The sequence below is a fragment of the Podarcis filfolensis genome (assembly GCF_964270895.1).
Source record: "Podarcis filfolensis genome assembly, chromosome: Z".
NCBI lineage: Eukaryota > Metazoa > Chordata > Lepidosauria > Squamata > Lacertidae > Podarcis > Podarcis filfolensis.
In genome coordinates this window covers 10,726,947-11,014,131 of record NC_139617.1, presented here as the reverse complement: position 1 = coordinate 11,014,131, position 287,185 = coordinate 10,726,947, and the positions used below count along the sequence as shown (strand labels likewise).

General features: G+C 44.1%; 9 protein-coding genes and 1 long non-coding RNA gene across 22 annotated transcripts; 6 read left to right on the top strand and 4 right to left on the bottom strand.

Annotated features, from left to right (window-relative positions):
- Positions 1 to 66,308: 66,308 nt before the first annotated feature.
- On the top strand, positions 66,309 to 73,493 carry C1GALT1C1 (C1GALT1 specific chaperone 1). 2 transcript variants are annotated; one of them, XM_083595754.1, is made up of 3 exons: positions 66,309 to 66,442; positions 69,374 to 69,452; positions 72,008 to 73,493. In XM_083595754.1, exon 3 carries the CDS (start codon positions 72,024 to 72,026, stop codon positions 72,972 to 72,974), a length of 951 nt encoding a protein of 316 aa, XP_083451880.1. In that variant the 5' UTR covers positions 66,309 to 66,442; positions 69,374 to 69,452; positions 72,008 to 72,023; the 3' UTR covers positions 72,975 to 73,493. The 2 variants fall into 2 exon arrangements, with proteins under 2 accessions (XP_083451880.1, XP_083451881.1); XM_083595755.1 differs by lacking the exon at positions 69,374 to 69,452 and having other exon boundaries at positions 66,325 to 66,442.
- A 1,442-nt stretch (positions 73,494 to 74,935) lies between these two features.
- Positions 74,936 to 81,883, bottom strand: MCTS1 (MCTS1 re-initiation and release factor). The gene is made up of 6 exons (XM_083595763.1): positions 81,688 to 81,883; positions 81,151 to 81,303; positions 80,803 to 80,900; positions 78,821 to 78,954; positions 78,148 to 78,215; positions 74,936 to 75,138 (listed from the first exon to the last, which is right to left on the bottom strand). Exons 1-6 carry the CDS (start codon positions 81,696 to 81,698, stop codon positions 75,057 to 75,059), a joined length of 546 nt encoding a protein of 181 aa, XP_083451889.1. The 5' UTR covers positions 81,699 to 81,883; the 3' UTR covers positions 74,936 to 75,056.
- A 6,781-nt stretch (positions 81,884 to 88,664) lies between these two features.
- Positions 88,665 to 119,880, top strand: CUL4B (cullin 4B). Of its 2 annotated transcripts, XM_083595699.1 has the most exons (21): positions 88,666 to 89,159; positions 89,993 to 90,592; positions 94,095 to 94,210; positions 100,874 to 100,977; positions 101,574 to 101,643; positions 102,507 to 102,580; positions 104,154 to 104,316; positions 104,512 to 104,601; positions 104,849 to 104,931; positions 105,430 to 105,497; positions 108,150 to 108,268; positions 108,789 to 108,981; positions 110,138 to 110,242; positions 110,717 to 110,827; positions 111,501 to 111,586; positions 112,193 to 112,300; positions 112,909 to 113,022; positions 113,836 to 113,941; positions 114,016 to 114,188; positions 115,829 to 115,981; positions 116,790 to 119,880. In XM_083595699.1, exons 1-21 carry the CDS (start codon positions 88,955 to 88,957, stop codon positions 116,883 to 116,885), a joined length of 2,937 nt encoding a protein of 978 aa, XP_083451825.1. In that variant the 5' UTR covers positions 88,666 to 88,954; the 3' UTR covers positions 116,886 to 119,880. The 2 variants fall into 2 exon arrangements, with proteins under 2 accessions (XP_083451826.1, XP_083451825.1); XM_083595700.1 differs by lacking the exons at positions 110,138 to 110,242; positions 110,717 to 110,827 and having other exon boundaries at positions 88,665 to 89,159.
- On the bottom strand, positions 108,989 to 110,193 carry LOC310754186. The gene is made up of 2 exons (XR_014543669.1): positions 110,057 to 110,193; positions 108,989 to 109,976 (listed from the first exon to the last, which is right to left on the bottom strand). It is a non-coding gene; the product is annotated as an uncharacterized lncRNA (long non-coding RNA).
- Positions 119,881 to 127,871: 7,991 nt separating the features above from the next.
- On the top strand, positions 127,872 to 153,433 carry LAMP2 (lysosomal associated membrane protein 2). Of its 3 annotated transcripts, none has more exons than XM_083595740.1 (9): positions 127,872 to 128,130; positions 132,891 to 133,009; positions 134,504 to 134,714; positions 136,016 to 136,177; positions 136,956 to 137,275; positions 138,007 to 138,120; positions 139,649 to 139,715; positions 140,351 to 140,518; positions 153,020 to 153,433. In XM_083595740.1, exons 1-9 carry the CDS (start codon positions 127,887 to 127,889, stop codon positions 153,157 to 153,159), a joined length of 1,545 nt encoding a protein of 514 aa, XP_083451866.1. In that variant the 5' UTR covers positions 127,872 to 127,886; the 3' UTR covers positions 153,160 to 153,433. The 3 variants fall into 3 exon arrangements, with proteins under 3 accessions (XP_083451866.1, XP_083451864.1, XP_083451865.1); XM_083595738.1 differs by lacking the exon at positions 153,020 to 153,433 and adding an exon at positions 147,581 to 150,550; XM_083595739.1 differs by lacking the exon at positions 153,020 to 153,433 and adding an exon at positions 142,281 to 144,280.
- Positions 153,434 to 156,759: 3,326 nt separating this feature from the next.
- Positions 156,760 to 239,746, bottom strand: LOC310754158 (protein ATP1B4-like). 7 transcript variants are annotated; one of them, XM_083595732.1, is made up of 9 exons: positions 239,646 to 239,703; positions 176,369 to 176,424; positions 171,131 to 171,299; positions 165,254 to 165,382; positions 164,019 to 164,126; positions 162,444 to 162,640; positions 160,001 to 160,057; positions 159,802 to 159,894; positions 156,760 to 158,067 (listed from the first exon to the last, which is right to left on the bottom strand). In XM_083595732.1, the coding sequence occupies exons 1-9, from the start codon at positions 239,686 to 239,688 to the stop codon at positions 157,906 to 157,908; spliced, it is 1,014 nt and encodes a 337-aa protein (XP_083451858.1). In that variant the 5' UTR covers positions 239,689 to 239,703; the 3' UTR covers positions 156,760 to 157,905. The 7 variants fall into 7 exon arrangements, with proteins under 7 accessions (XP_083451858.1, XP_083451861.1, XP_083451860.1 ...); XM_083595735.1 differs by lacking the exon at positions 239,646 to 239,703 and adding an exon at positions 200,030 to 201,234; XM_083595734.1 differs by lacking the exon at positions 239,646 to 239,703 and adding an exon at positions 200,032 to 200,171 and having other exon boundaries at positions 176,369 to 176,427.
- Positions 181,983 to 213,616, top strand: TMEM255A (transmembrane protein 255A). Its single transcript, XM_083595753.1, has 9 exons — positions 181,983 to 182,182; positions 192,430 to 192,572; positions 198,492 to 198,554; positions 201,229 to 201,318; positions 204,105 to 204,167; positions 205,050 to 205,138; positions 208,209 to 208,368; positions 209,505 to 209,648; positions 211,640 to 213,616. Exons 1-9 carry the CDS (start codon positions 182,125 to 182,127, stop codon positions 211,796 to 211,798), a joined length of 969 nt encoding a protein of 322 aa, XP_083451879.1. The 5' UTR covers positions 181,983 to 182,124; the 3' UTR covers positions 211,799 to 213,616.
- Positions 239,747 to 240,076: 330 nt separating the features above from the next.
- NKAP (NFKB activating protein) lies at positions 240,077 to 255,024 on the top strand. Its single transcript, XM_083596725.1, has 9 exons — positions 240,077 to 240,423; positions 247,655 to 247,735; positions 248,155 to 248,231; positions 248,597 to 248,647; positions 249,381 to 249,429; positions 250,102 to 250,217; positions 250,638 to 250,713; positions 251,901 to 252,050; positions 252,214 to 255,024. The coding sequence occupies exons 1-9, from the start codon at positions 240,158 to 240,160 to the stop codon at positions 252,386 to 252,388; spliced, it is 1,041 nt and encodes a 346-aa protein (XP_083452851.1). The 5' UTR covers positions 240,077 to 240,157; the 3' UTR covers positions 252,389 to 255,024.
- Positions 255,025 to 255,955: 931 nt separating this feature from the next.
- On the bottom strand, positions 255,956 to 263,780 carry AKAP14 (A-kinase anchoring protein 14). 3 transcript variants are annotated; one of them, XM_083596726.1, is made up of 6 exons: positions 263,375 to 263,594; positions 262,547 to 262,735; positions 262,357 to 262,454; positions 260,213 to 260,392; positions 257,490 to 257,542; positions 255,956 to 256,122 (listed from the first exon to the last, which is right to left on the bottom strand). In XM_083596726.1, the coding sequence occupies exons 2-6, from the start codon at positions 262,722 to 262,724 to the stop codon at positions 256,038 to 256,040; spliced, it is 594 nt and encodes a 197-aa protein (XP_083452852.1). In that variant the 5' UTR covers positions 262,725 to 262,735; positions 263,375 to 263,594; the 3' UTR covers positions 255,956 to 256,037. The 3 variants fall into 3 exon arrangements, with proteins under 3 accessions (XP_083452852.1, XP_083452853.1, XP_083452854.1); XM_083596727.1 differs by having other exon boundaries at positions 263,442 to 263,594; XM_083596728.1 differs by lacking the exon at positions 260,213 to 260,392 and having other exon boundaries at positions 263,375 to 263,780.
- Positions 263,781 to 278,091: 14,311 nt separating this feature from the next.
- Positions 278,092 to 284,814, top strand: LOC310753940 (putative defense protein 3). The gene is made up of 5 exons (XM_083595280.1): positions 278,092 to 278,445; positions 280,532 to 280,644; positions 281,809 to 281,924; positions 283,635 to 283,699; positions 284,602 to 284,814. Exons 1-5 carry the CDS (start codon positions 278,238 to 278,240, stop codon positions 284,697 to 284,699), a joined length of 600 nt encoding a protein of 199 aa, XP_083451406.1. The 5' UTR covers positions 278,092 to 278,237; the 3' UTR covers positions 284,700 to 284,814.
- Positions 284,815 to 287,185: the final 2,371 nt, after the last annotated feature.

Sequence of the window (287,185 nt, the reverse complement as noted above, 5' to 3'; positions counted from 1 at the left end):
GAAGCCTTGTTTGTTAACAGGCAGCCAAACAGAGGAGGAGACTGGGGGACGCTGTTGGGTGGGGGCCGTCCCACCCACCTGTTTGCCTTTGCCTTACAGGGATGTCTGGAGCTGGTGAGGTTTTCCCCAAGTCCAGCCTTCAAAGTCATGGAGACAACCGCAGGACGTCCCTATTTACATCGGAGAAGTGAACGTGAAATCCTGGCAGTGAGCAATGGACAAGGCCGTGGCCATACCTGAGAGAAGGAGCTTTGAAGGGAGACTGCAGGCGGACATCTGCTGCATTGCAAGTGATGGGGCAGTGGAGAGAGAGAAGAAAATGAGGGAGGAAACATTAGGCCACATTAGGCGCACTGTCCATTGAAAGTGCTATGAAGACGCTTTAAACAGGAATGGCTTTCCCTCAAGGATTCTGGGAACTGTAGGTTGTTAAGGGGACGGAGGGTTGTTAGGGTGGTTTAGGATTAGGGTTAGAGTTAGGATTAGAGTTAGAGTTAGGGTGAGGGTAGGGTTAGGGTTCCCTTCTTGCCAGGGAACTCTGGGAATTGTAGCTCTAGTTAAGGGTTAAGGGTTAGCATTGGGGTTAGGGTTAGCGTCAGGGGTAGGGGTAGGGTTCCCTTCTTGCTAGGGAACTCTGGGAATTGTAGCTCTAGTTAGGGGCAGGGTTAGGGTTAGGGTTAGGGTTCCCTTCTTGCCAGGGAACTCTGGGAATTGTAGCTCGAGTTAGGGGGCAGGGTTAGGGTTAGGGTTCCCTTCTTAGCAGAGAACTCTGGGAATTGTAGCTCTAGTTAGGGGGCAGGGTTAGGGTTAGGGTTAGGGTTCCCTTCTTGCCAGGGAACTCTGGGAATTGTAGCTCTAGTTAAGGGGTCCCTTCTTGGCAGGGAACAGGGGGTCTCCTAACAACTCTCGGCACCCTTTTCCAACTATAGCTCCCAGATTATTTGGGGGGAGAAGCCATGAGTGTTTAAAGCGGCTTCATAGCGCTTTAAATGGTGTGGATGTGGCCCTGGCCTCCCTCACCTCACTGCCTCTTTATTATTGTGGAATAGAAAGGATTTCCCCATTCAAATCTCTCAGAAACAGGAAACAGGAAGAAGCCAGACTTTTCTATCTCATGCCATTTTGAAATGTCTTAACATGAAATGCCAATAAAGGTATTTGTATTGTATTGTATTCTGATTAATGTGGGAAGTGGAATGGTAAAATGTTAATGAGGCGGACTCGATACTTCTGTAAACTGGTATGCCCTTTCTTGTGGGCATGGAAGGAGAGACTTGCGGCTGGACAAGCAACTTTATGTGTTTTTCCTGATGAAGATGTGCCTGATCTTGGGTTACCCCACTTGCAAACATGTATAATAAAAATGTTTCCTAATTTACCCATTTTGTCCAGATCACTTATTTAAAAGGATCCAGAGACCTTAAATCAAAGGAACCAGTGTATTTATCTCTCACAAAGGGCAAAATAAATAAATAAATAATACCAATCCCCCAACTGCCAAAACAAACTGTCTTGCAGCACTGTAAAAATTAAAGATTTTGGGGAAACTTTTTAAAAATGGGAGGGTCAGGGGGCCTTGGTGGGTGCTAAGGAGGGTATCTTAGGGTGCCATGGAGTCCACATGCCACACGTGTCACAAGGGAGGGGGCTCCTCTATCATCATTTGTTTATTTATAAATGCCCCCCCCCTTGAGGCCTAGTTTCCCCAGCCCTGTCTATGGATGGTCTCCTGTGATGTCACAAACAGACATAGCAGCTGAGGGGAAAGAGGCAGTTTCTTATTCTAGAATTTCAAACACAGGAGGGGGACATTTTTCAGCCCAGGGGCTGCATTTCCCTCCACACAACATGTTATGTATTGAAGTTCTCACCCTGGCCACCAGGGGTATTGTGTATATAGTTTTCACTCAGGTCCATGTCAGTTACTTTAGGCGGAAAACGCTGGGTTGTTGTTGCTATAATGTTGATAGCCGGCTGCCTATAAAAGTAGGCTGGCTGAGCTATTTGCTGTTCAGTTCTGTTCCAGCTTACAAATAAAGAGCTGTTTGAAGAATCGCTGTGTCGTCTGATATGTTCACCCACAACTTAACACAACACTAGTCAAATGTACAAATGAACAGATCAATGAAAGCAAGCCATATCTTTGCACAGGAAGCTGTTCAAGGAATGACATTCAGAGAGGAAGCACCAAACCCAATTAAACCTATTAAGAAATAGGTTGTCCAACCCCCTGGAATGAAGGGAACTCAGCTGAAATTTAGGAAATGTTCTTATTTCTGCATGTGTTTATAGTATCCATATTGCTATTCGGAATACTCGAAAGGGGGGGGCTCAGCTGCACACCCACCTCCCTTCATTTGGGGGGGAGGGTCTCTCTCCCCCACCTGCCCAGCAGCTTCCCTGCCTGCTATCTCCCCCTCCATCATCCCACTGGCATTGCATCCTCCCCCAGCCGCGCCCCCATCAAAGCTTGCTGCGCCCCAAGGCAGTTTTCCCTCACCTGAACCCTTGCAGGGAAAGGGGCAGGGCATAATGAAAAAGGCGGGGCAACCAGGCTACTTAAACCACGCCCCTTTTCCAACGGAAGCGGCATGGGGGGGTCAGTATCCATTACCCCCTTCTCTGCTTCTCTTGAACTCTTTGAATTTAACCCTTCAGTGGTGTCCAAACTTTTTTCAACGAGGGCCAGATTTGATGAAGTGAAGGGCTGTGAGGGCCGACCAAAGGGCCGACTAAAATTGTTAGCCTTTTTTTAGGATTGAAGTTGTTGAGGTTTTTTAGTGATATTTTTACCCCAGGAAATAAACTGCCACAGGGGCCAGATTAAACTGACCAACAGGCCGGATTAGGCCCCAAAAATGGACTTTGGACATTAAGTGCGTTGTGCAATCAGTTTTAAGATTTCGTGGATGATTTAAGCATATGAGTTGTGCAGATGGCTTCATCATCATAACCCAGCATCATAACCCTAGTTAAATATTTCGTACCATACCTTGTACTGATCATTGGGTCCCAGCTTGTTCCAAGGCTCTGGGATGCTCTTTTTGTCCCAGCCAGGCAGTGAAACGTGACAAGAGGCAGACAGCTAGGAGTACATCTTTGTAAGAAGAAAAACATACTGCAGGCATGTCCAAAGTCTGTTTGGGGGGCCTAATCTGGCCCGCTGGTCAGTTTAATCCAGCCCCTGTGGCAGTTTATTTCCTGGGGTAAAATAAGTACTTGCTTTGAGCTTCAAGCAAACAAAGACACAGTTAATATTCAGTGCTTTCGTTATTTACCGTATTTTTTGCTCTATAAGACTCACTTTTTCCCTCCTAAAAAGTAAGGGGAAATGTGTGTGCGTCTTATGGAGCGAATGCAGGCTGCGCAGCTATCCCAGAAGCCAGAACAGCAAGAGGGATTGCTGCTTTCACTGTGTAGCGATCCCTCTTGCTGTTCTGGCTTCTGAGATTCAGAATATTTTTTTTTTCTTGTTTTCCTCCTCCAAAAACTAGGTGCGTCTTGTGGTCTGGTGTGTCTTATAGAGCGAAAAATACGGTACTTACTGCACTTATATCCCACTTTTCTTCCAAGGCAACATGCAGGATTCTCTTCCTCTCCATTTTATCCTCACAACAAGCCTGTACGGTAGGTTAGAGTAATAGACAGTGAATGGCCTCAGGCTACCCAGCAAGCTTCATGCCTGAGTGGAGATCTGAACCCTGGTCTCTGGAGTCCTAACCCAACACTCTTAAGCTCTACCCCACACTGACCAGCTCACATAGCATACTGTATTCACTGTTCTGTCCCTGGCTAAATCCTTCCTGTGGTTAGGAAACACGTTTTGCCAGCCAGGCAAGGGACTTCTTCAGCACGACCTGCAAAGCAAGCACATTTCAAGTGATGACGTTCAGTTTGTTATGGCTGCTTGGCAGCGGGCCAAAGCAACTTTAATATTTGCATTTCCTCCACACATGCAGACAGACAAATGCCTTTTCCCACAACAAGGTCATTCAATACCAAGGCTATTAAATTAAGATTTCCTCTAAAACGAGGCCTCATTATCAGGGCTAATTAAAGGATGACAAAAAAAAGATCTCCTGGGCAAGTCCCTCTCTGCTGCTGAGGCTTGTGCACGACTAGGCTATTTCGTGGGAAAGCATTTGATTAAAGTTATTAAAAGCTCTTTTAATCGCTGTATGAGCAGGACTCCTAACTAGCCACATTTGAGCTGTAGGAAATAGCAAAAGGTACACTGGAGCTTTCGCAGATCATTGTAAATGTGCACTTCTTAGGGCCAAACTAGATGAGAGTCAATCACACTATTAGTCATTGCATTAATGGCTTTTAAAACAATAAACAGCAAGGAGGAGGACAGGGGAGGGGAGTTTTCACCCATCCTGGGAATCTGGCATGGACAAAGGGAACAGCAAGCCTTTGCTTTCCTGCTGCAGTCCAGATCTGGATTGCCCTATCAACACCTCTATGCTAGCAATTCACATTAAAAGATAGATTCCCATTTGAGCCAATGCAAGCTTTTCTTTACAATGAAGGAAGAAGGCCTGATCCAGATCAAAACTATAGTGACAGGTAAAGCCACTCCACCCCCTAAAAGGGTCCCCATCCTGATCAATCTTCTGTTGCTGTTTTTTGTGGGGGTTTTAAATGTGAGCTAAGCAATTAGCAATTCCATGCGTCTCCTAAAGTTACCTGATTGGTTGGATCAGAAATGAGAAGGCGTGTGGCCCTCCAGGCCCCTCAGTTTGGCCCTCAGAACTCTCACCAGACCACATTCCACTCACCAGGCCACACCCCTCAATAGCCCTGCTCTCTGGCCTCATTGCATGCATCTTTGTATATCAACAGTCTACAGTGGTACCTCAGGTTACAGACGCTACAGGTTACAGACTCTTCAAGTTACAGACTCCGCTAACCCAGAAATAGTACCTCAGGTTAAGAACTTTGCTTCAGGGTGAGAACAGAAATCGCGCAGTGGTGGCGTGGCGGCAGCGGGAGGCCCCATTAGCTAAAGTGGTACCTCAGGTTAAGAACAGTTTCAGGTTAAGAACAGACCTCCAGAACAAATTAAGCTCTTAACCCGAGGTACCACTGTATATCTGCTCCCACCATGTCTCTCCAGAATCTTGCAATGACAGCAGTAAGTAAATGCCCAACCAGTTCACTGCCATACAGACAGATGGGCCAGTTGTGAGTACGCTGGTTTCTCTTCAGATTGTATGAAGCTTTTGCCCTTTTTTACATTGTTTTGATGCTTTATTTACATTGAAATGAATACGTTTTATGTAAATATGTAAGTAACGCGCGTTACAAGCTGAAGGCAGGCTGAATAGGGGAGTACTGGTTGAAAATCAAACTGCAGCAGAATGAAAACAGCATTGATTGTGGAAAAATAGGGGTTAAAATAGAAATTGCTGCCTTCCTTCATCCATAGTGATTTTTGTAACACAAAAGAATAGCAAGCAAAATGGCCAGAGGACAGGGCACTCCTTTGATTCTCCTTTTCTAGCCATCTACATAAAGCATGTAGGGTACAGAAACTTCCTAACCGCTTAAATGTTCAAGGGAACCCTGCCACTTTCCTGATGCAACACGACATTTAATTACAGCTTTTTTGCGCACCAGGAGCACTGCAAGCAACTCTTAGGGAAGGTCTAATTTTCACATTATGCCCTTGTCTCTCGAACTTTAGCAACATAATCATACCATAGCAAGCTCTGCGCTGTCTGTGCTGTTATCCAAAATGGGATTGTTGAGAACGATTGACTGCATTATAGGGAGCAGTGTGATACTGTACATGATAATCCTGGCTTTTGTTTTGTGTGTTTAGAGCAAGGAAGGGTAGCAGAAATGCACTGTTCTTAAAGACATCATGGTCTGCTATCATAGCAACACCACCTCGTTCAGCTCCAAGTTGCATAAGATGGCTTTTTTATTATAACTGTTTTGCAAGCGACAAGTTGAAGATGCAATGCGCTGTCTGTAAGAACAGAATGGAGGCCTTTAAATGCATGATCTTGTCATGAAAACACATTTCAGCTTCAAATAAATTGCTTTTAATATCTGCAGCATTCGCCGACACAACAACTGAGGGTCAGTCGAAAAAGAGCCTTAATGGCTTAGTGGTTGTAGAGCTGAAATGGGCAGATTTCTCAAACAAATTCTCCTAACTTAATCATGCTTGTAAAAGTGAATGCCTATTCTCCAAACCCAGCGGTTTTCTAGATTATGAATGCTGTCAGAATATAAGAATTTTAGATAGGAAAACAAGGTCAAGCACTTTTAAGCTCCATTAATTTTAATAGTCAGGGCTTAGTGCTTTTCCTGGTGAAGCATAGTGGGTAAGAGAATGCGCTATCAATCAGGAAGCCCCGAGTTCACATCCTGACATGAACTGAGTAGGCTGCCCAAAGCAAGCCACTCTCAGCCTCAGTCCTCACATCTGTAATATGGTGATACTACTGACTTGGCTCTCATGAAACTAGATTATACACGTGAAGCACTCTGAACTCTTGAACGTGCTACACAATGCCAAGTACTATTATTTCACAGAATGATATTGATTTAATTAATGGATTGCCTTTTACATTTGTTGCCAGGCAATTTTAAAATGTACCATGCATAGCTAAAAAATAGTTTTAGAAGAACAGTACCAAAACAGTACAAAAAAACCAAACAAAAACCTAACTAAAGATAGGTTTTTAAATAATACAAAATGAGCATCTAAGGCAGAGACCTTTTTAACCGGCTTAAAAGGCTTTTGGATACAAATATGCCCTCAATTAGGGACACGGGGTGAGCTCCTGTTGCTTGGTCCCTGCTCCTGCCAACCTAGCAGTTCGAAAGCATGTCAAAGTGCAAGTAGATAAATAGGTACCGCTCCGGCGGGAAGGTAAACAGCGTTTCTTGTGCGTTGCTCTGGTTTGCCAGAAGCGGCTTAGTCATGCTGGCCACATGACACAGAAGCTGTATGCCAGCTCCCTCGGCCAATAAAGCGAGATGAGTGCCGCAACGCCAGAGTCGGCCACGACTGGACCTGATGGTCAGGGGTCCCTTTACCTTTACCTTTACTTATGCCCTCAATTGTTTCCAGAAACTGCAGATCGTGGGTGCCTATCATATCTCACCAGAAATGTTTCTCCACAATGCAGGGGTATCCTGCTCCAAGTTACTGTGGAGTGGACCTCTGATATTTTTGGGTTGTTAAAAAGAAACTCTCCCACAAGAACACAGTGTCCTACCAAGACTATATGGGATAGGCTCTCAAGTAACCTGGTCCTAAGCTGCATAGAGTCTTGTATGTTAGCTTATATGTTAACAAGGGGCATGATCAGAGTTCAAGGGCACCATCCAGTCAGTCAGAAACACTCAAGGGAGGTGCAAAGCATGGCTGGTGAGGGTTGTGGCTTGGGCAGAGTTCTAAGGGCCAGGCAAAGACCCCAGAGGCCAAAGTTTCCCATTCCTGTTTTAGCAGGTGACAAAAAAACATTGAGACTGAAAGTTGGTTAACAAGGCTTTGCCACCCCAACTGCAAGTCTTTCTTTGTGAAAAATAAAATCTCAGCAGCTTTTGCAGCTAAAGTGGAAAAGATGCCTCATAACTAAGCAATTGGGACACATAAAATGAATCTGTCTCAGCTGTCAGAGATGCTTACAAGTGCAGTTAACTACAAAACAAAATACAGCTTGGGGTTGGAATATACAACCTCTTGCTCTGAGCATATCAAGTCTCAAAAACTCTTCATAAATCGTAGCGCAATAAGCAATGTTGTATCACAGGAAACTTAATTTTCTTCCACTTATAAGAAAAGCCAGGAAATAGCTGCATCTTTACATGGTGCTTCTGGAATCGGTGAGCAGATTTTCTCTTTTTTTTATGAGATGAAACTGGGATGCAGTCAAAACTGGTGGCTTTGGGAATCTATTCCCCTCCCACATTCAGCAAACAAGTATACGAAAGACAGAGAAAATAAAGAAGCTGTTGGTTCTATTTTAAGTTTTCAGACAAGACAGCAGACTCTCCCAGATTTAACAGAGGATATCTGTGGTCTGCTTGTTAAATGGTTGTAACCAGTTGCTAGAAACTGCAGGAGGGGAAAATGCTCTTGTGCTCATGTCTTTCTTGCGGGTTTCTCACAGCCCTCCGCTTGGTCACTGTGACAACAGAATCCTGGGCTAGATGGGCTGTTTGCCTGATCCAGCAAACTTGTCTTATTTGTGTTCTTATGTTCAAAAGTGCTCAGGTGCCAAGTAAGGCATTTGCACTGGAGTCCTTGCACCTCACAGGCAATGTAAAGGTAAAGGTAAAGGGACCCCTGACCATTAGGTCCAGTCGTGACTGGGGTTGCAGCGCTCATCTCTCTTTATTGGCCGAGGGAGCCGGCGTTTGTCCACAGACAGCTTCCGGGTCATGTGGCCAGCATGACTAAGCCACTTCTGGCAAACCAGAGCAGCGCACAGAAACAACGTTTACCTTCCCACCGGAGCGGTACCTATTTATCTACTTGCATTTTGATGTGCTTTTGAACTGCTAGGTTGGCAGGACACAGGCAATGAGGGTATGCCTAATTGCAACAAGGGAGGACAGCCAACATCCACCATTGTCAACTTCCACGCTGCAGAATCCTATGCTTAGTGCAATTACTCGCAGAGAGAAAACATTAGAGGTGTCAAGATGCTAAGGGGTATATAGTAAGCCTGCAACTTACACTGAAGTTATGTTCCAGGAATTTTGCCTAAAGCCAAAATCAGGTATAGTCAAAACCCATTGAGTTCCATGGCAGATGGGGTTGTCAAAGTCATTTTTCCTAGAACCCCACCCCCCTTTTTTGCCGTGCATGTAAGGCTGAATGTGCACAAGTTAAATGCACATAAGTTGGAGGCTAACTATACTTAAGTTTGGAAATATCATCTCCCAAAGGTCTATAGATCTGAGCTAGAGGGACCCTTGGCACATGGCCTTAGATGTTCCAAATGAGCACTCAACCAGTGCTATGGAGGGCATGATCATTGATAGCTAATAACCACAAAGGGCTATGTTCTACCTACACTGTTGGAGGCAGTGTGCCTCTGAATACCAGTTGTTACGTATCTCAAGTTGCACTCAAGTGCTGCTTGCATATGATTGCCCACTGTGAGACTAGGATGGTGGGCTAGATGAGCCTTTTGCCTGATCCAGCAGGGCTCTTCTTGTGTTCTTAACACCTTAAATGCTTTATCTCTCTGCTGCCCTTCTTCCCAGCATATTTTTCCAATATCCTAGGCCTGCAATATGCTCCCAGGTAGTTGTTTACTTCCCTAAGCTTTTCCAATTCTCCTCTCAGCACATCACACCTCCAGTACTCCTCCTCTGACACTAGCTTCTAATTGAAGAATGCCTCTGTGGCTCAATTTCTCAGGGTAATAGCACTCTGGCATCCCAAGGGGTAATTCAGGATGTCAAGTTTTTCAAAATATTTGAGCAGTATCGATGCACCGTTGGATTGATCTATTTGCTTTGACAATAAGTTCCTGGGGGACTGCATTAAAGGGATGAGAAGTTTTACCACCCACAATCATTTGGTTAGCCCAAATTAAGGGCTGGTGTACAATATTTCATTTTATCTCCCTGGTCCTTCTTTAAGCCTGCACTTGCAACCCTTTAGCAAACCGGTTTGTAGCAGGCATTATTGCGATTTTCACTTTAAACCTAATTAGCAACCAAACAAGCTGTTATGTACTGAGTTGAATAGGATCCAAACTGCAGCAGTCTGATTGGTCTTAGAACAATAGGATCCAAAAGGCAGCAGTCTGATTGGTCCTAGAACAATAGGATTCAGAATGCAGCAGTCTGATTGGTCCTAGAACAATGCAGCAGTATGATTGGTTGGCAGGAACCACCCAATCATGCTCCAGATAGAAGTGAATCCACAACCTGATTGGCTTACAGTAGAATTCCGGAATTAGCCAATCATGTGCAGCCCATTGTGTAAATAATGTATATAAAGGCAGATACTTTGAGGGGACTTTCATTCCTCCTCACCACTATGAGCTGAATAAAGAGCATGAAATCACTTTGCGACTCTGAGTATATTTCACTGGCGACGAGGATGGGATCCCGCTGAGCTGACTGCCACACACAGCACCGCAGCACCGCCACCTGCCGCACCGCTGCCTCGCACCGTGTATCCAGGCTTCAGCTCCGGGACACAAGGAACTCAGAATGGCAACCGACAGCAGCTTCTCGCCATTCAATCCAGCATCTGGAGACTGGGAAGCGTACGCCTCCCGTTTCACCTTCCTCCTAGAAGCCAAAGGGGTCACCGATGAAGAAGACGCCAAGAAGAGGGCAATATTCTTCAGCGTCTGCGGAGAGGAGACGTTTGAAATCACCCGGGCTCTCCTTGCGCCTGAAGACGTCGCTACTGTTCCATACAAAACAATAATGGAACAGCTGAAGGGGCACTTTTCGCCACAGCCCTCAGTGGTGGCTCGTCGAAATGCCTTCTACGCAAAGCGGCAAGCCCCTGGGGAAACCATAACTGGGTTTGTGACCTCTCTCCGCCAAGCCGCCCGGTTCTGCAACTTCTCAGAGCTGGAGAACATGCTTCGTGACCACCTCGTCGGTGGCCTGAAGGATGAGAAGCTGCAACGACGCCTCTACGCTAAGAAGGACCTAACGTTCCAGGTCGCTCTGGAGGAGGCCCTGGCAACGGAAGCTGCTGAGAGGTCGACGCAAGAGGCACGGCCGAGCCAGCCGTCCCAACCGAGGGTCCACCACAAAGACCTCACCGACGACTCAGGATCTGACAAGGAGGAGGTGCACCGAGTACAGCAGCGCACTCAAGCAGCCCACATACCACAGCTGCCTCGACGAGAAGGAGGGAACTGCGCAAGCTGCGGGGAAAGTCACGAGAGGAGGACCTGCCGTTTCCGCAACGCAGAGTGCAGGCAGTGCAGAAAATTGTCACACATCGCCCGGGTGTGTCGAGCTCGGCCCACCCGACGCCAGGCATCAGATGACCAATCCAAGAGCCCCAGGTCCCGGGGCCCAACGCACCAAGGCAACTCGACGGAGCTCACGGACTTCCAGGTATACCAGTTGCCCCACCCCAACGTAGAGAAAATTTATGTAGAGGTACAGATAGAGGGGGCCCCATGCCGCATGGAGCTTGACACGGGTTCAACTCTATCCATAATCTCGGCAAGGACCTTAAGGAAACTGTGTCCTACTGGGGGTCCCAAACTCAGGCCGGCCCCATTCACCCTCCGGGACTTCCAGAAACGTAAGGTCCCCACAATGGGGGTGGGGACCTTCAGGGTGCAATACCGAGGGCGGACGCGGCAACTGGACTTGCTTGTGGTCAAGGGCCCCTACATTAGCTTACTGGGATTGGCATGGTTTGGACCACTGGGGCTAGCTGTCACCGGGGTGAACCACACAAGCTTACAAGTGGACGTGGACGCCATATGCAAGGAATTTCTTGAAGCTGCATTCTGCAGACTGAAGCTGCAGAGGAAGGGCATTCCTATGCACACACAACCTCAGAAATCAAGGTCACTGGTCAATTAGGCCAGGTACTAATTCATTCACAATCCCAAATATGACAATCAGCCAGGCATTTATGACCTTTCCAGATGGAATGTTTTTTCCCCAGTAGTACATTACATTGCTAGTGCTTCACTAACAAACACATTGCCACTGTCTTCTACCATGGCAAATCCTTGGTTCAATATTGCCTACTGAACTGGGAGAGGTTCTCCAGGGTTTCAGGCAAAGACTCTTTCTCAGCCCTACCTAGAGATGGTGGGGATTGAACCTGGGACCTTTTGCATGCAAAGCAGGTGTTAGATTCAACCCCGATAGATAGATAGATAGATAGATAGATGATAGATATAGATAGATATAGATAGATATAGATAGATATAGATAGATATAGATAGATAGATAGATAGATAGATAGATAGATAGATAGATAGATAGATTAGATAGATAGATTAGATAGATAGATAGATGATAGATGATAGATAGATAGATAGATAGATAGATAGATAGATAGATAGATAGATGATGGAGAGAGAGAGAGAACGAGAGAGAGGGGGGGTAGTCTTTGAGGAAGAAAATGGGAAAGAAGCAATTTTTTCATTTCTTTCTCATTTCAAATTTGCCAATGAGGGGCCTCACTAGCTGAAAGGGCATTGACTGCCCGTCTGTTCAAGGAGCCAGCAAGGCATAAAAGCCAGTGATGCCTCCCTCCCTCACTTCAGTCAGTGGAAGAACAAATAAGAAAAGAAGGTCAGATCATTGAGTCAAGAAAGTGGAAGCTGTGTGTTGCCAGGGTGGTGGTTGGATCACTGCAAACTGGGCATGAAATATGAATAGTATTTATAGCACCACAGCCACCAAGGTTGATGGAGAGAGAGAGATGGACTGGCCCAGGGTCAATGAGGAAACATGGGAAGCTGCCTTATACTGAGTCATACCACTGGCCCATTTAGCGCAGTATTCTGCTGACTGGTCGCAGCTTTCCAGGGTTTCAGGCAGTCTTTCCTAGCCTTGCCTGGCAGAACCAGGGATTGAACCTGGGATCTCATACTTGCCAGGTGAATGTCCTGCCACTGAAGTACAAGTGCCTATCAATGTAGTCCAGAGATAGTGAACGTGGTTCCCCTCCAGATGTTGTTGGACTATAGCTCCCATCATACCCACCCAGTATAGTCAGTGTTTAGGGCTGATGGCATAGGCATTACTGAGCTAGACAAACCAAGAGTGTGACTCAGTGTCTGTCTGCTTATTTTGTTGTGTGTTGAAAGTCCTATTCACTAAAAGAGACTGCAATATAGTTTATTCAAAGCAGAAAATAATGAACAGCACCTCTTTCCTCTAGTGTTGCTAATCCAAATGTCCAACAACGGGGGGAAAGCACAGCACAGCATCTTAGCTATTCACAAACCTCCAGGCAATTGCTTCTGGAGGAGACTACACCGAGCACCTGTCAAGCTGCTCAGTTTGACAGCCAGTTCCTGCCTTTGCCAGTCAGGCAGCCAGATCATCATTCCACCCTGCTTGAGCTCATTGCTGCCCTTATCTACAGTGGCTGAACCCTGCCTCACCTTTCCTGCATCTGTCTAGATCAGGTGCCAGAAAGCCAGCAGGGGCTGCCAACTTCTACACAAAATGGGACATTGCTTTGTGGTGACAGCAACAACCAAAAAGTGATCTCTGCTCCCTCCTCCCACCTTGCCTCCAGCACAAAACACGAAGCATTAAGAACCACAGCAATTATTAGCAAACCTCGCTACAGAAAAAATCAGGTGGTCCAGGAAAAAAAAGGGGAAATATTCTGTTCTCATCCTTTCTTTCCACTTCTCTCTCACCACCAGATGTTTCCCTTCCTCCAGCAGATGTTCACATTGCTGTCACATTTCCACCATCGGCTAAATGCAAAGCTGTACATCTTGTCAAGGTAGCAAAAATTTTTCATGGATGAATGCCCCAGAAATGTGTTTCCTGTTATTACCTATAAAAGTGGGATCTGCAACAAAATGGTACCATGTATCACACAGATATTAGAGAATTCCAAAGAAAAGAAACCTGAAGTGGAAATTGCCAGTGTCTGCTTATTCATCCCATTTCTAGAGCAGAAATCAATATAGTGATTATGACTGGTATTTGCCATTGTTGCTGCTTTCAGTCCACAAACGATATATAATTTATTATGTTTTCCCTTTTTGGCATATCTTTTTGCCCAGGCTTTTTCTGACCCATAAGATCAGAATCTGTCTTCCTTTGTCTGAATTCTTGATTATTATTTTTTCATGTGCTTTCATACTACTGTTCTACTGATTTCAGTTTGTATTTTGGTTTTACCAACAGTGTTTATTGCTTTTACTTAGAGATTTGGAAAAAGTGCTTTAAAATGCTATAAAATAAACAAACAGATAACAAATGTAAACTGTAATAACTAGTAGCAGATCAAAAATTCAGGAAAACAACAGATAAGCTATTGTAAACTATAAGGAGTTCAAGCGGACCTCTCTCTCTCTCTCTCTCTCTCTCACACACACACACACACACACACACACCACCTTTCCCATTTTCATTTTCCAACTGCCACTCAAATGGTGCATACTCATCTCTCACTGGGCTATTTCCAGAGTGGTCAGGTCCCTATAGACTTTTTAAAAATAATAATTTTAAAAAACACCCCTTGGTATTCCTTGTTTCTCACCAGGCCTGTTTTAACACCTTGCCCTGTTGACACAGGCTCAATAAGTTCAGTATTAAAAGAGTGGATAGCAGCATCAGTGTCCATAACACTTGACCAAGTTGATAAACAAAACAGAAATATCTCTGCACAAGAAGCTTCTGTGCCTGTACAAATCTTGTACACACAGAGAAGGTTCCCCATGACATCTAATGGTAATCTCCCTTCTTATTCTCACAGACACTTGGTATGTGTGCACCAATGCATGCTAGCCAATACCTGGAAGGGAGGCCAATGTGTTTCCTGTTTCTCCATTCAGGTCACATTATCCAACTCCCTTTGGTTCCCATTGAGAGATATTTCCCTGAACCGTTAACATGTCATATCGCTAACTAAAGTAGTGACTGACACAGGGTGGCCATGGACTATTCAGAATCATTATCCAGCCATTCTGTCCCATTAACACTCCACACACCCAACAAAAAATCAAACCCCATATTAATTTACAGCAATCAGGTACCAAACTCACAACAGTAGTGAAGCAAAGCCAAAGTTTCACTTATTGCACTTCTATCTGTTGCAAAACTGTTTCTTAAAAAGCGGCAAATCCGTAAGTAAGGATCAATACCCCAACATATGTGAATGAACTATCCAGGTAAGAAAGAGCTCTGCCATTGGCGATGGTGGTGCTCATTCTTCTGTAATCATAACCTGCTGCTGCCAAGAGGACTGTTTGTGTATCCAGATGGTGGGTGAGGTGATGCAGAAGCATGTATGTAGGTCATGCAGAAATAAGAAGGCCAGGAGCGACTGGATCAAAGCAGCTAATTTTCCATCCGATCTTCCTGAACAATGTTGGTCAAAAACTGTAACTTTATAGAGCATATTTGTCGGCATTTTAATGTGAATTTCTCCTAATGAACACATTCCAGTGCAACTTTGATTGGTACACACATTTCTGCAAGCAATTTCCCCCAATGAAATGTGATATTTTTGGTATATTTTTGCGAAAACGTGCATATTTGTGCACACTTGTAGGCGTTCTTGCACGTATTTCCTTGGGGAACTGCATTGCAAAATTTGGAGAAGCACACTTCTTGAACATTAACTATGTTTCAGTTTGTACAAATGAGGTGGCTCCTCATTATAATGCAAACAAAAAACCCATCCCAAGTGCACACACTCACTTTTATGTCCAGGGTAGAAAACTGATCAGGAAATGATGGTGCCCACAACAAATCACTCAAAAAGACTGACAGACCAAGAAAGACTGGCAACCCCTGGTGTAGTGTAGCTATTGGGAAGACAACTTTGGAGGAGCATTAGCAATATTGTTCAAGAATCTTCTCTCAGCGGCCTCCAAAGCAAGGACATTCTATTTTTCTGCCAATTGCCATTGAAAACAGTTTGTGATCAAGGACACATCTGTAATATTCCATTATTCTTTCATAAAGAGGAGAGTCATTGAGCCACACTCTCTTTTTATACATAATTACAAAGGATGTGTCTGCTCTTATTTAGGATAGCAGAAGAAATGCAATATTTGAATTTGCTGAAAGCAGTTCAAGGAATCCTTCTTCCCCACCCCACCCCACCCCTACCCCATTTCTGTGTAAGTACTCCTGAACCAATGCAATTCATCTCTCTAGGAATCTTCACAAGTAAATACATTGAGTGCAGGAATACAGCATCCTTGCTCTCCACCATGAAGTCATAGTCTAATGAGAAATCCATTTTAGCAACCTGCCAGCCTCTAGTAGCAGAGAATGCATATTTTATTGTGTGTTCTGCTCCAGACAAGTTCTTATTCTAAAAAGGACAAGTACATTATCAGTATTTTTGAAAGGATTTTAAGTACACCAAAGTGTTTAACCCATTTCATGCACTTGCTGATTTTTTCAGATGCAACATGAGATTTCAGCCATGAAATGTGTGGGTATGAAGGTAAAGAATCAAAATTCCAAGTGGAGGTATTGAATAATGAGTATAAAAATCTGTCTAAAATGTATAAAATGTTGCTGGAGTGGCATACAAAAGATGAAGAGGTAAAAGCAGTAATGATACACTGGGCAAGAGACTTTGGTTATAATATACAGTATGATGATTGGATGAAATTATGGAATGAAAGGTTAAAATTTACGGCATGTACTGCGTTGAAAGAAAATGTAATGAAAATGTTCTACAGATGGTATATAACCCCAGTTAAACTGGCCAAAATGTATAAAACATGCAATAAGTGTTGGAAATGTAAAGAAAAAGAAGGTACTTTCTATCATATGTGGTGGGAGTGTAAAAGGGTGAAAGACTTCTGGGAAATGATATACAATGAATTGAAAAAGATGTTCATTAAAAAACCAGAGGCCTTTCTATTAGGAATGGTAGGAAACGAAATTAATAAGAGAGACTGTAAACCGTTTCAATATGCAGTGACTGCCGCAAGGATACTTCTGGCCCAAAGATGGAAACAGGAAGAAATTCCAACAGTGGAAGAATAGAGAAGGAAATTGACTGACTATGCAGAATTGGACAAATTGACTGGGAAGATTCAATATCAGAAAGACCAAAAGTTTATCGAGGACTGGGGGAAATTTACAGAATATCTGAAAAATATATGTGATGTACAGACAACGCTTGTTGGTTTTGAAGAGACTCTGTGAGATAGTAAGAAATATTGCAAAAAAGAGAGTAAGAGGAAAAGGAGTTGGGAAAGGCAATATCATGTTTAGAAATGCGTCAATAAATAGAAATTTTACGAAAGATTGACAGAGAAACTGAGGGAAGTCAAAAATTGAAGAATGAGTGCAAAATAATTTGTTGAGTGTATAAAATTTGTTTGGAAAATGAATAAAAATTATTTAAAAAAAAGAGAGAGATTTCAACCATGAAGATATAATGCTTTCCCAGGTCACGCTTCCCAAATTATGGAATGTGCTCTCTAGAGCTGTTCACCTGGCACACACAAAAATGATATACTTCTTTCCAAGCCACAGGTGAGCAACAGGTTTCTCTCATCTTTCCCTCTGCTGCAGCGTGATGGAGTAGCTGCTGGAGGAGCCTAATGGAGCTGGTATCTTAACAGAACTGATGGCATGGACCCGCCTACTACCTCTCACTCTGCTGCAGCTGGATGGAATGGCTGCTGCTAGCTTAAATCAAAGTTGAGAGAAGAGCCCAATGAAGCTGGTCCCTCAGCACAGGGGCAGAGAAAGGGGGGTGGGGCGGGCCGCCCCGAGTGTCACCACTGAGGGGGGTGACAAAATGCCAGGTGGCACTCACTGCAAGGCCTGCAGCACACCTGAGCCACACGTCTCCGCCCGCTGCCTCTATCTCAGCTGTAGGGTGGCTGAGTGGGAGGAGGCAGTCAGACTCCTCAGAGGCCCCACAGAGCGTTCTGCCCTGGCTCACCCTGCGCAGCTGGCCCCATGCAAAGCTGGCCGCGCCCCTAGGCGCAGGGCACGCATGCTGCCCCAGGCACCCAATCGGCTTGCTCCGCCACTGCCTCAGCTGCAACCAGATGGAACGTCTGCTTTTAGCCGAGATAAAAATTGAGGGAGGGGTGGCCCCAGTGGAGCTGGTCTCTCAGCAGAGCAGATGGAGTGGCTCAGCTTCCCTTTTCTCATGCCTATCCTCCATACATTTGTCCAGTCATTTTTGAAAGCCATCTTAGCTAGCAATCACCATATATTGCACATGTGTTCACTAGGTACTATGTGAAAAGGTAGGCCCACGCAGAGCTTGTCTGAGGCTCGGGATGGGAGTCTTGTTAGAATAAAGTTATGAACTTAAACAATAAATCAGCCAGTCCCTGGCAGGGCCACCCAGCCAGTTTAGCCCTCCAAGGCCCAGGGCAAGTATACCAGGCTGCCCCCTCCATCTGAACAGGCCTGCGAAAAGCTACTGTTCACTGCTCTTATCCTTATCACTTCTGGATGACCTTTTTATTGAGCATCCATCCTGATTTGTTTGTGAAAAGTTTGCAGGGAGGTTACACAGTGCCCACTGTTTATCAAGCATTCGTTCTGGCTTTTTTGTGAGGAGTTTGTACAATGTTGCATCAAGTATTTGTTCTTTGCTCTTTCCCGTATATTTCCCCCATCACTTTCTTTAAAAAGTCAGGGGCGGGGGGGAATTGAGATTGTTGTGAAAGGGCCCCAAATAAACCTTAGAAGCAGTGGCATGCAGCAGAAAATTTCAAAGGGGAACAGTTAGAGCGCCAACTTGCAAGGGCACTTAGGAGGGCAATGTCACACAGGTGAGCATCGCACCGCCCCCTCCCTAAGCCAGGCAGAAGCTTCCCAGGCTTTGGGGAGGAGGAGGCAGTTCTCTGACAGGACACTGGAGCCCTCCTTCCTCCTTCCCCAAGCTGGGTGGGCTTTGGGATGGTGAGATGGCTCTTGGACCCCATCAGACCCTAAGATGGGCAGAAGCTTCCGGGGCTTTGGGGAACGTATAGGGACCTAGTCTAAAACCCCTAGTCCACTGACTACACACCACTGCTTCAAAGTGTAACATGATTTGCTGATTTGCAAGTGAATCCCACCTGCAAAATGTGGTGGCACTCTGGATAAGAACTTGCTGAACTAAAAATTGGAGCTGGAATACAAGAAGGGGAGGTGTGGGGAAGTCAGGGAAATATGTTATTGAAAGTAAGCAATGTAAATTCTATGTGTGTGTGTGTTTTGTTTTGTTTTTAATTTCTCTTTTGTTTTTTCTTTATTTTTTGAAAACTTCAATAAATATCTTTAAAAAAAACAAAATGTGGTGGCACTCTGCAGCCTTATGCATTTCTAAAAGCTAGGCATTGTGTTTTAGGGTGGGTGGTAAGGGAGAAGGGAGGGGAGAGTGGGCTGCAGTTGTCAGAGGTTCAGTAGCACACTTGCTTGAGATAGCTGCAAGCTTTTAGCCTGATTGGCACCATCCAGACAGTGAAAGTGAGCTGCAATACCTTTTTTAAAAAAAATCAGACACACAATGGGCACAAGAGGGTTGATAGACAAGAGGGAAGGAGGCATGACTCCAAATTTCACTCTGTGTCTGTTTCTCCTACAAGCAAGACAGAGGAACAAACCTGCAAGACAGTTTATATGAATGAAACTTCATAATGATAACAACAAAATTGGAATGTGTTGAAAAGCCCTTTGCCTTATTAATATTTATAAGACTGGGATTTCAGAATCTTATTAGAATGTGTCATCTCCCTTCACAAGTGGTGTAGATTTTTTATAGATCTATATTAACCTCGCGTTCTTGCCAGTGCTTTTTGCAAACGACAGCTCTCTCTTAAGCAAATATTGCTCTCTCTTGGGGGCACCTGGGCAAAAAGGCAAGTCTTTAATTGATGGTGAAAGACAACAACCAGTAGTGCCACCTAATCTCCAAAAGGAGGCTGTTCCAGAGGGTAGGAGGCATCATGAAAAAAACTCCTGTTGTATGTATAAGTCACAGAATCATAGAATCATAGAGTTGGAAGAGACCACAAGGGCCATCGAGTCCAACCCCCTGCCAAGCAGGAAACACCATCAGAGCACTCCTGACATATGGTTGTCAAGCCTCTGCTTACAGACCTCCAAAGAAGGAGACTCCACCACACTCCTTGGCAGCAAATTCCACTGTCAAACAGCTCTTACTGTCAGGAAGTTCTTCCTAATGTTTAGGTGGAATCTTCTTTCTTGTAGTTTGGATCCATTGCTCCGTGTCCGCTTCTCTGGAGCAGCAGAAAACAACCTTTCTCCCTCCTCTATGTGACAGTCTCTGGTAAATTAGAACTGAGGGCATGGGATCCAACCTGTCTAGTCTCTTGGCTATCTTTGAAGCCATCGCACGGAGATATTAATTTGGCATTGATCCTTTTGTTGCAAGGCTGTAGTATTCACTTTACTCTCCACTATGCATTTTGCCTTCATTCTGCCTCTCTCATGTATTTCCTACCTTGCCTTTAAGAAACTCAAGGTGATATATATGGTGGATTCATCCTCGCAACAAGTACTGTATGGGGCGATAGGCGGTAGGTAGTTGTGGGGGACTCCCTGGTCCTGAATGGGGTAACTGTACCTCTGAAGGACCAGGTGTGCAGCCTGGGAGTCATTTTGGACTCACAGCTGTCCATGGAGGCACAGGTCAGTTCTGTGTCCAGGGCAGCTGCCTACCAGCTCCATCTGGTACGTAGGCTGAGACCCTATCTGCCTGCGGACTGTCTCGCCAGAGTGGTGCATGCTCTAGTTATCTCCCGCTTGGACTACTGCAATGGGCTCTACGTGGGGCTGCCTTTGAAAGTGACCCAGAAACTGCAGTTAATCCAGAATGCAGCGGCTAGACTGGTGACTAGGAGTGGCCACCAAGACACCGGTCCTTAAAGACCTACATTGGCTCCCAGTACATTTCCAAGCACAATTCAAAGTGTTAGGGCTGAACTTCAAAGCCTAATGGCTTTGGCCCTGTATACCTGAAGGAGTGTCTCCACCCTCATCATTCACCCCTGACACTGAGGTCCAGCTCATGATTCCCTCACTGCAAGAAGTGAGGTTACAGGGAACCAAGCAGAGGGCCTTTTTGGCAGTGGAGCTCTCTTATGGAATACCCTCTCTTCAGATGTCAGGGAGATAAATAACTATATAACTTGTAGAAGACGTCTGAAGGCAGCCCTGTATCGGGAAGTTTTTAATGTTTGATGTTTTTATGTGTGTTGGAAGCCACCCAGAGTGGCTGCAGCAACCTAGCCAGATGGATGGGGTATAAATAATAAAATTCTTATTATTAATTAACAATCCTGTTAAATAGGTAAGGATGGGAGGTGGTGACTACCCAAAGGTTATCCAGTAAGTTTTACAGCTGAGGGGATTTGAATCCAGGTCTCTGGTGTTCCAATCTTAGCTCTAACCATACTACCACAATGGCTCTGTTTTTCTTTCCTAAAAAGAAAAAAGATGGATCCAGTTGAATTTTTACTTGATGCCTTTTTGATGCTAAAGTCTAAGCCACAATAGTTACAGTGGTACCTCGGGTTACATACACTTCAGGTTACAGACACCACTAACCCGGAAATAATGCTTCAGGATGAGAACAGAAATCGTGCTCCAGCGGGGCGGCGGCAGCAGGAGCCCCCATTAGCTAAAGTGGTGCTTCAAGTTAAGAACAGTTTCAGGTTAAAAATGGACCTCCAGAATGAATTAAGTACTTAACCTGAGGTACCACTGTATTCTGAAAAACTAGGGCAACATAGGGAGCTGAGTCAGATCCACCATCCATCTAGCTTGTCTACATCAGTTGGGAACTTTTGGCCCTTCAGATGTTGCTGAGCTACAAATCCTATCACCCCCCCACAAGCACAGCCAATGACCAGGAATGATGGGAGTTGTAGTACAACAACATCTAGAGATAGTCAGAGAGCTGCATTTGACCTCTTGGCCATAGGTTCCCCATCCATACACAACACCAGCCCACATGGGGATGGGGTCCAGGGAACTATGGTTCTCTGGCTGTAGACCCCACAGCTCCTGCCCCCTACCATGACTAACAAAACCAGACTAAAAGATGCAGAGGAAAAAGAAAGGAAGATTGGAAAAGAGGAGAAAACAAGCAAATGTGCATTATTTATACATATCACAGATCCTGTCTCTCAGTCTTAGTGTAGGGTTACTTTTTTTTTTCTTTCTAATCACGGATAACCAAGCAGATCTCCTGGAAAAGGGTAAGCACTGGCTGCTATATGTGGAAGAATATCAGCGGTTCCAAAGGGAGTGCTCTGCTTCCCTCTCCTCTGTGCATCTGAGCAGTCTATTCCCTTCTGTGCAAGCTGCACCAAAATTGAGCTGTAACAAGGATGTTCCCAGTGGCGTGTCAACTCCTCTCTGCCCTTTTCAAGTTGCTCCCAGGCAATGATGAATGTTGCTGATACTGATCCGCCATCCTTCTCTTAACGAATCAAGTTCCAGCAGGCTCACTAACATGACTGTATCAGACAGAGGGAGTCAGAACAGGGCAGACCAAAGGTCAGCAGTATTTTTTACCTTTTCTTTTTCTTTTTTGAAATTACAAGGCAAGTCACTTCCACAGCAGAAAGCATTCCTTAGATGAGAATGCACACTTCTTTTAGGAAGCATTATAGAATTCCCGAGGAGACATTGTGCATAAGCAGCCCATAGAACTGTTAAGAACTTAAGGAGATGCCTGCTGAATCAGACCAAAGACCATCAAGTTCAACATCTTGTGCTCACAGTGGCCCACCAGATACCTATGGGAAGCCCACAAGGAGGAGCTGTCTACCTGTGCTCTCCCTTCCTGAAGTTTTCAGCAACTTGTATTCAGAGGCATAACTGGCTTTGATGGTGGGGACAGAACATAGCCATTGTGGCAAGTAGTCACAAGGCTATTATTGCCTTGCCCCCCCGTGAATTTGTCATATCCTCTTTTCAAGCCACCCAAGTCGGTGGCTATCACTACTTCTTGGGGGAATGAATTGTTGTTCTTGGGCATCCTGTAAATGCCATAAAAATAGTAAGGTGAATGGGTTCTGAGGCCAAGATTAGAACAGAGGAAGCCTTTCTTGCCAGTGCCCTAAAGGACTTGAGGCAGCTTCACCTCCTCTTCTGGGGAATCTAGGGGTTTCTTTTATCAGGTATCAACCCAGGAGGCCCCTCAATGGGATTCTCACCAACTTCATCATTGTAATCATAGTCGTAGTAGTAGTAGTATTTTAATCCTTTTGATTTAATGTCAATTTCAGGTGGGGAAAAATCCTCATACGAATAAAAATGTATGTCAGTTGTAAACCTATTTTTCGGATGTCCAAAATGACTTCCATTGAGGACCTTCACTGAGGGTTTAAATATCTAGGTATCAGTGTATAGGAAACTTTTTCAATGACATGTGAATTGGAACAAGTGAAGGAAAATCAGATGAACTGTCCACAGTGGTTAATCATTTGGAATAACTGATACAAATAACCAGTGCTTTAAAAAAAAAAAGTAGATATGCACTAGTATGCTGTACCGCCGCCTCTCCTCTGCCCCAAATCTCGCCACCGCCTGAAGCTGAGAAGGGCTATAAAACCCATGAAACTATGTGGTATAGGGCAGTTGGGGCTTCTTTTGCCCATGTAACCCAATATGTGCAATCTGTTTGGGTACATATCTCTAGGGGCTCAGGGATAAAAATAATCTTGCCCATCCCTGGCTACTTTTAAATTGAAGATGCCAGGGATCAGGACTGGCCCAGGACATCTTGCTGCCTGAGGTAAAGGATAAGATGGTGCCTCCTGTTATTCCGTGCGCAGGATACGACCAGTTTGGCAGCTGAATCTTATATCACCCCTGTTTGGTGATAGGATAGTGTCCTCCACCCAAGGTCAGGAGGTTCCTTCCTGCCTAAGGGAGATGCCCCGCTCTGCCCAATGGTAGGGGTTGGCCATGCTAGGGATTGAACCTGAAAACTTTTCCATACACACTACCGTTGTAATGTCATCCCTCTCTAGTCTTATCTCTAAAATTTATTTTGGCATTAATAGCCTTCAGGGCAGAACATTGCTGAACCACTGAGGGTTCAGTTCTTTAGCTGTCCTCTTTTCCACATACTATATGCCTCGCAGTACAAGCAGCAGAAGACAAAAGTGAGTGAGGGTTGCGGGGTGTCTCTGTATGTGCATGGTGGGTGTGTAATTTATAAACCTTGGCTTGGCTATTTGCTTCTGATCCTTTAATTTATCAACTGCCGGGACAGCAGTTTCCATTTGGCAAATAGAATCTGTCACTTGGGCATGGAATGTTCTTCCCCATAATCATGCATGGCTGGAGTTTAAAAGCAAATAATTGCTCTTTGAAGGGAGCAATTAGTTTCGGGGAGCAAAGCATTAGAAAGGGAGAGAGCAAAAGGTTGTGCCTTCTGGATATGTTCAAGTCAGAAAGTACACTTTCCTTTTATCGTGGCCAAAGATTTGTTCCATTTAGTTATTTTAGTTATTTTATTTTTAGAATAAAATGTCCTTCATTCCTCAAGATTCCAGGGCGATGCACAACCACAATATAACATACATAACAAATAGTTAAAATCTCAGTATAAAAAACGAATACAGGCCAGTAGTGGGCATTATTAAACCCTTATACAATCTACCCTCCACCCCAAAATCCCTATGTGACGAGATATGTCTTGAACCATCAACAAAAGATCATCAGTTGAGAGGGCAGGCACATTTCCAAAGAGAGGGGCTTCTATAAGCAGGGGGCCATCACACAGAAGGCCCTCTTGTTATGGTCTGGTCCAATGCCTGATCCCAAGGAGGAGGCAGCAAAGCAATGCTGCTCTGATGTTACAGGACCACAGACAGCTCCAAGCAATCAGCTAGCTCCAACAAAATTTGGAAGTACACTGAGGTCTTTTCAGCCTCTTTCTCCAAACAAACTCCTCCAGATTTCACTCCTAGGTGAAGAATTTCAGAGCTGTAAAGGACCAGCCCTCTGGCCTGAAGACAGGAAATCCTCCTTCATTCCTTAACCTGATGTGCTTCCTGCATTGCTTTTCTTAAAAACAAAGCTAAGTTTCCAGTCCTCAAGGTTCTTAAGAAAGTGTTGATTTAAATAGGAACACAGGAAGCTGCCTTATACCAGGTCAGACCCCTGGCCCATCTAGTGCAGTATTATCTACACTGACTGGCAGCATCTCTCCAGGATGGAGGACATTCCAGTCCAACCCCAGAATGCAAGGCAGATTGAACCTGAAGATTAAACCTGGGCCTTTCTGAACACAAAGCCAATAATCCACCACTGTGACCCCTCCCAAAAGGTCCGCACCCATTAACACAGGTGTGAAAGTATTATTTTCTAGGAATTGCATGATTGCATTTGTTTTCCTACCTGAAAGCCTCCTTCACCTTGAATTTCCTTTGTGAGCATCAAAATATGTTTTGAGTTCCCTTCAGTGACTAACTTCAGGCAGACCATCATGTTTTGTCCTGACCCAGGGTGCTGACTTCCCATCCTCAGAGTAAAAAGCCATTGATTTAGAGGACATCTTGGACCAGGGGGAGAGCATGCAGGGAGATAGCCACATGCTATATTGGGGCTTGCGTTTTTTTCCCCCTGCAGGCTGTTACTGTATATAAAAGGACCTGCATGAAGCTGGGAAAGCATCTTCACTGTGAAATCTCTTGTGATCGACCAAGCACTTGCCCCATATGTCTTGGGCCATCTGATTCCATCTGTCACCAGAGACAGCACCTGAGTGGTGAATGAAGGAAAGACACCAGGTTCAATTCACTTCAGGCTGCCAATGTGGCAGGTTGTATTTCAGGTGATGCTTGGAAAACAGAAAACATATGTAATGGGAAAGGATTGCTGGCGAGCTTCCTGTGCTTGTGAGTCACAGGTTCTGCCTTTTATAACTTGCAGTATGTGGTCAGGATCAGTTGTCTTATAAACAGTTTTGGTGCAAGCCGGCCACATATTCAGTAACTTAACTCTTTATTCCCAGTTCCCCCATCTGAACCAAAAATCTATGTTTGCAATCCTATGCACAGCCATGTTCACTTGAGATTCAACCCATCATTACTCTGGTCGCCTCCTGACAGTCATCATCTTGCAGGGATCAGTTCAAGGGCACTGGGAATTCTGGTTTGCAGAGTAAAGTACTTGCCCTAGCAAGACAAAACCGAGGAGCCCACAGTCACACCCATCTGACATAGTAAATCCGCATGCATAAGAAGCCTTCCGTACGCAAAGGTCACATCCAACTACACATTTAAAGATTATGACCTTCAGGAATTCTACTTTATCTACAATTCCCAGCACCCTTAACAGACTTCAGTTCCCAGGATTCTTGGGAGAAGCCATGTATTTAAAATATATGGTGTGAATGTGACTTTAGTTGGTACAGAGGCAGGATGCACATTGCCATATGTGTGTGATGCTAATCCACGCCTTATTGAAGCAGTTGGGTGCTTGTTTTTATGCAGAATGGAGAGCTCTACACTCTCACCTGGCTACCACTTGCTCATGAATACAACAAGATCTGGACCTCAGAGGCTCTCTTCCAAGGAAATATGCACGGCCCCGGGCTTAAAGTACCTGATGCCACATTTGCTAACATTCATCTCTCATTTCCCTTTCTACTTCCATTGTTCCCTGCCTCCAGTAATTCCTTACCTTTGGTTCTTATTGTTAGAGGGGGATTTTCCACTGGTGGCAGATGACAGAAGACTGTGACACCATGAGACCGGTGTAAAACCAAACTAAAATAAGGACTTTATTACAAAACAACAAGCAGCAAATCTTGTGGGTGTTTTTCCTGCAGGCAGAGTTCAAACTGCAGCTTTTCTCCTTTTGTAGCCATGGTCAGCTGCAACCAATTAGCCCAGAGCTCACAAAAACTGTTCTTAAAGGTACAAACATGTTTCTGTGCAGAATGAATCCCAACACTTACAGTATTTGACTTTTCTCCTCATCTGCATTTCCTCCTCTTTCCACCGATTGTAAGCTGATTGTGAGCTCCTTAGGGCAAGCATCTGCACTTTTTGCTTACGTTACTTGGTAAACTTCCATTTACATTGCTGACACTATATAAGTAATGTTATAATAAATAAATAAACCTACTGTATGTTTTGGACAGCTGTTTGTCCACCTGTCTGTCTGTCTGTCCATCCGTTCTCTATGCATTCAGTAAAAGGTGAAAGATTTATACGATCTGAAGAGAAACCAAAGTATGTTCTCTATGCATGCAGATGCCTCTTGAAATATTACCACCAAACTTGGCAAGAAGGCTCCCAAGATGAAGGAGTCACTTTTCATCCATGTTTGGAAACCATCCAGTTTTGAAAGATGGAGAACTGAACCATTCCAAACTGTACTGATTTGTTCACTTCTAAAGATGTCATTGCCCTGTTTGGCATGACAATTTCTGAGATGAAGGAGTGGGTTTGGGACTATATTGGGGTATTATCAGACACCATTTTGAATTGAGATGGTGGACTGAATCATTCCAAGCTGCACTGATTTCAACACTACTGAAGATACTGTGGCCCAGTTTGCCGTAGCAGTTCCTGGTGGCCGGTTTTGGTTATGTTTGGATACTGTCGGACTCTATTTTGAACTGAGATGGTGAACTGAACCTTTCAGACCTTCACTTATTGGTTTCAATTCTGCATTTAGTATTAGTATTGTTATTTAATTAGAACCTCCAAGCACTTCTGCTTGCAAGGTGGCTAGTGAATAATAGCCACCTTTCAAGCAGGTGACTTCCCCCTTTAAAAAAAAACAAACCTTTAGGTTGGCAAATTCCACAGGCATAAAAAAATGCCATTAAACCACCATCAAAGTTTACAGCTTCTGTAAAATGGGTTTCATCATCTAATGAAATGCTTTCTCTCACTCTGACTGTCCAGCACAAGTCAAGCTGTTCTTTTTATTAAAAAAAAATGCACACACACGAAATAAGGTGTCTATAAATCAGCACTTGTCATCTCAGCATTGATCGTGAGTCACAGTAGATCTGTTCTTCACCCACAGCTATAGCCTGAGTTTATTTTTTCTTCTTCTAAGAATATGGTATGAAGTCTCATCTAAGAGTTGTTCAATCTGCTTTCGAGAACTGCGCTCGGGTAGGAGCAGCAATCTACAGAAGTGTCTGCAGACGATATTTGACTATCACATTTCAAAAACACAGACAGCCTGCTACTTCAGCCTAGCATCAGAACCAGGGAGAGGAGGGAAGACACACAAAGCAATGTTGCGTAGCTGCAGCAATTTGTGGTGTGTTTGTGAACAAAAGTTGTTTTTAATCCCCCTTTTCTGTCTCAACATGGGACACTCAAGGCAGACAGAGATAAGATACAGTAGAACATGAATCAAGAAGCCTACAGGTTAAGAAACATAGTGGTGAGACCTAATAGAAACCAAATTACAGCAAGGGTTCCCACTTATCACATGCAGACAGAGGGTCTTACCCATAAGTAAGATAGAGATCTTTATTCAGGCAAGCAATGGTACAGGCTCAGCAGCAGGCACAGTGCTTGAGAGGGACAATTCAGAAGTCCAGGAGCAAGGCATGAACTTCAAGAATGGACAGAAGGAATGAAGATGCCACAGCAAAAGTCCCCTTCCCTCCCACCACACTTTCAAAGGCATGCTCCATCATGGGACTCTTGTCCTGCGAGACTGCCTAGATTGCAAGCACATCCTCTGACAGGGTGGTTGCTCTGTTCCCATCTGTGAAGCCAGTACCTGGTTCTAGGTGATAGGACTGCACAAGCACGTGTACACACACAGCCCATTCCAGGTCTGGTTCAGCTACTGCTGCTTTCTGCTTGAATGTCAAGATGCTGCCCCCCCCCCACGCTAGAACAGTCACCAACAGTTGACCAGCCTCAAGCACAGGACACAGGACACAGGATATTGGGTTTTGGTGCCTATCCTTTTGCATTCCTGAAGAGCTTCATATTGGGTGAGTAGGGCAGCCAGGAATGTTAAGTGTTAAAAGTGCAGCATGGACAAGCTTCATCCTGTCATCTTTATTCATTTAAAGGCATCTATAAACTGCTTTTGATTTTTAAAATATTTAAGCAGTGCACAATGTAAAACAATAAACAATACCATTAAAGCAAAAATGCAGCTTAAAACTAATGGAAGAGCTGTATAAAACCCTATAAAAACAGGTAGTCGGGGAATTCAAACAAATAAGAACAGGGTTTGGTCTAATGGGGCAGAGAAAGCATAGGCAGAAAATATGGGTTTTTCAAGATGTTTGAAGCAACTGATTGTTCCTGCTTCACATATGGTGCAGGGAAGGACATTCCACACTACAGGGGCAACAGCAGAAAATCCCCATTTTCCAGTTTGTAGGGCATGATAGAATTTTCTATCTTACAAGTCTGCACAGAGACAGACCGTCTTTCAGGTAACCTGATCGCAAATTGTTCAAGGCTTGAGCACTCCCCCAGATTGGAGAGAGGAGGTGTCGCGGTGCCAGTCAGGAGCGTTTCTACACTTGCCAAATGCATCCTTCCCAGGAGCCATCCAATGGTATTTGGAAAATTATAGACATCATTTTAGAGACTGAAAATAGTTTCCTATCTAACAGGTAGTGCGGTGAGATTTATTTGTTTGTTTGCTTGCAACAATGGGGTTGGGGTTTTTTGCGGGGGGCGGGAGTTAACAGTAGCTTCCAAAGTTCTTCTGGCAGGACAGAAGCTCCAGAGAGGGAATAATTGATTGCGAAAGCAGCGAAAGTCTGGGAGGATTGCAAAGCAAAGGAGGGGAGCGGAGCGGAGAGGGTCTGCTGTTTTCCTGCAGGCAAATGCTCTTGTCAAGCAAGCTGATTCCATCTTTGGGAAACACATTTGTTCCCATTGCAGGGGGGAAAGCAAGAAGAATCTAAAGGCGAGTTTAATGAACACTGCAGAGCAGCCGAGGGATACTCTGCTAGAGAAACAGTGACACCTACAGCCGTCTTTTGGAGAACTGATTTCTCTGCAGTGCGGGCAACAGACATCGTTTTTCCCTGAGAATGAAGGGCATTCCTGCATCCAGAGTGAAACCGCCCTGCTTCCTGGCTGCATCCAAACAGAACCGAAGTTAGTGCGAGCTTTGGGGTGGAGGGCAAACTGTCAAGCTTGCTGGGTTGGGGGGAATCAGAGAGTTAGTTAATATATTCAGTGTTTGGGAACAGAGCAGTATTTGTTTCTAACACTCCTATTTTAGTCCCCCGGCTGCGTGTATCTTGGATTGCTCTTTGCCTCCGCAGGCAGCAAATATGAATTGTGAATGAATAAAAAGAGGTTACAGTAAATGGAAGCTGAATCTTTCCATGGAAAAAAGAAAAACCCTTCAAGTATCCTAAGCAATATTCTATGAGATGTTGCTGGATCTGTTTGCAGTTTCTCCATCGGGTGACTTATTGAGTCACTGACGGGCATAGCTTCCCGCCCTGGGCTGGTTCCACCCACACAGGTTGACCACTGGGTCATCCTGGGCAGAAAGGAGAACAAAGGGGCTTCCCATGCCAGTTGAGGCTGCTTTGAGCAACATGGTCTTCCTGTATCATTGGTTATTCTTTGATCTTGGCTTCTGGCTCTGTCCATCGCTCTTCCAGTGCCAGGCTGCTGGCTCACCTTAGATTTCTGCCCCCTGAGATATATCCCACCCGCCACCCCTGGTATCACCACTAGAGTGATTCTCAGCAATCTTTGGCTTCTGCAAGGCTGGAGAGGCAGAGAGGTACTGCAGGGACACATTATCCGAGACAGGATGGTGGCAGGTCCATGTCTTCCAGCCAGCAGGACCCTGAATAACGATTAGACCTCCTTCTCTGAGGAAGTAGAATGAACCTGGTTCTCATCCAAACCTCCACTGGGCATTGTTGTGCATTGTGTAAGAAGGAGAGGGGAATTTGGTCAATGAAGGAAGAAAGGGCCTGGGATCCACCTAGAGAGGCGTTGGTGCAGCTTTTGCAGACTATTACACAAATTTGTATACTTCCTCTTACCCTGATGCCTCCCAGATCAAGCAGGTTTTGAATAAACATAACATTTGTCCTTTCTTAGAGGAGTATAGAGAAGTATGAAATGAGTTAATATCAAAGGAGTAGATTAAAGAGATAATTAAAAATCAAAACGCTTTAGGTTGCCTGGCCCAGACGGACTGCCTGGGGATCTGTACAAGCAAATGTGGGGGGGAGAAGAAATCTATTACCCAGATACACCCTTCCACTTTGAAGGAAATATCCACTTTGGCCCTTAATATCTGTTTCTGTCATAGAGGGTTTTTAAATTTTAAAAGGGGGTGGGGAGACAGAAATGTCTTGTTAATTATATTGCTTCCAGCAGACGGTAGGGCTTTTCATCATTCTGTTAATTAGACCAGCAACTGTGTTTAAGGAGGGGATGTTTTTAAATTCAACAACTCATAAGGTAAAGAAGCACAATATTGCTCAGAAGTAAAGAAAATGGCTACTGCTGTGGTGTTGTAGCATAACAGCATTTTTTAAATCCTCTTTGCAGCCCCCACATGCATCTATTTGCAGCCCTCACATGCATCTCAGTGTTAGGTAAATAAGCTGCGTTCTTTGTCTCATTTATTTCGTCGTCAGCTTCCACAAGACCCTTTTTCTTCCTTTCAAAAATGCCATCTCATTCTACCACCTCCAGGATCCCAACACATTTCCTCCGACACATTTATATTACACCAACAGACTGCAGTGGATTAACCTTTCAGCAAACAGTACAGAGATTGCAAGCAAGCAGCTTTTCTTCTCTTTTTTAATTGAACACCTTCCGACCTCTTTTGGCTACTCCGAAAACTTACTCAGGTTCATTTCTGTATATGTGTCATTCTTTATGATGCATTTGAAATCTTTCTATAGTCAAAACTTGTATTGGTTTTACACCAGTTTAAGGGTCACAGCTTTGCGGTCGACAAAAAGGAATCAGATGCCATTCCTAGTTCATAAGGTCTAAACTCTATTTCACAGTTTGGAAGAGCTGTGATGACATTCATTTTAAACATAAGCGGAAGGCTATCTAACATCCCTTGTTATTCACTCAAAGACCTGCTCTGGACTTTGCCCCTGATCAGTTCAAACTTGAACTTTCTAAGAATATAAAAAGGGCCTTCCTGGATTGGGCCAAAGGCCCATTTAGTCCTACACCCTGACTGCTGTCCTAATACTCTTACTTAGCTCCACATACATTGATGTATCTTTCAGTTTATAACTTTAGCAAAAGAAAATTATTATCACAATTATCTATATGATTTCAAAACAGAGAGAGTTGGAGTTAAAGAAAGCTTGTTTAAATAAAGTTCTGTGTTTTATAATACTCCTGTCTGGTCCTTAATGATAATTAACACAACTTGAAACACATACTACCTCCGATAGGAAAGGAAGAAAAAATCTATCAGGGTTAGTAGCTCTTCATTACCATATCCACCATGCATTTGTCTAATTGTCTTTGAAAGCCTTCCAAGTTGCTCACCATCACTAGTTCTTGTTTAACTATGCACTGTGTGAAGAAGAATGCTGAAGTCCATTTGTTTGAGCACCCAGCTGGGCTCAGCATAGGTCCCTTCAGTTGCTCGTGGCCTGCAATCTTCTCATCATGCCCCAAATTACCCACAACTCCCCACTGAGGAAGATCCTCTGCCCCCATGCAGAGCACATACTCTCTGGGCATTAATCCCCCTAGCCACTTTCAATGGCTTACCTACACTGCAAAACTGTGGTGACCTTGGGCTGTCCAGTCAAAAAAAATTCTGATGCCTACCCCTCATAAAACACTGCTCTTCTTTTATTATAAGATCCCTACTAGATCAGATCAAAGGCCCATCTAGTTCAGCATCCTGTTCTGTCAGCATCCCAACTAGATGCTTGCTGGAAGCCCCCAAAGCGAGTCTGGAGTGCAAGAGCACCCTCAGCTCCTTGTGATTCCCAGCAACTGGCATTCAGAGGCATACAGTAGAACAGGGTTTTCCAAACTTGGGTCTCCATCTGTTTTTGGACTACAACTCCCATCATTCCTAGCTAGCAGGACCTAGCTAGTCAGGGATGATGGGAATTGTAGTCCAAAGGCAGCTGGAGACCCAAGTTTGTGAAACACTGCTATAGAGGAAGAACATAACCATCACGCCTAGTGTGCTGTTGATAGCTTTGTCTTCCATGCATTTCTATAATCCCTTTTGAAAGCCGTCTAGGTTGGTGGCCATCTTATAATTGTACGGATGCAAACTCCATGACTCCACTCTGCACTGTGTGAACTACTTTTTTTGCCTAGCCCAAATCTTCCAGCATCCTGCTTCACTGAATGAGAGAGGAAGAAAAATGTCTCCCTATCTGCTTTCTTATCCCTACACATAATTTTGTACACCTTTTTCATGTTCCTCCTTACTCACTATGTTTTCTAACTAAAAAGCCTCAAATAGTGTAGCCCCTCCTCATAGGGGAGTGGCTCCATCCCACTGATCATTTTGGCTGCTTATTTCTAAACATTTTCAAGCTCAACAATATCCTTTTTTTTTTAGACCAGAATTGTAATGAAACTATAATGTCATTTTTTTTAAGAAAAAGAAAACCTGTGACTTATCAATTCAAAGTTTCAGATCAACATCTAAGTGCAAGGACATAATAACGTAACATAACATAAGATGTAGATTGGTTTTAGAACTAACTTAAAAAATTTCTTTGATCCTGCAGCTGTAGTTAATTTCGAAAACTAAATATTTGAAACAGTTATGTTCTGAAAATATGTCCCTGACCTATAGGAAAGGGAGACGTTAAATGAGGACGTAGTGCTTCAGTAATGGTCTATTCTCACTTCCAGTAAATCTGATAACCACTTTTGTGGTAGAGGATAATGAGCTCTTTGGGGGATAAAACTGACAAACCATTTTGCATTGTTTACTGGTGCAAATGTGTGGCCAGCAACAATCCTGCTGACTGATATGTCCTGTTGCATCAGGTTATTTAAAATTATTTAAAAATTAAGCTAAGGAAGATCTTAAGTTGTCGAGGCCATACTAGTTCTTTTCTTCTTTGTTTAGCTAACATATGGCAAGCTTCTTTATCTCTTTGTGCGGAAATGTTCTAGCTTAGGAATGTGCATTAAGAAGCCCTTTCCCACCCTTTGCCCATGGTCACCTGGGGCAAGAATAAGTTATCGTGACCTGGATCTCCCAAACATTCATTTCTTTCTCATGCAACACGAGATAAGCTCTCTTGGCATAGTAATGGCCCCCAGCCTAGATGGCACTTTTCCAAATAGGACAAGGCCAGGCAAAGGGAACCTATGTCTCTCCAGTGGTTTCTGCATTACAGCTCCCACTGTCTCTGACCATTGGCCATGCTGGCTGCGGATTAATGGAGTGGGAGTCCAACAATGTCTGGAAAGCCACAGGTCCCTGTGCTCTGGATTAGTCAAGAGGGTCACTGAGACTTCAGTACTCTTTAGATATTTTGGACTACAACTCTCATCAGCCCCAGGTAGCATATGTTGCCTGGGGGTGATGGGAGTTGAGGAGCAGAGCATGTGGAGGGCACCAAGTTGGCAAAGGCTGGGATAGCTCTGTCCATGGATACTAGCCAGGGATGGGGAACCTAGTACCTCCCAGATGTTGCTGGACTACAACTGACATTGGCCATACTGGCTGGAGCTAATGGGAACTGGAGTCCAACAACTTCTGGATACTGCTTAATGTATCCTCTACATGCAGAAATAATATAGCTCTGAATACCAGGTGCTGGGGAATAAAACAGGCTGTCTCCCCAGTGCTTCCTTGTGAGCTTCCAAGGACATCTTCATGACCACTGTGGAACAAAAGTGAACAAAATGGACTTCATTGCGCCTCGAGCACCCAGGACCCACCCCCAATAATAACTTCACTCGGACACATATTTTAGTTTTAACTTTTTGGGGAAATTTTGGCCACAGCTTTATTGAATTACAATCACATGAGCGGTATTGGCTTAGGCATTGGCTCCCGACTATAACTGGCTCCACCTCTCTGGGTGGCAGTCCAATGGGGTAAACCAAACGAGGGAGCAACGTCGATGCGGACCAACCGAAGCTCACCCTGGGGTTCCTGTGGTCCTCGCATGGCCCTAGCCCCTCAAGCGGGCTTTGGACAAGATCCAGGACCCCCAGATTCCTTTAACAAAATACCCAGTTCCTGGAGGGGTAGGTGATGGCCACACCTCTCCTCCCCACAATCCAACTGAGCCAATGCCTAACCACCACCTTACACGTTGTGATGATTGCTAAGGGGCAGGCAAAAACCAAGTGGCTAGAGCCAATTTGCCAAATGGAAAAAATTCCTACCCAGCCCCTGTTCCAAAACAGGTGACCCAAACCAAAGCAAGGCCAGAAACTACCTAATTCTAGGGAGGGAGGGAGGGAGGGAGGGTGTTCGGCAGCGAGACGCAATTGCCCTCTGGGGATTGGCTAAAATAGCTTGGCGTGATCCAGGGGCTATGGCCAGGGCTTTAGCTACTCCCACCACCACTTAACCCCTATGGGGGAAGTCCCAGGGCCCGCACACAACCAGGACCCTCCCTTGCTAATAACACAGCAATGAAGTCCCCAACCTTGCTAGGCCCCTGGGCACATTCAGAAACCCAAGACACCATTACAAGAGCCATACGCCCACTACAGCCCATCTAGATTGTGTGCATTTATTATACACACTGTTGTGTGCATTTCCTCTAAAATACATATTTTCAAAACTTGTCAATGCATTTTATTCCTTAAAATACACGTTTTATATGCGTTTTTTATTATAAAATACATTGTGTGCACTTTTTGTACACTGAAATGGCACTGCAAAATCCAGAGAAGTGCATAATCTAAATGGGAGTTATGATCCAATCTGCAAGCAAGGTCAGGATTTGTGTTGGTCCCCAGCAAAAAGTGAACCAAACTTATCCTACCCTATTCAAAGTACATATGATCAAACCTTTTTGTTCACAATCATAAAGCCATTAATATTTAGCCTGCCTGCCCCTTCCCTGCCAGTAATGTTTCAGCAGTACATGTGATATGATGGGGGGCACTCAGATATTTGAATGGGTTATTTAAAAGAAAAAGAAAAAAAACATGGGGATTTTAACAGTAATGATGACAGCCATAACAGCAGCAACCGCGCAAAGCTACTGCTATAACTTGCCAGTGGAGAGATAATACATTTATTAAGATTTGACAGGACAGTCAATCTCCCACTGTTACACTAATCACATTTATTAACTGCAAGAGTTCTGCAATGGGAATAGAAAATCCAATTTGGCAACTGTCCTGTAGGATACCTCTTCAAGAGGAATTGGGGGGGGGGAGGTGTTGGAAAATTATGTATTTTGCTCAGATCCTGAATCTCAGAAATGAAAGATAGCAAATGATAAAAAGATGGGATTCTGATAAAAGAACATTTCTGAACTGCCTTGATGATTGAGGGTCAAGGAGCAATAATGTCATCCAATAACAAGTAGGCAGGATTTACAGTGCCTGTTTTTGGCGCTGTGATTTCTCCAGGTTTAGAAACCCATTTGAGCAGATTATGGATGGCAGACTGGTGGGAGCATATTTCATATTTAATTATCTAAATTCCATGAGTGCTTATTTACAGTATTTTATTTTCAAGATTAACAGCTAGTTTAGATGGCTCTTTCCATACCATGCTATGAATGGGAAACAAGTCATTCAAGGCCTATCACCTACGAGAGCTTATTAGAACCTCCATCTATATAGGCAGTCTCTCTTGGAAGTCACATTCACAACACACATTTAAAGCAGATTGAAAACACATTCCCTCCCCCTAAAAGAAGCTTAGGAACTATAGTTTGCTAAGGGTGCTGGGAATTGTAGCTCTGTAGAGTATACAACAGTCTCCAATCCCAGATTCATCTAATCATATTTGATCAAGCCAGCTCCCCAGTTGCAGTTCTGCCCATTAAAAGGGAATGGCCCAATTCTCATATGGTTGACAGCCAAAATGACCAAAACGATGATTGCGGGGAGTAAAGAAAGCTGGGTACTAAGTTTCAAGCCAAATTATAAATTTGTATAGCAATTCACTTCCTCCTTGTAACATGCTACTGTTTGTTAGTATTGTAGTGTGGAAGGCTGGGTGGTATGCTTCTGTTTTTGCTGTTTTGAGTGATTTATTCAGTTCAATCAAGGGCCTTGAACTTACTGATAAAGATTTGATAGTTCCCAGGATTGGGAAGCGCTTTAAACGTAAGCTGCGTACGTAGCTTAAATATCAGATGGTGGAAACAAGGGGGGGGGAACCATCGCTATCATTCCATTTTTGTAAGTTTCCAGAGACATTTGGCCACTCACTATGAGAAACAGGATGTTGAACTGGATGGACCTTGAGGTAATTAATTGGTACACAATAAGTTCAAAATATGCGTCAAGCGAAAGTGTAGATGAACCCTAAGTCTGATACATGAAGGAAGTTTTTATGTTCTTCATGGGAAGTCCAGGTAGCACCTCTCTATTTTAGAACACACTTCCACAACCATGGTGAAGTGATATAACTCACTGCCATCTCCAGAGCTGGGAGAGTACCCTGTCAAATGAATGAATTTTAGGGTTTTGAATCAGTAGTCAAAGAATGGGTCTTATTCTAATTGCCCCATCTAAAAACCTTGCAGCCTCTGCTGTCACCTGCTCATCTTGATCTGCCAAGAGGAAGGACACTGTGGCAGTGGCTGGGTGACCCGGGATGGACAATAAAAGAGGGGTAACAATCTCATTCCAGAAGAGCCACGGCCAGTCAGCATAGATGATAATGAGCTAGATGGAACCATGGTCTAGACTCAGTATAGGGCAGCTTCACATCAGCCCAACCTGCCAGGCCAATGTTCAAGGATGATGGGAGCTGTGTGGTCCAGCAACATCTAAAGGGTGTCAGTTTAGGAAAGGCTGCTGCATAGATATCAGATACATTCAGACCATTTTCTAGCTACACATCCAAAGAGGGAATGAGAAACACAGAAAGCTGCCTATACAGAGTCAGACAATTGGTTTATCTAGCTCAGTCTTGTTTACACTGACTGGCAGAAGTTCTGCAGGGTTTCGGAAAGGGGACATTCCCAGTCCTTTCTGGAGATGCTAGGGATCTGCATCCATGGCATATTTCCTGTAATTCCTTCGGATGTCCCGAGAGAAGCCATATCCATCATCAGCAGGCTCCTTCAAGGCGTAAATAAATATTATAAGCTTGTGCATTTGTGGAAAGTATGTGTGTTGCATGTACAACTTGCCTGCAATGCACCAACGCACATGACCCAGTGTAGCTTGCAAGGCTGCAAAATGTTCCCAGCCCTCATTGCAAGCATTTTACCCTGGCTAACAGAGTTCAACAGATAAATGTTAAAGAGCAATGGTAAGTCTTTACACAGGAGGAGGAGGAGGTAGGAGCCACGCTTCCTGCATCCCCGCTGAAACAAGTCCAGCAATAAGTCAAGCAAAGTAGAAGAATGAAATACAGTTTGAATGGACAGCTAAGGTTAATGTTTAATGGTCAATCAGAACCAGTGTTCCGTGGTGAGTGAGGAGAGTAGCAGTGTTCCCATAAAGCACATAATGAAATCCCACCTTATCCAGGCGCAGAGGGCAAAAGAGGGTACAGAAAAAAGAACTACTCTTCAAATCTTTTCATTGGCCTCCCATGCTCTTCTGTACCCAGCCAAAGTCCTTAACTTCCAAATTAAAGGCAGGCTCCAGGAGCTTCACCTCCTGCACCAACAAATGTTCTCTTCCTCCTACAAGCCTGGCAAGTTCTGCGCTTCAAGCGCACCTAGACTGCAATACCAACCTGCTTCATTATTCCGTCAGCTGACTCCCAAGGGCCAATTTCCGACTGCCAGGCCCTATTATAAAGCCCTAGCCTCTGAGCACCTTCACTCTGGAATAAGGGGCATCTGCTTTTGGCTTGTATTATTACTCATGCTTGGAAACAACTGTGCTCTTCTAGTCCTGGTCTGCAGCTCTGGAACTTTGCAGCAGCTTGTTTCTGGATCACGCACCCGCTTTTGGGCTACTTGAACTGACAGCCAACTCCCCTGGACTCTAGAACCAGGCTGACATGTCCAGATTCATTGCTTTTGTTGCTTTGTTGTTTTTATAAATAAATAAAAATTGTCCAGTAGCACCTTAGAGACCAACTAAGTTTTTTTATTATTATTATTTATTTCAACTGTGTCAGACCAACACAGCTACCTACCTGAATCTAGAAGTGTTGTATTTATAATTGTCTTTTTCATTGTTTTTAGTGGTTGCCTATTAGGGGAGGTTAAATATTTTTTAAAAAAAAATTCTGCAAACTTTAGGATTCCCCCAAGAATGCTGATACCTCACCCCTGTTTCTCATTGGCTCCCTGCTTTGGCATCAAATCTGTGGGCACTCGCCATTTGAGCTTGCTGTTAGAGGGAGTAGATTTTTTTCAGTTGGTAGATTTTCTCTCTTTTGAAACTACCTTTAAGGTAGCCCAATTAGGTCAACTTGCATAATTCATACAGAAGGTACAATTCAGCTTGTCTTGGAAGTCACACACCCCTAACCTAGGATCTGTGATGGGCTTTCTGCCCCTTCTGCTTCAGCTCTGCGAAGGGCAGGGGGAGAACCAAGGAAAGACAGAATTGGGCGCTATGATGATGGCAATGGAGCTGAACTCTATACTCAGAAGGAGGTGGCAGTAGGTTCACTTAAAACATTTAAGTTCATTGCTATTCCTTTTTGCCAGCAGTTGCTCGGTGACATGTTCCTAACGCTTCTTTATTATGAGGAGTCCAAAGCTGATCACACCATAAATACATGTTTAAGACAGAGTTTGGCTTGGAAGAACATGGCTGTCAAATAAAACCAAGGGCAGGAGGAAGGGAGATGAGCAACGGCTGTGATATAAAGCTGCCAACTGAAGGCTGACTGCTTCATTACACAATCAAGGCAAATATTCTGCCTCAAGGACAATATTTTACATAGTTTATTCCTGCAAAAACTTGAGGCAGTATTTCCTTCATTCCAATTTCGATCTGAATTTTTAAAGCCTAACGATAACAGAATGAAAGGAAAGTTTTGTTTATAAAGCAACGTGCTTCTGAGCTGGGGGGGGGTGTTGCAGCAGCCCTACATGTCCAGGATCAACATGAGGTGCCGGTTTTAACACAGGGATGGGGAGCCTGTGACACCCCCCCCCCAATAAGTTGGTGGACATTTCAACTACCATCAGTTCCAGCCAAAGTTCAGGAATATACTCCCAACAACTGACGGAGGGGCACTAGTTCCTCCCCTTTCTTATAAAGTCCAAAAAGTCTTGGGACCCGTGTACCTAAATAATTCCTTTTTCCCCACATCACAGGATGGGGTTGTGCAGAGTTGTTAAGGCAGCAGAGAGCATTGTTGGCTGCCCACTCTCCACCTTAGAGCAGATTTATGCCACAAGGTGCCATAGGAAGGCACTGGACATAGTAAAAGATCCATCGCATCCTGGTCACTGTCTCTTCAAGCTCCTGCCGTCGGGACGGAGATACAGGACGATGAAGACAAGAACGAGCCGTCTTAAGAACAGCTTCTTCTCCAGAGTGATCTCGGCCCTGAATGGGAAGCCTGGACTTTGAAAGTCATCTAATCTTCCTTGCTGTACTATACTGTATTGTTTTAATTAGTGTTTTTATGGAGCAGTCAAGTAATTTCGTTGTCCCTGAGAGGGGGCAATGACAATAAAGATATTATTATTATTATTATTATTATTATTATTATTATTATTATTATTATCTGTTGTCTCTTGCGCTCAGTTCCACATCGAAGGCTTTTCTTAGGGTGCCTCTGGTCAAATCCACACCAAACATTTAAAGCACTCTTAAAACACGTTAACCATCATGTCTTACTCCAAAGAATCCTGGAAACTTCTAAAGGCATCGCCCTCAGAGAGCTGCACTTCCCAGCACCTGTAATAAACTACAGTTCCCAGGATTCTCCTTGACTGTTAAAGTAGCATGATAGTGCTTTAAAAGAATAGTGTGGATATGACCTCTACCAAGAAATCTGAAAAAGCGTTGTGGGTACCAGTCACAAAATGGCTGTTGTGGGGACATGGCATATCACAAAATATATATTTACTGAGATCCTTTTTTGCAGGCGCTATAGGGAGCACTAGTGTGCACATTGGTAGTTGCTGTTCTTTTTATTTTTAGGCCTCTGAAGAAGTTAAGAGGCCAGGGCCCTGAGGCCTCACCCAGCCTTCAAAACAAAGTTTTAACAAAAGGAGGCGGAAACAGGCAGGAGATCTGAGGCCAGCCCCAATGACCAGGAGCTCTGTCCCTGTCCCAAAACTCTCAAACAATGGGTGGTATCCAAGGTTAGGTATACTCAGCATAGGCCCATTGAAATTAGTGGGCATGACTAATTTGGCTCCATTAATTTCACTGGGTCTAATCTGAGGATGATTTAGCTGGATACAACCCAATGTTTGTTGGGAAGATCCACAATGATTTTTAAAAATGCATTGGGGTTTGAAGAATTGATTCAGCAAAACAAGTTATACCGGAGTCTTGATTAAACAAAATGCATTTCTTTTAAGGCTGACAAATGTATTCCTCAGCTACCAGATCATCAACTCGGTCACTGGTCTGGACAGATTCAAAAAGCTTGAACTGACTCAAACTGGTCTTATGCAAGACTTGAGAAATCTCAGATTGAACTTCATCCCTTCTCACTGGTTCTCTTGTGATTGTTTATGCCACCATTGTGTTAGTTCATTGCTCACTTTATGGATTGGGAGTGAGGAGGATATGTGGGGGTATTCAGTTTGTGTAAAAAAAACCCAAAACTGTTACAGTATATAAACATTGAGGTTTTTTAAAAGAATACATTTGAGACATGCCAGCTGATGATGGGTGCTTCCTGGCAAAAGAGGGCAACCCTCTCGCTCCAAGAACACAAACCGTGATCAGAATAAGGAGACAGAGCTGGAGCTCTTCCACACAGACATAGAAAACATCGAATGAGGCTGGCTACAATCTTCACAACGCCAATACCTACTGAAAGACACAACACTCAAACTACATGCATGTGGGCCACTCGCATGGTTTGAATCCATGGTCATGAACACAGGCTACAACTGCAAAGGAACAGCCTCCCTTATCTATGGAAATTAGTGGGAAGTCAGACCAAAACACTCCAGGGTTTGAAGCAAAGCTGGGAAATGGACCTTGAAGAGCGCATAGACGATCAAGATTGGAAAAATATTTGGCTACATAAACCAGTCAAATCCATATCAGCATACATTAGGGAACTTGCCCGCAGATGGTAAAGGAGCCTAATCCAACTCGACCTCAGATTCTGCACCCACTTGTATGAGGGTGTGTACACATAGGGCAGTGATTTCCAACCAGAGTGCCATGGCACCCTGGGGTGCCTCAAATGATGATCAGGGGTGCTGTGGGCAACACTGGCCTCTGTCACTCCATCTTTCCTTCTCTCCCTCCTCTGAGGCCCTCTCGTGTCTTTGCCTCCCCAAGGCTTGCACAGCTGTTTGCTGCAGCAGCCCTGGCTACAAGCTCCCCAGGCAAAGGGTGCCTCTGGGGCTGACCAGGGGGTGCTGGTTGCCAGGAGCTGAGGCAGCCTTAGAGTGAGTAAGTAAGCAAGCAAGCAAGCAGGTGAAGGAGCCCAGCTAGCCTGTCCACCAGCCCTTCCTGTGGGGAATGAACAGAAAAGTGGGAGGCCAGGCAGGTAGGCAGGTGCTGTGCTGGCCTTTCTTGTGCTTGCTGTGTGGAAAGCCTGCCTGGGAGTTGAGTGCCCAGTGCTGAAGGGGAGACAGTCTGCCATGCAGGTCCAGCAGGTCCCGCTGCTGCCTCCCAAGGTAAGGTGCTGGCCTAACACTCACCTTTGGCTAGTCTTTGTTGGGCCACTAAGGCTGGGGGTATCCTCTGCCAGGCCCCTGTGGGGTAGTGTGAGGAGGCACCTCTCTTTGGGGCTGGGGGGGCAGCTCAGAGACCAGAGGCAGCAGCAGCAGCTGCCCAGAGGACACCCAAGGAGAGGGGAGAGGAGAGGAGGTTGGAGAAACACTCCACAAGGGAGTGTTTGAAAATGGGTGGGAGGCTGCCAGCTCTGCAGGCAAGGGGTGACATAACTGTGCATTCCCACCCGAGATAGAAATATGTTCCTCTATGTCAGATGTTTTCAGCCTTTTTGAGTCCACGGCTCCCTTGACCAACTACATTCTTTCTGTGTCACCCCTGTGGGGCTCGGGAGCCCAAAGTTTAAGGTATCCTGGAATGTAGTCAGGAAATATTGAAGATAACTGGGGGAACAGGGCTTTTTCACCCCCACAGCTGCTGCTTCTCTTCATCTTTGTGGGAGAGAACAAGCAGCTTAAGAATGAAGCACTGCTGACCTTCTTGGCTGCTGCAGGGCTGGCAGCAGCCCAAGTATGGCATGATCTACAGGGCCTCATTCTTGAACTGTGATGCAAAAATATTGGGAAACTTGCAATATCAGAAACGCATATAGTCACAGTGACCCATGGAAGAGAAAGAACAGATGGCTTATTTGCAACATGGTGGTCCTTTATTGCATACACAATCTTGGGCTCATAAATAAACTTTCACAAACAGCTTTGCAAATCCGGAGGTCATGAGCAGTAATCGGGATCTCCACTACTCTTCTGACAACAATTCTCAGGCCACATCACCCCAACTCTACACCATCTTCACGACCCCTCTTTTAGAACTTAGTTATGACATTCATATGTCTTTTCATTCTGTAAAATCACAGAAGGGGGGTGCTTTTACTGTATCTGTATTATATTTGCTTTCCTTATAATTAATTAAAAAAAAACCTTTCTAAAAAGTATGAGGCAGAGCAACAGTTGATGTTGGTCTCTTACAGCAAATGAGGCACTGTCCCACCAGCCTCAGGCTATTCTGAGCCAGCTCCCACTTGCCCACCAATGATGGGCAACACTGGCTGCCAGCTTGCTCCTGCTTAGTCTCACTGTTGCCCTTGTAGCACTTAGTACAGAGGAGGAAGGGGAGAAAACTAGAATTCACTAGCTGTATCCAAAATTGGCTTTGGCTCCACCTACTGTTGGTATCCTGCCAACGCACATACACGGGGGCGGGGGGTACCAGGCCACCACTGCAGAGCAGCATTCTCTACTTGCTTTGCAACCTCCCTCTGGACTCCAGGAAAAGAGGAATGAGGTGGGTGCCTTCCAGGTGGGGGTCCACGGGCAGCATCTTGTCAAAGCCTTCCTTTGACCCACCACTGCTGGCTGTAGCATTTTGGATCTATGTAACTCTCTCAAGGCTACAGGCCAGAATGCACTCTTGCAGCTACTTTCAAAGGCTGCTTTTCCCCACGACTAGGGAATACAAATTAGAAGATGTGATAAATAACCTTCCCTCCGCCTAGCACCCCCAACACACCGATTTCTTCTTTGACACGTCAACCTTCTGACACAACGTAAATTAAATCCCTTCTGTGGTGGGATCAAAAAAGGGGGGGAGACCCAGTGAGTGCACTATTTGCAAGGAAAGCAGTTTCTAAAAAGCACAGAGATAAAAACACTCTCTTGAGCAATGCAGGCTATATTTCAGTGTGCCATCATGATTTCGATGACAGGCTTCTAGGTCTGCCAGTTGCCTCTCCCCAAACAGCTCTCCTCCACTCTGCTGCAATGGCCTTTTGCTGAATGAGGTGCAAAACCTTTAGCTGTGTTTTCCCTCCCTCGAAACTTCCTTTTCAAAATAAACTATAATCTTGCCAGCATCCCTTTTGAAGGTCACTGTGAATAATTACCTCTCTGAGCAAGTGGGGGGGTGGGGGGTGAGAAACAGCCCCCCTCCCTTTGGTTCCTTGGAACGGCAACAGATTTCATATTAGAAGGTCGGAGAGAAGAAACATTCAAAGATGGACAGACTAATTTTTGATCTTGTCATATATTTTTTCACTACACTGCTCCCGGCGATGATAAATTGCTGCACACTGATGACCATGCAGACAGCAAGGGTGCTCTTTTAACTCTGCCAAGTGTAAGTGCTGTCTGAGCAGCAAGCAATGGCATAGTTGTTGTTGCAACCTCATCAATGGTGGGAAGTTAACAAAAGAACAAGAAGAAGAAGACCTGCAATAAATTGTTGCAGTGCAGAGTGCTCCTGTCCCAGGTTTAGCCAGCCAGCCAAGATGCTCCATTTTCAAGGTGCTCCATTCCATTGCCACACCTGGTTCCTCCTCTACAACAGTCTGAGCATCCCATGGTGACTGAGGTTGCTCAATCTTCATTGATTACTTCCCTCCCATAGACTTGGCAGTTTGCCCTCCTCCCTGTGCTAATAAATAAGCAAACAAATGTATTTCCACAAACGTTTAAAAGCCAAGACTCATGTATGTAAGTCATTTTGGCTACATAAGAACACACACTTGAGGAACAAGTTTGCTGTCACCGCCATCATCCATGAGCAGCATCATTCTTATTAATTTATATACCTCTGAATGCCAAAAGTGACTTAAAAAAAAAGAATGAAAACCAAGCACACAAACATTAGAGTATAAACATCCATAATTAAAATACACACTAAAACAATCCCACGGAAACAACAATTAAGCAATTAAGACAGTGAAAAATTGTTAGAATATGTCATCTACATGAGGACCATTTGCGAGACAATAGAGGACTCCAAGAAGGGATTCCTATCAAAGGTACCCAGATGAGTTCTTGCTCCACCATGGAAGCTTGCCAGGGGAGGAAGGTGCTGGTGTCCTCTGCAAGACACTTCTGTGCCACTGCTGTGACTGGCGAGAGAGTGGCTTTGCAGCTACCAATTCAGCAGGCATCAGGTGGCATGAGGGGACAATGAGATCCCACCTGGTCCTATAAAGGAGGGTTGCTTTGTGGGAGGGACTAACCTTGGCATCTGGAGCTGCTACTGACTGTAGCTTTAAGAAACTTTTGCTTGAGCTTGCTTTTCCCTTCTCCCTCCCACTCCTTTTACCTTGTGTGCCATGTCTCTTTTTTTAGATTGGAGCCTGAGGGCAGGGAATGCCTTAGAACTGATGTTTGTAAGATGTGCTGAGAGAGCCTTTTTGGCTAAAGGGTGGGGGTGCAAAGCCACAGGGGAATAAATAAATAAATCTTTCCCAAAAGAGGACTGCAACCAGGTGAGCTGCTCTGTTTGCTGTCCAGGAGCTAAGTGCTGAAGGCCAAGTTCAAGGTCCCTGCTGCTATCCCTTCTTAAGGTTCCTTATCTTTAAATTAAACTCAGACCAGACTGCCCTTAAAATATAGAAGTCCTTCCAAAAGATAACTGTTCTCCAAATATTAGGACCCAGACCACCTTTTGTTGGACCCTGAAAACACCACCCGCAAGCAGCCCCTCTCTTCCAGATCTCAGCTTCCAGGCCTACTTTACCTCCAGCGTGACTTTGTCAACTGTGTACCTTCAGTTTTAAATCAATGGTGATGGATTAATCAAGGTTGATTTGAACCTGCTGCACCCTGTCAGAGTCTTTAAGTCTGATCTTCACGCTACAGCGATTCTCCATTTTAACCAATTCTGTCAGGGATGAGGTTCTCAAAACAGCCACCATGCTCCTTGCTCCTCTTCCACAGGCAGGCAATTTTCACTAAAGCCGGCAATGAATTGTCTTTTAATGGTGAAAGAAGGCGGAGTGAAGAAACGGCTAGCGTCATTTTTTTGTCAGCCCCCGTCAGGCAGTCCTGTGAACTGCACACATCCTGTTCTGGTCTGATGCTGGGAGAAAGCAGTGAGGCTGGTTGAAGGATTTAGGACCATGGATACGTCACAAAAGGTATTTGTATATCTCCCTTTTAAAATCTGCAGTACATGAGATACAGTGTGCTCTTTCTGTCAGTTCCTCTTTGCAGCAGCTCAGCTTCTCCTACACTGAATATGCCCCTTCAGAGATGCCAATATTTCACTTGATGCCAGGTTTGGACATTCACCTTTCCTTCTGTTCTGAAGAGAGGGGCAAATAACTTCTCTATGTGAGAGACGAAAGTGGTGGCTGGTACAGGGGTCTTCTTTTCCCGTGGATGGGTGAGCTAATTGTGGGCATTCCCACACCTGTTTGTGGTCCCGTCTCACTTTCTATTCTTTTAGATTCGGCAGCCAATTTGTTATGCAGTGTCCCCTGCAGCACCCATTTTGTCTTATGTCTCACCCTCAAACAACTATCTTGTGACTGACCACCACAGCTTCTCAATTTTTTTCAAATGTGCCCAGAAAGGTTGGAGAGCCTTGCATCCTTGAGCGACAAATTAGCCTGAGGTTTGAAGAGTTGGAATGGAAGATCAAGTGGCTAAAACATAAACATTTTGAATTCGGAAATAAGCCGGGCAAATTTTTGGCCCGGCAATTAAAGAAAAAACAAGAATTATTAATAAAATCAGAATAGACGATAAATGGTTTGATGACCCAAAGGAAATTAGCAGGTGTTTTGTCAACTGCTACAGAGAACTATACAAAGAAGGTCCCGAAAAAGTGGAAAAATTGCATAATATTTGAAGAAGAATGGTAACACGAGGTAAGGTAAAGGTAAAGGGACCCCTGACCATTAGGTCCAGTCGTGACCGACTCTGGGGTTGTGGCGCTCATCTCGCTTTATTGGCCGAGGGAACCGGCGTACAGCTTCCGGGTCATGTGGCGAACCAGAGCAGCGCACGGAAACGCCGTTTACCTTCCCACTGGAGTGGTACCTATTTATCTACTTGCACTTTGACGTGCTTTCAAACTGCTAGATTGGCAGGAGCAGGGACCGAGCAACGGGAGCTCACCCCGTTGTGGATTCGAACCGCCAACCTTCTGATCGGCAAGTCCTAGGCTCTGTGATGTACCACTGTACATAAATAGGTCTCAGCCGGGCCTAAAAGTGACCACTGCTCTCATTACAAGGGTAGATAAGAAGATGCCTTATACTGAGTCAGGTGGTTGATCTATCCAGCTCAGCATTGTCTCGGCTATTGAGAGTAAGTTGGATTGCTGAGCCAGCATCAACTGTGCCTCCATCTCTTAGGACACAGAGGTGTCAGCACCAAAACAAATACATCTTGCAAGCTCAACCCACTCAGAGCAGTGCCCATTTACCTGCCCAGTTTTGGGACTCTGTCCATTTGCTATGGTAGGTGCTGCCTTTCCAAAGGGAGGTACAGAGAGCATGTCACTTGTTGCATCAACATCTTGGCTTACACCTAGTCATCCAATTCTGCTATATTGTATAACATGCCTTGCTTATGTACCCCTTTGATTTAAGCATTAAAGTCTTTGGCAGAAACCAAGCTGGCAGTATGAGTTCTTCACCTGGCAGTGAGGGCCAGGACGGATTCCTGAGAGATGCTGCATTGCTGCCCTTTCTCAAAGCCTTTCTCAACAAACACATTTTCTGCTTATAAGCCTCTTTGGGGCTTGTGCACTCCCAGCCTACAAGCTGCAGACATTTCTTCAGGTCTTCTTAATCAAAAACCAAACATATATTTTGTTGTTTGTCAAACACAAGCACTTCATTACATAGGAATGAGGCAGATAGACAACATGCATTAAGACAACATTATTGGAAGATAACAGTGCCATTAATACTCCCCAATGAAAACAGCCGAACAGAGTAACTAGGAGCAGTTGAGGGAAATTGCAAATTAGGCAGGCTTGTTTTACATTTTATTGGAGGAGTGAGAGTCTTAATTATTCAAGGGGGTGGTGTGCTTGTGTTTTCTGGGCAGTCCCGGAGAGGCCATGTGGGTCCTGCTAACACAGCGGCTCGACTTCACCCTCGGAGGCACACTCCATTGTGTCTTGAGACAGTAGGGTGGCAACAACAAGAGATGAGAAGCAAGAAAGGGCATTGAAAGAAAGTCAGCACCCCAACCCGGCTCACATATCCAAGGTTTTGTAAAGAAAATTACTTGCTTATTGCTTTGCTGCAACCATACGTCCTCTTGGGATTTGTGTGCATGCAGATTGTTATTTGCGCACACACACAGCACCTCTCCGCTTCATTGAAAATTCACACCATTTGCTACTAGAGCCAGTATTTGAAACAGACCAGTGACAACAAAAGAAAGAATGGAGAGAGTTAATCAATACAGTCTATACTTCTAAGAAGCACAAAATGACTGCTTGCAGCAGGAAGGTAGGCTTGTCACTAAAAATTGCTTTCCATCCCCTTAATTAAGCTTCTGGTTATATCTTTCTCAGAAAAAGCTTCAGATCTCAGCTACACCTTCCCTGCCACCATCCCACCCAAAATTAGACAGAAATGAGTTAGTAGCAACGGAACAAAAATAAATGCATCAGTTTCAGTCATCTGTGTATGTAATGTAGCCTTCCCTGGCATGGTGCATTCCAGAAGCTATGAACTACAACTCCCATCAGTGCTAGCTAGCTTGGCCAATAGTCATGGATGATGGGGATTGAGGTCCAGCCATTTCTAAAGGCCACAAATTTCCTATCCCTGGTTTAAGTTGCAAAGCCTCCATCCATGCTCAACCTGCATATTTGTAAATAAATGCAAATGATACCAAAAGCCTTAAGTATCCAGTTACATCATTCAAAGGAGGTCAAACCCTAGATTAGGTGCAGGAACTCCTGGAGCCTCATCACCCAGATAATTGGCTGCATATAAAAAACTGAGGGAGCAGGCTGGAGTTGTCCAAATGGAGCATGTTCAGAGAAGGGAAAATATGGGCTGCATCTACATTGATCTTTTAAACGTTATTAGAACGACATTAGATATATCATTCTATAACTTTACCTTACCTTTAACATGCAGTTTCCCTACTGCTAGTGGCTCATTGCACCCTCTGGTGTCACATTTTAATAACACATTAGGTAAAGGTAAAGGGACCCCTGACCATTAGGTCCAGTCGTGACCGACTCTGGGGTTGCAGCACTCATCTCGCTTTATTGGCCGAGGGAGCCGGCGTACAGCTTCCGGGTCATGTGGCCAGCATGACTAAGCCGCTTCTGGCAAACCAGAGCTGCGCACAGAAACGCCATTTACCTTCCTGCCAGAGCGGTACCTATTTATCTACTTGCACTTTGACGTGCTTTCGAACTGCTAGGTTGGCAGGAGCAGGAACCGAGCAACAGGAGCTCACCCCGTCGCAGGGATTCGAACCGCCGACCTTCTGATCGGCAAGTCCTAGGCTCAGTGGTTTAACCCACAGCGCCACCCACGTCCCAATAACACATTATTAATGTTATAAACCACAAGTGCAGATCCTCCCATGGTCAGCAAACCAAGACCTAAGAAGAAATATTTAATCTAGAGAAGAGAAAACCGGGGTGGGGGGCAGTCAGGGGGAACACATGCTCACACTCTTCAAATGCATAAGAAGCTGTCATGATGAAGAGGTCAATTGGAAGACTCTCCCTATTGAAATCCACTGTTGGTCTCATCCACTCAATCCACCGGAGTCTGTCTTTGCATGCAAGGTATGTCCTTAACTCACCGAGGGCTTGAGACCCAATGGCTACAGACACAAAGCTCTTTCCAGGTTGTGGCCACTGTCACATGCTGACAACTTCAAGGAGTCACATGGTGTTCTCCACCAGAGGTACTGCCCCTCCCCTAACACCCCCTCCCACATCTGTCTGTACAGCCACAGCAGGAGCTGCAACTTTCCAACAGCTTCACCTCACCCCCAGAGGCACAGTCCTCCATTGTCTCCCAAGACAGATGGATGCCAACAAGCAACCTCTTGAAATCTGGCTGGCACTAATGCTGGTTTTCAGCACTTAGCTAAAACTTTGCCTCTACATCCAGACATTGAAATGTTGTGGATTTGTTGTGAATTAGACTGCTGGTTTTTGTAGGAGTTTTTCTACTTATTGGCTTTATATTGTTTTAATGTTTTTACTTGAATCCTTGTATCATTAGTTTAATTTTAATGCTACCTAGGGATCCCTTGTTTGATTATGGATGGGGAAAGGAGGGAACATTGGTTTCATTTGATTCTAAATAACGTATATTCCCAGAAAATATTTTCAAAATTAAATTCTTTACTAAGAAAATGCCCAGGGGTTCTTTGACTCCAAGACTATCATTATTAAAAATGCAATTACAAATTAAACAAAGACGATTTGGCATTCCAAATCTGGAACTACATCATCAAGCTTATATTGTCAAATATTAGATACTGGAAACCCAAAATAGAGATGATTTTCTGAATTCAGCAATCCTAGAATATCTTTATCTTTATCTGGATCAACTGCATTAGAAACAAAATATATTAAAACTCAGGAATCTCTCAAAACAATAATCTCACTTAGAAAGTGATGGAACATCATATCTAACAAAACTTTATTGTTAGGCCAGTTTTCCCACGCTAAACTGACCGTGGGGAAATCCTGTTCTAAAATTAGGGAGGGGGGTGTTAATACGGAAGAATAAGGGTGGATGCAGCTATACTGACTCTAAACCAATTAACAGATGAGAATGATTAATTTTATGCTTCTACTATATTAAAAGAAAAATATTATCTATTAAATTCAGCTCAATGGCAACATTTCCAGCTGAAGCATATGTTAACATCACTATTTGGACCCGCAGCTTTCACAGCCTCTCATACACCTGAAATATCAGAACAACTGGTAAAATCCTTTGAGACCAAAAAGCCGGTGATTCTTTTTTTACATATATTTGGTTTCAATTAATCAGTTTGCTGCTGGCTCGCTCCTGACATTGAGCTACAATTCCCATCAGTGCTAGCAAGCATCACAGATTGTAAGGGACTGAGGGGCATAACATTGGCTATCCCTGCTCTAACAAAAAATGTTTTAATCTGCTGTCTGTTTTGTCAAGATCAGCCTTTAAATCAATCCAGCATCTGTTAGTGGCTTAACCATCAACAAAATGTTGCAGAGCTGTGTTTTTACCAGACGCTCGCTTAACTTTTGGCCACTTCCTTTACTGGTTCACACTCCGTCAATTTACAAGGTCTCTCCTTCTTCTGACCTATATACATTTGTAGATTATCATTCCAAAGAAGAAATTGCAGAATTGCATTCTGAGTGTCTTTCTTTCCTCTTGTTTCACAAGGGGAAAAGGAGGAGCACAGTACAGGTGGCTAAGAAAGGAAAGGCATTGCCTAAGCCTTTTTCCTTGAATGGGAGTCTAATCAGCTACAGTGCAGCTGCAACATAGCGTTTTGTGTTCTGTTGATTTATTACCACAAGGGCTGGCAGACCTCATCAGCCAACGTGCTCTTGTGAAATAACAAAATAGTTCCCCAAGAAAACATAAAATGGAACCAGTTCAGCATTTTTTTAAAAAAAATAAAAAATCTTGATTACTGTTTCTTTTGGAAAACCACTGCAGGAGCTTGGAATGATGGTGGTGAGCAGATCTCCCTTTCGCTCAAAGGAGTTTCAGGAAGGAAGGCCAGTTGAGGGTAGAAACTGCAAAGGAACACTTATCCAAGGAAAGATGTTGAGAACAATATCTAGGGGCGGAGGTGGTTCAGAAACAGGCAAAAGGCTCCTCCAGACATTCATCCTGGTTTACTTGCACAAAGCTTACACAGAGGTTAGACCAGGCATAGGCAAACTCTGCCCTCCAGATGTTTTGGGACTACAACTCCCATCATCCCTAGCTAACAGGGATGATGGGAGTTGTAGTCCCAAAACAACTGGAGGGCTGAGTTTACCTATGCCTGGGTTAGACTACGCCTGATCTTTATTAAGCATTTGTTCAGATTTGTTTGCACAAAACTTATGCAGAAGTTAGATTGTCGATATGACAAGTTTTTGCTTTTATTTAAATGACTTTTTACAGTAAAGAAAGTGATGGGGGGAAGCACTGGGAAATGTGGAATAACAATTGCTTGATGTGCCACTGCAAAACCGCCCCATAAACAATTCTCAATAAACAGTGGGCATTGTATAACCTCCCTGCAAACTTTGTGCAGTCAAATCAGAATGAGATGCCAGGCCATAAAAGGGAATGCTCATTGTGCTTGCAACTTAAGACTATACCTCCTGGGATGAATTTTGCAGCAGCAACAAACTTTGATTCTGATAGCAGAGCAAATAGACATATGCTTTTTATTAATGCTAATACGTATCTTGAATTTTTTTTAAAAAAAAACCTATTTTGGCTGTATTTTGTCATTGCACATCTTTCGTTTTCCCTCATGCAAAATGGGTAGACTGCACATCTGTTCAAGTCTGCTACAAGCCAGGCAGTTTTCCAAATGATCCTTGAAAAGTATCAATCAACTCACTAACAGGATCCCCAGCATCTTTTGCATCTGGTCATGCTATCTATGAATCTAGCTCACATTGTGCCAATCACACTATTTTTCTCTTTTAATGCCTGCCTCTTCCAAGTTACAGCTTGTCATCCTGACTCTCTGAGAGGCATGTATTACTGCATATTGACTTTGATGCCGTATCTACCTTGGCAGCTGAAGCTGTTGCTCTTCTCACCCTAGTTGTGTGGTGTGCATCTGCAGAAGCGTCTGAACAACATGTGGAACTCAAAGGTTGAGTTATCGTGAGAATGATCAGATACTTCAAACCAGTGCTGTTTTTTCTGGAGGGATGCAGGGGTACGCATACCCCTAAACATTTGTGAATCTTTGTACTTTTGTCCATTTACTGTGTTTATTTTTCCCGATTTGAACTATAAAATGGAGATTTTCTTGAGTCAAAATGAGAGTATCTCTAAACATTATTATTATTTTTTTTAGAAAAAAGCACTGCTGCAAACCAAGGGAGATATTTCCAGCAACTGTCATGCATCTCTCCCCTGCTCCCTCTCTCTCTAAATATATGTGTGGATGGGTCTGTATGTGTGTCTTCTCACACTTACTCTTTCTTTCTCTTTCTCTTTCTCCCTCTCTCTGTGTGTCTTCCTCTCTAACTCTCTCTCTCTAACTTTCCTCTTTCTCTGTCCCTCTCTCCTGTCTAGCTGTCTCTCTCTATCAGGTAGTGTGGATGGCAGGGAGACCGGGACTGAGCAGAGAGGGTACCACATCTCAAAGCCCTGTAAGGGAGGCTCTGGGCTTTAGGAAGGAGGCATCAGACTCTGGCAGGGTCCTAAAGTCCTCTTCCCTTTTCTTTCACAGCTTTCGGAAGGAGGAGGGCTCTAGGAGGGCTCTAGGAGGGCACAGCCTACACATTCTAATTCCATCCCCATCCTTGTTCCTGCTTAGTTTGACAAGGGCAATGATGAGACTAAGGAGGAAGAGAAGGTTGACAGTCAATACTATCCTTTGGACTGCTGGCAAGTGAGAAGACCAGGAGGTACGGGCTAGCTGAAGGCACACTGCGATTGGTGAGGCAGTGCTCCACACACACACACACACACACACACCAGTTTCCACTGCCTAAGGCAGTCACTGCATTCTGCCTAATGGTAGGGCCAGACCTGGCCAATAGAACATTATTGGGTAGTATTCAAATATTGTAAACATTATGTACTGAGTTGAATAGGATCCAAAATGCAGCAGTCTGATTGATCCTAGAACAATAGGATCCAAAATGCAGCAGTCTGATTGATCCTAGAACAATAGGATCCAAAATGCAGCAGTCTGATTGGTCCTAGAACAATAGGATCCAGAATGCAGCAGTCTGATTGGTCCTAGAACAATGCGGCAGTATGATTGGTCCGCAGGAGCCACCCAATGCAGCTCCAGGTGGAAGTGAATCCACCACCTGATTGGCCTACAGGAGAATCCCGGAATTAGCCAATCACGTGCAGCCCATTGTGTAAATAAAGCAGATATTGTGGGGAAACTTCCATTCCTCCTCACCACTATGAGCTTAATAAAGAGCATGAAATCCACTCTCGACTCCGAGTATATTTCAGTAAATAAAAATAATCTCTCCCTCCAACCACGTATAGATTTTTTTTTGCAAACTACTGTTTATCCTGGCCCATGCCACTCAGTGCTCCCTTGCTGCTCATAACTTGGGAATTCAAAGTGAGCTGCTTTAATTCATGTACTAATATTAATTATTTTCCTGTGCAGATCATAATATCCCTTTCCATCAGGGTTTTGTTGCATCAGTCAGCTCTACCTGTACACACACACACACACACACACACACACACACACATATGGTATATACACGCATGCAGATAGATGGATAGATGTAGGGATAGGGATAGATATAGACATTCACTGAATCTGCTTGCAGAATTTAGGGTTTATAGTGAAGAACTCCAGATGCATCGAAAGTAAATTACAAAAGGAGACACCAATAATTGACTGCATTTTGAGCACTTGGCTAGTTAATTATGCTGACGTTATCTTTATAGACAACAACTCAGACAATGCACACCACTGGATGCAGAAATGCTATTAAAGATTGAATAATGGATGTGAATTCTGCCTCTAAATTTAGTTACCAACCTTGAATAACTTCAGCCTGGAACTCTAACTCTCCGTCAACAGACAGAAGTCTCTGGTTACAGGGAGATAAATGAGACCTTTTTTCCAGGGACTGGACGGTCATTAAAATGCCGCCGCTGCAAAAGACGTCAGTAGGCATGTCAGTGGTTACAGTTTGACATTACTTGAAATAAAATTGCCATCAGGCATATCTTGATTATAGCTCATCTCCAGAAATGGGGAAGCTGTGACTCATAGGTAATGACCAGTGGTTTTAATGTCCATGTGGAAGCTTATTAGACAAGGGTGAGGCACCTTGTTTTTTCTGCTTAATGCTTCATTCACTCAGAGGCCCACTTGCCAGTGGTGGGTGGAGCCAGAGCCAGAGGTGGGTGGGGACAAAAATATGTGGGAGGGACCAGAATCAGTGGTGGGCAGGGCTGAAGACAGTTATGGACAGATCTAGCATCAAAAGTGGGAGAGCTAGCAGTCAAAGCAGGGGAATTTTTCTCTCTTTCTGTTATCCCCATTTCTTTCTCTTATATATTTCTCTGCGATTGCCTTTCTCTTCTCTTACCCCCATATTTCTCTCCTTGCTACCAGCATGAAATCAGGCCCAATGCCAAATAAAATTAAGCCAATACTATATGCAATCGTTAAGCTGCAAGTTTCCCAGCCCTGTATAAGACATTGCTGGCATCCGTCTGCCTCGGGAGACCAGCTTCATTTGCTAAGCAAACGCTACAACAGGGATGTTGTCTCTCTAATGAAGAGTAAACATAGAAATGGAGAATAGAAATTGGACTACATGAATTATCCTACCTAGGCAGACTAACTCTTACTCCATACCCACGAAGAATGGCGTATACTCACAGCTACTGTTGGCATTCACCTGTCCTGAGAGACCATGAAAGAGTGTGCCGTCGGGGGTAAGGTCAAACCATTAGAGGTTACAGTGCCTGCTGTGGCTGTAGAAACCAATATGGGAGAGACATTCATTGCAGCTGGAGCGAATGAAGGTGTCTTGTTTTGCTGTTACAATTGCGCAATGGAATTTCTTCTCTCTGCACTCCTCCCAGCAATCATTTCTCCTCTATTTATTGCTGTGTATTTACCACCTGTCTGTCTCCAGGCACTGTGGTCACCTGCAAGCAATTCCTATAAGATGGTGCTAATGTTGCCAGCCTTCATGTCACGTTTACAGACATTTTTTGTAACATAGAGTTGGTCTGCCAAAGGCATGGTGCCTGGAGCCAGCTCTCCATAGAGCACATCCTTGATGATCCTTCCATCTTCCATTCTGTGGGCATGACCAAGCCAGTGTAGACATCACTGAAACAGGAGTGTGAACATGCTGAGAGAGCATATATTTGTTTGAGACTGTGTTGCTATGTGATGCCCAAAATCTTCTTGATGCAATGCATGTGGAAGGCATTGAGGCAGCACTCCTGGTCAGTGTAAGTTGCCTATGACTCATTTCCATTAAGCAGCAAGCTCAGCACACAAGCCTGGTAGACCTTCATCTTGGTATTGTTTGCAAGTGTCACATTTTCCGAAACCGTTTTGGAGAGGCAAGTCATTGCCAATATGCTTGTCCCGCTCAGCATGATGGGAAAGTTGCTGGTTTCAATGGAGCCCAGGCAGACTTCAAATGTGTGGTCACCAACGCTGATGCGTAGAGTGCTGTCAACGTCCTGAACCAGGATGTTGGCTTTTGTCAGGATGATAGTGAGTCCAACCTTCACGCAGGTTTGGGCAAAATGGTTGATGAGTCTCTGTAGACCTTTCTTGGAGTGCACAGTCAAGGGTGTCATCTAAAAACAACATCTCTTGGATAAGAACCCCCTGCGCTTTTATTCTGGTATGGAGAAGTGACAGGTTAAACAAACCCCCGTTGCTCCTTGAATGGAGTTTATGAAAATGTGTGCATTAGTGAAATTACCATACAACAACAACAACAACATATTAAATGATATTGTTTTCAAAAGTGTGTATTTCAGGCAAAATTTCATCCAAAACTGTGCTTATTAGGAGAACGCAAGCATGTGTGCATTTTTGTGTGAATTGCTTCCTTTAAAAAATATCACAAATTGTGTGGAAATGTGGAGAGCTGAAGTTGGAAAAATAAGAGAAATCAGAATTGACAGATTCGTCCATCTCTGCCTCTCACTCTGTGAGTGTCATACCTAGCTCATTCCTGTATCAAACAATATTGTCAGTACAGTTACAGGCCTTAAAGAGCCACATCAGGTTAAGAGCTTTTCCTTCCTAATCTTCTTTCCAGTAAAAGGGGGACAGAAAGGTCAAAAATGTATTGGGGTGACACTTGAAATTTGCTGCTGCATTTGTCATGCTGTCAAGAGCATGGAGAGAACCTGCCTTAAACAGCAGCAGGAAAGCAATTTGTTGAAGCAGCAAGTTACAACTCATTGAAAAACATCCCCGGCACCCTGTTACATGATCAACAGCAGCTGAAGTAGGGCTTGATGATGCAGAACAGAAGATATATAATGCACACTTCAGAATGACCTCCAGTCTGCAGGATTTGATCACCACCATCTGCATCTCATGCTGGGAAATGGTCCGAAACACGGATTGCCCCGGCCATGTGCGTTCAGAGCTATGACTTGAATGTCAGTGCTCAGAATGCAAAATATGAATATACAAATGAAATCTATATCCTCAACTCCGAACCAGAGAGATCTTTTTCAGGGTTTCAGAACATCAGCCAGCTAGTGATGCCCTCTCCATGTATACTATAAATTGTAAGGTGTTCATCAGTTTTACTGGGGGAGGGGGGTTCTCCCCCAGCTGACACTCTGTGGTTTCTGAGCATATTAGGTCCTCATTGGACTGGTGGTTCTCTCCCCTCTCCCTCTATTTTTTGTTTTATTATGTGTGGGTTTGTTTGTTTGTTTGTTTGTTTGTTTTGATTTGATCTGACTTGATTTGATTTGATTTGATTTGATTTGATTCTGCAAACCTTGGGGTTTCTCTCTGAGCATGTCAATACCCTTTTGGGCTTGAATCCTGCTGGCACTCGTTACCTGAATTCACCATTTAAAGGAGGGATATCTCATCTAAGTTACTATTATTAAAATAATAACAAGTAATTGTCATACCATACTCACTATGTCAATTATAAGGAAAATCAGAACTCTAGGTTGAGCCCCTTACTCTCACAATTCTGAGCGCTCTTCCCATCATTGTTCCTGTCCGTTTGCATGTTTCACTTCCTTCTGTAAGTATACTGTACTGCTTGCTACATTACCACAGTCTTTGTTTAAGCGTAAATTCCCTGCCTTACAGAAGGTTCCCTTCTCATCTCCAGTAAGCTGCACTGGATGTTTCCTGGCCCTTCCCTCTAGATCAGAGCTTGTTCCAAACTGTGTGTAGCGACATGTTACTGTGTCGGCTGCAGTGTGCAGGTGTCACACAAATGTGCCCTGTGCTCCTCCAAGGGTTGGAAAGGGGTTAGTTTAACCTCAGTAAACTGAACTGCTGTGTCATGAAATGGTACATGTCTAAAAAGTGTGTCACAAACATGAAAAGTTTGGAAAGCTCTGATCTACACCTTCCTTACCAACTCCTTCTCCCTCTCTCCCTCTCTGCCCCTGCTTTCAGATTTCTGCTACCCTTTCTCCCAGTCTCCCTCTACCCTTCAGATTCAGTTTTTCGGGCTCCCCTCTCCCCAAAGCTATCCACTTTGCCTGCTTTCTCGCTCTGGGTTTGGGGCTCTTACCTCAGGGGGGATGCTGTGGGTTGGGAAAGGTTCAGAAAAGGGCACATAAATGATCAAGGGGATGGAGCAACTATGAGAAAACTATGTAAGTTCAGCTACAAGGAACCATTACATCATTTGGGGTTTCTGGTTTGAAGAAAAGGAAGAAGACAGGAGACATGCTATATATGGAATTATGTATGGTGTGGAGAATGTGGGTAGAGAGAAGATCTATTATTTGCAAAACAGGAATGCAAGAATGCCAGGAAAACCAACCAGACCAAAAATAAAGGTTTAAAGCTTTATATGTTACAGCAAGGATGTTCTCTCCCTCATGAAGAGTAAACCTTGAAATGGAGAATAGAAATTGTAGTAACTGATTTATCCTACCTAGGCAGACTAACCCATAATCCATTCACCCAAAGGATTTGGTATGCTCTTTCTCACACATACCCTAAGGATCCAGGCAAGAGATCCTGCAACAAGCAAAAATAGGGGAACAGTTGAACATTGCAGACATGTGCCTCATTGGATTTTGCTGTTTAAGTCTTCTCCGAGTTATAATCCCTTTTTTACTTGTCTTCCTCCCAATTGGTTCTTGGTCTTTTCAGTTTCACTACACCAGGCTTCCTCAGACTCAGCCCTCCAGATGTTTTGAAACTACAATTCCCATCATCCCTTACCACTGGTCCTGCTAGCTAAGGATCATGGGAGTTGTAGGCCAAAAACATCTGGAAGGCCAAGTCTGAGGAAGCCTGCACTAGATCTTAATGGGCTTTTCTGTGCCAAACTGCCTTCTCCACCTTGGCTTCTTCACCGAATTGCCTTCTCCAAATTAGCACTGAGACAAAACTGTCCGTATATCCATATGGGGTGGTGAAGCACTGTGCTATCTCACAGGATCCAGAATGCCACTGGACTGCTAAAGTAGCATAGGCAAAATCCAGGTTTGTTTCAATATGGTCCTCTTCACATGCATGGGAACATCTCACATTTCACATAGGCACAAAGCTCAAAGTAACAAAAGTCCAGATTGTCTGCTTGCTCATCTGCTTCTTTGCCTCTTAGCCCTCTTTGTCAGTGGCGTAGCATGGGGGGTGCAGGGGGGGCCGGCCGCACCGGGCGCAACATCTGGGGTTAGGGCAAATCCATGGGTTAGGGGGCGCAAATCCATGGGTTAGGGGGCGCAAATCCACGGGTTAGGGGGCGCAAATTACTTGCCTTGCCCCGGGTGCTGACAACCCACGCTACGCCACTGCTCTTTGTAAGCAAAATCCATTCTCATACAAATACACACACACACACAAATGTTACTGTTCTGTCCATTTTGGCTTGGTTTCAAGGCTGAATTGCTCTGCAAAATTAATGGTCCATGTAACTGGGTTAAAAACACAACTTAACTTGTAGAAGGATGTAATAGAATAAAGAGGTTTAAAATTATATATGAATATATCATAAGCATAAATGTTTCTAACAGTAACTTATTATGTTGCCAAATACACAAGTTGTCCCTGGTGTGTCTGCCTATTTTTATTGAGCTTAACAATTCAGTTTGCTTGTACTGTACTGTACTGTACTGTACTGTAGCAAAGAAATATTCAGTTCAGAAAATTCTGGGACGTTCTTTTCTTCGCCACAAGATGGCAAGCTTTTCCTTCTTACTTCTCTTTAATTCTTCTCAAATTCTACAGGAGCTCGCAAGAGCAAAAGTCCGCGGCAAAGCTTGAAAGACTTCAGTCTTGCAGGGTGGGCTAAATTTAGCAGAACAAATAAAGCAAGAGCACGCAGTCACTACAATTGCGTAAAATTAATCTGCAATCTTACCGATCCCTGACTCTTTCCTGCTTATGAAGTTCCTGGACTGGATCAGAGGTACCAGGTGCCAGAACTCACCACGAACATCTCCCCTTGTTCTCTTCTAATGGCAATGGTGTCCACCTGAGAGGTGCCGGAACTGAGTTTTGGTGAGTTCCGGCTGGGGGGAAAAAGCCCTGATTGAGATAAATGCTTTTCTCCTCTCTGAGATCAGCAGGCTGCTTTTCTTCTGCCCATGGGAATAATTTCAGGATTTAATTTCACCCAAGGATCACTAGAGTTCACCCCTGTTTTCAGTACTAGAGTTCAGCTCTGGAATAAAGTCAAAGGTTTTATTAGTTAGCCAAGAGACATCAACTGCACACACACATGATAGAATCCTTAGGGTTTTTTCAGTAATATTTTCTGTTATGGGGTTTTGTTCTGGCTTCTTAGACAGGATGGGCTTCTCTCCTTGCCTGACCCTTGTTCAAAAACAGAAATGGGGATATAAAATTCGGCATTTATATTTAGCCTTTATTATTGTTGTTGTTGTTGTTATTTGGGATGTCTTTATGTGGTTTGTATTGGATTATGTATTAAATTGGAAGTTTTAATAAATATTATATATTTTTTAAAAAAAAAATAGAAATGTGATAATGAGAGAGCCATAGTCTTGTGACACTCCAGCTGTTAGTGAACCATGACTCCCATTGCCCTTGACCATTGCCCATGCCACTGGGCTTATTTGGTGTTGGGCCATTTCGGCTGTGGCTCGACATCTATAGAATGCTCTCCCCAGTGAGGACCACCCAGGACCGTTGCTGACATCTTTTCGGGGCTAGGTAGGCTTGCCTTTCCCCCCAGGCTTTTGCTGAACTGAGCTGATTTTGTTCTACTTAGCTCAGCTGGTAGAGCAGAAGACTCTTAATTTCAGGGTTGTGGGTTCAAGCTTCACGCTGAGCAAAAAGATTCCTACCATACAGGAGGTTGGACTAGATGACACTCAGGGTCCCTTCCAACTCTACAGTTCTATGATTCTACAGTTAGTGCTACCAAGGCTTCCTGTGGCTTTTATGGAGGGTGTGTGTGTGTTGTCTATATAGATATGCATTTGTGGGTAGATATGAACATGTGTGTGCATATGTGCATGTATGTGTATTAATGAGTTATAGGCCAATGAAGATATTGGCGTTTTACAGGAACTTTTTAATGGTATGGTGTATTTATGTTTTTAAATTTAATTCACTTGGGGAATGTTTAGGCAACAAGCAATCAATTGGTCTCGCAGCAACTGGATGGGTATGGGCCATATATTCCCTGTCCCAAACTTTGACCTTCCTGGGCCATTATGGTCTCCTTCAGGCCAAGTTCGTTTTTGCAGTTTTTGTAGGCCCTCTTCTGTCCACCTCATAAAAGGGAAGGCGGGAGGTCAAATGCCAACCAGCAGTCACAGACATTTGCTGGAGAGAGATAAATGCCTAAGTATTTGCCTGGACTGGTGTGTCGCCATCGGTGTGTTGCCAAAGCCCTGAGCAATCCCTCCCTCCCAGCGCCGCAAGGAGGCTTGAAAGAAAAAAGTGTTGGAATCACTTTGCAGACTGCAAGGTTCTACCAAAAGGATTAACAAACAGAAAGTTCTACAGAAATGATTACTGCTTGGAACATTCGGAGAATGCACCTTAACGCCATCTTGGTAGTCAGAATAACCCCAAACTAATTGGTAGTTGTTGTGAGAATGAGCTCATATATGTTTATATTCTTTTGCTTTGATCTATGCTGATTTTCTTGCTTTGATGCTGTGTTTATCTCCGGATGCTGGGCTCTAGGCCCTGAGACAGGAACAGCTTTGGACAGTTGCCACCTCTGACCTCACTGGCCAGGTGTGATGGGAATTCCTGACCAAAGTGATATATGTTGCTTTTTAAATGAAGGATGTATGCATGTTTGCTTGGGTGCAGGCAAGGAGATGTATACACTTACTTTATACCCTTAGTCTTGTTCCCCTAGACATATTATCTTAGAATTGTAACGTTGGAATGAACCCTAAGGGTTGTCTAGTCCAATTCCCTGTTGATTTAGATGTATGCCTACTATTCCTCTGGCCACCATCCCACTTCTTGACTAAAATACAAAATTTTGTTCATGTAAACACAAATATGCCTATTTGTTATATGCTTAGATACACCCTAAAAAGAAAGAGCTAAGAACCACAAGAAACAAAAATCAGTACCCTCAACAGCTGAGCTATTCTGCCCTTTTTTTTTTTACCCAAAGTCTGGCAGAACAAACGAGCTTTGCTCTTCCCACACCCCCGAAGGTCAGGAATGAGGTCCATAGATGAACCATTGATATATCTTGGAGCTGTAACAAAAAGCCTTGAATTTTGCTGCTTGAGGGTGTTCTAACCTCCTGTTTTTTAAAAAAAAAAAATGCAGAGCAGAGCCCTGTATCAAGGTTTTAACAAGTGATGGATCACAGGATCTGCCCTATACCAATTCAGATTATTCTACTACAATAAACATTTCTATGGTGCTTTCAAGCGTTTAATACATTTTGTGTACATTATGCTCCTTGCAAGAGCCCTGAAAGGCAAATCTGGACTATTATGTCCAAATATTACAGGTGTGGGAGATGATCAAGGCAAGTAGTAACTGGCAGCAGGTTTCCAGCATCTCAAACAAAGGACTTTCCCACCACTTGGCTGTGCTCAGTGCAATCTCTGAAGCCCCTTCAAAATCTCCTGTACCTTACCTTGGATTAGTGCTGCCACTGCAGCACCCATTCCTGCCCAATAAGAAACACTATTTTGATATTCCTCAGACATTACCTGGATTCTAAAAGCATTTTCATCCATCTCCCCCTCAACACACTTAGAAACATATACCTATATAATTTTTCTGCCTGGCATAAGAAAGAAAGAAAAAGCTCCAAATTACTGTTCATATTCAAAGATTTACAAAATTATATCCTGCTTTAGAACTAGAGCACATTATTGTCTTAGAAATGTAATAATTACTGTTATGGATGGTTTTCTCGAGAGGGAAGAAAGGAAAACAGAAGCTTTTCAAGTTGGATTTGGATGCTTTCACTGTTTAACATTTTACGCTTTTATGATTCTATGACTTGTCTGTGGTTTCCCAGATTAAATATGGCCCATGGCAGTAGCCAGTCACTCCTCTGTTGCTTCAAAGTTATCAGTGAACCTCCTCCTTCAGTTCTTCTGTGAACTGGGAGGGCATCATAGACTCCTAATGCTATACATCAGTTAGAAAGCTCACTCAGATGCCCTCTTAAATAAATATTTAGCTTCAGCTGTTTTCTGTAATCTGCTCCACATTACATGAAAGAGTAGTTGAGACGACAACAGTCGGCTGTTTTCTTGACTTTTGCCCAAATATAAAATGTTAGTGAAACTATTGTGGATAAAAGAGATGAAGACTAGCTTGAATGTTATATGTGTGCCTATAGCTTCAGCCCTCCTGACGTTTCTAAACTACCTCTCCCAACATCCCTGGTCACTGGTTATGCTTGCTGAGGCTGATGCACCATCTGGAGAACCAAAAGTTCCCTACAGGTGTAGTCTGTGGAGCCATTTATGACATCTGTTTCCTTTGTTATGTTTGCCATTAAGGCAATTAGCTTAATTTGGGCAAGATACTGATATTTAAAGAAAGCCACAGTAGCATTTTGTCACGCCCTTCCAACAAACTAGTGTCATTGGATGCCTGCTCCTTGGTGCCCAGATCACTCAAGGTGGGGAGGGGAATGGCTAGCCATGCCTTGGATTAAATGACAAAGGACAATTATCTCTCTCTGCTCCCTCAATGCATCATTCTGAGGGTTCTCCGGACAGACACACACACCAATTAGCAGGGGTGAGGGGATGAAGCCCGGAAGCCTGTTACACTAGCAGAGGTCCTTGCGTGAGCTTCTGCTAGCTAGTGGGACCACTTAGCTGAATCCAGCTCACAAGGCCTGCATAACTTGTGACCCACAAGGTACTTGGCAGCAGCCAGCAAAATGTAAGAAGATCTGTTCTTTGTCTAGTCCTGCTTGCTTCTAATGACAGAAGTCAACCAAGGTCTTCAGGAAGCCCACAAGCAGGGCATAAGCACAATAGTCTACCTCTGCTGTTGTTCCCAGGCATATTGTATTCAGTGGCATATTGTGTCTGAAGCTGGAGGTCCCATATAGCCATCACGATACTGTATTTTATATACAGTATTTGTATAATGTTGCTGTACACCACCTTGGTATGTTTTATTGTGGGTGACTGATGCATATGTTTATATATACGTAACAGCACTAGGTGATCCAGCTGGAATTGGAAGGTGGCCCAGCAATAGATCAGAATCCACCTGCAACCCCTAATACAGTGGTACCTTGGGTTAAGTACTTAATTCGTTCCGGAGGTCCGTTCTTAACCTGAAACTGTTCTTAACCTGAAGCACCACTTTAGCTAATGGGGCCTCCTGCTGCGCCGCCGGAGCACAATTTCTGTTCTCATCCTGAAGCAAAGTTCTTAACCTGAGGTACTATTTCTGGGTTAGTGGAGTCTGTAACCTGAAGCGTATGTAACCTGAAGCGTATGTAACCTGAGGTACCACTGTATACGGGGCAGGGAATGGAGATGCCTGGGGCAGATGACTGCATTTGTATTAGGAGCATTATCATGGCCATCACCTGGCATCTGAAGCTGGCTGCTAGCCAGGCAGAGCAATATCTGAGAGACAAGTTGACTTCTATGCTATCCATTGCAGGGAGGCAAACTGGCAAGCGGAGAATGAGGTCCAGGGGCAACAGATTTCACAGTAGACTCAATCTCTGAGCAGGCAAAGGAGCAGTTCCTTTTCAAAGGCAAGGCCCTCTGCACATGTTCAACTCCTTACCCATCCTTAAAAATAAATAAAAATGATTAATTCTGCTTTGTGGAAAGGAACTCTGCACGTACTCAAGAGATACCCAAACTCAAGTGAATTTCTACATATCGGGAAGGAAATCTGCACGTCCTACAGATATGCAGGCTTGGGTGAATTTCTACATGGCTGGCAGGGAACTCTTCACATGCTCAAAGATGCTCTGACCCAAGTGAATCTGTACTTGGTGGAAGTGAACTGTGCACATGCTCAGGCATATGCAGCCCTGTACGAGGCAGTTTTATTTAAATACAGCATGTTTATTTCCCCTCCCTTCTGTCGAGTCGATTTAAAGACGCCACGCCTCCCAGGATTATTGCTTCTGAACTGTTTCCGTGGCAACACCGGTGGTGAATGAGGGAGAGGCAGCTGAAGCGTCACAGCCTGGAAAAAGAAGACGCATGCGCAAGTGAACTGGCACGAGGGAAGGAAGACTCGCGGAGTTAGACCGTTCCCAAAGGGGTCATAGATTTAATGCCACTGGAACAACACTTCCGGTTTCCCAATGCAAATTAATACTGTAGAGGAGATAAATACTGTAGTGGAGAGTTTCTTAAGATTTGGACCTGGGTTCATATTATCCCTCACTAGGCGACCACTTTCTCATGCAAAACGCAGGAGGGGAAAGTTTCCACCTGGAAACTGGAATGAGAATGTCCAAGATGAAATAAGACTTATTTCATATTATTATTAAATAATAATGTTATTAGATTATTATTTTAATATTATTTTTTAAAGCGCTCGAATGAGTACCGGAAATGAGGAGCGTGCACAGAGAGCTCTTTTCTTTCTACCTCTAAGAGGCTAGTTGCGTCACGCTTTCTCCTCCCAAGCCCTCCCTCCAGAAACGAGTCCGCGTGGGGGGCGTGGCCAAGGCGGAGCTGCGGGTTCCACCATAGAGAGGAAGCGGAAGCGGATCCGGTTTTTCTTCCTAGAGCGGGAGGGGGGAAAGTGGAGGTCGGTGGTGGCTTCTCTTGGCCCAGCTCCTGCTATTGCCAACCTACCTAGGTGAGTCTTATGAGGTCAGGAGGGGGGGCCTTCCCCTTCCCCTTCCCTGATGCAGGGACACTTTTAAGCATTTGTTAATTATCATGGCATTCGCATCCATCCTTCTTCCTCCCTCCCTCCTCTGTTTTATCTCCACAACAGCCCTGCGAGGTGGGCTAGGTTAGGTTAGGTTGAGGGATATGGTTGGCAGGCCTAGTAGACCTCGTGGCTGAATGGGTAGATCTTCATATTCTTTCTGTCCCTGTTTTCCTGCAAGGAGCTTGGGGTAATATAGCCGTTTCTTTCCACTCCCCCCCCCAAACCTCCATTTTATGTTCACAACCACCCTTTAGGTTTAGGTTTAGGCTGAGAGAGACCATGGGTTTCATGGCTGAGTGGGAGATGGCTGGGTTTTTTTTAATTTTAAAAAAACCAAAACCCTAAACTGTTCTTCATCCTGACAAATTGCAGAGGGCTGTATACAATAATTGGCAGGCTGGAGAATAGTAATAATACAGTAATAAGAATGCAATGTCACATCCCCCCTGTAGAAAAAAACGAGAGGCTACAATTTATTATAGCACTGCAAAGCAGGCAACAGTCAGTTTGAAATGCCTAAGCAAACAATAATCATGTGAGCAGGTGGCAAAAAGATTGTGGTGATTATTCAAGTTGAACTTCCTTATAAAGGCAGGGCACCACCACAAAAAAAGTCTAAAACACAAGTATTCTGCCTCTCTCCCCCCACCCCGGCCACCACCACCATTCCTCGTTTTGATGCTCTGTCTGCTGTACCACATTGTCTTTTTCTCACCCCCAACCCTTATTTCAGTGGCCTCCTTGAAAGCTTTGTGCATTTGTGCATCCGTTTAATGAGCTGAACAAAGGAAACTGTCTTATACAAAGTCGCACCGCTGGTCCATCTAGGCAAATATTCTCTACACTGGCAGGCAGCGGCTGTCCAGAGTTCAAGACAAGAAGTCTCCCAGCCCTACCTAGAGATGGTATTGGGGATTGAACCTGGGACCTTATGCATGCAAAGCAGATGCTCTCCCACTGAGTCACAGCCTTTCTAGGACTATACCATACACATTCAGACTTATTATTGAGGCACAGATGCTGCACTAAGACCAGATCCCAGCACAGGGCTGGATGATGCAAACTGCCTAAGTAGGAGAGAGGGAGCAGGGAAGGGGGCGGATCGTCTCTATCTTTGTGGCCTTGATTTTACCCCCAAAAAAGGAGTATATTCACACACATCTGCTTTTGAAACTTTCAAGGCTGCCTTAGGACACTGACAACAAGGGAGTGGCCTGTGAAATGAATGCCAAAATCAGCCTCTAAAGCAGCCTTCCCCCAAACTGATGCAGTCCAGATATTGCTGGACTCCAGGTCCCATCAGTCCCAGGCACCATGGACTATGGTCAGGGATAAATGAAGTTGTAGTTCAAATCATCTGGATGGCACCAGGCTGAGGAAGGCTGTTCTAAGGCATCAAACCTATTTGTCTTGCTGCTGCATACCATGTGTCATGTTTTCCAAGGCCTTCAGTCATCCTTACAACAACTGGGCAAGAGAGGTTAGTATAGGTATCCCCATATTACAGGGTGGCAATGAGGGGAGCCAAGAGAATAGTTGCTTGCCTAAGATCACCTTGTGAATCCTTAGCTGTTCAACCAACCAGGATCTGAACCAGCTAGGGCCTTCCTACTCACACTCTCACCCACTAGACTACAGTAGCTTTCTAATGCAGTGATAGGCACTGTGGACCTTTAGGTCTTGTTGAACTCCAATTGCCATCAGCTTCAGCTAGCATGGCCAGTGATCAAGGATGATGGGAGTTGTAGTTCAACAACATCTAGAAGACCACAGGTTCTATCCTCCTAACTGCAGTGTATTTACCTTTACCTTTACCTTTAACTAAATATAGAGAAGGGAAAAGGTAGTTTCTCTTTTCCCACTCCACCAGTTCGAGACCCAACAGTGTTGTGCTGATTTCAGCTGAAGACTGAATAATCTGTATAATCCTTCCTTAGGTCCTTTCCTGCCATATGCACAATATCTAATTTATCTTCAGTCTAGAGGAATAGTCATCCCCTAGTGCAAATTTCTATCTCACTGTGTCCAGAAATAAAGAACATTATTGTACAGTGGCGTTTTGCTGCTACAACAGCATAGTTAAAGGATAACTAGGTGATATTCAAACAAAAAGTGTGGGCATCTGCTATTGGTATGTTAACTTCACAGCAGCTATGCTCTGCATTTTTTTGTCCCTCAGAATGTACAATGCTAAGGTGAAAATTATTTAAAAGACTTTCATAACCAGATAAACCTAGAAATTAAGTTGATTTATTTGGAGCTGGAGTATCTTTTCTCATAGATCATAGAATTGTAGATCTGGACGCAAGAATGCCTTTGTCTTGCAAGGTAGTAATGCTGTTCAGAACATTATATAGTTCTGCCCATATATGCTGGCCAAAGAAAAGAATGTTGACCTCTGTTCCATGTTCAACTGTTTCTAGATTAGGCATGTTGGAACTACACCTTTGTTCCTGCTTTGCTTTTCTCCACTCTGCTAGCTGCTGGTGGAATTTTCTGCTGGTGTGTCAATTAAGTTATATCAGTGAATATGTCATACCAGCACTGTTGCTCCAGATCTGCCAAATTCTGCCACTTCCTAAAGCCCCTCAGGCAGGGTAACTGCAGTATAGGGTTGTGTCCTTCGTTTGCTAACAGTTTTCTGTCACTATATTTCTCTCCTGTAAACTCCTAAACAGTAGGTGAGAGATATGTATGCCAGAGAATGATCATTGTCTTAAAACATTGACGTATAAATCCCAAATGAAAACAGAATATATATTTTGGCCTGCCTGGCTGTTTTGTGGTGGGAGCTTTCAGATTTTATACAGCGCATAAAATTAACATGCCACACTTCTTTTCTTCTTTTTTTAGTGCTATTGATTTTTTTTCCTTTTGGAAAACCCACCTGCTGACCAGAGCACTGTGTGACATCAGAACAAATATCCTTCAGGTTTGTGGAAATAGGTTTACTGAGTGATATTCAGCTACTTCATAATCAAGGTGGACCTACTGAAACAATGGTTTTGAGTTCAGTTAACGCCACTGATTTCAGTGGGTGTGGTCTGAGTATGATTGACATTGAATAACACCCCATACTTGCAGGGGCATACCTAGGGGTTGGCCAGGTTGGGCTCTGCCAAGGGGGAGCCAAAATCATGCCTTTCAGCTCTGGTTCTGAGTGGCTAGGAGGCTGCCCACCCATCTGTGCACTCCTCCACTGCTCTGGATAGCCAGGCAAGGCATGCAGGCTGCTCTGGGCACCTCCATGGAGGAATTTGGTTGCTGGTGTGGGCCAGCAGAGCTGGGGAGGGGGAAGAAAGACAGGAAGAGCAGGCAAGAGTTGTAGGAGGAAGAAAAAGGAAGGAAGGAGACAGAAGGGAAAGCTGCGTACGGAGAGAAGCAGGCAGGCAGATGGACAGATGGAGGAGACACAGGAGGGGGAGCAGAGCAGATCCAACCCTGATGGCCACAGAGGAAGTCACTGGCAGAGAGTGGAAGATGACGAAAAGCAAACTTTTTGAGTTTCTGATCCATGGTGTCGCCTGGCTCAAAGGCACTGATACACCTCCTTCTCTGGTGTCGGGTGGTCGGCGATACAGCTGCTTGCCAAGTGCACAAGTGAGCTCTGCCCACTTGATACAAGTCCTCTTTCCCCACCACCACCAGCATTGGTAGAGTTTGTGGAATTTGTTAGAGTGGTGGCTGCTTAGAAGCTTATCAGGGTTGCTCTCTGAGAAGACTAGTAATGGAAAGCAGGCATTCCCTGAATGACACATTGCCTACCATAATCAGTATTTCCCCTGCTGCATAGCTGCAGGAGAGTGTTTGGTATGTTCAGTTCCATGTTTGCAGGTGACGGGTCTGCAGGATCTACCTTGCATTTTACTAGAACTTTGGAGACCACTAACCAGAACCGTACCCCACCCCCGGAGGCATGTGGAGCCAGATCCAACATGGTGGCTCAGGAGGCAAGGCCAGTTATCTGCTGCACCCTATGTGCAGCACATATATATGGTGACCTAATCTCCCTAAGGTGAAGAAGGGTATTTAAATATAATTAAAGAACAGTTCAAGGATATGAGAGAAAAGCTACTATAGCTGCAATAGTGCAGCTGGTTCCTATAGTAAGCCCCACTGAACTGTTTGAAACTTAATTCCAATTAAACATAGGATTGCACTGCAAGTAGCTGTTAGACTATTGCTGGTATAATGACCACTTTTTCCAATTAAGAGGTTGTTATCTTTTATCACAGTTTAGCCAGTCCCAGAATGTCTTTGTCAACAAGCCAGCATGAAAGGCTCTCTCTTTCCTCATCCTCCCTTTCACAGAGATATTAGGATTTTATGTAGCTATGTCATTCTCAGAGTATGCCAATTGAAATAAATCAACTTGACTTATTTTAGTCCATTGATTTGTGTGGCTCTACCCTGAGTATGACTTCAGTTGCATATAACCACTAGACTCCTGCACAGGAAATACCATCCTACTTTATGCTATGTTATGAGTGTTTGTTCCTTATCACCAGTGGGGAAAAATATGCTAAACCTCCTCTTCATTTAAGCACTTGAAAGCAACAGTTGCCTTTCTAAGATAATGACACTGAAGCTAGAACATTTACAAGATTCTATTAGATTCCCTCAAGTCTTTTTCTGGTAGACCAGGGGTAGTCAACGTTTTTTATACCTACTGCCCACTAATGCATCTTTCTTCGTGGTAATATTTCCTTACCGCCCACCAGTGCTCGATGGAAGGAGGATTCAGCTTGTGCCGTAGAATCCCCACTGCCCACCTAGAATCCTGAAACACCCACTAGTGGGTGGTAGGGACCAGGTTGACAACCCCTGAGGTAGACAGTTTGTCTATTGAGCCTAGTGTTGTCTCCTCTGACTGGCAACAGCTCTTCATCATCTCAGGAGGCCACTGTCCCACCACCTGCTACCTAACTGGAGATGCTGGCTAGTATTCAGTTTAACACTAAGTAACCATCCCATCATTTACACTTGCACAATGATACTTCAACGCACACCAATCCCCACCATGCTCTGGGTGGGTTCTCCTAACACTCCAGAATAGATTTGGGGAGGATGCAGGGGAGAAAGAGGGGGCGGAGTCCTGTTGCAAGTGTTAAATCCTTGCACTGATGGGGATGGTTACTTAATGCTGCATTGGATACAAGCCACTGGAACTTGAACTCAAGCCATTGTGCACACATGGAAAGCATGTGCTGCGCTCATTGAGCTATGGTTCCTTGGGAGAAAGTCCTGCCATACTCAATGCAAATTACTCCTTAGTGTGTTGAGGATTGCAGCCGTAGTTGGTTACAAATTCAGATAATAATAATAATAATAATAATTTATTATTTGTACCCCGCCCATCTGGCTGGGTTTCCCCAGCCACTCTGGGCGGCTTCCATAGAAAACCAAAAATACACTAAATGCGGTATTTGTTTGTATATATGTTTGGCAAAAAGCATGTGTTTCTTCCCCACCTGCCCACCCACCCAGATCTCTCTTAGGAAACATGATTTCCGAAAGCGGCTCATTTGTGAAGGGCATGATGCTTGGAGGGATTTTCTGCGTCTTGGTCACTCTTCTAGGACACATTAAGATGGGCCACAGCACTACGTCTCACGAGCACCGCCATCTCCAGGCTCCCAAAAAGGAGGACGTTTTAAACCTCTCGGAGGACGAGCGCCTGGAATTGAGCCAGAGCATCCGTGTGTATTGCATCATCCTTGTCAAACCAAAGGATCTTGGGCACTGGGCAGCTGTTAAAGATACATGGAGCAAACACTGTGACAAGGCAGAATTCTACAGTTCCGAGAAGGTCAAAGTCTTTGACTCCATCGTGCTAAACACAGATGACATGTGGTCAATGATGAGAAAAGCATACAAATTTGCCTATGAAAACTACAAAGATGACTTCAACTGGTTCTTCCTGGCCCACCCTACCACATTCGCCGTTATTGAAAACCTAAAATATTTCTTGCTGAAACAAGACTCGTCCCAGCCATTCTACACGGGCAGAACGGAGACATCTGGAGACTTGCAGTATGTGAACGGTGATGGAGGAATCGTCTTAAGCATAGAGTCACTAAGGCGCCTTTACAAAGTTTTTGAGGATCCAGACAAGTGTCCTGAACAAGGGGGCATGATTTGGAAGCTCTCTGAGGATAAGCAGCTAGCTGTCTGCTTGAAATACACTGGGGTACACGCTGAGAATGCAGAAGACTCTGAAAAGAAGGACATCTTCAACACCAAGTCAGTTGGTTCTCTCATTAAAGAGGCCATGTCAATTCACCCAGATGAGGTGGTGGAAGGCTGTTGTTCAGATATGGCTATCACCTTCAGCGGATTAGCTCCTAATCACATGCACGTTATGATGTATGGAGTTTACAGACTCAGAGCATATGGGCATAACTTTAACGATGCCTTGGTTTTCTTGCCTCCCCCAGGCTCTGATAACGATTAAGACTTGTTCCTCAGGAGATTGTATGTGAAGGGTGTAAAATGTGTAGTCTTAATGTATAGTATCCTTCAGCAAACAGCATGTACATAAGCTGATCCAAATTTTGTATTTGAAGGTAATGATGTAACTACATGTTTTGCACAAACTGGTTTTATAATCTTTACAAGTGGGGAAAAGGGGTAGGGGCTTAAAAACAACAACCCTCTCTTCTAGAATTTGAGTTGTTGCCTTCTGAAAAATTGTTCAAGGTTTCCTTGTCAACAAAAATCTCTAGTGGGTATATGAATATTTAAAATGAAAAATCATCCTCAGTCTACTGTAAATTAAATCTATTTTTTGCAGTTTTGGGGTTTGTGTGTCTTCCATCCTTTCATAGTGGCAGCTTTTCATGCTCGAAGGGGATGGAAAAATACAAATAATGCCTTTAAAACAGCCTTCAGTTATTTCCTTTTGACTTGGTGGGATGGGAGATGCACTCAACCTTATTGTTTGTTTTTAAATAAAACATTTCTGTTCTTATCATTCATGTAAAAATGTGGTTAAGTACGTACTCCATTAGGCACCCCGAGGCTACTACTCCCCATCCATACACCAGTTCTTACTGCTAGACCCCATTCAGAGTATATGCAGCAATGCAGATAGATGCACTGAGGGGGCAGTGGGTAATGAAAACCTAACCTAGGGGAAACCTCAAGTGTAGGAGTCAAATTTGGTCCTCTAGCCTAAGGACTCTTCACAGGCCACAACTCACTTGATCCATCATTTGAGTATTCTTGCGTGAGTGGGAAGCATCCCTGGAACTGTAACAACTTACTTGCCTGGATGGAGGTGGGAGGGTCAACATCTCTGCCTTGTAACCTAGTGAATAGCAGCCATCTATTGCTCTGCCCACTTTTACTTCTGGCCTCACAGGTTGCTGATAAAAGGAATGAAGTTCATGGGCTTTAAAAGTTTATCCACTGCAGTTTCATGTTTCCAAGGACTGCTGCATGCCTAGTAGACTGTTCTTTTTCCTTTTAAGCAACAGGCTTAGGGTATCCAGAGCTCCAGTTCCACTAGTGCAAGAGACTTCTGCTTGTGGATCAGAATTTCCCCCTCCTTTCCTCCCCCCCTGCAGGGCTGGGGACCCTCTGGAGCAGATTTTTGGGGCACATAGGGAAAGGAGAGACAGAAGGCCCATTGCATGCACAGAGTTCTGATCATGGAGCACTGGATGCAACTTGCAGTTACTATCATTGTTTCTGAAGCTTTTCAGTTTCCAAATAAATTAGGCCTCTGGAGTAACTGCTGCCTCATAAAAGTCACTCTGAAGTTGTGGGTGTATGTTTTGTTGTGGTTCGCAGCTTTTTTAAATTTTTATTTTCATTGTTTATAAACTGCTTTCACCTTAAATGGTTGCAATAATAAATAAAAATACTGATTTGTGTTTTTAAAAGAATACGGCAAGTTCAAGTTCAATAAGCAGGTGTAGTACAAATTACTTAAAATGCCTGCTGAAACAGAAAGGATTCTGGCAAGCAGCTGAAATTCAACAGGGAGGGAACCTGTCTAATCTCAGGCAGGAGGGAGTTGGGCAAAATCAGAATCACACCGCTGAATGTATGGATCCTGGTGGCTAAGCTACTAACAGAGGCCCCCTCAAGTATCTGAATGACAGGGCAGGGATATAAGGAATCAGCCAGTTCTTCAGGTAACCAGGCTTTGCAAATTAATAGAAGAACCTTGAACTTGCCTCAACAAAATAAGGGCAAGCTTTTAAGCATCAGGGTTATATTCAGATATTGTGGGCTGCACATTACCAACTCATTTTGTACATGCTCTGGTTATTTGCAGTAGTCATTTATTACACTAGCTGTTACTGAAGCACATAAAAACTTGGTTTGACAATTTCATGGATGTAGGCACCACAGTTCATGAGAATTAAAACGCCAAAGGCCAGGTGTAAAGAAAACCATCTCAGCTGATGATATTTCAGCATTCACTTGATTTATTTAGCATCACCACAAAGTTTACATTTAATCACACATTTTAAACGAAGAATTAAAAACAGGCCAAGATGAAAGGCAATGGATTCTTCCTGCTGCTTCACTTATACGTCTTCATATGCCAGAGACCATCATTTAAATAGTGGATATTCTCAATGCCAATTCCTTTGTTGACCTTCTCACTGCAGAGGAAAGGAGGGGAAGAGAAGAGCAAACATTGATTTCCAGATCTCCAGGATAGGTATTTAGAATGTAAACCAACAGGACTAGCCTTCACACCAACTTGTTAAATTAAGACAAATACTTTTTCCATTGATCCTTAATAACAACTCTCAAAACTATGAGCATTTTTTTTGGGGGGGGGGGAAATGGCTACATTGAGAACTTTTTATAAACACATACACACCTTGGGTGTCTTTTACGCTTTTAAAGCATAAGAACTGTGAATCATCCTCCCTCCTTCCAGCATATTAATCCTGTCTCAGCAGAAATCTTGCTCTTTTTATTATTTATAATTTTGAGTGCATTTTTTTCTTGTTCAAACATTCATAATAGTTTATAGGGAAGGATAGTTGATGAGAGGGAAGCAGGGGAGTTAATTTGATCACCATCACACATCAGATTACATACTGTATTTATGTAAATCTAATGCGCCATTGAATCTAATGCGCACCCTAATTTTCATGGTGTGATTTGGCCAAAAAAGGTGCGCATTACATTTGAGTAAATACAGTAATTTAAAACTGTCCTATACTAAAGCAGATTACTTGGTCCATCTTGCCCCATCTTGTCAACGCCGTGTTATACCGAACTACATCATACTTGGAGTAGACCCTTCAAAATTTGTGGACATGACTAACCTAAGGCCAATAGGTATACTATAACTTAGCTAGCTAAAGCACAATGACTGACATGGCTCTTAGGCAAAGATTTTCTTCCAGCACTATTTCAGATCCTTTTAACCAGATCCTGGGCCCTTCTGCATAAGAAGCTTAACCACTATGCTACAGCCCCTCTTATTAAATAATATGGAGTATTGCCACCACTTATTAACAGATGCAATTGAAAGAAGATTTGGATGAACATCTACTGCTGGTCCGGAAGGCAATTCGTTTTGCAAATCACCTGGGCAAGGAACTCCAGTTACTGATCTGTGCAAAACCAGCATGGTGTGCTGGTTACTGCCAATATTAGGTCCTGGGAGGCCCAGGTTCAAAGCCCCACCAGCCATAAAGTTCACCAGGTAACACTGCCATCTCTCAGCCCAACACACATCATCAGGTTGCTGGGGGGGGGGGGATGGAGGGGTAGGGAAGAGAACTATGTACATCACCTTGAGTTCATTGGAAGGGATATAAATGGCACAATCTCATGTAATAATAAAAGATTCCCCGAACTCTCTAGCCAGCCACAAAAGATCTATCCATCATCATATTTGTTCAAGGGCTCAGAGAATGCTAGCAGTAAAAGTGCAATAGAATGTTATTAAGGCATATACTTCAAAATCCTGGCTGAGGAAATTTATAGCTGAGGACATTTCATTTTTGTGGGAAATCTCAAAACTCATAGTTAAGCCCACATTCCATGTCTGGATCTTAATTTTGAATATATGCATCTTTTATGAAACAGATTGCAAATATACATTTCATCTAAGAGCTTCATTTCACTATTTAGTTGCCACTTAAAGAAAAAAAGAGGAGAGGAAGTACAGTTACAACCAATGAAAAGTGAATAATTTATGGGTTTTCCAAACAATTATGTAAATGGAGAAAAACCTAAACCTTTCTTTGGGGAGGAGAGCTTTCAACCTAGATCAGAAAATTAATTTACAGTACTCCTATTACTGATATGCAGTTGAATTACACCCATAAGGAACTACTGCTTTGTTTTGGAGATGCAGCAATATATAATAAAAGATTCCAATGAAACCTATAATTCTGCTAGACTTGGAAATCTATGCAATAATTGAATACAGGCAGGCCCTATTTGCATGGGGGTTACATTGTGTGGCACCACGCACGTCAGTGAAATCACGTATAACAAACCCATTGAAAAAGGCAGCAAATTCCCTGTTCTGACCTGCCCTTTTAGTGATGTTTCAGTGACAGCTTTATGTTGTTTCTGGGTCACTTCCAGGTTTGGCATAATATGCATAAAACAGTCACACACATATAGAACACACGTAAACAGAGGGTTGCCTGTATGTCTCAGTTTTGGTTATGTTTGGTTTGGTTGTAAATTGCTTTGTGTTGCCTCGGGCAAGATAAAGTGACAGCATTACCATTATCAGCATCATAATCATGTTAGTAATTTTTCTTTGTTAAAATCCAACTTCTATCAGATGAGACTTGTCTGAAATATGACACTAATGCATGCTTCTTTCCAATACTTTTGGAAATAGAAGAACAAATTTAAAGTGAAACACTGGAGGTGATGGGAAGAGCCTTGTCATTCAGTAATGGAAAAGGACAATGCAAGTTTGTATTTAAGCATTCAACTGGTAGTCATATGTGACATTGACATGGAATTGCATGCAAGCAAGTGGGCTGGCAGAAAGAGAGAGAGAGAGAGAGAGAGAGAGAGAGAGAGAGAGAGCGAGCATTCCAATGCTCTTCTGCACCCAGAAGAGAACCAAGCAGGCTGCCCAAGGAGAGACATCTCCTCCTCTGCACCCAAATGCAGACATGGGAGTGGACATACAGGAACTCTTGGTGCCAGCTGTACCAAATTAGTGCAAAAGGTAACTTCACAGCTTAGCAACTTTTGTGGGCTTATTTACAAGGCTGGGCCAACACCATCATGAATGATCATCAGACAATATTAGATATTCACAGAGATGTGAAAAACAATGAAAGACCTATTTGAAGGTAGATGCTGTGGATCGCATCAGCTCCTCAAGGGATCACCAACAGCCTGAGAGAATTTTATTCTACATTTTGGACCATTTGCTTTAGTATTTGAGAACTATAAGCCATCTTGGGTATCTTGGCAGAAAGTATATTTATTGTATTACCTACTGCTACTATTACTGCTACATTTCCATGTTACTGTGGCAGCTGGATGAGTTTGTGGGTCTGAGTCAAAATAAGTCTGAAGTTTTCCAAGCCCTTCATGTTGGCCTGAGCTACCCCACTCTAAAACAGGCAATGACAGTAAAGAGGTACATTATTTTTCTTAGAAAATTAACTCACATATCCTCTGCCGACATCTTCATGACTCCAACACACAGGGCATGTTGCTTTCCTTCGGCCATTATTGCCTATAATCACCAGCTAAGGAAAACATCTGATATGTAGTATGAAAAAAGACAACAAGAACAGCAGCAGAAGGACTAACAACCGAAACACTATATCAAAATGGTCACAAGAATAGCGTGCTGAAGCAACTAACCTTTCCCTGTAACTATGGAACATTTAGGTTTATAGTATAGCTAGAGGCACTGAAAAATACAAGACTCTCAATCCCTAAAACCTCAACCCTTTCACATCCAAGCAACCAATTATGTCCACCCAATTTATTTGTTTTATTTTTAATCACACTTTTCAGACATAAATATTGTCTCACAATGCAGCTCACATCAAACTAAGTAGCCAGCTAACAAACTAAGAAGACAAAGCATGCAAGGGAAAGGTAGAGGAAGGAGATCATCCAATCCAGTCCCTGGACCCTCTACAATCATCCAATGGTTTGCTGTCCCCCCAAGTTGTGTCAACATTTATGTGGAAAGATCACCACACTGAACTATAAAACCTAAACATTTAATGCAACTTTAAAAAAAAAACCTAACCCTTTATGTTCAGTACAGCTTGCCCTGTCAGATGAAAAAGAAATATTGAGCAACACAGGGCAGCTATCCAAGGATACCACGATTGTATCAGCAGCTGATGGATAAAGTTTAGCTCCTGGAGACGTCAGACCAGGACACATGATATTTGCTCCGCTAAGTACAAATTTAATGGCTCCTTTATCAACTTGTTGATGTGGTAGAATGAATGGATCTGAGAAGGGGCAGGAGAAAATTAGAACAGATACAACACTGACTGTTATCTGAACATTTAATACAGTCATCATTTAGATTATACAAACGTGTACTTTAAAGATATATGAAGTTGTATTGGAAGAAAAATGGTGTCACCAGCAAAATATTCCACCACTTCCATGTATTCTCTAAAAAGTGATCTTACACTTGGTATGTTTTAGGTATTTATAATCTTAATACATTGATGAAATTTAAATCCATTTATTCAAACATTTATTTCAATTAGGTATTTTCAAAGCAGCTTGCATGATCGTTCATGTTAATTCTGTAAACAAATTACGTAATAAACTATGACACTGAGAAAAAGAAGCCATGAAACTGAAAAAGCAGTCATAAAAAGCCTTCAGCAGAAAAGGAACAATTCATTCACAACTCCGCTGGCTACCAGTTAGTTTCCGTGCCCAATTCAAAGTGCTGGTTTTGACCTATAAAGCAACATCTCAGGACCACAATACCTCAAGGATTGCCTCTTTCCATATGAACCAACCCAGACCCAGCAATCATAATCTTAGGCCCTTCTTTGTGTGCCTCCTCCACAAGAGGTCCGGAGGGTGGTAACCTGAGAATGGGCCTTTTTTGTGATGGCTCCCCGCTTGTGAATTGCCTGGTGCCTTTGTTACATAGCTTTAGGCTCTAGGCAACAACATTCCTCTTCAGCCAGGCCTCTGGCTAATTAAACAACCTATGGCCTTTTAAACTGTGGGGTATTATATTTGTTTGTTACTAAGTTATGTATTTTTGTGTTTCTATATTGTAAACCGCCTGGTGATCCTCAGATGAAGGCTGATATGGAAATGTAATAAATAATATAATAGTAAGCACTGCAGACCCTCACTGCTCAAAACCAGCAATTAAAGCAGGCAACGACCATTTTGCACGGGGGTTACATTCCTGACCCCCCACAAATGTCAGTGGAGTGAGCATAAGCCCTCTCCGCCCACCCCCTTTTCTGGCCATTTCCGGGTTGTGGCAATCGCACACATATTGAACAGGTAGTAATTCTCTCTTTTTATCCACCTCCATGTTCCTTTACACTATGGGTAGGCAAACTAAGGCCTGGGGGCCGGATCCGGCCCAATCACCTTCGAAATCCAGCCCGTGGACAGTCTGGGAATCAGCATGTTTTTACATGAGCAGAATGTGTCCTTTTATTTAAAATGCATCTCTGAGTTATTTGTGGGACCTGCATGGTGTTTTTACATGAGTAGAATGTGTGCTTTTATTTAAAATGCATCTCTGGGTTATCTGCAGGGCATAGGAATTCGTTCATTCCCCCCCCCCCAAATATAGTCCGCCCCCCCCAAGGTCTGAGGAACAGTGGACTGGCCCCCTCCTGAAAAAGTTTGCTGACCCTTGCTTCACACTGTCTAACTGTAGTAGCTAACCTTCTATTCCCCTCAACTTAGTGGATGCACTGGAGGAAGATAACTGAACCAAAAAGGCAAGCCTCATAAACGGCAAAGTGTAAGTTGGAGGCAAGCAAAAGGGAAGTATAAATACGTAATGCAATGGGCAGGAAGCTGTTGCACACTAAACAAAATAAAGGACATAAGCAGAAGAGCACATCAGTGGTATATGAATATACCCATAATGCACAATACAGCGACTGAAAACACTGGAGAATGTATAACTTAATACAGATACAAAGCAGTGAGCCAGTAGGCTTTTCACTTCTCACTTGTAGTTATGAAGCCACCAATTTACACACATCAGAGTGCAGAAAAAATTGCATGCTTTAATAGTTATGCCAACCCCACTGCTGCACTCTTTCAACTGCAACCCAACATGTCTTCTCCAACACACTTACATTTATGAAGTAATCTGAGCGTGGGATAAAATGGTCCTTCCCTTTGCCTGAAGAACAACAATTCTCCATTTACTGTGAGGATTTCTATATGTTCATGACTGGAAGATACAAAGTTTATGAGAAATTTCACAATTCTGAGCAATAAGGAAGTGAGTATTTCAGACTGTGCATGCCTACATTATTTCATGTATTCCTCAAAACCAAATGGTTTAACTCTTTCAATATTTACATCCACTCATCTAAATGAAGACCATGACAGAGCAATATTCCAGGATTACTGGATATAATTACCAGCAAACATGAATAGACTAATATAACTTGGAAAACAGTGTGAAGGGAAATACTGACCAACGTACTATCTTCACAGGGTCTTTCTTTGGCATAATTTGGTTTAGCCATGGTTCGATCCCAGGAAACTGGTCTATCAGCTGGTTCTTAATGCCTTTAATAACAGACGTTTTTAGTTGGATGCAGTTGGACACATTCTCCTTTTCATCAAATCTGCCAAAGGGAACAAGATTTTCAGATAAGACTTCCCCATGCACACAGATACCACTCCGGGCAATAAAAAAACACAGTACATAAAACATTAAGTCACACCCGAGGGTGCGAATGCAGAGTCTGTGGTTTTAAGCAACTTGAGTCCATTTGATTCTGGCAGGTCATACTCCTGAGTATGCTTTATTTAAGGTCATCAGCAGTAAAAATAAAAATAAAAATGACATGAAATCCTAGGCATATTTTCTTTGAGGAGAAGGGTGAGGGAGGGGCTCGATTCTGAACTAACATGCCCAGGATCCCACTGTGAACAGCCAGAAAGCCCCAGGCTGTGAGGCCTTCGGGTGTCAAAATCCTGCCCACGTTTCCTGCCCGCCCCTTACTCACTTTTTGAACATCTTGGCGGGGTTCCCGGGAGAGCACTAAGAACCGAGGACCTGGAAGGCCAGCGACTGATAGCAGCAGCAGCTCCCACACAAGCCCTGTTCCCACCCTCGAGCCCACGCAAGCACGAGGCCTCTCGTGGCTCTTCCTTTATCCCCCGCACCAGCCGCAAAGGAAACCCTCGCGGTTTTACTGCCCCCTAGCGTCGCGGAGGACTGCTTTTTCCGCGGGGGCCCTTTTCCGAGAGAACACAGCAGCAACCGGAAAGCAAAATAAAAATGTAGAACTACAACTCCCAGAAGCCCATGCGGTAGCTTACTTTTTTTGCCTTCCGGACTTTGGAGCTGCTGTTGCTATGGAGACCAATCAACCACAGTTTAGCGTGCCCTTTTGTTTTTTGTGGTTGGAGATGAAAGCTGCAGGTCTAACCCCACTTACCTGGGGAGTGCAGCCCCACTGAATTCAAGCAGGACTTACTTCTGAGTGGGCATTGTTCAGATTGCAACCTAAGCACCTCTCAAACACACCTATACATACAGTGTGTGTGTGTGTGTACATTCATTATATATTCATATATATAATTCACTTTACAGTATGTATAATTAAGTGCTTTTGAAAGGGTTTTTTTTTATTAAAAATAATAATAGAATCACACCCTTGCATCCTTGCTTTATGGTCATACCTTTATGGTCGTCCCACACAGGTTCAACATTTGATCAGAACTGTTGCTTCAACCAAATTATTATACTTATGCTAGTATTTTTGTCACTTGATATTTCAAGTTACTTAGAAATGCTGATTTGCATTACCAAACTGATGCAGGCTAGAGTTTCAAACTGAATTGCCACCAAAATCAAAAGGGCCTCCCATATGATTGCTTCTTATTCTGTGAACCGCCCTGAGACTCCAGGTACAGTATAGGGCTGTGCAGGTATATAAATTCAATAAATAATAAATTATGTATATATTCATTAACCAGGCTAGAATCACCTCTTCCCACACAGCCTGACATCAAGTACCCCTTTCAAATATTATTTTACCAAGCTCCTAATAAAACAAGCAGGTCATGCTCCCGGGGTTGCAGCCTTGCAGCCTTCATACAGTATATGAAATAATACTGTGACAACAGATGGCGCTGTGGAGTCCCATCTTTCCCTACCAGATTTCCCTGTATGAGTTTACAACACGTTTAACTGATCCAGCCCATTATGTCTGTGCTGTAAAAGAAATATACAGTGGTACCTCTGGTTAAGTACTTAATTCATTCCGGAGGCCCGTTCTTAACCTGAAAATGTTCTTAACCTGAAGCACCACTTTAGCTAATGGGGCCTCCCGCTGCTGCCGCCACGCCGCCAGAGCACGATTTCTGTGCCCATCCTGAAGCAAAGTTCTTAACCTGAAGCACTATTTCTGGGTTAGCGGAGTCTGTAACCTGAAGCGTATGTAATCCGAGGTACCACTGTATAACACTGGATAGTGGCAACACTCCCAAGGGAGGCTTGTCTGGCACCTTTATTACATATCTTTAGGCACCAGGTGAAAATATTCCTTTTCAACCAGGCTTTGGGCTGATTAACATTTTATACCTCTTTTTAACGTTTGTGTGAGGGGGTTGTTGTTTTGGTTTGTTTTTGTTGTAATTATGTATTTTGTGTTTTTATCTTGTATTTTTTAATGTTGTGAACTGCTCTGAGATCTATGGGTGAAAGGTGGTATACAAATAAACAAACAAACAAACATTTTTACAGTTGCATTGTACTGTTCCTACATGGAATTCAAGGTTCTATATATATGAGTGATGTACCATGCACAGGGACTGATCAGATTCAGATCTGGGCTATGTACACATTACCAGCTTAAAATGTAGCAAGGTTGTTTTCTCAATTTGGATTGAAGCTGTTTTAGGGGAAAATACATCGAAACACAGTATATCGTAAGAAACATCAGAATTGATACAGGATAGATTTCTGGAAAATAAATTGCTAGCAGGGTAGGAGTTTTGCTCCTCTAACCTGGGCATATTTCTTCCAATACCTGTGTTTGGGCCAATACAATGAATCTTACCTTCCCCAGTGGAGCATATCTATATTATCATTAGGACAGGTGACAAAGGCAGGAGTCTTATGGTTCAAAAAATTCCTGCCCCTTCCTTTCAGGTTGCCTTTTCCAGGCTGCAGTTCCCTTTCTCTAGAAAGTACAGGGAATGGATATCTAACTTTTCATCAGAGGGTGATTATTTTGACAACCTTCTAATTCAAATAACAGCACTCTGTCAGCAAACATGTGTTAGAGACCAAAATTTATCTTATACATCAGGATCCTGAAAGCTTCAATGCTGCCCCTCTGGTTACAATTAGGCAGGCATTTATGATGTAAACAATTTCCTAAATCCAAGGAAGTCCCAAAAATGGCTTGAATTCCTGCTTGAAGTTCATATTTTGTTTTCATTATTCTGCTGGATTTCTTCACTGGCCAGTTATGAAGGACAATCTGTCTGAAGGCCTCTTCCTAGAAGAATCATCTTTGGAATTTAGACTTTCCCTCTCATACCTTTCAGAGCATGTTTGTTTATCCATCGTTCGCTGCCTTTTCCTTCCTTCCTGTACAGCAAGAAATGTGGAGAACTGACCTGAAACCTCTCAAATTCCATCAAAAGACACCACATTGGGTCTTGAACAAATTAGATTAGGTGGAGGGCCAATATAATTTCTTTGGAAGGTAGCAATTGAGTTGTCAGCATACTCATCCACTATCAGTAGCCTTGGATCTGAAGGGTTTAGATTAAGAATGGAAAAGAACTCATCTAAGCCCATCTCTTGATCATTCATATTGGTGCAAAAGCAGGTTTCCGAATTCAAGTTCCAATATTTATGGATGTCATTTAATTATTTAGTTACAGAATCTGAAATGGACTTGGCAAAATCAGACGTATCCCCATCTTGATGTACCTTCAAACCATCACTAACTTCAGTTTCTTTGCTGGTAGGTATTTTCTGCAGGGCTAGTCAGAATTCCTGTCTCCACTAACCCGACCAGTGTACCAATTACAGCACACAAAAGTTTTCCCCCCACATCTGTTTAGATAATAAACATTGTTCACATAAAAGTTCCCATGGTGAGGGAATTTTTTGTTGTGGTTGAGCCTACTAGGCAAAGATAGTGATTCTGCATTGTTCCCACAGTGAGGGAATTTCATTTTCTTTTGTGGCTGAGCCTACTATGCAAAGATAAGTTATTCTGCATTGCTGAGGTTTCGTACTATGAAGAAAGCTGAGGTTGCCTATAGGCGTATGTATCAGCTCCTAACAAGTCCAGATCAATTGACCACTTTGCTAAGATTTCATTAGAAGAACAAGTAGCAAAACCTCTAACTTGGGATAAGGCATATCCAGCTCAATTTCTTGCACACTTACCATGTAAAGGACCAGGGCTATCTATACAAGACATATTAACTATATCGTGCTACAGTGTTGAAGCAATGATTCTTCAACATCAACTTCGTTGGACTGGTCATGTTGTGCGGATTCCTGATTATCGTCTTCCAAAGCAACTACTCTATTCCGAACTTTAAAATGGACAGTGCAATGCTGGTGGTCAACAAAAGAGATTTAAAGACTGTCTCAAGGCAAATATTTTAAAAATGTAGTATAAACACCAACAATTTGGAAACACTTGCCAGTGAGCGCTCCAATTGGAGAACAGCCTTTACCAAAGGTGTCATGGGGTTTGAAGACACTCAAACTCAGGATGCAAGGGAGAAACATGCTAAGAGGAAGGCACGCTTGGCAAATCCATGCTGTGATCCACTCCTGCCAGGAAACCAATGTCCCCACAGTGGAAGGACGTGTGGATCCAGTATTGGCATCCACAGTCACCTACGGACTCATTATTAAAAACCATGTTTATGGAAGACAATCTTACTCAGCTACGAGTGATCACCAAAGAAGAAGAAGAAGATCTTGCTACAATTTCTTTACAGTTATCTCCATCTCCCTTGCTCCTATTGCTGGGTTACAATTTCTGGACTAAATTTGGCAGTGAAGTTCTGGAGGATTTGGATAAAGCACTGCGGGTCCGTGCTTATGTGGTAACCATCTTAAAACTACAGAGTATCCTTCGGGCAAGTTGGAGTGGGTAAGCATTCCTTATCAGCTAAATGCTGAGCCAAAGCAGCTGCACTCCCAGTGCTTGTCCGCCAATTAAAATATATGGCTTTCAAGCCCACGTAAAAGCAAAACAGATAATACAGATATGCTCCTTGTCTGTATGTTGCAATTAACACTGCTGAGCTAACTGACTTTAAAACTATTCAAAATAAAAACAAACCAAAACTAGGACAGTAGAGTTCCCATATTCTATACTTGTGGAAAACAAGACAACTTTCCTGCCCTACCCTCCTTCTCCTGGAGATTTTGCTGGACTCCATTTCACATGATTTTAACATGTGTCTACAAGCGCCACATTCTGAAATGTTATATATTTATAAGACAAAGTTGACAAACTTCTGAATTGCAAGAAGTCTTCTTCAAACAGAAGTGCTAAAAGTCTGGCTACTATTGAGTTGCATGTATATTTAGGATAGCCATGCTGTGTCTCTGAGGTCACATACAGCTTGGAAGGTCCCGTGTTAAATCCCTGGCATCTTTAGATAAGTAATATTAGGAAAGCCTAGAGAGCTGCTACCACTCAGGGTAGACCATGGGTGCTGGTGAACTACAACTTCCATAATTCCTGATCACTGAACATGCTGGTTGGGACTGATGGGAGTTGTAGTCCAAACGTCATCCAGAGCATGGAACCTTTGTTCCTCCTGATGTTGTTGAACTACAACTGCTATCAGCTCAAGGGGCCAATGATTTAACTCAGTTTAATACAGCTTCCAACGTACTCATGAAGAGAGCAAATGACATGATTTCCAAGTCCCAAAGTGAGATATATGGCAAAACACTGCAGAGCAGAATGCCTTTGATTCAGAGTTCCATTCAGACAATCATAACTTTTTCCAATATACTCTTATATTTCCTCCTCACACTCCCAAGTCAATCAATATTTCACCACCACAGAGCATGCTCTAACCTCATTTTACTATTCTGGAGTGCTCCTTCAGGTTATTTCTTTTATACTTGTGTAAACTCTATGGTTTTTCTAAGCTTACTAATACCTCACATGTGTGTTTGTCTGGGAGCAGTGCCATTCTGGTGTGCGAAGGTCCACATTGTAGAATGCTGTTATTAATATACAATGTAGCATACTGTGAGTTCATTGTGCTCTACAGCAACAAACAGCCAGCTTTCCTGCCCTAGTGGAATCATAGAATTGTAGGATTGGTTGACTCCAAGGGTCATCTAGTTGCCTTCTGTAGTAAACAAGAGTGAAATGATAATCATGCTTCCTTTTTAAAATTCCTCATTAACTTTATTTCTCAGCATATATGCTGTTGTAAACAAAATCTGCCCTTTTTCCCTTACAGAGAAAGTGGGTTCCCTATCGGTAGGAGAAAATAACAGAGGCCAACCAGAGAATATTGAGAAGCAAAGCAGGAAAGAGGAGGAACCCAGAACAAATGTGTGCCAGCCCTTATACAGTGGTACCTTGGGTTAAGAACTTAATTCATTCTGGAGGTCCGTTATTAACCTGAAACTGTTCTTAACCTGAGGTACCACTTTAGCTAATGTGGCCTCCCGCTGCCGCCATCGCGCGATTTCTGTTCTTATCCTGAAGCAAAGTTCTTAACCCAAGGTACTATTTCTGGGTTAGCAGAGTCTGTAACCTGAAGCGTATGTAACCCGAGGTACCACTGTATACACTTTTGAAATTGCCCACCCTCAAACTCAAGACCACCCCCAGAAACATCATACATACATCACAGAAGGGGTGTAGCCCAAGACCACCACCCCAATACATCATACATAAATCACAGAAAGAGGTGGTCTCCAGCAAAATCCTGTCTGGCAAAAAACCGTCAATGGTCACTGATTGGATCACACGGGCAGCCTAGCCATTCTTTTGTAATGATAAATACTTAATTCCTGAGCCAGGTCACAGGCTCACCCTATTCACACCTTAAATGTGCCCTTAAGGCTGGATTTGTGAGCACAGAGACAATGAGGAGTTTTTTTTTTTCATTTCCTCCCTCCATGCAGAGAAACATTTGGTCAGTTTGGGAGAGTCAAAATGGTTTCAGGACTATCTTCCTGTACTGTTTTGGACATGTGGTTTATATATTTATGTACGTGTTTGCCTTGTACATTTAATTTACATATTTGAGACCTTAAATTCTTGTAACAATGCACAGGTATGATCCACTGTGAAATGATTCCTTGCTCCATAAACTAAACATAACATTAAATATATTTTACCTAAATGTCCCCACTGTGGGAATTAAGACTCTACAGAATTATGTGGAAAAGAGCCCGGTTGTTTGACCCTTTAATTAGTTCTATTTTTACTCCTATAAAAACTACAGAAGACACCGCCTGTTTAAAGTTTAAATAACAAATAAGTTTTACTTAGTGCACTTGCAGGTTAAAACTCTGAGGCAAACAGCAGTGCAACACTTCAGCTGCTTTCACACAAAAGGCTGTTCATAACTGTCATAACTGTATCCACTGATATAACTTGCCTCAGATGTATGACATCACAGAGTTCTACTGCCCTTGTATTAACCCTTTGATTAGCATCTTGGATGCTTCCATCTCACCCCTCCCCTCCCCTAATGCAAATACGATCTGTACTTCAGGCTGATAATTATAAAAAACGCAAGCCAGCAAGGAGGACGAAACTATCTACCAAGTCCAACTTCCCACTCGTCCTGCTCAGGATGATGCTATGTGCATTTATTATTTTATTATTATATTTTTTAAAATGTAGGTGAAAAGTGGAGGCGCACTTCACGTCGCTCCTGAACTGCAATAAAAAAAAAAGGAAAGCATGGAGGCGTGGCGGGAACCGGGACCATCCCCTCAACCAATTTCTGTCCAGGAAATAAAGGGGGTGGGACACGCGCCTCCTCACCCTTTCCCCTGCAAAAAGGCAGAGAGGAGAGAGCGGTGAGACGGAGAGGTTGTTTCTCAAGGAGCTCCAGCTCCTCCGCTCGCGTGTGCGCGAGGCAACTCCGAAGCCAAAGAAGCCAGAGGGTTTGGGGCGCTGGGAAGGCGAGGCAAAAGAAGGACCAAGACCAGGAGGACGAAGAGTTGCTGCAAGCAGCAAGAACCAGGACCAGGGCAAGCGGCGTGGTCCGGGAGACCTGCCGACACACTTCGCCGGGGAGATGCAGCACTCCGAAGGCGGCAACCCCGCCTCTTCCCGCGAAGAAACATCACCAGAGCCTGGAGCGCGGGACTCCCCAACCACCCCGCCTGGGCACGAGAAAGACTCGCGCCCCCAGCGCCGTCAGCGCCGCCGCCGCCGCCGCCGCCAGCAGCACCACCAGCAGCAGCAGCAGCAGCAGCCGCCCGGCAACATGAGCACTTCCGGTAGGTCAGAGGGCAGGAGGAAAAGCGGGTGCCAGGTAGCCGGTGGGGGGGACGTTGGGGCGCGGGGCCTGGTCGGGGGCGAGTGGGCGAGCGGGTGAGTGAGAGAAATAGGGCAGGGCGTTCGGGACTGTCTCCCCCCGCGGGCTCCGCACACACGGAGCGCGAGTTCCCCTTGCCGAAGAGCCTCCTCAGCCGCCTCTTTCGGAGCTTCCGGGCGGGGTTGGTCTCCCAGCATGCCGAGCGGCCGGATGTACCGCCATGTTTTGGGCTCCCTGCCTCTTGTGCCTGTAGTATTGACAATAACAAGCGGCGCGGCGGCCTCCCTTGTTCGTTTCCCCCTCTCCCGGCCGCGAAGGAGGTGGCGGGGAAGCGAGAGGGAGAGGGAGCGGGAAAGGGAGCCCGGCTCCCCTCTCCGCCCCTCCTCGGGAGAGAGGTGATCTCGGGGAAAGGAGCGAGGCAGAGAGTGGAGGGGACCCTGGCCGCCTCCGGGAGCTGAGAAAGTGAGGGGACGGGCAGAGGCAGAGTCGCTGAGAGAGGTTCGCGGGAGTCCGGGGCAGGGTGGCCAGGCGGAGCTGCCCTTCCCCTCTCGGGGAGCCAGACGCCTTTTCTGAGAGATCGATCCGAGCGAGAAGGGGTGAAGGGAAGGCCGGCAAGGGCTTCCTTTCCTCCTGAGAGGGAAGAGAAGAGAAGCGAACCGGCTGGCAAGGAGGCACTTGTTCTGCCTGGACAGACGAGGCAGAGATCTTCCGCGACTTGCTCTTCCTACCTGTTCCACCAGAAGGATTTGATGCCCTTCAGCCTGCTCACCTCTGTGGTGTTCATGTTTCCCACAGGTTTCACTTCCCCCAACCCCTCAGCAGCAGCAGCTCAGGAGGTCAGACCTGCCACTGATGGTAGTAGCAGCAGCAGCAGCAGTGGTGGCGGCGGCGGTGGCGCCTCGTCTTCTTCCAAGAAAAGAAAGCTAAATAGTAATAGCAGCAGCACTGATAGAGAAGAGGTTGAATCCATCACCTCCTGCTCCTCCGTTCTTCCCAGAAATAACTCTTCCACATCCTCTATTGCTGCTACTACTACAACCACAACCATCACCACCACCACCACCCCTGCCACCTCTGCCTCCTGTTCCTCCTCATCAGGAGTTGCCTCTTCCAACCATTACCTGCAGAAGAAGTTGCGCTTTGAGGACTCCTTGGATTATTTTGGACTTGATGCGAAGATGGCTGAAGAGTCTTCCTCCTCCTCTTCCTCCTCGTCACCTGCTGCCTCTTCTCAGCAGCACCACCAGCAGCAGTTCAAAAACAAAAGCCTCTTAATTTCCTCAGCTGTGGGACACCACGCAAATGGCCTGACCAAAGCTGCCTCTTCCACTGTCTCCAGTTTTGCCAACAGTAAACCTGGGTCAGCCAAGAAGTTAGTGATCAAGAACTTTAAAGGTAACATGGTTATTTCATTCCTTATCTCTGAAATGTGTATCTACATAAAGAGGGATGGCACGTACTTTGCAGAAATCTTTGGTGTGTGGGATCATATTCACCACTCTGCCACGGAATCCCTTGTTAGAGGAAACCAGACCACTTACCAGGGATCCATTACAATTTTATCCCCAAGTGTAGTGCTTTCTTTTTTGCCAAACAAAAAAAGCGTCAGGTGTTCATTCATATAGCTGGTTTGAAAAAGATATGTTTTGTGGAGTTAACTCTCCCTGTAATTGGTGGTTGCAGAGGGGAGGGACAGGAATTTTTCATTCCTTCTCCAATGGCTCTAAAAATGAAACCAGTCCCTCTCAACATATCCCCAGCTCTTCACTATACATCCATGCTCCGGTTTCCCCTTTCTTGCTGCAGTTCTTGAGTTAAATGGAATGTGAAGCTTTTAAAAGTATGACAAAAAGATATAATATTGAAGACAGACTATTTTTAAGTTGCAGCTTAGAAAAACTTAGATTGATGTATATGCTTCTGTTTCTTAAACATGTTTGTGAAATTACAGCTCTTTTCCATAATCATGTGTTTAGAGATTTTTAAACAAAGTTGTATGCTATTTCCAGCAGCTGCATGTGAGGATCCCTGCTCTGAAGTACTAGTATGCAGTGCTGGTACAGAACAGGGCAGAGCATCCTTGACCTCCTAAAATCATACACTGGGAGTTTTCATTAGAATGAGGTAGCAGCTATTTCATCCTTTCCTTATTTCTCAGTCAGTTTAGGATAAAATTGTAGGGATACAATCATTTCCACAAATATAACGTGAATCCTGTAGAGTTGTTTGCCAGAGACATTCATCTTGGATGGTAGGGAAGGAAATGAGAGGATCCTATCATTTCTGGAATTTTGTATTTTCTCGAGGCATATGTGTCTCCATAGTTTGAGAACCTGTCAAATATTCCCTCTAATGTTTGGTTGAGTCCCAAGTAAAAAGCTTAAAATTATTCTTGTAATCAGCATACATATATTTATTACATGGAGGAGGCTAGATGGAAAATGAGAGGAAGCCAAAGAATTTTGCCTGGACACTCAGGTTTTTAAAGCAGCATGTAGTGTGGGTGTTAAATTAGGGTTGTAACAGTCCTTAGATAGAATGAGTTCTGTTTGGTTCTGGTTCTGAAAAGAAATTCCTATGCTCAGAATGTGCTCAGAGGCACCCTGCTCTTTAATTCTAACTGCACCTCTTTTGCACTTGTCGCTGGTTGGCAAATCTTGGGAGTCTAATAAAAATAGTAGATCTGAGCAGTGGGAAGATTGCCCATTCCTAACCAAAAGTCTCAAAGCTAGGTACTGTAACTTCAAATGGGGTAGTAGTGTTAATTTGTTGCAGTAAAAAGACAAAAAAGCCATGGGGGACCTGACCTTAATTCTGTTGCTGTTAGTTTTTTTAAAACTGTTTCTAATATTATGTTGCAACTGCTGCAACCCACCTTAGGGTGAATGGTGGATATAACATTTTCTAGTGAATTTTGATATCTGTATACGTAAGGGGGGGAGTTTATGGATATGCACATACCAAGAATGATAAAGCAGGCTTTGATGTATTAATCTCTGGCTTTGAAGAGGCTTCGTTATGCCTCTGAAAAAATATATTTTGTTTTTAAATATCTGTCTCAAAACATTTCTGCTTTCTAATCAAGTTAATTAACTTGCTTTTTTAAAGGAAGTATCTTACTTCAGGAAATGATAGAGTATATTGGCTGTTTCTTACTTCTAAGTACCTTCCATCACTCTACAAATGAAAAACAATACAGATGGTCCTTATTTTTGTAATTACAAAAAATATTTTTATAATTTTGGCCTCACCACCATACACACATTCCTGTTTGTCTACGCTTAACATGCAGGTCAAGCTGTCTTTTGTTAAACCGTGTTTGCCTTTCCCAGACACTTTCCACTCATTTCTTTGCTTCTGACTGGTAAATGTGAATCTTGCATTTCCATTTCCTGACTCGTATATAAGTCCAGTTCTCACTGAGCGTCCATTTGACTCTTTTTATGCTTCTGTTGGGCAAATGCCTCACTGACAAATTAATGGTACCAAGTATGTATGTATTGTGAGAGTGTATTGAAGAGTGTAGAAATGTCTGTGGATGAGGATAGGATACATCTTCAGCTGAAATGGTAGATCTAGAAAGGGAACATCATCTGCTAGCATATAAACTGTACTGCAAATCTGATGTTCAAGCCACACCACATGAGGAATATGCACAGTGCCTCAAGAGCTGCTTATTAGTAGCCCTGGCTACTAATCAGTTTGATGTTACATTATGTTGAAATGATGCTAAGTCAATAAGAACATTTGTATGGCTTGGTTTTCAAACTCCATACAAATGATATGCTTAAGGGGGCATTTTAAAATTGATCCATGAAACTGTGGCAGCACATGAAGAATGAATCTTATCCACTTTGTAAGGAGGATATAGTATTTAGAACATGGTAAGATAAAAGCCAGTACCTTGAATCCTGCCTTGAAGACTTGCATATTGGAATACTTGTGTAATGTGCTCCTTGTGATATTTCCATTTCATGAGGCAGGCTGTTGCATTGTCTGTATACTGAAGATTCTGAAAAATAATCAAGAAAGCTTTGCACACAATACATTACAGCAGCTGATTTTTTAAAACATAAATGCTTTTTAGTTCTGAATTAGGGGGGCGGGGATTGGCAATCCAAGGCAATCTAGTTTTGTACTGGTCAACTATTGCTTAATAGAACTGCCAAGTTCAGTAGCAAAGTCCCCATGATCTGCAATCCATTTGGTAAAAGTAAAGGAACCCCTGACCATTAGGTCCAGTCGTGGCCGACTCGGGGGTTGCGGTGCTCATCTCACTTTATTGGCCAAGGGAGCTGGCATACAGCTTCTGGGTCATGTGGCCAGCATGACTAAGCCGCTTCTGGCGAACCAGAGCAGAGCATGGAAACGCTGGAGTGGGTACCTGTTTATCTGCTTGCACCTTGACGTGCTTTCAAACTGCTAGGAGCAGGGACCGAGCAACAGGAGCTCACCCCGTCGCAGGGATTCGAACCTCCGACCTTCTGATCGACAAGTCCTAGGCTCTGTGGTTTAACCCACAGCGCTACCCACATCCGGCAATCCATTTGACTCATCCCAAATTCAACCATTTCACCATTCTGATGGGTCAGTTTAGCAGAGATCTGTATTGTTCAGAGACAATGTCTAGTTTTCATTTGTTTACTTGCAAGTCACTATTGTGACCTGGCTACTGTTGGGGCAGAAACTGGTACGTTTAGCATCTCCTAGAGGGATTATTTGTATGTAAGCATAAGTACAAATGCTTCCTTGATCATGAGTTTTGACAAAGAAGTAAATCTTGTGGGTCACTATTGAAAGCTCACTAAATGGCCTTTGGTCTGCTCCAGAAAGGCTGTTCTTATGTTCTTAAATTATATATTTGCTGTAAAAGACACTAATTTTTAATATCTTGCAGATAAACCTAAACTGCCTGAAAATTACACAGATGAAACCTGGCAAAAACTGAAGGAAGCTGTAGAAGCTATTCAGAACAGTACTTCAATTAAGTACAACTTAGAAGAGCTCTATCAGGTAAGTGTCAAAACTTGTAGCGTTCAATAACATAGGTAAAGACTGTAAACATCCCTGAGGTTTTTAGCCCACTTTCTAGGGCCTCAAACTATCTGGGTTTGAAGTGTGGATAAGGACCCATAATCACTCAGTGAAGACCAGGTTGGACTGATGGTACTTCAAAAAACTAACGAGAGCTCCTTCACAAATTCATCAAGCCAGATATACTTTTTCCATCAACACAGTAAAATATTCAGATGTTCATCTGAATGGCTTTTTTCTGGTACATTCACTATGGTTCAGGCACTCTAGAATTTGTAGTGGCACTTCAACAAAACAGTGAAGACTGGTCACAATTTTAGGTGTCCTGCACTTCAGAGAGGGACAAACTACAGTTTGAAGTACATCTTCAGGAGTACTATGCTGGCGTGACCAAAGATTCTCTGGATAGATAGGATGATAAGCTTCGCAGGGAAACAAAGGTTCTGCTTATTGCTGGGACGACAACTTCCATCCCAGTTTGTTTCTTGTTCCTAGTGTGCTGACACAGACCTATTGTGAGGTTGAAACATCGCAGGCAGAGAGGCTCTTTTAACATGAAATTGAAGTAGAACTTCCCCAGTTTTTTGATACTATTTATTAGTAATATATGTATATATTATATATTGCACACTTGTTTAAAGTACAGTGGTACCTCGAGTTAAGTACTTAATTCGTTCCGGAGGTCCGTTCTTAACCTGAAACTGTTCTTAACCTGAAGCACCACTTTAGCTAATGGGGCCTCCTGCTGCCACTGCGCCGCCGGAGCACGATTTCTGTCCTCATCCTGAAGCAAAGTTCTTAACCTGAGGTAATATTTCTGGGTTAGCGGAGTCTGTAACCTGAAGCATATGTAACCCGAGGTACCACTGTATCAAGATGGTGTTCGGCACATATAATAGAACATAAAAAATACCATAAAACATTAAGAGGAATTGTTGGTGCTTGCAGAAATATGAGGTTATCCACTGCTCTGCAGCACTCAAAATACTTTTAATGCTAAAATACTTTTAAACACTAATGTAAATTAGTGTACTACCATTAGTTTACTCTTCAAATGAGTAAAGTTAAAGTAATCTGAAAAAGCTAGAAAGGCAAGTTGTCATAAGTAGACCCAAGTTACAGTATTGCTAAAAATGGGGAACTTAAGTTGCTTACTGACTTTTTTTATTGTGGTATTTACCTACTTCTAGAGAAGCAGGAAGCAATGATGAAATGTTTCAAACTCCAGCCTCAAGTACTTGAACACCTGGGATTTTGCTTGTTTTTATAGGAAGCACACTTAAGAAATCAAAAGACATAACTTCAGAAGTCCCTTTTACTACAAATGCTTGGTATATTCTTTTCTTTGTTGCCTTAAAAGTAACAGATTCCCTTACCTTAAAGAAGCAGCATTTACCGTATTTTTCGCTCTATAGGACACACCTTGTTTTAGAGGGGGAGAACAAGAAAAAAAATCCCCCTGTCTGCTCAGCGCCCCTTCAGCGAAGCGGCAGGAGAAACGGAGCCCCTCCGCTGAAGGGGCGCTGCGCAGCTCTCCCTCTCTGCTGAAGCCAGGAGAGTCTTACTTCAGCAAAAGGAACCCGCTGCACTCCGGAGGTTTCAGGCAGAGTCTTGCTCTCCCGGCTTCAGCATAAGGAACCCGAAGCCTCCGGAGCGCGGAGGGAGCGCTCCCTCTGTACTTTGGAGGCTTCGCGTTGCTATCGCTGAAGCCAAGGAGCCTGCATTCGCTCCATAGGACGCACACACACATTTTCCCTTAATTTTTGGAGGGGAAAAAGTGTGTCCTATAGAGTGAAAAATACGGTATATGCAGAGTTAAGCATTTGTATCATTTTCGTGTATATTTTACAGGATTACCTCATCTTCTTTATCACTTACCATCCCTTCTTCCCTATCTGTTCCTATATTATTTTGAATGCATGTTTTTTCTCGCTCACTTTAGTTTTGCCAGTTAACTGTTGAGTTTTCTGTAGAACCACAGTATTTCACAGACCCACTAAGCCTTTGCTTAAGACTTTATAATCTGATTATGTGTGCTTCTATGGAATTACTTTGCATCTTCACTGATTTTTGGAAAGATAACCTTTACTTTGGGTTTTGTGAATGTCAAAGGAAAGATTCTTAATCTGCATGCAGTTTGTATTCAGTTTGTTCAATACCTGTCTTTCAAAGGTCTTCTTAATGTAGAGTATTCTGTAGCTATTCCGGTTAATAACTGTGTAGGATTTTGAATCTTTGAAACTACTATTTGGATATCACTTGTTAAGTGTACTTTTTATCTAAGGGGGGGTGTTGAATTATTTCTTAAATTATCACTATTATCACTATTAAGAAGTGAACATTATTCCATAGGATAGTATAATCAAAAGACTGAACAAAAATAATGACCGAAAAATTGGCTATTTGATGTTGCTATTTTAAAATGGGGGTGGGAAGGATCTTGTTAGAGTGCTTCTTGTTGCATGGCTGTTTAGGACAAAAGTTCCTAACATTTAAAATATAAAACAACACTCAGTTACTATTATTATTTTTTAAATTAGTTTTTTACCCACAAAGTTCTCAAAGTGACTTACAAGATTAGATACAGCAGATAAAAGCAATAAAAGCCAGAAAATGTAAAACAATGTATAGTGCAAAATACAGAAAATGCTAACACAGTAACATCATACGAATAAGTCCTATTGCTTGTGATACAAATCTGATACACATACATTTCCTGACATAACTTTCAAATGGAGTAAAGTCCAAATTTTACAGTTGCATAGTTGGAGTTGGAACGGCCTCGAGCAGGCAGCCCTTGCTTCTAAGAGCTGTTGTTCTAATTGGCTTGTGGGAATCTCTCTTGCCTCAGAAAACAAAGCTAGATTTAATTGGCTTAAGTTACAAGAAGGTAGATTTTGGTTGAACATTCAGAGAAACATCTTAATGGTTGGAAAAATTCAACCATAGAACCAATTACAAGATAGGCTTTCCATTGTTGAAACCCTACAGGCACTGGCTGGGCAGGTCAGCATCTCCCAACAGGGCTGGGAGAGAATGCTGCCAGTCAGTGTAGATGCTACTGTGCTGGATGGGCCAGTGATCTCACTATATACAAGACTGCTTCCTATGTTCCTCTGGATTTTCTGCCTCAAGCAGGGAATGGGACCACGTGGCCTTCGAAAACTGTGTCAACTCTTGAATTCACATAGGTAGAATACTGTACTAGGTTGATTAACATATATTCCAAGCTTTGCGGCTGATGGGAGAACCTTCAACATCTTTTCTCCTTGGGAGTCCCTTAAAAGAAATAGTAACTAGAAATTGAGTTGTAGGCATACCATGCAAATTGTCTTGTGGCTTATCTCCATGTTTCTCTTACCTCTTACTTTGAGAAGGGTGTCTTGCTACGTTATTGATAATGTTAATGCATTGTGCTTTCTGGCACACAGCAATTACTGAGAATTAATTATCAAAGCATTCAATTGGCATTCTGCTTTATTATTTATTTATAGCATTTGTACCCTGCTCTTTAGCCAAAAAGGCCTCTAAAATGACTTATGTAAAATCAAAACAAGACACTCTTTACCTACAGGTTTACAATCTGAGAAAACAACCAAACAAACCCCACAACACACAAGGGGAAAAGGATGGAAGAGGAAAATAAAAATAAAAACTCTGGCACCAATTTCTAAACTGTTTTTCCTATATACCTGTCGGCACAGTTCAGAGGCAGATGGTGCCTGATGCTGGGCTTCCAGCAGAGCCAGTGGACTGACCCTGCTTACTCTCCCATTGAGGCAGTCTGGTGGAATGGCTTCCCCCAGAAGACAGTTGAGGGAGAGGAGGCTTGATGGGTCTAGTCAGTGTGTCACAGCAGAGCCTGTCTAATGAGCTCCGCTTCTTAGCTGTACATTAGGAAATAATGGTTATTTAGCAGAGTAATTGACTACCTCCGGAGGTAGCAGGTCTCCTTTTGCTGGAGTTTTTAAGGCAAGAATTGGGTGGTCATCTGTTAGAGATGCAGGAGTTTCATCTTGTATTGTAGATCCTTCACTGAACAGGGGCTTGGACTAGATAACCGCTCTTTCTTCCACATTCCATAGACGAGCCTTGTGGAAGATAGTTGAAAGCTCATTTAAGGGTTATTTGGGGATAAACTTGCATGTTTTCAACCAGTACTTCTGACATCTTAGGGTAAGATATCCTAGTATATTTTTATATGTATGTTCTGTGGAAATCTGTCAGCCTCCTAAGGTTAAGGCCTTAGGGGACCCCTCTCTAGTATGTGTTCAAAGTGATCTCTCAGCTAGCACCAGATATTTTTACAGCAAAGTAACTGTATTTTCTATTGACACTATTTGTTTGCATCTATTTATAACATGTGTTAAAAATAGTAATATAAGTTGCTGGTGATGTGAATACTTGATAAAACTGTTCTGCTAAAGAGCAGCTGCCCGGTAAATGTAGCCAATTCCAAATGTGCATTTTAATGCATGATTATGTATGCCACAGCAACAAGATATTTTTCTCCCACATTCCTCAAAAAGATTCTTACGAGTATTGTTTTGATCAGCAATATACTCCTTAGTGCACTACTTCCCCTGCTGGCAAAAATCCTTGTAAAGCAACACTAGATTATTTGAGTCTCCCACTTCTTCAAACCCCCTTAGTAGAGCTTTGAGGTGAACTTATTCATACCAGTCCCCTTCTCTCAAATGTGCTAAATTTCAGATTAGTGAATAAATTTGGATCTCCTTTTCCAAGATTTGTCTTAATTTAGTCCATAATAATTTATTTAAACTTCTTCATCAGTAGACCTGGTGCTTTTGCAGACGAAGGGAACAAGTGACATAAACAAAAGAAAGATTTCTGTCCTGAAGTCCTTACAGTCACTATGCTTTAACATGGGGAGGGCGAGAGGTTAGAATTAATATGAGCAAATACAACTAACATGTACATAGACTTTGTTTTAGTTGATGAGGGTACTTAGCATTTATAGACAATGTTCACAGAGGTAGCTATATTACTGTTGCAGCAAAACAAAAGAATCTTGTAGACTCTTGAAGGCTTACAAATGTATTATGGTATAATATTTCTGGTCCACGAAAGATTATGCCACAATAAATTTGCTAGCCTTTAAGGCTAACAAAGGAATTATCTGATCCATAATCCCTGACCACTGGCCATGCTGATGTGGATGGAGTCCAACATCTGGAGGGTCACATGTTCTTCATGTTTCAGTGTGTTTCAAGGCTTCTTGTAGTATTTACAAGTTCATAAGTGCTTTGTGTTCTTATTTGATGAGTACTGTCTCCATATACCAGCAAACAACTGAAATGACATTTGAATAATTTTAAAATACAGCACCTAAAATAAAACACAACAAATATATTCCTTGTGGTTTCAACAGCCAGTAAAACAGTAAATTCAAGCAGGCTTCAATAGTAACACCCAGCAGATATTTGTTGCATGGAAGCATAACCATATTTACTTTGAAGTAAATTCTGTTGCGGAAAATGCAGTTTAAGTAAAGGTAAAGGGACCCCTGACCATTAGGTCCAGTCGTGACTGACTCTGGGGTTGCGGCACTCATCTCACTTTACTGGCCGAGGGAGCTGGCGTACAGCTTCCGGGTCATGTGGCCAGCATGACTAAACCGCTTCTGGCGAACCAGAGCAGGGCACGGAAGCGCCATTTACCTTCCCGCCAGAGCAGTACCTATTTATCTACTTGCACTTTGATGTGCTTTCGAACTGCTAGGTTGGCAGGAGCAGGGACTGAGCAACGGGAGGTCACCCCGTCACGGAGATTCGAACCGCCGACCTTCTGATCGGCAAGTCCTAGGCTCTGTGGTTTAACCCATAGTGCCACCCGCGTCCCTCAAAATGCAGTTTACTTACTAGTAAATGTTCTTAAAATTGCAGCATTGGTTTTCGAGTAGCGTACAAATAATTTTATGTTTGAACTATAATTGTGAATCTTTGCTAAGCAAAATTAAGGCTATGCAGTCTTCATCACTGGGTCCTGTTTGGGCTGCATGTCCTTTAAGTGTCAGAGTTCTTTGTCTAAAATGTTGCTCATTTGCTAGTCTGGTATTCCATTGTTTTCTTCCATTTTCTTCTTCACGATGTTACTGTAGTTATATTAAATGAGCTCAGTCAGCTGAAAGGCACTCTGCCCAGGGGAGCATGAATGCAACTGCAGTGCATTCTGGCATGTATTTTTGTTCCGTGAACTAACAGCAAAATTGAGAGCCAGATCTTTGGAGTCCCATTTTAAATGAGTAGTGTTTGTGCAGAAAGTATCCAAAGACTGCAAATGACCTGAGACCTGTGAGCAGACTTCCATTCACATACTGGGGATTTCCCACGAGTTCTTGGCATCTCCTGAAAAGCCACTCTTGTGGGTTAGTCATATTCATTTAATTGGGTCTAATCAGAGTAGGTCTAGTTTTGAATACCACCCTTAACTTTGATCGCTAATTGTCTAGTGATGCCCCCACATCGGATAGGCATGTTTTTAAAAACTCGCTGGGAACAATCATTTTGACTGGTGTTTTTCTGAGAGCTGGCATGTACAGAAAAAGTTACGAATTGTAGATGGAGTCCTGCAAATGTTGGTGGAGATTTTTTTCATGTGTCCTCCTTTTCCTTTTTTTAGGCTGTTGAAAATCTCTGCTCCTATAAGATTTCTGCAAATTTGTACAAGCAGTTAAGACAGATTTGTGAAGACCATATCAAAGCACAGATCCATCAGTTCAGAGAATATCCTTTTTGTGTAGTAAGTCTGTTTGTGGACTTCATTTTTATAATGCCTGAAATCCAGTTCTTCTGTGTTTCCCTCTGAGCATCTTCCCTGTCAAACTTCAGGGTGGATATTTACATCCTTGGAGTCTTAAAAATCAGTTTGGTGTCTAGAATAGAGTCTTTCGAAACAATAAGTACTGGGAAGTAGGTGAGATTTGGTCTCATATCCTCTGAGGCTGTGTATATGCTTATGATATTACTAGATCACAATGCTTTGAATATGGGTATTATCAAATGTGGACACCTAACTTGAAAGATAAGGTAAGTTCTTTCATAATTTTAAAGCTATTGAGTTCAATGGAATTGTGTCATCACAAGTGTTTGATTAACATAGTGGCCCATTAAATTAGAATGGTGGTCTCTTGGCCTTCAGCTGATTTTAAATAAACATTTTTTTCATGATCACATCCTAGCCTAAAAACAAAGGCTTTAAAATTGGGCTGGCAGTTTCTTTTGTTTCTATTGAGTTTTCCAGCGATGACGCAGAAGAACAATGTCATCAGGCATTGGTGTTGTCCCAGTTGTTGTGTTAAATTTCTTAACTCCTTCATCATGGATTCATTGGACAGTGTTCTTTTTCTCAAGAAAATAGACAAATGTTGGCAAGACCACTGCAGACAAATGGTAAGGCTTGTTTTCCTTCCAAATAATACTTTTGTGAACTTGGATCCCAGATGGTTTCCCCCCACGAACACCTGCAACTTCCTGAAAACTGCTTTGCCAGTTGGAACAGGAACCATCTTGAGTAGCTTTCCAGGGGTCACAGATAGATGTGGAGGCAGGGGAGATCATTAGCCGTGCAGAGAGAGAAGTGCTTTCTGCTCACAGATATTTAGGCAAATAGAACTTTTTGTTTTATACCAATATTAGAAAATGATGCAAGCAATTATATATTTAGGACCTATTTTTGTTGTATTGCTTTTGTGTCCTGCCATCTAGGCATTCAGTTCTCAACTCTTGGCGACAGTTTCTGTTACTTCGAATCTGGTACATTAAGCTGCATAATTTTTAGGGGTCCCTTAGGAAGGCAACCCTTTTTGCATTGCGCCTCAGTAATTTTAAAAGGGCAGCGCCATAAAACCTGCTTAAAGAAGTATTTCATCAGAATATTATATGAAGAATTAGATTAAAATGTGCCCTCACTTCAGTCTCTGGAGGGAATGAAGTTTCCCCAGGTGACAGGAAGTGCAGCAGCTTTTCAGTGTCTCTTACCCTGTCCTGGTTGTGGAAACCTGCACATTAATGGGGCAAGTAAGAGGATGTGCACCATTCATCTTAAGGAACATGGTAAAGCAAGAGGGAGGAGTCGGTCAGTTCATATGTTTGACTTTCTAAAGTTGCAGTCAATAAGGCATATTTGGAAGCAAGGCCTGTTAAAATTGGTGGCCTTTCCAACCAAGTAATCATGTTTAGGATCAGGGCACAAGAATGATCTTGCTTTATGTCAAAATGTTTATGGCTTGATTTTTCCCCCCTCCCCCTTACAGATAATGATTAGAAGTATCTTTTTGTTCCTGGATCGAACATACGTTCTTCAAAATTCAATGCTGCCATCAATTTGGTGAGAATGAAAAGAGATGTATTGATTTTAGACTTCCAAATGCTTTGTCAAAAATATAGATTCAGTTTTTCTTTCCTTCCATTGTGATTGAGAGTCACAGTGAACTGACTGTGAATAGAGAATCTTTGTAGCATGGCTGGTATATATGTTTTCTTTGCTATCCTGACCACCCATATTTTCACAAGGGGTGTGTGTGGCAGTTTAAAGCTAAAGTTAAGCCAAACCATGTTCATATTTGGAAAGTATCATCTAGCTCCAGAACGGTGAACGAGGTCACTGTGCATATTGTTTGGATACCAAGAATGGCAGCAGTGCTACATGTTGGGAACAATTGAGCCATCAGGAACCAGCTTGGCAAAAGGGTCTTGTGTCTTCTGGCACCGTGTTCAAACATTACAATAAGCCGTACACAAGCCATTTATGCCTGCGTCTTGCCTCTCCACCAGCACTGTGGAGAAACAAAGAACAATTAGCATTGTTTCTTTTGTTCCTGGTTTTTCAATCACTGTTTGCGTGAGCACAACAATTCCTGGTTCAGGTATAATGCCAAGCAGGTGTTATCATGGTTTGTTTCCTCTGCACGCTCACAGTGAGAAGCAAAACAATCCAGGTTGACGCATTCATGGTAAACCATTAATTATGCTTTACTATGAAACGGGCCAGTGGCAAAAGCAAATAGCAATTTAGTCTTGAAATTTTAAAACAGGTGATGCAAAAGTAGAATGCTGCTAGCCTGGAACAATTGACTGCTTGTTTTTGTTTTTAACCATGTAGTTAAGCATGCTTAACAAAATTCAGACCTTTGGGTTATGCCCTCCAGAGCTCTACTCATTGTCTGTGTACTTATTTAAAATCTCCTCAGTGACTTTTACAGGAACAAAATGTGTCAGAGTTTGGTTTAGAGCCTTGTGTTCCCAGTGCAGTATCAGTGTTATAAGTGGTGCACATTAGATTGGACCTCAATTTATCATACCGTTTATAGAAGGACTCCTTTCGTGAAAGGAGCTATAAGTTTTTTTCCAACCTATTTATTGCTTGTATTAAACTTGCTACTAGTATTAAATTCTGGAAGCACTCCTTTTGTTTTCTCCCCCAGCCAACTGCCTGTTTTTAATCCTTTAAATCCCATTCTCAACTTAACTCTGGAAGAGTTCCTAGTATGTATGTATTTATCCAAATTTCAGGTTATATGAGTAGGTATATCCAATTCATATGAATACATGCCTCTTAAATGCATTTACACACATTTTTTGGTCCTTGGAAAAATGTACAGGTAAAATGGGCCCATTCCACCCTTGGGGTAAGAGCTTGCTATGGACATTTACACAGATCACTTAAGGCCTGGTCAACTACTAGTTTCTGAACCCTTTATGAGAATCTGGCTTGCTGGGTTAGGTCATATATGCATGAAAGAGCCAAGGACTCACTTTCTCTTGTGCTGTATTCAGAAAGTAATACCTGATCAGGCCTGTAGATTACTTCTGCAGTTGAGCACTTAGACAAAATAAATGTAGAACAAAGCTGCCTCTCTGTGTTGGTCTCTGCTTCCTTATAATGATTTATTCGTTTCCAGGGATATGGGGCTAGAATTGTTTAGGACTCATATAATTAGTGATCAGAAGGTCCAAAACAAGACCATTGATGGCATCCTTCTGTTGGTTGAGCGAGAGAGGAGCGGCGAGGCTATTGACAGGAGCCTTCTTCGCAGCCTTCTCAGCATGCTTTCAGATCTTCAGGTAAGCAAGGGATGCCCCATCACATTGAACCTGTACTTGTTGTGTTGTGTTGTAAACTGCCCTGTGATCTTCTCATGATGGGTGGTATATAAATTTAATTAATAAATAAATTGAATGAATGAATGAATGAATGAATAATGTCAGAGTAAGCTGTGAGAGCATCCTAAGCAAATGATCCATTTCTGTTTTCCACAGATTTATCAGGATTCTTTTGAACATAGATTCTTAGAAGAAACAAATCGCCTATATGCAGCGGAAGGACAGAGGCTTATGCAAGAAAGAGAGGTATTTTATTATCTTATTGCTCATGAGCACCATGGGGACATTAACCTCCTGGTTAATGAGGGCAGAACAGTAGCTCCCAAGACTTGCTTTGCTGTGCTGACACGGGCTACAATTAAGTATTTCAGCAATAATACGACAAGATATAATAATGCCCCTCCAATTTGTTTCTCAGACATTTTCCCCCCAATAAAGGATATACCATTCTCACCTTATTTAACTTTTCTCCATAATTTATTCAACCTGTCAGGTTCCAGAGTACCTCCATCATGTCAACAAACGCTTGGAAGAAGAAGCAGACAGGATTATCACCTACTTGGATCAAAGCACTCAGTAAGTGTGTGGACTCCCTCAACCTGGTGTGTTAAACATGTTAAAAATGACCTCCTGGTTTCAGCATTTCTTTTTGCCAAAGTGTGGTTTAATTTCCTAGACATAAAGAATAATGTCTAGCAAGGCCACACTCACATCAGTTGTCAGAAATTACATAGTTTCCAGAAGAAAAGACAAGCGTTGACACCATTAAAACCATGAAAAACTTAAACAAGTTCTGGGAATAAATTGTCAAAGATGAGAGTTGTAGCTCATCAACATCGAGAGGGCATTGCATTGGCTACCTCTGCTCTAGATGATTTATCTGCTTTATATAAAAGACAGGAGAGACCAGAAGCAGTTTTTTTATACACACACACCCCACCAATCTGGACCATAAACACATTGTTAACAAGTAATTGAAATGTTATTGTTTGAAGCATCTAGGTGTTCCAGTTGGGTTGAAAATGGTTAACTGGTAAGCAAAAAGAATGTAATTCTAAACACTTTTTCCTATAGGAAACCACTAATTGCTACTGTAGAAAAGCAGCTGCTAGGTGAACATTTAACAGCCATTCTACAGAAAGGTAACCTATCTTCATTAATATAAATCTTTCTTCTTACTGCTTCTTCAGGGCTTTCAGTTCCCTATACTAAACAGAAACGACCCATTCAGATTCTAAAGTCCCTCTTGCCCACCCAGTTCATGAAATAGCACTGAACAGTATACGAAACGGTATACATCCAGGAATTGCAAGCAGTGGCGTAAGCAAGGCCAGGTGGTACCCAGTGTGGAATTTTTTTTGTCAAACACCCCCCCCCCATTTGAAATTATTAAAAGGAAAGATACTTACACAAGTGTTATTTTCTGGTTTATTTACTTAACATTGTGAGCATAAGCACCTAAAATGTTTTTTCCCTAACTTTGTCTCAGAGACTGTATTTTTAATCTCTTTTCAACCATCAAGGCATTCTTAAGTGTTGCCTGCTTCCCACGCCTACCATCCATATCTACTCTGTGTCTCCTGAGTTTTTTTCATGTTAGTCTCATCCATTTTTCCTAATTTCCTCCCTTCCTTGCTTCAAGACATTCAATTCTTCTGTTATCAATGGTTCTATCTTAGTAGTCAGTTCTGACACTATTTCAATATTTTTATCCATTTGGGCTCGAATCTTGTCTGCTAAATTATCCCAAATTTCCTTCATCTCTTTAATCAATTCTTTTTTCCACACAGAGAAAAGTCCCCTCAATTCCAAGCAAACCTTGTTCCTTGATATGTTTTTAAATACTCGAAATACTCAGGACCGTGTGGAATTCACATAATTTACTCTGCCTTCCCTGGTTCTCAAAACAGTCAGTTTTACAACAGTACCTTATCACTTTGTCAAGGCTGCTTTCCCAGGAAACACCACTTCCTGTACTTTCCTGTACTCCAGTCTGTTCCAAACTTTAAAATTCCAATTTATCTGTAAGAATTCTTTGAAAACAAACTCAATCTTCTTTAAACCACTCCAGCCAAGGTGTATTCACAATCCAGTTATAAATCCAGTTGAAGGTAATAAAGAATGGGTTTCAGTTAATTTATTTTTTTTATAATAATTTTTATTAAATTTTTCCTTTTACAAATTCATCATCACAACAATGTTCACAAATTTCCAGTTTTTGTACTTCCACCAGCTGCTCCACCAATCATCCATATTTTCTATTTTTACGCATTTTCTATATTTAATATTGCCAATTAATATTATCCTTTCATTTCTATTTCTTTTTTACAATACATCTTTAACTATCACAAAGCCTCTTTAAATCCCACTAGCGTTGTCTGTTCATCACATATGCTGGGTTTCAGTTAATTTTTAGTCTGAATGTCACATCAACAGGTAAATATACCATTGATGCTTGCCTTGAGGCCTGCCCCCCGCTGCTGGCGACATTGGGCTCCCCATCCCTACTGGACCAACGCTAGTGTCCCCAGAAGTGGAGAGCAGGGCACACAGGAGGAGCAGGCAGTGGCACCCCCAGGCAGGGCTCTGTGGCATCCCTGCTGTGTCCGCTCTATCGCAGGGGCCCATCCCAGCACGTGTTCAGGCAGGGAGAGCAGGGCCTGGCTATGGAGGTGCGAAGGGGATGCAATACAACTCAACCCCGCTCAGTTCCTAGCCATACGAGGCCGGGGCATGGCCAGGGAGAGCAGGCCTGGCCGACAGCGCCTGATGCAACTCAGTCTCAACTCCACTTGGTTCCTCGAGGTAATTGCATGTGCGCCCTTCGCCTCAAGTACAAATTCAGAGATGAGTTCAGCCAGCATTTTGTCACCCGCCCCCCTCCTGATGGCACCCAGGGCAGACTGCATTCACCACACACCCCTTGCTACGCCCCTGCTTGCAAGTCCTGTCCTCATTGCAGGTAAGGAGCCACTGTAGTGCCTTCAGATGTGTTTCAGAATGAAAACATAATATTCCTAGGAACAGAAGAAGAGAAAGTTTGGGTATAGGTTGTCCGATAAGATTTGTCAACCCTATATAGCATTAAGAGTTTCAAGGCAATATGGATGTCAACTTTCAGTGGAAGACAAGGGATAGGTGAGATAAACTAAATGTTTTGCTTTCTTGCCTTTTAAAATGGTCATTATGCTTAAGACACCATGCTTTTCAAAGAGAATGAAATCTGCTTTTCCTGAAGGGCAGTTAACATAGGATTACCAGAGAGCCTGTAACCCATATTGGTGGGAGTTGGGTGCATGAGATACGGACAGAAGCATTGTCCACGAGATTCTAGAGCAACATCCAGGAATGCTGCCATTATTGTGCCAAAGCTGATGGAGGGAAAGGGGGTGTTTTTAAAATCACATTTTGCTTACTCTTATGGGGTGTGTGAAAGCACTGAAAAGGCTCCCTCTAGCTGTACAGAATGGAAGTGTTTGTTTTGCTTTATCCCATCCTTTATCCTAGGAGTTTGTGAAGGTGTACATTGTTATTCTCCTTGCCACCATTTTTTCAATGTTATCCCATTTTAATGATAAAAAACCCATTCTTCACTAGAAATCATGTGGCAGGAGCAGCAGCCTCAGCAATAGATTTAAGACCTTCACTTCTGAAAACTGTCTCATCCAATGTGGTTTCTCAATGTGTTGTCTCACTTTCAGTCTTCTCCCACCTTTTAGACCTGTAGTTTCTTAAATATTCTCAGTTGCATTTGTTTCATTTGGAGTAATTAGTAACACATTTTTATCTTGCAGGTTTAAATCACCTTTTGGATGAAAATCGAATTCAGGATTTGTCTCTATTGTATCAGTTGTTCAGTAGGGTGAAAAATGGAGTGCAAGCTCTCTTGCAGCAATGGATTGAATATATAAAGGTATCAATATGTGACTTATTTCGAAAAGTTAACTTGGAGGAGCAAGTCTTAAATTTATTGAGGTGGGGAAAGATGTCTGCAAAATCTTGGTTTATAAGCCATATATGACAAATCATGTGGCTAAGCTGTCGCCATAGTTTTCTAAAATATAGGCTGAACAAGTTTGCATCAACATTGTTGTGAGCACAGTGGGGAGCCATCATCTCTATTGGATCCATTTCCTTCCCTTTCTTGACTTAACATTCTGAAAATCTTCATGGGTTAACATAAAGCTTCCCTGGCTGACTTTGTACCAGCTTCATTGAGTTGTTGTGGTAATTAAATGGGGGTGTAGGAACCATGTACACCACCTTGAGCTCCTTGAATAAAGGGCAGGGTATAATGAAATAAGCAATAAATTGATTAGTGCATACTGCTTTTGTGTAAAGCATGCAATGTGTGTCCTTACGCACTGGATCTTGTTCGAACTATATGTGGCATCCAGCACAAGTGTGTGATAAATAACTTTCCTCCTTCGCAGGCATTCGGCAGCACCATAGTAATCAATCCAGAAAAAGACAAAACCATGGTACAAGAGCTACTAGACTTCAAGGATAAAGTTGATCATATAATTGACATTTGCTTTTTGAAGAACGAGAAGTTTGTTAATGCCATGAAAGAAGCCTTTGAGACCTTCATCAACAAAAGACCAAATAAACCAGCTGAGCTTATAGGTGGTAGTTCTTCTTCTTGTTGTTATTTCAACTTATTAAGACTCCTACTAATAATAGTCTCAAGATGGTAGTGGAAAGCTCAGTGAAGATGCTGAACCATGTAAAAAAGATGAATTGCATGTTAGTAATCATTAGGCATCCAAAACAAAGCTGCTGCTAATACTGTAGTGCCGTTACACAAATATATGGAGCAACCACACTTGGGATGCCCTGTACAATTCTCATTCCCTTGCCTCAAAAAGGATATTGTGAAACCGGAAAGGGTTCAGAAAAGGGTGACCAAGATGATCAAGGGGATAAAGTAACTCCCCTTTGAGAAAAGATTACAAGATTTGGGGCTCTTTAGTTTGGAGAAAAGGCAAGTGATAGAAGACAGCAACCAACTTGGACAGCAACTCCAGCACTCCTGAAAACATTCATATAATCACAGCTGGCACAATTATAGTCTAGTGAAATACCTATTATAGCTAGCAGATACCTTGTGCAAGGTTGTATTTCTGAGTTTGGTTCTCGGTCAGTCTAGTTCCTCTGATGGAGCTTTGCAGCCCCTTGGCTGTGAGAGGGAATAAGAGGGCTGACTTCCAATCAGACCTGATATTTAAGAATTGGTCATACAGTCATACCTCGGGTTAAAGTAGTTCCAGGTTGAGCGTTTTCGGGTTGCATTCCGCGGTGACCTGGAAGTAACGGAACGGGCTAATTCTGGGTTTCGCCGCTCATGCATGCGCAGACAACCCACGCAGACGCGGGTTGCATTCTGCTCAGGATGTAAACGGGGCTCTGGAACGGATCCTGTTTGCATCCAGAGGTGCCACTGTACTTAGGAGCAGCAAGGTAGGCTGGAGAAGATGGTGGTTTTGAATGCTCAGAGTTTTTAGTTCCCTTTTGCTTTCCACAGTGATGTCACATTTGGTAGATGCTAAGGCTGTTGCTGGCATGACACTTCTTTTCTGTTAGAACTGACAATGAGCCAGTAGAGGTTATAGAACACTAGCCTAGTCAAGAATAAACTAAGACTTGATTTAGGAGTTCCTACTCAGATCTATCACTTCCTTTTTGGTTTTGTGTTTCTAGCCTAGTCAAGAATAAACTAAGACTTGATTTAGGAGTTCCTACTCAGATCTATCTCTTCCTTTTTGGTTTTGTGTTTCTTCAGCTAAGTATGTGGATTCAAAGCTTCGTGCAGGTAACAAAGAGGCTACTGATGAAGAGCTCGAAAAGATGTTGGATAAAATTATGATTATATTTAGGTTTATTTATGGTAAGACCTGGTCTTCTTCTTTACATTAGGCACCCTTGCATATCAGCAAAAAATATAGGCCCAATAATGCAGACTGAGTAAGACTTAATGAATGAGAATAAGACTGTTATTCTCCCAGCTTGTTTTGGGGTTTAGGTCTGCAGGAATCAGAGTTAATTAAATACTCAAGATTGCATAACTCAGGTTCATTGCCTTAACACACAGGAACTACGCACATCAATTTTTAAAAATGAATCTGTAAACTATTTGTGTTGTTAAATTTGGTGGGTCGGAATGCATAGATAGCAACTGGTTCTAGCATAGAGCCACCCTGAGGAAATAATAAGGTTGGGTCAAACCTTCCACTGAATCTCTCTGCCATCTCAAAATAATCTATCAAGCCCCTAGACCTGTTTGGAATGAGGGGAGCTTCAGGGTTCCCCTCTGGAGAACATGTACTTGGAAAGGAGCTTTAAATCTGCTTCTCTTCTACAGGAAAAGATGTTTTTGAGGCCTTTTACAAAAAAGATTTAGCAAAGCGGCTATTAGTCGGCAAAAGTGCATCAGTTGATGCTGAAAAATCTATGCTTTCCAAGCTCAAACATGGTAAGGTTTTTTTGTTTTATCCTCTGCTAATTTCTTTTGTGTATACTTTCCATAGGAAATCCCCAATGTATGTTTTTGTACAATAAGTCACTTGAGTATTCTTTAGCTGTTGTAATGTGCATACCTTTTTCCTGCACAGAGCGTATTCCTGTACAGTGGTACCTCAGGTTAAGTACTTTATTTGTTCCGGAGGTCTGTTCTTAACCTGAAACTGTTCTTAACCTGAAGTACCACTTTAGCTAACGGGGCATTGCGCTGCCGCCACGCCCCTGGAGCACAATTTCTGTTCTCATCCTGAAGCAAAGTTCATAACCCGAGGTACTATTTCTGGGTTACCGGGGTTTGTAACCTGAAGTGTATATAACCTGAACCGTATGTAACCCGAGGTACCACTGTATAGAAAAACAATGTCATGTGTGAAGGATTCCTGAAAGACAGTGTCACTACTGCTTTACTAGGACAGAGTAGTGAGGGAACACCAGCAGAACCAATCTGCAGCAGTGGCCACCAAACCAGCCACTCCTGAGCAGCACTGCAATACTGCCCTAATCTTCAACTTGAACTGAAACAGAAAATATATCTCTGCCCTCTTGTTAATGATGCGCTCTTAGTCACTTGTTGACAGTGACAAAATTCCTAACTGCAACTTCAATACACAACTGTCCTTTTGTAGAATGTGGAGCTGCTTTCACCAGTAAACTTGAAGGAATGTTTAAAGACATGGAGCTTTCTAAAGACATCATGATACAGTTTAAGCAGGTATGGGTACAAAGTGGCCATCCTTATTTCATCATTATCCGCTTGTGTTCAGTTACATCTGAAAAGGACATTGCAAGGATTCCCTCTTGCTTTGCTTTCTCACAACACGCATACCTGCCTCTCATAGAATTGTAGAGATGGAAGGCGCCACAAGGGTCATCTAGTCCAACTCCCCTTCAATCCAGGAATCTTTTGCCCAGTGTGGGACTTGAACGCACAATCCTGGGATTAAGAGTCTCATGCTCTACCAACTGAACTACTCATACTTTAGTTCCATCAACACATTTTGGCTTCTGCATGCCAAATTTGTAATGCTGTTAAGGATTTTTGTTTTTTGTGGGAGCCAGTATGATGTAGCAGTAGATAAGGAAATTCAGCTTGAAAAATCTGGGTTTCAATTTCATGAAATTTACAGGGTGACCTGTGCCCAGTTTCCATCTCCCTGTTAGTTTCAAGGTGATTGAGTGGGGAGGTGGGAGTTGATTTCTGCCCCTCTGAGCTTGGAGAAAGGATAGGATCTAAATATGGAGTGGGTGAATGGCTAATAATGCCTGTAGCTTGTTTGTAGTTCTGTATGGCAATTCTGTCCATTTGATTCTGTTGTAGTATATGCAAAATCAGAATGTACCTGGTAACATTGAACTCACCGTGAACATCTTGACTATGGGTTATTGGCCAACCTATGTGCCTATGGAGGTGCACTTGCCACCAGAGGTAAGATAGCTGAACAACACTTCCAAAATGAAATAAATTTACTGCCCTTCTTTGATGCTGATGACTATAAACTACTGATTAAAATTAAACATTAGTTACCTAATAATTAGAAAGCTGGAAGATGGCCAAGAAACTCCTGAGATTGCATCAAGCTTTAGATTGGATATTTTGAGGGGTAATTATTTAAATTAAATAGGTTAAGTAAGTAATTTGGGAGCCTCTCCCTTTGTAGCAGCAAAAATAAATATACAAAACTTCGGGAAGAGTTGAAGCTTCTTGCACTTTTTTTAAAAAGTATATTTAAACAATTTGGGATAGAGGTGACTTTATTAAATAATTCTCTTAAGAAGCTGTGGCACAATAAAGATTTACTTAGTTGAAACTAGCAGTCCTTAATTGAAGATTAGAAACTAATTCTAATCTTAAACCCTTTTGGTTGTAAAATGCTGGTATTAAAATGACTTGAGTATAAAGTTTCATGGTACAAATATAATAGTGATAGAGCCTTTTCAGATAAGCAGTCAAAAAGTAGAGGGGGGGGGAGGGCAGAAATAAGGAAATAGTAGTTCATCATTTCAACTTTAAGCTCATGTTTCTCTTCTCTTCAGATGGTGAAACTGCAAGAGATATTCAAGACATTTTACCTGGGAAAGCACAGTGGCAGAAAACTTCAGTGGCAATCAACATTAGGACACTGTGTACTCAAAGCAGAATTTAAAGAGGTAATGTTTTCTTACCAGTATAGTGTTAATCACTCATTGAAGTCATTTAGTAAATGTGGAATGTAACAGGTCTTTTTAAGTGATCAATCCCATTTTTAAAAATTGGTTTCTGGCTTTTGTTCAGCTTTATTGAACCATTTCTGCCTTATTTCATTTAATGTGCTTTCGTTTCTTCATCAGTTCTGCCACCAACATCCTGTGCCATCATTGGATGAAATGCCCATCTTTTGGTGAATACCCACAAGAACAAGGCTTTCCATGATCCATCAAAAGTATTCAATTAGGGTCATTTCCCCCCAAATATAAATATAAATATATTTGTGGGGGGTTGAACCCTGGATGAGCATAGACTTGTATTGGTTTCCAAGTTGTAAAAGGACTTTATAGGTTGAAACCAGCACTTTGAATTAAGCCTGGAAACGGGGAAACATTAGGAAGACAGAATAGCTGGAGAATCGGGAAAACTGTCCTAACGAGGGTTTGCTCGGTATAGATTTCAGCATTGTTAATTCAGACTGTCTGCAATTTCACAACCACATTCATAGCCAATCCTAAACTGGTCTAAGTGTTTCAGATACATAGTTAAGGAAGGCAAACCATAGTTACACATTATGTCTTCATAGGACATTAAGTACTCTGCTCTAAAGACAACACAGTTGTCATGTGGATAATATTTCCTTTTCTGCAGAATGGATGTTATTTCTGCAAGCTGTAGGACTTCCCTCTGCATGCATATAGAACTATCATTAAACAAATTTCTTAAGTTTTCTAAGGAAATGCAGAAATGTTTTTATCATTCTTTTTTTCTGACAGGGGAAAAAGGAGCTGCAGGTTTCGTTATTCCAGACTTTAGTGCTGCTTATGTTTAACGAAGGTGAAGAATTCAGTTTAGAGGAGATAAAACAAGCTACTGGAATAGGTTAGTATTGGATGCTCCTTGTTGTTTCTGAGTACTAGTGACTAAAAAACTAAACCATCTCCTTTCTGTTCTAGAGGATGGAGAGCTCCGACGAACCCTCCAGTCACTAGCCTGTGGCAAGGCCAGAGTGCTAACAAAAAGCCCCAAAGGCAAAGATGTGGAAGATGGTGACAAATTTACCTGCAATGATGACTTCAGGCATAAGCTATTCAGGATAAAAATCAATCAGATCCAGATGAAAGAAACGGTACCTATTTTCCCCCACCCCCTTCAGATTACTGTCATATGTTTTCTGGTCGCCTGATCAGTGGCCTAAATCACCCAGAAGCAGATCAGTGGCAGCTATGTTGACTCCAGCTTTCCATTTATGCTGCTGGAGTCATCAGGAGCTATTTGATATGCCAGAGGGAGGGGTTACACAAACTTCTTTTTTCTGAGCTTGGGACATCAAGACACTTGCTCTTGACTCATTGCAAACAAAAGCTGTCTTTTACATTAAATTAATTTTCATTTTCCTAGTGTTTGGCAAAGCATCTATTGACATTGCATGCTTACTGGTTGAATTATTCATGGCCATCAGTTCCTTGCTGGATTAGCAAGCTATAGCTTGCTAGCTATAGCTTATTCTTATAATAAACAGTAGCACCTCGGCTTACATTACCCTCAGCTAACGTAAACTTGAGGTTGCGAAAGCGGCAAACCTGGAAGTGTTTCTCACACGCGTAGAAGTGGTTTGCCGCCACGCATGTGCAGAAGAGGTCCCTCCAGCTGCGGAAACCTCTGGGTCTGACCAGAGTTCTGGAACGGATCCCGTCCGCAACCAGAGGTACCACTGTACTGGTTTATTTCCATTTCCTTCCTGCCGCTAAACGTCCACTAAAAGATGACCAGGAAGAGGGTGGAAATCATGTTTCATTGCAAATGTTTAAATCAGAGCTTCCTCTGAGTCACCAGGTCTTACACCCCACACAGTTTTTCAGTTGCTGTTGGTGTTACAAAATGTGCATCCTTCTCATTGACACCGCCCGCGCCCCAGCAAAAAGACTTAATATTTATTTAATGTTTTCTTAAAAAATCACTTTCCATGCAGCTTCACCATTTAAAAACGAAAACAAACAGGACAGTTGTTTTTTTAAAAGATTTAAAAGTCATAAAACACTAAAACTTCATTTGAATCAATGTAGCGGTAGTCACCAGTTTGGATGGCTTTAAAGAGGGGTTAGACAAATCAGTGGAGGAATAGGTTATCAATGACTACTAGTAATGATGGCCAAGTGCTTGTTCCAGTATTGTAGAGAGGATACCACTGAACACCAGATGTTGGACAATGAACGGCCAAGGGCTGTTGTGCTCATACCCTGCTATAAGCTTCTCAGTGGTGTCCAGTTCACCACTGCAAGAACAGATTGCTGGATCAGCTAGACCTTGGGTATGATCTAGCAGGACTCCTGTTTATTCTTAGCCAGATGTACAATAATCAGCCTTTAAATACTATTGCAAAGGCCTGAACAATGCTTAAAATGCAGGATAGTAGGCGTATACAGTTATGGGAAAGGTATTTCAAAGGCAGGATTCTCCTCCTGAGAGATCCTAAATATTAGCCATTGCTTGCCTGCCTGACTAATTAAATACTTAACTTGATGAACAGAGATGGTTTGTGTAGAAGCAGGTAACTTAGAATACAAAGATATATTTAGGATATTCAGGGTTAGGGGGGTGGCCTTTCTTATCGGAAGTAGTACCTCGTGGAACACCAATGTAATTTCATCCACCTATCCCAAATTAATGGCTGATTTAAATTAATCCATTCACTTTAGAGTTGACATAATTTAAAAAGTTTTTCCATTTCTGATATGCTTCCCCCCCCCCAATGTCCTGCTCCTGCAGGTCGAAGAACAAGCAAGCACTACAGAGAGAGTCTTTCAGGATCGTCAGTACCAAATTGATGCTGCAATTGTGAGAATCATGAAAATGCGCAAGACGTTGAGCCACAATCTGCTCGTGTCTGAAGTATACAACCAGCTTAAATTCCCAGTAAAGGTAGAGTATGAGTGTTCTTGCTTAAACTATTGGCATCAAAATTAGTCCTGCAAATTCTGTGCTTGTTACAGAACTTTCAAGATAAAAATAGTTTTGTTTTTGAGAATGTCCAGTGTAGCAAAAAGGGATGTGGGTGGCGCTGTGGGTTAAACCACAGAGCCTAGGGCTTGCCAATCAGAAGGTCGGCGGTTCGAATCCCCGCGACGGGGTGAGCTCCCGTTGCTGGATCCCTGCTCCTGCCAACCTAGCAGTTCGAAAGCACAAAGTGCAAGTAGATAAATAGGTACCGCTCCAGTGGGAAGGTAAACGGCGTTTCCATGCGCTGCTCTGGTTCGCCAGAAGCGGCTTAGTCATGCGGGCCACATGACCTGGAAGCTGTACGCCCGCTCCCTTTGCCAATAAAGCGAGATGAGCGCAGCAACCCCAGAGTCGTCCGCGACTGGACCTAATGGTCAGAGGTCCCTTTACCTTTACCTTTAGTATAGCAAAACCAAAAGATTTAGTCAGCAAATGATAAAGAATTCCAATATAGGATAAGTTAGGAAGGCTGTGAGCTTTCAACGCTCAGAACATATGCCTATATGCTATGTGTTGTTAGAATAGGAAGATTTTGTAGATGCAGTAAAGTGCATGTCCAAAGTCCACCTGTGTTGTGAATCTTAATTTCTTTCTGTTTATAAACCTTTGCACCCATGTGAAGGAATTGAATTAGTACACTAATATGTAAAAACTGAATGATCATTATATACATATTTTAATACTACCATGATTAAAAAATGGTTGCTGACTTCCTGAATTGCTTTCACAGCCCGCGGACCTTAAGAAGAGAATAGAGTCGTTGATTGACAGAGACTACATGGAAAGAGACAAGGAGAACCCGAACCAGTACAACTACATTGCATAAACACACAATGGGCCTTTCTTTCTTTCCTTTTCTGCACACTTGATGTTCTACTTGGTTGCTGATGGATAAGCAAACCTGTTGATCCCATTAAATTAACTTTTTCTACTACCAGTGGCTGAATGGAAGCAACACAAGGGGTGGGGTGGGGGTATAGTAGAGTGGGCATTTCAATTGATTTTCACATGCCCATTTTGGTATTTACATTTTCAGAAGAATGCTGTTGAACTCTTCGCATGATATTCAGTATGGTGTGCAGAAAACTGTATGGAAGTATCTGGTCTTTGTGGTTCCATTGGGTCCTTGGTCTAAAGGGAAGCCCTTTTTAAGGGTTTGATAATAAACAGCCAAAGTATTGATTTCACTATCACTCTGAATAACAAAGGCCAATCTCACGTTCACCCAAGTTTTTATTTCTTTGGAAATAAAATTACACTCCTCTGAATGCACTTGTAAGGCTGATACTGTTCGTTGTTGTGGCACCCCATGCTTGGATTTGTGCAACCTTGAAAGTGCAGGGGTTAAAACTACTGATGCTCCCTTTGCTCGTTGCCTTCAAACAAATAAAAAACATTATTAATGTATTTTAGTATTAGTAAAATACATTTTTTTAGTATTGCAAAGAAGAAAATGTTAACACTGTATACTCAGAAATTAATAACACCACAGTTGTTGGTTTGGGATTCCCTCTGTCTTTACGTAAGCACTACAAGAACAAAAAGCAGGGGGTTTCATCCTTTGCAGAATCCTATGGGGCTTCCTATTGGGCCAGGAATCTAGATGGCTTTTTTGTAGAGATGCATCTAATGTCAGTTGCATTGTGCCTTGAATCAATCTGCCAGGCTTCCCAGGCTCTCCTTAACTGTATAGCTGCAAAGAATCTAGAAAGCTAGTCTTCTTCAAGTATTGCACAACCCTCAGAAGATACCAGGAAGTTGGGAAAGGCAACAAGGGCATTGAAGCCTCTTTCTGACTTTGGAACAACCTTCACCCCCCACAAACCTTTATACCCACGAATGGGTCGACATTAGCTTGGCTGCAGGGGTGGGGGAATAATCATATCCTCAACCTTCTTTTTTGTGTTACATTGTTTTTGAAGCTCAACTTTTCTGAATGTTGTTTGTTAAATTTGTTTTTGTTCTCATGGTTTCTCTTCAGGCTTCTGTTGGAGTGCTCCTGTTTAACAAAAGCTGAGCAATTCTATACTAAGCATGACACAGTATTGATAACAGTTACAGCTCACCAGAGCTGACTTCCCAAAGCTCAACACAACTACTTAAGCCAGAAAATCTTTTGATGGCTTATCTTCAGATTCTGCCCTGGTCACCTAGGAAAGGGCAATGCTTGCACCAAAATAGACCCATTTCAAGTACGAGAGCCTGCAATTTACAAATATTGCTAGATCAAGTGAGGTTTGGGAAATCTTGGGGAGACGGTAACTAAGAATTCATCACAGGATGTGCTTTTAAAGATTGTTCTGCGTCAGCTGCAGGATGCCTCTTCTGCTGTTGCCATCCTTGCTCCACTTATATGTGATGTTTCTCAAAAGTGTCCCCCAGAATGAGCATTATTTATAGAAAATAAACTTAGGAGGAGTTCACAATGGGGGATGGATGGAAATGAAAGCTGCTGTACAATTTGGTGTGCCTGATAGAAATTTGTGATTTGAATGCCTTTTGGGGAAGGAAATAATTCCTTTTAAAAGATGAATTTCAACTAGAGCAAACTCTTATCTGGGGTAAGTTCTATGGAAACTGCACCTTAATCCTATTCTGGAATGTGCCCACAATTGTGATTATGATCCATTCAATTGTCATTTTCCAGAAGCAGTGTGTTAAAATATGAACATCTAACAAACTATGCCTTTGCTTCACATTTTTTTCCCCAATGAGCATTACTAAATTACTAAGTCACTTTCCCTATCTTCCTGTAATTGATATTGAGCTATGGCAAAAACTACTTTCCAGCCATATTCTCCAGCAACTTTTTTCTTTTTCCTGTTTTTTGCTGGAATCATGTGCCTGCTTTATTGAGCCATAAAGATATTTATAATAGATATATATAAATACATTTTCTTGCAGTGGGGTTAGACTGCGACCCAAACAGTCTGTCTGGCCAGACATTTTCAGATCTTCCTCTGTTGTGTGCAGTTCAAAGCAGTTGCATTTCTTTTAAAAACTGCAAATTTATTCTGACAAATATTTTTGTTTGGGGATTTGTAAAAAAAAACTTTATACCCTACAAAATGAATTATTTTTTCTTTCTTTCTGATTTAAATACATTTTAAAGAAAACCGTGACCATTTTCTTTCAAAACTAATGGCAAATGTGTTGTAAAGATTGTTTTGTTCTCTAGCTTACAAAAAGGTGCCAAAGTATATATGGTAAACTTTTTAAAAAGTAGAATTTAAAAAAACTTACGTTAGCTATGGTTTTACTTTCCTGATCTCTTTCAGATGCTTATTTTTCTGTTTGTGTGTATATATATGTGTGTCCTGGTCTCTTAACTTTTCCAAAGCAGAGCATCTGTCGTAACTTTCTTTTTAAGACAAAATGTTTTTGGTTTTGTGCATTCTTAAAGTATCACTTTCATTTTTGATGAATTCATATAGTTGAGCATTTCCTCCTTTTGAACACATTTTAAAGTTCTAAGAGTACAGCAGCATTCAAAAATGTAATATACTTTTTGTATAAAGAAGTTATTCAGAAGAATACCTTTGGAGTTGGGTTGTGGGAGGAGGCACACATTTGTGGGAGGGAGAAATAACCTGTTCCTTCAAAAAAAAAAAATGTTCTACATACACAGGTCTGCAAATGGGGCATTGCATCCTTCAGTGCAAAAAAAAAAAAAAAGAGTGAAAATTTCAAAGTCAGTGGATGGGTACAGCAAGTCTTTCCTTTGGTAAATAATGTAAATATGTGTCCTTTAAAAAGAGTGAGTCTGTTATCTAGGTATTTTGTGTCATTTAATAAATAATAAACAGTTTTGTGTTGCTAAACTCTTCATTTTGTCATGTGGTATGGAATGTGTGCCATGTACATTTGGGAGTGTTAAAATGTGTTGCTTTCTCTCTTGACCGCTTACAGATTCATAAGAATTCTCACAGGCAAAAAAGTTGCACCTGAACCAACCCAAAGAAAGCACTTAAACTAGTTTGGCATTACATGTAAGTTTCAGCTTCACGCACACTTTCCTGCCCTCTTCCCCTGTACTTCCCTCTTCAGACCAAACCATAGTTTGCTGCTCAATCCAAGCTACCAAATTATGGTTTGTGCTTCCTTCCCACCAAGCCAGAATTGCAAGCCAAAATTTGATACTAGTTTCGAAGGGGAGGGTCAACTGTAGTTTACCACTTTGGGAAGTAATGTCAGACAGCTTTGTTGCAGAAGGAATTGGAAAGGGGGGCACTCGCATTCCAGAGTTGCATGTGCCATGCGCAAGTGCCGTGCACATGCAACTCAAGTTTTTGTCTTATTCTTAGCACTTCACTTGTATAGCCTTGTAAAATTGCCCTCCTTTCTTGGCTGCTGTACATACCATGTTGATGCTGTCTTTAGGCCTGCTTGCCCACTCCTTGGTGGTTCTTAAGAAGGTTGGTTTAGTGTGGGTAAACATCTGGCAAAACTTAATTTGATTTTAGATACAGCTGTTTTCAAGGCCAAAAGCCCAATAAAATAGCATTTTCACATAGCATTTCTAGTCATTATAATAGTAATTCTTAGATGACAGAAGAGACATGGGGTTGGTTCCCTATGTCTATAAGAACCCCTTGAAGCTGGTTCCTTTGTATTTCCAGGAAGATCAACTGCAGATGGAAATCAATGAATGTGGGTAAAGCAAATGACCTGGGCTCCTTGTCCTGGCATAGTATGCACTCATTGTGTATTTTGGATGTAACATACAGAGAAGACTTTTAAATGAACTTTCAAAAGCTGCACAGATGCCTGTGCCAGGAAAACCTGGTTCCATCGTCACCCACCTGCTTAAAGTTAGCCAGCCATATGGGCCAACAACTGCTGACCTAGTCAAGATTTGTTAAGCCCAGGGGCCAAATGTGACCCTCCAGGTGTCAGAAGCCAGAATCGGGCAGGTCAGCAGTAAAACACCCAGTGTCGGTGAAGCTAATAGATTATTCCAGGGGTCGGCAACCTAAGGCCCATGAGCCACAAGTGACCCACGGGGGTCGTTTAACCAGCCCAAGAGCCGCCCCCCAACCGAGCCACCCACTTGGCAAGTCCCTGCGCTAAACCAGCACAGCGCAGCATGGGGACTCGCTTCTGCAGCGCCAAAAATCGGAGACGTGCACACTCACAATCCAGCCCACGGAGGGGACTGCTGGAGTGAACTGGTCCAGGCAAGGTAAACCTTGCCAACCCCTGCATTATTCAAAGAAACCAAAACAATACAGTGATAACAGCAACTTTTATCAGTAGGTCTTTCCCCAGTGAGGCAGTTGCAAGGACTGAGGGTCCCTGGCTTCTAATGCTCCTTCACCTGGTCACTCTTGCACCACTCTCTTCATTTCTCTGCATGTTCTGAGAGCCCAGGGGGAAGAGGAGCTGGTTGCATTAGGATGAGATTCCTTGACTTCTTCAGCAACCTGCCTCCATTCTGCCTGTTGGCCCCACACCACCTGCCTCTGAACCACTCTGTGCCCCAGCCTCTCCTGTTCACTAAACCCTGTTGCCTCTTCAGGTTACGGCACTTCCTCCCAATCTTCTCCCACTGACCACTGATCTCCCCACCTCACTCCCCTGGCTCTAAGCCTTCTTCCCCTGCCTCCCACCCCTCCTCTGCATCCAGCCAGCCCACCATGGGCATCACCAGGATTTTTGTTAAGGGGGGGGGCAGTCAAAGTTGTTGAGCTTTTTTCTTTCCTTTTAAGGAAATGGGACATGCAGTCCATGACACCAGGTCTCTGCCCATTGACTAGTAGTTTTATTTGTTCTGTTTAATGCCATCTTGTGTGGTTGAACAGAGGATGCTTGCCACTTCCCTCCCACCCCCCAAGACTTATGTGCAGGAGAAATTAACAGAAACCACCAGCAGCAGTCTTTTGTGACACCGGCTGGCTTGGAGTATTGAGGTCACAGAGCTGAGCAAAGCCAACAGCTTGGTAATCATCCTGAAAGGCAGACCTTGTCTCCTAAGAGGATCAAGTCGACTGGAAAGTTGTTCTGAATGACACTTCTGATGAGTTTCAGCATAGCCATGAATCACAAATTCTAGAGGGAATAAAATGATCACAGGCAACTAGCTAGAATCCATTGGTGGTTATAGTCCTTTTACATGGCTAAAGGCTGTAGCACAGTACTGCATGCAATGAAGTCACAAAGTCTCACCTTGTCATTTGCAGGGGATGAGCTTTGGTCCTTCCATTGCAAGGGAAGTTGTTCAGTGATCAGAGTAAATGCCTTGCACACAGGAAGCCCTGAGTTCAATCTCCAGGTAGTGCTAGGAAAACTCCCTGAATGAAACCCTGGAGAACATCCCTAGATAAAATAGTCTGCCTTGGCAGCTTCCTATGCTCCTAAGAGTTTGCTCCTGTGACATCTGCTAATTTATATATATATGCCTTCCTATAGTATGTGAATCCAAAAGTAGTTCACAATGGATAAAAAGGAGCCACAAAATCACCATGGTAGCAGTTTCAGTAAATCATAGTAGCCAAAACACAATAGAAGAGACTATATTTAAAAGTGTGATGAAATAGGATTGTATTAGACTGCAGTGTGGTGAAGGAGCCAAGTGAAGAAACTGCCACACTGGAGTGTCACATCAGAGAAGGCTCTGTTGTCCCTCATCTCTCATGCCTCAGGCGGTAACTCAGGTCTGTAGCCTGCAGAGAGTCCAAATAGGCCTGCAAGGTTGCATTTGGCCTGTGGTCCTGAGGTTCCCCACCCTGGTGTAGAAGTATAAGAAACTGCCAGCCCTTAAGATCCTCATGACGATCCCTGCTCCATGTCCTACAAGCAAGCCCACCCACCTACACCCACTGTCCCCACTGAAGCCATGTGGCTGCAGCAACTTCTAACAAGATCTTGCAGAGCTCTCGCAATATCTCACTGGAAGCAACCACAACCATGCAACCTCAGTACCAGCAGCAGGGCGCAGGGTTCCTGTGGGGGCAGGATTCCACTACTTGAGGTGGCTGCTACAGTCTGCCTCATGGGTGAGCTGGCCCTGCTGCTTGTGCATTTTTTGTGGTGGTGGTTGTTGTTGAATACTGCCCATTGCTTGATAGAAGACCTGGGTTGATGCTTGCCTGGCACAGCAAAAGTCGGGGGTAGGGATTGTTGCCAAATACCTGGTGCATCACAAGTCAGTCTATTATGGTGCTAACAGACAAGGAATGTCTGGAGTGAGGAGTTATCTATTGTCAAAAGTACACTTAGGGAAAAGCGAGTCCATCAGTAGCATGTCTGTGCACCCAGTGAGGCAGTTTCTACAACAGAGGCCCCGCCCCTGTTCTCAGCTTATGCATCTCCCCCCGCCCCAAAGCTGCAGGCAAGCTTTTGCTCCTCCTGCTTCAATCCTCTTCTTGTCCTGGGGGAGAGTGGAGCAGGAGAGGTGGGAGCAGGAGGAAGAGGTGTAGCAGCCCTGGACTCTACACCAGCTGGACCTTTCTCTCTCTCCCTTCTGCACCTGTTCTTCACCTGCCAATCCTGCAGCTTCTCCTGCCTCTGACTCTCATCTCTTAGCTATTACAGGTCCCCTCAGTTCACTGACCCTTTCTTCCAAATCAGCCTCGAACCCCCACTTCTCCTGGTGCACACTTATCAAAATCCAGCCACAGCTCCTCAGTGTCCACCCAGGCTCTGACAGAAGACTTGTTCCCTGCCTTGCAGGCCTCTTCCCACCTGGGAAAGCAAGACCCTGACTGACTCCAGCTGCAAAAGCTGAGGCTGCTGAACTATGACTGGGAGGGCTTGGTATTGATCACAGCGGCATTCTCAAGGAGGGAGAGAGGGGCAGGAATGGGTGCTGCGGTGGCAGCACTAATCCAAGGTAAGGTTCAGAAGATGTTGAAGGGGCTTCAGAGATTGCACTGAGCACAGCCAAGTTTAGAAAGATCAGGTGGTGGGAAAGTCCTTTGTTTGAGATGCTGGGAAACTGTGGCCAGTCAGATGAGATACTACTAGCCTTGATCATCCCCCACATCTGTAATATTTGGACATAATATTCCTGAATTGACTTCCAGGGTTGCTGCAAGGAGCATAATGCACACAAAATGTATTAAACACTTGAAAGCACAATACAAATATTAAGTACTATAATCAAACAATCTGACCTGGTGTAGTGAAAATTCCTGTGATGTGATCCACCAGTTGTTAAAATATTAATACAGGGGCATATGGGGTGTTAGGGGAGGAGGAGTAGCTCTGGTGGGGGGCACAGTGTGCTCCTTCCAGGGTAGCTTGGTCCCCACCCTGCACTCAGCTCTCACCTGTGGCTCCTAGAAACTGTCAGCATGCGACAGCGGCCATACCCAAGGAATAATTAGGGATGTGTGCCAAGAAGCCACATTAAAAGGCTTCAGGAAGGACCACAAACCAGCAAGCGTCTCTCCCTCACCACACCTCTGCCTCTTCTGATTACTCTCTGTTTCCATGCCTACAGCCTCACATTCACCAAGCATGGTTAGACACTGACCACCAGTGGCGAAGAAGAGAATATCAGAGGCATGTAACCCCATAGTCGCCTTTGACTGCACTTGACCATCCAGGGGGTCCTTTACCTTTTTTTTACCCTTTTTACAGAGCTGATTCACGGTGGAGCAGCCAGTGGTAGGAGCATTTTATCTGGTGAAGTTAGAATTTCAGCAACAGTACAGTTCCACATGAGTATTTTATTTTATTTTATTATTTTATTTTATTATTATCCCTAGATGCTACCAATCAAGCCTGGCATGGATAATTCTTTCCATTTCTGCAATGCATTTCTGAGCATGCTGGTCTCCAAATAAGAGTTCAATGGACAAATATGTGTGCTTAGGATTGCCGCTTTCATATGCTTGGTGTAAACCGCATGGATCTCAGCTGGACTTACTCAGTAAACATGCATAAAATTGGACTTTATCCTTTATGCAAGTACTGTATTATCACCACGAAGGTGGTTCCAACAAACTGGAAGTTTCCCTTTGTCTCTACCTTGGTCTTCCATCTGTGAAAGTAGGATCATGATACTCTTGAAGAGAAAATATAGATGAAAATAGAGATGAACACTTTAAGTCCTGTATATAATTGTTGATTTATATGAGCATCTTCTCCTTTTTACTGTCATGGTGGTTGTTTACTCTCAAATGTAATAAATGTGTTTCATAATATCAACCTGAATTCCTAGGTATCTGAATAAATGCCAGAGTGCATCCTAAAGCAAAAAATTGTTACTTAAAATAAATTACAGCATATTTGTTAGTGTGTAAAAGCACAAAAACAAAGGCCCATTGTCTGTCCACCTGGGAATTCAGGTTTCACATAAACTGCTTTTTGTATACACCTCTCTCCTGATCTGCTAAGGGTGTGAAAGTGCCGGAGCCCATCAGCAGTGCTGCCGACCTTTACAATTTCAAATACTGTGTACAAAACATACACTGCAAATACACACACACACACACACACACACACACACGCACATACAAGAAGCACTTTCTCATGATGTGAGTTGCAAACTGCAGCCTGAAATCTATTTTTTGCTGTTGTTGACGCCTGATCTCGTTACCCCCGCACAACAACATCAGCCCCTTTATTTGCAGTTATTACAGAAGCTGCACGTGACGGGACAGTGGGCAGCAGGATGGGTCTTATAACTCAGCATTTTCTTTCTGTGGTTTGTTTGGTTTAATTGTTTGGTTGACTTTCTTTCAAAACACCGCTGTTGGTTCTTGTTATCATCGTGCTGTTTAGGCGTAGCATGTCAGCCATACTCAGGAGAACCACTCAAATTAGAAATAGCGTGACTTACTCAGGTTTGCTCTGAGTAGAATTTAGCTCAGGGGTGAGCAAACTTTCTCAGCAGGGGCCCGATCCACCATCCCTCAGACCATGTGGGGGGGCTAGACTATATTTTGAAGAAGAAAAAATGTACATATGCATGCTTCTACTTCTCAGAGGTCCAATACTGCTCTATTTGCAGTCCTTGTTTTGTAGATTTCATTTAATATTCTAATTTTCTGAGATTGTTAATTTGGGGTTTTCATCAGCTGTACGCCATGATCATCACAATTATAACAAATAAAGGCTTGACATATCTCGCTTTGCATGTCATGAGTCTATCTCATATGTTAGTTTCACCTTTTAAGCTGAATTACTGAAATAAATGAACTTTTCCACGATATTCTATTTTTTCGAGTTTCACCTGTATACACGCATTATGGCTCTGGGAATGTCATGGGACAGCCTTGGTGAAACTGCCAGAGCTAACAGCCTTCTGCCTCGCATAGGGGGTGGGTTGGCAGTTCTGGGGCTTCCTGACTTTGCCCATTTTACCTTTGCATGTGGACCCCTGGAACTGAACCCTCGTGTAAGTGGCAGACCCTCTGTATGTGCATGCCTGTGTGGGTTGACAAAGTCTTGTGGCCTCTCATAGAGATATGTACATATTCTGCATGTGTGTACACGCTTGCGGGCTTCTGGTAGGCATCTGGTTAGCCACTGAGAGAACAGAATGCTGGCCTAGATGGGCCTTTGGCCTGATCCAGGAGATTTCTTTAGACACATACACACACGGAAGTGAATGCAGGTATGAATACAGGTATTCAGACTCGGATAACTCTTGCCACCCACCCATCAAGGTTGTCCCTGAGCGAACCCTTATGCATCTCATTCCCCCAGGGGAGGACTTTGGTAATATGATGCCCTGAGTAAGGACAAAATCTGGCACACGCCTGTTAATTATTTCTTATTTTCACAATAATTCATTTTGGCGCAGTTGCTTTTAAAATGGATATTCTCAATACTGCATTGCCATCATTTTGCATCCCTTCGGCTTGGTGCCCTGTGAGGGGGGGCACCACCTTAAATCCGGTGCTGGATACATCCTTAATAAACTTTTTGGTTTTTAATATTCCGAAGACTGTTGTTTCTGTTGCAATAAGCACAGCTAACCTTCTGGAAATTCACAAAACAGCTCTGAATGACAGGTGTTCTGGCCTTGGTAAGCCACTTAGCACAGATAGTGTGATTAAACACACAAACTCACAGGAACAGAGAGAAAGAGAGAGTGCACATACATACACACCTTGTCTCTTTTTGTCTACAACTCATATGTAGATCTTGATGAGCTTTAATCTCTCGTGCTATTATTTTTTCAAAGATTATAATTGTTTTTAACTGGGGTTTTTGTGTGTGTATACTTTTTAGTATCTCTTGCAAACCACTTGGTTTTACTACAGTCAAGTGGTATACAGATTTTATTAAATAAAATAAATGAGAGGTTAGGTGTATTTAATATGCCTATAATATTTCTTTTGCCTAACCTAAGAGGAAAAGGTCCCTGCCCCAGGCGCTTCCAGTGTAAAATACAGGTAAGCAGTAACAACTAAGAGTTACAGGTGCGTTTTTGTTGCTTTATCATTTAAAACAAAACCGATCTCTGTGTCTTACTATTTTTGTAGCGCTTCCCCTTCCCCTTTATAAGCCCCTCAAAAAAGCTTTTAACAACGTGGAAGAGGAGATAGGGCGGGCTTGGTACAGGGCTTAATGAATGGGCTAGCTTTATTGTAATTATTTGTACGTTGTAATCAGCTTTTATATCCGTATATACTGTCTTAATTCTATTAAGAACCGTTAGCGGTTCTTTTTTTTAATCAGTAAGGCGCCTCGAGTCCCGTCAGGCGGACTTTAATAAACAAAGACACTCTTAACAGCAACAGTGAGGAAGAGAAGAGGATATGACAGCCTGTAAACAATCACGCGCAGCCCAACGTCACCCTCCCTTGCTGGTTGCCGGAGAAGCGGCTGAGGCTGTGAACCACAAAGACGGTGGCGGGGCGGGGTCGGCGCCATGATTGGCTGCCGCCGCGAGGCCACGCCCAGCGACTCCTCCTCCCTCCCCCGCCCCGTTCGCTCGTTCTACTCAGGTGACTGGCATCGAGGTCGCCGTCGCCACCTGCGCCTGCCCGCTCGTTTCTTCCGGCTCCGAGGAAGTCGCTTCCCCGCCGCCGGCATGGAGACGCAGAGCTCAGCCGCCGGTCGCCTCCCGCGCCCTCTCTTCTGCGCCCTCGTCCTCTTCTTGTTCGAAGGATCAGGTGAGCGCCGGCTTTGGGAGGAAAGCGGGGCTGAAACGGCTGCGGGGGGGGGGGAGGGACAGTGGGATTGGATAGACAACCCGCCCCATCAAAAAAAGAGCTGGAAGGGACCCCCAAGGCTCATCTAGTCCAACCCCTTGCAATATGCCGGAATCCCGCCCACAGATGCCCCTGGGTGGTTTCGAACCGCCAGCTTTCTGGTGTTTACACCCAGACGCTCACACACACTGCACCGCAGAGAACCCAGACTGAAGCTGGGAGGGTGCCTGTTGGGCTTCTGTGTGAGTTGCCAGACCGCTCTGTGTCCGTTGCCACTGGGTTGATATAATAATAATAATAATAATAATAATAATAATAATAATAATATTACTGTGTTGTCCAGGTTTTTTGAGCTGCTGGAGAACAGAAGCTCTTGAAATGACTTGCGAGCCTCAAGCTGGGAGGGTGCCTGTTGGCCCCCTTCATGAATCTTAATCATGGAATTGTCGAGTTGGAAGGGGCCACAAGGGTCATCTAATCCAACCCCTTTCAGTGCAGGAAGCAATGAATTAATCATAGAATTGTAGAGTTGGGAGGGACCATGAAAGTAATCTAGTCCAATCTCCTGCAGTGCTAGAATCCTTTGCCCAACATGGGGCTTGAACCTCAGGTGGAATCTACACACATATTAAAAAAACTCTGTGAAGATGCTTTTTAAAATAGTAATAATAAACATTTTTAAAAATACATTGAATTTTGCATAGCTTGCTGTTGACATGTAGTATCACATTTGTATATTGCACTTTCAACACATTTTATTTGCAGCTGCGTAGATGAGTTAAGATCTTCATGCTCTACCTCCTGGGCTATCTCAGCTGTCCAGCCTTCCTCTCTGCAACTAGTGCATCCTGGATATTCAGCTGCTGAATTTAGCAGATCAAGAAGAATGGGCTGTCTTCAGAGGAGGCTCACCTGTTACACCCTTGCTTGAGTGGGTGTTCCAGGCTTACTTGCTTCCCCCAGTTGTTCATTATTGATATACTGCTCTATATTGAACAGGAATGGACCACTGCTGCTAGTGATGCTGAGGTGCACATCAACACTGGCTACTCCAGGGAAGGAAATGGCCTGTGTTGTACAGTATATCTCTGCATTATCTGGCAGGGCTTGTTAGCCTCCCAGGAGAACTACTGGTGTGTGCCTCTACCTTGAGGGCAGCTGAGTGATTCAGTTGTCAGTTGCCTTCTTCCATCTCTCTATTGGGAGGGTATTCAGTTATTTGATTTGTGTGGATGCTCATCAAAATCAGTTGTTGCGTCCTCTGCCTAAGTTGAGACTTGCCTCTTTCCTGTGGGAGATGTGCTCAGCACAGTGGGGTGTGCAGAAATGCAGGAAATTGGGTAACTGCTGCTCTTCCCTGCTAAAAGTGAACTTTGGGATCAGGAGTGAACTGTGCCTTCAGTCAAAAAGTCGGGGTGTATTCAGGATTGGGAGGGGCCGTAGCATGGGGCAGAGGAATATCTGAAAGATAAAGGTCAGGTAAGGAGCCATTTTCGAAATAGGTTGACATATTACCATATTTTTCACCCTATAGGACGCACTTTTTCCCCTCCCAAAATGAAGGGGAAATGTGGGTGCGTCCTATGGGGTGAATACAGGCTTTCGCTGAAGCCTGGAGAGCGAGAGGCAAAGCCGCGCCGAGCTCCGGAGGGTTGCGCAGAGCTGCCTGCATTCCGAAGCCTTGGGCGCGCTGAAGAGACCGGCGCGGCTCCCTAGGCTTGCGGATAGCAGGCTGTTCTGGGGGCTGGGATCGGGGGAAGCTCGGGCTTCCCCCGCGCCAGCCCCGTGCCTGGGGGGGGGAAATAATTTTTTTTCTTTATTCCCCCCCCAAAAAACTAGGTGCGTCCTATAGGGCAGTGTATCCTATGGGGCGAAAAATACGGTATATCTTCCTAGCCCTTTGAAAATTCTAACCTGCTTCTCAGGCAAGTAAGGCTCCAGAGGTAGCTCCAGTTAATTAAAAAATAGAAACCTTGGAATTATAACTTCTAAAGCATACTCTTAAAAGCACTGAAGAAAAACTAAAGATAAGCATTTCTTTTCTTTTCAAATAATGACAGGGCAGCAAACTAACCCTGAAATGTTAAGATTGTAGTCCTAAGCATTCTTGCCCCCAAGAAGTAAGCCTTGCTAAATTTGGAACTTGCTCTCCAGTAAACATGATTAAATATTACTCAGGCGGTGAATAACTGAACTGTCCATAACTTGCCCAGTTAAAAGCATGATTAACTGGATTTTGAGATGGGCCCATAAAGTGCTCCTCTCAAATGGTAAACAAAAAATGTGGGGGTATTGCACTTTACTACCTTAACGAGAGTGCAGAAAATAATGTTTTGTTATATGTGCAGATGTTCTTTAAACACTTGACATGGCACTAAGGCATTGCTGTCTGCTAAGAGCAGGACATACCGTAGTCTTCAGGGGGTCATAGCTTGGTGGTTAGAGCATCTGCAATGTATTCACAGAGATTCCTCACAAATCCAGTTTAAAGGCTCTTGAGAAAGAATCTGAAGAGCTGTTGCCAGAAAAGGCAACTACTGTGATGGATGGACCATTGTTCTAATTTGGCTTAAGGCAGCAACATGTCCTAGTTTAAGAAGCGAAACGTGAAGCTTTCCCATACCTACATATGAGTTAAACATGGCTTGAGTATGTTGCAGCAATGTTTTATCAGTCAAGATCTCTTACAAAAGAGTTAGCTGGTTGAAATAAAGTGACTTCAGAAGAACCTTGGGGTTCTATGTTGATGCTCTTGCATTTGGTGAACCAAAGTCCCCAGTCATTCCCAGGCTCCCAAGACATGCGGGAACAGGACTAAGGTTTACTCACTGTAAAGATCCAGAAGTAAACATACTCTCATGCGTCACTCACTTTGTGGTTTTCTCTTAAGCAAAAGAGAAAGCTGGTTTCTTTGGAGACCCCTTACCAGAAAGTTAAACTCATAGCACAGAGAAACAGTTTCAATGACAAATGGCCCCTCTTCAGATGACCAGCTGAAATGCCTACCTATTGCCTTCTTTAAAAGATCATGTACTGTAGTGTCATTATTCCGCCCTAAAGATCTGGCATACTCTGTGTCTTCCATCAACAGAAGGAAGTCACAGTTGCAAGTCACAGTTTACAAATGCTAAGCTTGTAGCCATGGAAAGAATAACAGTGGGTATTACAAATGTAGTGATCATTCTTCCAGAATAAATTTTGATGTGGGTGTTGGCAGCTGGGAAAGGGGAGGAGAGAAAGCATGCTTGTGAACAAATGGTTGTAAAATTGAAATCCGTGCTTCTACAACAGCCTTCTCAACCTGGTGACCTCCAGATGTTTTGCACTACAGATCCCATCATTCCTGACCATGGCTCATGCTGGCTGGGGCTGATGGGAATCAGAGTCCAGCAGGATCTGAAGGCTGTTGGAATGGGGAAAGCTGCAGAAGAACTGTTTCTTCCACTTTAGTTATCTTTAAAAACGCTTGATATAAATACTGCCTGCAGGTGTGTTTTGTTTTGTTTTAAATGTGGTGATTCAGTCCTTTGTTTAAATATCACCATGTCCAGATATCTGGTAGACGGCTTCAGACAAGCAACCATCCCTTGACACATATTTCATAACACTAACCTACACTTCCTGTTCTGTAAGAATTACCAAGAATGTATGGTGTGCCTTGGCTGGGATTAAATAGGGAATGTGTTTTTATTTAAAGTTGATGGGCATGTTATCATGCCTTATAATAATGGGTTTAGCAGGTAATATTATTTTGCAAGCTTAATGTAGTTAATAAGACTTCTCAGGCTGCCCTGTACTTGGCAAGAAAACAGAATGAATACTTCTAAGTTCACTTAAATGGTGAACCCTAATGTGTTGCCTTTTGGGATAGGTGATTGGGATAGGTGAGTGGACCTAGGTCTTTGCATTGGGTTTCCAACAAAATCCCCTTGTATCTATGGCTCTTACCCTACACTCATCCACTCTTTGGGTACTTGAGCTACTTTCTCCCAAGAAGGCTTCTTTAATCCCTTCTCCTACTCATTCTCCTGGAGTAAAGGACCATCTACTCACTGCTGTATACAAGCAAGCACTGAGGTTAACAGCTGGGAGTGCTCTAAAGCTCTTTGGAAGCCTCTTTTGGGCAAGGTGGAAAAACACTTCATATTTCCCACCCCTTAAATGACCACATCTCTCCTTGCTCCCCTTTCCTTCTAATTATATCTGCACATAATTAATGAATAAAGAATGGACAAATGAAAGGGACAAACGGACAAATGCAAACCGTAGAAATGGACAAATGCAAACCGCTTTGTAATGCTGCAAGTGTAAATGTAATGTATCCAGTGTTAGTCATCCACAGAGCAGACCCATTGAAAATGAACATGACTAATCTAGGTCCACTATTTCAGTCTGTCTGCTTTTGAAACCCAGTTTTCCCTTTATGCTAGCACAAGAGGCTCTGTGTCTCTAAAGAAGTGGCTCACACAAAATGCTACCCAAAAGCACTGAGGTCCCACAGAGGCATTTTGGAGTTGCACCAGTAAGATCAGTGATGGTGTTCCTCTGAAAGACAGCTTGCTTACCACTGCTAATGTCCCTCTGTCATGTGCTGCTGCAGAGGATTATTCAAGACCATTTTATTGTGTAAAAATGTAAGCTTGTCAAAGGAGCCTGAATGCAAAGTGTGAGTTTCTAGAGATGGTTATAACACATTGTCTAATGAGCAAACAATATTCTAGTTGTTTACCAGGCTTATGCTGTGGATGTAGAAGTGAAAGATGCATCCAATGAGACATGCCTATTTGGAAAATGGATTATGAACTTCTCTATAACATATGAAACTGAACACAATGAATATGTAAGTATCTAACCTGTTATTGAAACTTTCAAAATCTAGGGTGTGTGTGTGTAAACATATGTTCCCATATTACGTATGTGCCATGAATAGTTCCTATTTGGGTATCTTAATTCTAAAATATATTAGCATTGCACTTTAATTCCTAATTAAGATGCTATTTCAGCACAAGCAAGATATACCTACTAGTGTTAAAATATTTCTTGCTAAATTTAATATCCCCCTCTTCTCTTAGGTGATGGTGACTGACCCAAAGTTATATAGTGAGCTTCATAACTTGTCATAGGGTTTCAGCCTGGTTCTCTCCAGTCTCAGTACCATAGCTGTCAACTTTTCCCTTTTCTTGCGAGGAATCCTATTCGGAATAAGAGAATTTCCCTTAAAAAAAGGGAAACGTTGACAGCTATGCTCAGTACAGCAGACCTGGGTTCTACAGTCCTGATGGTAGTGTTTGTTGCAACTTTAGGGTTTGATTGGAGCTTGACCAACTTTCAACGTCTCCCCCCATCAAAAAAATACATTTACTTCTACCTTCCACAGGCACCTGCATCAAGCATTCAGGACCCACCCCCCTATACATACACTTTCTCATAGGCAAGCAAACAAATCCATACATGCAGCCACAACTGGTAATTTTAGCTTTCCCCACTCCAACACTGGGGTGGAGGTGACAAGAGACATCCCTGTTTAGACAAGATCTTTAAAGAGAGAGAGGGATTTTATCTCCCCATCTAGCACTAAGCATCAGAGCGCCAGATTCCGAGATAAGCCCCTACACTTGCTCATGAATTGTAAAAGGCAGCATTTCTACCTACCCCAGTGCTGGGGTGGAAAAAATGCTGCCATTTAGTCTCAGAAGAACAGGCAGAGAGCTTATATAAGAGACAAGAGAGATTGCTTTAGTTGTTCTACACTGATGCTGGGTAATTGGCAGATAGGTGTAGTTTCCCACCCCAAATGCCCTACAGGCCAAATGCGAGGAATCTGGTGGGCCTAGGTAGGTCCACTCACTGGCCAGAGGTTCCCCACAACTGCATAGCACCATTCTTAGCAACACCCTGGAAGAAAAATCCCTTTAAAATCGACTTAAAACCAGTGCAGTAAATGGGTTGCATTTAAATGGATGTACCAAATCTAACAAAAGGGATTATCTTGGATATAGGTAGGAGAACTTGAATTCTCTTCCAAAACTCAAGTACAGTACAGTCGTACCTTGGAAGTCGAATGGAATCCGTTCCAGTTGTCCATTCGACTTCCACAACGTTCGGAAACCAAAGTATGGCTTCTGATTGGCTGCAGGAGTAGCCAATCAGAAGCCCTGTAGGATGTTCCGGGTTTGCGACGTTCGGGAGCCAAAATGTTCAGGAACTAAGCTGTTCGAAAACCAAGGTACGACTGTATATAGATGGCGCTTTCTAGAAAAAAGACAAAAGTCCTCCTGCTGATACTGGGAGTACTGGTCAGTGACTGCTGTCTGTTTTCTTCAAAATGTTTCAGAAAAACACAGTTCTTACGTTCCCTGAACATGTAAGGTATGATGGAAGCAGTTGTGACAACGAAATATCTGGCCCTGTGCTAGCAATAGAGTTTGGAGAAGGTCATTCTTGGAATATCAGCTTCACGAAAACAAACGACACCTATCAAGGGATCATCTCCTTCACCTACAACACCAATGATACAGCACTGTTTCCAGATGCTAAAATGAAAGGTAAAGTGGCATTCCAAGTTACCCTGCAATAGTTGTTGCAGCTCTTAACAGGGTGAACTCCTCACTTTAGAAATGCCTTTTTTAAAATTCAGAGGCTGAATAATTCAAGTTTACAGCAAAATCGATTCATTACTTGAAAAATTTGCACAACTTTATATTGTGAAAGTTCCATGGATGAGGATATTACATAGTAAGTGTTATATTGCAAAGCTTTGTAGAATTCCAACCTATAATTGCTGCTCCTTTCCACCATGTGGCCCAGAAGTCCCTGTGGTGGCATCTGGGCAAGGGCAGAGATTTTCTCTAATAAAAAAAGTATCAAAAGTGGCACTCTGTTTCCATGATCCTAGTCCTAAGCCCACTGCTGTTCTTGCTCCCCTCCAACAATTGCCACCTCCCTGCAACTCTAGCTAGGATGGTCTTACTGCCTTGACCTCTCTGTTTTAAAGAGGTGTGATGATGATATTATTGTTAATAATAATAATAATAATAATAATAATAATAATAATAATAATAATATATTTATACCCCACCCATCTGGCTTGGCCTTCCCAGCCACTCTGGGCGGCTTCCAACAAAATATTAAAATACAATAGTGCGTCAAACATTAAAAGCTTCCCTAAATAGGGCTGCCTTCAGATGTCTTCTAAAAGTCTGGTAGTTGTTGTTCTCTTTGACATCAGGTGGGAGGGCATTCCACAGGGCGGGCGCCACTACTGAGAAGGCCCTGTGCCTGGTTCCCTGTAACTTGACTTTTCACAGTGAGGGAACCACCAGAAGGCCATCAGAGCTGGACCTCAGTGTCCGGGCAGAACGATGGGGGTGGAGACGCTCCTTCAGGTATACTGGGTCGAGGCCGTTTATAAGCCTTTTAAATGCCTTCTAGTAAGACAAATTTGGGATTTGGTACATGATAAAATGTATTTTTGTAGTAAGATAGTCAGAAGAGCCTGCTGGAGCTGGTCATCAGCGCATCCCGTTGGCCCATCTAATCCAGTTCTCACCATAGCCAAACAGTTCCCTGTGGCAAACCAGCAAGCAGAGTTTGAGCATAAGACCACTCTTCCCCTCCTGTGGCTTCCAGCAACTGGAAACTTGATAGTTCAAACCATTATTGTCTTGAGCTAGGCTGTAGCCTACCATGGCTTATGCCATATTGGTTAGCCTTCAATTTAACCACAGAGCTTTTTGTAGCCAAAATTACAACTATGTACCTGAGACGCACAAAGACCTGCTTGCTTGGCTTTAATGTTCATAATATCAGTTGTCTTAAAAGCATCTGTTCTTTTTCTTTTTAATAGGACTAATTACCACCTCTACAAACTATCCTTTGCATCCAGTTGATCTAGACACAGTTTTCATTTGTCAAAATGTGGACTTCGTTGAATCTGGCAGTGTTATACAGAACTTCCAGAATGTCGTTCTTGAGGCTTTTCTTCCGTCTGGCAACCTAAGTGACCAAAGTTAGTAGTTCATAGTCTTGTGCAAACATTTTCCCCCCTCTACCCTAGGGGCTGGGGAACCTGTGGCCCTCCCGATGTTGTTGCACCACCACTCCCATCAGCTTCAGCCTTCATGGCCAGTGGTTGCAATCATGGGAGTTGTAGTCCGACAGCGTTTGAAAGACTCCTATTCTAGCAGTTTTACAAAGCTTCTGATGAACTTTGCAAGTTTATCTAGTCAGCATATGTATTTGATTAGCTGCAGGTTCCCTATCTGAGTTTAGAGATCTGACGTGGGGACTGCTAAGGTTTTTTTGAGGCTTGTTGCTTCTTCTAGAAATGCATTTTTATTTTCATTTACTTTTCACTTCCAGAAAATAGGTTCTGTTGCTGTGGTTCCAGAGCGTTACTCTTTGGCAGTCCTCTGGTTTAAAAAGTTGCTAGTTGGCCTTTACTGGTTGTCTCCTGTTTTGTGTGCACAAGCTATAGGAACATAGGAAGCTGCCTTAAACAGAGGAAGACCATTGGGTCCATCAGCTCACTATTGTCTACACTGGCAGGCAGCAGCTCTCTGTAATTTCAGGCAGCATCCTCTTCCAGCTGTAGCAGGAGATGCTGGAGATTGAACCCAAGAACCTTCTGCATGCAAGGCAGGTGTTCTGCCACTGAGTTCTGGCCCTTTGATAGTCTTCATAGTTTGATAGCATCTTCATAGCTGGAAATAGGTGAACAGTTTGATGTTCTTCAGGGTCTGTGAATTTAGTTCTGTGCTGCTAGTGTATATATTTCTATTTTTCAGAGACCGTGTGCGATAAAGATGCTGTAGTCACCCCTGAGCCAGCTGTTCCTGATACCAGCTCCACTGATACCACCTCCATCACCAATACCACCTTCATCATCAATACCACCTCCATCACCAATGCCAATACCAATATCAATACCAATACCAATACCACCTCCATTGCCAACGACACCACAGAGGAGGCTAACACAACAATTTTATCATCACGTTCCATCAGCCAACCAGATGAGATACCTGCCACAGGAACCTACTCTGTTAAAAAAGACACCGAGATCTGTCTTCTGGCAACCATGGGGCTGCAGCTGAACATGACAAAGGTCATTATTTTAGTCAATGTTTTATGTATTGGGCACATAAGCTCTGGTTTCAGGGCATCTAACAAATTTAAATATAAATCGCTAACAAATGCATTTATTTATTTATTTTTTAAAAATCCATTAGCAGCAGATAAAACAGCAAAAAGACAGATGAAAGCCATAGAAAACGCAACAACATGTAAGGTGTTGCATAAATCAAAAGGTGGATGATCCTCTCCCCGCCCCACACCTTTAGCTCTGCAACTGCTGGCTTGTATAGTTGTATGCTTGGTGAAAGGAATGCAGTTTGTGGTGTGTGTTTAGCAGGTGAAAGTGCCTTGGAATAGGACCTCCCAAAACATTTGAAGACGGCATTCTGTTCTGCAAATTGTAAGTGCACAGCTCACCCACAGAGGGAGCCCAAGTGCATAAGGCTGAGAAGCTGGTGCTTGTTAAGGTACCAGTTTAGATCAGTTACTCTCCTTGGAACTGTAAGATGGAAGGGGAAATAAGCATCCCCTTTTATTCTTTTGGAATCTAGCAGTGCTGATCTGCTTGGATAGTCAGGCTAGTTCTACAACAGAGTATAGAAGCTATTCAGTGTTTATGAACAAGCATTTGACATTCTTTATGGGCATGGGGAAGCAAGGTGAAAGAAGTGTTGTGAGCTGCTTAATTTTCGGTTTGCTCTGGGTTTTCATTTCTTTATTAAATTTCTTTATTGAATTTATATCACACTCTTCTTCCCAAAGACTCTTATGAACATTAATCCAAACACAACTACAGCTAGCGGGCGTTGTGGCAATAGATCTTCTGTCCTCACCCTGACAGATACCGACGTCGTGGTTGTCTTAACTTTTGCTGTCGTAAGTAACTCATTATTCTGTGTGCATATATGTGGGAAATGAATTCAGCTTCATTGCAGGTTCTTGAAAACTTATTTCTCCATTCAGATTGCATCACCCTTTTACTGTTATGATGGAATTAGTCGCTCTTGCAAGAGCAGCGTAACAACTTTGCTATTGCATTGGGAGGGGGTGCATGAGTGTTAGGAGCCCTGTTTGTGCCTCTTATGAAAGTGCAGGAGGATAACCAGAAATCAAACTTTTTAATTATTATTATTCCTGCTGCTTGTTGACAAAGTCGCAGCAGCATTGCTAGGCACGGTTGACATAGGAAGCTGCCTTATACTGAGTGAGACCATCTAGCGCAGCACTGTCTACACTGACTGGCAGCAGCTCTCCAGGGTTTCAAGCAGGGGCCTCTCCTAGCCCACCTACAGGTGCTGAGGATTGAACCTGGGACATTTTGCATGCAAGGCAAATGTTCCACCTCTGAGCTACAGCACACCCTTACATTGCAATTAAGTTTTACTTGCTATGTCACATGCCCTCAACTCCTAGTTTTTAAGGAAGAAGTTCAGCAGCTTGGTGATAAGCCATTAAAGAAAATCTCTTTTTCAAGATGTCTAGGGAGGGAAGAAGCTTCTCTAGTGTCAAAACTGAGATTTATTAATGCTAGTGGTGGCTTATTGTTAAGTCAGGGCCCCTAAAACTTCTTAAATTACCTTACCTTTCCCGCCCCGACCTGGCCACAGTGATCCATGCGACGGTCACCTCCAGGCTTGACTACTGTAATTCGCTCTACACGGGGCTGCCCTTGAAGCTGTCCCAGAAACTCCAGCAGGTGCAGAATCCTGCAGCGAGGCTCCTCACAGGGTCTCTGCCATGGGAGCATATTCACCCAGTGCTTTTCCAGCTGCACTGGCTCCCGGTGGAGTACAGGGTCAGATTTAAGGTGCTGCTTTTGACCTTTAAAGCCCTTCACGGCCTAGGACCCTCGTACCTACGGGACCGCCTCTCCTGGTATGCCCCACGGAGAGCCTCAAGGTCCATAAATAGCAACACCCTAGTGGTCCCAGGCCCTAAGGAAGTTAGACTAGCTTCAACCAGAGCCAGGGCCTTTTCAACTCTGGCTCCGGCCTGGTGGAACGCTCTGCCTCATGAGACCAGGACCCTGCAGGATCTGATTTCTTTCCACAGGGCCTGTAAGACAGAGTTGTTCCGCCTGGCCTTTGGCTTAGAGCCAATTTGATTCTCTCCCCCTCTTTCTTTCTTCTTTTTCCTTTTCTCCTCCTGTGATGAGCCTGCATTTTAATATTTTAATGTTTCAGTATTTTAATGTTGTATTTTAATCTTGTCTTTAAGTTGTATTCATTCAACTTGTTTTTATTATTGCTTGTTAGCCGCCCCGAGCCCGGCCTTGGCTGGGGAGGGCGGGGTATAAATAAAAATTATTATTATTATTAAATTCTGTCTGATGCTGAATTAGAAAGTTTTTGCAAAGGTATTTTTAGGTTGTATATGTAACTTGATGAATTGCTTGCTTAAACAGAAGAACACAAGCTTTGAAAGATTTTACCTGAAAGCGGTGGACGTCACTGTGACCAACCCTGTAAATGGTAAGATTCTAGCTGTAAGCAGTCAAGTCATATCTTTTTATTTGGTCTCAATATTTAAACAACTTTTTAGTGTGCCAGCACCTTGGTTGTTCTTAGCTGGCTGTATGCATACTAGGGCTAATGCAAAGTTAAGGCCACTCTGCTTTGAGTCAAAGGTATCCTTGTGTCAGAAACTGAAAGGTAGATTTCACGGACCGTAAAATGCAGCGACTTGTTTGGGGTGGCTGTTTCCTTGCCACCCAAGATGGCAGTGTCAACAAGAGATCACCTTGTGGCATCAAGGCACCATGAGAAAATACCTTACTGCCTAAAAAAAGCAAGTGGGTGCTCACTCTGAAATTGTTCACAGAATTCAGACACCCACAAAATCAGCAAAATTCTCCTCGTCTTGGCACACACAAATGGAGTAGCAAATTTGAGCATAGCATTTTACTACAGCCCTGATTTGAAAACTGATTATCCTCTAATAAATTCAGTTCAGATCTCCTCATTTTGTACACATTTCACAGCAGGTAAATTTCCCCAGTTAATAGACCCCCTCGAACAAAATTGGCCTGCAGTAGTACTTTTAGAAATGGGAGCTTATAAACTGTTCCCCTGCAAGTCTTCACGCAAAACGTCTTTTTCCTCCACAGGAACGCAGTTTGCTGCAAGTGACAATCTCACTTTCTGGGAGGCCTCCCTCGGAAGCTCATACATGTGTCGAAAAAAGGAGACTCTTGAAGTGACTCCTTCATGTAGCCTGCACGTCTTCAACTTAAGGATCCAGCCATTTCAAGTACAGAATGGCCAGTTCTCCATAGGTAAGAATGAATCCCCCTCCCCATCCCCTCCCCCCAAAAAGCAGCCTTCAGAAGCTTTTGAGTTTAAAGACCAAAGTTTTAGATAGGTATAAAACAACAAAGAAAACTCACTGTTTACTTGAGCCCAACAAGTTTAATTTTATATGACTTGTACATTGCTTTATGCTTAACTCTTAAAATTATTTACAATATATAGATAATACAATAAAATGCAATGAATAGTATCTTGGCTGGCTCTCAGGGAGCAATTGGATGCTGTGCAGTAGTTAAACTTACAGCTGTGCTAGAAATAATGGAAATGCAGGTTTTGTCAAAAGTACTATTGGTGGGAGTGAGTATATCTAGACTAAATTGCTGCTGTTGAATTTGGGATCTGTAAGAGCTGGGGCAAAGCCCTCTCCCAGCTGCACCATTCCTATGGAGAGATATCCTGGCAGAGATCAACCTTGCAATTAAATAGTAAGCCTGTTTTATTTCAGCCGATAGCTTTTAGTTCTGACATAACCTGGGATTGTATTTGTGTACTGTTAGTGTGGTTCTAAGGTTACACTTATTTTTTTGTTTTCTGAGAATGGGGAATTATTTGAAGGATGGAGTGGATCTTAAAGAGCAAACCTGATTCAGACAAGTGCATGTCACGCTCTAACCATTGGCAGGTGACTCTCCAAAAGCAGAGGCTTTTTCTATGTGGCATTTGCTCATTTATTCATTCATTTATTTGAATCTGGCTTGATGGTTAGCTTTCAAAAAGCCTTTGAGCCCGGTAGTTACAGAATAATAAATTTTAGGCAGCAGACTTGCTTGTCACCTCCCCTCCCCCCAAAAAAACTGTATTGCAAGAGCAATAGTGATTAAAGATATAAATGTAAATTTGCCCCCCCAACCCCAGTATTTCAGGAATCAGATAACATTTCTTTAAGGCATAATGTATTCTACAATTAGGAATAAGCATCTTCTATTTACCACAAAAATCGATCTACTATAATATAGAAAAATAGATTTTTCCTTTATTCATAGTTTTTATAGCCATAATCAGGGTTACTCTTGACATGCTACCTGTGAGCTCCCAAAAAATGAATTCTAAACTTGCTTCATTCTCCATACCCACAAAATCCTTTCTATAGCCAAAAGATTTTAATTTAATTTGATGAACCAGTGTCCCAGTACCTGAATTCAACCCTTGATCTAAACTAGTGTTAGGAAACGAGGCCCTTTGGTGCAATCTTTTGGCATTTCCGTCAGTCATCTAAGGTGAAAATTGTTGGCTTTAAAAAAGGGGATTAGTCAAGTTAATGAAGGATAAGCCTGCCTGTGACTGCCAACCCTGATTCCTACATTCTCCCTCCACTCCCAGAAGCTGTATGCTTCTGAATGCCAGTTGCTGTAAACAACAGGGTGTTACTGCACCCAGATACTTCCTGTGAGCTGCCCATGAGCATCTCCTGGTCACTGCGAGAACAGGATGCTGGACTGATCCATCAGGATTCTTTTTAATGTTCTTATGACAAGCATTTGATTTCTAACAAAATTTTATTGTAAACTTAGTAACTTCAGGCATATATCTGCAAATTTTGAATCGTTTTAGTCATCTAATAAATCTTCTGTTTTCCAAGTCTAGAGAAGGTTGGGATAGCTTGGTTGTTTGTCAGACCAAAGGCCAGAATTCTAGCATGTAGGATTGTAATGCTGCTCGCATAAAGGCGAAGGCATAGCTCTTGGCAGACATCATATATATATTTTCTCCCACCTTTCTTGTCTACAGCACGAGAATGTTTGCTGGATGATGACACCTATCTAATCCCAGTTATAGTTGGCGCTGGTCTTATGGGCTTGATTATGCTTGTAGTGATTGCTTACGCGCTTGGCAGAAGACAAAGCCAACCCGGATATCAAACCTTGTAAATTTTGTGTGACTTGTTCTTGGCTTTGGCTGTGATGTCTAAAGAAAAGTGCAAGCTCCCAAACGGAAACCAGCCACCAAAAAGGTCCACGATTCTCTCCTCCTTAAAACTGTGGAGATGGTCCCCCAAAACAAAACATGATCAAGAACGTACCTCTTCTGAACATAATAAGGACATCATAAAAATGTATTGGGACTGACTAATGGCCATGGCAAAACCAGCCCATGGAAAGTTAACCTTGCAAATACGTTTGTGTGCGAATTTCATGTGTGGAAATATACCTGTAAAACAGGCAATGGTACAAAAAGGAATCACACTTAGGGTGACCCACTTAGAGTATCAGAGCAGCATGGAAAAGCTGGGGTTTGTACTTACTGCTTTGTACACTCCATCCTTTACAGTTGAAAGGTAACCTAGCTGACTTGGTGACTGTAGCCTAGGATACCAGCCAGGGGAGCTGTGCAGTGCTTAAGCAGCATTTTTCCAGCTCATGGCATTTAGCAATTAAAATCCCTTTGTAGCCACCTCAGCCCAAGCAAACCTGAATAATGCCGGCAAGGATGTAAAAGCTTTTCCTTTACTAGCACCATGGCACTAGTAACTTCTGAAGCTTGTAAATCCTAACTACTGTCCTGTCCTACCTGGTCATTTGGAAAACCGCAGAGCTGGATCTTGCGGGAGCTTAGTATTGCTTTCTTGCTATCTGCAGGGATAGAGGAGGAACCCTTCATCTTAGCATTCTCATTCCTTTCTTTAAAATAAAAAAGAGAGAGAATCAGAGTTCAAAGTGCCCTTAACTTTTACAGCAAATAACTGGGCTTGCTGTTAAAAGTCTTTTGGTTCCATTGCAGCCATTGATACTGGCTTGAAGCTGTTAAAAGTCTGTTTATACTTACTTGTGTGCTAAAATGAAAACTATGTTCTTGGTTATACAACCTTGGATATTAAAAAAATAAGATTCATGATTATCACTACATTTGGGGCAAGCTGCTACTTGAAGTATACTGCCATGGGCAGGGTGAGAAAACGTGATCAAAAATAAATTTCTGCTCTACATTTTGCAGCAAATGACTTTGGTGTACGATGTACTACTCAAGTTTCCAGTAAGAGATTTAGTTACATAAAAGACCACTGAAATATGTAGAGTTTCTGCAACAATTGATTCTCTAAATATGTAGAGTGCCCTCCAAAAGTGAACCATCTGTTCTGAGAGTTTAAATTGTGCCTGTTCAGAACCGCTTCAGTTTGGAATCCTCTAGCCTAGATGAGTAAGAGTGGGATTCCCTTTAAATCAAGGATTAATTCACCGTGGCCCTTTAGCCCTCGTGGCTCATTATGTTAAGAATGAAGAGAACAAGGTGGCAATCCCCACCCATGTTGCAATTTATCTGCTTGTGTTTCCTCCTCCAAACATAAATCAACTTGCTTAAATCACTCTTGTGAGCTGTCTGCTAGAAAAGTCTTTCCTTGGCTTGGCAATTTGATGATTTTTGCATGTGTGTTTGTGTTAACATGTACCAGCTTACTGAATTTGTCATAGCAATTTGTCATTGCACATATGCCATAACAGATTTAGACCAGCCGCAGTGGGTCAGAAATGATGGCAAAAATGTGTTCTGGAAAGCTAAGCAAAGTGCACACCTTCATCTTGAAGGTATAGAAATGCTTCTGCTAAGCACACAAGCTTTTCTACTTAAAATCTGTACAGCTTAAAAGTGACTGGTTTGTGTTAAAACACCTGAAACTTTAATGTCTGCTTTAATCTGTTGAAGCCACTGTCTTTCTTATATAATTGTATTTCTACGTAAGGACTTGATTGTCTGTGCACAAAATGCTTTAATAAAGAATCTTCTGTTCCTAAGGAAGCTTGGTCACATTGCTTGATTGAAAAGCTTTTCTGGAAAATCTCCTCAATCACCTTTGCCCTCTCTCTAAGGTTGGACAGTAGATTATGTGTTACTATAAAGCTTTGGTTTTCCAGATGGCTCCTTCCAGGTAACTTACCTGCTGATTGAATTATTGGTGCATCTATCATGGAAACCCTACAGAAGTCCTAGTATACCCACAGATTGGGGTGAGGGGCTGCTGTCCACTCTCTTTCGACTGCACCCTATAATGCATCCTGTGTCTGCTTTGCACAGTGTAGAGGATAATCTGTAGTGGTGGGGAAACTGTCTCTCAAGAATGTTTTGTCCCTTGTCTTATCTCCATTTTTGAAACTCCACGGTCGCCTCTTTCTCCATTTTCCTGGAACACAGTTTGAAAGCTACTGCTGCAAGGGCTGAGCCAGACGACATCAACTCATCACTTGCAGTTAAAAATAGCAAAAGCTTGTGAGGGCAGGGGAAAGCATATGAGGATCGCAGAAGATGGGGGTGTTTAAAACTTTTCCTCCCTGATGCAATCCTGAGAAATTTAAGAACCCTAAAAAGTTGCTCCTGGTCTGGACAGAAAAGCCTCTGTTGGCACCAGTGCAGACTTTCCTGCGAGGGCTGATGCATCAGTTAAAAATAACAGAGTGGGGACATCAGGACCATGGCATGAGAGGAAAAGGTTAAACCTCCACTCCCCATGTTCTGTGGGCCTGGCAAATCCTTCCTTGCTATTTTTAACTAATATGATTGCAAGTCCAAAAGTTGGCTCTAAAAGCAGAGATGGCTAAAAGGTAGACTAAGTAGACCAGACAGAGTAAATAATCCTGGGCAAGCTGGACCTTGAGCTCATCCAGCAGGACACACTAACATGCAGCTTTTGCAATCCTGCAGGGTTTGAATATGTAAGCTACGCACGACTGGATTGTAGTTAGGATTAGACTCCTAAGATTCATTCCAGTGCAGACTATAACATTGCCTAGATTCTGCCTCTCCACAAATCCTCTTTATACACTTAGATGTCTTTAATACCATATTGTTATCCTATCTGAAAAGAAACAGGAAGAGCTGGGAAAACCATGTTAATAGCTGAACCCTGCATGCTCAGATGTTCTGAAAGCACTCACTTGGGCATAGAATTTGCAGCATCAATAGTTGGACCCATATTACAGTGTCCATATAGTATATATCAGGGCAGCTTGATTCACTCAGTTAGGGTGTGCTTGTACTATTTAGCAGTTGCATTGTATAAAATGGTGGCTTGCAGCTAGCATGGCCAAGCTGCCTTCTGTATGGAGGATTGGAATGTGGGGCCAAGTCCTTCCTATCTTTGGCTTGGACTAGAAGGCATCAGGTGTATAAACTAGCTGATGTCCTTCAAAACTACCCTGAAACCTCCTTGGGCTAGGTGGTATCCGGGAAGGTACACATGTATGACTTACTGTCTGTATCTGGGCACTCATTTGGAGCTAAGATTTGGGCTGCTGTTAGGACACTTTCAGGGCAGCCACATCCCTAGAGAGTAGCATTAGGACAATCGTTAGCCTTGCCATAAGATGTGCATGGTTTAAATCAGGCATGGGCAACCCGCGCTCTTCCGTATGCTATTGGACTGCAGCTTCTGGAAGCCCTGGCCATTGTGGTTAATGGCCATGGAAGAGGAGAGTGAGAGCCCAGCAACCGAACATCTGAAGGGTGATTGGTTCCCCATCTCCTGCCTGAATGGGCTTAAGGCCGAGCTGTCTGACCTTGTGCTTGAAGTATCGCTAAAGTAGAGGCAAGGCTTTCAAATCAGCATGGCTGGGATCAGGCTGCAGATCCTGGAAACGCGCATAGTAGTAGTAAGAGAAGCTCCTTTCAGTTGTGTTAAGCTAGCTCTAGAAAATCACAGGCCCTCTGAAAGTGAACTAGTGCACTCCTATGCTTGTAATACATGTCCAGTATAAAAGGGTGTTTTTTTAAGTATACGTAGGCGTTGCTTCTTGGGGCAGCAGAATTATCTGCTCATTTTTACAGTCTGCTCATTTTTACAGTCACAATCCCAATAATGTCATAGCAGGGACAGGGAGTTTTTGATCCTCCAGCTGTTGGTGAAAGCTAGCTCTCATGCTGATGGGAGTTGTCCAACATCTGGAGGGGCATAGTCCGGCACCCCAACAGTTGCTGGATAGCAAAAAGATTGGACAATTAAGGAAAGAGAATGTTTGCAAGACTATATCATCATATGCATTTGGAAGAAGGAAATAGCGCTTCCAAGTTCCTACTGTTGGTGGGAAGGACTGCATCTGTAAATAAACTTTGTATTTTCTGCAGCTGGAGACACAAAATCTGTACTATAAAATGGGTAAACTATTTCTATGTTTGGTATCATAGTATTTCCTGTAGGGGGTAAACTCTGTGACACCCTAATTCAGTAACTCCTGAGCAAAGTGGAGGAATTTTGCAGATTTCCTGAATTTGTACCTTATAAAATGGGCTCTCTGAGCCTCCATGTTTGGGTAGATTTGGGCCCAATTTCGTGGTCTGTAATGATACCCTAACATTCCATCAAATTCTTGCCGTTTTGTATGCAAGAAAGCTGCACACATTTCTAATAGCCCTAGAGATGTTTCGTGTTAGTATGCTACCTTCAGCTAAAGTTACGACTTTTGGGGAGTGATGAGGACCACAGAAGGCCAGGGTTAGCCCAGGAAATTATTTTTGCAAAAGCAAAAGGACCTGGTTTTGGCCTTCCCAGAAAACATCTAGCTCACTATTTATGGAAACAGGGTCCTGAGCAACAGAAAACAGTTTTTGTCGCAGTAAGGTTCTCTGTTTCGATATCCATGGTGGAAATGCATTGCAGAATAGTTTACTTTGATACCGAACCTTTTTGCACCTCAGGCCCAGCAGTGAGACCATGTACACACAGTGGGGCGGGTGGGGGAAAAGAAAAGGTTTGGGTTTGGGTTATAACCTGCTGCTGATAGCTGCTCAGGGAGGAATGGGGTTTATGCCAGGAATATGACTGGTGGGGATAAATATCCCGGTATGTCATCCTCCCCAACACAATCCCTCCTTCCCATCACAGTTGTGCCCCCCCCCCAGCCACGAAAAGGCTATTTGATGGGCTGGAGATAGTGCATCTGGAGGAGTGTCAACTGAGAAGGCAGCTTGGGTGCTTGCATGCCCACACTGAAGGCCTCTAGGTTTCCCACACATGCCGCAAATGGGAAGGGGGCAGAATTACTTTGTCATCCAAACGGGACCTCTCAACTGCTTAACATTCCTATTACCCTTTCTCCATCCAGCTGAAGATTGCATCCCAGAGGTGGACTACTTCTTTGTGCCCATTATGGTGGGAGCATGTCTGGCAGGATTAATTGCTCTCGTTCTTATGGCTTATTTTGTCGGCCGCAAAACTCGTGATAATGCTGGCTATGAGCAGCTCTAAGAGCGGGGTGCAGTTTGGGCTGAGCACTTCCACTTTCAACCCGCTGAGGAGTGATTTGCACCAGAAGAGTGTTCTGTTGTCACACACATGTTGTTCAGAGAGACAAGCCTACTGCGTGTTCGTAATAATTAAGTGTGAAGTGACTTGTTTTGAATGTGGATAGGCCAGCTTAAGCCAAATGTACTTTTTTCCAAAAAACAAATCATTGCAGTGCCAAATACCACGATGGCACAAAGCCACCTCAGATGTCTTGTCCTCTCAGACCTGATGCAAAGCTAATACTGATTTCCTGCACGCCGTAGTTTGCAAACGGACACAAGGCTGGCTGTGCAGGAAACCAAACTTTACAACAGCTTAAAACACAAGCAAACAGGTATTGAGCGTATTTTAAATCTCAGGTGAGAATCTGATGAATGAAATGTTGTGGACTCATTATGGGGCTTCTTGAGTGATGTGTATTAAAAAGGCCTTAAGCCATTTACCTCCTGATTTTGTGAAGTAAATATTTTGCATTATTGGGTCCCTCTACCATTAATTGAGCATTTTGAGTTTTCTACTTTTCAGAAGTGACTTATACCCTGTTACTAAAAAATTAGTAATAGTCCAAACATTACTCTGGTTGTGCCAGCCAGCATATATAAAACAGGGCACTCACTGTAGCCTCATTCTAACGTTTGTGAACGACTACCAGTTGTCTTGCTGTGGGTTGTGTTAAATAACTGTGTTTATAGAGTCATTGTGTATGTAATGCACTGCCTATCATTTTGGCAGAATTGGCTTTTCATCTTGTGCACTGTTTACTAAAATAGCTGCCTTGACGTCCCTTCCTGGGGCAGAAGAACAGAATATATGCTTTTAAATAAAAATGAAGATACCCTTTTAGAACACTGTTACTGAAAGAAACATTCAATTATGTAAAGCAGAGATGGGAAACCTGTGGCCGTCCAGATGGATGATGTTGGAGTACGATTGCCATCTGACCTTTGGCTATGATGGACTCCAACAATATCTGGAAGGCCACAGCTTCCTCTTCCTGCTATAAGGCAAGATAGCCTTTGGGTCATCATAACTATGTTTCAGTACCGCATATGGAAAGTAAGTAAGTAAGAGGATCCTTAACTTTGTTTAAGGACTTCCTGTAATAACAAAAACAAAACAAAAATGTTTATGAGGATGTTGTAATATTCTGGAAGTTGAAAATGTTATGATAATAAACTGACTTGCCTTATTATTCAAGCAGCAGGGGAGCTGGGTGAAGCCTTATGATTATTATCTGACTCTTCTTCTAGAGGCTTCCTTGAAAATCTTCCCCAAGGCTGCTTCTGAAATCCAAGCCTCTTGCTATTTAAAGTGTTGACATTCTGTTGCCTACGCGCTGTTAAACTCTAGGTTAGATTACTGAAGCTTGTTACATGTGGGGCTGCCTTTGAAGACTGCTTGGGACCTGCGGTTGGTGCAGAATTGCGCAGCAAGATTGTGCACCTGTTTAAGGCAGTCCAAGCATAAGATGCCAATTCTGGCACAACTCTGCTGGCTGTCAGTTAGTTTCCAGGCTCAATTTAAAGTGCTGGCTTTAACCTATGTAAAGCCTTATGCAGTTCTTGACCCCCAATACCTTAGAGACTGCCTTTCCTCCCCCACAGAAGCCACCGCACAGCCTGCATTTTTCATCTGAGGCCCTTCTCCATGTGCAGAAAGTGGCAAAACAAGTATAGGCCTTTTCAGTGGTGGCTCCCTGTTTGTGGAATGCTTTCCCCATGAGGCATGCCTGATGCCATTATTATCCATTTTCAGGCATCAGGCATTCCTATTCATCCAAGCTTTCAATCGTTAAATGTGGAGGGTATTGGGTATTTCTATGGTGGTCTCTTTTTGCTTGTCTTTTTATTGGGGGGGGTGTTGAGTTACTTATACCTGCCCTTTTATATATATATTACAGATGTGCTGTTGGGTTTTAGTTTTATTCTGGTTTTTATGTTTTGGTTTTAATTTTTGGGTCACTTGGTGTCACATTCTCTGAAAAAAGGAAGTAATGCAATAAGTAATCATAATAATATTTTAGCTTTCCCATCAACTCTGCAAAAGGAGAACAGGGCACAGAGCCTATCTCATGCTCTATCTTGTTCTTGCCTTGAGGCAAACATCATCATGACAGGCAGTAGTGGCCTTGCAGTTCATACACAGATGGGAGTTTGAGATGCCATATTTCTCCTGTCTTGTTTGTGTAGAGATAAGGGAACTTCCTGGCTCAGGCTAGAGGTCAGTTCCCAATTTCAAGGCACCAGCACCAGACTTTTTTGAGGCTGGGATGATGCTGGGATTTTGTGAATTAAGCAAGTTACAATAAATTGCTTTAACAGAGTTTAGACCTTTGGGGGGTGAGTCAGTACAGCCTGGCCAAAAAAAAAAAAAGTTATTAACCCCAAAACAGACTAGTTATTTTGCTGCCATGTACCTGTGTTAGCATATCTGTTGCATGGATTAATTACTTAAAATGAAGTAACTTCCATTGAGATTTGCTATCTGGCATCCTGGAGGAGACTTCGACCCATCATGGGCTAGTGGCTATTTGCAAAGCTGTTTCAACACAACTAGACAGGTATATTATTCCTGCCGCCTTTTCCTGCACATCTGCCTGCAGAGAACTCTTAGTAAACAATGTATGAACTTTTAAACTGTGCATGCGATTATCATTTTTGTTATTATGGTATGCATTTTTTGTGTTTTTATATTGTAAACCGCCCTGCGATCTTTGGATGAAGGACAGTACAGAAATGTAAATAATAATAATAATAATAAAGTACATGTTGAGAAAATTTAATAACTTGTTCCTTGTGCAGCCAACGATTGACCATTTTGTTCTCTTTGCCTCCTTACTTTCTGTTTTAAAATTCCTCTTTGCCTAATACAGTATTTCCTGCTGTTTCTGCAGAATGGTGCTAAATCTTCAGTTTATTGTAACTCATAGATAAATGTAGAGAGTTACTCTCCTTTCTGTAGCACAGACTTCTGTTATCTGCCTGCCATTGGCCAGATGGCAAAGTGATCTGTTTACGGAAAATATTTGAGTCACATCTACACCGTATATCTAAAGCACATGGCTTCTCCTGATGAATCATGGGAAATGCAGTCTGTTAAGGGTACTGAGAATTGTAGCTTTGTGGGGTAGGTAAGCTACAGTTAACAGGATTCTTTGGTGGAAGCCATGCTTTCTAAAAGGTGTGGATGTCATTGATCTCATGCTGAAAGCAACACTACATCACCTAACAGCTAACAGCAATTCACAATCCAATTCTAATTATGTTTACTCAATGAGTCCCACTGAGTTCAGTGGGATGTACTCCCTAGTAATGATGCTTAGGACTGCAACCTAAGTGATTCATGGACAATTGGGGGAGATTTCCCTTTTAAAACATGCTAAGATCCTGTGCGGGGCTGAAACCCTCTGGTTCCTAACCAGGACCAGTCCAAGACAATTTGCTGCCTGTGGCTAAAGAGCAAAGTGACGTCTCTTCCTTATTCTGTGTACAAAAGCAGTTCAGTCCTACCTACTGGCAGCAGAATGTACTCCATTGCAGCTGAGGTCAGCCGCCTGGCTGAGGGAGTGCTTGGCAGACATTGCCCTGCCCACTCCCTGCATTTATCCGCAGAGGCAGCAGCCTCACTCTTGTCTCATAGGACGGCTAGCTCTGCTCCTAAACCCGGTCACAAGTTCTAAGAATGAGGTCAAAGGAAATATGCTCCTCCTCCTAGAGTGTGGAAGCCACTGCAAACAGAGTGAAGAAAATCTAGGCTAACTGCAAAAGCATTCAGAGCTGAGCTTAAACACTTCACTGATCACAATGCTAAAGTGACTTGCACGTATCACTAGATAAGTACTCTGGAGTCTATTTATCATGAGTGAGGCAATGGGATGTCCTGTAGTGATAAGGGAAAGAGACGGAACTACATATTTAATCTAAATCTAGACTTCAGGTGTGGGGTTTTTTTGCTTTTCTTTAGCTGTGTGCTTTCCTATAAAACTGGCAAATATTTATATTTAGAGCCACCGTACAGTAGTGGTTAAGTGTGTTGTGCCAGGACTTTTGAGGCTAGAGTTCAAATCCCCACACAAGCCATGGAGCTCCCTGGGTGGCCTTGGGCCTGTCGCCATCTCTCAGCTTAACCTTTTCTCACTGGGAGGTTGTGAGGGTAAAATGGAGGGATGAAGGAGAAAGATGTGCGCCACCTTGGGATCCTTGGGTTAGAAATGCAACAAATAAATAAAACAGGCAAATCTTAAGGTCATCTCTTGGCTTTCCTGACATCCCTGTGAGTCTAGCCAGTGGGCACATTGGCACAAGTTTCACTGGTTCTGTTTTAGACACCAAGCACTGTAGATGTTCCAAAATTTCAAAGGTGGCTGGCCAGAGAAAAGAAATCACAAACTTGGGCCCCACCTGGACTATAGATTTAAAGCAACAGCATACCATTTTAAACAGGCATGGCTTCCTTCCCCCCCCCCCCCAGAATCCTGGGAAGTGTAGTTTGTTAAGGGTTATGAGAATTGTTAGGAGACCCCAATTCTTCTCAGCCAGAATTCGCAGATTTCCCTCGTAGGAAGCCTTTTGACTGTTAAACTACTCTGGTCATTGTAGGCCTGTTCGGGGGTATAAAGGTAAAGGAACCCCTGACCTAGGTCCAGTCGTGACCGACTCTGGGGTTGCAGCGCTCATCTCGCTTTATTGGCCGGGGGAGCCGGCATACAGCTTCCAGGTCATGTGGCCAGCATGACTAAGCCGCTTCTGGCAAACCAGAGCAGCGCACGGAAATGGCGTTTACCTTCCCGCCGGAGCGGTACCTATTTATCTACTTGCACTTTGATGTGCTTTCAAACTGCTAGGTTGCCAGGAGCAGGGACCAAGCAACAGGAGGTCAGCCCATCATGGGGATTTGAACCGCCGACCTTCTGATCGGCAAGTCCTAGGCTCTGTGGTTTAACCCGCAGTGCCACCCATGTCCTGCGTTAGGAGGAACAGGACATCCTAAAAACACTGAACACCCTTAGCAAACTACAGCTCCCAGAATGTTTTTTTTTGGGGGGGGGACGACGACCTCTATGGCTGTTTAAACTGACAGGATGCCGCTTTAAATGTGTAGTGTAGATGGGGCCTACGTTAGGAAATAAGAGTTTCAACTATGTCACTTGTGCTTTTGCTAATTTGTGCTCAGATGCTTGCTCTCTTCACTAACTTCCTGTCCCTCGCTCTGTGTTCTCCCTCTCCCTCCTCTCTTTTTCAATCTTGTCTTCCTACAGCTGAAGAATGTACCAGTTCTGATTTCCTCTTTATCATCCCCATTGTGGTGGGTGTGGTCATCGGACTCCTTATTGTTTTTGCCTTTGTCTTTTATATGATCGGAAGGCGGAAAAGTGACAGTGGCTACCAAGCTGTATAACCCTGTTATGTGCTGCTGCTGCTGCTTCTGCTTTTCTTCCTTTCTGTTTCCGCTCGCCCCGTACCCTTAACAGACTTTTGAGCTCATGGCTTTCTTACAGTAAAAGAAAAGAAGGAGGAAAACACACACAAGCAAGGTAAATATAATTTGTGCATACAAAAGGAGGTAGGAACTGCTGACTGAGGATATTGCCTACTTTGAGAATCTTTTTTTGGACTCCCCTTCACCACTTGAAAACAAGACTGATTTCTGAAGAAAGAAGTGTTGGAAACAAATCTCATCGCTCTTCAGCTTACGCTTCCGATTTGCATTTCCTGGATTCCAGTTATTGTGTGGGTATTGAAACAGATAGCAAACTTTCAGGGGGCATTTGCAGCTTTAGGGAGCAGCAGCAAATGTCATAGGAAGTTTCCTTATACCAAGTAAGACTGTGGGCGGTCCAACTTTTCATACCAAGTGGGCCGCAAGAGTTTTCGACATGGAACCCACGGGCTGTACACTGCCTTGCACAGGAAGGTGAGGCCAAAATTTGACACATGCACCCAGCCTTCATTCTGCCTTCCCAAAGCCAGATAAGCAAGGGGCTTCTTCTCAAAGCTGCGAAAGCACTAAATAGGGCTTTGAGAAAGAGGATGAAGGACTCTGGGACCCTGTCAGAGCCCTCAGGCCTCCTTCCCAAAGCCCAGTGTCTCAGTTACCAAGCTTTGGGAAGGCAGCAGGAGGGCTGGGGATGAGGTGTCAAATGTTACTGAGGGCCACCAAAAAAGGTCCCAAGGGCCACAGGCAACCCTCAGGCTATGCATTGAACCACCCTGATCTGGCCTGATACCAGTGCTTTTTTGTTCCCTACAAAATGTTTTGGGGTACTCTCATTTTCCTACTCATATTGAAATCATGCCCCTCAATGAGGCCAAGCTTAGATTCACAAAATGTTTAGGGGTATGCGTACCCCTGCATGCCCCCAGAAAAAAGCACTGCCTGATACTGTCTACACTGACCAGCAGCAGCATTCCAGGATTTTGGGTAGGAGAACTAACCAGCCCTACCTGGAGATGCCTGGGATTTTACCAGAGACTTATTGCATTTAATGCAGATGTTGTACTGCTGAGATACGGCTTTCCCCCTGAAAGGTTTTCAACATTTGTGGGAGTGAGGCTCTAGTTAAAGGTTGATTGTAACTTTGATTTCTGTGGCCGCTTCGTACATGGGCAGGGAAACTGTGACCCTCCAAGGTGCTATTGGATTCCAACGTTTGGCAGATAATTGGGGATGATGCAAGTTGTAAGCAACAGGCTTAGTAGATGAAAGTAAATCAGCTGCCTTATGGCAGACTATGCTATTTGGTCGCCTAGCAAAGTAGGAACATAGGAAGCTGCCTTATTCTGAGACAGCTCAAAATTCTATCTAGTATTGTCTGACTGGCAACAGTTCTCCAGGGTTTCAGATATGGGTTTCTCCCAGACCCTACCTCGAGATTCTGGGACCTTCTGCATGTAAAACAGATGCTCTACACTTCCCCGTGTCTTCTCCAGGGACTGGGAACCTCCAGCTGCTATTGGGCCAACTGTTGGCCAATGATTTGGGATGCTGGGAGGTGTAGTCCAGCAACATCAGGTAGGCCACAAGTTCCCAAGTAGTTTGCACAAGGCACAAATTGCCATGCACCCATGGGAGCTTTGGGCTTGAATTTCTGGAGCGAGAGCCTCACCCTTTAACCACGTCACCCCACATATCAAACTACTTCTGACACCAAAGCTGCATGGAAGGAGACATGCCTTTTCAAAGAGAATGAAAAGGTCAAACAGGCTTACTGGACAGGTGGGTAATTTCTCCCACAGTACAATTACTTACAGCACAGAAGCCTAGCTTTGGGTAGGTCCAAAATACTTCATTTACAGTGACCAAGGTACTACCTAATACAGGCAAAATGTGAATGCCCATGGAAGTTTGCTACTCATTCTGGAGATGTATAAGCAGGTAAGTCTTGTTGAGGCCAATGAGACTTACTTATAAGTAGGTTTGCATAAGACACATAAAACATAGGATAGTCACCATACATGTATGCCTGAAGAATCTTGGCTGCATGGCTAAAAAGATCCCATCACAGATGGCTATTTTTGTAGGCATTTCACTATGCCATAGGGTCGGGGAGGAATCTGTAGCCCTGCTGGAATAAAACTCCCATCAGCCCCAACCATTGGCCTTGTTTGGTGGGAATTGGGAGTCAGCCAGCATTTGGACACTGTCTTCATCCCAGCCTTAAGGTAATGTGAAGAGTCTCCCTCCAATATAAATACAACTTGATTTATCATACTGGTATGTCATTTTTCATTCCCAAGGATACTCGGAGCAGTTCACAATAATAAAATTAGGCGGAAGTGCAAGGTGCTGTGAGTGGTACCACATGACTCTCAGCTGCTCTCTTGTATCCCTTACAAAGACCTGGAATGTATATGCTGGAAGTTGTCCTTGCAGATGGATTTGCTTAGAGAGCTGATCCATCTGTTTTTTCCCTGGCTAGTTACCTAAGTCAGGAATGGGGAAATGCATCTGGCTGGCAGGCCAAATCTTTTACCTCTTCCCACTACACCCCTTGGGCCAAATTTGACAAGTGGGTGTGAGTCCATCAACTGACATGTTTTCTTTTCCTTGCACAGTTTTAAATAATACCACATGGGCAAAGACACAGCACTTTGCAGGGGCCAGACATCATCTGATTGTGATGCAAGCACTCAACAGTCACAGCGGTGCTTGCAAACCTGACTTTACATAACATCAAGTTGGGGGGGGGGGGCTTGGGCCAAAATGGTCTCACAGGCCATATGGGTTGACCTGACAGACAAGATTAAGCTCATGGGCTGGAGGTTTCCCATTGCTGACAGACGTGAATGGGTATGTACTTTTGCTTCCAGATGAATGTGAGGGATAGGAAGGGGAAGCACGCTATGCAGTGATCTGAAAGGACACAGGCTCTTGCTATGTTGTGACTTAGCACCAGAATGTAGGGGCTCAGTTGCTTTGTTTGTGTTCATTCATTCACTTACTGACTCACTACTTTACTCCCCTTCTTCATGATGCCATTGCCATTGCACAGTTTTCTTTCTGGTGACTTGGGCTCTCACAAAAGTGTTTCCAGTGCTGGATTTAGGGTAGTGCAGGTGGTCCCTCCATGCAGGGCAGATCTGGGTGTGTGTGCAAAATTGAGAAGATCCATTTGGAGATGCCAGATTTTGGCCTTGCACAGGGCACCACATTATGAAAGATTACCAAAGTCTGCCCCTGCTGCTTCGCACAGCAGCCCATCCTAGCCCATTTTCTTCACGATTGAATGAGGTGGTACCCAAGCTGGATTGTGCAGCACACCCCCAGCTCAACTCAATTGAATTGCCCTATGACTTAACATGAAGGCATGGCATATCCCTCAATGGTATTTTGAATTGTCAAAAGCTACTTTAGGTTTCTTCTGATGTTAAAAACAAGCCAGCACTTTAAATGTTGTCATAGTATGTATGACAAGTGATAACGAAGATGGACGTATGTCTGTGCTAAACAATAAAGTCAACCAACGCTGCACAAATAAGGAGACAAATGGGGTCAGTGCACATTATGAAGATTTTTACTAATTCATTTTGATTTATAGTCCACCCTTTTCAAAGAGTGTGGGGTCGAAGTGAAAATACATTCATAACAAAACTCCCAGTTACACTGATTAAATCTACCACCTGGCCCTGGCCCTTGCTGCTCACAGCCAAAATGGATAAAAAAATCAGTGTTACAGCACTAACAGAAAGCATGTTGGCTTGGGCTACAATGAGCTGTCAACCAGAGCCAAGGGGCAGACCCAGGTAATTTATTTATATGTACACTTTGTGTTTACAGTGCACATAGACAGTAAGCTAAATGAGAGCATTCTCTCTATAGGCAAAGGCAGGGGTGGAAATGATCTCTTGGCTAGGGTGGGGCCAGGGCTGTTTAGAGGTCATTGCCACTACTTAGAACTGAGCTTCAAAAGCAAAAGGCAACCAACACGCTGTATTTCCCCTGTTCTAGATCAGAGCCAGGAGGTCTCAGTAGATAGGCCAGTAGTCATCAACATGACATTTATGCTTTCTAACTTCTAAATTGGTGTGTTTGTGAACTGCCTGCCTCAAACAGAGGAGTTGTGGACATGGAATATTCCATTTGAGCAGCGAGTCTTGGAGCAGCGAGTCTAATACACACACAACTATCCAGAAAGGAGATTTCCAGGGTTTATATAATCTCCAGACTCCCTTGCTCAAGTTCAAGTGCACATACAACATATTAACTTTGGGGTGTTTGTTAATTGATGAGCAGCTGATTTGCATCTGCCTGGGCCCAGTGAGGGTGGGGGTGAGTGACAATAGCAATGGTTCCTTTTAGAGTCCAAATTGCCTGCTTGATACCAAATACCACACTTGTTGATGTGCCAGTGAAAAATCTAACATAAATACATTGTGTGTGTTTATGTTTTAATAAAAGTTTTCCAACATGACATGTGTTCATTTGCTCGTAGGATGGATGTTTTAAAATATGTCATCTATACTTAGATTTAGATTTGAGTTATCCATATTTCTTTTTGTTTGCTATGAAAGCCAAATAACCCCCCCAAATCAGGTTTGAATTTTCCTAGTGTGTGTGAATGGCCTATTTCTTCTTCTTTTCCCTCCTCCATGGTGAGAAAGATTTGCTTGCCATTGGAAGAGCGATAGCAAATGCTGCTCTGGCCTATGTTGTGATTTTCAGCATGAAGACTACTCGCCCCAGAAACCGGTCACTGTTGAAGTTGTTGATGATACCCTTGCCGTTCAGTTGGCACTGAACATTTATCTCTTTGTCCTTTGCCGTGTCCGAAAAATGAATGCCCACCAATGGTTGTGTATAATTTACCTGGAAAAAAATATAAGCAGATGAGAGAAATAGGAATGTCCAGTGATGGCTCAGAATAGCTCGGTGGGGAATGATTGGGCTAAAACGTTAACAGGGTGCAAGTCAGCTGAAGTGCTCTGTGGCTTGAATCCAATATATATGTCACGTGACCCAGATACAGGTACAGTCGTACATTGGTTTTTGGACAGATTAGTTCTCGAATGTTTTGGCTCCCGAACGCTGCAAACCCAGAAGTGACTCTTCCGGTGTGCGAACTATTTTTGGAAGCCGAATGTCCAACAGGGCTTCTGCAGTTTCCGATTGGCTGCAGGACCTTCCTGCAGCCAATCAGAAGCTGCGCTTTGGTTTCTGAACATTTTGGAAGTCAAATGGACTTCCGGAACAGATTCCGTTCAACTTCCAAGGTATACACAGAGTGGAATTTAATGCACTCAATCTATTAGCACAAGGATTTTTAAAAAAGGTAAAGGTAAAGGGCCGTACGGGCCAGTCTTGCCAGACTCTAGGGTTGTGCGCTCATCTCACTCTATAGGCCGGGAGCCAGCGCTGTCCGCAGACACTTCCGGGTCACGTGGCCAGCATGACAAGCTGCATCTGGCGAGCCAGCGCAGCACACGGAACGCCGTTTACCTTCCCGCTGGTAAGCGGTCTCTATTTATCTACTTGCACCCGGGGGTGCTTTCGAACTGCTAGGTTGGCAGGCGCTGGGACCAAACGACGGGAGTGCACCCCGCCGTGGGGATTCGAACCGCCGACCATGCGATCGGCAAGTCCTAGGCGCTGAGGTTTTACCCACAGCGCCACCCGCGTCCCTACAGCACAAGGATTTACCCTTGTGCAATAGACTGAAGCAGATCTGGGGGTGGTGTGGGGTGTGTAGGGGGTGGGGAGAAGGAAGAAAGTTCCATTGTGTAAGTATACATCCTTACACTAAAGGAATGAGTGCATTAGATACTTCATTGCGTATACTGGCACGGCCTGTCCCAACGTTAGACAGAGGGAAGCATATGGCTCAGGCGGCAGGTGCTGGAGAATGGCAAAGAGCAGTGAGGTGTTGGAGGACAGAGGTGTAGGTGTCACCTGGCCTGCCCTACACCCTCCCTAAGATACCCTGCTTTACAATAAGCCCACAACTTATGTGGGGATTACGTTCCGGGAACTGCACCTAATGCAAAAATCGCGTATTGGGTTCAAGGGTGGGTGTGATTACCAAAGTCAGTTTTTCCCAGAACGCTGCCCCCTTTCTAAGTTTTTAATATATATCTACCATGCACACAAGTCACAGACTTTGGCACATCCTCTCAACTACAATAAGTCACAATGGTGTCAGTTTACACATTCAACTGCAGGGGATTAGGACCTTGTCTAGACTTACAATAGAACACATCTGTAAACTGTGCCATTTCAGAATACAGGTGGGTATGCCACTGTTGAATGTTTCTCCGACATTAAATAAAGAATCCCTGGTCCCAGCCCCGCACCCCCAAATGGTCTCTAGCACATCAGGAAGAAGCTGTGCTACACTTCCATTAAGTGGAAGCATCAAAAAAATGAGACCCACCACCCACTGCATTCTGAAGTGGTGCGATCCATTCTGCTATCTCAGAACTCTAATTACCCACTGCCTACTTTGGACCTCTTTCTCCTCTTCTGTTTAAAAACTGCTCTTCTTATTCTCTGCTACTCGGCAAACTGCTAAAGCCAGGCTTGCCCAACAGCTGCATTTCTACTTACATGTGTGTGCTTGCCGTAGTAAGGGAAGTACATGGGATCAAATGTTGAAGATGGGTAGAAAGCCACTGTCTTGATATCTGCCGCATCACCTTTCTGCATTAACAAAAATAGAGGCATGAGTAAGATGAACACAGTATGGATTCATGGTGCTGATGCCAGCCCTGCAATAAGCAATACAATCAGGTGGAAAAGGACTCACGTGTACATTGCAGCTCACAGTCACTGGATTCCCATAACCAGGCTTATAACCTACAATCTATGACAAAAGACAGTATTTTTAATTATCTTTGAATTAAAAACAAAAAAGGTAGCCTATGATTAATATGAAGTCCTATTTTGCTATATGGTTCCAGCAGGTCTGCAAAGCACAGGAGGATACACAGCTATAATACATTGCCTTGGTTCGCACATAAAAGTATTCCATGGTTTGTTTGGCAAACCATGAGTTGTCTCCCAGACAATAAAAGGATGGGCCTTTTCACGAACATTGTGTATGTTTCCCAGTTGTTTTTGCCTCATGCCTTTATAGTTTAGTGACCATCTGGAACCATGTGGGCAAACAAATCATGGTTAAGGAAGGGTGCAGGGTTTACACAAAATGCCAAGCCACAGTTATAACAAACCAAGGTTTGTTAGCCATTAACAAACCATGGTATCAGATTGGTTAAGCTGCTAGGTAGGGTTTACACATAACACTTAGTCATGGTTTAGCATTATATGCAAACCAGTCCAACAAGTATTTTTGGCTATTGAGCAGTCAACACAACACACATGAACCTGAGAATCCATTTAGTGAAGTAACAGCCCTAGTATAACACCCAGTATAACACATTTTAATCAGCTGGTGATTTGATAAAAAAAAAAACCTGTTTATCAGATATGTGCAACTAAAAAGATTTCTTTCTTTTTAAATTCCCTGCAACAAATTATGATGTACATCCATGACTTGGGGCTTTCCCAACCCCATAACCACACCGCCAATTTTGAGAACAGCCTAATGCCCTCCTCCAAAGTGCATTTACTGGGAAGCAAATCCAATGGTTTCAGTAAAATGTCCAGAGCAGGCAAGCTTATGAAAGCAACATTAGTCGCCACTATGTGTCAGGATCACACAATGTCAGTGGCGTAGCGTGGGGGGTGCAGGGGGGCGGGCCGCACCGGGCGCAACATCTGGGGTTAGGGCAAATCCATGGGTTAGGGGGCGCAAATCCACGGGTTAGGGGGCGCAAATTACTTGCCTTGCCCCGGGTGCTGACAACCCACGCTACGCCACTGCACAATGTACATTCATTTAAATCAATTTAATAAAACAGGAGCCCAGTAAAGAGTAATGTTCCTTCTCTTCACTTCTTACCAAAAATTAGAAGCATTTTAAATGAAATACGTTGCACCTCTCACACAAATTTACTGTGCTATGATTCAAAGCAAATAAGCAGATATGAGACAAACAGTTTTTAATCACTAAGAGGGGAACCCATAGTGTCGTTAGTTAATTCCAACTCCCATCAGCCCCAATCAGCATGGCCAATGTTCAGGAATGATGGAAGCTGTAGTCCAGAATCATCTAGATAGCCACAGGAACCCCATCCCTTCACTAAGAGGATAGTGCACTAACACAACCATGAACTATCAGAGTTAAATCAAACCTGCATAGTCAGAAACATGTGTATTCTAGGAGGCAGCTGTCATCTTGATCTGCACAAAAATTGGCCACCACTGCAAACAGCATGCCATTTCAAAAGACTTACCGTATTTTTCGCTCTATAACACGCACCCGACCATAACACGCATGTAGTTTTTAGAGGAGGAAAACAAGAAAAAAAATATTCTAAACGAAACAGTGGATGTATGATTTTTGTGGTTCATGCTGTGGCCACAGACATGTGATCTGACAGTGAGTTTGGAGTAGCCCAATGCAAAAATCCTGAGGATCCATGTGGATCCGTGCTTTGTAACCATGTTTTAAGTGGGGAGGGAAGGAAAAGCACTCAAGGGACAAGGAGCATGTGTGGAGTGGGTGGAGAAGGATGCTGCTAATAATGAAGAAGAGGGGTATAAGGGGAGAAGGCTCCTCTCCTCTCCCACTTTGCTCCTTTAAAGCAAGCAGGCTCTGCTTTTCTCCCTCCTCCCCGCTCATCCCCAGCTTAGCGAGCTGAAAAACTTTGCTGCTATTTAGTGAGCTGAGTGGGGAGGAGAGAGGGACAGAGAGCCTGCTTGCTTTAAAGGAACCAACTGGACAGGAGCTGCTTACACTCATGTAAGTGGCTCCTCTCCTCTCCCGCTTTGCTCCTTTAAAGAAGCAGGCTCTCTGTCCCTCTCTCCTCCCCACTCAGCGGCTCTTCTCCCGCTTTGCTGTTTCAAAGCGAGCCACGGAGGAAGGAAGAAAGGGGAACCATGGATCCTCTGCTCACGACTGCAGCAGATCCCCCCGCCACCCGTAGGCATTCCCTCCATAACACGCACAGACATTTCCCCTTACTTTCTAGGAGAAAAAAAGTGAGTGTTATGGTGCAAAAAATACGGTATTTTTCTGACCAGCAAGGCAATTCTTGTGTTTCTTCAATAACCAAATGTATGTGAGCATACACCTCTCCCATTCCAGGATACATAAAAAGAAATAAAAAGTAAGCCAGGGAACATACTCTATTCATCTTCAGCAAGATGCAAGGTTGTCCTGTTGAATAGCCAAACGATGGATCATCTATTCCAGAACAAGCATTTAATGCGGATCGCTTGAATTGGCAAGCTTTTTTCAGACCACTTTCTTCACCGTCTTGGATGAAATAATTGCCTTCATTGCATTTAATGTTCTTCTGTTCTTGAACTTTGTCATCATAATCTAAAGGTAATAATACAGAGAACGTTAATATTCCGTATGCCTTTCACCACAACATTTTCTCTTGCTACAGGAGGCAGAAAGGTCCAAAGGGCTCCACATTCACTTGGTTATCCTTCCAAGTAGTGGCAGAATTTGGGATTTCAAAATTCAGCAGCACCCTGTGCAATGCCAAAATTCAGCACCCTCTGCTTCTCGCCTTCCGTCCTACATTGTTGCTGCAGCATCCCCTGTGGGGCCCTAATGGCTTGCCGTCCAGGGTGGGTGAACCAGTTGTGCTGCCCTAAATCTGCCTCTGTTTCCAAAGGCCACGTGCCAGTGGTAGGCAGGGCCAGTGGGTACTGTTATGTACTGAGTTGAATAGGATCCAAAATGCAGCAGTCTGATTGGTCCTAGAACAATAGGATTCAGAATGCAGCAGTCTGATTGGTCCTAGAACAATGCAGTAGTATGATTGGTCGGCAGGAGCCACCCTATCCAGCTCCAGATAGAAGTGAATCCACAACTTGATTGGCTTACAGGAGAAGTCCGGAATTAGCCAATCACGTGCAGCCCATTGTATAAATAATGTATATAAAGCAGATACTTTGAGGGGACTTCCATTCCTCCTCACCACTATGAGCTGAATAAAGAGCATGAAATCACTTTGCGACTCTGAGTATATTTCACTGGCGATGAGGATGGGATTCCGCTGAGCTGACTGCCACACACAGCACCGCAGCACTGCCACCTGCCACACCGCTGCCTCGCACCGTGTATCCAGGCTTCAGCTCCGGGACACAAGGAACTCAGAATGGCAACCGACAGCAGCTTCTCGCCGTTCAACCTGGTGCGGACCACCAAGGACACCCTCCGCCGCATGACGCAAGGGGATTGGGAGTACCGCCTTGCCACATTCCTTCTAGCACAGCACAGCACCCCCAGCTCAACGACTGGCCGGAGCCCCGCTGAACTACTAATGAGTCGACAACTCTGAGTATATTTCAGGTACATAAGATTCCTACAGGTTGGCTGAGTCACATGACTTGAATGTCATTACTAACTGATTCTTCTTTCCAGTTTGACTTCATCAGATTGGCTAATTTATCCTCTTCCTCCCCCTTCTTTTCCCTCTTTTTCTATTTCCTCCTCTCTCTCTATCCCCACTTCTCTTTCCCCCTCAACCCCATATTGCCTGCAACAAAAATGTCTCAAACTGACTGTAATTGACCTGTACGAAGGATTCTTACAATTTAAAAACAGAGACACTGAATGTACTTTTGTTACTTATGGAAAATCTTTTAATAGAAAACATTTTTTTTAAAAAAAAAAGATTGGCTAATTTATATGGGAGCTGGGGGGGCAGGGTGTGAGTAATATACAAAAAAAACAGAAACCCCACCTTGTAGGAACGCATGCAGGTTATCCACATATTTCTGCCACGAATTGGCGTCAGCGGGTTTGAACGCAATGTTGACTGAGCTGCTAATGTGTGGTCTAATCATAACTCCTGCAACAGAAAAAGCCAGAAAACGGAAGTGTGAATCCAAAATGGAGCTTTTTTTAATTGAACAGTGGTTGGCAAGAAGTTCCCTGATGGGCTTTCCCTGCCCTTTGATGCCCCATCTCTATAGCACCGCTTCCTATAGTTGTGGTGGTTCCTCCTTCTTTCCTCCTCCCTTTGCTCTCTCAACTGAACCCACCATCCAGAGCAAGAGAGCAGGATGCTGCTCCTTCTTCCATAGCTGTTCATTGCTCAAGCACCATAGGAAGCAAAGGGGTAACAATGGCAGCAAGGACCCATAGCCGCCCCCTGCCTTGCACATTTGGGCAGCAGGTTGCAGTGGATATACTATAGCTCCTCATCTCAAAAGAACGCAAGAAGTGGGCTGCTGGATCAGGCCAAAGGCCCATCTGTGCCAGCATCCTGTTCTCACAGTGGCCACCCAGATGCCCCTGGGAAACCCACAAGCCAGACCTGAGAGCACCACACTCTTCCCAACCATGTTTCCCAGGAACTGGTATTCAGAGGCACAAAGCAGTGGAGGGTCAGGGGGCAACTGTGAAATGGCCCCCCACCCCACCCCAGGAGGCAGGCCCTCAGAAACTATCCAAGGATGTAACAATAGCCCCAAACCAGATGCTAGGCTTTCTGTTGGTACTGAGAGTGGAATAGGGCCTCCAAACAACTCTCCGTTGCAATCCCCAGCAGGGTTTATCATTCAACTCTTCTTCCCTGAAACAGGGATTTGTCTCCTACATACTTCCAGAACAGTTAACACACTAAAATCCCCAGGATTCTTTGGGGGAAGCCATGACTGTCAAAGTGGTATGAGACTGCTTTTAATGCATAGTGCAGATGGGGCCTTCCTTTCTAACATGAACATCCCACACCTTTCTTCTGTGGTGTACGCAATGTGGTGTACGTGTGGTCCCTAGGTAGTCACCCCCCATCCAGGCATTGGCCAGCCCCAGATCTGCTTAGCTTCAGCAAGGTGGTGGTCTCATGAGCCTGGGATTTACATGGTGCATCACCACCAACAACATACGTAGGGTTGATACAAATTCCATGAGCCTAGCAAGCTGCGCTCAGGGGCAACTGAGCTATAGCAATCTGATTTCAAGTATATCATTTACCTGGTGGAGCAACTCTGTCCCTGTGCTTCGGTGTATACGGGCTCAGAGTCATTAACATCATATACATGCAAAATGCAAACATCCCAGCCAGGAACAAGTACAAAACGAGGTAAAATAAGAGTATCAGGCCTGCAAGACAAGAGAAGACGAAACACTGTTGACTTCCCATGGAGGTAAGAGGTATCCTGTATGAAGAAGCAGCAGTAATTATGCTGGTCCCACAAACACAGAGTAGGGGGCAGTAAGGCTCTCTATCCAGGCATACAGAAAAGGATGCTGGACTTGATCGGCTGCCCCCTGGTACTTTGTAAAGGAGCTATAGCTCAATAGTCAAGCATCTGCTTTGCATGAAGAAGGTCCCAGGTTCAATAATCTCTAGAGAGGCTTGGGAGAAATCTCTGTTTGAAACTCTGGAGAGCCACTGCCAATCAGTACAGGCCATAGGAGCCAACTCCAGGGGGCTGTGGGAGCTTGGGCACCCACAATAATATAATTGTGGGAGCTGGGCACCCACAAAGTCAATGAGCAAAGCTGGAGGGACACAGCCAGCCAACCTCTGTGCCGCTGTCTCTGAGAGAGAAGCAGTTCAGCTCCAGCTTCCACAGCCAGCCAGCGAGTCACCCTTTGCAGAGGGGGCTCGGACGTGGAGGCAGAGTCTGCCCCCGAGTCCAGGCCCTTCCCTGCGGAAAAGGGTGTCTCACTGGCTGTGGAGAGGAGGAGAAGAGGAGCCCCCCTTCTCTTCTAAGTGCAGGCGTGTGACATCACACGTCCATGTTACGGCGGCAGGCACCCACAACCCTGAGGGTGAGATGGCACCCCTGGCACTGCAGACAGTACTGAGGTAGATGGACCAATGGTCTGAGGTACAAGGCAGCTCCCTCTGCCCCTATTTGCTCCTGCATTAAGATGCAGATAGTGTGGTTGAGGAGGGTATTTATTTTATTGGGTGATAGGGGTGCCAACTTTAATAAAAAGCAATATTGATGCATGCCTTTAAGGTGATAAGATTGATAGACAGATCAATAGATATAGATATATGTTTAAGGTAATGAGGGTGCTGCATTTCCTGTTTCCAGAGCTACTGTAGTGTGTAGTGGTTAGAGTATTGGACCAGGACCTTGGAGACCTAGGTTCAAATTCCCACTCAACCATAAAGCTCCCTAGGTGCCTGAGGCTGTTTCTACTTCTTGACCTAACCTCCCTCCCTCGCAGGGTTGTTGTGGGTGTGAGAAGGAGCATAAAATGGGAAAATATTTATATAAAGTAATGTTTCCCCACTATGCATGGAAGTAGGTTGGTAACTGAGAGGTGATAATAATAATGATGGTAATTCTAAATTATCATTGCTATTAATTTGGATCAGGTAGTACTCAAAGCTGATCGCTGAAGAATAGATGCTTTTGAATTATGGTGCTGGAGGACTGCAAGAAGATCAAACCTCTCCATTCTGAAGGAAATCAGTCCTGAGTGCTCACTGGAAGGACAGATCGTGAAGCTGAGGCTCCAATACTTTGGCCCCCTCATGAGAAGAGAAGACTCCCTGGAAAAGACCCTGATGTTGGGAAAGATGGAGGGCACAAGGAGAAGGGGACGACAGAGGACGAGATGGTTGGACAGTGCTCTTGAAGCTATGAACTTGAGTTTGACCAAGCTGCAGGAGGCAGTGGAAGACAGGAGTGCCTGGCGTGCTCTGGTCCATGGGGACACGAAGAGTCGGACACGACTAAACGACTGAACAACAACAGTACTCAAAGCACATTTGCTTAGCAAACCTAAGCCATGTGGAAGAAAATAATTTGGGGTGCAGGGTATGAAATGCTCTTCCCTGATGTTACCAGGAGGTTTGCTAGGTACTTAAAGGACTCTATGCGCAGTCCCATTGCCACAAATTTGCATACAGGTGTAAAGTACCTCTGGGCAAATTAAAATGGTAGTGATGGGGATCTTACTGCCCCTATGCCTTGCCGCATGTCAGCAAATTTCTTAAAAGTAAGTTCTTTAAAACCTAGGAAGCTGCTTTATACTGAGTGAGACAATTGCTTCCATTTAGCTTGTTGGCTAAGATCAAGTGTAGTGTGTGTAGCTCAGTACTGTCTGCACTGACTGGAAGCAGCTCGCCAAGGTTTCAGTCAGGGTTTTCTCCTAGTCTTACCTGGAGTTGCTGCGTATTGAACCTGGGACCTTCTGCATGCAAAGCAGATACTCCGCAATTAAGCTACAACCCTTCCTCAAAAGGAGAAAGGGTCAGGAGACCAGGGACCCAGCCTAAAAAACTCAAGTGTTGAGCCCTCCCTAAAAATAGACGTGTGGTTACAGCACAGAAATGCCTGTTTGCCTTTAGGCTCTGTCCTGACCAGAGACCTAAGATGATGGACAGATTGTCTCAAGAGAACAAATCCCAGGGGCTTTAGAAATAATAATGATACTGAAGCAAACTTCTAACCCAACCTATTTCTGTGTGTTTATTTCCCAGGAAAAGCCCAAGTCCAGTTTCAGGACAATCTTTGAGAATGCAGATGTGCCCTTTCACCTCCACGTTCCTGAGGCTTTTATGTTGAGAGGAACTTTTAGGTCTGAGAACAAACTGGGGCGGGCGGGGAGGAGAGCAAACTTAATTTGGGCCTGTTAGTGGCTTTGGCGAGGGGCCAGCAAGGGTGGGGAGGGCGAGAAACCCTTCTTGGAGCATAGAAAAGCATCAATGCAATAGGCAATAGGAACTGTGATTGTTCTTTCCTTTATTTTAAAACATTTTAAATAATTCACGAGGACAAGCTAATTGGTGCTAATTCTGGCATTCCCTTGGATCTGGAACCTGCACCCAAGTGTTCTCTTTCTCTCTCTCTCTCATTCACCAATTTGCCTTGAAAGACAGTGTAGTATTCTGGCTAGGGTGTCAGAATGAACCCTGGGAGCAGTGGCGTAGCGTGGGTTGTCAGCACCCGGGGCAAGGCAAGTAATTTACGTCCCCTAACCCGTGGATTTGCGCCCCCTAACCCGTGGATTTGCGCCCCCTAACCCATTGATTTGCCCTAACCCCAGATGTTGCGCCCGGTGCGGTCCGCCCCCCCTGCACCCCCCACGCTACGCCACTGCCTGGGAGTCCTGGTTTTGAATCACTTCATGAACATCACTGGGTGGCCATTGGATTATTCTCTGCTGCTTGTTCTAATCTACCTCAGAGGATCATGGTTTGTTTGTTTTTTGCAATGTTGGGGGGAATGTTCATTGCCCTGCATGCCTTGGGCAGGGGGAACAGAAAATAAATGTCATACAGATGTCATAACTTCCAACACCCATTACTAGCAGCGGTGGTGGACTGAGGGCAGTGCAACCAGTTCCACCACAAAGGGCGCAGGAGCCAAAGGTTTACCTTTCTGCCTCCTTCCCAAAGCCTAGTTCATGGGTAGGCAAACTAAGGCCTGGGGGCTGGATCCGGCCCAATTGCCTTCTCAATCTAGCCCGCGGACGGTCTGAGAATCAGCGTGTTTTTACATGAGTAGAATGTGTCCTTTTATTTAAAATGCATCTCTGTGTAATTTGTGGGGCGTAGGAATTTGTTCATTTTCCCCCTTCAAAATATAGTCCGGCCCCCCACATGGTCTAAGGGACAGTGGGCCGGCCCCCTGCTGAAAAAGTTTGCTGCCCCCTGGCCTAGTTAGTGCTTACCTAGCTTTTGGAAGGAGGCTTGAGGGCTCAATAAAGGTAAAGGGACCCCTGACCATTAGGTCCAGTCGTGACCGACTCTGGGGTTGCGGCGCTCATCTCGCTTTACCGGCCGACGGAGCCGGCGTACAGCTTCCGGGTCATGTGGCCAGCATGACTAAGCCACTTCTGGCGAACCGAAGCAGCGCACGGAAACGCCGTTTACCTTCCCGCCGGAGCGGTATCTATTTATCTACTTGCACTTTGATGTGCTTTTGAACTGCTAGGTGGGCAGGAGCAGGGACCAAGTAACGGGAGCTCACCCCGTCTCGGGGATTCGAACCGCCGACCTTCTGATCGGCAAGTCCTAGGCTCTGTGGTTTAACCCACAGCGCCACCCATCTCCCTGAGGGCTCTAGGACCCTGCTAAAGCCTTGTGCCTCCTTCCCAAAATCCGGTGCCTTGCTTAGCCGGCATTGGGAAGGCACCCCAAAGGTGTGGGTGTCAAATTTTAGCCTGGCAAATAAAACCATAGCATTGTAGAGCTAGAATGGACCCTGAGGATCATCTAGTTCAGTGTTTCCCAAACTTGAGGCTCCAGCTGTTTTTGGACTACAGTTCCCATCAACCCTGACCACAGTCCTGCTACCTACAGATAATGGGAGTTGTAGTTAAAAAACCAACAGCTGGAGAGACTCAAGCTTGGGAAACGCTGATCTAGTCCAGCCCCCTGCAATGCAGGAATATGTAGCTGTCCCATATGGGGATTGAACTTGCAACTTTGGTGCTATCAGCACCACACTCTAGCCAACTGAGCTCTTCACTACCTGGGTACCATACTACCAGGTTCTGCCCCTTCCAGCAGCCTGGGAATCCATCCATGTGGGTACTAGAATCAGCAGAGGCTGGTTCATTAGGGAAAATGGGGCACTGCCCCACAAGTCATGGCCTGGCCACTTGACTGCCTTCTTCCTTCCAACCAGTCCAGGAAGCAGCATTGTCTGCTTTCTTCCTCTTCCTTAGTCTTAGCGTTTGTCCTTGTAAAACTCAGCAGGGAGGATAATGGGGACAAAATAAGAATGATTGGGCTCTGCCTGTCATTGGTTCTGGCTCCACCTTCTGTTGGCCTCCCTGTCTTCTGCTCCACTCGGTTCCAATGGGTGCCAGCCATCGCTGATCACAATTTTCTATTCAACATGGTAATCATCACTAATATAATTCCTTTAAGAAGCAGGATCACTCCCAGTTTTCTTATATATATAAGAAGAGCCTGGTGTCTAACCAGATGCTCATTGGAAGCCTGCAAACAAAACTTGAAGGCAACAATATTGTGCCCACCTGTGACTCCCAGCAACTGGTACCCAAAGGCACACTGCCTCTGTTAGTGGAAGTACAACACCAGACCCTCCAAGTGTCCCTATTTTCCAGGGACGTCCCTGATTTAGACAAGCAGTCTGAGTTTCTGATTGATCCCGGAATGTCCCACTTTTCCTTAGGACGTCCCTATTTTCATTGGAGAAATGTTGGAGGGTATGGAGTTATCCGACCCCCGAGCTGTCTGAAGGCAATCCTGTATAGGAAAGTTTGTTTAATGTTTTGTTATGTTTTTATATGTGTTGGAAGCTGCCCAGAATGGCTGGGGCAACCCAGTCAGATAGGTGGGGTATAAATAGTAAAATTATCATTATGGAATGGGACGTCCCTATTTTCATTAGATAAATATTGTAGGGTATAAGAACACCAGAAATCGTAGCTCATACATTTAGCACTACCACATGCAATTATAGGTTCCTTTTGCCTTTGGGGGCAGAATAAATAAATGGCCAGCCTAAAGTTTTCAGGGTCCCCATCCTTGCTATATAACTTCAAAGCCCTTCTCGTATCGCCCTTAAACCCCGACACATCCCTGCCATGACCTTCACAGACTCAACTCCACATCAGCCTCAGACATTGAAAGCTCTCATGCTTCTTCACAAGACTCTACCCTGCCTCTTTCACTGCCCATTGTGGCTTGGAACAGCCTCCCAAAACAGCCTCTGTAACTCCATTTCCCTTCATACCACCTTCATTTCTTTACCCCCATCTTTGGCACCAGTCCATGATTCCCAACAGTAGCCAAGCCTAAGCGGGTGCAAATGATATCAACGCAAGGCTTTCCTGCATTTATTCCTCTGTCCACATCCTGCTACGGTTGCCTCCCGTTTCACATGGGGTGGGAGGAAATGTTGGACTTACCCCAGCTGTGAGCTGTTCTGCCCATGAACTGCCTTGTCTCAGGATTCCAAAGGAAGATTTTCATACCCTTGGCCATATCGCCCCAGGTTTTCTTGCCCATTTCTTTCTTTCCCTCCTCCTCTTCCTCCTCATTGCCGTGTCGCTGAGCTGCCTCTTCATTCTTATTTTCCTGGAATGGTGACAAAGCAAACCCCAGACACACACCATGTGAACAGTGTTTTTGTTGTCTTTCTTTCCACTCCCCCACCCTCCCCACTAATGGAGGATATTCCATTAGCCAAAAATAAATGCCAGTGAGTTCACTAGCTGGAGTTTTTCCATTTTCTCATCATTGCTCCTTATGTTACAGAAAGGCCAGAGAAGTACCTAGGGGCTGGCAAAACCAGCCCTTGTCAAGGGTGCAAGCCAAGGGCAAGGTGTGCAAAAATCACCTATCAAACTATGGGGTGTAGGACATTTATGTGTGTGGTGCTGTGCCATTGCTGTTGCAGCAAGATCAAATGTGGGGGAAGCTTTCTGTCTTTCTCACACCATGGCACAAAAACACGCAATTTTTTCCGCCGTTCTACTTCACCTTGCCCTCACTCTGGATGCTTTGAGCACTTGGGTCATGTAAAATGTAGTAATTGCTCAGTTCTATTGCAGTAAAGTGTAGTTTTCGGGGGCAATATAGCTCCTTGCCAAGGGCACAAGGGACTCTACGTACAGTATGCCTCTGAGAAAGGCACAGTTTATTTACTTCTCTCTCTCTCTCCCCCAGAGAGTATGGCTTAGAATAAATGGTTTGTCCTTATTTTTGCTATGCTTTGGGGAAGGTCCATAGCTCAGACAGCACCAGGTAGGGATGGAGGAGAATTTTGATTCAGTACACATGTAAAGCTAAATCTATCCTGTTTACACATTATGTGAATCGAAACACAACCATCTCTTCACACTTAAGCTTCGCAACGTAGTGCTCCAAGTAAGCAATGCACATTTAAGGAGAAAACATGCATAAAATTAAATATATTGTTGAAAATAACATTTAAAAGTGCATTATATATGGTGAGATTGCTTGCCAAAATATGTCAAAACTGCATATAAAAATGTGTTTATAGAAAAACAATGTGCTAAAATGCTGATGAATTTTAATGAGTATTTTTTTTTTAATATGAAAATTGCTGCAAATGTGGCAAACTGAATTTAAGACTGGCAAAATAAGAAACTGAGAACAAAAACTGATGGTTCCTTCTAGCCACATCTCCTGGTGCAGCTGGGAAAGACCCTTGTGTGAAACTATTATGGATAGCTGCTGTTGATCACTGTAGATCAACAGCCGCCCAGAGTGGCTGGGGAAACTCAGCCAGATGGGCGGGGTATAAATAATAAATTATTACATTATTATAGATCAGGTGGCCACGCTTGCTGGGGCTGATAGGAGTTGTAGTCCAGCAGCATCTGGAGAACCAGAGGCTCCCCATACTTCTTGGAGAAAATACTGAGCTAGACAAACCAATGTTCCAATTTGGTACCAGGCGGCTTCCTATATGTCTGTTCGTTCCTTCTAGTTCCAGTCTTCATGCTGTGAGTGCCATTCCTTATTTAGCCAAAGCAGCACCAAAGCACACTAAAGAGAAATAGCACAAGGCTCTGGGAAACCTCAATATTTGCAAAAATTGCAAACGTTTTTAGGGGGAAACCTACAGGGAGAAACCCCAACCCCCAGCCCCTCCTACGAAGACCAGGCATGCTCGGTGGCCACAGAATGCTGACTCTCTTTTGACTCACTGTTGATGAAAACATGGAAAAACCAGTGGAGGGGCGAATGGGAAGGCTGGAATCCTGAACAGCAGCAGCAGCAGCAGCATTTTGTTGCAGACAAAACCATTTTTGTCTTGTTCTTACTTGGCATGTTGTTCCCTGTGTGATATTTCCAGCAGCACCTCCTCAACCTGAACCCCCACACACCTCATTTTTGTGTGTGTGGTGCTTCCTTTTTATTCCTAACCCCCTGTATTTCTAAGATGATCAGAAGAAGAAGATGCCAAAGCAAGAATTGTCACCAAGGTGTGCCTGAAGCAATAGAAAGCTACAGAGAAGGTGATCAGAAAAACTGATAATTTTAACTGCCATCAGAATCAAGTTTCTCCACCCCCTCTAACTGGTTCTCCTGCTGCCTGGAAAACCTGGAGACATGATCGATGTTTGTCTTTTCAGATGTATTATAGCTCCATGTTGTACTAGAAGCCCTTTGAGGCCCTCTCCAAACTCTCTGATTGTATGACCAAAAAAGTTCCAAGCTGAACCTGCCAAGTCCATCTCATATTCGGTCATCTTTTCATGAAGTCCACCGTTCAACAATCCACCCAGAGTTTTTACAGGTTACTTCTGAACACTGAACTTGCCATCAGTCAATTACTTCAGACCTGATGATGGAGCAACTTGGCTAGGACAATTTGATCCATCTATCCAAGGCTGACCCAGGAAAAAGCCTTTCCTATCACTTACATAATGGGTTCACATAGGGCAGCCTGTTCATCAATGGATCATCAGTGCAAGAATCATATAAGATGAGAGAGAAAACAAAAAATTAATGCAGGAAATTAAAAGCACAATCTGGCCCCCCTGAAAGCTCTTCCATGAGTTTCAGTGGGAGAATTAAACACCAGATTAATAGTACAATTTTAGGCATGCCAATGGAGAAGTCTCACTGAGCTAACTAATTAGGCTTATTGCCAAGGATCTGTGCATAAAATTGCTGCATTAATCTCTCTCATTTGAATCAATGGGTCTTAACTGTGCTTTTGCAAGGTTTTCCTTCTCATAGAAATGAAATCTGGTCTCATAAAAATGCCCAAAGGTTGCCCCTTGTCTTCTGTAGCTTTCCTTCTGGGCTAGCAAAGTGTGGAAAGTCAAATTCTCACCATTCCCTTACTGACGAAGGATCAACTCAAAGCAAAATCACTCCACAGCTAAGGAATAGATTTTTTAAAAACTGCTTAAAAGTTAAATCTGTTCCCCCTTGTGTGGATGTGTGAGATCTTATTTCACAAGTGCAGGGTGCATCTGATTCAAAGAACCTTCAGACTGGTTCCCCACACGTATGTCCCTCTAGTGACAAGTTCAATGTGTGAACGAGCTGCCACTGACAGAAAGCCCATGTTGCCTTGCGTGGGCTCCAATGCATGAGCTCCAATGACCATGCTCAGCACTCCTGCAACTCATTGAAACGATGAGTCTTCAAGAGGTGAGTCATCAAGCATTATAATACATATGAGAACCAGCCTTTGGCACAGTGGTGGAGGAAATGTGTCCCCTCCAGGTGTTTCTGGACCACAGTTCCCATCATCTTCTGTCATTGGCCATGTTGGCTAAAGCTGATGGGAGTTGGAGTCCAATAGCATCTGGAGGACAACACCTTCCCCACACCAGTTCTAGAACTATCAAGTATCCCGTACAACAGCTTTCTTTCTGACCGACTGTCACTGATCAAGCCAACCACTTGAGACAAGCAAAAGACAGGTGCCTATCCAAGTTCCTGATTGCTAGTGTGGAAGCAAGCCAAGTCAGAGCCTGCAGGGGAAAGCACACAAACCAACCCTACAGTTACTAGCCAATATGACCTTGGGAAGAGGAATTCCTTTCCTGTCTAAATATGGCAACTGGCGAAAGCCATCTGCTAAGGGTCAGAGGCTGCCTTTTGGCATCAGAAGTTATTCTTTTGCCTGTTTGGGTGATCTCAGAGTTCCACATCACCACAACCATTCTAACTTCACAACCAGAGATATAGGAAGTTAGGCAGCATTAAGTCCCCATCCCATAACATGTTCTCAAAATGGCTCTGAGCTAGTTTAGGTATCACCTCTGCTATGTCAACCCTGTCTCCAAAAAACACACCACTCCTTCCTTTAGCTGCATCCCAAGTAGAATGGATAACATATTTTAATGCCCCTAACCCAATGTGTTGTCTCCATCACACCAGATACACACCAGAGCTGACGTACCCTGAATGGAAGAGTGCCACCATAAGTGGGGCAAGGTGCTGTTGTACTGTTACTGCTAAGCTGCTCTCAGTCAAGTGCCCTGGAACCCCATGTACCCAGGGCCAGCCCAAGGCATTGTGGTGCCTGAGATGATGGACAAGATGGTGCAGCCTCCTATTTCCATGTACTGAAGCCAGTTGGCCCAGCATTGAATCTATCTGAAGGAGCGTCTCCACCCCCATCGTTCAGCCCGGACACTGAGGTCCAGCGCCAAGGGCCTTCTGGCAGTTCCCTCACTGTGAGAAGTGAGGTTACAGGGAACCAGGCAAAGGGCCTTCTCGGTAGTGGCACCCACCCTGTGGAATGCCCTCCCACCAGATGTCAAAGACAAAAACAACTACCAGACTTTTAGAAGACATCTGAATGCAGCCCTGTTTAGGGAAGCTTTTAATGTTTAACAGACTATTGTATTTTAATATTTTGTTGGAAGCCGCCCAGAGTGGCTGGGGAAACCCAGCCAGATGGGCAGGGTATAAATAAATAAATAAATAATCTCACTTCGACACTGGCAACTGAACAGTGTCCTCCACCACCTCTGAGGGCAGCACAGCTCTGTTATCTAGCACCTCACCACCACTTCCTATCCTCCAGTATGTGCTACCTGAGGCAGCCGGCTCACTCTACCTAACTGTAGAGCTGGTCCTGAACATACCATTCTGAGCTGATGTTTTGGTTCTAATAAAAGCACTCAGATGGAGCATTTTCCCATGAGCTTGGTTCTTTTTCATCTTCGACAGACAAGTTAATTATTTGCATCAATGAGCCAATTCATGCATGCAGACCTTTCTTCTTATTATTATTTGACTAATTCTCAATTATCTGGATAGTCTTTTCCTCCTGGGGGGGAAATCTAGCTTTGTTTGATGCATGGCCATACTTTCCCCCTTTCTTCCTCCAACACTTAGGAGGAGAGTGTGGACAAACCACCTGCTCTGCTCATCAACAGCAGAAACAAAGGGTTCGATTCAGAGGCGTAGCGTGGGTTGTCAGCACCCGGGGCAAGGCAAGTAATTTGCGCCCCCTAACCCATGCATTTGCGCCCCCTAACCCATGGATTTGCGCCCCCTAACCCGTGGATTTGCCCTAACCCCAGATGTTGCGCCCGGTGCGGCCGGCCCCCCCTGCACCCCCCACGCTACGCCACTGGTTCGATTCTGCTCACAGATGGAACCTCTGGAAATCTATTCCTCATTACCCTAAGGGGTTGCTTACTTACTGGCATTTGGTGATAGTTGAGCGGGTGGTCCTTGGCACCTCCAGAGGTGGCGTTCACTTCCATGGTGAAAAAAGGAAAAAAGGAAAAAAATATGAGATGGTTAGTATGTCAGGATGTCAACTCCTGGTCTAATAATGCAGGTCACGTCTCTTCACTGAACCCTGGAATTATCCAGCAATCCCATTGCACAAGCCGATTCAGTGGTTTTTTTAAAAAAAAGAAAAATCAAGCAGGAGCAGGGGCTTTGCGACTATCACCAGGTGACGAGTTTTGCTTTTCAACACTGCAGAGAAGACGGAGCATGTAAGGAGTTGACCAGCACCAGCAAGCTGATTGCTCTCATCAGGCAACTGAGATCATGCAGCAGGATTCCATACAAGAATTCAGGCCCTCATCCACCAGAAGTCATTCACGTGTAAAAAGCAGCCTATCGCATGAAAAATTCCAGAGAGGGGGAAAGACCAAGAATCTTGCCCGGAAGGAAATCTTTCTGCCTTGGGAGGCTGAGGATCACCTGTTTATAGAGCGTTACAAAATAATCAGATCTTAACAGACAGAAATGTACGTGCCAATATGTCCCTGTCAGTCATGGGGAGGCCCCTTGTCTGAATGCTTCCAAAATTGCTTTCACGGTCCGACATCGCTATATTTATCACTTTGCCTTCAGACAGGCCAGAGGTGGGTTCGTGCAGTGTCAGTTTCCCAACCACCCGTAATTCCAGGAACCATCTGAAGATCCCTGGAGAAGAGCCAAGAAGGACAGTGTGGAGAGGGAATTTGGAGGGGCACTATCAGGTTAGAAGTGGACATATCCCATTATCCACATGCCTGCCACAACAAGCAAAGGCATCACCACCGTATGTGCTTGTTTATTTGTTTGTCGCTTTTTGCAGAAAGCTCTCTGTTCAAAGAGACTTTCAAAAATAAAAACAAAAAAATTTTTTTCCCTTCCAGTAGCACCTTAAAGACCAACTAAGTTAGTTCTTGGTATGAGCTTTCGTGTGCATGCACACTTCTTCAGAAGTGCATGCACACGAAAGCTCATACCAAGAACTAACTTAGTTGGTCTTTAAGGTGCTACTGGAAGGAAAAAAATTTTTTTGTTTTGACTATGGCAGACCAACACGGCTACCTATATGTTTCAAAAATAAAACACTGAAAACAAGGGTAAAAGCAAGCATGAAAACAACCTAAAATGCTTATCTATAAGTAAAGGTAAAGGGACCCCTGACCATTAGGTCCAGTCGTGACCGACTCTGGGGTTGCGGCGCTCATCTCGCTTTACTGGCCGAGGGAGCCAGCGTTTGTCCGCAGACAGCTTCCGGGTCATGTGGCCAGCACGACTAAGCTGCTTCTGGCGAACCAGAGAAGCACGGAAACGCCGTTTACCTTCCCGCCGGAGCGGTACCTATTTATCTACTTGCACTTTGAGGTGCTTTCGAACTGCTAGGTGGGCAAGAGATCTATATCTATACACACACATATATAATACAGAGAGAGAGAGAGAGACCCTACCCCACTGAAAGACAACCAGAAATCTAGGGTCCAAAATCCTAAGTGAATAAGCATGTTTCTTGCCTGGCATGTAAAAGCAGATAGTGAGGGTGCCAGGCATGCCTCCCAGGGGAGAGAATTACCCAGGCTGGGAGCCACTACTGAGGAGGTTGGTCTGGTGATATTAATGACTTACCCTCCAACTGTCCCATTTTTCCAGAGACAGTCCGGAATTATGAAAGCCATCCCGGCTTCTGATTTGATCCTGGAATGTTCCTATTTCTCCCACAAGTGCTGCCGCCACCAAGCGTGGGAGAAAGGATGAACCGGCGCTTGTCCCAGGTGTCAGTGGCTGCAGCAGCTGTGAGCAGTGGCGTAGCGTGGGGGGTGCAGGGGGGGCTGGCCGCACCAGGCGCAAAATCTGGGGGTTAGGGTTAGGGGGCGCAAATCCACGGGTTAGGGGGCGCAAATTACTTGCCCTGCCCCGGGTGCTGACAACCCACGCTACGCCACTGGCTGTGAGGCAACATCCCATTGCCTCTCCATGGTCTCCGCTGCTGGCCGCATCCCTTGGGCAGCTCATAGCAACTGCTGGAAAGCAGGTGAGGAGGAGAGGATGCTGCCGCCAAGGACCAGCCCCACGGGACACATTGGCTCCGAGATGCAGAGCCAGGGAAAATAGGGACATTCCAGGATCAAATCAGAAGCTGGGATAGCTTTCGTAATTCTTAGCCTGTCTCTGGAAAATAGGGACAGAGGTGGGAAAATAAATGGACTTATTCTGCTAACTTTCCAATGACCAGCCCTGTGGAACACCCTCCCACCAGATGTCAAAGAGAACAACAACTACCAGACTTTTAGAAGACATCTGAAGGCAGTCCTGTTTAGGGAAGCTTTTAATGTTTAATAGGTTATTGTATTTTAGTGTTTTGTTGGAAGCCGCCCAGAGCGGCTGGGGCAGCCCAGCCAGATGGGCGGGGTATAAATAATAAATTATTAATATTATTATATTATTATTATTATGACACTAACTTCCCACTATGTTCTCCTCCCTTACTCTTCCTAAAAACACCAAGTCAAACACTCCTCACCGCCCCCTAGCCCCCCTCCCAAGAGTGGTAAAAACAAGAAAGTCCTTTCGAATAGGGACATTCTGTGACACACAATATCCTGTCGCAATTAAAGGCTCAGATGAATTACAGCCTCAATGAAGCATGTTTTCCTGCATTGCTCCATGAAGCAGCACACACACACCGTCTCCTCTGCAATGCTTTCCAAAATGTTTTCTATTTTGGTTTGAGGCTGCTGTCCGCATTAGCTGCGTCGTGTTACAGTAGTTGATGGCCCAGGTTTCATTTCAATATCTTTTTTGACTCCCTTCTGCCCCCTTCTGTCCTGAGGCACTGGATCTTCTGCGGCAATGTGCCACTGTTATCTCTTCCAGTGACACATCCAAACATGGGCACAACCTGAAAAAAGCAGGTTATAAACTGGCAGCAGCTGTTTTCAATAGAGACATTCGCTGCAAAGAAACTTTGTCAGCATGTGGTAATATTCTGCTTTCTGAAATGATGGGGAACCTGTGGCCCTCTGGGTGTTTTTGGACTCCGAATCACATCAACCCAAGCCAGCATGTCCACTGCAACTCTGGGAGTCCCTCAGATTTGCCATCTCTGTTGTCCCCTCCAGATTTTGCAGGACCACAGCACCCAACAACCCTAGTCAGCTTGTTCAGTCGCCAGGAATTATGGGATTTGTGGCTTAAGAGAATTCGGAGGTGGCCACATTGTCTACCCTTGGTTTAATCTTAATGTGGTTTCCCCACAATTTTTTTTTTGCCCTGTTGTTATTTTAACTTTTATTTTTGCTGTTTATATTTTGTTGTTTTCCTTTCCTTTGCTTTTTTCATCTTGTACTTTCCTACTTCTTTGTAATTATTATTATTATTATTAATGACTATAGACTTAAGCTACTGTTCTATATACACACTTAACTGAGAGTAAACCACCCCCCAACTCCAATGGGGCTTAGTTCTGAGTAGATGCATACACGACTGAGCAGCTAAGGCTTGTCCCACAAATTGTAATGGTTTGACTTGGTGGTTCCAAATTTTGTTTCAGTTTTGTTTGACATTTGCCTTCCCCACTCTTAATTTAGATTTCTGTTGTATTATTAAATAAGTATTCTTGGCGTTTTTTTGCCCCTTAGCCACATATTCATGTTCTCAGGTAAGCGTGCATGGGTTTTCAGTCTTCAGGAAATCCTTTACTCTTCCTACAGAATTAAAAGGAGAAAACTGCTTAAATTTGGAAGAAATAGATTTTACTTTAAGCAGGGTAGGATGGCAATCTCAGTCCTAATGCAAAAATTAACCCAGTTATGGTTGCAATCCCAATCCCACATATTTCAGTGCAATGAATGAAACCCCAATGAATCCAATAGAACTTACTTCTGAGTAGACATAGTTAGGGTTGTATGATATCACCACTTTGCCCCACTCAGTGTCCCTTGATCACAAAAACCAAGGATTTTTAAAACTGCTGGCTGAACTCCAAAAAGAATAACATTTCAGTAAATATGTGGGCTGGCTTTCGTTTTGGCATCAAAATAGATGTGCCTATCACTAAATGAGGCATAGCATTACATGCCGAATTCTTTTGAGCTGTGGATGAATGGTAGATCTGGTTGAGAATGCAAAGTCGTAATTATCAGAATGCCTCTGATCACGTGCCAAGTGCATTTTTCCTCCATTACAGAGTAACTGCAGCTAACCTCCATACTTCTGGGATTAGAAAGTAGAATGCCTAGGTGGGCTTGAGTTTGCAAATGTTGCTCTTTTTAGAAATTAATCATCAAGAACAAAAAAAGGACATTGGCTATGCCTTGGTAATTAATTCACATTTAGTACACTTGCATGTTTGAAATCCAAAGCTAAGCTTTTTTTAAAAAAGGTTAATGTACGTTAATTTAAAAGATGCCAAAGAATAATTTATGAACGGAAAAAGATAAGTACTGCAACCAATTACCCCCACTTGCAGATTCACAATATTTTAAAAAATAATTGTGTTTTTCCTCAAAATGACCCCATAAATCCAGATCTTCTCTTTTCACTGGCCCGCAAAGCATAGCTGTCAACTTTTCTCTTTTCTTGCGAGGAATCCTATTCGGAATAAGGGAATTTCCCTTAAAAAAAGAGAAATGTTGACAGCTATGTCACAAAGTTCCAAAAGAATAATTACTGTAAAATCAAGTAATAGAGAAGTACTTCATAGGTCATCTTGGCTAGACCAACTAGGAAATCTTACACCACTGAGGCATTCCTGATAACGATTTATTACTACTAGTACTGCCAATTTTATTATCATCACCACCAAGAAAACTAAGAGTTTGGGGTGATTGTTGTTTCATAATATCTAGGATAGCAATATTTAATTGGCTCAACTGATAGACAAATCAACCAACAATTTAGTAAATTAATCAAGGAGGAAATTTTTAATCATTAGGGCCAAGAGCTGAGAACACACTTGTGTTTTTCTAAGGTTATTTTGACCACGTTACTCTAACAGTAAACTACTAATATGAAAAGTGGCATTTCCTTGTTGCAAGGATTAGTAATTTTTGTGCATTCAGTTGTAAGTCTCTTTCACTTCCTCCAGTCCAAGGGCCATTCAGGACCCACGCTGCAATTTGTTTTGATGGTTTTTAATAACTACTTTTTAGTTTGCTGCAACTCGCCCTGGAACCTGGAGAGAACCGCACACGCGCCTCGGGCAAAGGTTTTTAAGTCGCATGGAACCCGGAGAGACATCCGAGTCGATTTGTATAGGATCAGGCTGCCAAGCGCGGCAAAAGTTCTTGAATCGGTTAAAAACACACACACATACCACATGATTTCTCGAGCTCTCCTATTGATTTCTGCATGTTTGCGCCTTTCTTTCTTTTTTTAAAAAAAGGAAAGGAGCCACCCAGCTTGGAATCTTGCGCATCGAATAACGCATGGAAAATATACGGGACGACAGGTAGCAAACCCGCCTGCAACCCAACCGTGGCGAAACAGGAAGGTTCTCCTCTCCCCCTGCCCACATTTTATAGCGGGCTGGTCTGGTTGGTTTGTCTCTCCAGTTTGCGCAAGCGCCACAGACCGGCTCTGGTGGTTGGAGGGAGCCGCTGCTGTTGCCCGGAGCATGAACCTCGAGCAGCGCAGGAGGATGCGCCGCGGCCGGTAGCTCCCGCCGGACACCTTGCATTGAGGGCCCGCCACTATGCGCCAGGCCTTGACTCAGCCGCGCCCCAGCGCGATCCCCCTCTCCGATTCTGTGGGTGAGGCGCCTCTTCGCCGAGGGGAAAGGAAAGGAGGGTGTGGATTTGGGGAAGGGGCGCCCATAGCAAGTGGGGCAGGAGCGCGCGCGGGAACCGGGTGTAACTGGGTGTCGCCTTTTGCGCAACACTCTTTGGGTCATTTTTTTCTTTTTTGCAAAAACCAGAGTCTGGGGGGGTGGGTATTGAGTCGTTTGGGGAAGTCCTGATCGCCTGGACATGCAGCGCGCGCCCCAGGCCCGCTCCTCTGCCTCAACCTGCAGCCCCGGCGCTCGCATTGCAGCTCAAGGCCAGAAATATATTTTTTAAAAAAGCTTGCAACGGGAGTGGAGGAGGCCCCGGGTGAAAGGCGAGCCTTGCTGTTTTCCACATGCCTGAGCAGAGAAGCATGGGACCGTTTCTATTTAAAATCGCCACTGCTTGTTTGTTTTTAATAAGGGAGGGGGGTTGTAGGGAGAAGGCTTAGGTTATTGCTGTTTGGAGACCCTTGGTTTGTATCACTTGGCTTCCTTTGGTCTGGAGCCCACGGGGCTGTTTCCCCCCACTGATTGAGTGGCCTTGCGTTATTAGAGGATTTAATTTGCCCTATTGGTGAGTAGGCTGAATGTGTGGTCACCAGGCTGCTGCTCCATTCATTTATTGGAGCAAGGCCTGCAACTCTGGGGGAGAGCATCTGCTTTGCATGCAGAAGGTCCCAGGGAACCCCAAGGCAGTACTGCAAAACACTCCTACCTGGAGGGTTGCTGCCAGCCAGCGTAGACCAGCCTTCCTCAGCCCCTGTTAGGTGGGCTTCATGTAAAACAAGGTGGAGGAGAGCCTTAACTCAGTACAACTTGTGCTTTCCACGCAAAAGAGCCTCAATTCAGCCTGGCATTTGCTTGTAGGTTGGTGCAGTTGGTGTAGACCAGCCTTTCCCAACCTTTTCTGGTTGAGGCAGGTGGGAGCTGTAGTCTAACGGTCTAGAGCGGAGCAGGTTGGGAAAGGCAGCAGTGACCTACATGGAGCAGTGGTCTGGATCTCTCGTAGGTACCTTTCTATGTCCTTGTTATTTATTTCAAACGCCCATCATCCCTGACCGTTGGTCCTGCTGGCTGATGCTAAGAGGAGTTGGAGCCCAGGAACATCTTGAGGGCCACCGTTTCCCCATCCCGGTTGCATAGGATTGTGCTAAGAGAGAATTTCTGCAACACTGATATAATAAGATGCAGAAATACAACATATCACAAGCTTTTGAATATGGAAGCCTCGTTGCTGGGCAGAACTTGACAATTCCTTAAATCAGGGAGGCAGATTTCCTGGGGACAGATTGAGTGGGCCAACTGCCGGTGATGGACCTTGGGATCTCAGATTTTAGTGGTGCCCTGTGTCATGCCAAAATTCAGCACCAAATTCATGCCAAACTTATTGCACTCTTAACTGTATTCTAAATCATAGCTGCGCCACCCCCGAGACTCTGCACCCAGTGTGACCAAACCAGTCATGCTCCCCTAAATCTGCCTTTGCAACTGCCCTGCTTCTCCCCCCCCCCCAGCCTGTTCATTTGCCCTCTCCCTCTGGACCCAGTCTGTATATCTGGGCATAAAGAAATAGCAAGGCAAGCAAAACCTTCTGTTAGAAACATAGGGAGTTGTCTTATACTGAGTCAGACCATTGGGTCCACTTAGCTCAGTATGTCTACGCTGGCGGCAGCTCACCAGCGTTTCAGAGAGGGCTTCTCCCAGCCCTACCTGCAGATGCCAGGGCTTGAACATGGGGCATTCTGTATGCAAAGCAGATACTCTGCCGCTGAGCGATGGACCTGTCCTCGCTTTTGGAAATGCTTGTGCACTTAGAGAACAGCAGAAGAACAGGGAGCTGCAGCAGCAGCAGCAGCAGCAAGGACTTGGCTCAGGGTCGGGGAAGAGATTCAAGGGTCAGCAGCTGCCCCTCTGTTGTGGTGTGGCCTTAAGGCAGATGCCCTACCACACCAACTTCTGATGCCAGTTGTGGGAACAGGACAGACATATTGCAGAAGAGAAGGGGTTATTAAAGAAAGAAAGAAAATGAAGGAAAAGAAAGAAAGAAGTCATATTGGATATTAACAAATCGAATCAGCTGTTAGTTCAGAGTTAACTTGCTGCTAATCTGGTTGTGTTCTTCCTCCTCTTCTCTCTTAACAAATTAACTGAATGAGGTTTTTCCTTGCCATGGGATTTCTTATTTGCCACACCCTATTGGTTAAACCACAGGGCTTACCAATCAGAAGGTCAGCGGTTCGGATCCCCATGACGGGGTGAGCTCCCGTTGCTCGGTTCCTGCTGCCAACCTAGCAGTTCGAAAGCACGAAGTGCAAGTAGATAAATAGGTACTGCTGTGGTGGGAAGGTAAACGGCATTTCCGTGCCCTGCTCTGGTTCGCCAGAAGCGGCTTAGTCATGCTGGCCACATGACCCGGAAGCTGTACGCCTGCTCCCTCGGCCAATAAAGCGAGATGAGCGCCGCAACCCCAGAGTCAGTCACGACTGGACCTAATGGTCAGGGGTCCCTTTACCCTTTACCTATTGGAGAATGTGAGGCACTACTTGCTGCTTGCAAATGTGAATTCATGTCCCTTTTCTCAAAGATCAGCAAGAGCATTCCCCACATTTAACGTACTTAGCCTTGATAGCACAACTGGTGTGGTCCCATCAGAAAGGAGTAAATCTTCAGACTTAGAGATGCCACAGGAAAGGGGGCGTGAAATGCAAAGTCTTTTCATATGAGCTTGGAAGCCTGTGCCAGCGCATGTGTGTGCCGCTCAACTGGCAGGCCCCCTTGAAGCAGGTTCAAGATGCAGAACTGGTTAGGACTCTGAGTGCATTCTTTGAGGGAAGGTATGCCTCATTATTTGGTGCTTTGCAATGTGATTTAGGTTTCTTAGCTGGGAGCATAAGAACATAAGGAGAGACAGCTGGATCAGGGCTATAGCCCACCTACTCCAACATCCTGTTCTCACAGTGGCCAACCAGGAGCCAAATGCAGGACCCGAGAACAAGAGCACTCTCCTCTCTTGCAGTTTTCAGAGCTGAAGAAGCGTTACTTCATTTGACCATGAAGTCAGAGCAGAGCCCTCATGGCTAGTAGCCATGGATAGTCTTAGCCTCCAGTAATTTTTCTAATCCTCTTCTGTGAGGATTATGCGAGTGAGATGGGCCTTTATGAACTACGGGACCTCTGTGGTGGATATTTTACCAGCCAGCCACTAATACACTCAGGAGGTCACTGGTTTGAGTCCCTCAATGGGCAAAACATTGCTTCTCTCTGCTGCCTTGGAGGGGAAGTGCTATAGCTCAGGGGCAGAGCATTTGTTTTGCACGCAGAAGAGCCCCCAGGTTCAATCCTCAGCATCTCTAAGTAGGGCTGAGAACATCCTCTGCCTGAAATCCTGGTGAGCTGCTGCCAGTCAGTGCAGACTGCGTTGAGATAGATGACTAAGTGATCTGCCTTGGTAAAAGGCAGCTTCCTATTCTCTTATGTAGAGGGTAGTGCTAGATCTAATGTTGTGCTAGGGTATATTTTAGTTGAGTGTTGGGTGAAACTTTTTGATAGAGCAACTACGAAACTAACTATCTAGAGCAGGGATGGCGAACATCAGACCAATGATGTTTCTCCCAGGCCACATGCCCCTTTCTTACCCTCCTGGAATACTTTTGCCTGGCTGGAATATGTCCTGGAACTCGAACCGTGTTTCTTGTTTGCCCAGATGAAGGCTAGAGTGTAGATTTAGAGCACTTGCTCTGTCCAGTTTTGCCTCTGGCTCTGCCCTCTTCTGGACTGCCCTCCTCACATAGTTAGGGAATATGTCCCTCAGGATGAGAAAGGTTCCCCACCTCTGATCTAGGGCCTGGTGGGCTGTGCTTCACAAGAGATTTTTCAAGAATGGACGGCCACCCATTGGGAGTCTGTTCTGGATTTCCTGCACTGAGTTGGGAAGTCAGGATTTTAGGAAGGTGACGCAAACCTGCACAATTTGTGACTCGCCAACCTGAATACAGCCTGCTGGTCACATATAGTTACCCGCTAAGTTCTCGACAATTCCCCTTATTTTTGCCTTTCCTGGCATGCTTGTTTCTCAAGCCTTTGGTGGTGGGGGGGGTTGATTTGGGCCATTATTTAAATCACTAAGGGAAAATGCAGGTTTAAATGAAGTTTCAGAATGTCTACTTCAAAGTTATGTGATCATTTAAAGTTGATTACAACTGAATACAGCCTTTCTTTTGCCAAGGATCATAATCCCACACCTCTTGTGATAGAGCCCGCAAGGCTTTTGCACTTCAAAAGAAAAAAAATTAGGCAGGGGAACAACAATAAAATTAAGGAGCTCTATTTTGGTTCGTTGTACATATGCAAGGACACTAAGAAAGATCGTTTCCTGGAAAACCAATGGCAAAGTCCTACTTAATGTTATTTGTATGCTACCTTTCCACAATTCAAACCACGCTCAAGGTGGCTTATAACATTAAAGCAATATATAACTACAACATAATAAAAGCAGTCATAAACAATGAATAAAACATTTAAAATACTGCAGTGTCTTATACGTAGGGCTGCCTCTGAAACTTGAGCTGGTGCAGAATTCTGCAGCCAGGTTGCTCAGTGGCACAGGTCGGTTTGAGCATATTATACCAACAGTGTTTCTGGGTCCAATTCACAGCACTGTTTTTTAACTATAAAGCCTTAAACAGCTCAGGACCGCAGTACTTCAAGGACGCCCTTTCCCCACATGAACCAGTTTGATCCCTGCAATCATCCCCTGAGGCCCTTCTTTGTGTGCCTCTTCCATGAGAGGTCCAGAGTGTGCCAACACAAGAACTTTTCTGCAGTAGCTCCCAGTTTGTGGAATGCTCTCCCCAGGGAAGTTTGGCTGGCGCCTTCATTATACACCTTTAGGTGCCGGGCAAAAACGTTCCTATTCAAACAAGCCTTTGGGCTGATTAATATCTTATACTCCCTTTTAAGGAGTTTGTGGACAGCGTGGGGGAGGGAGGTCTCAGTTTCTTCTTACGGTTTTTTTATCATGTGCTTTTTGTGTTTTTATCTTGTATTTTTATGCTGTGAGTTGCCTTGAGTTCTATAGATGAAGAGCAGTTTATTAACAAAGTTAATAAAAAATAAATAAATGAAGATACGCAAACAAACAGAACAATTTCCAGATAAATCGCAACAAGATCTAAAATAACGATATAAAAACCACGAACAACAATCCTCTAGCAAACTACACCCCAACACAAGATCTGTTCAGCAGCCTCAGCTATTGTAGCTGGAGGCAGTCAGGGCCCTGCCCTCCCAGGCTAGGTAGAAAAAGCCTGTAAGGCAGGGAGCAGGTCTTCCAGGACTCACAGCTAATATGTTTTCTCTGAAGGAAGTCCCACATTTATTTATATTTGCGGCATTTAATGCCGTAACCCCTAATTCTGGAACCTTGCAGTGTGCAGTGGAGGTCTCTCTTGAGTTAAATTATCAGCACCCTACTTGGGGTACTCCCAGCTGGAGGATACAGCCCATTTGCAGACTCACAGGATGAGTCCCTTGCTCCACTTCCCCAGCTTTGCAGAAGTCAAAGAAAGGCAAATAGCATGATAACATTTAAAGAACCTAGGCAGCTGCTCTAGAGAGGCAGAGGAAGCCACATTAGCAACCTGCATAACCCTTCCTTTGAGAATAGCTTCCTGCCGGGACGACTCTTCAAGCTGCTTTTGAAGAAGGAATCATTACCTAACACTTGGAGCTAACCAAGGTCCTGTTTTTCTTCGCTATCTATGCAAAGAGTGCTTGCTTGTGGCTAGACTTTAGCTGCTTAGTGTGATCTTGTCTGTTGTGATTTGACCTGCTTAACCGGACTGGGCTTTACTTGCCCTGACTTGACTTCCCTAGATGCTCCCCTGTAAACACCAAACACTCCCAGAACAGAATTCTTAAGCACCCAGAATTTTCTAGAGGCAAGAGTTGGTGATTACTAGACAACACCTACTCTCTGCAGGAAATGGGATGTAAACGGCCCCGTTCTTTTGCTGACAGATTAAATATTCATAGTCTGCAAACAATCAATGCAATATACACGACTTATTGTGTCATATTTAGAGTTGTTTGACTTCAAACGCCCAGCAATGTGGGATGGAACATTTTCTGCTGCTGTATTTTTCCAAAGAGAGTTCTCAGAATCAAGTGCTTCATAAAATTAATAAGTAACATAATGGCTGTGGGCAGACAATCAGATCTCTGCTTAATAAGCCGAGACAGGAATGAGCCTCTTAGTTAATGGCTTGCAAACAATGGTGTTTGATCTGGAAACTGCCATTACTGCAGAATGCAGCAGCTGGGTTACTGAGACCTTGTCAGCACATAACACCTCTGCTTAAAGACCTGTGCTAGTTGCTGCACATTTGTTACCAAGCCAAGTTCAAAGTATTAATGTTATTATATAAAGCCCTTAACAGCTTGGTGCCTGTTTACTGGAGAAATCACCTTACCCTGTATGTGCCTACTCAATTGCATCAATCTGTGGAACTGGCTCTGTTTACAGGTGCCACATAATATTCATTCCACCCTTGTAAGAAACAAAAAAACCCAGTCCTTTAGTGGAGCAGTGTCTACACTTTGAAACTCCCTGCTTGAGGACATTAGGCTAGTACCTTTGCTGTACTCTTCTTGGTGTCTGCTAAAAACATTTTTTTGTGGTCAAGCCTGTCCAGACACGTAAAAGGAAACGTGCTTTAACTTGTTTTTAGCTTATTGTTGGTTTTAATTATATTTGGGGTTTTTCAATTCCTGTTTTGTTTTTTTTTAACTGTCTTCTATTGATAATTTTAATGCTTGTTTTATTTTTATTTTTTGTAAACTGCTTAGAGGCTCTGTTCACAACCAAGCACCCTACAAATTCCATAAAATAAATAACAATAAAACAAGCAAGCCAAGAGATGGGTGCTGACGTTATACCATGGTTTCATATTTCTGCTCATTTGGAAGACCATGGACATAATGGGTCCTTGCTGGCACAAAGGGAAGACCAGAGCATCTGTGTGTAGACACATGGAGCATGTTCATATCCTGGCTGAGATTTGATCATCTGAATGCTGCCAGTGAAAAATGCAGTGCAGGTCAAATTGGGCAACTAGAGTAGATACACTACTTCTTGATAGATCTAATATCAGAGTGGTTATTAACTTTTTAAGGTGACTTTCTCTAGAAAGCACACAAACCCTTTGGAATTCCCCATCCTGTTGCTTGTCAGACAGGTGCCATCTCTATTGTCTTTTTGGCAGCTTTTAAAGACCTTCCTTTTCCAACAAGACTTTTAACTGAACACTTTTTATCGCAGTTGGCTCTGTGTTGGTTTTGATTTTGTCTTTATATGTGTAATTGTCTGCCTGCTTCCCCCAGTTGGTGTTTTCATTGCTAGATCGCTTTGAGGTGTTTTGTAAAGGTAAAGGTAAAGGACCCAGTCGTGACCGACTCTGGGGTTGCGGCGCTCATCTCGCTCTATAGGCCGAGGGAGCCGGCGTACAGCTTCCGGGTCATGTGGCCAGCATGACTAAGCCGCTTCTGGCGAACCAGAGCAGCGCACGGAAACGCCGTTTACCTTCCCGCCGGAGTGGTACCTATTTATCTACTTGCACTTTGACGTGCTTTCGAACTGCTAGGTTGGCAGGAGCAGGGACCGAGCAATGGGAACTCACCCTGTCGCGGGGATTTGAACTGCCAACCTTCTGATCGGCAAGTCCTAGGCTCTGTGGTTTAACCCATAGCGCCACCCGCGTCCCAAGGTGTTTTATAGGAAGCAATTAATACATGGAGTGGAATGAAATAAATAATATTCATGCACACAGCTCTTCAGGGATTCTAAAAATCAGTATACCACTTCTCAGCACCTCAAGATGAACAGGAAGTGTAAGGTTTTGGGTTGTCCTGTCTTAAAATGATTATAAATATCAGAATAAAAAATAATTTCCAAGTTAAGCCTCAGATTGGTTTGAATATAACATTTAAACCACGCTGTAGTGGTGCTTTATTGAATTCTTTTGCCTAATCAAATATTTGTTCAGCTAAGTTATGATTATTTCAGTAACTTGAAATATATATATATATTGTATACAGCATGTAAGATTAACATGGCATCCTTAAAAAAAATCAGTTTACTAAATGCTAAACTAAATTGCCTTGAGTTTAGGGCAGTGGGATTCTTCCAATTCATAATGTTCTGCATGAATCACACCACTGCAAAAGTCAGCTTTTATTCTAGTTTTTGCCCAGTTCATTCAACAGACTTTTAACTTGGTTTATTTCACAGAGGGCCACAGATTCAGTTTTAAGAGACCTTAAGTGCAGACATTAACTTTTGTTGTTGTTAAATTCAGATTTTGTATTTAAACCAGGGTATTTTTAAAAGATGCCTAACAGAATTTTCTTTTTTGAAATTGGGTTTATTTATTTATTTAAAAATAATGATTAACCTGCCCTGTCTGATGGATTAATTAGTTCGGTGGGTTATAAACTATGCTGGCTTGCTGAAAACTGAGCACGTACCATTGCTCCTGGTATTTTGCAAAGTGTCCTTGAGAAGCTATTGATGTCAGGAAGGTGATTCGAGATTTGTTTGTTTTTATGCTGGAATCGGATTAGGGCCATAACTTGTGTCCTTAGTTCAACTCTTGGAACTGCCTTGGTGGGGATTTGCAAGTGTGCCAGCCTTTTATATATTTCTATAGGGTTGAATCTTATCTGAGTCACAGTGCAAGCAGTACAACTTCTGCTCGCGCTACAGAACTTTACCAACTTTGCACTGTTCCCAGATCTTTTCTAGAGGGTTGGGAGAACCCAGGACAGATCAGGGGATGGAGTGATGTGGGTGGAAGAGGAAGAAGGGGCACACTGTTCCCTGAGCAAAAGTAGTTCTGTTTGTTCAATGACTTAGGCTACAATCACAATAACATTTATGTTATGTACTAAGCTTAGATCCTAGAAGAATAGGCAGGTAGGATCCTAGAATGCAACAACCTGATTGGCTTGCAGGAGCAGCCCAATCAGACCCCAGGAGGAAGTTTATCAGCCTATTAGGCCGGTAGGATACTAGGATGCAACCACTGATTGGCCTGCAGCAGCCACCCAATCAGGCTCCAGGAGGGAAACATAATCAACCAATCAGATGGTACTCGTTGTATAAATAAGGTATATAAAGCCTGAGTTGGGGGGCAGGATTCAATCACTGTTCCTATGAGCTGAAATAAAGAGCATGAAATTACTACTCGACTCTGAGTATATTTCAATTTAAAACTCCGTAGTACCACTTTCAGCCAATAATAGCTTCCCACAAAGAATCCTGGGTACTGTAGTTTGCTAAAGGTGCTGAAAGTTGTTAGGAGACCCCTGCTCCCCTCATGGCACTATAATTCCCAGAGTGCTTTTAACAGTCAATCCCTCTTCACAAGGAACCCTGGGAATTGGGACTGCGAGGAATAGCTCTCAGCACGCTTATCAAACCACAGCTCCCAAAATTCTTTGGGGGAAAGTCATGACTGTTTAAAGTGGAATCATTGTGTTTTAAACATATTATGCAAATGGGGGATTCTCTCTTGTGGGAATTAAGAGCTTCCTGCTTCTCCTGTTGTAATATCCTGGGAACAATATGTCCAATAAAATATTGCCCTCACGGACAACATTCCGGGGGCCACATGCCAGTGCTGGGCAGGGCCAGAGGCAAAAAGGTGGGAGGGGGCAACAGATGTGGCTTTTAGCTTTGTATAGCCATAAAGAAGCCAGTGGTTTCTGTACCCACTTATCTATCCATTCTCCATCCAGGCAAACACTTCAAGGACACCTTCCCAGCAGGTGTGTAGCCAGTGAGATGTGTGGCCCAGGGAGAAGGCATGTGCTGGGAAGAGTCTTGAGGTCCAGATGGAGAAGCTTGGAAGGCTGCATTAGAATGTAGTTCAATCCTCCTTGGACAGTATTTCCTCCCACCCACACAGGACTACCCACCTGCCAATCACCCAACAACATTGTGATGTCAGATGATTGACAGGTGGCCAAAACGTTTCTCCACCCCTGGGCTAGACAGGTGGGCCAATAGCCTGGCCTGGTCTAAGGCAGCTTCCTATATTCTTGATATGGTATCTCATGATGCCACCAAGAGAACTGAAACTGAATATGATGCTTATGGGGAGAGGGTATGCTTTGCTATTCAACGCTGATGGAATTAGCACATTTTTTGCATATGTATATATGTGTGTGTTTTAGGGTCTTTCAATAGAAGAAAAAGAAATTCCCTCTACGTAACGGTGACTCTTCTCATTGTGTCTCTGTTAATTCTTACGGTTGGTCTTGCTGCCACGACAAGAACGCAAAATGTGACTGTTGGAGGTTATTACCCAGGGGTTATTGTAAGTATAGAACTCCTAGGTAGGTCAAGAAGCTGTGTTGCTCCTGCCCAAGTCCCCACAAACCTTCCAAATTGATTAGAATGTCTTAAGTGTTAACCTCTGCTCATTTGCTTTCTGCCTTCATTGAATGTTTTGTTTCCTTGAGACTTTCCAGATTTTGTTGGAATGCAGCTTCCATCCTTCCTCACCATTGGCCATGCTGGATGGAGCTGGTGGCCTCAAAGTCCAACATCCTATGGAGGGTCACAAGTTCCTTACTTCTGCCTTAAAATATGGGGGTGGGGGCCTGGTCCACACATGTTCATCACTGGGTGACTGCAACACGATTACTTGCATGTGTGGGCATAACACCCTTGAGCCAATGGTTTCCATATGGAGTCACATTCAGTGGCAAATCATTTGGGACTGGTACACCCATGAGTATCTACCCCTAATAAGAGGAGTGAAGGAGCTGTGGCCCTCCAGATGTTGTGGGGCTCCAGCTTCTATCATCCCTAGCCAACAAGGTCAGTGACAGTGGGAATTCAGTAGCATCTGGAGGGTCTATCTCTGCTCTACAGATTGCTGTTCACTTGTTGGCTGGTAGCTGAGTGTCTGACCTGACTCCTCTGGGTAGTGTTGGGAGTGAAGTGATATGGATGTTCTGTCTGTGGTGTTAGGCTTGTGGTGGCTCACTTATGCATGCAAAGGTCCCCTTGGTTATCCAGCGAGAAACATGTGCCCCTGAACAAGTCCATGGTTTGTCACTTAGTGCTTCATCCACCAAATGTGTGACCCACCTCCGCTGACAATGTGTTTCACTCAACTTCATATGCAAGTTGTCTCTGTGGCTATTTAGCTGAGGGCTCACACCTGCAGCCTAGTGCCACACCAGACATGCAAGTGTGAACTAGTGTTATGCTCATACCTGGAACTAATGGTGAGAACTGGGTATTTGTGCTAGTCTCCCAATGACTTCCATTGGTGGTGAGTAGATCGACACCAGTAGATCAAAAAGGGACCACCATGGAAAAAGCCTCTATGTGCCTGTGCTGTGGGTTTCAGATGTGCAGTGAATGCATGCTCAACTCCTTCCAAAACTGCAACATCAATGCAGAGGAAAGATCACCCGGGACTACTGGAAGGGTCTAGTCTTCTGGAGCAGGAAAATGCAGAAATGCCTCTAAACCCATGTCTGCAGTCGCACCAAGGTGTGATTCACAATTAACTGCTGCAGGCTCATCTGCCATATTTATGCCCCTACTCACTTAATGAGGTACATAAAATAACGGAGGCTACACAGATGGTTCCAATCACTTGGAGGAAACGTAGCTGGAAGCTGCATTTGGTTGTAGCTAACTGACAGGCCAGCACCCATTTAGAGGCATTCAGCTCCTCTTCACATGCTACAAGTGCCCCACAAACAAGTCTTAAATCTGCTGCTGTTACGTGTGAGCTATTCCTCTGATGTCACACTGAGGACACAAGACAGTGGCTTGGTACATCCATGCATGAACCAGCCTCCATTGCTCAGCCCTTAAGTACTATGACCTTGTTGCTTTACAGCTGAACATGTGAATCAATCACATGAAATCATGTTGGATTAGTGTGGTGTGGGGTGCTACAAAAATTTCTGGTTCTGGTGTTAAATCTCTATGCTGAACTGTTTGTCCGTGTTTGCCTTTGATGTTGCATGTCCTGTACCATGCATGTCTCTATTAGCCCACAGAATGCCTTGCTGCTGAACTTATATCTGCTGAATTTGTAGCCTATCTCTGCCATCTGGATTTGTTTTTAGCAAGCTGGCTCAGAATGCAGGGTGTCCTGAGATAGCTTAGTACATATGAGAACTCAGAAAGCCAATGTTGGATTTGCCCAGTGCATGCTTAAGATAGTTGGGTCTTTGCAATGTCCTACCCCTTGTCTATATCTTTTCTGTATCTCTTCTGGGTGGAATACACCAACCCTTTTCAGAAGGGATCTTCATTCTGCTCTTATAATATTGAAACACTTTCTGCTCTCATTTTTCTCATCAGAATGTTGGGAAGTGATCCCGTCAAAAGGGCAGAGTCAGAATATCTACTACTCTGGCCTCTTAAATGTCAGTCCATGCAATCTTGGCTGCAGGATAATGTAGGTGCGCTGCGCAGCAAATACTCTCATTTCAGCTGGAATGATTCAAAATGTCAGTACACGGTACAAGACTGTGGACATTTCCACTCTGATCTCTAGGTTGCAGAAAGAAACCATCAAGCTACCAAGTGTTTCTTAGCTTAGCACACTTTGGGTTGGTTCACATTCAGTGCCTTATTTCTCACAGTTAAATGTGTAATTGTTTCCATTAGCAGACCATTTGCTCTTTGTTATGTTATCTCCCTGCATGTAAGCCTCTAATGTCTTGTTCACGCATACAAGCCCGATGCTGTAATCCTAATGTACCGGTATATATGAATTGGCATTTCATAGAGAGTGTAAGCTGATTTTGTAGCCTGGTAGTGGCATCAGAACTTTAGGTTGGCACACTTAAAATGGGCTAAGGCACTCTGTCAACCTAGCACAAGAAACCCACTTAAAAATAAAAACATAACATTTTTGTCATTTGGAAAGCGATGAGGAAATGCATTTAAAAGTGTGGGATGAACAAATGACTAGTGGGAAGATGTGTAAGCACCCCACAAGGAAGTCAGGATGAATGCCCATTGTCTTAAAACAATAATTATAATTATAACAATAATCATAATTTGTCCCACAAACAAATTGGAATGACTGGTAAGTAAAGACCAGATATAGGGCCCTTCCAGACATTCTGTTTATTGCGCATTCATGATGATTTGGGCTCATGAAGGTGCTGAGGCAGTTACACATCATCCCATTTGCACCTGCAAAAGCTTCAGTTTCAACTGGTGCATGAACTGTGGCTTCCTGCTGAAGTCCTGTAATTTTTCATACCACAAATGCTTCTTTGTCCCGTTTCTGTTGCGCAGGCGTAGCGCAGGTGTGCCCCTCCACATGGCAGTAATGTGGTCATGTTGGGGAAGCATCAAAGAACTACCAAAGCATAATGATGTTGGGGAGGTCCAGTCAGAATCCATCAGCAGTGCATGATTATTGACATGTTGCAAAATGCATCCATGGATGACTAGAGGTGAAACACTAGTCTGGAGGCGCCCTTGGTCTAACCACCATGTAAGCATTCTGCATGCAAATAAAGATGAATGTTCAAAGAGGTTCTCAGGAGGGGCCATATCTGGGTATCTGTGCTTTTGCTACCTGCTTAGGTCTCGTTCCCATGCTTACCAATGCATATGAACCAGCCCCTAATGTAATCAGTACTCTACTGAATAAACTGATGCATTAAATCAAAGATGGGGACTCTGTGGCCTTTCAGATGTTGCTCCCCTCAACTCTAACCATGAGGCGTTCCAGCTGAGGCTTGGAGAGCAACAGATTCCTGACCCCTGTGTTAAACAGCCGTATTACACAACACCTTGTTTAATTCCTTTATAATATTATCTGTTAGTACTCTAAAGTCCACTGTTACTTCCTGCCAGTGTTTAATACAATCATAGAAACAGATCTGGAAGTTATCCCATCCAGTTTTAAGGATCTTACATGTACAGTGGTACCTCTGGTTGCGAACGGGATCCATTCTGGAGGCCCGTTCGCAACCTGAAAAAAATGCAACCCGCGTCTGCGCACGCACGGGTCAAGATTCACTGCTTCTGCGCATGAGCATGATGTCATTTTGCACATCTGTGCATGCGTGAGCGGTGAAACCCGGAAGTAACCCTTTCCGGTATTTCCAGGTCGCGTGGGACGCAACCTGAAGCAAACGTAACATGAGGTATGACTGTACTATAACACTTTCACAGCTTACAGCTGGGAAGAGGAACCTGTGACATCCCAGATGTTGCTGGACTTGCAACTTCCATCAGCCCTAGTCAGCCTGCCCAGTGCTTAGGGATGACAGGAGCTCAGTGCTTAGGGATGACAGCAACATCTGGAGGACCACAGATTCTCCACTCCTGCCATACAGTGAGCCACCATTCTGTCACATTCTAACATGATTGGGCAACAAAACGCTGGAAGGAGTTGTGCGCAGATAGAAGCAACTTCATTCTCAGTTGATTGACTCCCGACCCCTGCAGCTGGAACCACTAGGAGTAAACTTAGTATACAAATACATCTCATTTTCCTCCCTGCCACATCTGCTACTGTTGGGGAAGTGAGGTGCCGCATTTGAGAACATTTGCAACAGAGAAAAATAAAACCACCCTTTGACACAGGGTTACCCTGCCCTTAATAATGCTTCGCTCCTTCAATCATGTCCCATCTGTCATCCATCATGGGCTTTTTGCTAATTTATTCCATTAAGAGCATTTTGGCACTTATACGCTCTGGTGGATGGACAGCTCACTAAGCAACCACTGTGACCGGCAAATGACCCAGGTTATGGGTAATTAGATGCACAGGCAGATGGAATCCATATCTGGATTCAGTGTTCTCTGACCGAGGATGATGTGCTAGTACAAGGGTGAGAATAATGGTTGCATAACATGATGTCCTATGCAACAGTTTTGCTAGGAGAAGCTTGTTATGCAACAGGATGTATTGGGGCAACAGAAGACTATTCTGTGATCAGCCATGAGAACTTGCTGCACCATATCCTGTGTCAAATATTACGCTCGCGCAACTAGTGCACCACTAAGGGACTTGAACTTAGTGCTGCATTGAATTCTTCTCCCCGCCCCCATCCATAATCACTAACTATATAGAGGACGACAAGGCAAGGCAGCCCATCACAATTGGGGTGAATAAGCAACTTGCACTAAGACACCTCATGCACTACTCACTGAGCGGAAGGTTGCACCTATCTACAGGGATCTTGGCCACCCTGAAGTTTTAATTCTCAAGTAGCAGTGGTGTTTACTAATCAGCACATAGTCAGTGCCAGCAGGTTGGTTTACATGTGCACATACGTCATGTGTTTATGCTCATCGAGACATGTGTGAACTGTTTCAGCGAGGAAGCGTTTCTTCCTTGGCTGGTATGAAAACCCTGTCTGTGACAATCAACTAGTGATTGCACATTTATGCATGCAAGTTATTGCTTGATGAGAAGATAGAACGGGATGAACCCATGTTATGATCATATTAGTTTCTGCAAAGAGGTCTGCAGAATCCTCCTCTTCTTTACAACCTCATCCTTTCCTACTCTTGCACCCAGAGGTCAAAGTTGAGAATCGGAAGAGCTGTTTGAGGCAAGCACCTGGCTCTGTTCTGCTGTGTTGCCCCTAATACCTGGCATGCCTGTCTTTCTGGGTTCCCAGTAAACAGCAGCTTGTGTAGCTGGGCTGATTAAAGCTGTTCTCCTCCTCCTGTGGAAGCAGCATCACGGGTAGCAATAGCTGTTGCTTTGGTGCAGAAAAAAGACCAAAAATTCTGCCAGCGGTGGGATAGTTTTTATGCTACTGCCAGATCCATGTGATGGCTCTGAGATTGGTGGTGCCTGCCAACTGCATTTATTAAGCAGGTAGCATAAGAAATGTATGAATAAGAAGTCCTTGACTCAATTGGAAGTCTGCCTCAGTTGGCTACTCCAGTTATGTCAAGCATTTGTAAGACCATTGTTCCATTATTGCCGTCAACCTGCATTAAAAATTATTTTTGCATGCATTTTGCCTAATTTCTAAAAGCTCCTCTTTATTACATGATTTACTTCCACTGGTAAAAATCAGGAATACTGTTGCAATATTTTGGTGATTCTGGTTTTTTGTTTCTTTAAAAAAAATCCTCAGATTTTTAAGGCTTCTGACTGAATATGTGATGTGTGCTCTCTCCCCCCCTCCAACCCTGGTTTCTAATTCTGCATCTGTGCTAAATGGTTAAAATGGATGGCTTCTAAAAGATCTAAAACATTTTTTAAAACCTTGCCTTTCAGCTTGGCTTTGGGTCATTTCTTGGAATTATTGGATCAAATTTGATAGAAAATAAAAGGCAAATGGTAAGTTTGTTAACAGTTGTAAAGTTACTGTCATGTTAAGTTACCGTAACTGTCATGTTGGCTCAATATTGCTCACACTGACTGGCAGCAGTTCACCTGGTTTCTCAGGCCAGGGTCCTTCCCAACCCTACCAGGTGGTACCCGTAACTGAACCCAAAACCCTCTGAGTGCAAAGGGTGTACTTTGTCACTGAGATACATGCATTCCCCTAATTCACATTGGAAGCTACCTTAGACCTCTGATCCCCATCTACCTTGGTAATGTCTGCTCTGACTAGCAGCAGCTCTGCAAGGTCTGAAGAGGTAACCACCTATTAACCTGACCCTTTCAACTGGAGGTATTGAGAACTAGACCTAGCTATTCTTTTGCTTGCAAAGCATTTCCTAGACCAAAGTATTTATCTATTAAAAGGTTTATAGCCTCCCCTCAATAAATATTTCCTGGGTGACTTGCAAGCATTAGAAATACAATGTATAGCAATAAAAATCAACAGCAGATAATAAAAGACAGCAAAAACATTGAAGCAGAAGCAACCCTTCTCCTAAAAAGCTCAGCATTGCCTCAAGCCAGAGGTTGCCAACAGATTGAGCTGTGTGCTTCGCTGTGGTTTGCCAAGATGCCCTTGGACCCCAAAAGTGGACCCTCTGGCAGTAACCTTTAAACAAGGCCACCACCTTTCCCCAGATGGATGGGTCTGAGAAGCAGGGAGCAAAGCCAGGCCCCCAGCCAGGTGGTTACCCCATCAACTCAACTCAGACCTAGTCAGAGCTATCAGTTTCCCATTGCCTCCGTTGGCAGCAGTTCCATCAGGCTGCACCTCAGGGGAAAGTGGTCCAGCAAGGCCCTCCCGTCTGTTGAACGGCTGCTTTATGTGGGTTAGCAACCTCAAGATCAGCCAGGCCAACCCTGAGTCCACCTGCAAATCCCTCTCCCTGGAGCCACGGTGGGGGAAACTCTAGCCCTCCAGATGTTGGGCCGCAGCTCCCATCATCCCTGATCATTGGCCATGCCGGCTGGGGTTGATGGAGTCCAGCAACATCTCGGAAGGCCACAGGTCCCTCACCACTGCTCTGTAGGGAGGAGCCTAGAATCCAGACTATGTCATCAACTGCCACAGGCCTGAAGAGGCCGCCATACATAAAAAGAAAGACATCTGTGTAACCCCAGTGGTTGTATATATCTCTACTGGGGTTTTCATTGGCATAAGCAGCTTTCGGAATCCGATCTCTGCTGTTATGTCAAAATAATCAAATAAACGGTCACTTCTAGGCCCCTTCTCTTCCCAGAACTGACTCCAGGAGCTCCACTATATAACTATTTCGCAAATAATAACATCGTGAAACAGCCGGTATCTTGAATTGGCTTGCTTCCCTTCCCTTCTCCTCCCATTTTCCTGACCCACAGCTCTTCTCTTAAACTGTATAAACCACCCGTTGTGACGGAGAAGCAGTAGTTCTATGTAATAATGCAAGTACCTTGGGGCAGGTAATCAGGAAGTAGTCAGGTGGAACAGCAGTGGCCTGGCAGCCCCAGGGGATGCTGCCCCAGTAGTCTTCCTCAGTGGCCGGTTGCCCAGGCTGCAGGAGTCATGCAGGGATCAGCTAATCTTGGTCATTCCGTTCCATCTTGCATTCCGAGTTGTGCTTTCAGAATTCCATTCCTCTGTCTTCTGTCATCAGCTCAAGACACTGGCTCTTTCCCTTTTGCAAACCACAGTCTTGGGATGATGCTTCCAGTCCTAACCCTCCCAAACTTGAGAGAGTAGCATTTTGCACACACGCCTTGGCAATTGCTGTAGCATTGAGTTGAAGGGAGCCTCTATTATTTGTAGGTGTTACATAGAGCAAGGACTCATGGAAGCCTTTTAAAAAAAATTGATTTACTGAGAAAGCTCTGTGAGCAATTAAAAGTACTACAGCAAGCTGCAGTGATGATTGATCAAGAAAACTATGGCTTTGGGACTCGTTAGCCAAAGATATAAAACAAGACTTGAGAATCTGGTAGAGGGGAGTAGATTACCTATATGTCTTAAAAAAAAAAACTAAAGAAGGATGAACAGCATTAGAAACTGACCTCTAGGTGTGGGGAACTCTCTGGCCCTGCTGATGTTGTTGAAGTACAACTCCCATCATGGCCAGACTTGGTAGAGTTGATGGGAGTTGTAGTTTAGCAATACTTGGAGGGCCAAAGTTTCCCCACTCCTGTTCTAGGAGTTCACTAGGTCAAAATGTAGTTGCTTATTACTATAATCTATTTTTGTATGATAATATTAAATAATAGCAATAGCTTTTTTCGTGAAAATAAGAAATTGTGTACACATTGAATGTTTATTAATTATTTATTGAGAGGGAGAGTGTTTAAGAATCATATGCATAGATGTATTGTGGTATGTGATTAAAAAAAAATACTGTGATTTTCTTGTCATTTATATCCAAACATTAATATTTTAAAGGATATTTCGTGAGGTAGAAATCTAACCATTAGCTCCTATTAGCAGATTGATCTGGGTTATTAAACTATACAAACCTGCTTTAAAAAGGAAGAGGCAGTTGTCAGCCAGTATATCAATAAATCAGCAACTCCAGAAAATATAATTGGGGATTGGGCAAAACCTTGTATTTTTTTTTTAAATATAGAAGCAGATGACACCATGTAGCTTTCTCTTTTCCCACAGCTGGTTGCTTCAATCGTGTTCATCAGCTTTGGCGTCATCGCTGCCTTCTGCTGTGCCATTGTGGATGGTGTGTTTGCTGCCAGGCACATAGTGAGTACCAGCCGACTGGATATGTGACTGCGTTGCCACGTCCTCCACGCTTGTGAGCAGGGCTGCATACTGGCATGCCAGAAAGAGCTGTGGGAAAGCACAAAATAAAGGATTTGCATGCAGAATCCAGTTTCTTGGTATTCTCAGCTTTGCTTTTAAAAAGCCAGACACTAGTCCTCATGCCAATGAACATGCCTGAAAGCATGTGGGCATTGCTCAGTGGGGAGTCCAGAGGACCTCATGAGACCTGGCCTATGCATGCAATGGAATGAGTTGGCAGCAGGGGCGCCATCTCTAGCGGGGCCTGAGCACGCACAAAAAATTGGTTGTGGGTGCTCAGCACCCACTGCAGGCCCCCTGATGCAACTTCCAGTGCTTTGCAAAGCAGAGGAAGTCACATCCGAGACCTTGGAGATGCTGTCCAACGCCTTGTGAGGTCTGGGAACCCGGCTTGCGGTGCCACTGGAAGTCAGGTTCTGAGGCTGCGGGGCGTCATGACATCACATTTCAACATGATGTCATGAAGTCACATTGGTGTGCTGGCCATCCATATCCTGGGGCCCAAGTTGGTCCCCTGGTTCGAAGCATAGGGTGTTCCATTTCAGGCTTCAGATGAGGAGGTGCCAATTTTTAACACTTACCTTCTATTTTTTTTAAAAAAAAAAACCTTACAAATTAAAAAAAAAAATCCTTAACCTAACACACCAGGGAGAAAGGTGATAGCCCAGCCCAGTCTGCTTTGCTGGTTTTCTATTTGCATGGTGTGTTTTTGTTTTCATCGTAGAGGAAAAAGCATTTCAAAATGTGACACAAACACACATACACACACACACAGAAGTGGTATAGCCTATTTTACCACCTCATTCAGCTACAGGTTTAACATCTCTAGCATTTGGGGGGTGAAGTCAGTGCCTGCTATAGCAGTTTGCCCCTTGCTATGACTAGCAGAATAAAAATAAGTTATGTGAAGTAGTTATAATATCAGGATAAAATGCAGGGTTCTACAGACTCTTATCAGTTTGCATTGGGATGCAGAATCCAGCTTTTCTTTGTGTGAGGAAGTTAGCGGAAGTGACCTGGTCACTTCTAGGAACAACAGTCTTTACTCCTTCATGCATTAGGTAAAGGTAAAGGTACCCCTGCCTGTACGGGCCAGTCGTGTCCGACTCTGGGGTTGCGCGCCCATCTCGCTTAAGAGGCCAGGGGCCAGCGCTGTCCGAAGACACTTCCGGGTCACGTGGCCAGCGTGACAAAGCTGCTCTGGCGAGCCAGCGCAGCACACGGAAACGCCGTTTACCTTCCCGCTAGTAAGCGGTCCCCATTTATCTACTTGCACCCGGGGGTGCTTTCGAACTGCTAGGTTGGCAGGCGCTGGGACCGAGCAACGGGAGCGCACCCCGCCGCGGGGATTCGAACCGCCGACCTGACGATCGGCAAGTCTAGGCACTGAGGTTTTACCCACAGCGCCACCCACGTCCCCCTTCATGCATTAACTAGAGCTAAACATGCTAGTTATATCAGGCTGCCTTTCTCACATTTTTCAAACCACAAATATTCCATTACCTTGTTGTTTCTGTGCCACTTTTGTTCTGCTATAACATAAGAGTGTCCCACAAGAGTACTCCAGTATCAGAGGTATCTGTTGCTGGGGAGCTCCAATGAGGAGGGTGCTATTGCACTTATCTCTTGCTTGGCTGAAGGGCACTGCAGAGGCTTTTCCTGATATTAACCATTAAGGAGGCTGTAATTTGCAATAAAAGCCCAAACAAAGAGCTTTTCAAAGTGATAAAAAAGAGGTTGAGAATGGAGGAAGTACCTTTTCCCAGTGAATTGTGGGAGTTGTAGCTCTGTGTGGGAAATAGCAGGGTCTCCAAAAAACTCCCAGCACCCTTAGCAAACTACAGCTCCCAGAATTCTTTGGGGGAAGCCATGGCTGTTTAAAATGGTATTATAGTGCTTAGTGGTATTGTAGTGTTGTGGATTGCCATATTTTGAAGAGCAAAAAAAAAAAGAGGACACATTTGCCGACTTCTACTTTCAACTGTGGATCGCTATGGCGACTCTCATTTTACACACTCATGAAAAAGAGGACATGTCCTGGAAAAAGAGGGACATATGCGAACCCTAGCAGCTGCAGATAGCACTCAGGAGGGTGGACTTTGGCCTGTTGCGCATCGAGGTCCCCCAGGCCACCCCAGTAACTCACACTTCACACATCAATTTTTGTTTAAGGTTTTTGGCATGAATTTGGCCACAACTTTATTTAAATACACACACGTGAGTGGTTGCTTAGGCATTGGTTATGACTATCTGTCCTTGCCCCAGGGACAGAACTGACCTCCGGATTCCAGCGGAAGCCAGTATGGGAGAACCATATGGGGAGAAATGAAGCTGGGCATCAGTCTCTCATCTGTCACCCACATGCCCCCTGGGGCTTGCACGGCCCAAGTCCGAAGCCAGGGACTAGGACGAAAGGGATGGCAAGCCCCTGGATTCCTTTAACGGAATTCCCTTTCAGCACCACCATTGGAGGGGTAGGCACTTACCCCTCCACCAACCAATTTGGCCTGATCCCGCAGGCCTGTTCTTATGTTCTTGTGCACTACTGGGTGTCGTTTTCCTTTGTGCTTCCTTCAAGCAGGTGGTAGGATGTCTGAAAATATGGTTAATTTGATCATCTGCCCACTGTTTCAGCAAAAAAATATATCAGGGTTGATTCACTTCCTCCTTTTTCATTTTTTTTAAACTCTACCCTACTATTTTTCTTATCTTTTGTTTTTTAACAGGATCTCAGGCCACTGTATGCAGGACGATGTCACTACTATTCCAAAAGTACAGCTCAGCCAGAGGTGGGTCACTGTGTTCCTGCTCCCTCAGTTTCTGCAACATGAGTGAGCAGGAAATTCTGGGTGATAAATGGGGGAGAAATGCAGTTTGGCTGGAATTTTAATGCAAACCTACCTAATTCATCCTTTCTAAAACAATACACAAACTGAAACACAGCCATCCTTAGAAATCTGCACTTCTCCAAATGTTGGGATGCAATTCTCCAACCAAATAATTGTGTAAAAAAAATGTGCATGTTAAGGGAAAGTGTGCATTTTAAAATGTGCAGAAATAATGTATAACATTGCTTTGCAAAAATGTGTATATTAGACAAAATTGTCTACAAAAATGTGCATGTTAGGACAAAATTGCACTACATTTTTGAGAGGACTTTAAAAAAAACAGGATGCAGAAACACAGAGAACTGAACTGGAAAAATGAGAAGAGAGAAAAACCCAAATTGGCAGATTTGTTGATCTCTAACGTTGCCTGTTCAAATACTCCACCTGTCTGGTCTGCAGGAACCAAACTTTTCCAGCCCTTCAGAAATCTTGTTCTCATAAACAAAAAATGATGTTTCTAGAGTGCACGACTACAGGGGGAGGAAAGCACATGCTCCTCTGTGTTAAAAAATAAAATCAGTGCATATTGAAAAGTTTCTCTCAGGGGAAATAGTTTATGTAAGATATCTTCTTGATGTGCTAGGGATGAAGGTCTGTAGTGACATTTTTTTGTTTACTGTTTGTGGCGGGGGAGCATTCAGACGCATGCTCTCGCACTTGCAATTAAGCAGAAGTGGTACAAATCAGAAACAGGCTTCTGGAAACGCTGTAGGAGCAAACCTGCCAATTCCAGAAAGAGATGGTCTTCAGCTTCTGTAAGCCCTGTCTCTGTTGTTCAAACAGGCAGTCTGCCACCCCCAGCACCGCAGCCCCTGCACGCCCAAGATCAAAGGCAACACCTGCTTCTGCTGCGACCTCTACAACTGTGGGAGGTGAGTGACATGGAAAAGCCTCACCTGTAGGCAGAGAGTGAAATGGGGGAGCTCAAGCCCCTGGGTCAATCCTGCAGTCTTGAGTATGAAGGAGTTGTTTCAGGCTGAGACCCTATCTGCACTATACATTTAAAACAGTATCACTCCACTTTAAACAGCTGTGGCTTTCCCCCAAAGAATCCTGGGAAATGTAATTTGTTAACAGCACTGAGAGTTGTTAAAAGGTAAAGGTAAAGGAACCCTGACCGTTAAGTCCAGTCGCAGATGACTCTGGGGTTGCAGCGCTTACCTTGCTTTACAGGCCGAAGGAGCCAGCGTTTGTCTGCAGACAGTTTTTCTGGGTCATGTGGCCAGCATGACTAAGCCGCTTCTGGCACAACTGAACACCGAAACCAGAGCAGCACACGGAAACGCCGTTTACTTTCCTGCCGCAGTGGTACCTATTTATCTACTTGCATTGGCATGCTTTTGAAATGCTAGGTTGGCAGGAGCTGGGACAGAGCAATAGGAGCTCATCCCGTTGTGGGGATTCAAACCACCAATCTTCTGATCGGCAAGCCCAGGAGGCTCCGTGGTTTAGACCACAGCACCACCCACGTCCCTGAAAGTTGTTAGGAGAACCCTATTCCCCTCACAGAGCTCCACTTCCCAGACTTCTTTGGGGAAAGGGATTGCTTATTAGACTTCTCTGGGGATGATAGTTCTGTGAGGGGAATAGGGGTTTCCTTGCAACTCTCAGCACCTTTAACAAACAACAGGTCCCAGGATTCCTAGAGGCAAGCGATGACTAAAGTGGCATTATACTGCTTTAAGTGTAAAGTGCAAATGAGGCCAGAGCTTTGTGCTATAGAGATAACTTTTAGTGGGTCATGTCATTCAGCTGGCAGCCTGCAAAGTCAGATTGTCCCTCTGTACCTTTTTCTGTTTACTGTTCTTGGTGGTTTACTTAAAGCCAGGAGGGTTTAATGCAACCTACCAAGGTTGGGTAAGCATCATTATGACATTAGGTAATTAACTGGTGCTGTCAAAGTTGGCCCACAGGGTAGAGGGAGATAAAGATCTGGCCCAAGAAGCTTCCCCACCCCTAGGTTATAGGGTTGCAGCCTGAGCTGCAGATCCAAAAGTCCCTGGTTCAAACTTGTGGACTCACTAAGTGACCAGAGACTAGCAGCGTTGTCATCTGCCTTATTCCCCACATCTGCAAAATGGGGAAAATAGCACTGATTTACCTTACAAGGTTGTTGTAAGGATTACAGTTAAATGATGTTTGTGAAAAGATTTGAACACTTGAAAGTGCAAAAAAAACCCCTGTTAGATAGATGTTTTTAATGTTAAACAATCACAGCCATCTGAAACCAGAGCAGCAGAAAAATCCACAATGGACTCCTTTTTTTTTGCAACAGAAAGACTAACTGGTCCCCAAAGGCCCTCCTGAAATACTATAAATTTACCATGGAGAGAAAATGATACAGTGATATAAGAAGAACCCCTGCTGGAAAAGACCAAGGCTTATATCAGGTGTGGGGAACCTTTGTCCCTGCAGATTTTGCTGAATTAAACTCCCATCAACCCTGGCGTTTTGTCATGCTTGCTGCAGCTGATGGGGGTTGTAGTTTGGGAACATCTGGAAGGCCAGTTGTTCCCCATACCTGGCTTAACACATCCAACTCCCTGTTTTCTACAGTAGGCAGTCAAGTGCCTCTAGGAAGCACAGATGCAGAGCACAAAAGGCAATAAACCATCTTCCATTGTTCTCCATCTCAAGCAAATGTTATCTAGAGACATGCTCCTCCTGATCCTAAAGATGGCACTTAACCACCTTGATTAGTAATCATTGATAACTTTTATCTTCCATGAATTGGCCTAAACCCCCTTTAAAACCCATATAAGTTGGTGGCCATCACCACACAACTTGTGACAGCAAATCCTATTCTTTTAACTTTGCACTCTGTGAAGGAGTGTAGTTCTGCCAATGGTTGCTAACTGCTATGGCTTAAATCTACCTCTACGGTTGGAGGCAAGGGGTCTCTGAATATGAATTGTTGAGAATTACAGGTGGGGAGAGCTCTGTTGCAGCCAGGTCTTGCTTGCGGGCTTCCCACAGGCATCTATGAGAAGAGGATGTAGGACCAGATGGGCCTTTGGCCAAATAACAATAACAATAACTTATTTATACCCCGCCCGTCTGGCTGGGTTTTCCCAGCCACTCTGGATAGTTCCCAACAGAATATTAAAAACATGACAAAACATCAGACATTAAAAACTTCCCTAAACAGGGCTGCCTTCAGATGTCTTCTAAAAGTCTGATAGTTGTTTATTTCCTTGACATCTGGTCGGAGGGCGTTTCACAGGGCATGCACCACTACCAAGAAGGCCCTCTGCCTGGTTCCCTGTAACCTCACTTCTCACTGAGGGAATCGCCAGAAGGCCCTCGGAGCTGGACCTCAGTGTCCAGGCTGAACGACTGGGGTGGAGACGCTCCTTCAGGTATACTGGGCCGAGGCCGTTTAGGGCTTTAAAAGTCTGCACCAATGCTTTGAATTGTGCTTGGAAACGTACTGGAAGCCAATGTAGGTCTTTCAGGACCGGTGTTGTATGGTCTCGGTGGCCACTTCCAGTCATCAGTCTAGATGCTGCATTCTGGATTAGTTGTAGTTTCCGGGTCACCTTCAAAGGTAGTCCCACAGAGAGCACATTGCAGTAGTCCAAGCAGGAGATAACCAGATCATGCACCACACTTGCGAGACAGTCTGCAGACAGGTAGGGTCTCAGCCTACGTACCTGATGGAGCTGCTAGGCAGCTGCCCTGGACGCAGAGTTAACCTGCGCCTCCATGGATAGTGGTGAGTCCAAAATGACTCCCAGGCTGCGCACTTGGTCCTTCAGGGGCACAGTTACCCCATTCAAGACCAGGGAGACCCCCATACCTGCCTGCCCCCCAAACAGTAGTTCTGCAGGACTCTTTTATGTTCTTACGTCCCTCTAAGAAAGGTGTCCCAAAATGAGGATTATCTACTGAAAGATGTTTTGCCTTTCTGAAAAATGTTTTGCCTTTCTTTGGATTGAACAGAGTGGAGATTTCCGGTGGTTATTACGAGTACATTGACGTCAGCAGCTGCCAAGATATCATTCACCTTTACCACCTGCTCTGGTCAGCAACCATTTTGAACATTGTGGGCTTGTTTCTCGGGATCATCACCGCTGCAATCCTAGGAGGCTTTAAAGATATGGTAAGAGGATGTCCATAGGAAACATAGACAAGTAGAATTTTTTATTTATTTCAAGTGTGTTGTGCCACTTTTTAGAGCTATGTGCTCACCATGTGGTGTGCAAAGGAATAAGAGACAAATAGTACAAATAGACCAGTGTTTCCCAACATTGGGCCTTGAGCTGTTTTTGGACTACAACTCCTATCATCCCTAGCTAGCAAGACCAGTGGTCAGGGATGATGGGAACTGTAGTCTGAAAACAGCTGGAGACCCAAGGTTAGGAAACACTGAAATAGACACAGCAGAAGATAGAGAGATTAAAAATGAGAAGCTGCTCTGGAGACCAGAGCAATTTTGGGTGGGCACCAGTTAAAGGTGACGAGACATTTTTTGGTAGCATCCATGAAGTGGGAAAGGCTTTGTGGCCTCCCTAAATGCCAGAATTCAAGTGGCAAGGTCCAAGCCCATCAGGAAGGTGTTGCGTAGTTTTCGGAGCCACTATAGGAAAGGCCATGTCTCTTGTGCATGACGACCAAACTCATGGGTGCGGAATCTTTTTGGCTTGGCAAGTCAGATAATTATATCCTCCCACCCGCAGGCAGCTTTAACAGGTGAGCGTGACTACACATCTTTTCCATCTTCTGTCATCCTATTGATCTCGGGTAGATTGTCCCACCCACCTGTCAGAGTTGGCCCACAGAGTAAAGGTGATTGAACTCCCCCATCCATTAGCTAATGGGCAAAGGGATCTAATCTTACATTCTGCAGGATTTGGGTGCAGAGGAGAGTTCCTTACACACCTGAACCAACCAGGACGGAGCTTCTCCCATTTCAGATGATGCACAGGGATATTTCAACCCTGCTTTTTACAGCAATTTACCTGATGTCATATAGGATGTCAGGGGTGGGGCTGGTGGGTGTGGTTTGGGAAGAGCAGCCCAGCTGCCCAAATGAGAAGGCCTCTCAGGCTAGATAAGGCCCATGGCCAGGAGGTTCCCCACAGCAGGACACTTGAGGAGGACCCCTGAGGTAGATCGTAGTGTACAGGCAAGATCTGTACTTCTCCCATTTCTCTTGCAGTATTCTGATCTCCTCTGGCCATTTGAATAAATGGACCACAAGCTAAGTGAGTTTTCCGTTTTCCATTGTGTTCATAGACTCCCTCACTTCCTGCTATAAACTGCACAGTTGAAAATGCACGGCCCACTGTATCTTACTACTCGAGACCCCAGGTGACGTCATACAATACATATTACCACAGCACGCCTCACCTGCCACCGTATTCAGCATATGACTTCCAGGTATGTTGGGTCAAATGGCTGCTGTGCTTACTTAAGAGATCAATCTGCTTTTTTTACAGAGGGGGTGCGCCATCAAGCAGTTATGTTACAACTGCCTCTTTTTTCTATGCAATCTTTTATGTTCCATCTTTTGGAGGAGAGAAAACTATTTTGCCTTCGTCTTGCTGCCATTTCGCCTCTGTTCCTGGCTCCAAATTTTACCTTGTTTTTTTGCAGGTGTGGTGAAACACATTTCACTTTTCTGCTCAGTTTCAGCCTGTATAATTGTAGAGAACCTGTGGGCCTTCAGGCTTCAACTCCCATCAGCTCCCAGATGATATGGCTGACAATCAAGGAATGGTGGGAGTTTAGCTCAGTCGGTAGAGCATGAGACTCTTTGGGCAGATCTACTCTCATGGTTTATAACGTTTAAAATGTGCTATTAAAATGTGACACCAGAGGGTGCTGGCAAAGGGAATGCATGTTAAACGTTATAGAACGTTACTTTTAATATCGTCCTATTGATGTTTAAAAGATCGATGTAGTTCCAGCCTTTATCCCAGAGTTGTGGGTTTGAACCCCACGTTGGGCAAAACATTCCTGTATTGCCCAGAGTTGGATTCTATAGTTCTAATCTGGAGGGCACCAGGGTTTTCACTGCTGGGGTAAATTGATCCTCCTCTTCCTGTGATGATCTTCATATTTCACCAAGTTGGTCCTTGAAGCTGACATGGGGGAGTAGGGCATGAAACTTAATTTTTACAAATTTCTTCAGTAAGCTGAAGTCTTAAATATGTGTTTTGGGGGTGTGAGGAATTCAAATCTGCTATTAGTTTTGTGATTGGACAACATTTAGCTTGGCAAGTCTGTGCCTGATGGAGAAGCACATAAACTGCTTTCGGAAAACCAAAGAATTCTAATTTTACCTTCCGAAAATGTCAGGAAGTGCTGAACAAAAGGAAAAATAAATACAAATAATATAAACATACAGTATAACTGCAAGTACTTGACAGTCTCTTTTAATGATTTCTGTGCAATTTTACACACATTTTTACTTAACCAAGCGAAACTAAATTATATTAATTTAACCAAAACATCTTTTGAATTCCCAAGCCATGTTACAACTTTTTAGCACCCCTCATTCTGGAATTCAAAAGCTGAAAAAATTCAACATGCCCTAGCAGGGGAAGCGATATAAAGATAAACTCTCCCTGAAATGCCTCATAGCCAGGTCGTAAAAGGTAACAACCAGCGCCTCGCCATGGGTGGAATTCTTGTAAGGACCTCAAACTGGGCTACTGGGATAGCTCAGTCAGCAGAGCATGAAACGCTTCATCTCAAGGTGGTGGGTTCAAGCCCCACATCGTGCAGAAAGATTCCTGCATTGCAGGGCATTAGAAGACCCTCGTGATCCCTTCCAACTCTACAATTCTATGAAGCAGGAATTTATATACAGTAATACCTCTGTGAACATCCACTCTGTCGACCGTCCATTTCGGCGAACGTCCGCAGCAAACCCGGAAGTACCGGAACAGGTTGCTTCCGGGTTTGCCGCTTGTGCATGCACAGAAGTGCTAAATCACTCTATGCGCAGAAGCGCAAACCACTCCGCACGCATGCGCATAATGGCGCTTTATCGAGCATCCCTTTTGTCGAGCGTCCGGGGCTCTGGAACGGATCCTGGACTCAAAACAAGGTACCACTGTATATAGTTCAGAAGTGCATGACCTAGGAAGCTGTTTTAATTCCAGGTCATATCACTGCTACACCTAGCTCAGTACTGGCAGTGGCTCTCAGGTAAGAGGTATCACCTGGGCTGGGGAGGCCTGCCCAGGTAGAGAAATAGGCCAGAGGGCCAGAAATAGGGGCCTAGAATCCGCATTTGGCTCTCAGAACTAGGATTCCATCTCCCACGGTGGTGTTGACAATGATAAACTAGAAGGACCAAAGACTGGGCTGTGCTTGAGGCAGCTTTCTCTATGCTGAAGCCACCTCTCTCCCTTTCGTTGCAGCATTCCAGTGTCTTCCCGGCCTCCACACCATCTGGCCTTTCTGACGATCCTTTATCGCTGTCGCCGTCGCCAAGCTACGTCTGGTCCCCTACTGCTCCTCCTCGTTACTCCCCACCGTATTTTCCACCTTTTGAAAAGCCACCACCTTACACGCCATGAAGGAAGGGCGGGTAGAAACTGTGCCACTGGGGCTAATTGTGAAACCTTTTTGTACTGGAGGGAGGGTGGGGAAGAGAGAGGGGGCACACTTATTACATAGCATACATAATCCATTTAAAATAGGGGAAACCTGCAACAGTCTTCCCATAGACCAGGCCTAGGCCAAATTGATGCTAAGTGCCAGCAGCAAGAAGGGACAAATCCTGCATTCAGCACCTGCAGTCTTGCTCTGTTTGCTTCTTCAAAATCCATCATGATTAGTTGGCCGCTGTGGACTTGTTGCTTTGAGGGTTTGGTCACTTTGAGAAAATTGCTGAAAGTGCTGTGTGGCTAGTCAGGCACACCCTGCTTTTCTCAAAAGGTGTTGATAAACTGGGGTTCCTAATTCCTTTTCTCCTCTTTAACAAAATTGCTGGGCTGAGTGGAATGTAGCTGACGGTGAAGATTTAAAGGAGGAACCCAAGAGCTTGAGTGTATGAAATGAATGCTCTAGACTAGTAGGAGGAATTAATAATAATAATAATAATAATAATAATAATAATAATAATAATAATAGATATATGAAGCCTTAATTTTGCACACTGAAAATAGGCCTTTGAATGGGAATTGAAGGTCACTGTAGGTGCAGCTGTTTGTTAGGCAAATGGTACTCTACTGACACCTAGCGACATTCTGTGAGCATTACCTCACAGTAGAAAAACAAAGGTTGCTTCACACACTACTTTTTATCTTTACATATGTTGGTGATGGATACATATAAATCGGCCTTTATTTTCCTAGTTAGGTTTTTAATATAGCCACAATAAAAAAATAGGTGCTATGCCAAATATTTTCTGCTCTTGTAAACAGCACAAAAGCCACACGGTTTGGCTGGATGCACATGATCAAATGTAACTTCCCCCTCTTTCCTTGCAAGAGGATGCTAATTAAGCTGCTTAGCACCTTCAAGCACTGGATTTCCACCATTTGTTGCAACATAAGCCCTGTTTGGGTGTTCAGGCACTCTGCATGTAAACAAACACATGTAAGAGATGTGGGAAGGGGGTGCCAAAGCCCACCCCTTACAGCTCATCCTCCACACCCCATTTTTATATTACAGTTCTGCAGCTGGAGGTCTTCCGTACTCGCAGTGGCTGCTTCTGCTGCTCAGTGGTAGGGCATTTGCCTTGCATATAGGAGTTCCAAGGTTCAATCCCTGGCATCACTGTGTAAACCGTTGCCTGCAATCCTGGAGAGCTGCTGCCAGGCAACGTACACACAATCCTCAGCTAGATGGACCATTGTTATGATTCATTATAAGGCCGGCTCCCTGTGAAACTGACACAAATAGGGGGATTTAAATAGTGCAAGCAGCTCAGCCTCCACAAGAAGAGGCGGCTCCCCACCTGTCTTCACACCACTGGAGTCCCTCAAGTAGAGAGTGTTCGGTGTAGCCATTTTGGGACTCTTGGGTGATCAGGAACTGAGGCTAACATTAACTGTCTCTAAGCTGTGCAGCTAGACCTAGACTGCATGCCTGCATTATTCATAGGCTTACATAGTCAGCTTCAAATGACACACAATTCTGCATGCAGAATCCTCAGCTTGTACAAATCCTAGGAAATCGTGGTCTGGTTTACACTTTATGTTGTAGTCTCTCATACATCTTAATAGGGAACACTCAAATGTTTGAAGCAGGTATGTATATAATTGCAAGTCCCCCCCCCCCAAAAAAACCCCACAGATCCTTAGTGAGTATACACTGTGTCTTCTTACAGATCTCTCCCCTTATTTGCAAAGTCCACCACAGTATGAAGTGGGCCGGAGATTCCTGCTTTTTTTAACAAACAAACACCTTAATGAATTTATTATAAAGGGCTGCTTCAGCTTGCGACTGAGTTCAAAGGAAGGGGATTTGCCCCGAATAAGAAAAACTAATATTTTAAAGAACAATGCAATTGGAAAGCTTTTAGGTCTCACAGCTCTACCAATTTAGAAAGTTGCATTTTGTATGTGTGGCCGGTTTGGTGAATCGGACCATGGTTCACTGCAAACATCAATTCAGACCTAGGTTCAAATTCCCGCTGAGTCGCCAGCCTAACCTACTTCTTGGCGTTTGGGAGGAAAACACATGAAAGAGATTTTGCTGCAACATTTAAATACCTGAATTGTGTAATTGCTTCATGGTAGCTAATCAAGTCTGTATTTTAAGCTGTAAGAGATGGAGGAGTTTGGGAAGCCATGCACTGCATAGCTTAATAGAGGGGTATCCAGTGTGTCCTCCAGATGTTTCTGAGATACATCATTCAACACCATTGGCCATGCCTGCTGGAGTGATAGTTGTAGGCCAGCAACATTTCCAGGGCACTACATTGGCTACCCCAGGCTTAATATATGTGCTAAGCATCTTAATACTGATACTAGGGAGCTCTCAAGACTTTGTGAGCTTGTGTGTCCTATCACCAATTGAGTGCTGTTCTGGATTGTGGCCAGAGACTGAATGCTATTCATTCTGGGGAGGTAGGGAGGAAAGAGTTGTACAAAAACAGGTATTAGTGCATCTTCTTCTCACCTTGTCAATTCATTCACCGGTTCCGTTTGCTTGGGATTCACAGAATGCTTTGCACAAACCAGGGTTAGCCAGCATGGTAGACTCCAGACACTGGACTGCACCTCCCCGATCTTGCAGGCCAACCTCATTGTGTAAAGTCACAGAAGCAGGTGGTAAAAAAAGCCTGAGCTGAAGAGTTGTGCATTTCAATAGCCTGGATCTTCTCATTAATGCCACTGCCCCCACATCACACTAAAGCTGCAAGGCTGTATCTACTTACTTTGCAGTAAGCCCAATCAAACTCAGTGAGATTTACTTCCAAAGTAGCCAAAGATAGGAATGTGCTATAAAAGTTATTCATTGCCAAAAAACCCATTGCCTAAAATCATCTGAGGATTTTAAGAGATGTTTTCAGTCAGGGCTGGGGAACCTGTGACCCGTCGGATGGCATTGGGCTCTAAATTCCATCAGCTGCGGCCAGCAGTCGTCATCAGCGACGCCAAAAGCTGGAGTCCAGCAACATCTTGAAGTCCACAGGTTCCCCAGTGTAGCTTCTAGTTCATTCGGCATTATATAAAACGGGCATAACTCATGCATGCTCTCTTGCATCATAAGCCCAAGGTTTGCCAAAATGTTGTGGTGTTCTCATTCCCATCTGCAGGGCTTTGCTCAAGGTTTGTCAGGTTTCAAAGCAACTTAAGCAGAGCAGTTAAGCACATCCTTGTCCCATGTCCATCTTTTCTCCAGAATATCTTGGGGCATGAGCTTTTTGGAGTGGGAGGGTTTGACTCTGCGCTAAGATTTCATTAATTGTGTTAACCTCATTTGTATAGCAATCCCTGCTATCATACTCTTAAGAGTCTACTCTAGAACAGGGCTGGCCTCTAACAGCACCTTTAGATTTCATTATCATTGAGTGCCAAAGACATTTGAACAAATGGAATGGTTATGTCACAGTGTCCTTGCTGCTTTTTAAAAAGTCTCTTTTTTTACATGAAAAAATAGCAGTTATCTCCACCCTGATGACCAGGTTGCTTTTTAGCTTTGATAGAAGTGTATGCAATCACCTGTAAATGTAAACACAGAAGTCACATGTGCTGTATTATCATCTTCAAATCCATTTCTTGTGAGAATGTAATGCATACATGGTTCATGTGCCCTCGGAATAATTTATAAAAATAAAAATGGTAAGAATTTTGTTTATGTTTTAATTTTGTGGCAGGGTTAGCTGGTTCCCAAATTCTTATCCGTATAAACGGCATATCTGCCTATATACATAAAAACGTAAGGCTGTCACTATACAGCCCCATTAAGAGAATGTGTAGCACCTCCTAACCTGGATTTGCATCGATTCAAGGTGGTGGAGGGGAGAAGACAGGTTTTAGAATGGTGGCTATAAACAACAGCAGAGGTTTGAATAAAGCAGGGTTGGAAGGATACAAAAGAGCTGTGTGTATGGGTGGGTGGGGGGCCTTGAAGGAGCTGTGGACGTTTGGGCAAGTAGGTGAGCAATACAAGTAGGAGCAGCAAACCCTAGCATGCTTTTTAAAAGGAACAGCATGCCTAAACAGCCTGGCCCCGAACTCTCATCTGCTGGCAGTACAAAGGGCTTCACTCCCAGCTATACAAAGTGTTTAAGGAGACATGGTGCCTTTCAAATGCTGTTGGACTACAACTCCTATCAGCCCCAGCCTGCATTGCCAATGCAGAGGGGTTACTGGGAGATGTAGTCTAATGATATATGGAGGGCACCATGTTGGGGACACCCCATGTTTGCACAGAAACATGGCTTTCATTTTAATCCCACTTCTGCAGCTGAATATTGGTCACTGTAAATAACCGCAATAATTCTTAAGTACAGGCTTTCGACCAAAAGCAGAAATAATGGCACATAGAACTTAGGAAAGAAAGGGTGGTTCACAGGGAAGGAGAGAGGTGAGGTGAGCTACTTGTATTTAAGGCCCTGGTAACAAAGAGAAGCATTTGAGGGTGAACATGAAAAGTACGCTGCTTCTTTTCACAGCTAGCAAAAAAGGGGGGGCCAATAAATGAGTGGTAGGTCACACTCTTTGCATTCAGATCCCAGGCTTAGAGTTTAAATAAAGATCAGGTAGCAGCAGGTGATAGGAAAAATGCCTGTTTGATACTGGGTTAGATGGGCAAATGCATCAACTTGGAGCAAGGCAGTTTTCTATGCTCCTAAAAAAAAGGTAAAGGACCCCTGACAGTTAAGTCCAGTCGCGAACAACTCCGGACAGCTTATTTGTGCTCATAATGGTATTGGGGCAGTTATACGCAGTCGTGCTTTCCATGCTGATCGAGCCTGCAACATTTTGGGGACAGATACAGAATATGCACTAAGTGGACATGTAGCAACGTAGCATCAAGCCCTGTTAACGTTTTGTACTACAAATGTCCTGGTTTATTTTATTTTTGTCCTAGTTGTTCTGCTGTAGTGCAAGAGTGCCCCCTCCAGATAATATTGGGGAAGCATCACAGAACTACTAGTACAGCAGAAGAATAATGAACTATTATTGCATAAAGACATGTTGCAGAACACATTCACAAAAAGACACCAATCTAGAGGGGCTGAGGGACTTTCTCAAGAAGGGAAATTTGGGGGAAATGTTGGGTGTGCTGCTACAGGGTGCCTTCTCAGCTCACATGGGCAACAAAGGCCTAGCCAGTGAATTGTGTGAACCCTTGAAAACACACGATCTGCTGCAAAATGTTGTGTGTGTGTCTGCAGTAGATGTTCTGAAGTTCCACAGTAAAGGAGCTGACGTGGAAAGTGCTTCCTAAACAAAAAACGTTTTTAAAACCAATCACCTATGTAAAACACAAGCTAAATGAATGGAATAATAACAAAATGACTCCACATTCTTTTACCCCAATTCAGCCAAAAATATGTGCACAAAAGCAGCCTCTCTCGTGTGTAGCTGGTACCAATGTCCCGTTTGCATCACAATTTAACTCTCCTGAACTGATAGGTCCATCTTTTGATGTACAGCTCGACCCAGGGTCACCAATTGTCATAAGGGACAAGTAGGTTGTGCCTTGAGTCGGATGCAGGGCTCTGAGAATTGCTCCCAAGGGAGAAGAGACGCTGGGCTACTTGATTGCCTCCACTGTAGCACACCAGCTCTACCAAGCTTCCCTTCCTCATTTGGCATCAGGCGACAGCAAATAAAGAATTGCAAAGCAGAGCCATTCCATTGCCTTTTCTCCCTGAATTGTTTTAATCCCAGCTGGTTTTTATAATTCCTGTTTAAGAATTGTGCTTGTTTGCTTCCCTTCCGCCCCCCCTTATGTCTTCTGGAATGCAAGCCTTTTTGATAAGCTTATGTAAAGTGCTCTGGGATACTTTCTGTTGTTGTTTTGCTAAACTGCAGGGTTAAAGTAGTTTGAATAAATAATATTTTTAAACAAAACAAAAGCAAAACCAATTAGATTTTGAGACATACCACATAAATGAGCTAAAACAATTGTTTCTCATTGGTAAATAAAGGTAAAGGACCCCTGGGTGGTTAAGTCCGGTCAAAGGCGACTCAGGGGTGCAGCACTCATCTCGCTTTCAGGCCGAGGGAGTCAGTGTTTGTCCACAGACAGCTTTCCATGTCATTTGGCCAGCATGACTAAACCGCTTCTGGACCTGACATTGGACCCGACAGACTTGTCATTGTCCCTATTCAGATTAATCGCCTCTTTCCTTCAGTTTACGCCTGCAAAGGAATCCAAATCTGACTTTCAAAAACTGGGCAACAGCAAAAGCCATCCATGAACAGCAATCCCAGAAACAACTGTTTTGTTTTGTTTTCTCAATAATAAACTGTTTGCACATTGGGAAAATTAATAGCTTTTTATTTTTTTGCCATACAAAGCTCTAAGAACTAAAGGTCAAGTATTGGTTAATGAAAAGCAAAACACAATTCCCAAAAAAGTATGTTAAGGAAAAAAACTGTACAAATTATATACATTACAGTACTGTATTGATTCAATATTATTTTTTTAAAAAGGATAAAGCTCAGTAGAAACCAGTATGGAATAAACCACGGCCCCCACCCCTTAAAAAAAGTTTATGCTTTAGTAGGAAATAAATACGCAATGCATTGATATTCCCCCCCCTTACATGTTTTAATTTTATACTGGAATGTCATGATATGGATTATGAAAAGAAATCATTAAGGAGAACTTAACACTCTCCTACCCACCTCACCCTCGCAATACCACTTACTTGGACTTAAGGGTTGTTTGTATACATTACAGTGGTACCTCGGTTTAAGAATAGCCCTGTTTACAAACTATTTGGCTTACGAACTCCGCAAAACTGGAAGTAGTGTCCTGGTTTGCGAACTTTACCTCGGTCTAAGAATGGAATCTGAACGGTGGAAGGATTCCAGCGGCGGAAGGCCTCATTAGGGAAAGCACGCCATGGTTTAAGAACGGTTTCAGTTTAAGAACGGACTTCCAGAACGGATTCAGTTTGTAAACCGAGGTACAACTGTATACAGAAAGGTCATGGCAGAATCAAAGACTGTACCACCTCAGTCTGCAGGTAGGTCAGGTGCATAGCTGTCAACTTTCAGATTTGAAAATAAGGGGTCAGCAGCCTCGAAAATAAGGGATCAGCAGCCTCACCTGTCCCGGGGACAGTCTACAGGATATCTAACAATCCGGGATCATAGCTGTCAACTTTCAGATTTGAAAATAAGGGATCAGCAGCCTCACCTGTCCCGGGGACAGTCTACGGGATATCTAACAATCCGGGATCATAGCTGTCAACTTTCAGATTTGAAAATAAGGGATCAGCAGCCTCACCTGTCCCGGGGACAGTCTACGGGATATCTAACAATCCGGGATCATAGCTGTCAACTTTCAGATTTGAAAATAAGGGATCAGCAGCCTCACCTGTCCTGGGGACAGTCTACGGGATATCTAACAATCTGGGATAGCAGCAGGAAGCAGCGGGAAATGGTGCTGGAATAAGGGAATTTCCCGCAAAAAAGGGGAAGGTTGGCAGCTATGGTTGGTGTCATGCATTAAACTTGCAAGAAGAGGGATATGCTGAACTGTTCTCCCTTGCTGCATGCAAAGTGATGGGCAAAGCACTCAAAAAACACGAATGCAGACTGATGTGGTACTTCCAGAAGTGTGCCACCTTATTCTGGGTAACGTGCAAGATGGACGCAGCAGAACTCGCCTGAAACAAGTTCAACCAAAATCAAGGGCACTTAGTTCCAAGCAGGACACGTTTGGAATGGTGTCAATAAACCACTATTATTTTAACCTTGAGTACAGATTTGCTATGGGGTTTCTGGTTAATATCTAGCTCTTCTGTACAAACACATTTTTAGGTTACAGTAACCTTCCTCCCCACAGTCAACATGCTAATATTTACAGAAAGGTGATAAGTGAGAATAGAAACCAAAGATGTTTCTTTTTAACCCTACAAAAAGCAAAAGTCAGGTGCTTTAATATCGAAACGATAGGGTGTCACAAAAATGGCTGAAGGTACAGAACGGGTACAGCGTCATCTCCAACCCATAATTACTAAAAGCAGAGGATTTTAAAAATATAAACACACTTTATACGGACTTTTCAATTTTGGATACTGAAACTTTCTTCCTAGGAAAAGCAAGGAACCTGAGATGCCTGCATGTATGATTCTTCTACCAAAAACATACAGCTTGGAACCCTATTGTCTAGTTTTCTTTTACACTTAATCAAAAGAAAAAAGAAAAAGACGCCTTTCTATAGGCGTGATTTGGGGCTGTATCCAACATGAAGTCATACTCAAGAGTAGAACCACTGAAAACAATGGGCGTGAACAACTTAGGTTCATTAATTTCAATCAGCCTACTCTGAGTAGGATACGATCCCTTTAAGTTTTAAAAAGTTTCAGCAATTATGTCCCAGTTCTCTTGAAATTACCAGGGAGCCTAGATCTGCAGTGGCGCAGTGTAGGACAGGGACAGAGCTGCGAGTTGGAAGGGATGAGGATCATCTAGTCCAACCCACTGCAATGCAGGAACCTGTTGCCCAACCCCGGACTGGAATAAGACGCCCTTTCTCAGGTATAGTTGCAGGGGGGTGTTAAAAGGAGAGGCACCCTCCCCATTTGCCCTCATCTTTCCTTTGGTGGCAGCAAAGGCATTGGGTCTGGAATCTAAGAAGGGAAGTGAGAAGGGGCACCCGGATCCATTTCAGGGGGAGTTCCCCTTAAGGGAACTTGGAAGGGTGGTGCTCCCTGTCCAGAAGACCAGTTTGGGGGCTGAAGGGTCACAGCACCCCCTACCAGGTTGTCCATGTTTGCTTCAAAGCCGTACATGCTATAGGGGACCCTGACCTTGGACAACCCCCTATTGGTTGTATGAGTATCCACCAGCACTTAGGCTGTTCAGTCTTTTGATCCATGCCCTAGGCCGACACTAAACCTATTCGCTGTAATCAATCAATAGAGTGGTGGCCTTTATTATTCTCAGCTATGTATCATGGTTTATTTCTGTACTCCTTCCTCTGCGCTGCCGCTAGTATTCTCTGGAAGTGTAGGTTGTTTAACTCCTCCATAACTATCATCTGCTATAAGATGCACAAAACCTATCGTTTGAAGGAATAGTGAGCAATTTTTACTTAGCACAAGGCAACTTTTCTTTTGCTAAGAACTACTAATATTTTCTCTTTAACAGGGATCTGGTTCACTCCTAAAATTTTAGAGAAACTTGGAAGCATGCCTCCCAGTGGCGTAGCGTGGGGGGTGCAGGGGGGGCGGGCCGCACCGGGCGCAACATCTGGGGTTAGGGCAAATCCATGGGTTAGGGGGCGCAAATCCACAGGTTAGGGGGCGCAAATTACTTGCCTTGCCCCGGGTGCTGACAACCCACGCTACACCACTGATGCCTCCTGTACCAGAAGGAACACACCAATTTCAACTAGTGATTAAAATTATCACCACCACCATCATCACCACCACAAATCACAGATTTAAATATGAACCACTCACTTTAAAACATGATTTATGGAAATATTTTCTTTTTAATCCCTCCCCCCATAAACAAAATGTATTCTCAGTCTAGATAACAAAGGACCTTTGCCCATTACTGCAAACACAGATTTCCAACATCCTTTTTGTCATAGCTTATCACATTTCAACAGACCTTACTTTCTTGCCAGAAAAGTAGATATATATATATTTTAATCAAGGGATTAAAATCTAAAGGTGAAGGACCAGGAGCAAGACCTTGGGGGGGGTCATGGCAGAGGGCTTGGTGAAGACGTCAAACCAGTGGTGCAACAGCCATGAAAAAGGGGTGGCGCTCCTTAGAGGAAAGATTACAGACTTTTTAGTTTAGAGAAAAGGCTAGGAAGAGGCAAGATGATAAAAGTTTATAAAATAGTGGAAAAAGTGGAGTTATAAAAAAAAATTACCCCCTCTCATGGACATCCAATGAAGCTGAATGTTGGAATATTCAATATTTATTCAGGCAGCACATAGTCAAACTATGGAACTAGTTTCCCCAGGAAGCAGTAATGGCCAACAACTTGGATGGCTTTAAAAGAGTATTAGACAAATGCCTAAAGGAGAGGGCTATCAATGGCTACTTGCCATGATGGCTATATGCTCTACTTCCACAGTTGGAGGCAGCAATGGTTCCAAATAGCTGTGCTGGAAACCATAGAAGGGGAGAGTGCTCTTGCGCTCATGTTTTGCTTTCTGGTTTCCCACAGGCACCTGGTTGGCCACAGGCCGCAGGACTAGATGGGCCACTGGCACGATCTAGCAGGCTATTCTTATGTTCTCAAAATTAAGGTCCAGAGGTGGTTGCGCTTAAAATGAAATGTTTATTTCACAAAACATGGGGAGAGGGAATTCTAAAGTGGTGGGAAGAAGAGATTTTAACGACATACCACTGATTTCTAGCTACTTCTATTCATCACAATCCTTTCCCGTCTTCTATAACGTCTCCACACACCCCCTACAACCCCGCGTAATTTACAAAAATTTAGGACGTCATTCAATGTAAAGCAACAGACTACATGACTGCTGACCAGTTTACTTGGGACAAGCTCCCCCCGCCCCCCACTCAAGATGGACTTTTACTATAACCACAGCATTTTTAAAAAATGTGTAACATTGTGCAAGAGGGGGGAGTAAACAGGCACAATGTCTGAGACCTGACACACCCCTGCCAGTGAACGAACATGAGATGTTAAATCCTTATCAGAACTCCTAACTAACCTGACAGTTACCTTGAAATGAAGTCAAACTAACTAAGTCCATGAAAAACTATAAATAAGTTCAATTATGGAAAAAATGACAGTAAGCCCGCAACTTACACGGGGGTTATGTTCTGGGGACAGTCAAAGCACATTGGGTGCAACAGCAGCTGGGATTGCCAGTCTTTTTACCCCTGAACACTCTCCTCCTTTCTGCCCCCTTTAAAAAAATGTTTTGCCAAGCACATAAAGTTGAATGCACGCTAGTTAAATGTAAGTTGTGAGCATACTGTACATCATTTGAAGCGTAACTTTGGGAAACAGCTTCCATACCCTTCAGCACAAAACAAAAACAAAAACCCACCTATACAGTTATATCTGTCACCACCTTTTCCCTTGGTAAGCTAAATGGAAAACGGCAGCTTAATCCAACATGCTTTCAGCAAAAGGAGGGTCTGACATAATTCCTTGATATTGGAGGGTAGAAAATGTGGGCAGACTGAAGAAGGGCAATGTCACTGGACAATTTTGCTGACAAAGCCCCTCCTGTGTTGAAGGATAGAACACAATGGTCCAGCCACTGCGTCTTTTTAATTACCAAATATAAATAAAACTTGTTCAGGCTTCTTCAAACAAATAGCATCTTTTCTCCTCCAAGATAACAAGCTTACATCATGAGCATTTTTTGTGAAGGCAGAATGGTTACTTTGGAGCAGAACAGATTTAGGATGCTACTTAGAAAATAATTTGACTTATGGACAGGATGATTGGCCCTTCACACACCCTCCCGCAACAACACTGTATTTTCCATTAAGTTAAAAGGAGTGCAATGATTTCTACTATAAAAAAGAACTAAGCTATAATCAGGAAACCTATTCAGACTGCCTTTACGTAGTCTCAAACAAAACAAAAAAAATCAGTTTTAAAGTGCTAGCATGAAAGAAGGGATTACATAATAAGTGGTTCAAGAGGCAAGAAATGTTCCCATTATTCTACAAGTTATCGGGGTCATTTCTCATTACAAAAGACTCTCAACTTACGTGGGGGTTATGTTCCAGGGATTGCACCTAATGCCAAAGTCATGTTTGGTCAAAACACACTGGATTCAATGGCAGGAGGGATTGTCACAGTCCTTTTTCCTGGACATCTGCCCCCTATTTAATTTTATAAAAAATAATAATTGCCAAACACATGAAGCTGAATGCGCATGGGTTATAAATGCGTAAGTTGTGAGTTACCTTTATTGTAAAGAAGCCACACCTTTTCAAACAATTATTTCACCAGATTTCGATCCAGGATAATGAACCAAACACATTTAACACCTAGCTTCTCAAGTGCCTTTTCCCATATTCAAGTGAAGCATTTTTCTTTCCCTGACCAATTTTCTTTCACAAGCATCTCTGAAACTTATAGGCATTCTAGTCTTAACATACTACATTTTGTTGGCTAGGCGTTAACACACTGACTTGTTATATAACATGAGATGTCCTACAACTTTTTTCAAGCAGCCCATTTAAAGAAGTTTTTCTTTATATATATATATATATCTATATATATATATCTATATTTCTATTTCAATCAGAGAGAAGATTCAGTAAGATTCCGGTATAACAAACTCAAATTCAGTACTGCCATCCGATGGATTTTGTTTGAATAGTGATTCACTTCCCTGCGGAACAAAGATATCATCCCAGGTCATTGGCTTTGCTGAAGGGTTAGGGGCTGGTTCTTGAGGGGCTTCTTTTGCAGGGTCAACAGGATAAACAAGAGCATTGTCATTTACCATAGGTATATTGCTGGAACTACCTGAAATATATGCATAATTTCTGATCTGCAGAGACCGACAGGGATGCAAGCGATATAGCTTGGACTCGCCAGAAGGATCCTGGCTGTGAACCGATCTTACATGCGTGGCCATGACCTGATAGTTGATGAAACACTGGCCACATGCCAAGCACTGGTACCGCCGCTCCCCGGTGTGGTGAATTTCATGCTTGGTGCGGTACTCTGCAAGAGGAAAAACCTTCTCGCAATAGCGACATGGATACTTCTTCTCCCAAGAATGCACGTTGAAGTGTCTCCGCAAACTTGTAAGACAAACGTAAGACCTCCTACACACAATGCAGATGTAGTAGACCTTGCCATCCATTATGAGCTCATAGTGATCATCATGCTTTACTTTGAGGCGCTTCCTGTTTGTAGAATCGTCCCCCGATGTTCTGGGCATGTCATCCAACTGCACTTCTCCATCAGCCTCATCTTTCACAGGAATTACGATATCATAGGTATCTTCACCGATGTTTGCATAAACCTTGCAACCGGTCGACAAGCCTTCTATCTCAGTAGCTTTATCTAAAGTGATGGTCTTCTGGCCTTCTGTCACATGCTTTGGCACAGAGCCCGCTGGAGCGTCCTTGTTGCTCCCAGGAAGAACATCAGAAACTTTCTTTTTGAACTTTCTGGGTTGGGAGACTGGTTCTTGGGGAAAGCTAGGACTGTGCTTCTTCTGTACTCCTGTGGCATCAGGTGCAGCGGCTGGTTTAGGAGTGGTGGGCTGCTGGACCAAAGAACTGCTGCTTGCTGACCCTGGGCTGGACGAACCGAGTATGTCGTCGTCATCTTCAACATCCTCATCCTCATCCTCATCTTCATCAATGACATTGGTCTCCATGTCAGTTAAGGAGTCGTTAATAGATGGCTGCTGATTCTCTTCGGGGATAGGAGATACCTCTATTTCATGCGATGAGCCAGCATTCGGCAAAGCTCCAATCTGCGGCCTATTTAACACAAGCATATTTGAAGCCGCAGGTTTTGGAACCGAGGGGACAAACGGCTCAGCAGGTACTTGGTTTTCAGTTGGATTTGACTGGCCAGGGCATGAGTCAAGCCTCGGAGCTGTCGCTGTCACTGACTGAGGCGGGGAACTGCTGGTACAATTTATTTGGTCAGGGACTCCCACAGGATTTAGGCAAGGCTGGCTCTGTGCTACTACAGTAGGCTCCAGGGGACAGTCCTTTGGAGGCACAAGCTCGGAGCAGAAAATGACGTCGTCATCGTCAGAATCACTAATGGTAATCTTTGCAGAATCACACGCTTCCCCATGCAACGAGACCGTTACAGCGGGCTTCTCATCAATTAGATTTTGGCCCCCAGCTGGTGTTGGAGGCTTCTGTACTTCGAGGCCATTAGTTTCAGAGTTGGGCCATTCTGAAGCGCCAGGCTTGACACTTCCTGACATACTTTTCACCTGCTGCAAAGGACCACCCAAATCAGCAAGGAATTTAACTCCCAGCAACTGCCCTGATTTAATTAACTCATCGAGCAAGTCCGATCTCACCCGGACTATTTTGGAGCTGTAAATGTAATTGAGAATTTCTGCAAAAATCTCTGCTCTGATGAAGTTCAGTTCAACCACTTGACCTGCAATTGCGAAAAGCTGGTGGAAGTAAGTGCTGGAGGCTGAAAGGACATTTCTGTGGGCTCGAAATTTCCGGTCCTCCACAATGATGGTAACATCACAGAAAAGTCCATGTCCTCGCTGTTCGTCCAAAGCCTTTAACAACATGCCAGAGTACTGGTTGTCTGTTGCGGTGATTAGCTTCCGGGTCTCCATTCCTACAATGAGAAAGAGAAGTGTGTTCATATGTATCTGGTACAGAAGGAGATGCTTATACTCTGCGCCCCAAATATCATCTTGAATGTTCAGTAGCAGCATCTTGAACCAGAATGAAAGCTTTTAAATTGGAATGTTAATGAATTTGACTTACGAGATTATCTTGCTTGGAAGCCATGTATTAAGGAACAACTCAGAGTTCCTCAAAACAGAAAGCATTAAGAATATTTACTACTACATTTCCCAATAACCTGGGCTACGATCTTAAACTACAGTGGTACCTCAGGATGCGAACAGGATCCCTTCCAGAACCCCGTTCACATCCTGAAGTAAACGCAACCTGCGTCTGTGCGTGCCACGATTCGCCGCTTCCGCGCATGTGCGTGACATCATTTTGACCGCCTGCGCATGCACGAGCGGTGAAACCCGGACGTAACGCACTCCGTTACTTCCGGGTCGCCGTGGAGCGCAACCCAAAAGCACTCATCCTGAAGCATATTCAACCCAAGGTATGACTGTACTTATTTTAAAAGTAAATTCTCTTAACAATAATGGCCCTTATTTTTGCATAATGTGTTTAAAGTTGCATGTGTTACTGAGGGGGGGGAATCATCCAAGAGAGTGTGTGTACAAAGACTGGGTTCAGTTCCAGATACTATCAGATAGAAAAGCCGTGCTTAAAAAAACCAAATAATTTATTAATGTCCCAAACTAAATACTGTTTTCCTTCAAATAAAGCCAAATGTTATAAGGCTGCAGCCTCTTGGTTGACGGAAAAGCAGCTTTGAAAAATATCTAAGCAATGCTGTCAGTGATAACGTTTTTCCTAGAACTGTTCTGCAGAAAAACGATAAATATTTACAAACCTCAAATGCCAAACATCTGTGCAAATCCAATACATAAAGAAGACTGATTATATTATATCAGCCTCTTTGGGGATAAATGCATCTCTCATTCTCCTAATTAAGAGGAAAACTAAAAAAATAAATTAAAGAACACTGTTAACTGAAACAAAGAAAATGCAAGGGGGCATTTAATATTGTTACACAACCGAGGGTTACTACCTTACACATGTATTGTTAGTCAGGTTGTCAGAGCAAACAAGTCACTGAGCTCCCAAGCCTTTAAGTACAAGGTGAAAGGAGCATCTTAACAATTGCACCTTTCCCATAACTGGTGAGAAAAGTTGCAGCTGTTGTGATTCTCAGTCTTGGGCAACTGTTAAAGACATGGGAGCCCAGTTCCCTATTGCATCCTTAGAGCAAAGAGCTTATCCAACCTTCTTCTTGTGCAGCTGCTTTTACCCTGGGGAAAAACTGCTATTTAGCGACCAGTCAGAACAAATGACAATTTGGCTTTTCCTCATATGTTACCTGCCATTTGTTCCAATCTACAGCTGAAACTGCTTGGACCTGTGCTTTCTAGGATGGGCCCAATGAGACAACGTTGCATATTAGAATAATTAAAGTGCAGACAACTCCTGTCCTGTACGAAAGAGAGTGAGAGTGAAGTCAGAAATTCAGTGCTTGTAAGATCCTACAGACTGAGAAGCCAGCTTGGTTAAATAGTATAGGCATGCTGAGACATATCCTTGGAGGTGTCTGCTTTTATATACATATATATTTTTTAAAAACTACTTAAAGGGACTATAGACTGGATATGTGGGAGGAGAACATGTGAGAGTGTGAAGCCTGGGAAAGGCCCACTTTCAGGACTAAATCTAGCTCCACCACAGCCACTACCACCATCAAGGGCAAAGAGAGCTGTAGACCAGCTCCCTCTCACCCTGTGCTGCACATGTAAAAAGGGATAACCAGACTGAAGCTTCCATTGCCTGCAGAGGGAAGGGCAGAACAGAGTTTTGAGGTTCCCCCTTGGAGACTCAGTTCAGGGCTAACATCACCTGGAAATCAAGCTCACTTTGCCAAGTTGGCTCAGATACTCCTACCCTAATTGAAACAGCACCCACCCCTCCAAGCAGAGGTGTGTAGCACCCAATGCCAGTCACTTTGGCACCTGGAGCAGAAAAAACCGAGAAGCATTTCTCACTCGCCTTAGTGGGAAACCGTCCCCAACCCAAATATAATAATAATAAATTAAATATCCAAATGAATAACCAAAAACCAGCTACCTCTCTCTGCCTAATAATGGTAGGGACAGAACAGTGGTACTTGTTGCCCGCTGGGAGGTGGACTTCCAAGCTCCAAAAACCAAACCTGGCTTAGCCTACAAACTGAGATTAGAAGTGGTAAACACCCCGCAATAGCACTCTTAGAAAGCAACCAGTGTGCAGAACCCTCAGTCTCAGTCTATTTCACCTGGACTGTGCATTTGTTGGATTGAACATTGGTTGTGGGGAGCCAGGCTGAAAACATGAATGCAGCAGCAAAATGGGTGCAAGAGGTGAGTTGGAGTTCCTTCCAGAAAAGGAATGAAGTGGGCATTAGCCGAGGTTTTAATGTTTTAACTTCCAAGGGCCTTTTAAAGTGTTACAAGTGGTCTGGTTTTCTGTAACCTGCTCTGAGTTATGGGGTGGGGGCAACTGGGACAGCAACGTAATAGAACACATATGAGAAGCTTTCCAGAGAGATTAACGTCTGGTATATTGTCAAAGAAGCCAAGAAGAGGAAGAAGAAGAGTTTGGATTTGATATCCTGCTTTATCACTACGTGAAGGAGTCTCAAAGCAGCTAACATTCTCCTTTCCCTTTCTCCCCACAACAAACACTCAATGAGGTGAGTGGGGCTAAGAGAGTAGTATGACTAGCCCAAGGTCACCCAGCAGCTGCATGTGGAGGAGCGGAGACGCGAACCCGGTTCACCAGATTACGAGTCTACTGCTCTGATGCTTTTAAAATCAGTCTGATAGACAAGAGTGGTTCAGATGCAAAGGTATCAGCCTAAGAAGCTACAGGTTCTCACACTTCCCTTCTCCCACATGCCCAGTGTTGACATCTAAAATAACCCACAAAAACGCATCTGCTGAAGCTTTCCCCACAGTTTATTTCACAGCTGGGGAAAGGTTCAGCTGCAGTCAAAGCTGGAGAAACAGAACCTGTAAACAAAGCATCAACTCTTAGGAGTGAAGCATAGAGGATTATCATGCAGAATATATTTGTCAAACTGGAGCAACAAGTTTCTATAGGAAAAGCCGAAACCTTGGGAAATCTTTGATTGCTACATACACATATTCTATGCTCAACTCCACTCATCTTCACACTGAGTCCAGAGACAATCAGCTAGTGCATGCAGTTCTTTTGCGATTTTGCTTTATACATGCCCCAAACTGAAGGCTGATGGAACCACTGCAAACAGCAGCAGCAGCAGCAAGGAGAACTTCTGGGTGGCTGCTATGAAACACTTTCACGTGTAAATGATGGTATTCAAATTGTAAGTGTGTGAAATGGAAGAGGCTTTAAGGTGCCATTTGTGGGGGGAAGTGAGTGAGGGGTGAGATGCAACTGCAAGGGGAAGATGCTAGGTGGAAAAAGAGCAGAAGCAGAGATGGGGGGGGGGGGACACTTGGGAGGAAAAGAAACAATGAGCACCAAGGAGGAAAGAAGCAAACAGCAACCTCAGGAAGGGGATGTGCTGTAGCACCTTAGGAACATGGGATGCTGCATTACACCAAATCAGACTTATGGGTCTATCTAGCCCAGTAACGTATACACTGGCTGGCAGGGGCTTTCCAGGGTTTCAGACAGTCCTACCTGGAGTTGCTCAACCCGTTGAGTTGCAGCTCTTCTATTGGGGGAAGCAGGGGGTGGGGTGGGGTCATGGCAGACCAACTCCGCTGCAAGCCCCCTACACTAAGCATCTACTGTACAGCTCAAGTATACTCTCTAGGCCCTTGTCCCCTCCAAGCATAGCTGGACCAGGGGGCTCGTCCACACTTCTACCTAGAAAGCATGGGTCCAAGTGCTTTTCCACATTCTAGGCATATGTCTGAGTGGTTTCCCCTTTGTCCCTCTCTTTCCTAGGGCAAACCTGCTCTTTAGCGATAGACTGGAACAAATGGCCATCCAGGGAAAACCCGAATTGCCTTTACAAGAGGAATTAGGGATAAACCCTTTAACCAGCAACTTCCCCCTGGGAAGCTCATTCTTTGGTGCTGAACTGGAACAAACGGCAATCTGCAGAAAACTCAATTGTTGTTTGCTCCGATTAAGCACAAAACCATGTGTTTCCCTGGCGGGCAGGGGGGTGGGGGGGCAGTATGAACGGAAGTATGAACAAGCCCTGATCAATGGGGGCTGTCCTCTTATTTACCCTTTGCTTCCAAAAAGAAAAGAAATCGGCGGGGGGTGGGGTGCTCTATCCCTGAAGGGAAAGGAAGAATCCCAATAGGGGCAAACCAACACACTTGAGGGTTCAGCACAAGTTGGTGGAGTGGGTGGGGGGCGCGCGCAAAAAATAACGGGGGAAGGGGAAGCGGCTCTCCAGGACACCCCAGGGGACACCTTCCTCTCATCCTGGCTCCTTCTCCCCCCCACCCTCTTTCTCCAGCTGAGCTAATGCTGGAAGCCGCTGAGCCCCCTCCCCGTAGCATGCTGGGGGCGGTGGGGGAAGCACGCGCAAGGCGGCACCGGGTTGCACAAAGGAGAGCGCGCCGCCTTCTTTTCCTGCCGGCCTCACCCGGCGCTTAACCTTCCCTGGGACCCCGCCCGCACCCCGCGTAAGTGGGGGTTGGGGAGGTAGGAGAGAGAGGGAGAAAGAGAGAGAGATACGGGCCCGATACCTCCGCCGCGCTCCTTGCACCGTCGCCCAAAGCCGCCAGCCCCGAAGACAGGCGCACGCGAAAACTCGCCGTCCGCAGACGTCCAAGACGCCTCCCCGTTAGCCGCGCCGCCGCCAGGGGCCGCTGTTGCGGGCTCTCCGTAGCGCCAGCGCCGCTTCCTCTCCCCGCCCCGCCTCCCCCCCCCCCCGCCTCCCGGTTTCAAGAATCAGGAGGCGAACACGCGCGCACGCTCGGAAGGTTTCGGCGACTTCGCCCGAGCGCGCACGGCAACGTTGGGAAAGGGCGCGTTCGAAGGGAGAGCCTTAAGGAGAGCGCGCTCCGCTGCTGTCGGAAAATTCCGGCGAAAGAAAGGAAATCCAGAAAGGAACACCGAAAGCTCTTCGGCAACTTTCGGCTTTTGGGACGAGGACCGCATTCTGCGCGGATCCAAGTCTTTTTTAAAGAAAATAAAAAATTAATTGATCGATCGGGTGGTTAATTTATATTATTATTATTATTATTATTATTATTATTATTATTATTATTAAAAAATGGAGCTGCCAGAATGCGGTCATCTCGAACACGCCAAAAGCCGAAATTTCATTAATTAAAAGTAATTAAAGTCATGAATAAAAAAGAATTAATGGATGGATGGATGGCTAGGGCTCAGCAACCACAAAGCCAGGGTCCTAGAAAGCCGCCGCCCACGTGGCTGAGAGGCAGCAGAGCATCATCGCAAGCTCTCAAGCCACGTGTGCCCCAGAACCCAGGGGAAGTCACAGTCTTACTAAAGAATGGGGCTTCCGTGTAAACATAAAAAGGAGAATGCTGCGAACTCCTATGCATGCTCTGTTCTTGGGAATGAGTCTCTTTGAAGCTTACTTCCGAGTACAGCAAGCACCAGGTTGTTGTTTTTTTCGGGTCGGGGCTGCAGGGAAGGCATAATTAGACAGCGCCTCTGCCCTCAAAGCCCACAGACTAAATAAAAATCAGCATTTAAATACTCGTTCACTTTGACTATAAAAAAAATTATGCTGCTGCTGCTGCTACACCAGACTACCTGCTACAAATACAAGTCCCACTTCAGTCAAGAGTGCTGGTGTTAAACTCACCAGTACCGTACTGAGAAAGAAAAGCAAGTTGATCAAATGTCCTTTGAAACAGCAGCTTATTCCAGGCAGCCACTGAATGACTGGAGGTAGCTGGGCATACTTCACTTTATGAAGCATAGTCATAACACAACTTGCATGTAAAATGCTTCTGACATTATTTAAAAAACATACCTTGCAGCTAATCTCAGCAGGGGCAAAAATAAAGATTTACTTGCCAAGTCTGCAAAGTGCTATCTGGGTGTCCCAGGAGCCACTTCAAATGCTAGATACCTGTGCTAATGCCCTGACCTGCATTTGTCAACTTGATAAAGACAGTCTAGAAAGAAGCTTGCCCATAGCTAGGCTTTGGCTTTGGCTTTTACTCGTGGAAACTGTTGATTTATGCACATCCAGTCAATCCACAAGTGTATGAGCTGCCTACAAGTTGACAATGCAAGCCACTTATTAATCACTTCAGATTAGGCAACTGGTCCTAACATATATAAAAAAAGAACTTGATTCAATAAAAGAAAAAACACAAGAAGCAGAAGTATCCTTTAAATCACCTATTGTCATTTAATTGTAATTACCTATTGTCATTTAATTCCCACCTGTATATTGATGGTGTCAACAATCTATTCAATAGAAATGACTGCACTTTGTTTGTATTGCTAATGTACTTTCTCCACTTTCTGGGATTCATACCCTGCCTTCTCAGTAGAATCTGCAAGTGTTCTCTATTGTTTTCTGGGAGAAGCTCAACTGGTGAGCAGCCCTTGGAAGGCCTGCCCACTAGGAAATAAGTGTGGACCTTCCAATAGTTAAAAGAATGTGGATGTATTCTCCTTCTTTCTGGGTATTTCTAATATTCCTCCCTACCCACATCTCTTTTCATTTTTAAGACAGAGTCAATTCCTCGAAGAGAGAAAAATTGTGGTAGAGCCTGTTATTTCCACAGTCTCTTGTAACTCCAATACTACTTTAACTTTACAAGTCCCCAGGTCACTTCCTGGGCAAGATGGTGTCAGGCAGCAGGGAGTCCTATTGAGTGACTCGCTGGATCATCACCTTGTGGTGAGTGGGCTTCCACATTCCTATGACCCTTGTGAGCGAAGCCATTGGGAGTCTCATACTCCCAGCAGGGTCACCAAAGGCGGTAAGGTCAAAAGGGAGGAGCTAGACAAATAATGATCCAAGAAGTCCTCAAAAGCAGAACAGGCGGAAGATACAACAGCTGTGAAGGCAGATGAAGGCTGCAGCAGATAAGAATCTACCGGTCGTCGTGATACTCACGCCATCGGAACAGAGCCTTACTGCGAAGACTGTGCGTTGGTCAGCGTGCACTGATCTAGACACATAAAACAAATTCATGCACAGGTGTCTTCAAAAAACCCATCCCAAACCCCAAAAGTCCCATGGTGATCGGCAAATGGTAACAGGGGCAGGACTGTGAAATCTGGAAGCCCCTAGTCATGAACCAGTACATGGGCGGTGGATACAGATTCAGTCACTCTGACTCAAGGAATGAGGCAGTTGAGCAGCTCGGCAGCTATATCCATGACTGAGCAGCCCTATTTAGGATCCACTCTGTCGGCTCATCCCAAAAAGAGGCTAAAAAAGGTGCCCTGAACATAGTCTGCCTCCCTATTTCCCTGACTGGATTACCGTGCCCAGTGGGGTCACCCAGGGGTTGTAAAAGACAATTGATCTTTGGAACATGGAATATATGGACTTTGTTGGATGACACAGATGATGAGCATTCTGAACGCTGAACTGCCATCATTGCAAGAGAGCTGTGACGTTTTAACATCAATATTGAAGTGCTTCAAGAAACTCGAAGAGCTGGTGAGGGACAATTGAAGGACGAAAAGGAGGCTACATTTTTTCTGGAAAGGTCTACCTGAATAAGAACATTGAATACATGGAGCAGGCTCTGCTATCAAAAAAGAGCTTGTGAAGCTCTTGTCAGAAGTCCCTATCAGCATTAATGAGCAACTTTCAACCCTTCAAATAAAACTCACCATAAACCACCAGGCTACTATTCTAAGCGCTTATGCACCAACACTGGATGCCAGTGAAGACATTAAAGAATTTTTTTTTACTCTCAGCTGGATACCATCCTCTCAGAGACACCTAAGGAGGATAAAGTTATTCTCCTGGGTGATTTTAATGCAAAAGTTGGGTGAGATTTCGATCTGTAGCCTTGGACTATTGGGAAAGAAGGAACTGGCAACAGCAACCAGAACAGAATCTTACTTTTGACTATATGTGCAGCACACAACCTTATTATTACCAACACACTCTTTCAACAACAACAAAATTCAAAACATCATGGAGGCACCCTCAGTCAAACCACTGGCACCTCTTAGACTATGTAATTGTCCGAGTAGAAGATCACTGTTATGTGCTCCTTACCAGAGCTGTGATGAGTGCCGACAACTGCTGGACAGATCACCGATTAATACACTCCACGATGGATATCAAGATTATACCACAATGTAGGCTTCAAGGTAGGAAACCAAGGTGCAAAATGAACACTCAAGCCCCTCAAGATTGCTTCCAAATGACTCTTAAGGACCATCTGCATTTGGAGTTCCCTGATAACATTGAGGAACACTGGACCAAGCTAAAAACATCCATTACTGCAGCATTTGAACAAACTATTGGATACCAAACCAAGAAACACCAGGACTGGTTTGATGAGAATAACAGTAAGATTGGACACATTATTGACAAGAAAAGGAAGGCCTTTCAGATCTGGCAAAGAGAAATAAATAAATAAATAAATAATTTATACCCCACCCATCTAGTGGGGTTTCCCCAGCCACTCTGGGCATCTCCCAACAGAATATTAAAAACATGATCAAACATAAAACATTAAAAAATTCCCTTAAGGTGTATTCTAAAAGTCAGATAGCTTTTTATTTCCTTGACAACTATTGGGAGGGCGTTCCACAGGGCGGACACTACTACTGAGAAGGCCCTCTGCCTGGTTCCCTGTAACCTCACTTCTCGCAGGGAGGGAACTGCCCTCAGAGCTGGACCTCAGTGAATGATGGGGGTGGAGACACTCCTTCAGGTATACTGAGCCAAGGCCATCTAGGGCTTTAAAGGTCAGCACCAACACTTTGAATTGTGCTCAGAAACATATTGGGAGCCAATGTAGGTCTTTCAGGACTGGTGTTATATGGTCTCAGTGGCTACTCCCAGTCAGCAATCTTGGTGCCACATTCGGGATTAGTTGTAGTTTCCAGGTCACCTTCAAAGGTAACCCCAAGTAGAGTGCATTGCAGTAGTCCAAGCGGGAGATAACTAGACCATGCACCACTCTGGAGAGACAGTCTGCAGGCAGGTAGGGTCTCAGCCTGCGTACCAGATGTAACTGGTAGGCAGCTGCCCTGGACACAGAACTGACCTGTGCCTCCATGGACAGCTGTGAGTCCAAAATGACTCCCAGACTGTGCACATGGTCCTTCATGGGCACAGTTACCCCATTCAGGACCAGGGAGTCCTCCACACCTGCCCGACCCCTGTCCCCCCCAAAACATTACTTTTGTCTTGTCAAGATTCAGCCTCAATCTGTTACCCTTCAGACACTCACACAGGACATTCACCGCCTTCACTGGTGAGGAAGAGCTGGGTATCATCCGCATACTGATGAACACCCAGCCCAAACACCTTGATGATTTCTCCCAGCGGCTTCATATAGATGTTAAAAAGCATGGAGGAGAGGACAGAACCCTGAGGCACCCCACAAGTGAGAACCCAGGGGACTGAACACTCAATCCCCAACACCACTTTCTGGACATGGCCCAGGAGGAAGGAGCAGAACCACTATATAACAGTGCCCCCAGCTCCAAGCTCCTCTAGACGGTCCAGAAGGATGTCAGGGTTGATGGTTTCAAAGGCCAAATCTGGGAGAGCTGTGTACAGCTATTAACCAAATGAAAAACAACAAAGCCAGCGGAACTGATGGAATACCTGCTGAAATCTTCAAAGTGGGTGGAACTGAACTTACACAACAACTTCACAAGCTCATCAAAAAAATCTGGGAGAGAGAGGAGATCCCAGCAGACTTTAGGGATGCCAAAATGATCAAAAGGTGACAGAATGGATTGTGGAAACTATCGAGGCATTTCTTTATTAGCTGCGGCCAGCAAAATTCTGGCAAGGATCTTAGCAAACCACCTCTTTAAAATATCCAAGGCTACCCTTCCTGAATCCCAAAATGGTTTTAGACCTTCTAGGGGGGACAGTGGACATGATTTTCACCACTCAACAGCTTCAAGAAAAATGCAGAGAACAAAACCAGCCCCTGTATATGGTGTTTATTGACCTGACTAAGACCTTCGACACTATAAATCTTATTGCCCTTTGGCATTTCCTTCTGAAAATTGGCTGCCCAGATAAATTTGTGAACATCCTTTGGCTCCTCCATGATGATATGACAGCAACAGCAGCGATGGTTCTCAAAGTGAACCATTCACATTAGGACCAGGTGATAAACAGGGTTGTGTTATCGTCCCAAAACTCTATTCATTATTTTCATTGCCATGATCCTACACTTTGTCGAAGGAAAACTCCCCACTGGAGTAGAAATCATATATCGAACAGATAGAAATCTCTTTAATCTGATAGGCTGAGAGCAAATAGTAAGGCTACCTTAACTTCTGTCATAGAGCTTCAGTATGCTTAGAGGATGACCTCCAAACCATCTTAAATATCTTCATGCAAGCTTACAAAAAGCTTGGCCTTTCACTCAACATCCAAAAAACCAAAGTGCTGCACCAACAAGCACAAAGCAACCCCTCTGCAGTGCCACAAATCCAACCCAATGGTGTAACGTTGGAAACTGTTGATCAATTCTCCTACCTGGGCAGTTATCTTTCTACAAGGGCCAACATTGATGCCAAAAGCCAAGCTCTGCGAGTGCAGCTTTCTCCAGATTGAAGTGCAGAGTGTTTGAGGACCAGGACAGTCGCAGGGAAACAAAAATGCTTGTACACTACTATTGTACTACCAACTGTATGCTTGTGAAACATGCACCTCTTATAAACACCATCTCCAACTCCTCGAAAGATTCCATCAACGGTGTCTATGAAAAATTCTACACATCACTTGTGAAGACAGGCAAACTAATGCCAGTGTACTGGAAGAAGCAAAGATCGCCAGTGTCGAAGCAATGATTCTTCAACATCAACTTCGTTGGACTGGTCATGTTGTTCGGATGCCTGATTATCGTCTTCCAAAGCAACTACTCTATTCCAAACTTTAAAATGGAAAGCGTAATGCTGGTGATCAACAAAAGAGGTTTAAAGACTCTCTCAAGGCAAATCTTTAAAAAGTAGTATAAACACCGACAACTGGGAAACACTGGCCTCCGAGTGCTCCAATTGGAGAACAGCCTTTACCAAAGGTGTCATGGGCTTTGAAGACCCTTGAATTCAGGACAAAAGGGAGAAACATGCTAAGAGGAATGCACGTTTGACAAACCCTCACCATGTTCAGCTCCCGCCCAGAAGCCTATGTGGAAGGATGTGTGGATCCAGAATTGGCCTCCACAGTCACTTACGGAATCACTGTTAAAACCGTGTTCATGGAAGACAATCTTACTCAGCTACAAGTGATTGCCAAAGAAGAAGGCTTTAACTGAAGTGAAGCAAATAGCTCTACCTATTATACTTCAGTCCAGTTAATGTTCACATTTTTATTATTACTCCTGTAAGACAGGCTTCAAATAAAATTTCTCTCAGTTGCCTAAGGTGCTAATGATATTTCATCTTTCGCAAATGGGAAGGCGTAGGGAGAAGTGTTATAAGCACTGTAATTTCTTTAGTCCCAAACACATAATGAAGAACACTTGTTGAACTGCACTAGGAAAGCTCTGTTGGTTAGAGCAGTGGTGCCCAATTAGGGGTCTGGGGATCCCTGGGGGTCTGCAGAACACACCCAGGGGGTTCAGAGACCCAAACTATATTTTGGGTCATTTTTGCATGGTATTTTATGGTCTGTTTAGCGCTGTGTGATTTTTCAACAAATTGGCCAAAATCGGCTTGGATATCACATCGCGATAACAATTTTGACCCAGCAATGCGCAGCAATATATTGCTCCTCACACAAGGGAGAGCAGGGCAGCCAGTTTCAAGGCACCGCTGATACCGCATGATGAACTCAGCCGTTAACACTGCTGATCTGAGCTTGCCTTCCTCATGCTGAGGGAGACAAAGGCAGCCAATAACACTGCAGTCTTCCCTCACACTGAGGGAAAACAGGGTATCTAACTGTGAGGCGCTGCCTTTCACTCATGCTGACAAACAGAGCAACTGATCGCCTTCACTTCAAGGCACCATGGCACTATCTTCCCCTGGCACTGAGGTGGAGCAGCTTTTCTCAGCCAGCAGGAAAGCAGCAGCAGCCACAGTGGATGTGCATCTTAGCTGGCTGCCACTGCTGGCTGTCCCATTGAAGGGGGCTTGATGCACCACCCATCCCCATCCCATCCCCCTCAAACAATGTGATGGAGGTGACTCCGCTTCTTCTTCTCCCCTCCCCAACCCATTCTGATCTCTGCACACACCCCACCCACTGGATCTATGTGACTGCTCCTTCCCTCACCCCCAATTTCAGGTATCAGAATATCGCAAGGTTTAGCAATATGTCATGTGTCACAATGTTGAAAACCAGATATCGCTCAGCCCTAGTCTGTTTTTCAGTATACCTAAAATCCTTTGCTTATTAGGTGCTACCCCACTTTTTGTTCAGAAAATTGCTTTTTGAAAGTAGGGGGTCTGTGGCTTGGCTTTTGAAAAATTGGGGGGGGTGTCCCTCAGCAATTAGCTAATTGGGAACCACTGGGTTAGAGCATGGAGCTGATTACCCCAGGGTCACAGGTTCAATCCCAATACGGGACAGCTGCACATTCCTGTATTGAAGGGGGTTGGACTAGATGATCCGTAGGATCCCTTCCAAATCTACAGTTCTATGAAACTACTTCCTAATTATGTTGTCTACATTTAAGGTACAAGAGAAGTATTTGTGTAGCTTCCCAACAATGTTCTCTAGTAACTTTTAGGATCCAACCTATCCTGAGAATCACATTCCAGAACTTCAAAATGAACAATGAATCTGCCACCTATCCTGCACATATGATAGGTATCAAAATGCTGAATATCAAAACACTGTTTTCCTTTATGGGTTTTGTGGGTCTCAGCCCTGGTAAAGCTTAGTTGGGAAAACAGAGTTGCCAGTTCAACTAATCTGTAGAGATAAAAAGTTTTATGAACGTATGGATTTGTGTGTGTGTGTGTGTTTATATCTGAGAGACTCTTATGTGGTAGGTGTGATAACAGGTACTGAGATGGTTCTTAACGCCAAGAGAACTAATTTTTATTCCTACATTTTGCTACCCAGAATCAGAAAACATAACAAGAAGCCCTTCAGTTCCTAGTCTTATTTTTTTAAAAAAATGATCCCCAGTATTTGGAGGGAGGGTATCTGCACCCCACAGAAAAGAAAGGCGCGCAGCCAGTCAGCCAGGACCTTGCTTCGCTTTTTCTTTTATCCAAAGGGGTTGGGTCAAATGGTCCCTAATAAACCTCCCCCCCACGCCTTTCTCAGTTGCTTGCCCGACTCCTTAGCCGCACCTCCGAAGCGCAATGAACTGCCAGGAAAGGTTGTTCTCACCTGGAGTTTGGCCTCCCGCCTCGGTCATGGCGCCAGCCTCCATCGCTCCTTAGGGGCTGCAGCCCATCCAAGCACAAAGGAACCGTCTCTAGGAACCATTGCGAGTCACCTTGTAGCAGCACGTGCGCTATACGGTGTTGCGCCCGGATGCAGAGGGTGACCGTAGAGATAAAAAGTAAAGAAACGTAATCTACTTAATATTTGACTCGTGAATATTATAAACGGCATCATTCACACAGAGGCTAGCTATATATATAAAGAGAGTGTGTGTATGTGTCTTTATTTTTAAAATGCCACAGAAAATAGAAAAACTAGTCGTTTAGACCCATCAATATAGGATATCAAACGCTTGACGGAGGAGTTTGAAAAGAGTGCCGGAAGTGAGGTGAGGGGGCAATAAACACACACACACACACTTTAACGCCACATCCGGCGGAAGGAAAAGGCCTCTCTTGTTGACCGTTGGCGACACTTCCGCTGCTCGAGGTGTCGGAGGACCTCCTGCCGAGGCCATGGCGCCGGTGTCCCGCTCGCGGAGCCCAGAGGAGTCGCCGCCGCCCTCACGGCGGGATCGGAGCGGCAGCTCAACCAGCCCTTCCCCGCCCAGGTCCAGCCGGAGCAAGAGGTCCCGAGCCCGGTCTCCGTCCCGGTCTCGGTCCCGCGAGCGCGGCGGTGGCGGAGGCGGGTTCCGTCAGCGGCCCGGCCCGCTTCACCACTTCGGCCACCGCCATGGCCCAGAGCACTACGGCAAGGAGCAGGAGGAGTCCCTGAGGCAGAGGTACGTGAGGAGGCTTGCCTGATGGCCTCATCCGGGAAAGGGTCCCGGCGGGGTCTTCTCTCTTGTCTGTCTCCCTTTTGAATATTTCCTCCCTCCCTCCCTTCCTTACCTGTTTCGCGTTATTTAATTCGCCGCTTGATTGCGGCTTGCAAAAAGATAGCAGCGCCGAGGCACATTCGCCGCCCTCCTTTAAAAACATCAGAAGTTTAAATAAAGTACCAAAAGAGAGAGGGGAAAGTTACATGCAAGCTGTGCAGGAAAAGGTGCAGCTTCGGCTGAGGCTTCCCTTTCCCGCCCCCTCCCCGGGTACCTGTTCCTTCCCCCCCACACACACACACCCCTTTTGCTAGCTGCAGCTACGAAACGGACAACTGTGAAATCAGTGCGGAGGATCTCAACCCAGGGATAAGGAACTTGTCGCTCTCTGGATGTAGTTGGCCGTGCTGGCTGGAAGTTGGTGCCCGGCAACATATGGAACGTCCGATGTTCCCCGTCCCCGATCTATACGAATCAGTTTCCAAGTTTAACCAGTTTTTCATAAAAAGTTAACACAAAGAGTGGTTGTGCCTTTATTAGGGCCAAGTTGTCTCTCCCCCACCCTTTCAGAATGTAGGTATATGGTTAGTTTTGCCATATTTGCAGGTCTCCGTGCTTCCCTTATTTCTGTATACCAGGGTTGCTGTTAAAAAGCACAGAAGCAGGGCTGTTTTGGGGTAATGACAATCTAATTCTAAACCATAACAAAACCATTTGAGACATAAGATCTAATATGTTGGCTTTATATGGGTTCCAATCCTTATTGGGACCAGGTTTCTGACAGCCTACCACCTTCAGAAGTTTTGATCATCTTTGACTTTAGAGCTTGGGATGGGGAAGAGGTGTGAGAATGGGACCTTCTTGGTGGCAGCACTTTGCCTGTGAAAAGTAGTATTCCAACTCATCCCTTACCCTTGTTATATCATAACAGCTAGAAAGTTATTACAATGACTCCTAGCCATGGAGGTTTAAGGTGTGATACATAGTGCAGTTTAAACTGATGAAGTCATGGCTAAATTGACTTCAGTCTCTCTCTTTTTTTTGTAATAATATTTATTAAAACTTCAGAGGAAATACAAAAATATGAAAAAGAAAAAAAAGAAGAGAAGGAGAAGACAAAAAGATACAAAATACAGAAAAATAAAAAGTTAAAAACAAATCATTCATTCCATATCCTATCTCTCATCTGCCTATTTCCCCGACTTCCTCACACCTCCCTCTTCTTGTATCCTGATTCAGTCATTGTTTCAGCAAATCCTTTCTATACTTTAGCTTATAACCAATTAATTAACTCTATACATCCTATCCATCTTTCACCATATTCTGTTATTCTATTTACCTTACTTTATTTGACCTTATCTTACCATAAAATACATTAACCTTGTCTTACCATAAAATACCTTAAGACTTAAAAACTTAATACTTATTTATCCTTATATCATTTCTGTTAAAACCAGACAATTTCATTCCAACATTCTCCCTAATATTCATTAATTTTACACTAATTCCCAAAATAAAAATTTTCTTTATAGACTCTTCCAATTTTCATCCAACGTCCCTTCTTCCTGGTCTCAGGTTATGTCAGTCCTTACTATCCATTCCATCTAGTCCATCAGCCTGGTAGTCTGATATCCGAGGCTCTTAAGTCTCTTCCATGCCCCTTCTGCAGATCTTTTTCTTCTTGTTTATGCTTGCACTTTTCCTTGTCTTTTGTTGGTCTCTTTCTTAGTTTCTTTCCTTTCTCCTTAGAGAGTAGGTCTCCGGGGAATTTCCACCCATACTCATGTCCATCTCTCCACATCAGACCAGCCCATTCCCCACAGTCCCACTCCCCACAGTCATCAATATAATCCAAAAGATCTTTAACAGCATATTTCAAAATCTCTCCAAAGTTGAGAGCCTCCTCAGCTCCAAACTCCCTCTGGCCTAATTCCAGTTCATTCTTCCAAAACAGCGACTTATGCTCCTGCAGAGCCTCGGGTCTCTCCATTTGTGTTGCTTGAGGTAGCACCATAGCTTCCTCCATTATTATCTGCCCTTGCATTTGCCCGGTCGAACCAGTTTCCTAAATTGGTCCCTGTATAATTTCTATGTCAGTATTCCCTATTTGTTCACATTCACTGATTACAACAGTCATCAAATCCAACTTCTCGTTCATCAAATCCACCTTCTCATGCAGCTGCTCCAACAAAGCACTTGTCTTGCAAAAAGCAAGCACCAGGACTTCTTCCAAACACATTTTTATTCAAGGTCACAGTCTGGTCCCACGATGTTAATCTCGCAGCTGTGAAATCCCCAAGTGAACTGCAGCAACAATTTAACAAGCTCCCTCTAGAGGATACAATTTCTATTTGTGTCCATCTTTTTAAATCATGTCCAACAAAAGAAAGTTACTTTCAATTTTCAAATATTTTGTTTCTTTAGAATGCAACAGGCAATATTGGAATCAATTTGTTTCTTTTTTTTCTTGCTATCTGTCAAAATGTTCCATTCACAGTCAATGGACGTCTCCGATAATTTCTGTCTCTGACATCCCGTTCCCAGGTTTGAGACGATGGAAACTTATTTTCCTTTACTCCCTCTCCAGGAGGCTTGAACAGTTTAATTCCCCCCCCCTTTTCTCCTGCTTCCAAGGGGGTTTTAATGGTTGTAAATGAAGGAAATTTCAACCTTTGTAAAGCGACTTTCCAGACTATTAGCTTACAAGATTTTTGCTTCAGTCTATTTACAGAAAGCGGAAGGCGGACTTCCTGTTTTGAACCTTCCCGCTTCGGTGCCAGATTAAGATATTTCTTGATCCAATTTTCCTTTTCTACTCACGGGTACTTGTTTAGAGTCCAATTGTCGACAGGAAAAAGTCAGTGCTCTCCGGCAATGGCAATGCGGCTTCCCTCCGTGAAAATAGCAGTCAGTTCGCAGCACCGCGCCGATCACCCCACTTCACTCTGGAGCCCCAAAATGGGGTCCCCCGCGAGTAGGGGAGGCGCTCCTGGTGCTCTGTGGAACCCCACGTTCCCAGGCTTCTTCCACCTGGGATTTCTAGCGGGTCCCCACCTTCGCCGTGGCGGGTAGACCCAGTTTCCACGGAGCCAGTTCCTCCGATCGGAGGAACTCTGCCATTTCGCCATGGCGCTAACCCGGAAGTCCTAAATTGACTTCAGTCTCAAGCATAAACCCTGTTCATACCTGCATGGGAGTAGGTTTCATTCAATTCAGAGAGGATTTGCTTTTGAGTACATATGCAAATACAAAGAAATACATATTTCTTGGGCTCCATGATCACTGCAGATGGTGACAGCAGCCACGAAATTAAGAGACGCCTGCTTCTTGGGAGGAAAGCAATGACCAACCTAGACAGCATCTTAAAAAGTAGAGACATCACCTTGCCAACAAAGGTCCGTATAGTAAAAGCTATGGTTTTCCCAGTAGTGACGTATGGAAGTGAGAGCTGGACCATAAAGAAGGCTGATCGTCGAAGAATTGATGCTTTTGAATTATGGTGCTGGAGGAGACTCTTAAGAGTCCCATGGACTGCAAGAAGATCAAACCTATCCATTCTTAAGGAAATCAGCCCTGAGTGCTCACTGGAAGGACAGATCGTGAAGCTGAGGCTCCAATACTTTGGCCACCTCATGAGAAGAGAAGACTCCCTGGAAAAGACCCTGATGTTGGGAAAGATGGAGGGCACAAGGAGAAGGGGACGACAGAGGACGAGATGGTTGGATAGTGTCTTCGAAGCTACGAACATGAGTCTGACTAAACTGCGGGAGGCAGTGGAAGACAGAAGTGCCTGGCGTGCTCTGGTCCATGGGGTCACGAAGAGTCGGACACGACTAAACGACTAAACAACAACAAAACATATGCAAAGGTTAGGTCGGGTAGTGATTTTGATAGGGCAATGTATCACTAAATGTTAGTCCATTGATGCAAGCATCTTGTATGTTGATTTTGCTGTTGTGTAACTTTTGTTCTGATTTAAAACAATATCTTTATTTATATCTTTTTTGTACCACTTTATATTCTTAAGGGGGGGAAATATCAGAGCAGTTTACAACGTATTAATACATGAAGTAAAACAATCCAGAATAAAACATTACAGAATAAAGTCGTGTATAAAGTATACATCCAAAGCAATATAATTAACAGGAAACTTAAATATTATTTTAAAGATTTAAAAATAAAACTTTACTAAAGGAATTCAGATATAAAATGCATATTTAAACCAGCATAACTAACAAGAGACTAAAATATTATAACCATATAATGTTGCTACTGCCACTGCTGCTAATCCTTCCAGTGGGGTTTCATGGCAGATAGCAGTTGTGGAAGTTCAGGCTTGGTGACCTGGGTTTGTCCTAAGAGACAGCCAAGATGGTCTTTGGCCTCTTCAGAAGCCTCAGCTTTTGTAGCTAGAGTCAGTCAAGGCCCTTCTGTCGCAGGCCAAGTGGCAAAAGGCGTGCAAAGAAGGGAGCAGGTGCCCCAGGACTCACAGCTAAGATGAGCCTTCAATGATCTCACCTCTCTTGTGACCTCTGGACATTAATTTGTCTAACCTCTTTAGCGTGTTCAGCACTGCAATGCATCTAAGGCAGAGCTCTCCAAATTTTGTGTCGTGACTTGTAGGTGTGTTGTGCAAATACTCCCTGTGCTCCTCTCTGGATTGGAAAGGGGTTAGTTTAACCTCTGGTTTGCTAGTAAAACTGAATTACTGTGTAGCGAAATGATGCATGTCCAAAAACTGTATCACCAACATGAAATGTTTGGAAAGCTCTTATCTAGGGAGATTGTTTTCCCTTTAAGAAAAATTCAAATACTGTTACTGATAAATCAAGTTGTTTCTTGCCTTAGCAGTTCCATTCAGCTGTGGGGAACCTTAGCCCAGGTCCAAACACAGTCTTCCTGGACTCCCTACATCATGCTCTCCTTCCCAGACACCCAAACTTGCACTGTTCACACCCTCCTTGCTGGCTTAAATGTATCATTGAACTGTGATAAAGCTTCTTAATTACCCAGACAGAGAGGTGTGTGTTGTATGTATTAAGGATGGGCAATACTGTATCTGGTTTTCAACATCACAGTATATCACCAGCTAAATATCACAATATCTTGATATAGCACAATATACCGGTATATCTGTGGTGGCGGAGGACCTTGCTGGGCCTCCCTGTGGGGTCAGAGAGTCCTGCCATACCTCCCTGCAGTGGTGGAGGGTGCGCAGAGCCGTAGCTAGGTGATCTTGCGCCCCTGGCAGAACCGTCCAGATTCCGCCCCCTACCCATGGACAAATTATTCTTTTTTTTTTAAGAAATATTTATTAAGATTTCACAAAGACAAACATACAAAAACACGTAATAACAAAAGAGAAAAAATAAAAAGATAAATAAAACATACAGAAACAACAAGAAAAATTAAAAATAATTGTTTTTCATACCATAAAATGTATTCCCATTTAAATAATCAAATCAGCAAATCCTTACTCTCTTTCATTTATCTTATCTCTATAACTTAACATTTTATAACTCAGTATTTTCATACATTATCAATTCATTTTTGCATATTCTTATTAACTTTGTTGCCAATACCACTTATTTCCAATCCAACACCATTTTAGTTATTTTTTTTTTGACAAATTATTCTTTCCGCTCTCCTCCAACCTCTCCCTGTTCAATTCCCCCTCTATTTCAAAAGCTTTTCTTATGAGGCAGTAATTGATATTTTTATTTGTAGACATATTTATGGACATATTTGTAACCGATTTTGCACCTCCCCCTCACCTGCGCCCCTGGCGGGGGCCCACCTCACCACCTCCTAGGTACAGCCCTGAGGGTGCACATTGCTTTCCTGCAGCAGTAGAGGGCCTTGCCAGGCCTCCCCGCAGCAGTAGGGGTCTCACAGTACCTCCCCACAGTTGTGGAGAGTGCACTGCGCATCCCCGCAGCAGCAAAGGGTGCCACTGTAGCTCCTTATGGTGGTGGAGGGCGCGCTATGCTTCCCTGCAGCAGCTGAGGGCCTTGACGAGGCTCCCTGTGGCAGTGGAGGCCCTAAAAAATGTAAAAGTAGTAGATTTAATAAAAATTGTAAATGAACTTCCATATATTATATTTAATATATTTTTCAACTAATTTATGAGTAGTTTAAGTGATTTACTAGTCAAGTTGCATCTGCTTACCCACACAGAGGTCTAAGTGGAATCTGTGCATGCTTAAGCCCCATTGAGTTCAACTAATACTGAAAAACACTCTCCTCATCATTCTCACACAGTACCCAACCTCCCATTTCAGCATAAGGCAGCCAGCTAAATCTTCTACCCTCCACCCCCCCCCAGAAGGCCCCCCACCCAAGCCCTCATCCTACCAATCGCTCCCTTTTTATCAAAGGGAGGGAAGGAAGGCAAACAAGTAAAAAGAGAGTCTCCTTTAAACTAAAAAAAAAAAATCACCCTTTTTAATATGGAGGAAAGCTTTTTAGGGGGAACCAACAACATAAACAGCACCAGAAAATAAAAACAAAAACTTTCCCCCCTCTTTTTTCCACTGGTGAGGGAAGAAAGATGTGCTTTCCATTTCTTTGTTTACTTTGCCTCTTTGATTGACTAGCTGTGGGGGGTCCCTCCTGGATTGCTAGCAGACTGAGCTCTTAAGTGGACCAGTGAATCTGAAAGAGCTTGCTGGTTTGTGTGAAGGTTTTTCTTCATTTCTCATGGGTTAGGAGAGAGGAGGGAAAGAGCAAACAAAGCTGGATACACTTTTCTACAAATTATTATAATGGATACTTTGCAGCAGTATCAGTATCTGCTGCAAAGTATCCATTCAGCTGAGCTACTTTCTGGAAAACCTTCAAGTCTCTGCCTTATTGAAACACTTATGTTGTTATTTTGATACAATATGGCAATTTATTGCACAGCCCTAGTGTGTGTGTGTGCACAAATCTCTTGACTGTTTGCATGACAGGAATATAGTCTACTGCGCAAAGCTAATATTGCTCTACCCATTTTTGTCTCTGACCCCATTCCCCACTGGCATGTGGGACCCAGAAGGTTGTCGGTGAGGAAAAGTGGTTCTCAGGCTGAAAAACAGTTCCCCACTCCAGCCACCCTTTTGCTCTATAGCAACGCTGTCTCTTATCCCTGTGTTGTGCTTAATTTTTATACATGGAAAATATGTCCTGGGTTTTAACAGAGATGCATCTTTTACAGGCGATTAAACGAGAGAGAGAGAATAGGTGAACTTGGAGCACCTGAAGTTTGGGGATTCTCACCAAAGGTTCCTGACCCAGAGTAGGTTTGTGGTTTTTTAATAAATAAATAAATACTTCTGTTTTCATTGCTGTAACCTGTCTTGAGGACCTTCTCCTGAATTCTAATAAGGAGGATGGTGATTACCTTTTTCCATTTTGTTTTGTTGTTCCCCCATGTTGGCTTATTTAGCATCATGGTTTTGTCAAATGCATTTTGTGTTCAACTTTGCTACATTCCTAAAACCAAATTGTAGAATCCCTTGGCATATTTAGCCCCATATATATAATTAATATTTTAAAATCTGAACAGTGGTAAGCTCTCATACAGAAATTTATTTTATTGAAATACTTAACACTGGAGTCTTTATATGCTTTTGACCGCAGCTTTTCAAATTATGATGATATATTTTGCACTTCTACCTACACTAACATTGTTTTGTGCTCTGCCTTTAAATCTAGCTCTGATGAACACACTCCTGCAGAAGATGAAGATGGTACATCTAAAAAGAGCAGCTCTTCTGATTCCAGCTCAGAAGGTATTTTGCACTGATTTGGTGGCATTTGGGTAACATCATTAGTATTTGTAGGGACTGAGTTGTCTTTCCTTCCTAGAACGAATGCACTCCAAATGGAATTGCTAAAGTAAATTGCATCAATAATAATTAACGTCGCCAGTTCCTGACTCGGTGACCCGTCCCATTGCCTTAACAGTTGTCATATTATTTGCAAATGATGTCTCCCATCCATATGCAACAGCAGTCCCCTACCTGTTCTAGAAAGCAAGGCTGCAGCCTGGCCTCATAGGTGTAGGAGATGCAATCTGTTGGTCAGGAAGTAACAACCCATAGAGTGGACTGTTTGGCTTGATTGTAAAAACATTTCATTTTCAAATTCTTTTCAGAGGAGGAGAAGAGGAAGAAAAAGAAGAAAAGGAAGAGAAAAGCTGCTTCACGTATGTGTGAACCTGTTGTGCAAGACTTGTGTTCCCAGCTTGGAATTGGCCTCTTTCTTCTTTTGAGCTGCACACTTAAAGGGGATTCTCCCAACCCACCTACACTATAGTTCAAATAAGGACTAGCAAATTCCCATAGTCTTTAAAGTCATATTTATTATTCCATTCATTCTGAAGTATTAACTTCTTCAATTATCAAGAATTTTGGCAAATTGAGAATCATATCACAATAGCCCCATACTAACATTGTTCCATTGGACCCTTAAGCTCTCAGGAAGATGAGCTACAATTGAATGATATTGCATGAATGTTCATAAATCATAGTGGGGTTTTTTAAAATGAATATCACGTGTGGCATAGTGGTGCTGGGCCCTCCAGCTCCCATTAGCCTCAGCCAATGCAGGGGTGATGACAGCTGCAGATTCTCATCAGGAAGGCCCCTGCTTTTCCATCCCTATTGTGAATAGTCCAGGACTGCAGTGCATTGTGCACTGGGGAATAATTAAATTCCTTATTCAGCTGCTATGTAATGTATATTAGGCTGGGGAAGTGAGCAGGTGATTCAAAGTTACCCAGTCGGCTTCCTGGCTGATTTGGAATTTCCGTTCTGGTCTTCCCAGTCCTAACCCAACACCATTCACTATACCACACTGGTTTTCCACCCTTCTTTCACTCAAACATATTATGCCTTACCCCTGCTTATTTTTGTTTTTCTTTGTTATTAACATTTCAGGTGATGAGGAAAAAAAGAAATCCAAGAAGAGGAAAAAGAAGCATAGGAAGTAAGAGCTGTTTTTTTTTAAAAAAACTTGTAAAATTGCGGAGAGTTTGTGTGTTTCATAACACTAGTATCAAACTCCTGTTTCCCCAGCTGCTATGTTGTCACCAAGAGAACTCTTGACTCGGCTTTCAACTTCTGCTTTTTGTTTATTTCATTTTGCATTGTTAATTTCTGTTTTGGATTTTATTTTCCTTTCCTTTTGGTCTAGTTATTGTCACCAGTTATGTCAATAATGTAGTAAAAGTTTTGTTAGTAAATAGATATGGAACAAAACTAAGGCCACATTCATCTGAAAGAAAGCCTCACTGAACTTGATGAGAGTGGTTTCTGAGTTTGTGTTGTAAAGGAAAAGAGAAGGGGGACCAAATGTGTTTATGCTCTCAGTGATTCACATCTTCCTTGTGAGCAAGCTTTGTGCTGCATTGTGTGTGTTGTTGTTTTTTATTTGGCCCCCAAAAGATTTTTTCTTGGGTTATGGTTCCCCCCCATAGTATCTTTATACATATGGCTTTTTTTTAACCCTTTCATTGATAATATTCTTAATATTGATAATATTGATAATATTCTTGTAAGCGACACGAAGCCAAAACATTTCTTCTTGTTCTTACCAACCTTTCTTCTTCCTTGCTTTGATTTTACATATTTATCCCATTTCCCTCTCACTTCTCAACAGAAAAAAGTCCAAGAAAAGAAAGAGTAAAAAGAGCAGGAAAGACTTCAGCGAGTCAAGCAGCGAAGATTCTGATGACTATGAACAGCAAGAGGATGATCTCTGGATTGAGAGATCAAGTAGGTTTTGAATGCTCATAGCTTCTTGGAAAAACCTGCACACAGGAGCAGCCTTCACTGTTAGATTGGTCTTTGTTAAGGAAAGGCATCCCTAAAGAGATGTCAACTGAAGTAGGCTTAAATTTATTCCTTTTGTAAGATGGTTATTTAGTTTATATGTATACCCCACCTTTTCCAACAGAAAAAAATCAGGTGGGCTAATAAAATGAATATGCCATACAAAATAGAGCGGACCACTCATGCAGAGTGGCTGGCTGCTGATGGAGCTCAAAGTGGGAGGGTCAAGGTGGCAGTTAGGCCAGGCAGACCCCACAGAAAGGATGGCAATGATAACATTTGTAGTTGGGTTAAAAAAACCTGGTTAAATAATGCATTAGAGAAGGTTTTGGCTTCATTCTTCCTTTTATTGCTTTCTTGCAGAAAATGCAGATGCTGTGGATTTCATAGGACCAGAAGCTCCCATTACTCATGCCTCTCAAGATGATCGGCCTCTGAAGTAAGTGCTGCACCTTTAGCTTATTTCAGCATTTGAAATCCAAGGTAGCCCAGGAATCCAAATACAGTTCTTAACTGTATAGCATATTTAGATGTTCACAGAGCTCAGATAACAGAGCATATCTAATCCTTAATAATCCTCAGCAAGCATCCTATAAGTTAGATCAATACTATGTTTCTTGTACAGTGGTACCTTGGTTCTCAAACTTAATCCATTCCAGGAGTCCGTTTGACTCCCGAAACAGTTCAAAAACCGAGGTGAGGCTTCTGATTGGCTGCAGGAGCTTCCTGCAGACAATTGGAAGCCACGTCAGATGTTCGGCTTCAGATAAAAGTTCGCAGACCGGAACATTTCCGGGTTTGTGGCGTTTGGAAGCTAATTTGTTCGACAACCAAGCCATTTGGGAACCAAGGTACCACTACTACAGATGAGTGAGTCTGAAAAAAATAGTAGCTTGCTTTAAGTCCATTTTTTCATTTGTGGCTAAGGTGAAATTTGATGTGGGAACTTCCTGCTCTCATGGGCACTTGGATGGATGGATGTTCCAGAAGGGGTCGTTTCATGAGTTGAAAATATGGGCCACAATTGTGTGCCCTGACATTCTGGTGGACTATAATCTCCCTAACTTCCCAGTGCTAATACACGCGAGAAAACTGTGCTGGAGCCTCGTGAAAACTCTGTATTTTGGCTTTTGATGCTGTGACATATGCTTAAACTACATGTTCTTACACTTCCTTTTCTAACATGTCTCACCTTGACAGTGAAGGGAAGCAGGTAGCAATGTGGAAAAGAACAAACTCTGGCTGCACTGCTTGTCCCAGCATTTTCTTATTGTTGCCCAGACAAAATGGAGAGCTTAACAGGAGGAAATCCAGGTGGAGGCCAAAAGAATTAAGATAGTGGAGAAAAGACCCACCTACCTCCTTTTGCCCTGTCTATCTTAGAGGCACTTTGTAAGGAAGCTAGGATTGCAATGGTGAACTGAGAAGGGATCCAAGGTTCCGGCTTCCCTTACCTATCTAGGACTTCTTGCACAATATGGGCCTGTATATGAAATAATACTTTTAAGTTGTCTTGCTTTGTCCTCTTCAGCTTCTCTGTATCCATAGCTACAGATAGAAGTCAGCGGGGCTTTGGGATGCCAATATTTTTTTTTGTAATGTAATGATCCTGTCTCTTTCTTAAAGCTATGGACATGCTTTACTCCCTGGTGAAGGCGCTGCCATGGCAGAATATGTAAAAGCTGGAAAACGCATCCCTAGGAGAGGTGAAATTGGTCTAACCAGTGAAGAGATTGCATCATTTGAGAAGTCTGGCTATGTGATGAGCGGCAGCAGGTGAGCGTTCTGTTGGGGATTGCTGTGAAATTTTGCTGCTGTTATACAGTGTAGGGGGAGACATTTGGGTAATGGCTAATAGAAATTGAGCTAGTAATGAAGGAAATCTTCTCTTCTTGTTGAACATTACTGGCTTTTTGATGTGCATCATGTTTCTCTTCAGGCACCGGAGAATGGAAGCTGTGCGTCTGCGTAAGGAGAACCAGATCTACAGTGCAGATGAAAAGAGGGCCCTGGCATCTTTCAACCAGGAGGAGAGGCGGAAGAGAGAGAACAAGATTCTGGCAAGCTTCCGAGAGATGGTCTACAGGAAAACCAAGGGCAAAGACGACAAATGAACAGGATGCTCTTCTTGTGCATATTGACAACCGTCCCCTGTTACAGCGATTCACAAACAGGTGTCCAGCATCACAGCCCTACTTGCAGGGTGTACTGCTGATTGAACTTCAGGAAATGGTTTATATATATCAATAGGAACCTTGACAGGTGTATGTGGATAGCCTGTTCACAAATTTGCTGTATGGCATTAACAGCAGCAGAAGGACAATTACCTAAATGAAATGAGACAAGGCTCTATTGCAGACTATCCCAAAATATTGCTAGGAATCCAAGGTACTGTGCCAGTTGGTGGATTTAAAAGACACTTTGTAAAATTCTGAGCAGCAAATCAAGACTTGTGGAACTGAAACTTGGCATTTTGTTAAGGTTGCTTTGTTTTCAGTCCTTTGCTAAGAGAATGTTGAGTGTACAGTACAAGTCACAGAGTGGATCAGAGTGATCTTCCAATGGCATTAGATAACCAAATAAATGTTGGTGTGTATATATATGTGTATATATATGGGAATTCTTGGATGCCAACATCTCAAGTAAGTTCTGGGCAAGTACTCTTTGGTGAGAGAACCCCAGCAGGGAGTTGGAAGTCACAATATATTCAGCAAAGCATGGAAATATAGGCTGTTTTACCTTTAAAATATATGCTTTCAAGTGAGTTCCAAATTTTCCCTCTTCCCCCAGAATGGGATATGACCACACATTTGGCAAGTTACAAGATTGTTTACTAACAAACTCTCCAAAGGTCAGATTCATGTGCTCTTCCACACATCAGTCAGAAAAGTTGCACAGGTAGTAAAACTTAACTTAGTTACAAAGTGATGAAAGTTCCTAGACATAGGAAGTGAACTGGCCTAGGAACTGGCATAGGAAGTGAAGAGTAGTTTGTGAGAAGCCATGCAGCTAAGCTGGAGTAACCAGTTCAAACCTCTTCACATGCTAAGGTGTTCAGGTAGACTGGGAGGAAATGATAGATTTGATTCCAAGGTAAAGGAACTGACATAGCTAAGCCTGGCAGGACAGCTAACTCTATTGTATTAACCATTTCATGCATTAATTAGACTTAAGCATGTTGGTAATATGGGGCTGGTTATCCCACAATAACAGATGGTGCAAATTGATTGTACCATTGATTGTACAAAGACAAAAGGTCATTAACACTGCCTTTTTAAGCTTCAGAACAGATTTGTTTGTTGTATATTAGTGAGACTTGATTCTCTTTTACTAGATTTTAAGTGACTTAAATTATAGTCTTTTTCAGTGGCTCTGATTCCTTGTAAATAGAGTTGGAGCAGCTCACTTTGTGCAGATTTGTACATTTTAAGTATTAATATATTTTATAATTTTAATAAGAAGCTGTATAACGCTTCAGCAGAGTGTCTTCCAGTGACTAGCCTGTTACTGAGCCAGCAGTGTAATGGGCATTTGTGCCCTCCCGTTTCTCTTAGTACAGATTTGCTTTCATCATCCTGTACATTAACTAGTATGGGGAGTCTGACTGATAGCTCATCAAGAGAGAGAACTATTTGAAGATTGGAAGCATCTTCCTACCTGACTTCATTGTGCAAATAGAGTTTCAGTGGAACAAAACAGGTTAGATATCCACAGGCTTTGATGGGCTGAAAACATGACCCTATGGCAAAGTCTTTATGCCAGTATTGAAATGTGTCTGGCATGTGCCATCCACTGTGACTTCTGAGCACCTCTGCTCTTTCAGAAGCCTCAAACCCAGTCTAAAAAATCTCCCTCCCAAGTTCAGGGGACCCTCAGGGGCACAAGAAACTGTGTTGCAAAAGTTGGGAGGGAGTGGTGAAGTCATAAAATGTGTACAGGGAGTGAGCTTGATGTGCATCCTGTGTACCATTCCTTTCACAATTCCAAAACCACGTATTATTTCTGGAAAGTTACATTTAAAATTGTTTCCCTGGGTGCACCTTAATTGTTTTTTATCTATGGCTTGTCAGTTTCAAGCCATGACTCGCTCGTTCTTTGAAACAGCTATAAAAATAAACACTTCATTTGACAGTGTTTGAAAGCACTTGCCATTTGGAAAATTGGAACCCGGGGCTGTGGCTCCCAGGCAGGTCTTGAATAAAGATCACATGTCAACGGCTTAGTGTGCATGTTGCAGTCTATGGTGCTAACTTGCTATTACTCAAATAGGTGAACAACTGGGACTGATGAGAGCAAGAATTCCCAATAATAAAATTGTGGAATGTAATCCATTGGTGCAGTCAAATGCAACATTCCTTGTTTCCCTAGAGTGGGCACAGACAGGGGGACATCCAGTCAGTGTAACTTCCTATACCGCCGGTCGGGAGCTCCTTCCACTGCTTGTGACCTGGGAGATGGGCATGGCTCTGCCTCACTCCTTAAAAGAGCCGAGTCATGAAGCCATTTTCTCACTTCCTGTTTTTCTCTTGTCTTCCTTGCTGATCTTTTGCTGCCACGCTGCTCTCCTGCAACCATTTTCTATTCTTCATGTAATTTTGCTGTCTGCTGGCTCTTAGCCAGCAGCACAAGTTCAGTCTCCATATGAGATGAACTCACAGTTTCTTTGTGTAACTACCAAGTAAAGTCTGCCTTTCAGGAATCATATTGTGAACTGAAATGTGAGTAAACTTTTTGTTACTTTGCTCAGAAAGACTCTCGTGTCTTTATTCTTTTCAGAGGGATTAAAGGCAACACCAGAAAATAATCTTAACTACGAGATTCAAACGAATCTGCAAACTAGCTTCCAGCTATATTGAGGGGAATTTGCTCTGCTACATCATAATACTTAATCAATACAGTGGTACCTCGGGATAAGAACTTAATTTGTTCTGGAGGTCCGTTCTTAACCTGAAACTGTTCTTAACCTGAAGCACCACTTTAGCTAATGGGGCCTCCCGCTGCCGCCGCACCGCCGGAGCACAATTTCTGTTCTCATCCTGCAGCAAAGTTCTTAAGCCGAGGTACTATTTCTAGGCTAGCGGAGTCTGTAACCTGAAGTGTCTGTAACCCGAGGTACCACTGTATATCCTTCCCTACCATCCTTAGCATTCCCACAAAAACCATTAAGCATATTTCAATGAGTTTCAAGAAAAATAATACATAAAACATTTTAAAAGGTAGAGGAAAACAAAAATAACAATACAACAGTAAAATATAATTAAGTATTCCCAATAGTAAGGGATAATGGGAGTTGTTGTCCAAAACATCTGGCGGTCTAGCTTATGACACAAAGTGACATGCAAATTCCCTTAAACAGAGTTTTGCAGACATTGGCAGTGTGGCCATATCTGTGTAAGCAAAGCTTCGTTTCCTAACATGGTACCCTCCAGATGTTGTGGAGTACAATTTGCATCTGCCCCAGCCAGCCTGGTGAAAGGTCATGAATTATGTAGGGAGGGGAGCACCATGTTTGCTACCCTTGGCGTGCATAGACTTGGAAGGTTGCAGTAAGTGGAGATCTATGCCATGTCTACTGCAAGATTAAGGGCACTGATGCTTCGCGGGTTTGATCAAATAACATTTACTCTCCAGGAATTAAGCCTTCTAACACAACACAGAAAGACCAAAAATGAGAAGCTGACTACAGATATGCACAACTTTTATTTATAAAAACTAGCAGAAAACCTAAAAGAGAGTTTTTAGTTTGTAACAATTCTAGAGGAACTAAAAAGTGATGGTCTCCATCATGATTATTTTGCTTTCAATCACATCTTTGAGCCATTTTTCTTTGAATCGAGACTCTCCTGGCCTATAGAGAGAGACAGCAGAAGAAATATAACACAAGAGTTGGGTTACTTAAGACAACTGAGTTGGGAACTGTGGTTTGTTTGTTTTTGTTTTTGTTTGTTTTTTTGAAAAGTTAATTCCCTTACAATATTCATCATAATCATCTACTATCTGCAGGTCTTGAGTTCAGGTTCCAACAGTTTAAAATAAAAAACAGATTACAGTCATAGGAATAGGGTGGATCCTGATTTTTAAAAATGGCTTGTTTTGACATTGCTCAAATGCACTATGTGCTAACACTTCTGTCCTGATGTCTGTGTCACCTTTAGCTTGTTCCTGCACACATCTGTACTTTTAATGCACTGATTTGTGCCTTTTAACCCATTTATGGTGACTTTAAAAAAAACCCACAGGAAAAAACCTTAAATTTCTGCAACCAAAATCTGAGTTCTCTTGTACACAGAAAAACTAAAACAAAATTTGTGTCAAGGGATGGTATCCAGTGAACTTGTTCCATTAGCTAGGGCTGCCATAAGTCCAGAATTTCAAAGCTGGAATTGATGTCTGGGGGCAATTTCTGAAAGGCAGTACTTTATCCTGGATCTTAGGCAAGTCAATCGAAAAATCGTGATTTTGGGGGGGGGGCGTTCTTTGTCAAAGCTCAACAACTTTCTGGGTGTCCCGGATTTTTACTTTTTGAAATACGGCAACCCTACATTAGCAGAAGGATTTACACTTGCACAATTGAATTTTGCCCCCTCTCTGCACACTCATAATCAACTCCTGAGAGTTGGGGGAAACCCAGGACAGATCTTCGAGTCACACAGGGGTATACGAAGGCGCGCACTTTACACAAGTGTAAATTCCTGCACTACCAGAATGGGTTACTTAACACTACATTGGATGCAACTCTCTTAGGTCCCTAATGTAAAACAAATCTCAGTCAGTCATAGGCATGGTGTCCAGTAATGAGCATGTGATCAAATTTTGGGGAAGCCTCTTAAACTCAGGGCACATCTTGAATAAACAATCCTTTAGCACTAAGCAGCAGAATCCTAGACATTCCTGGTAGGTAGGTATAGGATTGCAGGCTAAGAGATGAATCTTCAGTGAATGTAGTTGGAAAAAAACCAAAAAAACAGCCATGTGTCCTGCAAACTGTAGCAGATTATGGTACATTTTTTTGCAGCTGATTTCTGCACAAGAGCAGGCCTGGCCTCTTCTAAGCCAGCTGTCCTAGTTGCAAATCAAAGAGACACAGAGAAAGGCAGGTACAATTCACTCCTAGATGGGTTTGCAAGATGAGCAGATCTTTCCCCATAACAAAACATTTAGCAGAATTTATCATACCACCATTATTTCATGGATTATTTTTAAAATAGAAAATACCTGTGAATTAGCTTATTCGTCTCCACCACAAAGAATACTTCAACAGGTAATGTCTGCATTAAATGAGGGAGAGAGAAAAATAATACTTCGTTTAAACTCTGAGAATGTTGGGTTTCCATTTTGCTTTTTAAAATCACCCTTCCCTGCAAGGGCTTTCTGGTCCTCATGGACACTAGTAAACTCAAAATGCAATAGCAATAGGAAATTTGCAAGCAAGTGAAGCCTGACCATAATGTTGGGGTCTGATGGGCCTCTAGGGTCTTGGTACTATGTGTGATAGGAATTTTATGCTCTTAAATATATGATAATGTTCATAAGTGTACCAACCAAGCACATACATACCGGTAGATCAGCACAGGAAGGCCAGCCTGGAACCATTTTGATTCCTAAACTGACCAAATCTTTTCTCTACAAGGTCAAAATGGAAAAGCCTCCCCATTGTCTTTTCCTTCACAAATCCTGTCTTAAGGGTATGTCTGTGTTTGAATAGGGTGTGAGCCTGTGACCTGGCCCAGGAACTAAGTATTTATCATTACAAAAGACTGGCCAGGCTACCCAGGAAATCCAATCAAGTAACCTGCCAGACAGGAGATAAACAAGGACAAGAGAAAACAACATTAAAATTTCTGTTTTAGACCACCTTTACTGTGATGTAGGTGTGATGTATCTGAGGGGTGGTCTTAGGTTACACCCCTTCTGTGATGTATGTATGATGTTTCTGGGGGTGGTCTTGATCTACAGGATGGCAATTTCAAAAGTCTTTATAAGGCCTTGCACACCATTTTTCTGGGTCCCTCCTCTCTCCTGCAAGTGAGGGGAGCACCCTGTTGCAACAGTTCAATAAAAGCCAAGCCTACAGGCTGCTGTTTTGCTCCAAGTAATCCTGGTTGGTGTCTTTGTTTTTGTTCAAGGGAGCCCTCAGATTTTTCCATTAACATATGTATACAATAAGCCTCTGCAGCTCAACCTTTCCAACTGGGAAAGGTTACAAAATTGTATTTCAGTTATTTTTAAACATTTCAATACCGCGGTTCATCAAAATAAATTCCAGGATGGTGTGCTGCATATGTAGATTAAAATGTAATAATGATAATAATAAAAGAACAGTATCCTGAAAAGGCAGCAGTAGTTAGTCTTTTAACTTGAAAAAAAGGAGAGGAAGACTTGGTCAAAGTGTGTAAAATTATGTGTTGGGTAGATCAGCAACAGTTTTCCTGTTCTTACAAAACAAGAAGCCAGGACATCTGATAAAGCTGATCGGGAGATACAGGACAGGCAAAAGGAAGTGCTTCTAGGTGTAAGGAACCTTTGACTCTCCAGATGTTGCTGAGCTCATCATCCTTGACCATTATGGGCTGTGCTTGCTGGGGTTCATGGGGGGTTGTAATTCAGCAACAAATGGAGGGCCAAAAGTTCCCCATACCTGCTCTATTGGTTTTTAGCTGAGGTTCTCTTGCCTTGTTCTGCTGTTTTTATCCCTGGCATTTTGCTGCTGTCTGGTTTACTGTACTGTATTGTTTTCACTGCTTCTGCAGACCCCCTTGAAGCAGTGTAAGTTCTATACACAAACCAATTCACACAACAGCCATGTGGGGTCACATTCCCCACCTCTGCTGTTTTTTGGGTGGATGACAAGGTAAATCATACCTAGAGACAGAAGTATATGGGAAGATCCTTTCCTGTTTGTACCATTACAGAGGAAACTGTCCAAAACTTGTTATTGGTTATTTGCAACGTAAGTATTAAAGGTAAAGATAAAGGGACCCCTGACCATTAGGTCCAGTCGTGACCGACTCTGGGGTTGCAGTGCTCATCTCACTTTATTGGCCAAGGGAGCCGGCATACAGCTTCCGGGTCATGTGGCCAGCATGACTAAGCCGCTTCTGGCGAACCAGAGCAGCGCACGGAAACGCCATTTACCTTCCCGCCGGAGCGGTACCTATTTATCTACTTGCACTTTGACGTGCTTTCAAACTGCTAGGTTGGCAGGGGCAGGGACCGAGCAATGGGAGCTCACCCCATTGCGGGGATTCGAACTGCCGACCTTCCGATCGGCAAGCCTTAGGCTCTGTGGTTTAACCCACAGCACCACCCGCATACCTTAATGGAAGTATTACTGTAACTATTATTGTTAAAGTTAGAAACTGCTTACATGCCAAAATGGCTTCTACAAGTATAAAATCAAAATCAAAATCAAAACATAATTTAAATACATGACAAAACAATTCCATCAAAGCCTTAAAAGCTTTCATAATTAGACTATACTATAAATGTACAACAGTTTAAACAGTTTATAAACAATTAAATGAGGAGGGTGGATTTCAATGTCATGGTTCATAATCATTCCGTCAGCACAAGTATTTCTGATACTCCTCTCCAATTTGTGGGGGGTGTGGGGGCATGATGGGGCAGAAGAGTGGGGGGAAAGTCTCGTAATGCTGACAGGAGTCTTTAATCTGTCTGCCACTAGCACAATTATTTAGTTCAAGTTCTTAGGAAGTTCAGGTTCAGGGGACTGTTCTGCCTAAATATGTATGCCTTCAAATAAAGGGCATGAAGGGAGCGTGATCAAGCACTTGGCAAATGATCAAGTTTATAGATTTCAGAAGTTCAAACTTGATCCTAATGAGGGTGTTCTCTCCCCCTTCCTGCTTTTTTGTTTTTATATAAGAATATTATCCTCTGGGCTTATAGGTCTTCAGAGGCGATGTCAAAATACCTACTGATGGTCTGATTTTGGAAATCTCTATGACGAAATAGACACATGCTGTTGCTCGTGGGATGGGCTTTCTGCAGGTCGGGATACTCCAGCGGACCCGGTAAAAGTACCTCGTGGAATACTCCAGTTCCTCTTCGCTGATATAGTTTGTCCAATGTAGCCAGCTCTCATGAAGCTCCCATGTCTGTGGAATAAAAATAAGCCATGATCTGGCCCCATGCACAAGCATTTGCCCACATTTGCCAGCAATCGAACATAGTGGGTTCTACCCGCTGTGTCAAGCACATGTCAAGCCTTTGGCGTTATCAGAATTGCAATGCTATGAGTCACACAATAAGGACTCCTGGTTTCAAATCGCCTGCCAGGCTGCAAAAACTCTCTGACTGACTGGGCCATTCGCTTTCTCCCAACTTTCCAAGATTGTAGTGAGGAGGATGAGAGGAAGGGGAAGCTTTGAGGCCGTGATCTGAGGGCACATGATGGAGGTGTTATCCAGGCCCCATTCTTGGCTGCCTGTCACTTTAAGATGGCCCAGTACTGATCACCCACAGCCTCTGGGAATCTCTGGGCTATGTCATGGTGGGCAATCAATCCCTTTGTGATTGGCTGAGCAGGCCACCTGTCAGTTAAGACCCACTTGGGTAAGAAACTCTTCAAAATGGACTGTTGCCGTACAGTCCCTTGTCTGCCCAATTGACCATCTATGCTGCAACAAATGTGGAGACCAGAAGCCCATTTGTAAGTAGCTGCAATAGAACTGACCTTCTAGTGAAGGGCAGGTAACAACAACAACATCAACTTTTTAAAAGTCTAACAAAAACAAACCATTCTTTGCTCCTTGCTTAAACAAGATGTCTGTGGAGGCTTCCCCATAGGAGCTGATAATTGTTATCTAATATACAAAAATGATTCATTTGTGAACCTGCATCGTCTCACAAAAAAATGTGTACCACTATTTATAAGGATGTGACAAAAAGTGTTACCTGCCCAAAGATAGGGTTGCCATAGATGGATCCTAAGAGGAATGTGGTGTTGGCCTACCTGAGAGCCCCTGGCATGAGTGGATTGCCTGCACTAGCAGTCATTAAAGGATGGGAGAGAAAAAGGCCTCTCCCCCACCTTCTGTCACAGCAGCCAGATAGTGAAGAGAAACAGGGTTGGGTGTGGTTTATGCATGTACTCTGCCATGAATTTCATGGTGGAAAAACGATGGCTATAAATGAGCATAAATGTTTAACTGTGTGGTTGAGGATGTACATTGACTGCAGGTTCCTTTGGTTTTTTTCACATGAGGTGCGGAAGAACTTGCAATTAATGATAACAGCCAGATTCATTGCCCCATCAGAAGGTCGGTGGTTCAAATCCCCGCGACAGGGTGAGCTCCCGTTGCTCGGTCCCAGCTCCTGCCAACCTAGCAGTTCGAAAGCACATCAAAATGCAAGTAGATAAATAGGTATCGCTCTGGTGGGAAGGTAAACGGCGTTTCCGTGCGCTGCTCTGGTTTGCCAGAAGCGGCTTAGTCATGCTGGCCACATGACCCGGAAGCTGTATGCCGGCTCCCTTGGCCAGTAAAACGAGATGAGCACTGCAACCCCAGAGTCATCCGTGACTGGACCTAATGGTCAGGGGTCCCTTTACCTTTACCTATGCTATTAGTCATTCATTGCTGTATGTTTGATGTACCTGCAGCACCCACCCACCAAAAGTTAGAAAAAAAGATAAAGAAATATTGTTGCTCTTATTAACATAGAATCAATTATTTAGTACAATAAAGCTGCAATCCTAAACCCACTTACCAAGGACTCAGGCCCACTGAACACAGTGGAACTTATTTCCAAGTACACATCTATAGCAGTGGTTCCCAATTAGCTAAGTACTGCGTTTTTTTCAAAAGCCAAGCCATGGATTTTTGAAAAATTTGAAATCTCTATGGTAGCTTTTGTTATGTGAATGGTGCCACAGACACCCTGGGTGGGTTATGCAGACCCCTTGAGCGAACCACTGATCTAAAGGATTGCACTGTGTGTTACCTTCAATGCCACCAAACATACAGGCCCTTTCCAGCTCATTCTCACAGCATATTCATGCATCCAGACATTCATGTCACTTGGCTAAAGGCATTGAGTAAGTATCCAATTTTAAACTTACTTTTAAATAATCCTCAATCTGTGCCAGTCCATTAAATACTGTGAAATCCTTGCACTTCATCCATGTAATATTTGGTACTGGATATTTGATTCCTGGAACTGAAGGGAAGGGAATAAGTTAATCTCTGGTATGGGTGGTTTTTATACCATCCAGGAGGCATCAAAAGCATAGCAAGTTAATATTGTAATACCTGCCTCTGTCTTTTGCAGGTGTCTAATAGTGTATATTGCATCTCTGATAACATTTTTCACAATAGACTCTGCTGTCTTCCTGATGGCTTCTAGAGCTGGATCTTCAGCTTCCACAGATGCATCTTCAGCTTTCACAGGTGCACCTTTGCCTTCCACGCTAGTGGTCAACTCCTCCATTGTCCACAACTCTAGAAGGAGAGGATGGGGACAGCACACAAGGTCATAAGGATCATTGCTCAGAATTTGACCTACTCAGCAAGCAAAACTGCATATTTGGCATAACCTACTCTGCCACTGCTAATCATAGAAAAGATCAAAACCCCATCGTCATTCTTAAGAAAAACATTTTGGGCTGTTACACAGGGCAGACCTGGTTTACCACTGAGTGTATGCTCAGTTGGGAGCTGCAACTAGTCCTGGTCCCCTGTAAAAACACGGAAAGGGCCTTATACTGAGTCAGCCTATTGGCCTACCTAGCTTGCCAGCACGGACTGGCAACAGTTCTCTAGGGTTTCAGACAGGATTCTTTCCCAACCCCAATTAGAGATGGGGGGGAGGGTTTGAACCCTGGCCCCTTTTGCTTCAGAGCATGTGGTTCCACCACCAAGCTATGGCTCAAACACATCTTTGTCACATTCTTTCATTACATTTTGCAGTGTATGCCTTGAAAAGTATTTGGTGTATGCCTGCAAATCATAATCTGCAAAGAGGGAATGAGAAATCATGAACAAGCCTGTTCCTTTGCATTTCTTTAGTCCTCTCATTTCCACTGCGTTCAGCCACAAATGCAAATAATTAAGAATGAGAATGTTCTGAGAAATAATCACCAAGGGATGTTGTATGAAAGTCAGCACTTCCTCTGATCCCGCAAAGGATAGTAGATCACTCCATTACCAGCTTGAAAGTGCTTTCCAAATGCTTCTCTCTTGTGATCGGAGCTGCTTTATTTCCTCCGAGATGCAGGTTCCCAGGGCTCATTAAGCAGCTGGCTCTCAGGCTTCTGTGACAAGTGTTTGGTCACAATCATCGCCTGGGCAACAGCAGTTCATCCAATAGAGCTGCAGGTTTGATGTACAGCCATTCCATCCTACTGAAAGGAAAAAAGAACACTGGTGGAAAGCAGCTCTTAGCACACAGTGTGCAGCCAATGATATTGTTAGGCGATCAAGAGGCTGGGAAGTGATTGATGCGAGTTGGGTGGTGTTTTCACGTTATGGAGCAGGGCATATCAGCCCACATCATACATGCACTTTTTGCATGTTACTTTTTTGAGGGGTGAGAGGGAATTGGGGGTGAAGCCGTTTAGAATGGCCATGGTTAAAAGATGCTGTCAGAGACTGCCTCTAGGTCCCGGCTCACAAAGGACCAACGCTAGCCGGTAGAACGGAATAAAGTCTTTATTGAAGTATAGTTTCCATTTCCACATCTTAGCGTGCGTCTCTACGTCTATTCCCTAGATCGGCGAAGTCCCATCTGAATCTCCGCCTCCTGTACACCAGTTCAAGACCCTAGCCTTGCTCCACCTTTTGCGTCTCTCCTTTCGCCTCTGGGTCCTACCACTCCCCGGGGTTCCTTCCTTCCTGGATGCCTCGGATGCGGACCCTTCGGATTCCTCCCCCTCCCTTCGGCGGGCTTTAGGACCTGGCTCCCTTTCCGGGCTGCTCATTGCGCCTCCCTCTGGTACATTTGAACTTGGCGCGCGCGCGCTGTCTCCGACCCTCCTCTCTACCGTTTCCTCGCTCTCTGACGCAGGCGTGGCTGCTGCCGGAGAGCTGCCTGTCGCTGGTGCCTGGAACTCCTCCCCCCTGCTGCTCTCTGGTGGAGTAGCTGGTCCGGATTTCCAGCTGCTGCTCTCTGAATCCCCTCTGGTCCCTTCTTCCTGGGGTGCCCCTCTTGGTAACCCCCCAGCTCTGCCCACGGGAGCCCCTTTCTGTGAATCCTCCGATTCGCTGGACAGACTTAGAGATCTCGGACGGCTATCATCGCTAACCTCTCCTTCCGATTCCTCGCCATCCGTTCCCTCTGCTCCTGAACCCCTGACATCCATCCCCCCCTCGAAGCCCCCCCTTCCCCCCTCCCCTCCTTCCGGTGTGGGTTCTGGGTGCTCCGTCGTGGCAGGGGTGAGTGCCGGATACAGTTCTTCCCTCGTGTCGTACATTACATCGGGCAGGTCTGGCTCGTCCTCCGTGCGCTCGTCGACGTCGATCTCCTCTGCTTCCATCTCCCTGCCTTCGTGTTCAAATCCCACGTCCTCCCCCAACACGTCCATGTCCATCTCTCCCCCGTTCCCCTCTGAGGGTGATGCCTGCCAGGGACCCCCCAGCCACTTCCTGCGCCACTGCTCCTCTGGTTGATTATCCCACCAATAGGAGCGGTCTGAGGCAGAACCCGAGGGTGAACCTTCCGGAGAGCGTATGTGTGGTGCCGTCTCCTCGTCCGAGTCGAACCCCTGGAACGTGCTGCCTGAAAGTGTGGGTGTGAAGAGCCAGTCATCGAAATACTCGGCTGGCATGGGCCTGTGTGGGAAAATGGCATGGAACTCTTCCTTGAGAAGAGGCTCGTCCAAGGCATAGCCCGGCACCCAACTGTTGGCGCTGGCCGGGGTATCCTCTCTGGCAAGAAGGTATTCTACTCCCTCTTCCCCCCATCTCGAGTCTAAAATCTCTGTGGCTTCGTTGATGCGCTCCCCTCTTGGCGACCCCCTTTCCCTGGGTCCTTCTCTGGGCGGATCTGGTGCTGTGCCTGGCTCGTGAAATCTATGCGGTGCTTTGTAGGGCGTGAGCACCGATCTATGGAAGACCGGATGCATTCTGGAACCCTCCGGAAGCGCTAACCGGAAGGCCACTGGATTGACCTGTGCCTGGACTTGGTAAGGCCCTAGCTGCTTATGCCCTAGCTTCTTCTTGGCCAACGATCTGGTCGGCACTGCTTGCGCTGCTAACCAAACCCAGTCTCCCACCTGTATGTCTTCCCCTACTCTCCTGTGTCTGTCAGCCTGCAGTTTGTATGCGTGCTTTGCCAGTTCCAACTGCCTCCTAAGCTGTTCGTGGACTTCCTGCAACTCTGACGCTAATTCTTCCGCTGCCTGCGGCTCCCCCTCCCCCACTCTCTCTAAACCTGGGAAGGTTCTGGGATGCCTCCCGTTGTTGGCGAAGAACGGCGTCACCCCCGTCGACACGTGCTTCGTATTGTTGTAAGCGAACTCTGCGAGGGGCAGGTAGTCCACCCACGTGTTAGGCTGCTGATTGGCGTAGCATCTCAGGTACTGCTGCATGATGGCGTTGACCCTCTCCGCTTGTCCGTTGGTCTGCGGGTGTCTCGCCGACGCTAGATTGATCTTGACGTTCAGGATGCCCATCAACTTTTGCCAGAAGTTCGAGATGAACTGCCGCCCCCGGTCGGATAGAATAGATCGTGGCAGACCGTGGACCTTAAACACGTGGTCTATGAACAGTTTGGCGGTCTGTTCTGCCGTGGCCACCTTCGCACACGGAATGAAGTGTGCCATCTTGGTAAACATGTCCACCACCACAAGCACTGCCGTCTTTCCCCTCGAACTGGGCAGATCCGTGACAAAGTCCAGGGCCACCCGTTCCCACGGCTCAGACGGCGTCTGCAACGGTTCCAGCAATCCCGCCGGCGGTTTGTGCACTGACTTGGCCCTTTGGCAGGTGTCGCATCTCGAGACGTAATCCGCTACTTCCCCCCGCATCTTGGGCCACCAAAAGTCTCTGGTCACTAGTTCTACAGTCTTTTCTCTGCCAAAGTGCCCGGCAGTGGGGGCGTCGTGTAGCTGCTGCAGCACCCTTGCGCGGAGGTCATTCCCCGGCACGTAGAGTGCTCCCTTGCGGATGAGCAAACCGTCTCTGATCTGGAACTCGTCGTCCTTCACCGTGCCCTTGTGCACCTCCTCCATCTTGGCTAGCGCGAAGGGGTCCTCCTGCAACGCTCGACGTACGGCGTCCAGATCCACGGTCGCCGAGACGCAAGCCCACGCTTCCGGTGCGAAAATGTGCTTGGCTGCCGACGGTGCCTCCTCCTCGAGGTATTGCGGCTTTCTGGACAAGGCATCCGCCATGATGTTGTTGTCACCCGGGATGTACTCTATCTTGAAGTCGAAGTCCGCGAAGAACTCTGCCCATCTAATGTGCCTCTGATTCAGGAACCTCGCCGTGCGCCAGTACTCTAGATTCTTGTGGTCCGTGCGGACCTGCACTGTGTGTCTGGCTCCGATAAGGAAGTGCCGCCACGCTTTGAACGCTGCATGGATGGCTAGCAACTCCCTGTCCCAGATGGTGTAATTCTGCTCCGACTTGCTGAGCTTCCTTGAGTAGAAGGCGCACGGCCTCCAGTCCCCCTGCTGGTCTTGTTGCAACAGTACAGCTCCCACGGCTCTGTCTGAGGCGTCCGTCTCCACCCTCATCGGTCTGCTGGGATTCACATGCAGCAGCTGCTCCTCGGAAGCGAAGAGACGCTTGAGTTTCTGAAAGGACTGCTCCGCTTCCTCCGTCCAGATAAACTTCTTCTTCTTGGAGCTGAGCGTGTCAGTGATGGCCGCCGTTTGCATAGCGAACCCCTTGATGAACTTGCGATAAAAGTTGGCAAAGCCGACAAACCGCTGGACTTCCTTCCTATTGCGCGGGCTTTTCCAGTCCAATACTGAGCGAACCTTGGCGCTGTCCATGGCGAGCCCCTTGTCCGACAGTTTATAGCCCAGGAAATCCACCTCCGTCACGTCGAACTGGCACTTCTCCAGCTTGGCGTACAGCCTGTGCTCCTTTAGTCTCCGCAGAACTTCCCTGACATCCCTCTCGTGCGCTTCTCGCGACTCAGAAAATATCAGGATGTCGTCCAGGAAGCATACGCATTTCTTGTAAAGGAGTCCCGCCAACACGTGATGCATAAAGGCTTGAAAACAGTGAGAGCCATTTTGTAATCCGAAGGGCATAACTCTGTATTCGTAGGTGCCCAGTGGTGTGAACATGGCCGTCTTCCACTCGTCGCCCTCCCGCACACGAATCAGGTTGTACGCGCCTCGCAGATCCAACTTGGTGAAAACGCGTCCTTTCCTTACCGTCGCGAGCAGGTCGTCTATTTTGGGCATGGGGAAGGACGAGGGCTTGGTTTTCGAGTTCAAAATTCGAAAGTCAACTACAAGCCTCTTCTGGGGCGTGTCTCGCTTCTTCACAAAGAATACTGGACTGCCCCCTACAGCTTTCGACTCCCGAATGAACCCGCGCTTCAAATTGTGGTCTATGAACTCCCTAAGTTCCTGCAGTTCGTCCTCAGACATGGAATACAGTTTCCCTGTTGGCAGCGTTGCCCCCGGCAGGAGATCAATCTTGCAGTCATAGGGTCTGTGGGGGGGCAGTTTGTCCGCCTCCTTCTCGCAGAAGACCTCCAAAAACTCCTTGTACTTGTTGGGCACCGCTTGCACCATGCCTAGGTGTAGCTGTGGTGCATCCTCTCGCCCCTCTCCTTCCTGGCAGGTCTGGATGCAGTGCGCTGCGCAGTAGGAAGAGCAGAAGGTCAATTGCCGCTGGTACCACGCTAATGCCGGGCTGTGCCTATCCAGCCAACTCATGCCCAACACTATGGGCGTGTCCGACAATTGGGTGACGTTGAAGCTGATGACTTCTCGGTGATTCCCAATTTGCATCACCATAGGTGGTGTCTGCTGCACCACCTGCCCCCCTAGCAGTTCCCTGCCATCCACTGTGACCACGTTCAGGGGCAGTGTGGCTGGCAGTAGCGCTATGTTGTGTTGTTGAAGGAATTCCAGTGCGATAAAGTCCGCATTACTGCCAGAGTCAATCGTAATCGGCACTTCTAAAGTGAGACCACTGGGCAGCTGGAGCGATGCGGTGAGCTGCACCACTGGTTTGGGCGGGAGGGGATCCGTGGGCTTCAAAATCTCTGGGGACTTCTTCACTGACTCGCCTGGCTGGCCCCCAGTGCTTCCGTTTCCCTGCCGTGGTTCACTTTGCTGAGTTGCTCCCATTACTGTCATTGAAGCTGCAGTGTGCTTGTGGAGCCTCTGGGGACACTCTTTCGCCATGTGCTTCGAACTGTCACAGATGTAACACTTCCTGTTCCCTCTAGGCTGCTTTGTTTTGACTGCTCCCGGTGTTAAGGCTCTGGTGGCTGAATGAGCTCTAGCACCGCCGATCTCCATTGGCTCCTCCCCCCCTGCTTGCGGAGGCGTTGATTGCGCACGCGCGACATCCCTGGGCAAGAGGGAGGGCACTCTGGCTGGTGTGCGTCCCCAACGCCCTTCTCCTCTGTCCCAAGGGCGGTCCTCCAGCCTCACCCCCACTGCAAGCGATCTGTCCACCACTTCCTGGGTGCTTTTGGGTCTCTCCCCCCGCGCTATCTCATCCTTGATTTGGGGGTTCAATCCTTCCCAATAAAGATCTCTAACGGGGGGGGAATCCTTGTCCCACCCCAAGGCATTGACCAATGCAAAAAAGCGGGAGTGATACTGCCTCACGCTGGCTTTCCCTTGTCTCAGCTCAAATATGTCCTTACGGGCAATGTCAATGTCTATTTTCGATAGAAAGCAAGAATCCATCGCTTTAATGAATGCAGCTGAACTCTGGAGCGCTGGGTCCATATCTCTCCACAGATTGCGCAGACATGCTTTCGCCTCTCCATGCAAATGAGACAAGATAAACCCCACTTTTTCTTGCTCATCTCTAAACTCTTTCTCCAGCAGTTTCAGCGCAAACTGCACGTCTGCTCGGAAATTGGGGTACTGCTGCAAATTCCCATCAAAGTGAGATACAATGCTGCCTCCAGTCCTCCCCAACCCGATTCCCTCGGATCTGGAACCCGTTTGTGCCTGCTTAGTAAGCACTTCCAACCTGGCTTGGAGATCTCGGCATGCAGCAGCCGCTTCCTCCTCTCTTTTCCTGGAGGCGATTATCTCTGCGCTGAGCTGCGTTACCGCTTCTCGCAGGGAAGCAATTTGCTCTTCAGTAGACATGTCGCTTGACTTTTGTGAGCTCCAAAGGCACCAGTCCTCTTTCCTCCCTGCTTCGCTCCCCACACGCCGCTTGAGTCAAAGAGAACTGATGAAAACTTCTGTGAGATGGGACTTACTGTCAGAGACTGCCTCTAGGTCCCGGCTCACAAAGGACCAACGCTAGCCGGTAGAACGGAATAAAGTCTTTATTGAAGTATAGTTTCCATTTCCACATCTTAGCGTGCGTCTCTACGTCTATTCCCTAGATCGGCGAAGTCCCATCTGAATCTCCGCCTCCTGTACACCAGTTCAAGACCCTAGCCTTGCTCCACCTTTTGCGTCTCTCCTTTCGCCTCTGGGTCCTACCACTCCCCGGGGTTCCTTCCTTCCTGGATGCCTCGGATGCGGACCCTTCGGATTCCTCCCCCTCCCTTCGGCGGGCTTTAGGACCTGGCTCCCTTTCCGGGCTGCTCATTGCGCCTCCCTCTGGTACATTTGAACTTGGCGCGCGCGCGCTGTCTCCGACCCTCCTCTCTACCGTTTCCTCGCTCTCTGACGCAGGCGTGGCTGCTGCCGGAGAGCTGCCTGTCGCTGGTGCCTGGAACTCCTCCCCCCTGCTGCTCTCTGGTGGAGTAGCTGGTCCGGATTTCCAGCTGCTGCTCTCTGAATCCCCTCTGGTCCCTTCTTCCTGGGGTGCCCCTCTTGGTAACCCCCCAGCTCTGCCCACGGGAGCCCCTTTCTGTGAATCCTCCGATTCGCTGGACAGACTTAGAGATCTCGGACGGCTATCATCGCTAACCTCTCCTTCCGATTCCTCGCCATCCGTTCCCTCTGCTCCTGAACCCCTGACAGATGCGTTTGACTGGAGGGAGGAAAATTATTGGTGCTTTCTGGGCCACAAAATTTGGGCATGCAGCAACACAGTTTGTGAACTTGCTAACCATTAAATGGTCAAATATAGGCTGTGTACACACCATTGCTTCCCCCAAAAACTGTAGTTCACACCCCTCCCCAGGGTAAAATTCCCAGCACCCTTAACAAACCACAGGTCCCAGGATTCTCTGGGTACAGTCAAATGCTTTAAATGAGCATTAAATGTATTGCGTGTGAACAACCACAGAAGCTGATTGCATCTCTGCAAGATTCGTTGCTCTGGTTTTCCCACTATCGAATCAGCTTCTGTCTCCTAGCTGTATACTTGACAGGAATGGGAAATTAACGGTGTGCTTTTCCCTAAAACATAATTTAGACTCACCCTTCCCTCTTTTCCCATGGCCTGAAACAAAGCCTGTCGCAAGCCTGAGTTAAAATCCTGACAGGGAATGATGTTTGTATAATCCTATTAAATTACCAGCACCAGGGTGGAGCCTGAATTGGCATTTGAAAACATACAAGTGATGGGCAAGTGACATTTCTGCATAGAATGTTATCATGCCTGTATCCCTACTCATTCAGAGAAGCTGTAGAATAACTTGCCTTTACAGAAGGCTACATACTGCAACTCTTCACAAGCATATCAGGAGATATGCCAAGAACAATGACTCATGCAGAATGACTCCTTCCTGTTTGTAATCAGAGGCCCTGTACCTTTTTTGTCAGGAATAGGGAACTCGTGGCCCAGATGTAATACTTGAAATCATCATCAGCCCCAACCAGCCTGGCCAAATGCCAGGGATGCTGGAAGCTGTAGTGCAGGGATGGGGAAATCTGCAACGCTCCAGATGTTGCTCCCTCAGCCCTGCCCATTGGCCATGCAGGTTGGTGAGCTGGAATCTGACCACATCTGGAGGGCCCCAAGTTTCCCACCCCTGCTGTAGTGCTTCAACACCTGGAGGCCTATAGCCATGTGTTATGTACTGAGTTGAATAGGATCCAAAATGCAGCAGTCTGATTGGTCCTAGAACAATAGGATCCAGAATGCAGCAGTCTGATTGGTCCTAGAACAATAGGATCCAGAATGCAGCAGTCTGATTGGTCCGCAGGAGCCACCCAATCCAGCTCCAGGTGGAAGTGAATCCGCAACCTGATTGGCCTACAGGAGAATCCCAGAATTAGCCAATCATGTGGGGCCCATTGTGTAAATAATGTATATAAAGTAGACAGTTTGGGGAAACTTCCATTCCTCACTACTACGAGCTGAATAAAGAGCATGAAATCCACACTAGACTCTGAGTATATTTCACCATGCCACTCCTGTTTTTAAGGCACTTCTGGCTGGGATGCAAGGCAGGGCCTGTTCGGTTATGGCTCCCAGGATATGGAACTCCCTTCCCTTAGGAGACCTGATTGGCCCCTTCGATAATGGCCTTTTTGTTAGCTGTAACAAAAGAAAACACCCAGTTTTTCCAGGACTTTAGTCTGCATTGGGTTTTAGTGCCTCTGCTGTGAAGTCTTCTGGAAATTACCATTTTAATTTTGGATTGGATTGGAAGAGCTTTTACGGTCTGTTTCACCCCCATCCCCCCCTAAAGAAAAACCCAGGGTAAAAGCATTTGGATTAAAAAAATTAACCACAGTGGATCATCTCGTGTGCAGGTGCTTAGTTCCTGCACATTCTAAAAGAAATCAACGCATGTTGGTGCCCCCAGTTTTAGAAGCGACAGTAATGTCATCTCAGAAGTTTTGGAAACAATGATTGAGATCTTTCATGTTTTTGCATGTGAGATATTTAGCCTTCAGATCAGCTATCTCCTCTAACTGCTTGTGACAGGAAATCTGCGTTCCAGTTTTAATCAATTTTCAAACACTTGTTCTGGATTTCTCTGAAAAACAAACCAGGCTTTTTATTTATTTCAGTGACCTCAACTGCTGCAAAAGACACGTGCAGATAGGAAGCCCAATGAATTTGCCATTATTAGAGGGCCAGGTCCTATAAACAGTTTTCTACAACAACAACAAAAATAAATTATTATTTTTTTTGCAAGCAATGTGGTCTTTTTTCTTCTTCCACTGATTTTGAACTACAATCCCAACCACTATTTAAAAACAATAAACCAAACTTTAGAAACTGAAACACAGATGTAATATTGTCACTTATTTGGGAAAGAACATCCACAAATTCTCAGAGCAGAAATGGTTTTAGTCTCTCACTTGCTGGAAATATTTATTAGTATTAGTATTAAGTACTAGACATAGTTCACCAGAAACTGGAGCTTTTAGTAAGCTTTTAAAGTGTTATATAAGTGGGGGATAACCAGTCTCATATAACCAACATTATTAAGACTAATTAATGCATGAAGGGGTTAAGACCGTAGATTAAGCTGTCCTGCCAGTCTTAGCCTAGGTCACGTCCCCTTATCTTGGAAGAAAATAAGTAATCAAGTCTATTGTTCACCATCAATCTACCCGAGAAGCTCAACGTGTAACATGGTTTGAGGTGGTTGCTGCAGCTGAGATTGGATGGCTCTCACAAGCCACTCTTAAATTCCTATACTAGTAATTTAGGAACTTTCACCACTGTAACTAATCCCAAGGTTTACTGCCTGTGCAACTTTCTAAAGCACATGAATCTTGACTTTTAGAAAGTTTGTAAGTAAACCATTTTTAGCTTACCAAATGCCCCATCTTTTCCTATGCTGGGGGCCGAGGAAACTTTTGGAACTTGCAAGGGCATATTTTAAGGGTCTAACAGCCTATATTTCCATGCTTGATTTTGCTGCATGTTTTGTGATTTTAAATCTCCACTGGGGCTCTCTCAGCAAAGAGTACATGCCGCCCCAAACCTGGATCTTGGCATCCAGGGAATAGTCCTTTCTGTACCTATTACTCACCAATGACTCATCTATTCCAGCAGTCTTCTCACAGCAACCAGTCAAACGCTTCTGGGAAGCTCACAAGCAGCACCTGAAGGTAACAGGTTTCAGCAACTGGTATTCAGAAGCATTGCTAACTCTTGACTGTACAGGTAAATTGTAGACATCAGGGTTAGCTGCCATTGAGAGCCTTCTCCGATCCTGTTTGAAAGCCATCCAGGTTGGTCATCATCACTGCTTCTTGTGGGAGTTGATTCCATAGTTTAGCTATGTGCTGTGTGAAGAAGTACTTTCTTTTGTGTCTCCTGTCTCTTCCAATGTTCAGCTTCATTGGCTAGCCTCAAGTTCTAGGACACAGCTACGTTTGCCCAAACACAGCATGATAAATGCGTTGTAACACTGCAACACCAGATGGCGCTGTAGAGCTGAAATCACATCTCAGTATTTTTGATTGTGAGCTTTGCAACGTTTTTTCGCAGAGCATTTTCAGTGTTTTTTTAATAGCTGCATAGATCCAGCCCTAGTGTTTTGAGAGAAGGAGAAAGGGCATTTCTTTGTTCTCTTCCTGCCTGTCATGCATAATGTTATACACTTCTATTATGTCGTCTGATTTTTCACTCCTCCCCATTTTTCGCTTGAATGCATTTCTTATCACTGCTTTGATGTGATCTGATTATTTGTGCTGTACTTTATGATGTTTGCCTTCACTTACTGTTGTTGGGTATGAAAACAGAAGAGCAGGTTGGACATGATAACAAATATGGTGATGTTTTTGACAAAGATGATGATAACCCAAAAAAGAATTTCTGTTTCTCCCTAGTTGGAAATACCTCAATAAGACTGAGAACAAACAGTCGTTTGTTGGTGTTGGACTACAAAGCCAGCACAGGTGGTTTGATGCTTGCAAGGAGAGCCAACGACACAGAGACTTTGCAGAGATAGTTAATAATATAAGCTATTTAATCTTCTCTGGGTAAATGTCCCGCAGTTCCAAAAATGTGGAGCCACTCACCATTGCTGCTTTATCCTCACCCACTACTAATACATTCTATTCAGATCAGCATTTGCAAATTTGTCCTACTATTAATATTGCTTTGGCTTAAAAACACTTTGGGGGTGGGTGAGTTTGAAAGGCTAAAAAGGAAGGAGACTTTCAAGGACTGGAGCTGATCTAACCCAATAGCTGCAGCTGTATGCCAGACATCAGAGGAATGTAAAAAGGTGATGATGAGTGCTTAATGGCTGAAAAAGTATGTTGCATATGCTAATCAATAAGTATAGATGCAAATGATAAATAATGGGTACTATCCCTTGGTAGCATGGGCATAGCTGGGGCGGCGGCAGGGAGGTGCAGCTGCCCTCCCCCTAATCAATAGAAACCAATAGCTAACTGAGGTTCTGCCCCCGCTAACTTAAGTCCTGCACCCCACTAACAAAAATCCTGACTACGCCCATGCTTGGTAGTCATACTTAAAGTAGAACCATTGGATTAATACATGTGGTTCATTCAGGTCCATTAAATGTGTCTACCCTGAGAAGAACTCAGTTGGGTCCAAACCCAATTACTGTTATTTAGAAGAAATGCAGTGCATCCCACTGTAATGGGAAAGTTTTTTGACCAAGTGACCCATGTGCTTAAGCCAGGGGTCAGCAAACTAAGGCCCATGGGCCACAAGCAGCCCCCGCGGGTCATTTAACCGGCCCACAAGCCGCCCCCAAACTGAGCCGCCCACTTGGCAAGTCCTCACATGCTGCCCTAAACCAGCGTGGTGCGGGGACTTGCTTCTGCGGTGTCAGAAATTGTGTCTGCGCAGATGCTGGAAATCCTGTCTGCGCGGATGCCGGAAATTGTGTCTGCGCAGACGCAGACATCAGAAATAGTGGGTGCGCACACTCACATGTGCACGATCCACCCATGGAGGGATCTCCGCTGGAGTGAACCGACCCAGGGGAGGTAAACCTAGCTGACCCCTGGCTTAAGCTGTTATTCTAGTGCTAACTGCTGACAGGTAACCTCCACCAGCACCACATCTGTACCATACATATAAAGCAGCACTATCACCTCAAACAATCTTGAATTCACCTAAAGAACCTAGGAACTGTGATTTGAGGGTGCTAATAAATTTTCAAAGAACTGTATCTGCCTCACAAAGCTGCAACTTCCAGAGTCCTTTAGCAATCAGTCCCTCTTCCCAGGGAACTCTACGCAGCCAAGCTCCTTGCCGAATCCATCAAAACCAGGATATACCATATTTTTCGCTCTATAGGACGCACTTTTCCCCTCCAAAATTAAGGGGAAATGTGTGTGCATCCTATGGAGCGAATGCAGGCTCCTTGGCTTCAGCGATAGCAACACGAAGCCTCCGAAGCACAGAGGGAGCGCTCCCAGTCCCACCAGGAGATGCTGGGGACTGAACCTGATGCCTTCTGCATGCTAAGCACTTGTTCTACCACTGAGCTATGGCCCTAGCTCACAATATTGCTGTCAGGATAAAATGGAGAAGGTGGAGGCTGAAGTGTGTATGCTCTGTGGAGGAAAGGTGGGATAGAAGCATAAGAAGGAATAAAGTATGTAAACTAGCCTATAAGTGAATAAACTACAGTATATTTTTAACTTACTCTCCTAATAATTTGTATATCAATGATAAAAGTGGTATATAAATTTTGTTAAATAAAAAAATAGGAAATGTTCAGACTTTCAAACAGTATGTTATGCCTGAGCCTTCATTGCTGAAACTCCCAACAGCATTTTCACAAACACCTGATGAAGGAACCATTGTGACATAACCCATTCAAGCAGAGTGAAGGGGCAACAGGCTGTCAACAGTGGCAGTAGTTGGAGGCTCCCATCTATTAAAAAGCCACAGATAGTCTTTTCATACTGTCTGAGGAATTAATCCCTTATTTAACGTTCATAATTGCTGGATCAATTTAACAGGACTGGAGCTAACATTTGCTTGGATTTGGCACCATTGATAGGGAACTGCCTGCTGCGTCCTCTGCTTTGAAGTCACCCTGGTCTTTGGGCCTCCAGCACCTTCTTCAGCATGTCCAACCCATCTAAGAGGCGTATGAAAGTCCCTGACAGAGAAGTCGTGTTCTACCATCTCGGCCAGACCTTCTGCCTCTGCACCGGCTTGCAACACTCCTCACATTTCACCCTACTTCACGAGAAGCAAGACACAACCCGCTCCGCTCAGGAGGTCCAGCAGGCGCAAGGTGCTGCGATTGCCGAATCTCACTGACCCCAAGTTTTTAAGATCCATCATTGGCAGCGTTGGCCGGAAGAGAGCCCGCAGGCGTGGCAAGCAAAAGAAGACTCCAGCGGGAACACGAAAAGGGGTGAGGGCTAGGCTAGAGGCAAGAAGGCTCCAAAGCTATTTGCGGGGTGGGATTGCTTTGGAAGATGCCTTCTCACAATCTCTACCCATGAACCATGTAAGGACATAAGAAGTGCCTTCTCAGGGATAGCTGCCTGAAGCCTTCGGCGTGCAGTGCGAGTTTCCACTGTGTTCTGGAGGCTTCAGGTTCCTTTCACTGAAGCCAGGAGAGTCTTGATCTCCTGGCTTCAGCAAAAGGAACTCGAAGCCTGCGGAGCGCAGCGGGAACTCGCGCTGCGCTCCAAAGGCTTCACGGATCTTTGAGGCTGGCGATGGGGGAAACCAGCGCTTCCCCCCACTGCCAGCCCCACAAGCTTGGGGGGCAGCGGGAAGGCGGCACGCAGCCTTTGCACTGCTCCCCGACCTGGTGTTTGAGGCTGGCAGTGGGGGAAAGCAGTGCTTCCCCCCACCGCCAGCCCCACAAGCTCGGGGGGCAGTGGGAAGGCGGCACGCAGCCTTTGCACTGCTCCCCGACCTGGTCTTTGAGGCCAGCAGTCTTTGAGCAGCGCTCCCCCCCCCCCGCCAGCCCCAAAGAGCAGGTCAAAAGGAACCTGAAGCCTCCGGAGCCCAGCGGGAACTCCCGCCGTGCTCCTGAGGCTTCGGGTTGCCTTCACTGAAGCCTGGAGAGCGAGAGGGGTCAGTGAGCAGCGACTCCTCTCGCTCTCCAGGCTTCCAAGGTGAACGCACCTTGAACGCACAGAACGCACCTTGTTTTAGAGGGGGAGAACAAGAAAAAAAAATTCTCCCCCTCTCTGCGCAGCGCCCCTTCAGTGAAGCGGCAGGAGAAATGGAAGGGGCTCCGTTTCTCCTGCCGTTTCGCTGAAGGGGCACTGAGCAGAGAGGGGGAGAATTTTTTTTTTGTTCTCCCCCTCTAAAACAATGTGCGTCCTATGGTCGGGTGCATCCTATAGAGCGAAAAATATGGTAATCATTAAAATAAATAGGAATTGTGGGTCAAAACTGTACTTTAAACCTGTGGGTTTTATTATACTCTTGTTTTAAAAGGCACAATTTCTATGCAACTTGTATGTATATTTTTCTCTGCTGTGGTGGTCTTGATAACCCTGTGCTCTATCTGATGAACAAATGAACTGAAAGTTTGCACACTTTTCTGTTTTATGACATGTCAGTGTAGTGTGTACACACACTAGGAAGCAGCAAACGATTGCAGTTTCCCAATAGATGCAGTTCACACAATACGTGTGTGTGTGTGTGTGTGTGTGTGTGTGTGTGTGTGTGTGTGTTTTAATATAGAAGTGAACAGTGGAGAAAACTAATGCCCCTTTGAAACAGGCAAAAGCAGTGTAAAGTCTTCACCGTGCAAGTTCCATAATCAATTTCCTTAGCTCGTGTCCACATGGAAACCTTAAGAAACAATATGCAATTCTTAATTTGGAAGTCATGTGAGCAAGAGAAGGGGGTCATAATTGCATCCGAAATGAGTAGAAAGTGAATCTGTTATGGGTCAGTGACTCAGCAAAGCTCATGCTTTCATCATTTTGAAGATTCTTCAAGCCTCTGAGAATTCATTCTTGCTTCCAAGGAGCAGGAGAGAGTGAGAGAGAGGGAACTAGCAGCTACTTCTCTTGCAGACATGGCTTATTGGAACCACTTCCTTCTCTTCAGCTTGATGGCCCCTTGGACCATGCTCTGTCCATCTCATGCCTTTCCAACTGGTGCTCCTGCATCAGCCTGTGAGAATATGTTACCTATTCACACAGGGACCCAGCCTCAACAGACTCCAGCACCCTATGAATTCCTAGTTAGTACACCCTATTTCCTAAACGGGCAACCTGTTAATGGTAAGTTTCTAAACTGGATTTTAAAAACTTTGGTTGATGATAGATAGATGTCTGTAATAATACCTTTGTTTTATTCAATAATTTATTAAAAATGAGGGGAGAAGAAATCAATATATTCTCATTAATTAATTCACAAAATTATTTTTTTTAAAACGCAAAAGAAAAATGTTATATAATGTAATTACTAACCTGAGCTAACATATTTATCAAGTTTTTCCTCCTAAGATATAGGTAGGCACAAATGCAAAACCCTTTTCAACCTTCTCTGTATGTACTTCATCATAATGGTGGTATGCAACTAAGTTTTACTCAGAGTAAACCCACTGAAATTAATCAAAGTGACTAAGTTTTGTCCATTAAGTTCCATAGGTGTAATTGGAACAGATTACACCTAGGCAGACCAACACGGCTACCTATCTGTAGGTGTAATTGGAGTAAAACTTAATTGAATACCAGATAGAGTTACAGTTTGCATTTAGTCTCTTTCCAGAAAAGGCTTTTGATAATGTTGCTGCATATGTCTCTAGTTTGTTGTGGGTATAAGGGTACCCTCATCCACCCACCTCACCCTGTTTGTGGGTGCCCTGACCTCCTCTAGATTCCTCGGTGCTGGGGTTTAATCAGTGCTATGAGAATTAAGATGGGCTGATAGACAGTTTCATTTAACAGTGGGACAATGCAGCCTAACTTTGTTTTTCTGGAGCAGGGCATCAGTTGGGATATAAGCCATTAAGAACAACAAAGGCTAGTGATGGTCAGGCATCAACCCATCAATTGGGTGATGCCTGTGAAAGACAGGGAATGGGGGCTCTCTTCCAAATGTGTGTGTTTGTGTGTGTGTCAGTGGGCAAAGGTTAGGGTTTCAGCCAGGATGGTGTAGGCCAGTGGTTTTCAACCAGCCTGCCGTGGCACTTGAATGATAACCAGAGGTGCCACTTACAAGCTCCCCAGGCTATAGTGCCTCTAGGGCTGGCCAGGGGCTGCTTCCCAGGCCTCTGTGGGGCAGTGTGAAGAGGCACCTATCTTTGGGGAGTGGGGGCAGCTTAGAGTCCATTGACAGCAGATGCAGCTCCCCAAGATTCCCAAGGAGAGGAGGCTGAGGGAACCCTCCACAAGGGACGGTGTTTCAAAAGGGGTGAGGAGCTCCCAACTCTGCAGGCAAGGGGTGACATAACTGGGCTTCTGAGCCCCACAGGGGGGGGGCTGAAGAAAGAATGTAGTTGGTCAAGAACAGCCAGAAAACCATACAGTGAGGGGGGAAAGTATTTCATCCTCCTTCCCTCAGCCAGGGCATTTGAAATGGGTCAAGGATGGGTATTCCAGCATGACAATGACCCAAAACACATGGCCAAGGCAACAAAGGAGTGGCTCAAGAAGAAGCACATTAAGATCCTGGAGTGGCCTAGCCAGTCTCCAGACCTTAATCCCATCGAAAATCTGTGGAGGGAGCTGAAGGTTCGAGTAGCTACACATCAGCCTCGAAATCTTACTGACTTGGAGAGGATCTGCAAAGAGGAGTGGGACAAAATACCTCCTGAGATGTGTGCAAACCTGGTGGCCACCTACAAGAAACGTCTGGCCTCTGAAATTGCCAACAGGGTTTTGCCACCAAGTACTAAGTCATCTTTTGCAAAGCGATCAAATACTTATTTCACTCATTATACTGCACATCAATCTCTAACTTTTGTCTTCTGGGTGTTTTCCTGTTGTTATTTTGTCTCTCACAGCTACAATAAACCTACCATTAAAATTATGGACTGGTCATTTCTTCGTCGGGGGGCAAACGGGCAAATTTAGCAGGGGATCAAATACTTTCCCCCCCTCACTGTATATAAGGAATGGGGAATCTTTGGTCCTCCAGATGCTGCTGAACTAAAATTGCAATCAGTCTCAGCAAGGATAGCCAATGGCCAGGGCGATTTGAGCTGTAGTTCAGCCATATCTGGAACGTCAAAGGCTCCCCAAACATAATATATAGCCTGTTTCTGGACAGGTTATAAACACCATTAAAGGTCCAGCTGCGGAAAACAAGTGATTTAACCAAACCAGGCTTATTTGTTACTTGATGCCTGTCATCTTTCTCCAGTTCAGATCCTTGGTTCTGCATACAGAGGGTTATTGCTGGAGGCTCGCGCATTTGGTTCCACAGCTGCACTAGGTTTTTGGCAAACTCCTCCCAATAATACTAAATTATTACAGGTAAGAGACAAACGGTCATTCTTTAGTGTCTGCTGTAGCAAAATCATTGCCAGAAACAGTCCCCATTCCCACCCCAAACCAGAGAAGGGTCACAGATTGAACGATACAAGTCATAGTTGATCCAGCGAGTTATTCATTTTTTCTGCACTTACAGTCTGATGAGGCGCAATGCCAGTGGTTAAGGAGTGTGTGGCCCTCCAGATGTTGCTGGACTCCAATCGGCTCCAGACAGCATGGCCAGTAGTCAGAGATGATGATAGGATTTGTAGCCCAAAATCTGGACAACTTAAATATCCCCATCTCTGGGCTGTGGGGATGAGGTTAGTTTAGACTTCCTCACTCTGGTATCTTCCAGATGTTTTGGGCTACAGTTCCCAATGAGCTGCATTAGAGAATTTGGCCACATCCTAAATCAGGGGTGGCTAATCTGTGGTCCTCTGAATGCTGTTGAAGCTCTAGCTCCCATCACCCTTGATCATTAGACATGCTGGCTTGGGCTAGTGGGAGCTGGGGTCTGACAATGTCTGGATGGCCACAGATTAATCATCCCTGCCCTAAACAGCCTGTCTGTGAAGAAATAGCAACATGTTCAGGAGAGCAAGTCAGAAAGGAAGGCTCACATGTCTTTTATTAAAATAAGTGCGAAGTTCAACACTTCTGATATCTGGACAGCAGAAGTGACCAAAAATCCTAAAATGGCTGGTTCCAAATGTCCAAAACAGGTTTGGGGAAACTTTAGCCCTCCAGATAATGGGATAATGGGAGTTGTAATTCAGCCACAGCTAGAGCGGGGATGGCCCCCCACTCTTGGTCTATAAAATGTGTCAGGAATCATAACCTTCAAGATAATGCCATCAATTTAACTCAGATTGTAAAATTCAACATTTGAATTTGAACGTGCCTGCTTAGCTTTTAAAGGCAAATGAACCTCTGTAAAGGAGAATACTAAGTGGCTGCTTTAAAAAAAATGTTGCAATATTAAAAATTACAGCAGGGCAATGTGGGGAAATGAATTTTGTTTACTAATGGACAGTGAACTAAAAAAATTATCTCCCAATATTTCTGGACTGGCTCTATAAAAAGTGTTATGGGGTCTTGGTTCTGCTTTAAAATAGATAAATTTGAGGAAGCTTATTTAAAGTGACGTTGTGTCTCCTTTTGCAGTGTTCTGGAAATCCACAAGGCGCAGTGACTCATTCTAATACCAATTTTAAAACAGGACAAGACAATTACATATGGCTTCCACCCAACTCTGGCTGCCCTTCAGTAATTATATTTGTGTAAGTTTCACATGTCTCTAAAATACTGCCTTCCCTAAATCATAAGACAGTTGTGAGGAATCTTCAGATATTGCTGAAATACAACCCTCGTTCCTGGCCACCCCTGGCTTGCTTGCTAGAGCTGATGGGAATTGTAGTTCAAGGCAAAGGTTCCCCATTCCTGATCTATATTTAAGCTCCTTCCCATGGCTTCAGAAGCCTCTTTTGATGGCTGCAAACATTACCAGGCAAGTAATGGGAAATAATTTTCTCTGTCTGCATGCTATGATTTCATTCTGCCAGGCAGAAGGCAAGTTCATTTTAAAAGTATGAGGGTCGTTCATTAAAGACCCTGACCCACTTCCGGTTATCGTAGGAGGATGAAATTGCACATGTACATCTCTCCATAGGTAATGTGGTAATTTGCAGCTTTGAACTCCTAACAGTTTCTCTGTTACGGGTGCTAATGTGGAGTAACGTCTGGTAATGGAACCAGTTGAACCATCAGGTTCCTGTACTTGAAAGGGCACACACCACGGGAGACGTTCGATGAGATGAAAGGGACTTATGGGGAAGATGCCTCATCGTATGACGTAGTCAAGCACTGGCATCGTCAGTTCAAGTGTGGTTAGACTTTGGTGGAACAGCTCCCATTGCTGAGCGACCACAGTCCGTCATTGATGAAGTGGAGATCGCCATTCTGGAGGAACATCGCATAACCATTCGCCAGCTAGCTGCAGGTGTCAAGATCAGTGTGGGCTCTGTAGAAAAATATCATCCATGACCATTTGTTCATGGGAAAGGTGTCCACACAGTGGGTTCCCCGGCTGCTGCCTTTCCAGAAGCAGGAACGTGTCACATGCTCATGGGCTCATTTGGCCATGTGTCACAAAAACCATGATGGCTTCTTCACCAGACTAATTATTAATTACTCAGGACGAAACATGGGTTCATCATTATGACCCAGAGACTAAATCCCAGTCCAAACAATGGAAACATTCTGCCTCACCACCTCCAACCATCGGCAGGCAAGGTCATGCTCATGGTCTTTTGGGACCAGCGTGGAATAGTGATGATTGATTTCCTAGCAAAGGCTACCACAGTTACCGGGACATATTATGCTTCACTGCTGCAGAAATTGTGGAAGGCTATCAAAACCGAGAGGCGTGGTATGCTGACCAAAGGTGTCTACCTCCTCCCGGTTCACAACTCACATATTGCTCAGACGGAAGCATGGTCCTGTGGCTATGAAATCCTTCTTCAACCCCCTTATTCTCCTGACCTTGCACCATCAGACTTCCACCTCTTTCCAACCATTAAGTTATTTTTGAAAGGCAAGCTTTTTCCAGACGATGAAATGCTGATTTCTGAGGTCAAGTTGTGGCTTCTGATGCAACCTGCCGACGAGGTCTCCACAACTGCATAAAGCGATGGGGGAAGTGTTTGACTTGCTGGTAGCTATGTGGAGAAGGACTAATAACTGTGCGGAGTTTCATTTGTCTCAATCCATGGGAAGAATGTCAGGGGAAATCTTTAACCCTCAGATAATGAACTTTAGGAACTGCATCAAAGTAATTACAAACTGAAGAGGGTTTTTAATAATAATAATAATAATAATAATAATAATAATAATAATATGATGGTGATGATGATGATGATGATTGTAGGAGTAGGCAGAACCCAATCTCAATATGCATTGTAATTGTGATGTCCCTTTTCCTACTGTATCAGGGCTACAGTCGCCCAGTCTCATGACATCTACTGGACCAACGTCAAATCCAAAGTGATCTGGAGAAGTGAGTAACTTACCACTCTGTTATGTGAAACAAGTTCCCAGTCTTAACTACGCATCTCCCCTGAAATTAAATAGGCCACAAGTACAGATGGCATTGGGATAAATATATCCCAGTAACACAGCCTTCACCAACCAGGTGCCCTCCAGATGCTAGTAACTAGAAGCCCCATCAACCCCAGCCAGCATTGCTTGTGGGATGGCTTTAGACTTGTAGTCAAACATTTGAAGGGAACAAGACTGGGGAAGGGCAATAACGTATCAGCTGGTATAATGCTTTGCTTGGATTCTTGATACCCCGCTATGGGATCAGGAGAAATGTTCCTTGTTTTATTATGAGACAGAAGGGGTTACTGGTTTACATGAGGCTGCCTTGTTTGATAGTCTCTGGCCCTAGTAAAATTATTAGCTATGATGGAAGTTGATGAGTGTACCTTTCATTTTAAAAAGACACCTTATTGTTGGGGCAGAAACTGAATGCATAAAATTGAAAAGATGTCAGGATGTAGTTTTGCAAATTTTACGCTTTGTGCCCCATTGGAGCCAAAAGCAACTAACACTGACTGGAAAAGATGTACAATGTATTGATGTAATTTTTGGAGCATCACTGAAAAAATGCCCAGTGGTCTGAATGATGTGCCTTGCCTGCTTCTTAATGCACGCTATCCTAATGAGGAGCATGTGTGCTCAATGGCCATGGCACGCTGACCGACTGTTGATGGATGGGTAGGAAACAGAAAACCAGGTGAAAATGGGGAAAAATGAAATATACTGGAAAGGGCCTGGTTAGGGGTCTGACAACCCAAACAGGCCCATTTCACACCACAACATTTTGTTGCAAGCTCCACTTGTATCTCAACTTTAACCTGTATCTTCATGACTCTGATTTTATTTCCACCACTGCAGATTCCAAAGCTACCTGTGGAGTGGAATCATTTACAAGGTCACTATCTGCTGATGCAGCAATCTTCTCTCTGCTCCCGATTTTACTGGTATACATTTAGAAACCAGCCTACAGCAATTTACTCGCATTCTTTAGTAATCTAAACACATTGTTTTGTGTGGGATATGCATTAAATAATAAAAAGCTTTGCTCACTGCAGTGAAGACTTTCCTGAACTTGTGCTTGCTGTTTCAATTGGCATTTTGCGTACAGCTTTTCTGCTCCTTCTAATATAATCTTTAAGACACTGGGGATGGGATAGATTAAAAAAATAAAAGTGTTTAGACTCCCAAGTGCATGTTTAATGAAAACTGGGCAACATCCAGTGATGTTCATCCACTTGTACATAGGAAATTATCTTTTGCAACAGGACTTCTGGTTCCTCTTTCCCCCCTACAGCTCCTCATATTCCCACAATATCTGTTCCAAAGCATCCCTCAGCTCTCCAGAGCAGATTTTGGGGCTACAGATGGAGTTGCAGAGAGAACAAAGCAGTCCTCTTGTACAAGCAGACTTCATTCCCATGACACTGGATGTTTCCAAAAGAGCCTTAACTCACCTAAAGGGTGAAACCTTTAAAGCCCTAAACGGCCTCCGCCCAGTATACCTGAAGGAGCGTCTCCACCCCCACCATTCAGCCCGGACACTGAGATCCAGCGCCGAGGGCCTTCTGGCAGTTCCCTCATTGCAAGAAGTGAGGTTACAGGGAACCAGACAAAGGGCCTTCTCAGTAGTAATAATAATAATAATAATAATTTATTATTTATACCCCGCCCATCTGGCTGGGCCTCCCCAGCCACTCTGGGCGGCTTCCATAAAAACCAAAAATACAATAAAATATCACAGATTAAAAACTTCCCTGAACAGGGCTGCCTTAAGATGTCTTCTGAATGTCACGTAGTTGTTTATCGCTTTGACATCTGCTGGAAGGGCGTTCCACAGGGCGGGTGCCACTACCGAGAAGGCCCTCTGCCTGGTTCCCTGTAGCTTTGCTTCTTGCAATGAGGGAACCGCCAGAAGGCCCTCGGCGCTGGACCTCAGCGTCCGGGCAGAATGATGGGGGTGGAGACGCTCCTTCAGGTATACTGGACCGAGGCCGTTTAGTGGCGCCTGCTCTGTGGAACGCCCTCCCTTCAGATGTGAAGGAAATAAGCAGCTATCTTCTCTTTAAGAGACATCTGAAGGCAGCCCTTTTAGGGAAGTTTTTAATATTTAATGCTGTATTGTTTTTAACACTTGATTGGAAGCCGCCCAGAGCGGCTGGGGAAACTCAGCCAGATGGACGGGGGTATAAATAAATAATTATTATTATTAACAGGCTTGTTGGATCTTCCAGGGAAAGTATCCCAGAGTTATGATTCTACAATAAAAAAGGCTCTGCACCTAGTATCTGCTAACAGCGGCATGTTAGAGAGCAGAGCCCCTGAAACCAACTGGAGGCTCAGATAAATTCATGTGGCAAGTTCTGGTAACTTTGTCCCAGGCTATTAACAGCCTTAAGGGCCAATGTCTAATTCTTTAAACTAGGTTTAAAAGCAAACAGGCAACCTAGCCAATTGAAATAAAATTGGCACAATATGCACAATATGCTTAAAAAGCAAAAAAGCAGAGACATCACCTTGCTGACAAAGGTCCGTATAGTTAAAGCCATGGTTTTCCCAGTAGTGATGTATGGAAGTGAGAGCTGGACCATAAAGAAGGCTGATCGCCAAAGAATTGATGCTTTTGAATTATGGTGCTGGAGGAGACTCTTGAGAGTCCCATGGACTGCAAGAAGATCAAACCTATCCATTCTTAAGGAAATCAGCCCTGAGTGCTCACTGGAAGGACAGATCATGAAGCTGAGGCTCCAATACTTTGGCCACCACATGAGAAAAGAAGACTCCCTGGAAAAGACCCTGATGTTGGGAAAGATTGAGGGCACAAGGAGAAGGGGACGACAGAGGACGAGATGGTTGGACAGTGTTCTCGAAGCTACAAACATGAGTCTGGCCAAACTGCGGGAGGCAGTGGAAGATAGGAGTGCCTGGCGTGCTCTGGTCCATGGGGTCACGAAGAGTCGGACTCGACTAAACGACTAAACAACAACATGCTCCAAGTTTGAAACCCACAAACATTCTATTCTGACCACTCAATTCCAGTGTCATAGATAGATTTTCTCTAGATCAGGGGTGGAGGGACCACATTCCTTTATGAGCAACCTTTGGAGTGGGGGCACATGCCAGTGGTGGGTGGGCCATGGGTATGACTTTCACCTTTGAACAGGAGGCTACATTTCAGCCGTGCAGAAGTCAAAGTTTCCATACTCCCATACCATACCACACATTTTTCTATCCAGGCAAGCGAGAGGCATTATTATTACAGTTAACATTCCCGCCAGGCAAAACTACTCAGGGAGGGTGAGGAACTGGCCTAGGGAAAGTCACTATGGCTGGCTAGAAACCTAAAGGGTCAAAACTGGCACAAAAGCCTGTTCTAGAAACACCCACAGCTTGTGAAATGGTAGATACTACCTGAGGATCCAAAGATAAAGCTGTGTCCAGGAGC

Bases quoted from the DNA above. Each gene is read 5' to 3' on its own strand.
- MCTS1 (XM_083595763.1), bottom strand. The intron at 78,955-80,802 runs GTAAGTGTGTTG...GCCCCTTCTCAG, and splicing joins GCTCAGATTACTTCATAAAT to ATCCATTCATTCTACCACAT. The intron at 78,216-78,820 runs GTATCCTTGGAT...TGGTGATTATAG, and splicing joins CAGCTGCTGATACAATCGTG to GCAATAATGGCCGAAGGAAA.
- TMEM255A (XM_083595753.1), top strand. From the start codon at position 182,125: ATGCGCCAGGCCTTGACTCAGCCGCGCCCCAGCGCGATCCCCCTCTCC. The intron at 198,555-201,228 runs GTAAGTTTGTTA...CTTTTCCCACAG, and splicing joins TAGAAAATAAAAGGCAAATG to CTGGTTGCTTCAATCGTGTT. The intron at 209,649-211,639 runs GTATGTTGGGTC...CTTTCGTTGCAG, and splicing joins ATTCAGCATATGACTTCCAG to CATTCCAGTGTCTTCCCGGC.
- C1GALT1C1 (XM_083595754.1), top strand. From the start codon at position 72,024: ATGATTTCCGAAAGCGGCTCATTTGTGAAGGGCATGATGCTTGGAGGG.
- LOC310753940 (XM_083595280.1), top strand. From the start codon at position 278,238: ATGGCTTATTGGAACCACTTCCTTCTCTTCAGCTTGATGGCCCCTTGG. The intron at 280,645-281,808 runs GTAAGAGACAAA...CTCCTTTTGCAG, and splicing joins ATAATACTAAATTATTACAG to TGTTCTGGAAATCCACAAGG. The intron at 283,700-284,601 runs GTGAGTAACTTA...CCACCACTGCAG, and splicing joins ATCCAAAGTGATCTGGAGAA to ATTCCAAAGCTACCTGTGGA.
- CUL4B (XM_083595699.1), top strand. From the start codon at position 88,955: ATGCAGCACTCCGAAGGCGGCAACCCCGCCTCTTCCCGCGAAGAAACA. The intron at 108,269-108,788 runs GTATCAATATGT...CCTCCTTCGCAG, and splicing joins AATGGATTGAATATATAAAG to GCATTCGGCAGCACCATAGT. The intron at 110,243-110,716 runs GTAAGACCTGGT...TCTCTTCTACAG, and splicing joins TATATTTAGGTTTATTTATG to GAAAAGATGTTTTTGAGGCC.
- NKAP (XM_083596725.1), top strand. From the start codon at position 240,158: ATGGCGCCGGTGTCCCGCTCGCGGAGCCCAGAGGAGTCGCCGCCGCCC. The intron at 248,648-249,380 runs GTATGTGTGAAC...TTAACATTTCAG, and splicing joins GAAGAGAAAAGCTGCTTCAC to GTGATGAGGAAAAAAAGAAA. The intron at 252,051-252,213 runs GTGAGCGTTCTG...GTTTCTCTTCAG, and splicing joins TATGTGATGAGCGGCAGCAG to GCACCGGAGAATGGAAGCTG.
- LOC310754158 (XM_083595729.1), bottom strand. From the start codon at position 239,688: ATGGAGGCTGGCGCCATGACCGAGGCGGGAGGCCAAACTCCAG. The intron at 226,158-239,645 runs GTGAGAACAACC...TTCTCATTGTAG, and splicing joins GGCGGGAGGCCAAACTCCAG to GAATGGAGACCCGGAAGCTA.
- AKAP14 (XM_083596726.1), bottom strand. From the start codon at position 262,724: ATGGAGGAGTTGACCACTAGCGTGGAAGGCAAAGGTGCACCTGTGAAA. The intron at 262,455-262,546 runs GTATTACAATAT...CCTTCCCTTCAG, and splicing joins CCTGCAAAAGACAGAGGCAG to TTCCAGGAATCAAATATCCA. The intron at 257,543-260,212 runs GTAGGTATTTTG...CATTTAATGCAG, and splicing joins TTTCCAAAATCAGACCATCA to ACATTACCTGTTGAAGTATT.
- LAMP2 (XM_083595738.1), top strand. From the start codon at position 127,887: ATGATTGGCTGCCGCCGCGAGGCCACGCCCAGCGACTCCTCCTCCCTC. The intron at 138,121-139,648 runs GTAAGTAACTCA...TTGCTTAAACAG, and splicing joins TTGTCTTAACTTTTGCTGTC to AAGAACACAAGCTTTGAAAG. The intron at 139,716-140,350 runs GTAAGATTCTAG...TTTCCTCCACAG, and splicing joins TGTGACCAACCCTGTAAATG to GAACGCAGTTTGCTGCAAGT.